Source organism: Oenanthe melanoleuca, chromosome 1 (assembly GCF_029582105.1).
Source record: "Oenanthe melanoleuca isolate GR-GAL-2019-014 chromosome 1, OMel1.0, whole genome shotgun sequence".
In the NCBI taxonomy this organism is placed as follows: domain Eukaryota; kingdom Metazoa; phylum Chordata; class Aves; order Passeriformes; family Muscicapidae; genus Oenanthe; species Oenanthe melanoleuca.
Genome location: NC_079333.1, coordinates 105,961,912 through 106,250,269, shown reverse-complemented (window position 1 = coordinate 106,250,269; position 288,358 = coordinate 105,961,912). Strand labels below are relative to the sequence as shown.

Genomic DNA, 288,358 nt, shown 5'->3' with positions numbered 1-288,358 from the left:
TGATTAAAACATCTGTGAACCTGAGTGCATTAATTGACTGTTTTCCTAGTTCAAGGATGTTTTTTGTGTGTATAATTTCTGCCTGAATGGAGAGTCATCTTCCCATGCAATATCAAATAAAGTTGGTTCAATAAACCTGTCACTTATTTTCCACACAATTGTTCTCTTCTGCTTTTGTGGTTGTTTTGCTCCTCAGTGCCTTGATACAAATTTATGACTGCTGGTCAATATGAAATCAATTATGGTTTGACATAGTAGAGTCACAGGGTTTTTTAAATTTTCTGGTGTGAAAAAGATTATGCAGGACTGTCTTCACAGCTTATTATAAAATTCTCCAGAAACTCACAAATTTCACACAATAAATGAGAAATATATTTGTTTGTCACTGTCATGATTTCCTCTGCAAAAACCCAAATATTACCCCCATTCATCAACTAAACCTTAATTAAATGAACCTCACAAACCCCTATCTCAGCAAGGCTCTTGTGAAATTTATTTTATGTTTTGAGACCCTTAGCTGAAATGTGCTCTGCTGCTGCAAAATGCTCCTCTTGTCTATTGAACAAACTCTAATGCCTGCTTCCCACACTTCAGTTTTATCCTGATGTGGTAGAAAGTGAAATTAAACCCATCACATGCTGTATCATGTCCTGGGGAAAGTGCTGGGTTTTGTGCTGGAGGGATCTGGTGTACCAGCAGAAGTTGATAGCAGTGATGTCAGGAAGGACTGAAAATGAAATAAGACTAAAGGCAGAATATTCCAGTGGAATGAAAGAATACTTTTCTGCTATAGACGAAGAGCTGAAAGATTGTTCATGGGGGAAAAGGTATATATTGGGACCATAAGGCTGATCTATGATCCAAATGCATGTCCTTGTCCAAGAAACTGAGACAGACAGCAAATGTGAATTCCTTGCATCAGTTAAAGTTGAGATAAAATCTAATATATGCAACATTGCCACATGACCTGTTGTCTCTACCATTACTCCAAGAGAAAAAAATGTAGACAATTAACTCTGATGGAGTTGATAGAAATATTAATCCAGGAACAGTGTCAAATGATAAATCATCTGTTTTCTTCATCAAGGTAGAGAAAGATTTAGGATTGACAAAGATATTAAGCAAGGGGAATTTTCTGATTGCATGCAAGTCAATGACCTGGTGGGAAAACAGTGCTTCAGTGGGAGGAAACAGCCTCATGGTAATTTTTGACTTTTCACTTTGAAACATATGGAAATATTGTACAGGCAATAGCATAAAAAATCTTAGGGGAAACAGATGTGGCTCAGAGTGCATAGTCCTTCACTAATTTAAGATCCTATTAAAATCAATCAGGGCATGAGAGAGAAATTTGATGATGAGGGGGAGATCATAGGAACTAATGAGTACTAAATCAACACATGAATTGTTCTATTGATACAGCAAATTAATGCATGTTCTGGTGCAGTGAGTGAGGTGTGTTCTCTGCTTCTCTTGCATTGATCACAAGTAAATAAAAAGGGAACTTTACTGTGACTCAGTGTGGGAGACAAGTGGTGCATCCCCACTGAACACTGCCCACTTTGCCACTGCTGCCACTGCAGCTCTTTCTCTGCCTGGAGCTGAATGCTGTGGTGAGAGAAGTTAGGTGTGAATATTCTCATTGTGAAACTGGTTGCCAAGGACAAATCTTGATATAAAATATCTGACTAGCAGCTGACAGAGAAATGTGCAGGGGGAACTCCATCCTTGCAGGTGAACAGCTTTGCAAGGTATGTCTTCAAAGCTGGTCTAACCTGTGTTTCAAAACAGACAGGACAAGGAGGGACTCTAGTTAGAGAAGAAAAATATTGCTTACTCCCTCTATATGTACACAGACCACCTTAAACAGACCTGGTTCTGGTGAATTCTATGGGCTGGCAGTCCCTGAGGCTGAAATCCCATCTCTGTGTGCAGGCAGTGGTGGCCTCAGCTTACCCAAACCAGCCAGAAGGGTCAAGCTCAGGCTCTACACAAATTAAGTCTTTGATATCCAGGGTTGTTAATTAGGATTAGTGGTGTGGTGTAATGAGTTACCTGTTTCCAGTTGTTCCCAATTGTTAGTGCATTCCCCTTCTCTTTCCCACCCTCTCCCCTTCCTCCACACCTCTTCCCATCAGCTCTGCCTGGGGTGTCAGCACCTCAGCCCTGTTGTTTGTTCTGCTCCAGCCCAGCAGAGCTGCCTCTGCTCCTTGCAGGACTCAGTGCTGCCCTTCCTTCCCCTCTGCTGCTGATTTATCTCCCTGCTGCCAGCTGGGTGTCTTATCACAGACAAAAACCTGAGTTGGGCCAGGCAACACAAGTCTTCTGAGTCCCCAGAGGAGCACCTAATGATTTAATACTTAATTAAAGATGACATAATTCCTAAGCCAAAGAGAGAACCATATATCTCATTCCTTATTTGATGTCGTTAGAGAGATTTGGCTCCTGGTTTAGCAAACATAAAATAAACTCCTGTAAACAAATAAATGTAGAAGTGTATCAAATATCTACATTTTAACTGTACATGGTTTTTTTTGTTTGTTTGGTTGGTTTTTTTTGTTTTTTTGTTTTTTGTTGTTTTTTTTTGTTTTGTTTTGTCTTGTTTGTTTGTTTGTTTGTTTTGTTTTTTGTTTTTGTTTTTTCCCTGCATTGGATCAGTAAATCTTGTCCAGGATGACTGGAGCACATTGGTTATTGCATATTCCTGTTGTTCTGCAAGGTACAGCTCATGTGGTGGGGATCCCTTCCCTGCTCCCATTGAGGAGATTTGCCTGTTTGGGGACTTCAGGTCACATTTTTTGTGGTCATTTTTTATAGAATCACAGAACATGCTGAATTGGGAGACACCCATCAGGATCATTGAGGACACCCCAAGAATCCCACCACGTGCCTGAGAGTGTTGACCTGTCAGGCTTGAGCCCATGATCACTTTCTATGAGTGAAATTAAATATCTTGATATGGTTTATCACCAATTTCTTCCTCTAGTGATCCCACTCAGGCTCTCAATATTGAAGTCCATTTTAGGTGGTGCTCCATCCTTCTGCAGCTGTGTGACTGCACCTGTATGTGCTGAAATCCAGCCCTACTCTGGAAGCTGTTAAATAGAGAATATATAAAAAAATTCAAGTGTGAGATCCATTCAATCAGTGCTGCCAAGCAAAAGGATAAAAGAAGGCACTGGAATCATGTACCCAAAATTTTCACAATTTCTGACGACACTGAGAATGCCTTTGGTTTCATAGATTAATGACTTGAACTGTTCCTGCCTCCAAGGCAAATCTGTGAAGCATCAAGAAGGAGTGATGCCTTGAAGATACTCTGATGGGTAAGGAGGAGATTGCTGCACTATGACTGGTGCTTGTGCTCTGGAAACAAAGCAGTGCAATTATAATTTAAGCAGCACCACCTGAAAGCAGATGAGTTAGGGGGAAAATCACCCTTTTATGGTGCTGTGTTTTTCTCTCAAAGAAGGCACAATTTATTATATCACTGTGATAATTTTCCTGAAGATATTTTCTCATCGGTGCTTGTCAGATTTCAATTCATAAAAGCTGATTTTTCTTAGAAACCTGCCTGCTTTCAGAGCACCATCTGCTGGTGCTTCTGGGTCCTGTGGGCTGCAGCTGGAGAGCTGAACTCCTCTGCACGCCCCAGAGGAGGAGAAGGGTCTGGTGGTGTTCACTTGGTTGTGTTGTGAGCCATAACAGCATTTCCTTTGTTAAACTTCTGTTCAGTACCCACCCATCCTGCCAGACTCTCTTTTCTGAAGGTAATTCTTACTCACATTACCAAAAACTTCAAAAGGAGCAGGAATATTTGCATTATGGGGATAATGCTTGAGTGGTGATTTGTGGGCTTGGCCCCTTAAGTTTTGTGTAAGCTCATCCACAGCTCTGTGGCTCTGCAGAGAAAGAAGCTGTGATTTACCAAATGTGAACAAATATGTTTAACAGTCTTTGTGCTGAACTTGTCAGATTTTCAATTACATCTTCTGTTTAATGCTTTATTGCCTCTCATTCCTGCTCAAATACAATTTATTTCTTTCATAAATACAAATGAATTTGCCACATTCGAGGAAAATCAGTGATGACTGATAAAATTTTAAGAATTTATATTATTAGATAGTTTAAGTCTGAATTGTGCTGAGGTTGTCAAACAATATTTATGTGGGTTCTAGCCTGTAGATGGGTTATGAAGGTTCAGTGACCTTTTCTCAGTCAAAGTTATCTTTTAAACAGTTTTGGATATCCTGTGTTTCCTCAAAACTGAAGAACTCTTCTATTTTTAGCCACAAACTTACCTAAATTCCTTAAAGGATTTAGTACTCATATTTTAATCATGGTGGTGACTTAGTTGTTTTTAGAAAGAAAACTCTAACTGAACTCTAAGGTACAAAGTCATTAAAATGTCTCCTAAAAATACCTGCAAAGCAGTTAATGTTCTTTCTAGCCTTTAAATGTGCCTGGAGACTTAACACTGCATTAAAGAAATGAAGTGCATTTAGGGTGTAGGATTATGTGGATATATGAAGTAAAAGAGGCTTCTGAAATAACTATTTTGTAAGCAAAATGTGAATTCTTTCTGGAAGAAAATGGTGTGGATGGTGTCTGAACCAGCAGAGTCTCTAAGGCAGTGGTGCATTGGAGCCCCATGCCCTGATTCACTTTGTCCTGTCACTGCCCAAACAGCCCCAAAAGGGACTGGTAAATCCTAAAAGTACTATTTCCCATGGCACTCCTCCCCTAACTCAGCCTTGCAGCTGTTCCTGCACTGAGCTGCAAGAATGGACTTAAATTCATCATCTTTGCACAGAGGTTTGGGCTGGATTTCCAGGGATGTCTTGTGGGACTGGATGGTTCTCACATTCCAGGAATCCTGAGAGAATTAAAGTGTGGGATCTTGCACCTCCAGGAAGCTTTACCAACTGCAGGCATCTAGAGCAAGAAAGAAGAAGAAATTTGGAGGCTGAAACAGAGAATCTGTTGGGAGGATGACCATGGAAGGTCAGCTTGTAAATCCATATAAAGTGCTGTTGTTGAGTCAGGTGCCACAGTTTTGGCATCTGCATGTTAGATTGTATGTATTTATTGTACAACACCGCTCTGAGGTGGTGTTTTCATTTTAAGGATGGGATCTCTCTGTTTCAAGGATAGAGGTGCTTGTACAATCAGGTAGGATATTTAAAATGCAGAGGAGAATGGCACTGATTTACATCCTAGTAGCACAATAAATCCTTTGTTGCAATCTCCTTCTCTTAGTACAGTGAGTTTGGTGTGCCACTCCAGATGAGTGAAGTGCAGCTTCTCAAATACTTCATTGTACTGTGTTTTTGCAGAAATCTGTTCCCAAATCTCAGCCCCAGCAGTGAATTCAGAGGGCTTGAGGTGGAACACAAGTACACTACTTGTCTTTCATCCTCTGTCAAATTCTGTGTGTGTAGGTGGCAAGCTCAGGCAGCACCTGCCAACTACGTGTTGGTTATTGGCTTGGGACAGAGCTGTTTACATTTAGCTCTGAGGCATCCATTTGTGCACTCCTTTCTATCTACTTCAGAATTTCACTAAAAATCATGAAATTTTAGGTTCTACAAAGTACACAGTCCCAAAGCAGGAGCTGTAATTTAAAACCACTTTGTAACCAACAAAGAAAAATTGGTCTAAAATCAGTTACCAATGCATTGCTTGGTGGCAGGACTATATTTAAGATATGCATTGAATTAGCCATTGAGTGCACAGGGGATGCTAAAGAGTTATATTAACATTTTCCAGACTGACTTTTAGAGTTACCCCCAAGGTGATTGTTGAGAGCTGAGCTCTTATCAGAACATACAATCTCTTATGCTTCAAGGGGGATGAGCACACAAGTGTATAATAACACTAATGCTAATACTAATGCTAATACTAATGCTAATGCTAATACTAATACTAATACTAATACTAATACTAATACTAATCTATTTTCTGTATCATGTTTAGAGAGTGTGCCTTAGCTGATAGCTGCAAAAATGAATCTGTTAGCTGGTAACACTTTCCTTGTTCTTGCCACTTTTGGTATCACATGCAAAATTAGCTGATGATTCCTTTATAGTTTTATTGCATGAGTTCTGACCAATGTGTCCCTCTCCTCAGACTCTGGTGCTGATGTGCAGTTTGCAGTCACCTTCTGCACAGTCACTGCTGTCCCCAGCTTTGTTTTGAGCATTATGTTCATCCCTATCAAGATCCATCTTCGCTTTTCTTGTTGATGTGTCTGTCTAAAGGGTATTTGGTATGCCTTGGGTGGCTGGTGCTAATGTACGTTCCACAAGTAATTGAACATTTCCTTACCTACTTTCCCTGACAGAAAAGAAGTTTGTTTTGTTTGCTTGCAGTCAAGGTGATGCCAGATTTGCTGAATCTTCCATTTGTGAATTTGCATTTTGAAAACTTCTTTGCTCAACAGTGATCAAAACTGTCACAGAGATTTTACATGGGGAACATTTTAAGGTGTTTTTTTCTTTAAACCAAGTGGTATCAGATTTGACAGTTATTGGAATGACCTTATACCACATTAAAGAGACTTTTTTTGGAAAGCTTCTTCCAAAAAAAATGTGGCTTGCCACACAATTTGATTACCATGAATTATCCCGAGGCTTAGATTGACTTGAACACTTAATTTTTCTGTATTCTCCTCCAAGTGTAATTCATTCCTTATACTTTGCATATTGATGTATGACAGAAAAGACCAAGATTTGTCTCCTATTTGAGACAAAAGGCAATTTTTCAACTGCTCCCTTCAAAAGGGATTGGTGAAATCACCCTGGAGGTGTATAGGAGCCCTTGGTGCCAAGGAGAGGAGGATTTGAGAGGGGGGGACCCTGCAGTGCCCCTGCCCTGAGCTGCAGGCTGGGAGCAGTGGAGAGTCTCCCCATCCTTATACCCAGGATCTCTTTGGCACAGGGGAATGCAGACAGGAAGAGATTTGAGACAAAAAGTTCTGCTGGGAGCCAGGCAGATGCCATATGCCTTCCTTCCTTCCTTTCCATGCTCCCACAGACTGTGCCCAAGCAGTTGCTCTGCCCAGGGAAGGCTCAGGCTCTGCCAGAGCAGCTCAGACCAGGAGGGAAGGTTGATGGCTGCATCTCCTCACTGATGCTCTCCTGCTGCCTGGTAACCTGCCTGCTCGTTTCTACACTGCCAGATACCTTCCTTTGGGAGAAGTCTTTTGGTTTTGAAATCTGTGGCAGTTCTGAGGGAGCACTGTCACATCATAAGGTGCAGTTCTGGCTTTTGAACCAAAGGCTGGTGCCCCAAGCACACACACACCATTTTACATGTCTGAACAGCACTGTGCTTGTTAAATGTTTCCAGGATTGCTGCCCAGTTCTGCAGATACAGCATTCTAGGATTATCCATTTGCTGTCTTTCCATCAATTCTGTTTATTGCAGGCATAGAGATTATCTATCTGCCAACCATGGAAACCCCCAAAGTCAAGCTGTGTTCTTTCTGGCTTGTGAATCATCACCTGTAACCTTGACTCAGCATTCACAGGGGAACACTTAGGATTCTTCTGATCAAAAATATTCTCTGTGATGCTGTTACATATTATTTCTTTAATACTGCTTATGTAGAATCCTACCCATAATCTTTCAGCTATGTTAGTTCCATGGAGCTAAGGGAATAAAACAGTGGGAAATTATTTTTAGTCCTTTCAGAGAGGCAGATGTGACATTAAATATGTTTTGAATGCAGGTATATATATATATATATATGTTTTGAAGAAATATCACTTTTCTGGTTATAGTTAGCTGAAAATCAAATTAATATTTGCTTCAAGGTTTTAGTTCCTGTGAGATATGATGTTCTGGCCAGAGGAGAAAATGTATATGGGTGTGAGCTGGGGGTGAGAAGAATACTCCAAGAGACAGTTTTCTTCATTATTAATATAGCTTTTGGATATTCAGTGATTATTTATAACTATAAAAAGTGTGTTTTGCATCAAAGGCAATTATGCTAGTTAACAGCATGTTCAGGCTATGATAATTGACTGAACAATCTTATAATACTTTGCCCCTTTCAAACCTGTTGCTTGGATACCACTTTCTTTGAACTATTATGTACCTTGCTGAAAATTAAATAGTAAAGAAAAGGTCTTAGCAGCTCTTTCCTTTGTCTTTTCCATAAACTCTATATTATAAAATATTTTCAGAAGGGGAGACAAAGGATTGGGGCTTACTGGCAGCAAAGTACTGACAAAAACAGCTGGAAATGAAAGTCATGTACAATCTGAATTCAAGCCTTTGTTTTCTAGATATGTTTGTTTTGGTTTTTTTTTTCGTGCATGCAAGCTTTTCCTTCCTTTTCCAAGGGAATTTGAACTTGAGATGTAGTGAAGCAATTCTCAAATTGCAGTCATCCAGAAGTAACTGGATAATACATCCAGGTAAGTCTCTCACAAATGAGAAGGGTTTGTTCCCTGCTCAGTTTTACTTACTCACTAAAATATGTAATCTGAAAGTGTGAAGTGGAATTTGTGATTTGGAGTTTTTATGTAATGAAAGGTACTTTTGGTCTCCATCTAAATTCAAGGTATTCAATTATTTCCTGTCATGAACTGCTGTGATTTCTTCAAGCTGTGAGCTGCTGCTTTATCTATATGCAAAATCTTCTCAGAAATAAAAGAGGTGTCTTGTTGCAAGGGCTTAGATTTGCCTACAGGATTAATTTTCTGGAAACCTCCAGGTCTATCTAACTAGTTTCACTTCACTCTGATGCATGTGAGAAAAAAGGTTGGGGGTTGAATGATCTGATTGGCTCAGCAGGCAATGTCTTTAGAATTACCTTTTTCTGGGATCATTTTGTCATCTGAGTTGAGCTTAAGACGAGGATTTAAGTAATGTGACATTGCTAGCAGAAATCATGAAGGTCCAACATCTGATCAGGGAGTCACTTGTTTACAGGAAAGATGTTGACTCCAACCCAGGCATAATGTTTGGACCTAGATTAGGAAAAGAGATATTTATTAGATTTGTCCCAATAAGGATGGCTTTTTCTGCCCATCTGCCCAGGAAAATCTTCTGCCTGTGACCCTGTGCTGGGGAGGGCTGTCCTGCCAGTGCTCCTCCCAGAGAGGTGCAGGGATGACTGTCAAGGACAGACTGGATTTTGAGAAGCAGCACCTACCAGAGTGAGTGAAAAGTCAGGACTTTGGAGCAGCTCCTTGCTGCAGTGGGTGATGGGGCAGAGCTGCAAACACAGCTACAGTCCAGCTGCCTCATGGTTCTGCTCCTCTCTGCTTCCTGTCATCACGAAAACGAGCAGAAGCAGAGGGGAAGTTCTTATCTGGATACAGGGTTGGACCACAGGCATCTCCCAGTCTGGATTTGGGGATTTGCCTGTGATCTCTAATGCAAAGGGAATGTTTTGTCACTTTATTTCATAGCTGAGCCATTCAGCAGCACTGTTGAGGTGACTCACAGCAGTGCTGAGCTTGTGACTCACTGCTGCATCCTTTCTGGAAAGACACTAATCCTCCTTTCCTGTGCTTGGGCTGGTTTGGGAACCACAACATTAAGGGCTGAAAGGCACATTTATTAAATGACACATGCCAGGACTGGGTTTTGTTTGTAACAGTGAGGAAATACTTTGTGGCTTCTCTGCTGTTGACTAGACGCTGACACATCTGGCACCCAGGCACCAGAGGATGCAGGGATCTGGGCATTTGTTTCCCTGGTTAGATCTGGGTGTCAAGCCTATTTCAGTGAGTCTTTGGGCTGGATTCCAGAGTTTTTCTTAACTACCAACATCTGTCAGATGTCAACTCCCTGAATCCACCCTTCCTGGTCATGCTATTTTAAGGCACTTATATTTTAAATACTACTACTGCTAATAAAACCCTTATAGATTTTTCTCTGAGTAATTTGTCCTTAAGGGGCTTGGAAGTCCTCAGGTTTCTTCCTGACCAGTGACAGGATGTGGTTTATCCACTAGGAGTCATCCAACCTTTTGCCACACAGGCAGTCTGGCCAAAAGCCTTTGGGATTGCTTGGAGCAGCAGGAGATGTGCCCCATGGATGTAGTAAGTGATAACTCTGCTTCAGTCCATTGTTGGTGCAGCTCTTGCCCTAAAGTGGAAGATTTCTTTCTAAACCAACATTTTTTTGTTGGCTGTGGTCTCTTGGAGCCTTAGCTAGAGCAGGAATGATTTTGCATTCTCTTCATGTCTACAGATATTTGAAGAAGGTGTTTTTATCAGAGCTGATCTCCAGTTACAGTCAGTGGAGAGAACAGGCATTGCTGGGTGTGATTTACCTGCCATGCTTTATCTTTCCTCCTTAGGATGAAGTTGTTGTACCTTAGAGGTACCTGTTTCTCTCAGTAATTTGTAAAATAACTCTTGGAAGAATCTGTACTGAGTCAGGTGACCAACACCCACATTTACTTAATAAATAGGCTCTCAAATGAAATTTATTCATGGAAATGCCAGTTAACTCTGTTACCACAACTCTCTCCCAGGGCTTGGCCTTTGCACATTTTTTAAAAACTAATTAGAGGTATGGTAATTTGGGGTTTTTTTAACCAGCAGAGTTATTTATGTTTGGTTTCTTCTTCCTTGAGGGAGGGAGGCACATTTGTATCACTGTCCAGCACTGGTGTGGCTGCACTGATTCACTCAACTGTGCCAGTCTTTCTAATTATAGCTGCTAAAAAATCACAGAAGGTTTTCAAACAGCTCATCTGTGCAAATACCTACACACCCTAATCAATACAATCATCTTAGCTGGAGGAATGACCTCTGCCTTAAGACTCATTAGGGCACCAGAATGTGCAAGTTTCTACAATTTCTATTCTTAAATTATGAAGGGATGTGAGGCAGGGTCCTTTCTAATGAGAAGAATGTGTTTGTAATCTTTGCTTTGTATATTAAAAAGTTTAGAAGTCTTTATGAAAAATTATTGCAAATCAGGTACAAATTTTTCAGGGTGAGAGGGTTCTTCATTTTCTGAACACTGATAAAATTAAAAACAGCCTATTTTTTACTATTTTATTAAACAGAATGGTGGTAAAGAAAGTGATGGTAAGGCAAAATCAGTCTCAGCAACAGTCTCATTTTTGAAGCTTTCTGCTGTTACAGGAAAAAGTGTAAAATAGAAATCAATATTAATTTAAGAATATTATCTCCCTAAAATATTAAATAATGATGTAGTTTAAAGGCAGGAAAAGCATGAGGCTGGTATTTTACTGAAGTGCTGCTCAGCCCTGCTTCATGTGACAGGTGAAATTGGAGGCTGGGCATGTGCCAGGCAGGGATGGCCAGGACATCCTGAGAGCCTGAAGGGGCTCACAAGGCCCTGCTTCCTACCAGGGATTCATATGGATTTTGTTTTCACATGAAACCATGTGAAGGTGGTGTAGCAGATGTTGGACTTCCAGCCATTAACAATTTTCACCTTTGATGGCACAAGGCTGTTCCATCCCACAGAAACACAAGTTCACTTGAATTCCCACGCTGCCCATATGCCTACATTTCAAAGTTTGCTACCTTATTAACTGCTGAAATATGTTCATTATAATAGCAGCAATGAGAAGTATTTAAGTGCACCTCAAGCAGTCAAACCCCAAAGATTTAAATCTGCAAAACCCATCTGCTCCTAACTCAGGAACTCACATAAAATGTGAAGGTGCAGAGGATTCCTATATTAAGTTTTGCAAGCACTCACTTTCAGCCTTGGAGACATTGGAATTTCACTTGGAAGTGCAAGACAAGCCAACTTTTTATTTTTTGGTCTTCAGTTTGCCTGGGCATTATAAGTCCATGGCTACTGGCTGTTTTTGCTCAAGCTGATAATTTAATTCTCTAAGCACTCTAAGTGCTCTCTAAGTTCTAGAAATTTTAGGTTCAGTTCCTTTCTCTATCTCAGACTTAGCAGTAGCGCCTGTCTAATTGCAAGTCTCTTTTGTGAGAAAGGTGATCGTATCAACTTTAAAAATAAGCATTTGGGTCTGTGACTCCCAAAGTTTGGAGATGTTTCCTTGCAGGTGAAAATAATGTATCATTCAAAACACAGGTCTTGATGACAGTATATTTTCTCTGCCTCAAATATGTGTAGGACTATCAATTTAAAAAGTAAGATTTTTTTTTTAGACTGTGGGAAAACAATTCCTTCTCTTCAAGAGGCAACATGTCCTCTACTGGAAGACTTTTTTCTTTTAAACAGCAGATAATATTTACAATAAATATCTAGGTTTGGAGAATGCCTTGGTTGCTGGAGCTGCCACTTTTCTGAGCAGTGTGAATTCTGAGCTTTAAAGTAAACTGAGAATTATTTTTAAAAAAGGATGTTTCCATTGTAATCAGCTACATTTTCCTCCCTTCAAATGTCTATCTGTTATCAACAAATGAACAAAAAAATCCTGTCAAACAAGTAATAAATATTACATTTCTTCTCTGACTTGTTTTCAATATGAGAAATTTTTCTTGTGCCTGTAACTGCCCTTTCTGTGCAGAAAGATGCCATGATCTGGTGACTCAGCTGTTGTCTTGGAACCAAAAAACCTGGGTTCTCTTCCTACAACTTTCCCAGCTTCTGCATCAAAGAAATGGCAGCAACCAAACAAAAAAAGGATGACTCTCACTGCTTTAAATAATCAGTACAGAAATTAATTTGCCCATTTTTGATACCAAACTTTTCTTCACCACCTACCCTAAATGCCTTTGCTGCAAGGAGGGGTGGATGTGTCATGCTTGTTGCAAGGCTATGTCAAGGCAGAGTTTGTGGGGTTTTTTTAAGAGCTGTTTAAATCTGTTCTGGAAGTCTGTTTCTTGCCACAGAAAATCTACTCACACTGTTCTCTGCGTTTAGAGAACCCCTCTGTATCTTTCAGCATGGAAATTCTCCTTGCACTTCCACTGCCCAGCAAGGGTGAAATGAATGCTGGAAAACTCAGCAGGAGCTGAACTATCCTTTGTTTCCCTCCTTTTCTATGTTTAAATCTTGTTTTTCAGTGGTTTGCAGATAATTCTCTAGCTTCCCACATGAATTCCAACAGTATGACCAGATTCTACTTCGTTTCTCTCAACACCCTTCACAGCCCTAATCCGAAATGTTCACACCAGCCACAGAGGGATCCTGTGCTCATCATGCAAATGACCCAGCAGATAGCCAAAACATGATCTCAGCTGGCCCAGCTGCTGCAGTGCTTGAGCTGAAGTGCTCCCTCAGGATCCTGGGCAGGTGTCTCTGGGCTTTTTGACAGTTTTCCCTGTTTTTGACTGTTCCCTGGGATGGGCAAAGTCAAGCTTCAGTCAATTCCCCATGCAGGAAATGTGTTGTTGGGATGGAGGCTGTTCTAAGACCAAAATGATATTTCTTCACCCAGGGGGATGCAGATAGCAGCCACAAAAGGTGTCCCTAAAGAGGAAGACTCCATTTAGGTGCTTTATAGGAAGGAAAGGTGATCATGTTGGTGTCAGTCCAGCTGAAACCTTGCTGTTTTGGAAATCCTGCCACCTTCAAGGGCTGTTCTGCCTGTTGGCAGTGGAAGCAGAGCAGGGCAGGGCTCACAGGCAACAGCTGAAGAGCACAAGGTCTGTGCCCCAAGCACCTGAGTCCTTCACTCACACTGGTAAATTCATAAATTCTTGAAGGTTGGGTGCTGGGCTGTGAAACAGGCTCTGCTCACCTACCACTGCCCTGCTCATCTTACTTTATTTATTTATTTATTTATTTATTTATTTATCTATTTAGGTGTATTTTTTATCTTTCTATTTGTAAAACTTTCAACTTCATTAAACTTTCTGAGATTCATGGTCAGAAAGTGCTGCTTAAAAATCGAGTTGTTCTTTCTGCTACTTGATTTTTTTTTTTTTTTTTCCCAAGGCTGGGGTGAGATTAGAAGTTTGAGCTTGCATGCTGAAGTTGTATTATTGTTTTGTTTTGTTTTCCTAACCACTTCCACATGCAATCAGGTTTTATTGCCAGCTGCTCTCCATGGTTGGTTTCTGGGGAATGTAGGCTCCTGTTTGTTGTTAAACTCGTAACAGTTGGTTAGTTTAACTTTTTTCAAAAGTTAATTTGTCAGGTTTGGATTTCCACCAGTTGTTTTTACCCAGCCAGAGGTGGGCAATGGAATTAGCAATGATGTGTAAGAAGGGCTCATCAGACCCTCAAATTCCTGTAGAGGGAGAAATGGGCAAGTTTATCACCACCCTCGCATCCTTTCTGTATTAAAATTCAGTGTCTTGGAATTTTTCACTTCCCACAGAGCAGGAACATGAAATTTCATTTAATTAATGAAAGAAAGATTTTTATTTCACAATTTAAAGCAGAAAAGGGCAGGGCTCCCTGTGGTGATTGCAGCAGGGAGCCTGTGAGCCCAGACATGCTGCTCACCAGGGAGGCTCCCAGGGAGGCCAGGAGCTAGCAGGAAACCAGCCAGGTTTCCCTGGGAAGTGTGTTTGCACTCCCTTAGAAGATTTGATTCAATCAATCTGTTCCTGCAGAATATATATGCATTTATTTCAGGAACTGGCATTTTCCTATGGAAAAAAAAAAGGAAAAGGTTTTGCTGAGTTAAAATTGGAGCTTAGTGAGCATGCTTTTCTAGCTGCACTGGTGAGAAAGCCACATGTACTTTGTAATTGCATGTAAATATATGACAATCCAACATACAGTTAGGCAGCTGTACCAGACCTCTATGGATGACCTAAAGTTATCCTTAAGGATTTTTGTACTTTTATCTGTCCACCTAAAGCTAGCACTGGAATGAGCAGAATATTGGGACATTTTTCTTCCTTGCAGGGAAAGACTGTGTGGAAATGAGACACGAGAGAAAGCAGAAGAAGAAACCAAAGATAATTATGGTGAGAAAATGTGTACCCTCTTCAACTTTGCATATTCAACATGATAGCTGTGAGTCCTGTGCATTTCCCTGTGGAATTTATTGTTTTAAACCAACCTTCTGATTGTGGGCTTGATCCCATGGTGCCAACAGCTGGGAGACTTGAGGAGCTGGGTGTCTGCTCTGGGTTTGAGCATCACTTGTTGGTACCAGCTGAGAGAGCCCTGAGCACTGGCTGCTTTCTCAGCAGCCTGGGGCTGTGCTTTCCCCTGTGTTTTGGTGGCCAAGCTGCTGTGGTGCATGGCAGAGGGGACAGAGGTGGTGGAAAGGAGAATTTGGGGCTGGGTGGGGTAGTGTAGCCCATGTTCAGCCCCTCAGGAATTCCCACTGGGTATTCCAGAGGATGGCACATGGGAGGTATTGAGTGAAATCAGACAGGAACACTGTCTGGCCCCAGGCACCAGGTAAGAGCTGAAGCAATTTCTCCTGTCCTGGCAGATGTAATGGGCAAAGCCTGTGGGTCCCATGTACTCCATGGAACCTAAATGGTATTCATGGAAACTGGATACCTATCCATGGTGTCTAGGAACCTAAACACAACAAAAAAAAGGACTTTTTTTTCACACAGGCTGTTAAACAGGGATGACCTCTTGCAAGGGTTTGCATATAACCTTTCTACTGTGCTTGCTCAGAAGATTCTCTTTAGGAACTAAAACCTGTGGTAAGAAAGGGAAGGGTTTAAGTCCTGACAAGCTGGAGATCCTGCAGCATTTCCTACCCTTACCTTTATAATCTTGCCTTGTGGATGGTGCAGAAATCATTATAGGGCCTTCCTGGAAAATCATCCCTTAGATAAGGAATTGCTTCCTTAGAATGACTAATGCTAGAAATATTTCACCCCTTTCTGCAGACCCCTGAGTTATCTCTTTGTGCTTTTATTGGTCCTTTTTCAGTACCTTAAGTAATTGGTTACTTACCTGAAACCTTTAAGTGTTGGACAGTTTTCAATCCTTGATATCACTGGTCCATTTTCTACAGCACCCTAACCCTATAAAAGCCCTTTTAATATTTTATGTGCTCAGACTGCTGCCCAGACCCTTCATAGAAATAAAGCTGTCTGCAGAACCTCTGTGCAGCTTTCTCAATCTCTTCTTTTGCTAGTTAAGAAGGTCCTGCAAGAGATGAAATCACAGAAGAGCTGATGGCCTAAGCTTCAGGCATTGCTTGCATCCAAGAACCTTGTGGCTGAAGTGTGCCTGAAGCAGCCAGGAGAATGTTCCATACAGAACTTTTTATCCAGGCTTGTTGTGGCAGCCTGGGGCAAAACCCCAGCCCTGGCAGCTACATTGCCCTGTTCTTGTGGCTGTAGATTTTTCTAGAGGAAAACTGGGTTTATGTGGGGCCACACATCCAGTGCTTCCAGCTCCATTTCACAGGGAGGGAAGAGGAGCTGTGGTGGTGGGGTTTGAAGCCTCTTTGTCTCTCTTTGGTAAGGCAAATGTGGGTGAGGGAGGAAAACCAGAGCTCCAATTCTCTGTGCATGGAAGTGATGAGGAGACTGATCCCCTGGCAAGACAGAGCAGTGTCACTGCCTGATGTGAAGGTTTTACTATTTAATGATTAGATGAAATCATCTAGTTTCTAGATGCAGGAAATAAAAGACTGTTTGACTTTCAGAATTTTTACCCTTGTAAAGCTGTTGCTCTCATTGTCTTGGCAGAAGAGAGCTGTGCTCAGTCCTCAGCTGGAGCTTGGTTTGTATTTCAGTGGAAACACTTCTTTGGAAATGCCTTGTCCCACAGCACTGAGCCCCAGCAGTGACTCAGTGCTGACTCAGAAGAGAAGGTTGCACTCCCTGAATCAGCCCCAGAGCCGTGGGACAAGGCGAGGTTTTCCTTGGCTCTGTCCATCCAGTGTCAGTCCTGAAGATCTGCTCAGCTTGCTAGGTGGAACGAGGGCACAGCTCAAGAGGCTGAAGTCACATCAGAACATATTTGTAATGAGAAAAAAAAAATACATTTTCACAGACTTGGTTGTTTGTCCAGGATGTAGAAGGAGGTGTGATGCAGGACACCTGGATTTGGAGCTCTCTGGATGCTTATTTTAGAGTTTTCTAAAGGCAAATCATCATTCACACTTCAGAAATGACAAGACACAGGTACTCTTTGGGGTCTTTAAACTGAAATATTATGTTAATATTCTGTCTGATTCAGATTCTGTTTTCCCTGCCCAAATCTCCTTCACAATGGTGGGGTTTGTGGACTTGTTTATTTTTTTTACTCACCATTATATCAGCTGCAGTGCTTCTCATAGGGAGTAGTTGAAGAAGCTGAAAGTTATTTTATGACTATGTAAGAGATGTTATATTACTCACCTTTCTAAAATAAAAGTTGAATAATGAATTAAGTGGAATGATATTGAAAAAGGTAATTTTAAGTTGAAACTTCACAAAGAAATTTTGTCAGATCTGTTATTCTGCAAAATATTTCTTTGCAAAGGTGACTGAGAGAAGAGCCTTAACACAGTATTTGACTACACCTGCATGGAGTGGGCTCCTTCAGCAAGTAATCCTGTCCCTCTCACTCCTGCCATCTGTGACTGCAGCAGAAAGAGTTGAATATTTGCTCCCTATGTATTTATTGCCACATTAAATTTTCACTGGGACACTGCTGACCCCGTCAGCCATCTGTTCTTGGTGCTGGGCTGCCACACAGTGGCCTCCTTCAGAAACCTGGAGAATGGGAGGAGGAAGGGGGAATATCAAGTTGATAGCAAGAATGAGCAAATGCAAACGTCCTGATGCAGTTTACAGTGTCTGTTAATTCCTTACTGGGTGGAGAAGTGGAGTTTTATTTTGTACAGTCTAAACAAGAAGAAACAATCATGGGAACACAGAAAAAAAAGAGGTAGGAAACCCCTGAGTTAACAAACAAAAATTTCTTTCAAGAAATTTATAAAGGAGTTTGTATGAAAATAGAAGAGTTTTCTCTGATTTACCAATACCTGCTTTCTTTTCTTTGCTGCTTTCTTTTTTCCTTAGATACAGACAAATGAAATTTGAGGCTTTTTCCTTTTAGATGAGCTCATGTTGGGAGGGTGCTCAGGGTGGAGGTTTGGTTTTGTATTTCTGGTAGATTGAAGCACAGCCCCTCCTCAGGCAGTGTAGAAATCCTGTTTTGATCCAGACCTGGAACTTGTGTGGTTTTAAATTTCAGCTGAAGTGTTCCTTCCTGCGGGTTCTGCCTTTGTAAAGTGTCATGGAATGGTTTGGGTGTGGAAGAGACATTAAAAACCATCCTGTTTCAAGCTGCTGTCATCAGCAGGGTGTCACCCACTCTCCCAGGTTGCTGAGATCCCCATCCAGCCTGGCCTTGAGCCCTGCCAGGGATGGGGCATCCACAGCTTCCCTGGGCAGCCTGTTCCACCAGCAGGGAGGTGGGAATGGGGTCTGCTTCATCCACTAGGATCCTTCCTGGATTATTACTTTGTGATAAAATGCACGGGGTTTTTGCTGCCCTGTGGGCTGAGATTGTGACACCTTTCACTCCCCTGTGTCTTCCTCATTCCTGTAAAAAGGGAATCCATGGCAGGTGGCCTGGAGAATTCTAATAGTCCTGACCCTGACAGCCTTCTGTGACAAATAATCTGAGACAATAGCAAATCTGACAGTGAGAGACACTCTAACATTCCAAATGCACACTTCAGACCATCAGGAACCCTTAAATGAAAGGATTTAGGAAGTTTGGACTTCAGTGGTGTGTGCCTGCAGTCAGACAAGGTGTGTTGGTTCATTAATATGAATCAATGCCAAGTAAGGAAGCAGAAAGGCAGGGAAAAGAACTCTGTAAGAAAAGACTGCTAAAATCTTAAAAATAGTTTCATTTGGTTATATGCCTGGCTTAGATCTATTATTTTATTTTATGTAATCTTCTGTGATAGGAATGTTCTGTACCTGCTTGTTTTAAAAATAAGAGTCCTGTGCCCTTTGATTTGTCACAGTGTGAATGGATGTTGTTTACAGTAGATGGATGTGAAATGTATTTCAGTAAAAACTCTGAGATCTCCATTCTAACACCTGCTCATTAGTGCTATTAGAGTGGTGAGTGTTTCCTTGGTGAAATTGTTGCTTGCTTTGTCATTGTGGTCATTGTGCTGGTTTCCTTTTATTTTGTCAGAAATTCCAGTGCAGGCAGAGAAGAACAAGTGACTAAGGCAGTTGTTGCAGGCAAAACTCTCCCTACTTGGGGAATTTTTATTTATTCTAATTTATTGCCAATTAACACAAACTTCTGGTCACCTCAGTTCTGATGTTGAAAAAAAAGAGGGACAAAACCAATCAAACAAACACGTTGAAAACCTTCCTGCCCCTTCCCCAGGCTCAGCAGAAGTTTGATCAGCATTCACAGGAGCAAAATCCTGGATGTAATAAATGAGATCTGGAATTGAAACTGCTGTAAAGGGAAGTGGTGGGGCACCAACTTTCCTGGATGTGTATTTTCAATAAAAGCAACCCCTGTCTGCAATCTAATAGATGTCTCTTAATGGTCTGTTTATCTGGGAAATGGAGAACAGGTTAATTTTGGAAGGGAAGGTCCATGCTGGGAAAGTATGTGCACTCAAGATCCCCAGAGGAAGTGTACAGGGGAAACAAAATTCTGTATTCAACTGAGTGAGGTTTTTAGGTTCTCCTCATGAAAATCCCAGTGCAGTTAGCCAGAAAAGAGTCTGTCAGAAGAAACTGATGAATTTTTTATGTGGAAATGTGCCCATGTGGTATCTTTTTCAAGCAATTTCACAAAGAATTTTTTTTTAAAATGTATATATCCATTTTGGAAAATGTTTCAAAAGAATAAGATGGTACAAAAAGAAACTGCATATTTTACTTGAAATTTGATTTCATCTTTAAATATATTCTGTTAGTAAAAATGTGATGAAATTTTCAGCATAGAGAAAGTTTTAAACAGAAAGAGGCAAAGCCTTCAGTGTGTATTGAATTGCTACTGTCATTAATGATTTTCAAAACTGAATAAAAAATTGATGTTTTATGAATTAATGGGAATAGTTTTATTTAATTCCTGAATAACCAATTTCCTATATTTCAATTTTTTAAGAAATATAAGAACAGTATATGTAAATGAAGCAGTAAAGCATTTCTTTAAAATAGTTGAAAAGTCTTAGTTATTTATCCTTTTTTAAAGGAACAAATGTCAGATTTTTTATTCCATGGGGAATTTAGGAAATTATATTTTCTTTTGAGAGTACAACTTCATTGAAAAAGGTGGAATTTCCCACAAATTAAATGCTAGATTTTGAGAAGCTCAGAGTTTGAAAGACAGTCACAAAAATATTTAGTTTCCTGTTGGAGAATGGGAGTTGAGTCCTGAAATCTCTGGCACCAATAAGAGAATTCTTGCTCAGCTGAAAGAAGAGAAATCCCATCACTGGGAACTGGAATGTCCTTGGAGGTATCACTCAGTGTGCCCTCTGAAAGGTTCATCCCACTGGTCATGTTTGGAATTTTGTGGGGTGTGTTTGGGGCAGATAGAGGTTATGACACTCTTGTTAAAATCCTCCTGGCTTGAGAGAGAGAGGCTGTGTGGGAATCCTGCTATCCCAGCTGATTTAGGGCATCTCATCTCCTTCATGGGACTCTTAAAAGATTTGGAAAACTGCCAGATGTGTTCTGAGTGTGAGGGATCCCTCCTTGGTGGGATGGGACAGGAGAGAGGACACTAAAAGAATTGTGACTATTCTGGTTTTGTTTCCCATCCCAGGTGTCACAGCAAGCAGGACCTGGGGCCTCTCACTGGAGTGTTGTTCTGCTGAGTTTGGATGTGGGTTCTTTCCAGGGCTGTGTTGCCAGTTGGAATTTTTGTTGGAAACATGTTCCTTCAAACCATCATCAGTGTCCTGGGGCATTGCTCCAGGTCCTGCCCTCTCCCCCAGCAGTTTTCCCCTGGGATGCAGGGGTTTCTCCTGGATACCTGGGCTCTGGCACCATCTGCTGTCAGTGGTTTCTGTTCCTCAGCAAACTGCCTCCTGGAGCTGGGCTGTGAGACTGGCTAGAGCACAAACCACAGAAAAATAACCTGTGGGTTAATCCAAACAGAGCTGAAGTGCTGGTGGCTGTGAGTGGGCTGTAAAATCCACGTGGCAGGTTAGAAAAACAGGGAGAGCCATTGAAAACAGTGTCAGTGTGCCTGGGGTGGTGGAAGGAGGAGGGAGAATAGAGTTGCACAGGAGCTGAGATGGTTTTCCCTGTATCTCCTGCAGTTTGGGTAAATGCTGACTGAAACTGTTTTGCAATCAGATGAGGAGCAGAGGGTCCCATCTCCACTGGGATGTGCTGGTTGCAGTGTGGGTATGATCCTGATCTTCAGTAAATTCAGAAAACCCACATTTGCAGCATAGCAAAGCAGGGACTGTTGTGAAACCAACTGCAATAAAACTCAATAAAACTGAAATAAATTCTGGCCCTGCAGTGCTGTATTTCCAATATGCTCTTCCAGTGCTCCTATTAAGCAAGATCAGATCTGAGGAGGTTCCTTGATTTTCTAAGTAATATATTTTTCTTGCACTCCTTATCATTCCTATAATGGATTTTTATAACATCCAGCTTCTTTCTTCAACTGGAAATAGAGCTGTTCTAAGTGTAATTTTTGAGAGCTACAGCTTAGGAAGTTTTAACTGGCACCACAACACAGTGTGCATTCAGTGTCAGCAGTATTTGGTGTGTTACAAAACACTCCTTTGGTGAATTTTACTCTAACTCATGTCTGTGTTGCTGTCCCAACCCATTTGCCATCAGTCAGGCTGATTTAATCAATTTAGAAAGAAGGGGAGCACTGGAGGAATAGTGTGCCAAACCAAGCAAAAGCAGAGCTGGACCTCCAAAAATTATAAAAATTTCCTGTATCATAGATAGTGACTCTTCATGATCCTTGTGAATTCAGAGGTGTTGGCAGGTGAGTTTTAGCTTCTTCAAATTTAAGAAAAAATGTCACACTATATATACAGCTTGAGAAGTTTCTGAAAGAAGGAATGTAAGTGTTAGAAATGATCTTGGGTTATTTCCTTTATATGAGGAGCATCCTGCTGAGAAGGTGCTACCCTTTGTAATATTAGTTTTTATAATAATACCAGTATTTTTTACAGTGTGTTACTCCCATGTTCTTCTTTTTCACCAAGAAGCTTGATGTAATATAGAGGATGGCTCAGGGAAATGCACTTCAGAGTTTCTTAGCAGTGATCTTTCTGCAGTGGTACAAAATGGATTTAATGACAATGTTTTATCTACAGGTAAGTGTATGAGACCCATTTTAATTGGCTGAATATCATTATGCATGCAAAAATCCAGAGAGTCACATCTGAATTAAGTAAATCATCTCACCACATCTTTTGGCTTTAAGCCTTAATTAATTTCTAGATTTTTCTCCATCTACCACCTCCTTTAAAGACTGCAGAAGAGAGATGACCTAGCCAGCAGTGATGGCAATCCATGGTTTTCCTTGGACAGGTCTTCCAGCCCTAGGGAATTACAGCAATTGGGAAAATATGTAATGAAGGAGAAGGTTATCAGGTTTTAGCTGGAGAATGAATTAGCTTGAATTTACTCCAATTTTTCTATTTTGCTGCTAATTATTATTGCCACATGTCTGAGTAGTAAATAGAAGAGTGATTTAAATACCATAATGAAAACAAAACTCTTTTATGTGCCAATATAGGGAGTCTTCCAGTGGAACTTCTGCTGGACTCCCTGCAAAGATGGTCCAGCCCCAGGGAGAAAATGTACCTGAATATGATTATGCAAAAGAGTAGGTGATTTCCACCTTTGATCACTGGCTGATCATAAAATTCTGAAAAAATTATCAAAAAGAGTGGTAACAGTGGTTTTAGGAGTGCAGTTTTACAGCTGGTGAGAAGCACATTGCTTTGCCACCCTGGCCAAACATAATGCATCTTTATTTTTTTCCTTCCTTAACCCAGGAATGCAGCATGTTTGACAGCTCACAGGCTGAATGGGTCCTTACAGGAGGAAAAAATAAAAATACGCGGGGTGTGGAGGTGGTGTTGTTTCTCTTTAATTTGTGGTGGGGTGGTGTTGTTTCTGCTTAGTTTGTGTAAGGTTAAAAGCAGGTATTTGGGAACTTATTTGCTGTCATTTAGAGGGTGTTACAGGGAGGTCTTGAACAGGAAATTGTGAAAAAGGAAGTCATATGCCTTTGAATTAATCCTTTATAAATAAGTGCAACCAGAGGGGTTGAATAAAGGCCAGGATCTATTTGCATAGGAAAGTAAATTATGCATGTTATAGGCATAGAAGAAAAGGAGAAGAGCTGTGTGGCAGTGAAAATGAACTGTTTTCTGTAAAAGGCTGTTTTTTACTTTATATAATTATGGCACAGTGTTGACAGCATTCATGACATCATGTGATGTGTGTGATGTCAGCAGCTTGGTGTCATGCAATTGTGTATTTTAACTTGCATTTCAACAAGAAAAAGACAAATACTTGGGTTTTCTTTAAAATGTGAAACATAAGGGCTCCAAATGAAAATAACCCACAGCCCCCACCAAAAAATGTTGCTCCATTTTAGGGAAAGCTCCATCACTCAGCAGAGGGAGGCAGCTGTAGGTGCCAAGGTAGGGATGCTCTTCTCTTTGCTCTGCTGAGACAATTTCCCTGGTTTTAATGACATTTCTCCTTCTCCTGACCAGTGAGATCAGAACCAGTGTCCAGCTGTAAAATGGCAACATGCTGAGGAAGTTGCAGCCTGACTGCTTGTAGTTAATCCATAAAGTAATTCTGTTTCTTAGACATTTATCTCTTCTGCAGGACTGACTTGGGTGATAATGTGAGGGGAAAAAAGCCCCACTCAGGTAAGAAAGTGAATTTTTGCAGTTCACACTGCTTCTGAAGAGCTTCCTGGTGCTCTGCTGGCAACAGAATGATAATTTTCCACTCTGCTACATCTCAATGTAAGACAAAAAAAATCCTGTTAATGGTGAGCTGCTATGTTAATTAGTTAATCATTGAATTGTTTCTAATAGCTGTTTCTATTTGGGCAAGGTAAAGAGATATAAATCTAGCTATGCATATTTATTTGTAAATCTGGAAGACAGGAGGGTTTATACCTGGATGTATATTTCTAATTGGATGGATTTCTAAGAATGTGATTTACAGAGAAAAGATATTGACTACAGACTTAAAATATTTTCCTTTTGGGAATTCAAAGTCACTAATTACTCTTCAAACCTGCCTCTTGATTTTTTAAAAATTTTTATTGGTCTTTTTTGGGAAGAGAAAATAATTCAAGTGTGCTGTGCTTTAGTGGTTCTAACTGATTATAGTTCTGCACTTAATTAATAAGAAATTATGGCAAATAACTCTTACTGTTCAGCATTCATTGAAAAAAAATCCTGAGAATAATGGAGGCCAGATGAGAGAGAGAGAGAGAGAAAACTCTGAAAAGTGGGCTGTGGGGCAGCTGCTTTCCCAGAAGCCATGTTCTATAACCCCATATATGCTTCTTACAGGTTATTTATTTGGGAAGTAGAAAATTTTGAAAGGAAAAGTCTGTGCTGGAGGGATTAAAATCTGATCTTTCACCCCAGTTGTGTGTGACCTTTCAATCTCCAAAGTTTGGCTGATCTTTTGAGGTGTTTTGCAGATGGGTAGCATTAATTTGTGAATTCCTGTGGAGTCCAGGTTGTGTGATTCCTGATGAGGAGATACAGGGTAGCTGCATCCTAATGGAGCACAAAAATGTAGATGTGTAGCTAGGAATTTTTATAGATTGTAGGCAGAGGAATAATGTCAAGTTTTTTAAAATCCTGAGTTTATCCCAAGTACCTCAGTTATACCTGGTACTGAACAGCTCTATCATGACAGCACATGATGCTCTTTAGGTGTTACAAGAGAAAATACCCTCACCAAAGCACACTCCACCTTCCTTTAGTGTTTGAAATTTTACCACCAGGTTTTTTCATGAGGTTCTATTGAATTGTGCTGTGTCTGTGAATAGCATGGGTAATTAAGCCATCCCTGAAGTTCCTTCTGGCTCCAGAGTTATGGAGTAACATATAACATTCAGTAAGTTCACAGTGCATTCTTGAAGTACATGAGACAAGTTTCTGAAAACATGCACCATGCACTGCCAGCTAGCTCTACCAGCCACATTTAAGCTGTTCATTTACTCCTTTCTTTGTCTTACTTGTGACTTTATCACTTTACAGAGTAAATGCAGATGTCTGAAGATCAAAACCCCCCCCAAATGCCTGTTTAGAAAATTTAGAATAGAAACCAACATGAGTGGGTAGTTTAGGAGTTCTCTCCTGTTGTATCATGGAATAAAACCAATTTGTTATCTTTAATGAAATGAGGCAGTCTGAAGGCAGAGAACAGCTCGTGTTTACACTGTGGGAGCATTGGAGAAACTGTCTGTTCCCAAATTCAGGGTACAAATTGTTTTGCAGCTGAGGGTCAAGAAGAAAATACCGTTTTTTCCCCTCTCCATATCCTGCAGGATGCTATAGAACAATTAAGTTCATTGGGGATGGGGGTCAGGATTAATCCTCTCACGGAAACATCTGCAATTGGTAAATATCTGAGCTGGGAGACCCTCTTAGAACAGAATATGAAGGATTTCCACAATGGAACAAACCAGCTTTTATTCTTTCCTTTCTCCTGCTCTCAGCTCTTTGTTAAGTGGCAGATTTTAAGATCTGACATGTCGAAAAAATGTGTCTATGCATAAGGGGGAGATAGGAAGGAAGAACTTCAGCCAAAATGAACATTATAGAGCAGACAGAGGATATGCTTATTCAGGATGGGATGAAAGAAGCAAATACCTCTCATGGCATGAGACCATTTGAACTTTCAGATACCTGGAAAAAACAGCAAAATTTCTTCTCAAGAGTAGAAAAGCATGGAAAGGATGGAAGGGGCTGGTTTGTCTCAGAAGGACATTTCCCCAAACACAAGTTAAAAACCATGAATAAGTGATAGATACTTGCTGCTGACTTGGAACTAACACTTCTTTTTGTCTTTATTTCTCTGTCATGAATTTAAAAATGCATGTAACAGATATATATTCAAAAGTGCTATTTTTTATAGACCCTCATATTTTCTGGCTGAAAAGTTACTCCAGAACAGAGAACCTGAAACTTCCTGAGCCTCAGGCAATGTGGAGCCATATATGATAAACTCCTCTGCCACTGTAATTTTACATGGCTTATTTGGCTTGTGCTTATTATGATTTCTGCCTGGTTTTCTGATGAGTCCAAACAGAAGAGGCTGATTCTGTGGTAGCATTCTCTTCCAGCAGAGAGTAATTTATTTTTTGTATAGATACATCAATATGATAACTTTTCTGTAAGGGAAAGATTTGCCTTGATGTTTTTGCATCAAGGCTAAGTGGGAGGAAGCAAACTGAGTCTGTCTCAGCTGATGTTTTGAACTGACTGAGACTTGCCTACCAGACTTAGGGAATTTATTAAATGTGACTTGTGTGGTATATATTATACTATTAAGCTCCCTGCCTATCTCCTGCCAAAAGCAATTTCAATTAGAGCACTTTATTTCCAGGACCTCCCCACCCCAACCTTTTCTTCAGTGTATCTGTGTTTGACAGTGGTATAATTTTGTAGATATATGCATGAGTTTAGCACAAACTGAACCAGAACTGGCTGTGCTGCAGAAGTGAGAGCTCTCTTTAGACATCTACTAAAATCCCTTTTTCCCCCCAAGAGGTTACGAAATTTTCTTCTACTGAAAACTCACAGTATGTGGCATCAGTGATAAATTGATTTGATTTACTTTAGATTTCTTAAATAACATTTTGTTTCTTTTGAAATTGCAATGTTGGATGCAACCTGAATCTTTGTAAATTACCCCCTGTTCTCAAACTCCTATCAGCATGTTTAATATAAACTGCTGTTATCAAATTAAGATGTTACAATTCAAGAGTGTCTAAAACATTTTGTTTTTTTTTTTTTTATGTCATATGTAAAGTAAATATTGTGACAGCTGTCTTACTGCAGATGTCTTCATAATCCTCCTGGTAAGATTTCATATTAATGAGATTTTTCTGCCTATAGGTTTGATTTCATGGATGCTGCTGGGTCCCTGCATTCACCACTATTTGCTTGAGCACAACACCAGCCTATAAATGTTCTCCTCTGTCTGAAAGGTGACTCAGGCCAGGACTAGAAAGTTGTTGTGTGTCTTCAAAAGACTGTGAGGACACAAACAGTGTCCTGATGAGCCTCTGAACCCTCAGAGCATCTGAGACTCTGTATTAGGCACAACACACAGCTGGCCCTTTGCACTGGCCCAGGGATTTCTCTGATTATTGACAGGGTTTTGGGAGTCACTTCAGCCAAATTTCCAGCTCAGATGTTTGTCTGAGATGTGGATGTGGGGCTTGAAACTCACCAAGGCTAGGGTCTGTCTCCTTCTCCTGGAATCTTTGCTTAAAGCATTCCAAGGAAGAAAAATAATTCTCCAGAGGGTTTTCTGATCCTCCAGAGTCTGACTGGTGTGGCATCAAGAATCTGTAGTTACTCCTTATAAATTCAGCAGAGGGTGAAGTCAGTTCTCGGTTTAATAGTAATTTAATTTAATATTGCAGTAAATTGTGCTCATTTTTGTGATGCCTGTAAAAAGTGCTGTAGAAAAAGAGTATTTTATATTCTCAGAGATACTGCAAGATGTGCAGAAACGATTTGTCTGTTTCCAGGTTTCACATCCCAGACTTAGGTACCCCTTTTAAGAAAACTGGGCATTTCAAAAACACTGAAGGACCAGGAAAGGACTTCAGAATAAATCAAACAAAAATGAAAGAATATAGCAGCAATTTCAAAACTGCAGAGAAAAGTAAATTCCTGACAGGAATATCCAACCTAGTCAGCCTCAATCTGTGGGGCAAGGAAGGATGCTGAGAACTAAAACCAACAGTAGCTGAAAACCAGAAGTAGCTAATAAAGCACAGTTATTAGCTGTGGTTTCTATGATGCTTTAACCCCCCAAAAAAGGCTGACCCAACAAGCTAAAATTCCTTGAGACCCCATCCACAATCTTTTTACATTACCACTAACACTTTAGCTAATAATTAGGAATTCCTCTGGTTTCCACTGTCACTGTATGAATCATTTGGTTTAAATGTGGGTGCCTTAAGTGAGTCTGAATGATTCTGCTGGAATCAGCAAATTAAATAGACCATTTAATCTTCTCAGCTGCATTTACCTGGCTAGAGGAAACGTGGCACAGACGTTTTGAATGTTAATGGGAGACTTGTAAAAATGAAGGTTCCTCTTACTTTTGTAAAGGTCAGCAGAATGAATGGTACAATTCACATCACCTGAAAAAATGAAAACATCTTGGAAAGTGTCAGAATTGAAAAAAAAAATTAGTATTGAAATGAATAAACATGTGAAGGAATTAAGTGAAATGGGTACTGAATTTGCTTTGGGTCTAGGGATGAGCAGCTAGTGGGATCTGGATAAGGAAATAAATTGAAAACCTAGACTGGGAAATCTAATTCTAAATAGATAATTGGTCTGTAATATCTCTATTTCCCCCACCCCTTTATGGAATATGTGATCATTGATTAACCAGCATTTTAATGAGTATACACTACACACTTTAAAGAATCAGTTTTGAGGCACAAATAAGAAAACCCTGTGAATGTACTCTAATAGTAAAATATGTAATACTCATAATTACTAAGTGTTGAAAAACTCCCCACTTTTCCATTGCAATAAAATAGGTGAACTTGGCAACTACATAAAATAATTAAATGTGGGATACATTGAGTTTCTGTTTAAGTATCTCCTTTGAAGTAGTTACTATTCTTTTGTTTAATTGAAAAGAAAAAAGAACCTGCTCTGCTTATTTTCTGAGAGTTCCCTTTGAGTGTTGCATTTCCCATCATATTTGTGTTTTGACTATTTTTTTAAAAAATCATTTGCTTGAATGGTTTGTTTCTGTATTTTTTTTTTTCTTTTAGCTTTTCTTCCATGCCACTGATTCAGTGCCATTTTCCTGCCTCCCTGGCCCCAGGCTCAGCAGCATCTGTAGGTCAGCTTAGTTTTGTGCAGGCTGGTGAGGAATTGCTGTGGGCAGCAGTTCTGTGTGGAAGGAAATGCTGCTACTGCTTTATGGGAGCAGATTACATTTCTCACCTGAGGGGCTACCGGTGGTTAAATTGGTTCTGTCGAGCTCTCTGTGGGTTCAGAGCCCTGAATTTATTCAAAGTGTCCTTAACCAAAACCAGCATTTGACTTCCTTGCTCATTGGAAGACTTTAAGCCCATCTGCTCTAAATGAATCTTCAGGGATCATTATTAAAGTGTCAGCAAGGGATATCACTCAAGACTGGAGTGCCCTTGCTCTGATTTCAGTGAAAACACAGACAAGGAAATATTCCCTGCCCCAAGGAAATGAAATGGGTAAGACAAAGCAAACAGAAGCATGTGGAAGGGAATGAACTTGTTTGCAGTCACACAGTGAATAAATCCGTGGCAGACCTCAAGGTCTCTTGAATTTTGTGTGGTTGATTTTATTTTTTTAAATAAATGCAATAGTAATTTGAAATGGTAATCAAATAGTCAGAAATCCCCTTTATATCTCTTGTTATAACTGGAAATACCCCTTCTGTCACATGAAGTGATCTTCCTGACCTGCTGCAGTCCATAATCCCCATCACCTGCCCCTCTTCCTTCACCTACCCTGCCATCTAGGAAAGGTGTGAAAGAATACAGCATTTATAATCTTCCATCAATAGCTGTTTATTGGAGTCAAATGAACTCCAGAGTGAGGAAAAATTTAATTCATAGAGGTGGTACCTTCTTTTGAAGACCAGGAGTTTGGGAAATTGTTTTTAATAATGAACAGGTCAAGCTATAAATCAGTTTACTGAATGTCACATATTGGTGAGAGGAATAGAAACAGTGGAGACCACAGACATACTGTGTCTTTATATTGCTTTTTAATCTGGTTTCCAGTTACCTTTTCTGCATATTTATTTCCTCACCATCTTCCTGTCTCCCATGGTGGTATTTTGAGGTGCTGCTGTGAACCTTTATGTAGGAGGTCTCCACCAAGGCAACTGAGTGAAGCTGTAGATGTGCCACCACCTCTGATTTCTGATGGGACACAAAGATCCCTCTGCTTTCAACCCAGCTGCCTTCCTCTTTTATACTCAGCACCTCATCTCCTACAATTCTGTGGAAAAAATAATAATTAGTACTGAGGGAAATGCACACACATATACAAATACATACACATATAAATATATAAGTATGTATGTATATATATGTGTGTGTGTGTGTGTGTGTATATATATATATATATATAAAGATTTGGGCCAAGATTTACACAAACAGTCTTAGATTTTAAAAGCATTTTTTAATAGAGATTAGATCCCTGTTTCAAAAAGCACTCTGGGGTTTCACTCATGCAGAAAGTCACGACAAACCACCACAACATGAAGTAATAGCAGCCACTGGCAAAGCTGAAAGCAGTGGTGTGGATTCAGAGACTGAATTTGTGTCCACACACCATGAAGCCAATCCTGCAGGGTGTAGTCATGATAATCCTCATGTTGGGGTGTTCTCTCACATCAGCTCACTGGTTCTGCCTGGTTTACAAAAAGTGTTTTTTTGGTAAAATAACCAAATAACTTTTTCTACATTAATGTGAAGCTCCCTCTGCAGCAGTGGATTCATTCAGGCCTTATAAAATGTGTAAGTGATCATTTTCACATTTAGTAGCACCTTGAGGAAGAAGTTAGGGTTAAGTTCCCATTATAGCAGGCACTGTAAAATCTCACAGGATTTTTTCCTTGACAGGAAATTTCTCTTATCTAAGTATTCAAGAATAGCCAAATTTAGGAGGTGAAGTAGTGATGCAGAGAAGAAAATAATCTGCCAACGTCATGTTGCAAGACAATAGAAAAGATAAGAAATTAAACCATAGACCTGATTCAGTGTCTTTTCAAAACCACTATTGTGTCCCAAAATTAAGGAGTCAGACTTAAAATTATATTTAGTAGAAGACAAGAAATACAGTAGAACTGTCCACCTTAAATCACTTTTCTGCTTTTTGTGGTGCTCTGGATTTTCTTTCCTGCTGTTTGCCTGATATTTGGGGACAGCTGAGGAACATGGACTTGCACTCTGCCCCAGCTATGTGCTTTTAAATCTTCCTGTCCTTTAAAGCATGGAGACTTTTGATTGCTTATTTTCTGCCTGACTCTGCCCCTTCTGAGCAGAGAAGGTCATTCAGGCTCCCTGTCCCTGTTGCTCATGAACAGGGTATTTTTCACATTGCTTTTTGCATTGATGGTGCTTTGTACTGCAGCACCTCCACTCTGAGCCAGCTGCTGGCCCCTCACCTTGTTCTGTGGGGTCTGTGCTCAGAGCACGAAGATTTTTCTTGCAAGTTTATCTCCTCTTGTTCCCTACATGCCTTTTCCTGTGTTGGATCTTGTCTGTCTGATTTACAAACCAGAATTTCTCCCATTGGCACAAGTGAGCCACAAATGTGCCTTAAATTAAGGAACTTTTAACAACTCCAAGCTGTGTGTTGATGTGTGAGTTCTTGAGTTAATAACATGAGCATGCAGCTCATATTTTGCTGCTTAACTTACAGTCCAAGGTGTCTGTTCTGCCACAGGAGTCAGGGCAGTTCATGGTTGGCCTTCTGTTAACTCCTGGCAAGAATGTCTATGTCCTTTCTTCCCAACAAGACAGCCAAAGCTTCTCCTTTCTTTTCTCTGTCCTGCTCCCTTTGATTAGGTTTTTTTTATTGACTTCATTGTTGTTACTCTTGCTCCAGTGCTTGACCAGATTTGTAGACTCAGAAATGTAAATGTTGCTTTTTTTGCCTGTTCAGTCATAAATTCTGTTCTGGTGTGTGTTCTGCCTGGCTGACCATTGGTGCTGTGCTTCTCATACATTTATTAGGGGATAGCAAAAGAGCCAGAGTCTCTGAAACTATATTCACTCCTTGCAGGGACATTATCTGAAGAGATGCTGCAGGTTCTGCTCTCTCCATTTAAGCACACACACAAGCTGATTTCTTGGCCTCAAACTGTTCCATTTGGGGCTTTTCAGTTTTACAATATAGCTGGAAAAAATTAAAGAGTCCTGGTGTTTTAAAGAGTCCTTCCTTACTGTTTTCTGCAGCTCCTTCCTTGCTAAAAGAGAAGAAGGGCTGAAACAACATGGGAATGAATAAATGGTGGGATGATGGCAAAACCAGGACTACAACACAGGGAGTGAGTGCCATGCAATGCAGTGTAAAGAACTTCAGGGTAACAGCAATGACAATGCCTGAATCAGGAACTGGAGTATTTAGGAGGAGAAATGTTCCTCTGTAGAATGTCAAGGTTTTCCTATGTATTCTGTTTCTTGTCCTGTGCTTAACACTGATAACACCAGAAGGAAATCCCTATTTTCTCCTTCATCCACAATTCTGTATTTCACTTAAAATTACCTTTTCCTCTCTTAAAATTCAGATTTTTTTTTTTGTTCAGATAGAGTAGGGTGATACAGACATCTCAGTGAGCACTGTCCTTACACATTGTGAATCCTGAGGGCTTTTTTTTTTTTTTTTTTACAAGAAAACAGCTCTGGAGATAGATTTTCTTGTTTCCAGCTCGTGAAGTCAACTATGCCGATCTTTCCACTGGTGGAATTTTGGATTCTTCTCCTGATACATAGGTTTTGATATTTGCATGACATCTGCTAGTACAGACAACCAGGTGTGGTGTGATGAAAACAAGGTCTATGTTACTTGGGAAGTTATATAATCTTAAAATCTGTCATAGGAACATAAAGTACTGGAGTTTAAAAGTGGAGTATTTGTGAGTCTAGAGTAGATGCTTGCTTTTGTTGAGAATAAATGCTTGGATGTTTTCACAAAATGACTGGAGTTATGGGCATTCTGTTAGACCCTTCAGCTTTCCCACTTGGCTGCTCATGAAATTCCCCAGTTTTCCCATCACATACCATGGTGGGCTTTTCTATGGCAGCTCTGCTGTGCTACACTTTTCCCCAGACAAGCAAAGTCTTTGGGAAATGGTACCCAGGCAGGGGAGTAGGAGATCTCTGTAGCTTCTTTTCCTGATATTAACCAAACCTAGGCTTCATTACTGCCTCTTTGAAGAAATTGCCAAACAAACCCAAATTATAATTGTTGTGATGTTTGACTTTGTCAGCTGTGAAGACAAGCGTGTTCTGGACTTCTGCTCCTGCATGGAGCAGGGAACAAGCACAGAAAATGGCTTGGTTTCAGAAGCTGAGAGGAAAGGGAGCTCTGTACAAAGCAGACAAGCCCAACCACAGGGTGAAGTCTGGGCTTTGAGGGTGAGTCGGGTGAGGGGGTAGCTGAGGTTCTCAACAGCAGTCACACATTGATGAGACATTTTGCTCAGCTTGTTGTGCTGGCTGTGTCAGGCTCTGCTGCTCCTGCTGCCTCCCCAAAACAGCAGAGGCACCTCCCTGGCATTGCCTTGGCACTGAGGGGCAGGAGCAAGGCTTGTCCAGGTGGCACTCCAAAAGGATGCAGCTTTCCTAGCTCAGGGTAGGATCTTGGAAGGAAATGGAAAAGTCTGCTTTATTTACTGTCCTTTTTCCCTTTCCCTTCCCTTTTTACCCCCTTTAGTGTGTGCAATACACATCTTCTTTGGAATCTCTCCCAAATGATGGTGTTCAGCCTTTTCGTGTCATGCCCACCTGCTATTTTTCAGACATTTCAGAAAATTACTGGTTTCACAATAGGATTGCAACATATGTCAGGGGGATGGGGACATTGGGACAAAATTGGAGAGGGAGGAAAATACAAATGCATCCAGAGCTGTTATTTCATGTTAATATGCAGATGTTTTTTATTGCATAAAGATGTGGGGAACCATGTGGAACTCTCTCCTCACTCCTTTTGTCCCAGTCCTATTCCCCAGTTTTGCATTATGTTTGATTGTTGCATTTCCTTGTAACCCAGAGTGTGCATGATCTTTGAGGCACCATCTGTTTGCTTTGTGCTGTCTGAAACACCACCCTGGGACCTGGCACACACGGCCCCTGAATGCTCTGATGACACACATTAACATCCTGAGGAACAGGGCAGTTCTGCACTTCCCTGATGCTCCTGCATTCAGAGTGTGAATAAAACAAACTCCAGCCCAGGGGGCTCTTGAACTCCCCACAGTCAATAGGAATTGGTGCTGCTTTGGAAATGTAGGTGAAGATTGCCACGAAGCATGTGTGTTGTTACAGGTTTCTGTTTGGAGTATATTTGGACAGAGTGTGTTTTCTCTTGTAGTGCAGTGTGAAGACACAATTCTTATTGCTCATTTTGGCTGAGTTAGAATCTGACCCAGCTGTCTTTGAGCTGCAGCTGAATTAGCTCCTGAGTCAGTTATAATCCACTTCTGAAGTGTGATAGGAATCCCATTTTCCCTGACTCATTTTTAGCCTGTTGTCAGTAATTCAACACGATCTTCAATAAAGATATGACAAACTCCATTTTTCCCCATCACAATTGCCTTTTAAAGCAATAGCATTTTTCTCAGACTGTATTTTTCAGTTTGTTTTGCATAGCCCAAAACTCAAAGCCACAAAAGAATAATCAACAACATTTAGGTATTTTGGTGTCAGCATCCTTTTCTACAATGCAGTAGAACAGAGATGAAGCATATCCAAAATAAGGTCAAAGATTTCTCTAATATTTAAAGAGAAAAAAATATATATACATTTATATACATGTTTTGTGAATCAAAGCTGAATTTTGTCTGCTCCAAGCTTTCCATTTTCTTTCAAAAAAAACCCCAGCTCTGAACTTAAGCTATAAAAAGGATGAAGCATCATTGTGAATGCTTGTAGGAAAAAAAAAATAGGACACCACTTGAGGGCAGCAAATGCTCAGCTTCTCCCTGACAATATAGCAAAGTATCAGGAGGAAGGAGACTGTACTTTTATTTTCCATTCATTTATCATGAAATTTTTGATTTGTTTTACAAAGAGCATTGTTTCCAAATAATTGCACAGATAAAAAGATTTTTTTTTTAAATTGCTGCAAAAATAAAAAAGGGAAATTTTGTTCTGGGTTTTTCTTTTTGCTTTGGAATTCAGCAAACATATGAAGGTGCATGAAAGTTTTTTGAAGGTGGAAGAGAAGGAATCCAGCAGTAGAAGCTAATTTTCACCAAATATGTCCTAGGAATTTTACATGCCATTTGTGCAAGTTCTTCAAGCTAGAAAATACAGAAAAAAACCATGAACTTGAACAGAAAAAATTTCAATATAAATGATAGTGTGAGATCATGTAACTTTCAGAAACCTAAAGAATGAAGACAGTGTCAAAATACACATTTGATATGTCAGATTAAATCTGCACAAGAACCTCTAATCCTAGCACAGACTCAATTCTTACAGAATTTGATTTCATAACTTTTCTTTTCCCCCAAAATGCTCAGCTTTAAAATGCAGAAAAATGATAAAACTCAATCCATCATCTGGAGCTAAATTTATGCCTTTGTGCTCCCTTAGCAGTTTCAGAATTTAGATGCCAAGTAGGGATCTTTACCAATTAGGGTAACAGGCTGATCAGCAGGAGGTTATTTGGGAACTCGGTGGAGAAGCCCATGGGGGTTTTTGTGATTCATGGTGATGATGGAGAAGTGCAGGTTTCAGTTTAGTTTTTCACTTTCTCCCCAGTGCCATCTTTCCTCAGCTGACTCTTTTTGCACCTTTCCTTGTACTGGCTGCTGCCTTCTCTGTACAGATCTTTTGTCCTCATTGAAGTTTCCCTTCCTCTGCTCTGCAGTTTGAGCTGCTCCCCTTCAGCCCCTTCTTCCTCATCCTCTCCTGAGCTCCTTTCCCATGTCAGCTGGAGTTCTCCTCCTCCCACTCAGGGATGGGAGCAACCAGGAATCACTTTCACCTCCTCTGCTCCGTGCTGCAGCATCCTCAGCTTGCTGGAAGATGTCAGGGCAGGGATGTCCTGGGACTGTGTGTGAGTATTTGGGGACCTCTGAGTCTTGTACAGCACAACCCGAGCAGATTTTCACAGAGGCTGCAAATATCAGCACTGTTTTCATCCTCATTTTTGCTAAACTTTAATTTCTGGTCAAAAGCACGGAGTTGCTGGAGAGTTCTAGTTTTAGGGTGGCATTTATTTTAATGTTAGAGAAAAAGTGAAGTCAATTTACCATTTTCAGAAACGAGTGAAAAGCATAAGCCAACTAAAAATATATCTGCATACAGAAATAAAATTCAAATTCAACGCTTAATGCGATTCAGCACCATAATAGGCAATTTCAGTTCATGTGAACAGACTTGATGAGGTTTAATTGAAGGCAGCCTTATGTAATTGAAAATGTAAAAGGTGTCTTACCTGTAGGTATTGCCATTGGTGTTACCCCTGCTCTGTTTCTCTTGTCTGAAGTCATATTTTCCTGTGGATGCACAGGAATTTTGAAAGGGGATAAATGTCTCTATTTCACAGATGTAAACCCACCACTCAGAAGCACTGTTGGTCAGAGTTTTCAAGATTTGGCACTGCTTTTGCATTTTAAAATTTTCAGCTTTTTAAATCCAATCTGTGAGAAAGAAACTGTCTTTTCCACAGTGCCTTTACATTGTCCCTCCCACTGAAAGTAATCTGGGGCTCACAGACCACTCTGCAAAAATCAGGGTTTATCTGTTTCAGATGAACTCTGCAGAAGCTGGACATCACTAAAATGCTGCTTTTTTAGCCTATCTTGCACAGGAAATCTGTTTCAGAGCCAGAAATACAGATTGAATCTCAGGACTTCTACACCTTTGGTTCAGCAGCAAGGCCATCTGTCACTTCTAATTCCTGCTATGAAAAGGATGATCTAGTTATCTTTGATGGAATAGTTCTGAATTTGCAAGCTACATTCTTCTTCTTTTCCTCAATTAGATTTTCCTCCCCTCCTACATACTGGAATCTCTATTTGAAGGTTCAGCCTTGGTTAAAGCTAAACCCCAAAAGAATGATGTCTTTTTAATCACTGGCTCCCCACTGGATATGATATAAACTTGCAAAACAGGCTAGCTCCTCTCACCAAAGCAATCTTGACTTGGTTCCAAAGGGGAGAGAAAACAGGTGAATTCCTTGTCACTTTAGATTTCACTAAGGATATGCAGAACTTCTGCTCCATTTTAAGCTTGATATATGTTTTGGAAGGTAGAGGATTTAGAAGGAGGGGATGGATATTTTTTCAGGCATGTCTACATCTTAACCAGCATCTGCATATCATTCCAAGGTTACTTTTAAATCTTCTGGATTCTCACTCAGCTTTGTTTGACTCTCAAAGGCAAAGCACTCTTTCTCATAAGACCATTAAATCATGACAAGATTGTCTTTCATAATGAGGAAAAAATTCCATTTTTTTCCTTTGGAGAAAACCATCCTCATCTTCATCTGGGTAAGGAGATGCTTCCTGAATAATAATGTGTTCAGTTTTTCACACGTGTTTTCTTGGTGTAAACTACAGACAAAAAGCACATGATATAATTTCATCCTTTTGCACTGTAGGTGAGGGAATGTCTCAGGCTGCTCCATCCAGCTATTCTTTTTCCCACCCATGTACACATAAACAAATTCCTGAAGCTCAAACTCAGCTGTGTTTCTGTAGTCCAGGGCATGTCTCTGCTGTTAAATTTTAATGGAAATAAGATTGAAATTTTAGGGATTAATGACCAATTGGCAAAACTTCAGCTGATACCTACTTTATCTGCACCACTTCTTCCAACCTCCCTTCTACATTAAATAACTGAAAAGGACCGAGGAACCAAAAGCTGTTTCTAGGATACAATGTGCAGCACTTCCTACTCTTGGCTCACTCTAACTTCAGCCTCTCAGCTCTGTCATTTTTTTCTGTCTATGAATTTAAAATAGCTTTTGCCACCAGATAGTGAGGTGGAAGCAATGCATTTGTCCCAGCTGTGAGTGGCATCACCTTGCTACCACTGTAAAATTGAAGGGGCTGATCTTCACATGGACTTTGCATTAAGGTAGTTTCCCCACCTTACTTGTCCTGCTGTTGGGGTAAAACCTTTCCTGCAGTGAGTTCAGAGGCTTTATGTATGTGTGTGAGAGCACATATGTCTGTCTCTGTGCAAAGCATGGCTTCTCTGCATTGGCATTCCAGCTGGCAGTTCCTGGAAAGCTGTCTGGAAAGGCACCCTGCAGCTCCAAAATCTTCTGCAAAAATGAAATCATGAATGATGTGAGCTCCCTCCTCATACCTGTGCTGTCCTTTCTGTGCTGCAGCACGTGGGCAGAATGGGAAAGAGATGCTTGCTTTTTTTTGTAATCCCTCTTTGAAGGGAGAACAAATTCCATTTTTTGGGGCCATTCCAGACGAGGGAAAGAAAAGCCTTTTGAACTGGGCTGCCCCAGGTTCATCTGGGTATAAACACTTTGGGTACATTGATCCATTGTAAACTCCTGGAACAGGAACAGGATGCAGGTATGGTGGACAATTACTATAAAACAATTGCTGCTCTATATCCAGCCAGTTTACAGCTTTCTTGTGTCCCGAGATATAGGTGCTGGTTTCATGTTCTTGGCAGCCCTCCACACCCATAAGTCAAGGTCCCCTTTTTGACCAGGAGCTGGCAGGAGGCTCACAGATCAATGGTGAAGGGCTAAGGAGAAAAGCTTCCCTCAAACTGCAAAACTGAAGAGATTTTTTTGTCGTTTAAGCTCAGGAGACAAACCTCCTCAGCAGGATTTTCCACTTGCAGTACATGATTACTCTGAGATTTAGGAAGCAAACAAACAGTAATCATTAAGAGCAGTTTATTAAACAAAATAAATTTCTCCTTGTGCCGTTGACTAAAGAGCAGGCAATTTAGCTGTTCCTAATTACGAGGTTATGCCTAGATTTTTCTAAACTGAAATGACAGTTTATATACTTTTTTTTTTTTTTTTTTTTTTAGGCATGCAGTAGCTTTTTGAGGCTTGTACACAGATGAACTCTTTGGTATCTCCTCTGTCCACAAGTACTGCCATGTGCAAAAGATTGAAAATTGTGCTGTAAATCTTGGTGCTGCTTTTAGCAAATTGCAGAGGCTTGAATGCCACACACCCACAGTATTTTATACCTGCCCTGATGTTTAACAGGGAGGTGTTTTTTCTCAGCCAATTCACTCAGATACACACATTCACTCCAGGCTCATGTTTGGGATGGCAAAATGAAATAGTTCCCATAGTTATTCCTAGAAGTTAATTAGCTGTGACAGTGGGAAAGTGACCACCTCATGATTCTTGGATATTTATAACAAGGCTGTCACTTGCTAGGTTAGTCAGGTCATGGAGGAGACAAGAGTGTGAAGTCAGGTTTCTGGCAGCACACAGAGCTGAACCTGCATCATTGCTCTTCCTTGCCATGGCTGAGATGTTGGCAGGAAGGATGTCTTGGTGCAGGGTTTGTAACAGGAGCCCAGCTGTGATCCCTGTTTTTGGGAAACAGGGCTTTGCTGTGCTGCAGACTCTGTAGGAGCATCTGCATTTCCTTCATCACATGCCTTCAGCCTGGCCTGGGATCAATGAGATGGAGATGTCTTTTCTGTCTTTTCTGCTGCTGCTTTTGTGAGCTCAAGGTCAGAATTCCAGGGGCAGAGCAGAGCTGTGGCAGAGGATGGAGAAATGTCACAGGGCCACCCCTCAGCTGCAGTGACTGCACCACCCTGCTGCCATCTGCACCATGTGCTGGCTGCTCCTGGGGGCACTGAGACAGGTTTGGGGGTTTTTTGCCTCTACTTTGTGTATTTAACAGGTGGATCTTCCACTGTCATGCCTCAGGACTTACCATAGCTGTGCAGTTCCCTAATGCACTAGGAGATGTTTGACTTCAATTTTGCCATGTAATCAAGACTTAATGTGCTAAATGTGTTAGCTGTAAACTGGTATCAGCACAGCTGAGCATGACCTGAGCAGCTGGGAATATTCCTGAGAGCATTTTTTGTGGTTTTGAGAGTTAAAAGAGCAAAGGAGTTACACCAGTAGAGGAAAAAACCCTCTCAAATTACATGTTTTGTTCAAATCAGAAGTATTTTATTGGTAATGATAGGCTAACCTGGAAAAGATTATTCCAAAGATCTTTCTCATTTTGAGTACCATTTATAAATGTTGTCACTGCTCAGATAAAGAGATATCTCACACTAAGAGCACTATGAATTACCATCATGACAAGGAGAAAGCACAGAAGTTCATTTTTTGTCTGTCTGTCATTATGGTCCTTCAGTTTTAGCAGGAAAAAACTTTCATAGAGCTTCAGCATGATTTGCAGAGTGTCATTTCTCATTTCTGTGTTAAAATTTCCTGCTCATAAATAGTGTGCCAAATGTTGTAGTGGGTTTGTCATCTGCCCAATATTCTTCAGAGAAAGCAGCTGACTGTTGGCTTCCCTAATTATTTCTTCTTCTAATATTGTTTCCTCAGAGTTAGCTCGAAGGGGGAACAATCCCCAACTATATGTGTATATATATAATCAAGTAAAACCAGACATTTCTGTCAAAAAAAAAAAAAAAAAAAAAAAAAAAAAAGTAAAGCTTTGGAACAAACAAACAATAAGTTTCATGCAAATGTCTCTCTCTTAAAGCTGGCAAGATTTCAATAAGCATTTTCTGAGAAGTATTCCATTTTATTTTACTGAAAGGTGGGACACTGCTTTTTGCATTGCTGTGAACCCCCACTGGAGAGCCAAGCTGGGAACCTGCCAAACCTCTCATACCTGCAGTGACAATGGGGAGCCATATCAACACACACAAACCCATATTTAACTAAACTGTTCAATTGAATTCTAATCTCCAGCTAATCGCTAAGGTTGGAAAAAAAAAATCCCCCTATTCATGTTTTATTTCTAAAAAATACCTTTATGAGGTAATACAAGTGCATGAATGGATGAGAGACTCAAGCACAATGCACTGTCTGCAAAGCTAAATGAGCTAGGGGGGTCACATTCTGTTAAATATCTCACCCATGAAACTCTCAGTTAAAAAGAAACTTTAAATGGAGTTTGGAAAGCCACTGAAGGGCCTTTTTTTGAGTTCTCAGGGTAGAAGGTGATGCAGAGGTTTTTGTTTTGCTTCACTCCATAAGTCTCCATAAGGCACACAAATCAATGAGATTACAATAGTAATAACAGTGGACACCAATTTACGTGTATTTTGGCACATTTTGGGTTCAAAACAGAGCTGCAGCCTCCTGAAGAGAGCATGTATGTGTGTTATAGGGCGTGGGGAGACCTTGCACCCCTCCTGCTGCAGGACTGTGTGCAGGAGAAAGCGTCAGTCTGGTCTGGGCATCACCTCCAGTGTGACTGCAACTGTCCAACCTAAACTCTTCCAGTGTGGCTCAGTGGGAGAGATCACAAAAGAAAAGAGGTGCTCCTTGACTTCTTTGGGGGCATATTTGAGGTTAACAATGTGGGGTTAAAACACACAGCCCTTAATTCAGGACTTACACAGCCCCTCATCATTCTTTGCAAGGCAATGGGTCCTCCCCTCCCCTGGTTTTACCAAGGCAGGACTGATGTTCCTGGTAAAAGCCACATCTGGAGAAGGTATCTACCTGTTACACAACCACAATATAATTTCACATGAGGGTGCTGTGCAGCAATTGTGAAGAACAAGACATTTGGGTGCAGCTGGTTCTCAAGCACAGCTGCTCAGGTATTTTGAAAAACTGTTTTCCAGAAAACTCTTTGCAAAGCAGAAAGGTCTCCCCTGGACCCTCCCCTCACAGTTTCAGGTGCTGACTCTCTGGGTCTGAGTTTCCATCTTTTTTTCAGACCCTGAAGGCCAGTCTGGTCTGTGCTAATGTTTGGTTGGGGAATCCCACAAAACTCTCCATGAGTATGATGGCTCCTCTTTGCTGATTTCATGAAATTCCTTGCAAGTAGCTCATTCTTCTTGAGGCTCTCCTCCCTGCACAGCAAGGCTGGGAGTATCCTTGGTTTAACCTGGCAGTGAGAAGCCCTGGCACTCACTTTTAACTGGAAAGACTCTCCCTGACCCACCTTTCATACTTGTGTAGAAACCCTGGCAGCAAAAATAATTTTCCAGTGTCTCCCCATTTGTCCTGTGACTGCTGTGCCTCCAAATCTCACCTTTCTCGATGTGAATAGGCCAATGTGCCCTTCTTGGCAAACACTTGTTGAAGATTAGAGCCAAGCAAGTGCTGTGGGGGCTATCGGGTGTCTCCGAGGTAAGGCATGCATAAAACATGAGCACAGAGTCGTAAATAACTCGGCCCCTCTTCATTTACTCTAAAATAATGACGGTTGTTGAACTGGTTTAAAAGGGTTACTCTTTCACCCCGAGCTTGTTCTAGCACCGTGGGAAAACGACAGGAGCACTGTTTGGTTTAAGGGATGTAGTCATGCAAAACCTCTGCTGTACCTTCTGGAGGAAGCTGGAGTGTTTCAAGAACTAATGAAGGTGTGAATCATCACAATTCTGAGTTGTCTGATAAAGAAATCTTTTAATCTCTTGTAGCAATGCAAGGGCTCCGATTGCTGCAATTCTCTTTTATAAATTGTGCAATAAAATATGGAATAAATCATTGTGAATGAATCCAGGATTATCAGCAGTCTTTTCCTTTGATATCAGTATTTCTGACCGGTGTTCTTGAAAGGCTTTTACTTGTTAGTTTAGTTTTAGGAGACAAATAAAGTAATTAGTGCTCTTTCTTTCTTTCCTTTTTTTTTTTTTTTTTTTTTTTCCATTTTATGGTCTGTTCTTGGCACACTTAGAAAACATTTGAGCTTGAACAGTTAATTTTCAGTTGTGCCCGTTAGCAGGAATTATTTCCATTTTTCAAAAACAACATAAGAACACAACCAGGATGAGATACTGGTTTCATTAAAAGTATATGCAAAGGGTTAGGTGTTTTGTTGCTTCTGTCCTTTTTTCTATTTTTTTTTTTTTAATTTTAATATATTTTAAGCATTCAAAATGTACTAAAATTATTCAGCTTTATATGTGTGTGTTTAGTCAACAAAACCCTCAGGAGTTCCATTTTGAAAAATATTGTCATTGTTTCTGGAGTTTGGCTCCACATGCTCTGTGTGTTTTTACAGGACAACATCTCTGGTCTTTTACAAAGGTTTTATGTTTTCATTTATACAAAAGCCTCAGAAAGCCATAGCATGTCAAGAAAGTGAAGAGCTTGGTTTAGACTTTTTGTGAGTCCTTTCAAGATCAAGAAAGATATACAATCAAGTAAATAGCTCAAATTAGAAACCTCAGAACACAGCTTTGATATGTGACTCTTCTCATAATATACAATATGACTCTGATTAAACTTTATCACTTTATTGATCACTTCCTAGGCAGCAGATGCCCATTGGCTAGAGAGAAAATCAAACATTATTCACTGCTACTTTGACCGTGGATGGTAAACATGTATTTATAATATACGACAATGTCCTGTTGTAAGAGACTGGAATTATGGAGCTAGAGAGGAAGAATACAGCCATAAAAAGATACAGCTTGAAGTGTTTGGGTTGGGTTCTGTTGTGATTTATTCACCAGCTCCTTGTGCAGGTGCTGCATGTCCTCTCATGGGACCTACAGGCAAGGGGCAGCTCTGCTGGGTGTCCATGAGCATCCTCCATGCACTCTGGTTTCTAAAGGCTGAAAGAAGGTGTCCACTTACCTTTTGGAAGTTAATTGTGGTTTCTTTTTTTTTTTTTTTTGTTTTTTTTTTTTTTTTTTGTTTTTTTGTTTTTTTTTTTATTGCTGGAATACCATTTACTAATATTTGATGAGCGTGTGAAAAAAAAAAAGCGGAAAAATCGCATCAATAGCAAGATTGCTCATGGTGCTTTAATTATTTGGTTCATTTGCTTCACACAGGAAGTTATTAGGTGAAATAGCTTTGTGTGCAGATTAGAGATGTGTGACACACTGGCTAATTGTCTGGTGGTGCAGCTCAGATGAGGGTCAGGCTGCCTGGCCTCTGTCACCTCCCTCCCTGTGTACAGCTGTTTACAGCCAGCAATTGGCTTGGGAAACCACTCACGGCTCAACCTCTGCTCATGTGTCAGTCAGGATGACTTCTTCCTACAAATCATTCCCAAACTGGCTTAGGAAACTGCTTTGGGTGCTGGAGGGAGGAACAAAAGTGACTGTGAGCTGTGGGGGGTCAGAGAATAGCTTGAGGATGAGGTTGGTAGTGAATGGGAAAGCCATCCCTGCCAGTCACGGTTGTGTCTCCTGGGGCTCAGAGGTGTGGTAGGCTGCCAGTAAAATGTCCCTGGGAGGGCTAGAGAGGTCCTGGAGATGAGCTGAGACCCCATTGCTGCTGAATAAGGGAGTCTCTGTAGGTGGTGGAGGTGCATTTGTGAAAGAGGACAATAACGAGGAGAGTACCAGAGGTAACTGAATCACAGCATCTTCCTGGTTTATGGCAGTCCAAGGGCTGGACAGGAGGACTTGACAGGCCTGAGCTCTCCTCAGGGGTCCTGAAATGTTGAGATGATGAAGGATCTGTGAGGAGAAGGGAGTTCCCTCTGTGCAGATCTGCATTGTGGTGAGGGCCAGCTGGAGTGAGGTCACCTTGCTGTTCTCCTGCTCTGAGCACATCTGTGGGCTCATGGTCCCTCTCATGTGGCTGCAAAAATGATATGGATGCCTGAGCATGTGTGATCACACTCAGTCTGTAATGGGCTTTAAATACCATCTGATGCAGACACAATCTCATGCAGCAGTTGGGACTGTGTGTGAATTGCTTGATTTCCCCTTGGGTTTCTTTAAACCTGAGGCAATGGCACAGCAATCTAGAGATAACCTGGTGTAGAAAAATAATAGAGATGCTTCTGTTGTTCCCTTGCCATTTTCACTTCCTTTCTTTTTCTTCGAAGCCCCATTTATTTCCCCGTAGAACTATGAAATAACAGGAAACAAGAACACCCCAACTAGGCAACATCTCTTCTGCAGAACTGCAGGAGATCACATCCTTTAAAAAGGTTAATGAGGAACTAAGACTTTTTTTGGTCAGGATAAAGAGAATTATTCGCTTCCTGGTGCACTAGAAGCATTCGTGAAACCTTTTAGGAAATGGCATAATGTATTTTTAGTGCAAAATGAGGCTAGAAAGGAGTTGCAAAAATCTGTGCCATCAGTCCTGGATTTGATACATCCAACATTCAGCAGCTGCAGGTTTTCTTGCTTCCTTTTTCGATTGAAAATGGATGCAGAGAACCTTAGTAAAAATATCCTTATTTTCACCTATCCTCATCAGACTCTCCCTAGAAAATGCACACCAGCCAGTGTGTGTGAGCCAAGCTGGTGCTGGACACTGATCCTGCTGGACACCAGGTAGAGTGCACAGCTCAACCCTCACTTTCCTCCTTTGAGAGGACTTTTGTGGCTCAGTGCCCATTGCCATTTCCCTGCCTTCCTCTCCTGGCCACAGAAGCTGCTTCCAGGGCTGCTACTGTGCACACTCAGAGATATTTTCTTTTCAATCTCTGCATTTTAATTGCACGTCCTCCTTTTCAAAAGGCTGGATGCTTTGAGATAATGAAATCTTTCCACAGGTCATGCTGCTTTCTCTTCCTCTGGATTCCTCTATTAACAGAAAGCTACCGGTTTCCAGAAGGAAATTGTCTTGATTTCTTTATAGCCTCAATCTGTTCTCACCAAAGCCACTGGCAAACCTTCTGTTTATTTTTCAGGGATACAAAAACTAAGCCAAATGCCATCAGGCAGAGATCAGCACATTTACTGAACCACGAGCAAGGCCTGGGGAGCCTAGTTAAGTAATTCATTACAGCTTCTTTGAAATTCCTCACTAAGTAGGTTTGGGGTTGTTTTTTTGCCAGAAGTGCTAGCTTGCTTAAGTGGAAACGTTTTGTGGCAATGTACCAATTTCTGTTATCTGGAAGGCTATTTTTGGGTCCCAGGTGAAATTTTAGGGGGAGAAAAGGAGGCAAAAAAAGACTTTTTATTTGCAATACTGTGCTGAACAAATGCAGCAACCATGGCTTCTGGGCTAGAATTGTTTGCAATTGCCTGAACACATCCGGGCAGATGGACTCAGCCCTTGATTTCACCTGTCCAAATTGAAAGGCATTGGAAAGAGGATTGGAAAGGGGTTGGATTGGATGATCTTGAAAACCCAACCAAGCCAAACCAACCTGTGACTCTATGAAGTCTTTATGTTTGTGATGTGCAATTGCTGAACATTCCTATTTACATCAAGTTATGAAAAATTATGTTGGAATTGAGAGGAAAGTAGAAGCATCCATCAACCTGAGGAAAGTAGAAACATCATTAAACCCAATATTTTCCTAAGGATTTGAATTCCATGTCATGATGAAGTGTGAAATTCCCTGTCACAGGACACAATGTTAATTCAATGCTCAGAAGGCACTTAGAGACACAGAAATTCTTGTCAAGAAGTATCAGCAGAAGCTGTTTCTAGTTTAAGAAATCACTAGAAACTGGGCAAGTGTGTTGAATTAAATCCATGTCATCTTTACCTTGCCCTTACACCTTTCTCTCTGGCTGTGTGGTCACTGTCCAAGACAGAACTCTGGGCTGATGAATATTTAGTTCAGTCTGATGCAGCAGGGTGTTTTATGCAATTTTAAAGAAATTTTGCATGAAGGCACCAGAAAAAATAATTCCTGCCCCCTTCAGCTGTGCCTGCTGTGCAATTAGCACTGTGTGTCTGTAGCTGCACTGGCTCTTGCAGCTGAGATCTTCCACGAGCTCTGGAGGTGTCAGGGAAGGAAAAATGATAATAGAGTCATGAGGAGTGCTGGGGCTGGAGCAAGACCAAATACCCATCAGCATTCCACTGGTTTGGATCCATCACTGACAGTAAATCAAGGTCAGGGATCTGCATTAGTGAAGGTATTCAAATACCTAAAGCTCACCAAAATCTCTGTGAGTAAAGTGCCTGAATACTTTTATAATCTGGATCCTAACAAAATTAATAAATAATAATGTTTGAGTTAAATCAGAGTGTTGATTTGGCTGATTCAGGCTTGATGGGAATACAGGAAAATTACAGTTGTCCTTGAATAGTTTAAAGTATCACATGGTTATTTTGTGTCTGAAACACTACTATCAGCTTACCTCACTGCTGTACTGCATTGTGTTGATGTCACAGGCAGTTCACAAGCAAAAAAATGAAGTAACTAATGATGAATGCTTGTACCTCAACAAAAGACAAATCAAGATCTGCTTGATTACCATTTTATTTATAAGAGAGACATATTCTAAATATTAATATTAAGTTATCTACATTGCCCAAAAGTATAAATATGAAGTTCCAGGGTTTTTGCTTAAATGCTGAGTCCCCATCTGTTGTATCCATGGTGATAGCAAGACTTTTGCTCTGATTCCTTTTCAAATCAGTGTTGTGACTCCTAGTGATTTTGAAACTGCTTTCCAGCGACTCTGAAAATTAATGGTTAATCAAACAATCTCATCTTTGGCTCAGTTATCTATGTGCAAGCACCCATTATTAAGTAGCAATCTACCTCCAGCATCAAAACCTTTCATTGTGGTTTGGGTTCTTGTGTTGTGTCTGTAGGGATAGGATAATCTATTTGAAGAAAATCTGATGAAATTGCACTAAAGCTTTCTACATCCTTTATTGGGAAATATAAAGGTCAAGCTCTTTCTTTGTAGGGATTACTGAGTCCATACAGCCTCAGTAGTAGGAGTGAGCAATAGGAATGAGGGAGTGGGGTGATAAATCAGAGGAACACTTTCCTCAGGAGATAATCTCTCTTACAGCAATTTGCTCTTGGAAAGATAGTTAAGGTTTGTCTACCATCCTATCTTTTCTGGAAATTTTTGGGTAAAAAACCCCAAATATTAAGTTAAAAGATGTGACTATAGGGAGAAGAGAGGTTATAAAGGAAGTGTGTCCCCATGTGCATGTTTCAGAGGGAAGGAGTGTGCAGAAGTACCTTGGAAAGCAAGTGAGAAATATTCTCAGTTTTGACAGCTGTGGAGTGGGAAAACTTTGATTGTTCACCCCACACAAGGGATGACATGGGACTAGCAGGAACCTGGATTAGCACAGAGTGTGGGACATGCCAGTGGGAAAATCAGTGTGTGACTGCTACAGCTCTTCCTCCTCTGTCTAGAGACTTTTCCCAAGCTTGGACTGAATCAAATTAATACATGTCTGATAGGAAACTTGAAAATCTTCCTGGTATTCATCAGGAACTGCAGGTATCCAGAAACTATGTATTGCCAAGCTCAGCTTGAACAAAATGAGAAGTACTCCAGAGATTTACTGTGCTGTAATTTGTCCTTGAACAAAAATGAAGCTTAAAAAAGATTTAACAAACATTCACACTTTCCAAATACTTCTCTGGGGTTCTGGCCTCCCACTTGGCTGTATACACTGAAGATGAGGGGGGAGAAGCCTGCACTGTGGTTAATCCCCCTGACAAGGTCACCTAGATAAAATGTTCTTGACTGGAAAAAGCCAGTGAAGGGTTTGCACTGATGCTACATACATGGCTTGTCATTAACATACATTACCAGTGAGTGACAGGTAACCTGAAGTCCTGTTTCTGTGACTGTGCAGGGCTTTTACAGTTTTTAAAAAAACAGCTGAAGGTTTTCCCTGTTTCCTCCTCAAGTGAATGCGCAAAACATTTGGCTCTGGCCATTCCTCACACTTGCCATGAGAGAGCTCTTCCCTGAGCCAGTGATGACAGAATGTGGTCCATTTTTTAAATGAGGATTTGCAAACGCAAACACATTCACAAATCAAGTTCAGTCAGGGGATTCCTCACATTCCTGCCCTGAATGGTCTCCAGACTCCATGAAAAACTGGTCTGCACTCCATATGACCATGTTTTTTTATTTTGCTCAAGGGGATGTCAAATGATAATCACTGTCAGCCAGTTTCACAAATGACTAGAAATTATCCTCAAAGTCAGTGCTATCAAGATGGAAGGTTTCTCATATATCTTGTGCTATCTCTGATGTACAATAAGATGCAAAATACCTCTCTTTTTTACAAACAATTAGACTGATGGAAGAGATGCTTTTAAAATTTGACACTTCAGTTGGTGGAGTTGCAAGACATTCTGGAGGACACGATCAGAGTTCAAAATGAACTTGGTCAGACAGACAGATGAATAGAGAACTTGTCAGAGAGATGAATAGGTGAATAAGCAAAAGGGTGTTCGATGTACCAACTGTGACATTTAGGAAGGAGAGTACAAATGCCAGTCTGGAAGGCAGCAATATGGGAGAGGAAGGTTTAGAAATGAGAGTGGAACAATGCTGTTTTAGTCAGCAGCATGGTACTGAAAAAATGGGAACATCACCCTAGGCTGAAGTTGAGTTTTAAGTAGTTTGGTAGTCTTAAAGGTCTTTTACCAGTACTTTTGTGATAAATGCCTTGTTTAGGTCTGATGGTCATTTATCCTCTGTGTAGCTGCTCTCCATTTATTTTTGCAAAGCTGACTCATTCATTATAGCTAGCTCTTAGTAAAGTGAAGCATTTAACTGGAAGGGTTGGCTTATGGCTCCAAATTAGTTTTGAATTTATTGATACAGCCCAGTGTAACAGCTCTTAAAGTCCACATGCAGCGTGGGGTGCCTCCTCTCCTTGGACTTTTTTTGTGAGAGTGAATTGTTCCATGGAGAGAAACAAGGTGCTGCAGAGAACATCCCAGGGAGTCTTCCTGGAATTCCCATTGTCTGGAGGAGTCTAAGGAAATCCACCCAGGCTAAGGTAACATTTTGTGGCTTCATCCATTCATATGATTTGGCTGACATAGATTGATGATTCCTATATTGAATTAATCTGAATTCTGCATTTCATTAAAAGCCAGGGGACCAAGCTAAAAAATTGCACACAGACTCTGATTTTCTCTTTTCCTAGCACAAGCAATACAGAAGGCTTGCTAACTAAGTTAGTTAGTTAGTTAGCTAAACTAAGAAACTATCTTCCTTAGTTTCTCTGTGCTTTCCTTATCTCTACATAACTATTTAACCAATACACATTTAAACAGAAAAAGCTTCTTACCTTTGTATCATGTATCATTGCACAAATTTGACAATAGCTTAGCTATCCATCTTACGTGCTAAGAGCTTGGTTTAAAGCTTTACAGCAAAAGGAAACTTCAGGTGGTTTTCAGTGGAGGCAGAACAGACTGTATGATGAAAGAGTGGAAAGAGTTCTAACTGATCAGTCTGGGGTCCCTCTCAGCTCTACCATCTTCTTTTGGAAGTTTCACAAACTTCCATGTGACCTATTAATATTTATTCCTGAGTTATGAAAGAAGGGCTGGGCTAGATGACAGCCTTGAAGTGGCCTTTAATTTCTATGACTTCTTCATTTCTTGCATAATGCTGTATGACTTCAAACTGCTTGTAGGTAAGTGCACACTGAAAAATATTTCCTTTGCATCCCTGAGGGCACCTCCAAAATGAAGGAAAGCATGGAGAAGTAGGATAGCTGAATGGGGCTTCCAAAATCTAGCAGATACTACATCTTGTCTGTCTGCAGATCTCCTCTGTGCTGCAGCCTCTGCTCACTGCTTTGTTTGCAGAGATAAGTTTGTCTTATCTGGAAATATCTCTGTACTTGGAACTTCTAAGCAGAACAGATGTACACACCTCCTCATACTGTAAAGTAACCTGTGAGGTTGGACTATCTGGTCTCATAAACCAGACTCTGTCATCAACAATCTGCTTTTTGAAGTTTTCTGCATGGGTTAACTGTAGAGTTCCATCTCCCTCTGAAGATAAGATCAGAGACTGGACCATCTCTGCAGCAGTAGCCAAATGTTTTCCTTTTTCTTTCCTTCTCTCCCTCTCTCATGCAAACACATACACAGCTAAACAAAACACAAGAAAACAAGTAGAAATAATTGTGATAAACCAATCTAATATAGAACCTGTATGAACAGCCTCAGCCTCTCCAAAGCTTTAAAAGCATTTCTGACTGACTTGGCTGACAAACCCCCATCACTCTAAACCTTGTTCCTGCTGTTTGTGCCTGAGTAACCAGGAAATGCCTCCCAGAGAGACTATTGCTCGTTTTTCCTACCAGTAGTGCACAAGTTACACAGACCTACAGCACAGCTGTTCCAAGCTCTTGCCTGAAGACAGAAATGTGATGCACAGTCCCCAGGGAAGGTCAGAGCAGCAGTGGCAGCTCCTGAGATGTGCTGGGCCCACGGGCACAGATGTTGTGCTGTCACCAGGGCTGTGCTGTGGGGTGAAACCCACACCCAGCTCTGGGGCAAGGGAGCCAAGCTGGGGCCAATCCCTCATCTGTCCCTGAGCCCCATCTCACAATGGAACAGCAAACCCTCCAGGAGCTGCTCTCATTTCCTGCCTCCAAGCCATTCACAGGGTTTCCCAGACTTGCCAAGGTATAGGAGGTGTGTCTTGGGCTTTTGTTCCCTGCAAGAGAAGCATGAGATTTTCTTTAGAGGAAATTAAGGCTTCTCTCCACAGCCTGTAGCTGTATAGAACAGTCAAGTTCTGTCTTTTGGATTGATCTTCCCAAGATCAATTAAATCTGCAAGATTCCTGGCCAATTAATTCTTGAGCACTTTATTATTACACTCATCTGAGCTAAAATGGCTATGGAAAATTCTCTTGATATTTTGGGTAAATTGCAAATACTTTTTCCTCATACTCTGAAATAAGCATGCATTATCCCTAGAACCAAGATTTCTTGTATTTTCCCTAAATGAAAGTTTAACATTTATTGAAATCTTCTGTTGATTAAAAGCTCTGAAAAGTGTATCCAAAAGACTAATCGATATTTTAAATACACTCAGATATATTAGCTGCTTACTGTTACATAGAGAAATAATAAACTTGCTATGTGAGAAGGTAAAATTCATGAATAATTCATAAATGCATTAATTTATTCAGTTTTGCCTTTTGAATTGATTTGGCAATTATTCTTGTACTGCACATCATTTACAAACGCTTAGATATAAATATTTACAGTTGCAAATTTGTGGTCAAATAATTTCTGTTCTCTGATTGAATGGCTTCTGTAGCACACCAAGCAGTGCAAATTGTGAATTTTACTGTTAAATATACAGCTGGGTGGAATGTGGGTGCTGAAACGATCAAGTAAAGTGGATACATACTGACTGCAAATATGGCAACTAATGTATTTTAAATATGAATAAATATTTGCAAGCAGGTTTTCTTCATTTCTTATTGCAATAGGAGCAAGGAAAAGACCTTATGTGTTGTGCTACCCCAGACAACAAAGACTAATATCCTTTTGGCACTAATATTTTTATTGTTTATTCAGCTCTTCTTGCTTTATCCTTTGTTTGCATTTTTTTTTTTTTTCCTGCTGATTGTGTTTTACATCTTTCAAGGATGAACATTCAGGAAAATGAGAATTCCCTCTAAATGGGGATGACTTAACCCCACAGTGAAGAGAGGATCCAAAAGCAGAACATTATGGATCTGTGAAGAAAATGATGGTGTCAGTGGAAGGGTTAATTCACAGTGATTTATTTCAGCCAAAGAGACTTGCCTCCTAAACTCCCCTATAGTTATTGGAGAAGGAGAGACTTCTCTAGAGGAGATCAGGAGCCTAGTTTTAAATGCTCTGAATCACTCTGCTAGTCTGCTTATTTTGAACAGTTCAGTTTATCTTCCCTCCATTTCCTACTTGATGCCCCAATTGATGAGTAAGGATTTATGCAGAATGAATGGATTTCACCTTTTATGAATAAAGCATAGCATTGTAAGCATTTAGAGAACTTGGTTTGAGACTAAAGGACAAGTGAAAGCATTAAGAAGCATTATTTTATATATTTCTCTCTCAGAACAGTTAGAACCTTAAAAAATCCCAGCTTTAAGCATTTAAGTAATTTAATACAGTGCAATAATTCAAAGTCACTTCATGTGATTTTTTTGTTTTCTTGAAGCACTCCAGAAAATTGTTTTTCCAAAGTTCTTTCACTTTGAAATGCCTGCACAGAAGCACTTGAGGCTGAAAGTAAAGCTAATCATTTGCAGATAGCATGCTCAGAAAAGAACAAAACCTGTGAAATTACGAACAGTTTGTTCTGAAGAAATAAAGACGAACACATTAACATTCAAAGCAATCCTAAAGCAAAAGTAGGTATTTCAATGAAAATGCATTTGAGAAAGAGTGGATGCTCAGTTGGTCTTCAAGCCAGAGCAGTGGTAGCCTGGTAGGGATGCAAGGGATGCTCAAAGAAAATTTGTCACTGTGTGTATCATGAAAGGGTGTGAAACCACCTTCAAACTGTTTGTGACTGTTCCCGTCCTGGGATGAAGTTCTTGTGCTCAAAGAAAAGCCTCACCATCTCTCTTGGGTTGCAATACAGGATGTGGCCAGAAATGTGAATTCTGTCCCCATCTGTTGAAGCTGGGTGGGGCAGTGATCCTTATCTCCATGGCACATATTATCTGCTAATGGGCCATCTTTAAACCAGCTGGGGCAATCATCTTTATCTTTTCCACAACCCATCCTCCCTCCAGGAAGATATCATCTGCTGCTGGACCTTTCCACATTATCCCTGGACTTTCAGAGGAAAACTACACCCTTCTACAGGAGCACTGCTCCAGCTGAACCACATCTGCCCCTGCAGGAGGATGCAGCCACCGTTGAATGGGACTGTGCCAACACCCTGACTGACTGACGGGTGTCAGTTTGGATTCTGACTCTGGCAGTGTTTTGGGATTGTTCTTTGTAATACTGTATTTCTATTTTAATTTTCCTAGTAAAGAACTGTTATTTCTAATTCCCATATCTTTGCCTGAGAGCCCCTTAGTTTCAAAATTATAATAATAATTTGAAGGAAGGAGGTTTACATTCTCCATTTCAAAGAGAAGCTCCTGCCTTTCTTGGCAGACACCTCCCTTTCAAACCAGGACACCATCATAGCAAACCAACCTGCTGGAGCTTCTTCTCCTGAGGAAGCAGCAACCAGGGCTGATGGAGCACCTCACATCTGAGTGAGTCCTGGGTCAATGTGCTGAGCTGCAGCTGATGCCAGGAAGGAAACTCCTGACCAGCAGCATCCTCAGGGCCTGCTGTAGGTGCTGTCCACAGCCTTGCTCTCCTTAGTGGACTCCCTGTGTCTTTTTCTGCTTGGCACTGGGGATGCACAGGGCTGTGGATAGCATCCTTCTGGCTCATCAGCATCTCAGGACAAGAACTGCCGATGCCTCTGAGCTGAAACTGGGTAATTTAACAAATGCTTCTACAGGTGTTGAATAGTGCATCTCTGTAAGGGGGCCTCCAGTAGGACACTCAGGACATCCAGTTGCCAAGGGCTGTTCTGCAGGGACCTCCTGTCCCAGGTACCCATTGATGTTCCCACTTGTGACACTGACTCCCTGCTGACATCTGCTGCTCTTTCCCTGTGCCTTTGTCACCCCTGTGCTTGCTGAGGGCTTAGGAAGACCTCCAAGCACCACCACAAATGATTTATCATTAAAAAGACTGTTCTAAATATGATTTCCATTATGGGCAAGGTCCATATGAGGCTTTGTCCAGTTCAGAAATGCTGTAGGAGGGGAGTGATGAATGAGCTCCTTAGGGCTCTGCCATGTGTGTGTTCCACTTGAATCACAAACACAAATTGGGTACAGGTGAGGCCACAGAGCCACTGCACAGAGGTGAGAAACTGTGCTGGTGAATCCAGTGAGGGTGTAAAGGATGCTTGAACCTGGCTTCCTGCTCCTGATGTGGTGCATTGTGGAACAGTGTGCCTGCAGTTAACTCCTCCTGTCATGGGTGAACAGACAGAAATGATATTTGCTTTTTTGTGCAGTGCTAAAACAGTCTTGTAGTCTCTTCACACTTTTATGTGAAAAGCAGGAACAAAATTCTGCTGTCACTGAAATGAGTTGTCAGAACAACTGCATGTATGAATTTAATTTCACTTAATATTTAATAACTAGCTAGCTTTTCTTGGGATCATGATTTCACAAGAAGAGAAAAATCAGAGCAGACCTCCTGCTAGTGTGGCACAGATACAGCAGGAACTGCAGAATTGCAGGGTCAATACAGAATGAGATCCTGCCATCTGTAGCCATTGTGGGTAGCACTCTACTCCCTGAGAGTCTGCACTTGGGTCAGTAGGACTGTGTAAAGGAAAGGACACACTCAGTGTTTATTGAGGAACAGAGTTTGACCTAAGCTGCAAAATACTCTTTCCTTTGCAAAGAATAAACTGGGCATGGCTTAAGGCAATCCTTGGTATCTGCTGCCTTTTGTGAGAGGGGTGAGATGTCTCCTCACAGACCTTGCATGTTTTTAAATCTGTGCTGTCCAGCCCTTTCCAAAGTCACATAAATTCCTCACTCAGCCATGTCATGGCAATATTATTTTATATAAAGCAGACTTTTATATAGCAATTTCTACAATGTTTGGAACAGCAAACACTCCTGTATGGCAAACAAAGCTAGAAACACTCAACCATCAAATGATAGCTCTATAGTTTTGACATCAATAGCAAAAGTAATATTTCTGCTCTCTGCAGGTTGGCAGATATAGGTGGCTGTGGTCCACAGAGAAGAATAGGTGCTGATCTGTTTCCTCACAGTTTCATTGGTCTGCAGTGCTAAAAGTCTTGTTAGTTCTTGTCCTTGGCATGGTCAGATGCATTACTCTGAATTTTGAGTTAGAAGAACCATTAGGGACAAAGGAGGGAACAAGAAGACCCACAGCATATGGTCAGTCTGCAGGCAAACAGCACTGCCTGTGCTAACCCTGATCCATGTGCATAAAGATGGTCTGGGAAGTTAATTATGACAGGGGAAAAAAAAAAAAAAAAAAAAAAAAGAGAGAGAAAGGGCTGCAGGAATGTGCTCCAAATGACAGCAAATACAATTGGCAGGATGACTGAAACTCAGTCCCTGAAGAATCCCTCCAGGATATGTAGCTCCCCTGACACAAAGTGAGTGGCTTATTAGCTGGATTTGATGATAGATTCATTTGCTACCCATAGCCAGACTAACATGTGTAATTCTTCCTCTTTTGAATTTTTTTTTTTCTGCCATTGGATAGGGGCCAGCTCCATAGATCAATTTGTTTATTTGTGGTGGGGTTTTTATTTCTGATGGTGGATGAACCAACTGATAGGGCCATCACTGCCTTGTGAACCCAAGGATAAATTCACAAGCTGTTAGCAAAAGCACTGCCTGATACCTGTCATCTCCACTGAGCAGGCACTGCTCCCTTCTCCCCAAACTCTCAGGATGGCTGGAGGCACCTTTTCCTATAATGTTTTATTTTTCACTGAGCTGCACCCTGTGCTTAATTTTCCTTCCTACTTTGCAGCTTCTTCTCACCAGCCTGCTCCATTACGTGGGTTTATTCCACTTTCAGATCTCACAGCTCACCAAGTATGAGGCACAGGGAGGAGCAGTGGCACAGATTTCAGATTTCAGAGAATCTGGCTAATTTCTCTCCTGGCTGGTATTAAGGAGCAAATAACTGAAGATCTGTACCTATTCATTTAACTCCCCAAAGGTTTCTGAAGACAGAGGAAAGTTAGTTTTCAGGCATGGCCCACCAGATGCCAACAGGGGGAGTTTCAGCTCTGCCTCAGATTTAGGCCTCTGACAGTTTCCTCACCTTTGCTGATATTGATCATGAGGGATAAAAGTTATTTATTTTCCCACATTTCAATAACATTTCTTAACGCCTCTTTCCTTTAAAGAAACACTTCCTCAACTCTTCTATAGATTGAAAATGAAGGCTCAGTTATATGTCTTGTTGAAATCCTTTTAAAAAGAGACCAACGATGGAATGGTTCTACACCTTGTTTTGCTAGAAGGAAAGAAAGCTAATTTGCCTCTGGGACAAATCAAAAGCAGATTTTAGAGAGTAATCTCCATTTCTTTCTGCTCCCTGAAAACCCTGATGATGAGGTTGACTTCTATTGGTCATTTTGCATAAACTAAGATTTGAGTGATAAGTTTTTAGAAAACCAAAAATCTGCTTCTGGCCTATCAGTTTAAATCAATTAATTCATAGCCAGATAGAAAACAAATATAAAATAATATATAACTCGTTTATATGTTTGTTTGTTTATTTAAGGGCACAATAAATGGGAAAGACTTTCATTGTAAGGAGACAGAAAAACATCTTATGAAAATGAAGCTCAGTCCTAAGAGGGGGTGTAAACCATGCTTGTGTAGAAATGAATGGAGGAAGGTTTTTTGAAGAGACATTTTGTCTCTTTATAAACAGGATGGATTATGTCTGTGCAGTGCTGCAGTCAGTTCATCCAGGTCCCAGGGAATTGCAGTTCCTTTTCTTTTCACAAAATTTCTCTTTTCTTATTTGAAAAATTGTTTTGGAAATTGGCTTTAAACAAGGAGGACTGTGTATTTTTTTGTAACAGCAGCATGATATTTCCAGTTGCTACTGAAGAGGGTATCTTCCATATAATGAGCCTCTAGGGTTCACTCAAGTTGCATTTCAATCATTTTTTGCAGCCATCCAGACCAGACTTCAGCTGCTGAATCTGCTTCATTTCTGGGTGTGAAAACATGAACAGATTAAATCCAAAGCTCTTCAGAAGAAAGCTGAAATGTCCTGAGTCATCCAATGAGAGTTAACACTAGCTCCTCTTTTTAGAGACTTATTACCTCTGGCTCTGAGCTTCAAAACTACAGCTGCTTTCAACTCTGTTTCTCAACTGAGAGGGTCCAGAGCTGTGATCTGGTCAACAGAGGACAGGGTGGGAGAAATTGTCCTTTGGCAGAGCTGGGCAAATCCTGGAAAATGGACTTCCTACTTTGTAGAAAGAGCATTTCTAAGGGATTAAAATTCTTCATTTTCCACTTGGCATATGAAATTTGAACACAAGCTTTGTCTTTTTCTTCATACTCACCCATGGGAGGGCCATGTTCTGTGTAATATACAAAAACACATAAGTAAGGATGTCTGTGTATATATGTATGTATGTACACACACACATATATAAACTGTAATTGCCTATTTCAGAAATCCAAATTAAAATTCATATCTATAGCAGTGATAATCATCATTTCACTCAGTCCAGTTTTGCAGTCAGTTAAAAACCTTTTTAATTAGTAGCTATCAGCAATCCTGTGAGTGGGTTGCTGAGTAGAGAAGGTTAATGCTGTATCTGAGGGGGAAGGGAGACAACTTGCTGCTGTAGGAATTAGGACATTTTTCTTGATTTGATGAAATTGTGTTGGAGAGAAATCCGCTGTGTCTTGATATTGACATAATTACACTGCATATGCTGAAACATCCCTCTGTAATGGGCTGATCCAAAGGGCAAGGATGGCCTGGTGAGGTTTGCCGAGATGCTCTGTCTATTCCCATGCCAGCAGACCAGCCAGGAGGGGTGAATGGTTCCAGGGGTATTGGGAGGGATGCCAAGATTAGTCAGGGCTGGCAGGTTTCACTAGGACAGTTGCAATATTGTGGTAATACATCTGTCTGGGCACGGCTCTTGAGTCAGAAATGGAGAGTAAAAGTAATTCCCAAGGATACTGAAGTAGGTCACTCCATCCCTGACCGTGACCCAAATATTTCCCCTGAGAGTGAAGCCTCATTTCACACCCCAGCCAAGCAGTGTGAACACAGGGCTGGAAACCATTCCAATTCTCCTGTGTGTGAACTTCTGGCCAGAGCCCAGACTGGTTGTTGAGGGCACTGGCAGAGAGTGAAAGAGAGAAAAGGCATGTGGATGTAGGGAGGGTGTTCAGACCAAGAACTGAGAGAGGCTGTGCCACAGGATTAAGGCAGATGTGAAAGCTTGCACAGGTAATTCCACTGGTGTCTTCGCTGAGGGGAGGTTTCCACCCCGGACACAAGGGCTGCTTGCACACAGTGGGATGCTGTGCACACATACAAGGCCCCACACGTCTGCTTGTGTGGACACACCAGTTCACTCCGTGCCAGGTGTCCCCTGGAGCAGGCAGCAGGTAGGGAAGGAGCCATGGAGCAGCACACACGGGGTGGTTTGGCTGTGGGAGAAGCAGGCCCGCAGTGCCCGCGGCCATGCTGGGCGCCAGGCCCATGTCTCATCCATGCCCTGCCAGGCTCCGAGCAGCGCTCCATGGGATCAGCAACTGGAGATGGATCCTGCTGGGAACCAGGCCCGTCTCGTCTGTGCCCTGCCGGGCTCCAAGCAGTGCTCTGTGGGATCAGCAGCTGGCATTGGATCCTGCTGGGAACCAGGGGAAAAGCAGCCTTGAGGCCTTGCCTTTCTCAGCCCACACAAGGACAAGAAATTATACAATGATTATACACCTGCAGGGTGTGTGAGAGATGTGTAAGTGTCTGGTGATGTTTTGCAGAAAGCATGTTTTCAAAGAGGTGTTGCCTTCTTGGCCAATTAATATTTTCTATTTTGTTTTGCACATACTACCCTATATATGTATAGCGTTTCTTTGAATAAAGCTCTCTCTCTTTTGCATCTCCATTACACAAAGAACTGTGTTGCACTATCCTTTTCGCCAGTCTCCTATACCCTAAAATGCAACAAACAAAGAGGATCCCAAAGCTGTATCCTGTAACTGAGGGATCTGCTCCTTGTTTGGGAAGCATGTACAAAATGTTGCTTGGGAAACGTGCAAAATGGCCACAGCAGGACGTGGGGTGCATCTTTCTGTGCCCTTGGCCAAGAAGACAAAACTGCTGCTGTCACAGCACCATGGAAAGCACCAAGGGTCACGATGGTGTTTTAAACAGGATAATCCAGTCACTGCGGAGGCAGGTGATGCATGCATCAAGTGCACAGCTGGCTTTGCAAACCAAAAAATCAGAAGTCTTCAGAAAGAGTAAGAAGGGAAGCATCAGTTAACTTGTAGAATAAAAGTGGACATTTGGTGGAAGAACGTTACAAATTTTTAATGCTAAATGAAATATCAATAGAAAATGCCTTATATTTCTATCTATAACTCCCAGGCGGACTTACAAGGACAGTAAATAAAATTGTGCTTTTATGGAGTAAGGCAAAGATGCTGTCACATCTTTTAGTCAAAAGTGATATAGGATCATGCTGTCTCTAAAGAGAAAAGGGACAACTACAGGGGGGAAATATCTCTAGAAGAATTGTTGGTTCTGAGAGCTCTCTCTTTAAAGTACAAAATCGCATGAAACACTGCCAGGAATTAGAGAGGAATGAGAGGCAATGCTTTAGAAAAAACAAAATAACAATATGGGAAGCAAGTGAGTTGTGTCTGCCATGTGCCTAAGAACAATAGCACTGAGTCAAAACCTGCTGGATTTGGTTGAGAACGCTGTGGTTTAGCAAGCCCAACTGGGATGAATTTGAATGCTCTTTTTGTCTTTCAACAAGCCTGTAAAGGCTGGCAGAGATCTGGTCAGCTGTTCAAGCCCCACTGGAGAGTCCTCAGAGTTCAGTTTTTACATCTGGTTAGGGGCCCAGTAGAAAAATTAAGGGTCAGGCAGGTTGTGTTTGAGCAATGTGTGGAATGGGTTTATTCTGCATGGAAGAAAAACGTTTGTTGCCTCAGAAAGATGTGTCCTCGTGCACTCTTCTGAAGCAGGGGATTGCTGTGTAAATAGGAATGTGACAGCAGTTTGGGGAGTCATTTCATGCTTATGACGTTACACAGACTAGTTTAGCTCTTTGTTTAAGGGCTCATGTCCAAATTGATTCAGGTCCAATTCAGAGCTTTGGTCCTGCACCTTGCTCCCTCTCTTCTTGCCAGCACTGATATTTGCATGGTCATGCCATGAGACAGTTCAGGGAACCAAAATTCTTAAAGGCCTCAGCTTTTTCCTGCAGAGTTACTTTTTACCTGGTTTGACTCCCTGAACCAGCTCACAGCAGGGTCATAGCAAGGCCTGGAACTGGCACACAACATCTTGCTGGAATTTGTGGCTGGAGTGAGATGGAAATTTCAGGACTTGGATTGGTTGAGCTCTTGTGGAAACTCAACTTACAGCAATCCACCCTTCCTCCTACTCCACTGAATTCACTTGTAAACCTTCAGTCCCCTTGGATATTTTATATCCATGTTTACCTGACAGTGAACTCTTTAACTGGACTCCTGCACTCATCAGCACTTGTCCATTTGGGTCTGTGAAATGCTGTGGGCTCCCAGTTTGGAAGGCTTAGATCTCATCATCCTGATGTCTCCTTCTCAGGTCAAGGCAGCAGGGGCATACAGAGAGGTCCAAAGACTCCCTGCCATGCAACTGGGTTCATGCTGACTTGTATGGGCACATCTTGGGAAGAAAAATGTGTTGGTGTCAATGTCTTGTCCTCATCCAATGCTGGTGAATCTTAAGATCATCACTCATCCTCTGTGCATAGGAAGGCTATGCAGTCATATCCATTTACTGTTAGGAAGATATCTATGTATGAAAAGAAATAGACCTCAGGATGGTAATGATTTGGTTCCATCTTCTTTATGAGGCCCAGAAGTATCCAACAGAAATGTGCATTTTGGTGTACTGATAGAAAACAGGGCTTTGGAGCATGGTCTCAAATGGTGCTCCCTGGGAACTTCCTTACCAAACAACAACATCTCCTTCAGTTCAAAGAAAGTAAAAGTATTTTCAAAATTTGGCATGTCAGTAGTAGTTGCAGTTGCTGCAGAGATATTGAGCAATTGTGGCTGAGCGTGGGAAGTGGCCTGTGAAACCAGGAGAGGTGGGGAAAAGTCCCAATATAAAATTTCTCTCCTAAGTGTGGGTCCCACATTTTGTGAAGGCCTGAGACTCTGACTGTAATTTCTGCTTTTCTGACAGTCTGACTTCCATTTGCCAGTCATTGTCATTATTTTATGCTCATCTGTTTGCTGTCATTATTTCTGCTTATTCTACCCCAGCTCATGTGTTTTAACTACTAATGGCTTCAGGTGGAGGGACTTGATCTTCCTTCCTTTATGTCTCCTCAGTGTTCCTCTGATGCTGGGTGCAAAATGCAGGATTTTTTTTCCCCCAGAATGAGGTTGTAGTTACCTGAAGGTTGGAAAAATGAACATTGTAATTCAAGGCAGTAGCACATAGCAGTGAAGAATGTAAATCGTGCTTTTCACTTAGCCTGGTTTCCTACAACCCCCTTTTTTTTTCAGCAGGAGCAGACAAGTGACTATTCCAATAATTAAAAGGAATACACCTGGAGAATAAACTGCATAATGAGTGTCCCAGATGTTGAAACTTCAGCTCTCTGATTGTGCTTTTGGTCCCCACAGATCTAAAATGCAGAAGCCAAATTCCAGTTTAGAGCTGCTGCTTTCAGATGGTAGCATGAGCTCTGGTATCAGCACCAGTTAAAGAACATATTATTCTTATATTAATTATCCTTTTCCGGTGCATACCCCAAAGTGACACTTAACAGTAGGAAGACTAGAGAAGAAATAAATACTGAAATGTGATAACATTCATTTTATATGATTTACCCATGGTCAGAAGTGAAAGCAGTGACATGATAAGTGTTTCTAGTTTTAATATACCTGAAGAGGGGAGAGAATTACTCCCACTATGGAGCTATCTAGGGCTGGCTTTGGTCATATGGAAATATGTATCTTCTATGCCCAGGGATGATGGGGAAAAATCTAGAGTAGTTGTACTCCTCTATGTATGAGTAAACTGGCTGTGTTTCTCTCTTATTCAGAGGATATTCATCTTGCCTTTTAATCTTAGAATATAAGCAGGGCTGAATCTCAGAGAAAAGGCTTGAAAAAAACCAGTAAATTTCCTTTTCTTCTTATACTGCTTCGGACACCCTTTTATGAATAAAATGGCACGGCCAAGCGTGAAGTAACAAAGGAATTGTAAGCAGAGGCCAGCATGTGGGAAGTCAAAACTATCTACAGCTGAATAACATTCTTATTAGAAATGAAGGGCAAACAGGAATATAATTTATTATTGCCTTTCTATGTGGCTTCAGAGATCACATAATCCAAAGTAAAAAATGGCATGCATATGTTCCCTAAGATATTCTTCACCATAGAGGGGCTATATATCAAAACCTTATTTCCTGGTAATGAATTTTAAATAAGTGCCCAGGGCATCAGGTCACTGATGTTTCCACTTTGCAAACTGGGTGGGCTATGAAAGCCCCTAGAGCCCTTCAAAGGCGCCTTGAAAAAAAGATCCCTAGCTTTAACTGACCAAACTTTTCAAGAAAAATACCTGAAACAATTAGGAGAATGAAAACCAGGAGGTCAGATTACTTGGCCCATGGCTGAGGATTTACATAAATAGGCCTAACCTTTGACTTGAAAATAAAAGGTAAGTACAGAGCCCTGACAGAACAGCAGGTCATTGGTATTTACTCTGTAAAGTACTGCCTCTGATGCTATGACAAAAATGCCAGGAATTCCACTGATCACTGTGTGCTGATAGGGCTCAAAGGTATGCAGGCAGCTAACAGAAACCCAGCCTACCTGAGTGATCGAAACTGCATTACTCCCACGCGTTTATAACCCGCAATCTGCCAGCGTGGGAAAGCCTGCAAGGCCTCAGACTAATTCCTCAGGAAAAAAAAAAAAAGAGAAAGTTTCTGTCTTTAACCATTTTTTATTGTTTTTATGGTAGTTTGGGCAACGTATAATCAAAGTAACAAAAATTCTCGGAGAGAGCATCTTGAGATATTTTCTTCACAGTGTGTGCTGCTGTTCAAGAGACTCCAGGGCTGGTGTTGCCCATGCAGGCTGAGATTGGTACCACATTCAGCATCGTGGGACTTTGTCAAAGATGAGCTGTGCTTCATGTGTTGAACTGGTAACCAGCTGTAGGCAGCCAGTCCCTGGCTCAGTTTTTAACAGAAGAAACTCTAGACAACTAACCTGCAGGAGAAATGCCATGCTGTGTGTTTGTACTACATTTTGTCAAGCAATGGCTGTGTGCTCACAGGTGAGAGGGGGAAAGGTGAACAAAATAAATTTTGTCTCATTTTTAGTTCTAGTACAATAGCAAAGATGCTTTAGATGATGTTTTTTCTTTTGTACATGGATAGCAGAGAAAGAAGGACCCCTGTGAAAGTGGAAACAATAAGGGCAGAGTTTTTATGTTCATGTTTTATAAAGAGAGATTTAGTTTCCTGTTCCAGTTTGAGACACAAGCACACACCAAGTATCCTGCAGGCCGTTTCAAACTTGTTTCACTAATTAATCAAAAGTGATCCATTACAGAAAACCTGCAGGAATGTCAGAGATGGATGCTTCTGCTCTACTGTTTCTGACTTGCTTGTTGCAACAGAGGGGGAAGCTGTTAGTGCCTGTCTAGTAAATTATTGAAGGATGGTGTAAGAGAGCCTGCTGCCTTCCTCTTGGAGGGCCAGGGAGCCTGGGGCTGCTCAGCCACAAGCTGCTTTCCCTGCCTGCTAGACCACTCTGGGGTTTTGGAGGGAGGTGGAGGAGCACCCCACAGCTGGGTATTGATCAGAGAGGACAGGCTGGCCCCATGCCCTGGGCACTGCCTGGCCAAGCCCTGAGATTTTCACTGGAAAGCTGGGCAGGCAGTGCTGAAGCAGGAGGAGACAGTGGCCACCTGAGGATGGTCAAGCAGGGTGTTCTGGTGAGGAGATGGGTGTCTGTCCCTCCCTGTCTGGCAGCTTTGGGCACTGTAGGAAGAGAAGCCCAGCCCAGTCTGACCAGCATGGGCAGGGCAGCACTGAGCACAGCTTCCTTTTCATTCTGGCCAACAGGCATGAGCTCAAAGAGGAGTTAAAAGCCTTTGAGGGACATTCAGTCTGGAGGGTGTTCATGGTGACTGCAGTCCCTTTGTTAGTCCTGGTACCTCAATTCTCCACCAGCCTCACGTGGACCTCCACTGGGCTTGGTCCTCCTGGACAGAGCAGCAGCCAAGCAGCCCCTCCTCTGAGCCAACTCTGTGATCTCCTCATGCTGGGAATGCCAGGCTCCTTTGGTGTCCCTGTGTAGGAGTGCTGTGCTGGCACTGTGGCACTGTGGCACTGGTGCATGGGCCTGGAGGCTCCAGGGCAGGGGTGTTACCCATCCATCCTTGTACTGTGTTACCACACACCTCTTGCATGCTGAGCTGTGCTCCCTGCCCTGCTCTCATCATCTGATTCTGCTTTGCAGGCAGGCTGTTAAGGGCTGCATCCTTTGTGGGGTGCTATCCCTGCACAGCCCACTCACAGACTGAGTGCTGTCAGGCTACATTTTGGCCAGTGAGATAGATTTTGTGGAATGATGAACTGTGTACCCGTACCTTGACCTGTGGAGCAGCACACTCTGGTTGTACTCTTCTTCTCTCTTTTTACAAAAATGTCCAGTATGTAAATCCTCTCACCCCATTTTACCATCCAAAACATGTCCTAGCTCCCTGTGAAATGCCTAAGGGCAGTATTGAATTCATCCTCATGTGATCTCTGATGGTAGGGGGCTTTTTATTAATGGTACTTATGCCACTCCATTCTTTCAAAACTACAGGAAAATATTTAGTATGACAGGACTTTCAGAACATTATGCTGCCATTTGCTTTCTTCAGGTAATTATTTGCTTTTCTTAAGATCACTGTTAAATATGGCATTCACCCTGACATTCCCTAGTGGCTGTTCAGTCTGTGCACATGATATCTTTTCCTTCAGTCTCTGTACCTAATGGAGCAATTCACCTTTCCAGCCCCTCTTTTAGCTTCTGCCTTGGAGGCAGAACTAAACTTTCACCCACTACAAGACCTGAATGGAATTTGTTTGGGGAGACTGTTGGGGTTGGATCCTGGTCCCAAAACCTCATTATCAGCCCCACCAACATTGTTTTGTCCCCAGACAATAAGTACCTTTCTTATCAGATAAAAGCAAAAATCTCTTTTTCAAGAATTTTCTTAAAATTTTAACCCCAAGGAGAACTTTTTCTCCCCTAGGTCTGTATTAGTTGAACATGTTATTTATTCCTCCACTCATCCACTTCCTGTGCTGCCTAATAAAGGTAAGACCAGTCCTGTAAAACCCAGATCAGCCCAGCTTGCCTTCTTTAGCCTATAGATTTAGCAAGACCACAACCTAGACCAGAGATTTGGGTACCTACATTCAACTGGAGATTAAGATGCCCCTTTTTTTGCTCAGGTTGGTTGTCCACTCTGCTCCAGGCACAGTGCTGTCCCCAGCTCTGTCAGAGCCTGAGTGGTATCCCCTGGGCTGCTCATCACATGCTCTCCACACATTTGCAAACTCCTCCAGTGCCCTTGTGTAGCTCAGGCTCATTAGGTTGCTTCCCACTGCATAGAAGAGCTATTTCATATATTCACTCATAGCTGGGAAGCATAAACATTCAGAAGCAAAGCATTCCTTGAAGTCATAAGGATGGAAGGCTGCAGTTGTAATATCTTGTGTGGAGAAGCCCATTTTCTCTTGTGAAGAGCTCTCAGGCACCATATCAAGCTTGTGTTTTGCTAGAGGAGGCATCAGCTGAAACAGCAGCAGCCAAAAGGCATTGATTCGTTTCATTTATTTTTAACTTTCCCATTGAAATGCCTGAGGGGGAAAAAAAAAGAAAGGGAAATCACTCCCTTGGAGAACCCTTCAACTCTGGGAAAGATACCTACTGCAATCTAGAAACAAGCTTGTTCAGGGAACAGCCAGGCCAAGCACTGCCCAGGGGGCTGCAGTTTGTTCTTTCCTAGTTTATTTTAACAATGAGCACATCCACCTCTTTCAAAGGCTGTTGCCGTGGGTTTGGTTTTTAGTTTCAGCTTTGTTTTTTGGCTTTTTTTTTTTTTTTTTTTTTTTTTTTTTTTTTTTTGTTATTTTGGGGTATTTTGGGTTTTTTTAGTGGAGAGCTGAGCATATTCCAGTCATGGGGGTGGAAGGCAGGGAGAGCAGGGAGAGCCGAGCCTGGCAGCCTGGGCTGTGCCAGCCAGCCGGTCACAAGGATGCCTGTCATGTGCTGCTGCTCCTCACACAAAGATCCCTTTCTTTCCATGCCCACTGGGTTCTCCATCGATGAGAGGACCTTGTCCTACGAACAGAAATCAACGTCCTTAATTGCAGTGTCACTGATAAAACATGACTTCTTTACCAATTTGTGCGAGCACTTTGACCTCCTGTCTCGGTGCAGCAGAATTCCAAGGGTTTTTTTTTTTTTTTTTTTTTTTTTTTTTTTGTCTCTGGCTCTTTTTTAAGGCTGTGCTGGAAATACTATAGGAAAGTTTATTTAGGGAATATATTTGATCTATCTCAAGCAAAAAGCTAAGCTTGTGCACTTGCAGTTGAAATTGCACTGAATTGTCTGGAGTGATTGCTAGCTCTAAAACAAAGTGGATTTCAGGTTATGGTTTATTTTTGTTTAAATTTAGAACTGCTTTTGCATGAATAACTAGTATTATGTATTTTCAACAAAAATGAGAATAAAATTTCTGCTCCACACAACTTCCATTCCTAAAAATGTGAAAAACTTAGGAAGGTTGAAAAGAAAGGAAAAAAAACCCAACAGTGCTGAATAGCATGGCTAAGCAGCTGTCTTATTTTTTGTTCCCTAAATTGAATTATTGCTATAACTGTTCTTTCTAAGTTAAGATCTCACTGGGGGAAGGAAGAAAGTTTCTAGGTTTCCCAGCAGGGAAGTCTTTAACAAGAAGTTAATGTAGGATAATGAAGGGGTCAGGAAAACCATAAGCACGAGGGGATTGTCCAGGAGGCTGTGCAGAGAGGAGTACAAATAAAGATAAGGAGGGAAATGTGCAGCAACCCTTTTGAATTTCAACCAAGCTCTTCATGCCACAGCACATCACCCTGGGCACAGCAATCAGCAGCACCCATGGTCAGCGTCCCAAGTTGTCACAGAGAAGGGAAATTTCTTGTTTGTTCACGTGCTCTTCTTTAAAGGGAAATACCTTACAAGTGACAGGATTTAAAGTCTAGAAGATACTTAGGAAGACAGTGCTGTTTAAACACAAAGCTGAACTGAAAATGGAGAGATTTTTGGGATTCTGAGATTATGCTTGAAGTTTTTAACATTTAGCTCCAACAGCAGGGACATATAACAGGACAAATTAACTGAGCTAACAGACCACTTAGATTTGCTGTTGTTTTTCAGTCAATAGGTCACTTCCCTGGGTTAGGGGTTGTGCTCTGCCAAGCAGCAGGATTTTCTAGCTGGTCCTATATTGATGAGAAAATAACTCTTGGATTCTATGGTGCCATAGGTCATCAATAAAATAAGAAATTATTATGTTCTTCAATACTGCAAATATTCTTAGAGTATTCAATATTAATATTCTTAGAGTATTATGTTATTTTTCAAATATACTAGAAGTTTTTCAGTATATTAGAAACCCATATCAGCCAATTTTTTTTGCAAGGGATTTTATGGACATTATCTTCTGAATTCCACTCAAGATGCTGCCTGCTAATTGTGCTGGTATTTAATTCAGATTTAGTAAATAGAGTTGGATTTGTCAGTTAGGTCCCTTTAGGCTTGGACACTCAGAAGTGTTGTGGCCATGGACACTATTTAATCATGCAGATGTAGGTTCCTCTGTGGTCTGTATAGTTGTGTTTGCATTGATACCCCTACCAGTGGAATAACTTGCCAGCTTTAAACACTGTGTACAATGGATGAGAGACAGCATGAGTAGCACTGAGTTCCATGAACAGACCCATATTTATGAACAGCATTATTAGCAACAGAAAAAAATGCTATCTCATCTACCAATTTCAGGACATTTTATTGTTCCCTGATAGCATAAGAAGACTCCACGTTCCTTATTTCAGAGAGAAGTGTTTTTTATCTGTGAAATGTCCTCACTTCTCAGAAACAAATGTCACAAGCTAAAATACTCAAACACTGAGGAAAGTACCAGCTCTCTCCTTTCCTTTTGCCCTGAGCAAAAATGAAGTGTTGGCTAGCTACTGGCATTTTTTTTAGAAATTATGCCTGCTCAGTTATTTATTTTTATATTGCTGCAACTTTTTTCCTGATTCCTGCAGAAATGAGGCTTATGCAATCCTGCTGCGTGCGCTTGTATCTTCGTCACTTCCACACCCCCGAAATCTTTTGAACCTATTGACAAATTTCAACCCATTGATTTCTCAAAGAAAATCAAGTTCCTACAAGCTTTGTGAAGGTAACCTGCTCACAGAGAGGTTGGATGCAGTGTGAACAGGCACCATTTCAGACAGAGGGAAGCCCACTTTTAGGAAAATTGTTTATTTATAAACACCTGTCCGTGGGGAGTATTTCAGGGAAAGCTGTTTCCTTCTTTGAACTGAAGTCAATTGAGTTTGAGGCTCTGGTGTTTCAGCAGCCAGGCTTCAATGAACTGATCTCCACAGCATGTGGGGATACTGATTTGCAGTAATGATTTACCACCTTAACCACATTTAAAGCAAATGATTTTAAAAACCACTTAATTTTCCATTTCCTCTCCTTTTTTTTTTTTTCTTCCTTTTTGTTAAGAACCAAGAACTGCCCAATAGCCTATCTCTAAAGACCAAGACTTTATGCTCACCACCCTAGAAGTCAACCCTTGACCTTTAACACTGTCACTTTTCTCTGTGGATTCTCTGAGGTTAAAGTTACAGAATTGCTGAAACAGATAACAGAGTGCAGAAGGCTGAAAAGTGACTGGGACAAACCTCCAGGGACAAAGTTAATCTGTTGGAGCATTTCCTGTGTGTACTTTGAAACCTCTCAATTTAACTTGATCAAAGCATGAGCCGACACGTTTCAGCTCCCTACTGAACAAACAAATTTGCTGCTTATCGTTGTTGCCACCTCAGCCTTTAATTTACTTTACTTAGTAAACCAGTACATGTTAAATGAACAACCTGGTTACTACAAAATGCTAGTCTCCAAAAAAGGCTGCAGTTTCCCCAACATTATTAAGCTCAGCACATCACAGACCTTGTTTTTCACCACAATCACAATGCAAAAGGAAGCTTAAGCCACAACCAGTGTGGTCAACAGTGGCCTCTTAGGGACCACTAGGTCCATCAGCATCCATTGGCTTGTATTTCAATACCTTGAGATTCTACCTTTCTTTTTCATTAATTCCCACAGGACATAAGTGGACCAAGAAAATAAATGGTGGTGCTTTCAAAACACATTGGATTAACACCTTTCAAAGCACATATGGATTAACAGATCATTAAAGCATCACATTTTTTTAATCAAAAGCAGTAACTAATATTTTTTTCAATGTTCTGGTAGTTGGGATTCTTTTTCTCAAAAAATATCTTTAGTCAAGTTAATAATAATAGTAGTTAAGTCTAGTGTGAAGTGTTGCATGAAGGGAGCATGGCCAGATAGACTAATGAGCTAAAGTGGCTGCTTTCTGTTTTTAAACAAAAACAACTTGGGAAGTTTTTTTAAACTAAATCTAAAATATTTTCATTGTTTTACACTTATTTAAATCCACTGGTTTATATTTTCCAGCATATTTGCCTTTCCTTATTCTCAGGGAAATTGAGTCAAATGGTTTGATTTCTGTGTCAACTGTTCTTCAGTGCTTCTCTGTGGCTGCAGAACTCCTGAACTAGAAAATTACTCCTGTCCCTCCAGGATATAGATTTCTGAGTCCACCATGCAAATATTGAAATATCCTGGGCTTGAGGAAACAATCAGTCAATAAACCAACCTCTTAAACCAACCTTCCTTCCAGAGCAATGCTAGAAGGGAATTTCACTTGATAGAGGCAAGTACAGATATAACCTGCTCTTCATCCAAACTGTGGCTGCCTTTGGCAGTTTCTTCCCTTCTTTCAAGTAAAACTGACTTCTTAAAACATTCTGCAAGCTCAGATATTAATCATAATCAGTTTTTATTCTACTTCTGTGTTCACCACTCATTGAAAATGCAAAATACTTAACAATGTGAGTAATGATGGAAAATTTCTAGGAAAGTGCAGTGCACTGACAGGTCTCCTCTTGGAATTAATGGGACACATGTGATGCTCTCCTGAACAATTCCCTGAGTGTCATTCACAGACTTGTGAGCATCTCTGTAGGAAATCACAGGGCAGCCAGCCACAAATGGCAGTGTCTGCTGACACAGATCAGCCTCCACAAGCAATTCAATAAGAAATGTATCGTGTCTTTTCCCATAATAACCTCAGACTAGTTGAGTTTAGTGGTTTGTGAAGCTTGCAGGTGATCTTTTGGTTTAGCTGCTATGTAAGACTTTTAATTCCACAAGATTCCTTCCCAATGTGGACTTGCACTGATTACTTTCTTTCTCCATGTTATTAATTTAAACAAATTAAGCAACTTATTTTTCTACCTAAATGAAAACTGTGCCAGGCAGAGAAAACTCCTTGCCCAAAAGAGAAGTTATCAAAAATTAATGACCTGCATTTTTGGGTTAGCTTTAGTGAATTAACTGTAATTATTGCAAGATAATGCAAGATGTATCATTTTGCCAACCTGTTTTCAAATTTGTCTAAGGAAATCTAAGTGTAACTAGTTGCCATTTTCAGGAAAAAATATAGGCAGCAGAGTTGGCTGGGCAATGTTTCCATGTTGCTCTGGCATGAAGCAGAACTCTAAAAGTATTCTCCAAGCAGGGAAAAGAGCAAGTTTGCTCTGGACTAGGTGGTAGCCTGGTGCTTGTTTTTCACATTGGGGTTATTGGAGGAACTGATTTAAGCCTTTCATTGGCTTGATCTGGGTTTCTCAGGCCAGGGGGGATTCCCCTGACCCCACTCCATCAGCTGCTCTGTGATGGCTCCCCTTGAATGGGTCTGGCCATGGAAGCTGCTTGTGCTTCTCCAGAGATGTTGTCTGAGTGGATTTGAGCATTGCTCTAGCATGAGGGACACTCAGATACTTGCTTCTGAGCCAAGTATTTTTTATTTATAAAAAGTGGAAACTTCTCCAGTGGGTGGGCTTGGAGAAGATTCCTTTTCCTTTCTATCAAATGACACTGATGGGGAGAACACCTAATTCTGAAATTGAAATACCTGCATCAGCTCCAGCAGCCTTGACACATATTGTCCTCTAGAGTGACACAAGCTAGTTTTTGTACAAAAGTTGTATTTTAACATCTCTACCTCCAAAAGATTCTCTATTTATTAACAAGTTCATATTTTGTAAAAAAAATAAAATGGTATTTATAGAAATGTCCATAGCAACTCTAGAGAATAGAAGATCAAAGGACTGGTTCTTTAGTTCTGTGGACCCTCTCACTCAGTCCTCAATAAAACTTCAATCCTGTGACTCCCCTTCTCATCCCAGCTGGTCTTGGCACAACTAATGACAGAACACCAAGCTGTCTGAAACATGCTGCTAAGGGCTGCAAATGCCCTTGCAGGTATTCCTGCCTGTGCTGAAGCAGCCAAACAAGTCAGAGCCCCTAAATGAGCAGGGCTGCCTGGAGGCCAGCAGCCCAGAGGTGACCATGTGTGGAGCCCTTACACAGCTAGTAATGGTTTTTAGAAGAAGGATGGAAACAAAATATTTAAAATCCCTCACAAAGGAGTCACCATCAGCTGCTCAGCTGTACTGGAGGCCCTGTCTCAATGGAAGTCTGGTTGGATGGTTGGGAAGTACATTCTGCACAGCCCTGGTTACTAAAGGAGTTGAGCCAGGATTTGTGAGACTTGCATGCTCTTGGTCCTCCTAAATGGATATTTTTTAAAATAGTTATTTTTTTCTAGACAGTTTTGTGGGTGGGTAGAGACAAAAGAGAAAATAGACAGGAGAAAAAAAATCTCTTTTTCTGTGACAAGGCCACCTGCTCATGTCTTCTCAGGGTGGTGGCCTCGTTGTGTGTACTGCTTCTCTTTTCCTCCACAGACAGCCACTGTTACACACATCTGCAATTTTCCAACCATGAATTATTTTAAATTCAGACATCAGTTTTAGCCTTCAAAAATTAATCTTTGCAAAGCATCTATGTCAGGAAAACTGCTGTCCATTAGTAGGAAATTATTCAGAAAAAGGAAGACAATTTGCTTATTTATGTAAGAAACTGCTGTACAACTAAATACAGATATAGGTCAGTAAAATAAGTTCTTTGATCTATTGCTACAAGAAATCAGTGTAAATATGTTTCCCGATAAGAGTTGCTACAGCATAATTGCATTTTACAAACTGTAGTGTGCTATTACTCAGGAAATGTGTTCACTGATATACATGTCACCACTCAGCCTCATGGCTGAAAGGTTTGCTTTTTTCTCTTATTTATAGTTCTTGCACATTTCTTAATAAGGTGATTAAACTCATGAAGGCATGGAAGAGAGTACAAACAGGGAAAATTGATTCTAGAGCATACACAACCACTATTGATATAGACACCAGCTGATTGTTTTCAAACATATGTAGGTTACTGGCATTTGAGATTAAACAGCAAGGCAAATATTGAGAGGGATTAATTTATACTGTCAGCTATGACTGTTCTGGGCTTCATCCTTTTGCTGGGATAGATGAGAGCATGACTCCATCACAGCTGTAAAAAGTCTTGTTCTTCACAGAGTTTTGTTCTGTTTTAGGGGGAACTGTGCTCACTGTAGAAATTCAGAGTCCCCAGAGGTTTCACAAGCTGCTCACTGAATGCTGGTGGTACTGAATGCCCACCAGTTCCTCACCTTAGGGCAGATTTATCCTGGGCTTTAGTGGGATTGCTGATCTGGGAAGATGGGAATGATGAGAACACTGTTAGAACGCCAGCTGTGATTCCCTATTTACTAGGGATGCTGCCATAATAATGAAAGGTATCCAGGTAACTCCTTTCAAGGTTTGTGAACCTACCTGAGCAATGCCTGCTGGACAGAAATTGTTCAGCCAGGCAGGACTGAGCTTATTAAACATTGTCTCAGCATGAAAATATGTATATGAGTGTACAGGTTTAAGCAAAGCCATCTCATCAGATTTAATATGGGGGATATGAAAAGACCATTGTTAAAAACAAGAGTGTCAGGGAGGTGCTTGCAGTAGTATTTCTTTGTTTTGGAGAGCCCAGAAGCAGAACCCTGCAGCAGGATGGGAAGAGCAGGAGTGCATTCTGCACTCTGCTTACAGAGGCTGGGATTTGACTCCTTGTGGGCTGCTATAAAGTTCCATTTTGGCCAGGCATGGTATTCACAACAGGGTAAACAATCCCCTTCAGGCTGGAGTGGGATGATCACCACCTCATGGTCTGTAGTAGGCAGCAGAGGAGAAAACAGTGGGACATTCCCGAGAGAGAGGATGTGGTTCTGGGCTCATGCCCAGAGTGGGAGGCAGTTCCCGCATCCTGACTTGTCACTGGCTCTGGAGCCAAATGTGCAGCTCTGCACATCGTGTGCTTGCCATAGGAAAACAATTCCTGCAGCTGGCTTCCCTGCAACAGCTCCAGGACAAGGCCTTCCTGGGACAGCCTGAGGCAAGCTCTTGCTTTTTCTTACAGGAGGTGCAATATGCAGCCACATGAGGACAGCCTGAAATCAAAATGAAACTGAAATCTGATTTGTCATTGTCTGGTCATTTTGGAGGAGTAATGGGAGCCATTATCATCATTTGGGATTTAAGTGAGCCTTGTGCTGTTCCATGACTTTACTGCTCCTGACCTCTCTCCTCAAGGTATCTCCCTTCAAATTTTTGAGAACCAGTGCCTTTGTCTGACTGGGAAATGGTTCAGTAATACTTGCCTTGCCTCTTAATTCACTTGGAGACTGACTGGTAGAAAGTGTTTGGTGGGACAGTCTAAGCTTCTGATGGCAGTTCAGACTGTGGTCAGGTTCTGCAAAGCTAGAAATGACTGTTGGTGATGTTGTCTTGTTGTGGTTGTAAACTCCCAGAGTATGCAGAAAAAACCTTCTCCATAGAGATATGTGGGATTATCATTGCCATAGTTGTTAGAAATTTAGCTTTATCTTTTTATCTCTCAATGTTTTTTTTTTTTACCTTTTAAAAGATGTTGGAATATTGAATAAAATGGGGGAAATAAACCTATTAAAATGAATTAGAATTATGTTTTAAGCAGATACCAGGAAACAACATTCATGTTGCACACGGTGTCTCAATTTGGCTGCTTTGGGACAGTACAGTCTCTAATTACATGAACAAATATTTTTGAAGTCATATGATATAAAAATATGGACTATTTAAAACCTTAAAAAAACATGAAAGTCCCACCAGTTATGCTACTCTTCCTCTGCTTTGTTGCCCTTGTGGGTCTGACACTCATTTTCTACAAAAGTTCACTGACAGCACAGGGGGTTTGTGAGTGAATCCAAATGTTCCTGACTCCAGTGCTTTCCTGAACAGAGATAGATGTATTAAAATTTTGAGAGGTTTTCCTCACTCAAGCCCATGAAGATTGCTGGCAGGAGCCATAGCTGGAGAGCAGAGGCCCCTGGCTGGGAGGAGGATGTCCCATCACTATTAGAAGAGCAGGGCTTATCTTTTTCAGATTTCTGAAGAGAAATCTGAAGAGAAGTCTGGAGGGATTTCAGAAGAGAAATATGTAAGAAAGGAATAGTCTGACCCAGACATGAAATTGTTTTTCCAGTCTGTGTGAGATGTGTGAGGGCATCTAACTTAAGCCATCCTACTTAGGGATGAGAAATTTAAAATAAGGCTCTGGATACTAAAAAATAAGGCTATTGATAAGATACCTGCAAAGCATGAAAACAAATTAGATGTCTCCTTCAGACATCAGGCTTTTCCTCAATCTCTTCCTCAGCAGAAGCATTACATGGAGAAATGCTTCCTTCTGTACAAGCACTTTTCTAATGGTTAAAGTCATTAATGAACTCTGAGAGAGACCTCTAACTCCTGTTTCTTGACTGCTTCTAATAGGCTGCATGAACTCACACAGTCTTATATCCCTGAACTTCACCTTATTTCACTGTAAAACAGCCTTCTGCTTTCAATGTTACACACCTCACACAGCCTGTGAGGACAGACTTTATGTAAAGCCAGCAAAGATTTGCTGGGGGAAAAAAAAGTGTGGTGTAATCACAACATCTTAGAGTTATTATCTTTTGCCATTAAAAGAATTGTACTTTTGCATGTGAGAAAGAGAAGAAGGAAAGATGCTCATTAGCAGCTTCCTTCCTCAGGCTCTGAGCTTGCAGGGGCTCCTCTCTGAGAAGTGTGAGCACAGCTGCATCCCACAGCAGCCTCAGCTGATGGAACAGCTGCCTCTGCAGTGCAGTGCCATCATCTGCCTCTCTCCCTCAGCCCCACTCTATTCCCCATCCCCTGCACTGGCCTGGATGTCCTCTGCTCCTTTGTGGAGCCATTTTAAGGTGTAAAAGTGGAAGAAAGCTGCCTGTGACCTTTTGTTTGTGGAGATGAGGAAGGCTCTGAAGTGTGGCAGGACAATCAAGGTGCCTCAGGGTGCTGCAGGAGAGGGGCAGGGTGATGGGACAGGATAGCAGAAGGGGCCAGCAGACACAGAGACTGCCAAGGAGCCACAGCCTTTCCCTTCCAGCCAGAGCTCCCTGGTGAGATGGCAGCTCCTGCTCAGACTGCCTGGCCTCCCTAGAGCCCCACAAACACCAGTGCTGCCAGGACTGCTGGGGAAGTGCAAGAATGAAGAGGAGCAATGAGAGGAGTGAGGATGCTGTAAGATGGGACTAAAATCAAGAATTACTTTAGGAGAGAGAATCAGGAGTCTGAGAGTACCATGGAGAAAATGCTGATTCATGGCTCTGCAAAGTTGACCAGACTGGGGTTATTATGAAAAGTTTATCCAATGGTCTGGATATACCATTTTCCCACAGTAGAAAATGCCAGATTTGCTCACCTCCTAAACTCTGCAAGGAGTTCTGGTCCTTCCTCCCTCCCTTAGAAAGGATAAAGTTTAATTAATAAAGGCTGAGAGAAGGGCAGCAAGGATGAGTGAAGGTACAGGGCACCTCACCCTTTTCTAAGGGGAGAGACAAAACAGAATAATCACCCTGGAGTCTGGAAAAGAGACCTGGCAAGGGAAGAGAGGGGCTGTTGGTTTGTGGTCTTTGTGGTCCTTCATGGGGTCATCAATGTTGTGGTTGATGGGTAAGAAGAAAGTGAAGAAAGAGGTGTTTCACTATTACTTGATAAAAAGGGAGGTGAGCACCCTGACAAGTTACAAAAACAGGATGATTTAGGTTGAAAGGGATCCCTGGACATAATCTGGTCCAAACTTCTCTCTAAGCATGGCCAGCTTAGCTCAGGATTTGTCTTTGGTTTTGAATGCAGGATGCAGATCCTACAGCCTCTCTGGGAAACTTCTTCTAGTTGCTTCTAGTCTGAAGACCTGAAGCAAATGAAGAAAGTGATTCCTGCATTGATAGATCACTGGATATGTTTTACTCATAGGATGCTATGAGTGGAAAGTCTGAATTGCTTCATCAGATGACCAAAACACAAAAAGAAAAACGCTTCCTGAGCTACTAAAACTGTGAGCACAACATCTGGCTTGAGGCAGCAGGTTGAGGAATCCACATGATTCCCACCACAATTTATTTGTGCTCTGCCCTGAAACACCTACTACTGACCACTGCCAAAGGTCAAGTATTGGTTTTGAAGGGCCTCTGGTCCACCCAGCATGATGGCCTTTGGTCTGATCAGTGGCTGACCCAAGCCTGGCAACACATCAAGCAGGTGAAAATGGACTGGAGCTCTTAATGCTGCCTTCAGTTTTCACAGGACAGCTGCCCAGGCAGGTTTGGACCTATTTCCATCAAGCATTAAAAACTGGTTTCATAACATCTATTTTTCTGTCAAACTTTGTGAATAAAACAGTGCAGGAAGATGTCGTGACTAAAGCAAAGCTTTTTATTCAGGCAGCAGATGAAGTGTGTTCGTTTTAGAAAGGAGTAGGAGTCAGGAGAACATTCAGCTTAAGCAGGCAGACCAACCCTGGTTTAGCTTAAGGGAAAAGCAGTGACACCAGGCCCTGCATATCTGATGTGAAAGACTGGGAATACAATACTGGATTTATTGTTCGGGTTATACATTATCCCAGAAAACTCTGGTTTTATAGTGGTGAAATCTGACCACTTGCTATCAAGAGAGAACTTGAAAGTGCTGCACGATAGGAAAGCTGTTTTTTTCTTGTGGCAGTTATTTTTATTGACAAGCTTTCAGACACCATGAAAGAGTCCACTGCTACTCAGCAACAAAATACTGTTCACAACCAGCCAGAGGAAGATTGAATGCATGAACAACAAAGCAAATGAACACCCTGCTGCCTCTCTGCACATACAGCTGCTTGTTCAACCTTCAAAAATAAGTAAATAAAATTTGCAGATGTTTTGACTGGGAGATAAAATGATTCCTCAGTGCAGAAATGTCTTCCATTTGTTGGATGCAATGTGCTGCATCTTGTAGGAGAGGTGTTTCTTTCTGCAGTGTGTCATCTGCAGCAGAGCCCCCTCCCTGTCACATCAGACCCCTCCTTTCCCACTCACAGGAGCTGATAATCTCTTTGCTGCAGAAACATTAATTGATTGCTTGGGGGAAAAATACATTGAGAAGCAATGCAATGCTTTATTTATGGGTTAGTTGTTGCTTTTCCTCCTGTGAAGTGCTTTCACTTCTGGTGGCTGATTGTTAAGGAGAGCAATGCTGTGATCACAGGCAAAGGCTTTCTGGTGTCTCTGTCTTCTTGCTCTAATTTCTGCTGCTCCCCATGCTGGGCTGTGCTGCAGAGGGAAGTTCTGCAGCAGCTGGGGTGGTGTCCAGGGCTCAGGATGGCACAAACCAGGGGCTCTGCAGGGCACAGCAGGCAGGTCCCAGGCAGGGGATGAGCCAAGGGACCTGTGACAGGCACAGTGCCTGGATCTGCAGCTCTGGCTCCAGAGGCTTAGTGCTCCCAGGAGTGGCATGGGTGAGATGTGGTGGATGAGAGGTGGAGAGAGCTCATCACAGACACCAGCTACACCAGCTCACCCAGTGTCTGAGTCTATGAGCAACAAGATACCCTCATTTCCCCTCCACATGCACTTGCAGGAAAGGAGGAAGCCTAATCTGTGTCCAGTGGGGCTCCCCCTCAGATGAGCAGCTCTGGAGCCAGGACTCCTTCTGGATGGCAAAGGAAGGGCAAGCTGGACACCCAGGTCTGCACATTGCAAAGATGGGGAGACAATCAGCATGCACATTATTTTGGTTTTGCAGCTTGTATCTTACCCAAGCCTTTCTTTTTAGGGATCTCAGTTAGAACAAGAGAAATAGCAAAGCTTTTAGTAAGATCAGTTTCTCTAATGACTCACCAAGTGCTACAAAGTCAAAACAGGTTGCTTGTGCTTGAGAGGTATAAAACATGTCATTTTTATGGTTACTGTACAAAACACTGCATATATGCATGCAAGGGAACATTTTAAAATCTCATAGAGGTTTTTTTCTTGTGCAGCTAGAGGCTCTTTTTTCTCATTCTTTTATTCTTGTGCCATGATTTGTATTAAGCATTATTGCTTTAGCAATTAAGCAAATTTCCTCACTGCACTCTGCCAGTCAGAGTGCTGCTCCTTTATACTCCCAAAAGAAAGGAGTATAAAGTTGATGTACCAGTGTCCCAAAACAGTTCCTTTTGCAGTCCACTAGAGTCTTTTCATTGGTGTTAAAAGGGGCATCAAGTTCTGAAAGTGCTGGGGAATGAGTAATACCTGCATCTGACCTCCAATAAAGACCTGCAAGTCCATCAAATGTCTGTTACATAATGCTATTTTCAACAACATTAATACACCTACATTTCTTTAATGTCTTTCATTCCAAATGAAATTTCACCACCACAGTGGAAAATGTGCCTTTACTTTTGTAATTATACAAGATTTGACAAGAAAAATATCCCTTTCAACAAAGTCTGACAGAAAAACAAAATTCCAAGGAAATAGAATATCTTGTAATGCAATTAGAGATTTTTTCAAAAAACTTTTGAGGGAAATACTCTGATTTCTTCAGAACAAGACAGCCATTTTAGGATTTTCCATTAGTTTCTTAATCTCTCCCACCTTTAATATATTTTTAATTTTATTTTATGGAACATGAAGCATCCAGAGTTACCCAAGCCCCTAGAGGATATAAAAGAATATAAATAGTAGCATGTGATATTTCATTGGGTGGAGAATAATTCTTGTCCATCCCATTCCTTTTGCAAGTTAGGGGATGCCTCTGCTACAACACTGGGTGTGAGCTGCAGACAAAGGATGCTCAAGACATCCCTGAATTGTTTTTAGACCTGCCTGAAAAGATCTCTGAAAGGAGTTTATCTGATGAGTTAAAGCAGCAATGCATGCAAGAAGTAGCTCACATCCTTGAGATCCTTGGTCTCTTTGTGCAGAGCTGACTTACCAAACCCCTGGTAGGACTCTGCAGGTGAAATGACCTTTTTCCTCCTCTTCCTTCCTGCTGGGGGACTCTGCCAACTGGTTACTCAGGGAATTTGTCCTTCTTACCATGCTGCTTACAGGATGAGGATTTCTTGATGAAGACTCTGTTGAGGATGGGGATGAAGTCAAAATTTAACCACACTCTTCTCTTGCAACACTGGCTTCACAAGGGCACTTCCCCTGCCTGGGCCATGGGGAGGTGTTATAAAAACAGGTGGAGTTTTAACATCACTCCCACATGGCACAGTGGAGAAAGTCAGATTCTGTGGGTTTTTTCTACACTGTTGTTCTGTGACCTGCACAAGCTGTTAGAAAAATGGAAAGAGTTAAATGTGGTGGCTTTTGGGAGTGCCTTCCCACCTTGGTGCAGGTATTTCCTGCCCAACAGCTCAAAAATGGTAATTCATGGAACAAGATGCACATTTCATTAAGAAATCAGTGATGACAGACACAATCTCCAGAGTGGCTGTTCTGTGCCTTGCCATGGTTCTGGCCCTCCCCCAAGAGAGAGGGCTTGGTGCTGGTGGGTACCAGGACACATCTCCAGGGCCCAGCCACCCGTTGTAGGGGTGGAAGGAAGAGTTCTAAATGGTCTTTGCACCCTCCAGTCCTATTTACATCCTTATGTGGTCAGAGAAATCTTCAACTAAAGCAGTCTTCAAGTTCTGAGAGAAAAGTTCTGACTATGTCTCGTGCAGTGCCACAGACTGGGGACAGCCCCAGCAGGGAGGAGTTTTACAGCAGGATGATGGAAAGGTGGGTTTGCTGTCCATGGATGGCTGACCTGCAGCCCAACCTTCCCAGGACTGGCCCAGTGACTGCTCTAGGCTCTTGCAAATGTGGCTTGCACGTCATCCTCCACAACTACTGAGCTGCCCTGCTTCTTCAAGATCTTTAAATTTGGGTTTCCCCACAGCCAGACCTTTCTCAAACTGCTTAGCTTTTTTTTTCCTAGCACACCCACATAATTACTCCAGCACAAAGAGTGGGCTTGTGAAGCAGCAGCATTTTAAAAAACCACAAACTCTGATCTCAAGGCAATCTTTCCCTCCCACTTCCTCCCCCTTCAAGCAGGGGTGTCAGCCGTGCTGTTTCTTTCAAACTTTCTCTGAGTCATCTCATCAGGCAGCTTGTAAATACTTGAATGCATCCATCAATGTCAAGTCAAAGTAAGTAGCGGCACATGCTGTGCAATGGACTTTGCCTTGCTCACATTTCTCTCTTTTTCAGGGATGCAGAGAATTTAGGGGTGACCCTATCTCCCTGTACCATCAGCATACACACAGAGATGTCATCAAAGATGTTGTCTCATTGTGACAACAAGATTTCAGAAATAAGATGAGCTGCTTAAATTCAAGAAGGCTTCAACTCTTCTGAAACTCCCACTACTGTATTATCCAGAGTGGAATGCCCTCATGTAAGATGCTCCATTCATTTCATCCTAAACCTAAACCTAAAGAAATTTGAGGAGCTGCATTACCAGCATGCCTTTGAGAATTTGAGAATGTGTCATTGCTAACCATTTTGGACCAGCTGGTCACAGCATTATGAACTGTTGCTAGAAAAATATTATGTTTTCATATTACAAGGGTACAATTTGCTGTGTCATTGCTGCATATTAAAATCTAAAAGGCAGAATGTGATTCAGAGGGTGCATAGAACACAAACCACCTCCTCAGAAGGCAAAAATCTCTGCTGAAGGGCAGCATTGCTCCCAAGTGTGACTGATAAATATGTGACTCTTGTTGTGAGCTAAATGGCAAAGTATGGACCCTGCACCAGGGCTTTGCTCAGCACAGTGCATAATTCCCTGGTTTATCTGCTAGCAGGATGGTTTATGGTAATGAAATCATGGCAGTGGGAAGAAAGGAAAAGTCTTGCAAAATTTCTGAGTTATTCCTTCCAGATGGCTTGGAAGGAAGGTCTGGTGTCATCATGATATTTGCCTAATAAGTCTGAAGTGATCAGTTGAGGTGGATGAGTGTACTCTCAAACAAGTATATCTGTGGAAATATGCTCCTCCCCAACCCTTCCACCCAGACAGGTTGGTTATGTGTGGAAATGACACTGTGAGCCAGGAACTCAGCTCAGTGCTACCTTATGGAATAGACTGGGGGGAAATTGTCTGAGTAAGAAGAATGTTATACTGCAAAATGGAAAGGAAGGTGTTCTGAACACTCTTCCTCCTCTCTGCTCCAGCCCACAGAGAGCTGAGCACAAGTCCTGCCATGAGGGGCATCTCACTTGTATCTGCTGTGCTTTTAAAACATAAGGCATCGAGATCTCTCTCTAAATTCAGTGGCCTGTCAGAGTAAGATACTGGTTAAGGTGAGTACAGATGGTAGAACTGATCCACAAGCAATTTTTCCCTGCCATGGCCAAGGGACATTTCAAGGGTTGCCCTTCCCTCATTTTTCTCAGGGAGTGCAAGTTGAAAATCAGGATAATTGCACAGCAAAAATGCTTTCCATCTCACTCCTTTATTTACTTTTTTTCATGATTTCCTTCCACTCCCAGGTGAAGGAATGTAGGCTGTTTGAAGAGCTGATCTGCTGGGGTGGGGCATTAACTTAATTTGAAGCATTGCTGAATATTTAGTCATGTTCTGTAGGAGTATTAGAATCAGAAAATTCTTGGATTCCTAACAAACTCTGCACGTGTACATGATCTCCAGAAAGAGAACAAGTGTTTAAAAACAAGGCTCTGTACACAATTCTGAAGTAATTTAAATAGAAGATATATGTATATATATATATATATATATATATATATATATTATAATTTAAGTTAAAAACATCTTGCAGTACTACATTACTGACAGCTGAAAGTCAGACACCAACTGTGATGGCAGAGATCTGTAAAGTGCTTTAGGGAAAAATTACTAACTGGTATAAATCTGATTTTAAAATAAAGATAGCACAAAGAGAAATTTGAGTTAGTTTAAATAGGAACATGCCATTTACAAACAGAAATCTCTTTCCAATGGTCAAACTGGTCGACCAACACTGGTTTATTAAGGTGGCTCTCTTATTTTCAATCCATTATCTTGTGCTGTGGCATGTGACACCTTGCTTTTGTGACTTACATTTTCAAGTCAGGACACTTCCCAAGTCTGCTAAGGACTATAGCTGGGTCAGAACTGAGTTTCTCTTCTCTAAAAGATTTTGTGTTCTCAAAAAAAATTCCCAATTTGGACAAGGATGAACATGAGCACTAAAGTGAGTATTTAATCCAGGGCTTACAGAAGTGTTTTCAGTATGGAATCACCTTGTCTATAATTTTCTCGGAGTAATAGAAGTACATATTTTTAGAAAAGCATAACTGATTAAGTGATAGCTTTAGAAACAAAATGTATAAATTTTTTTTGTTTCTGATCCTGCAGACTCCTATGAGAGATGGAAGTCACACAATGCATACTGGAGGGGTGTGCAACAAGAACTGGACCTGGTGTTTTCAAACCAGGTCCACTCATAGTTCACAAGCACTGGCTCCTGGCTCTTTCAGTATCAGATTTCAGAGGAAGGTAGAAATTGCTTGCAAAGCACAAATACTTTTTAGTGAATACACTTTCACTGTGTGAAAAATGAGCTTGAAGGTGATAGTGGATGACAGATTGGCTGATTTATCCAACTTTCATGGACACTTTTCCAGCTGTAGCTCCAGAGCCATAGTCAATATGTAGTCATCTAAATACTTCCTGGAGAGGCATAACGAAGTAATTAGCTGCCTAAGCTCTATCAGATATACTTGCCCCTATGTGCCCACAAAACTGCTCCTGTGAAAGTCAAAACATAAATCTGGGAGGGACTCCAGGCCCTAATATTGTGTTCACAATAAAAGTGAGGCAAAGGCAGCTGCTGTATCAAAAACCTCCCATAACTTCCATTGTCAAAGGCAAATTGGCTTTCAGCTCTCACTGGTCATTACCCAATCCCTCACCAATCCGTGAGAGCAGCTCCCCCAAAAAGCCACACGAGCATCATTCCCTCTCACACAGCACCTTGACTTCAGCACCAGGGTGCATCTCATGCCCTGACTTATCTTGGGACGTGCTGCCTATGAATAATTCAGGACATCTCCAGACAAGTTTACCATCTCACTCCAAGTGAATAAGCAGCAGTAACAAATTCGATGCAGAAGTGTAGCAACAGCACAGCTAGTGCGAATCAAGGGAGGTTTCCATGGACACACTTCTGCTCTGTGAGGAGGCTCTAAGAGAGAAATGCAGAGCAGAGCAGGTTCAGGATGCTCCGGGGAGCAGCACCCGTTGTGTTTGCCTGGCCAGGGGGCAGGAGTGTGCGCTGGGAGCTGCAGGCAGAGGCAGGATGAAGGCTGTGCCCATCCCTGCAGTCGGGGCTGCTCCAAGTTTGGCCGTGCTGTGCTTGTTAATCTCTGCTGCTGTGACAATGTGACAGTCCTGGCACTGCAGCTGTGCCAGATGCTCAGAGCCTGGCTGCCAAGCCACACCGTGCAGAACACTGTCACACACAGACCTGTGCACATGAATCCTTCGGGAGTGTAGACACTTTGTTATAACATTGAATTGTTTCTGGGTACATAGCTTCCTGATTTTAACTTTTTTTAGGCAGAAATTGTAGCAACCAGCTCAGAGGCTAATGTTAGAAACAGGCAGAATTCTTGTGACAATGTGTTTGGCAAGGATAACACTCAGCAGATTTCAAGGACATTTTGACAGGAAACTTTAAGATACATTGTCAGTGCTATAACGAGAAAGAATATCCTGCTATTAACATGAATCTAGATTTTCTCCTTGATTGTTTGGTTAATGATCCCAGCCTTGTTAGCTGATACCAGGGAAGATCTAGCAGCTAGAGGTCTGAGATGAAGAAGATGAAGAATGGTGGATTTCTAAATTGGAAAAGTTCAAAGGTAGAAATGGGTAATAAGGAAATGAAAAGAAAAAAATCTTTGTGATCATCATCCAAACTCTAGGGGGAAATGAAAAAAATCTGTTATGGATAGGATTCTCCACTCAGCCCTTCAGGTCGAAGGGTTTTCTTAAATTTCTTTCTTTGGAGAGAGAAAGTAAAATGAACATGGATTTAGGAATATGGGGAAATGTGGAATGTGGGACACTAATGGGAAGACTTGGAAATGTTCTGGTATTTGGCCTTAATCAGCGAGGAGGAGAATGCTGTTCTTTGGGGAGAATGACTTTACCCTGCCAAAACTTGTCACACCTAAATTATTTAACTATTCCTGTTATGCTTGTCCCTTGCAACATCTGAGTAGCTGAAAGCTGGCCCAGCTTTACTGGTGGATTTGGGAATTGGTTGGTGTTTGGGATTTGGACTCGCAAAATTGTTTAATTTTGTGGTTTTTACCACAGTTTGTTTCTTCATTCCAATGTTCCCTTCAAGTTCTCTGAGCAGGGGGTGTCTCTTGCCATATGAACATTTCCTCCTTCTGGTAGGAGGGGTCCTGCTCTGGGGCAGGGGTGCCTCTCCTGCACAAAGCATATCCAACTTTTTATTTTACAACTAGCTTCTAAGGGTCTTGCTTATCTGTTATCTGCTATTTAGGTAAAGAATCTACAGCAAAGAATCCTATAAGTCTTTCCAGCTATCTGCCAAACTAATTGAAAAAAGTCCCATTAATTTCTTTCGGGCAATTACTGCATGGTGAATAATGCAGTAAGTCACTCCAAGCTCCTGTGTAACGTTTCCTTGCTTTATGGATTGTTTCCTAGCATGCCTGCAGCAGAGCTGTTTATGTTGTTTTCACTTTGCAATTTTGTGCATGAAGAACTACAATAAACATAATTAAAACCAAATTTCCCTATCTCTCCTCCTATATTTCTTCTCCAGACTCTTCCCTTCTCTTAATCTTCATTCTCTTGCTTCCTTTCTCTTAAATTTATTCTTCTTTCTTTACTCTTTCTGCTTTTCCTTCTGCTTTCTCTCCATTCCCTCTTATTTTCTGCCCTTTTTTTGTATCCTTGTGTTTTCAGAGCCCTCAAAGGGCCTACACTTAGCATAAGCTGGGATTTCCAGAGATGGCAAGTTTGTGGGTAGATGCCAATAAGATTTGAAGCTGAAACACAATCATACAAAAGATCTACAAACTCTTGCAAAACTGGCTTGTATAGACTCATACCTCTGAATGACTTATGAGCAGACTGTCTACATTGCTTGTATTTTCCATTTAAGGTGATCAAATATCTTCTTTCTGCCATTCATCCAGCTGCCTCATTTTGTATCTATCAGTAATTTTCTTTCTAAGCAGATAACTGCTACAATATTGAAAGCACAACAGGATTTTATTCCCTAAAATGTCCCTTCTGCATCTGGGTTTGAATGCAGACCCTATTTTAGGGGTCAAGATTTTAGGGTTCTCCAGGCTGTGTTTCTGCATGACCATGGGTTAATCAAATCAACCTTGGTTTTCCACTTCCCATCTGCAAGATGGAGATATTGACTTCTCTGTAAATTTCTTGGAGTTCTACAGATGACAAAGGTCTTTATTGTAAAAAATGCTTTTTTCGCTTATTTACACCAAGAAAGCACTAAACAGTTCTTGATGAGTGTTCAGCCCTTGCATATAGAGCAGGTGAATGCTGACTACTGGAATGAGGAGGGTGAAGTTTTCCACAAAATTTAGCAGTTCATCCGAAAAATGTGTAGAAACTGATGAGCATTACCCAGTGGGATTTTTTTAATTACTTCTTCTTCTTCTGCATCCCAGGAAAAGCCATCACATCTCGTTATGCAGATTCTGCTCACTAAGTGGGAATAATTGGCTACTGGAATGGCACTGCTTTAGGTAGCACTGTCCATGACATTATGACAAAAAGTGTATCCCTTTCAAAAAAGAAAGAGGTGCCACCCTAACTGTGCTGAATACCAATATCAGTTTGCAATTTGCTATCTTTTCTAAGGGCCCCTGTAGCACTTGCTCAGAAATTTTGCTTGGTCATTGATAAGGACTGTAGGATTTGGCTTCTAATGAAGATGAGACAAATTTCACCTTGCCATCTTTCAGAAATGTCATACTTGAATTACAGGAAAATGCTCCAGCTCAGCACAGAATCCTGTTCTGACAGACATAATGAACCATAGATTAATGCTTTCATGCTAAAATGTTCTTTCATGCACCTTTGCTAAGTTTACAACACGAAAAAATGTCCCAGGGTGTGGAATGGGATAATCTTTTTTTCCTTAGAGCTTTGAATGTTATTTACCAATGAAAGAAAAGAAGGTGAAAAGGGTTTCCCCACCCCTTCACCCCCTCCTCTATGCTTGTTGCTATTACCAAATACCCAAATGAAGAAATGAAGCAAAGATGAAGATGAATTAACATTAACCTATGAGAAGGACTTGGGGAGTTCCAAGACAGGTGGGAGAATGAAATCCTCTGCATGTCAGCAGCTGAAATGGGACCACTTGGAGGAATTACCAACAAAACTCACCATGTTTTGTCAAGTCCAGAATATCTACACTTGCAAACTACTTAGTGCTGTAGTGTTAGAATACTTGGTGCCCCAAATACAGCAGCAACAAACCTTCACCTAACAAGCTTTTCTAATCAATTAATTTAAAGGGAAGGGGAGAGATGGAAGGGAAAAGATACAGCTTGATCCAGATTTTGTGGGAATGGGGAGACAAACTTCCCTTTGACTTGCTGCCTCAGGCCCCTGGAGACCCCTTGTATGTGAATTTCAACGTGGATGTTCCTCACACGTCTCCAGTCCAACCCAGGGGTCTTGGCAGGGACTCAGCCTAAGGGTGACCCAGGGTTCATCTCACACTGCCCCGAGGGCAAGGCAGCTCTCTGTTTCCACTTCAATTGTGTCAGTGCTAGCCAGGGCTCACGTCTGCTTCCTCTCTCACCCCACAAAGGGAAAATGTGTGCCACAATGCTTCCTGTTTTTCACTGCCAGCTGGGTGGCGTGCTCGGGTGAAGCTCATTAAGGCAGCGTGTGGCACTGAACCCAGCCAGGAGTGGGAACAATCAAGTTCCAGCATCTCAGTCCTGAGTGGACTCAAGTGGAAATCAGGCTGCAGAGCACAATCAGACCAGAGACAAAACCTGAAAGAGGGGAGGCAGCCACATTTAGAGCTCTGAACAAGCCAGGGGAAGAGGGCATGTGCTCCACACAGACGGGGAATTGTCCTTTGCCTCAGAGCACACAGGAAGGAGAGCCCAAAAGGAACACCTGATGGTGCAGAATTGCTTATAGACAGAGGGGTTTGCCTTCTTTCCCACAGTATGAAGGGCTTGTCCATTTGGGTAACCCTTTTCTGGCTGATGCAGCCAATATGCATTACAAAACCATTATCCCATTAATTAAGCTTTTAAAAAACCATGTTTCTTGACAAAAGCACCCACCTGTGTCCTTGCCTCACTTTTCTGTACTTTATACTCCTCAGCTGTGATATCTCTCCCTCCCTATGTTGCACCTACATTTTCTTAGGCCTTTCAGGCCAAATTGTTTGTATAATGCTGGTCATTTTGTCCTACAAGGGCTTATTCTTCTCCCATAGCAGGTTATAGAGTTGTTGTGTCTGACTCCAATCTCACACGTGGAATAAAAGATGAAGAAAAGCTGTCTAGTGTTTCACTCTCTCTCCATTCTTGGTGGCTAAAACAGGATTTCATAATAATGTTTATGTTTAGAATTTCTGCAGTAATAAGCAGATCAGTATCAGTGTGTATGCAGTAAGTTTAAAGAGCTGTTAATAGACAGTTGGATGGCTTAGGAATTTAAAACCTTCATTACTATGTCATCAGTTCAAAGCCAACTCAGTTTACCAGGGATCCCTGATAGCATCAGTCTCTCCTTCCCAGATGAAGCAGGTATGCTTGCCCAAACTTGGAATTGCATTGCAATTCCACAGAAAAATCAGGAATTGCAAACTTTTCATTCCACAGTTTCCTACAAAACAACATTCTGAAAAATGGTGTTTTTAAAAATTTCAATGCTCATTTTAAAATTTCATTTGACTTTCAGAACACTCATAAACAGCCAAGATTATGAATATGCCAAAAAATAGAATGATGCAACAATAAAATATAATCTAAAATATAAAAAAACTTTCTCTTTTTAAAGAATGAATTCAGAAAGTCTATTTTACAGTTATGATCATGCAAAGATATATCCTTTAATAATGTGACATTTTGGTTATTTTCCCGAGGGAAAATAATTGTGAAAGGTTCCATTTGGATTTTTTATAGGAAAATATATCTGTGGTAGTTGTTGGAGGTAATTTAGGTTAATGTGCTTTGAATGTCCTTCTGATATTTTGTGTATGCAAATTCCTCATGAAGAAGGGAAGGGCTGGTTACTTAGAGTATTCCATTTAGGATGTCCTCATAATTTGCTGATGATCTTAGAGCAATTTTTCACAGTCACCAATTGTGATCTTGCAAAATGGATTGGAACAACAAGGGAGGGAAGGAGAGAAGAAGAAGGAGAAGGAGAAGGAGAAGGAGAAGGAGAAGGAGAAGGAGAAGGAGAAGGAGAAGGAGAAGGAGAAGGAGAAGGAGAAGGAGAAGGAGAAGGAGAAGGAGAAGGAGAAGGAGAAGGAGAAGAAGGAGAAAATAACACAGTGTTTAGTGGTGTACATCCTACATGGTGACAGTGTGTTACACACTGCTTTCCCCTTCAAATGTTCTATAAGGAGACAGTGGGTTTTAAATAAAGCAGTTGTAAGTTTTAGATATTTTCCTGGTGAGACCCCCCAGTTAACATCAGAAGGCTAAAATGTAACTCATTGTTTGTTTGTCTGCCCATTTCCACCATCATGAGAAATTCCAAAAGTTTTCCACCAGTGATGGGTTTCTGCCTTCCAAAGCCAAGTAAGGAGCTCAGAGAGGCTGATTGTTTCCTTGTCTGTGACAAGTCACTTTGTATTTATCTGTGTTGTTCTCCAGAGGGAGGATTTTCTTAATTAATTGGATTCTGGTAATGATAATAGATGAGATAATGGCATGGTAAGTCCAGTTTTCAGCTATGGAAATGCTCAGGACATTGGTTGCACTTCACTCTATATTAAAAAATGAGAAAAATTAATCATCCCTTTGCCTTTGCTACTGTCACTAGGAATGTAGGTGCCAATTAACATAAATAATAAAGAAGGAGGAAATCTTCTTAAACCACAAAATTTGAATGTGGAAAATTTCCACTTTAATTCCTGAAAAAATGCTTTTTTCACTTTTTTAATGGAACTTTTCTTGGGCCATGACTCTTTCCTCCAGTGTCATGGTTTTCAGCATTTTGTCTATGAACACTTCATGGTCCACAAAGAATTCCTAGGGTTCAGGAAAAGGTGAATAAGTAAAGAAGGTTCATATATGCTCTTGAGTGATGTATACACATGAATAGTTGTGGAAAATTGAAAAGGTTTGGACATCCATAAAGCAAAAACTTGCTCTTGAAATCAGTGAGAGAAATTTTGGACGTGGGTATCTGGAAATTATGTGTTTAGTCTAAGAAATTTTCCCATAAGCTATTTCAGAAGTAAGTTAAAATGATGTTAGATTGTTTCATGATACTTTTTAAAATGTGCAATGAAACTGATAAACTGATTCTCACCTGAGGGTGTCTAGGAATGCCAGACAAAGGATGCATGCAACATGTAGGTCCTGTTTCCCTAAGAGGTCACACAAGCTCTTTGAGTAGGCATGAAGAGCCAGAATTTTTCTTTTAGAAAAACTCATGGTTAAAGAAAAACAGAGAAGCAAATTGCTTACTAATATTCTTTCAAAAGAAAAATGTCATTTGAAATTGCTCCATTCCAACCATCAGGTTATAACTCCCTATTTTTCCTTCTCTATTTTTCTGAGCTGCAATAATGACATGTTGCTCCTGGTATGGTATCTGACATCAGACTGATCCACATACTCTGGATGCCAGGGAAATCTGACAGGTTTTGGTCATTCTCTGATATTCTCCTGTATCCTGGGGCTGGAATCAGGTAACACAACTTACAGCAACAGGCACCTGCTGACCTGCAGGTTTCTGTAGATAAACTGCTCTTTATTTGGAAAGCTTTGTCCTATTGCTGAGAGAGATCTTTTGACAATTGCTATTATTACAATTACTAATTTTTTTTAGAAACAGAAGAACTCCCCACACTTTTTTCTGCAAGGCCAGTGTGCCCAGTAAAGTATTCACATTTTGTATCATCTGAGGGTCTGAATCCAGGCATCTTTCTACTGATGGTTGTGTAGAATCCTGCCTTTCCAGGGTAGTGTAGCTGTATATTGGGGTGTAGCTTTCATCCAAAATCCCATCTTTAACTTAAAATTAACTCTTTGGGTCAAGACTTTCAGATTTTCAGACTGGTACAAGTAGCTCCATGGCCAGAGATTAGGTCAGTGAGACCTACATGCACTGAACTTCTTTGGAAATCAAATTCCTTGTGCCTCTCTCTCCTACAAAAGCTTTACTTGTGCAGTGATGCATGAGCAGTTTTGTGGATGTCAGTGGAGCAACCTCCACATGTGCAATGAAATACATGAATATTTGCAGCATTGAACCACTTATTTTGTGATTTTCTTGTCTTGATCTTAACTTGAAACCAGTGAGGCTTGAAAAAAATTGTCTTACTTCTTGTAAGAGATGAGGTGAAAAAGTGAAGCTACTGTTTATACTGAAGAAATTTCTGAGTAATCTCCAGGTAAAATAGCTAAAGCACATTTATTTTGAAGCAGTTGAATATTGTAGCCTAACTATGACTCATAACTGCCAAGTTCAGCATCTTAGAACTTAAAAGTGACTGCAACTTCATGAGAAAAACCAGGTGGAACTGGATAAGGTGGCACCTTGTAGCATCCTTCTGTGACAAGGAGGTGATGTTTTCTGGACTGCAGCATCATTTCACTTGTTAGTTGTTTACAGATACCCACAGCTGAGACAATCTGAGTCACAGGATGCCACAGGAAAGTTTGTATTTTCAAAGGAACTGAGTGATTATTGCAACTCACTGTGATTGTGTGAGCATCTCTGAACTTTTCACAATTTCATGAGTGCAAAACAGAAGAAGGTTCAAAAGTTTTTCTGTTCCTTCCTTTCTCAGTGTGACTTTCAGCTATGCACAACCAGGAAATTCAGCAACCTCTGTATCTTAGATAGATAGATAGATAGATAGATAGATAGATAGATAGATAGATAGATAGATAGATAGATATTCTGCTTTTTCTTTGGGGGTGGGGGGCAGCTGTAGTACCAGATGCTTGAGAATCTCAGCTATCAGCACCAGGTGTTTCCTACATGGAAGACTTGTGCAAAGAGAATTTTCATGAGCTTTCAGGATAAACAAAATGTTCCTTAAAGCTACTTAAGTGTTCCTTCCTGCTATAGAGTGCATGGGAGAATAATACCCTCTGTTTAAATTATTTGTCCTCAAAAAGTGAAAGCTTGGCTTTGGTGACCAGAGGAATGGTTTGCTCAAAGGCAGCCCAGTGAAAGATGGAATGAAATTCTGGGTTCCCTGTAACCAAATCTCTTTGGCCTCAAGAACATCCTTAAGCCTTCAGAGGTAATTACAGAAAAGAGCTTGCAGTGATTGTTTCAATATCTCTGCAACAGAACATGTATATCACAACATGTTTTATGAAATGCTCCCTGGGTAATGTTTGGAAGTTAACTTTGCCATATGAAGGTAAAAGTTCCCCTCCTGTTTGAAGGGTTTCATGAAAAAAATAAAAAAAAGTGGATCGCCCACTGACAATTTCAAAGACCAGTTTTAACAATATCACACTTCTGTTTGTTTATAGTAAAGCTCTTGTTTAAACTTGAAGATTCAGGGTTGTTTTGCCCTGGAGTAGTTTTGTTGGCACTGTTCATAATCTTTTAAATTCCAAGCTAGATTTTGGAGGACAGTCAATGTATTACTTCATGTGAAAACTATTATTCCCTATGAATAATTAGCACTCCATTCTGAAGGATGGTGAACATGAGGCTTAGTGCTGAGCTGCTGCTCAGAATGCTGACTGTGGTTTTCACAATTTGCAGTCCAGAGTGGAATGAGCTGTGGGCTTGGGCTGCCTGAAACACCTCTCCCAGGGGTATGGGCTGCTCACTGAAGGAGCCCTCTTTGGGAGAAAGCTGATGGAAAGATTTTTCTGCAAGTGGATGTCTGTCCTCCCCAGCCCCAGGTCCACCTGCAGGAAGAGCAGCTTGCAAAAGTGGAAATGGCTGCTGTGGAATTCCTTGCCATGTGGAGGATTGCAGCTTGGAAAGTGACCAACTGCACACCCTTGTTCAGCATCCTCCTGTCCACAGGGGTGCCACTGAAATTTTTATCCATTCCTGAAGGAGTCAGATCCTAAAGCAGAAAAAGGATGATGAAGAAAAGCAGGAAAAGGCAGATTTTGTTTGTGTGCCATGCTTTTCAGGCTGTCAATCCACATTTCTCTCTGCTGGCCACACTTAGAAAAGCTTCTTGTAATCCTGACAAAGAAGTTTCATCTGTTTTCTGAATTAATCTGTCATAATGATGTGGGGATATCAGTGCTGTAAGGCTGCTGTAATCTATGTAATACAACCTAGATATCTTTATAGATGATTAATTCTAGTGTAAACCATTCACCACAACACCCACATAACTGGGATGTGAGATACTGATAATGTTGGACTCTGCCAGAGCACGGGAGCCTGTTGCACAAAGAATCCATACATAAACCTAAGATATTGAAAAAGATAGTGCATGGCTGCTCATGGAATTGCTAGAAGTCATAGCAACCTGCAGAAAAATTGATCCATATTTGGTGCTGCATCTCTGTCATTAAGCAAATGTGATGATTTCTAATGGCAGTCTATGAAAATAATTTTAGTTCCAGGACTTTTCAGAGTGTTCCCAGGAGTTTGAAATGTCTCAGAAATTACTTTTCCAGATGAATCGTGGAATTTGTCTATTAGAGTCTGAGGTTCAGGCCACAGATGTTTGCACATGACCTCAAAAGTCAGTGAGTATCCCTGTGAGAGGACAGAGAAAGTTGTTGAATGTCAGGAATGTTGACCTGAGCTATTTTTACCCAATATCAAAAAGTTTCACGCATATTTATAATTATTCTTTATAATTTTTTTCCCCTGGATTGAATATTCTGGTAAAAATGTGGATCCTCAACAGCCACAAGAGAAGAGTAGAATAGGAATTTGCACCCAGTGAACATTAAAACCTTATGTGAACACTGTGGCCATATCACCTTTTTTCCTAACAGGCATTTTTGAGAAAGAGAGTAAGTGACACTTAATTGAAGATTTCTAAATTAAATACTCTTCCCTTTATGCCACTTAAATGCCAGAATATAATTTTAATGCCAGAAAGGACTATTTAGGATCATCTTGCTTGACAAAAACCATAGCTTTTTATCAAACTGGTTTCTCTTTTGAGCCTCTAACCCTTGGTAGGTTACACAGGTTCAATTTCAAGGCTTTACCTGAGAAGGAATCCAGTGCACCCTTGAGCAAGTGATTTGGTTGGAGATCTTGGGTGTTAGGAATGCATGCCTTTGCTCCTGAATGCAGTTAGCATCGTTGCCAGATGTTGGATCTTGCTCTGCCTTAATCCATTAGTTTAAAAAGCCCTTTGCTGTCAGAGGTATTTACAGACCATGTTCAGATTCTCTTGTACCTTTCTGGGGATAAACTAAACAGACTGAAGTCCAGGAGTCATAAAACTCCTCCTTACAGAAAGGTTTAACTTTGGATTGTTGCTCCCTCTGAAAGGTGACTGTAAAAACAGTGCTGGGGAGTTTCATGTTTATGGTTGTAATGGTTTCTGTATAAAGAGCTTTGGTCTACCAGTTAAAACACAGTGTGACTGCCTGCCAGACCTTTCAGTTTTATCATAGTCTCTGAGGGAAGTTGAGATTTTGCATCCTGTCTGTCATCACAGGCAGTAAACACAGATTAAATCAGACCAGGGATTGAAGATTGCTGTTGAGGTCCATCCCTGCATCCCTCTCCCCTTGGAGGAAAGGGATCACTTCCTGCTGACATCAAGCCAGCTCATGCCTTGTGGTGTGACTTGGAAGTTCCTCAGTTCCCCAGTGCCCTGTGTCCCTTCCTGATCCCAGGAGCCACGTCCAGCCCAGCACTGTACAACTGGGGAAGGAGAGGCTGGAGGGCAGTGCCATGGGAAGGAGTCCTGTGGAGAGCTGAACGTGAGCCAGCAGTGCCCTGGCAGCCAGCAGGGACATCCCTGTCCTGGGGACATCAGGGACAGCATCACCAGCTGGGCAGGGCAGGGATTGTCCCTCTCTGCTCTGAACTGGGGCAGCCTCATCTCCAGTGATGGGGGCAGCTTTGGGCCACAGGAAAAAAGATGTGAAACTGTTGGAGAGTGGCCAAAGGCAACAAAGATGGAGAAGGACCTTGAGGAGAAGCCGTGTGAGGAGGGGCTGAGGGCACCTGGTCTGTTCAGCCTGGAGGAGACTGAGGGGAGACCTCAGTGCAGTCACAACTTCCTTGTGAGGGGAAAAGGGGCAGGCACTGCTCTCTGCTCTGTGGTGACAGTGACAGGACTGAGGGAGTGGCCTGAAGCTGTGTCAGGGCAGGTTTAGGTTGGGTATGAGGAAAAGGTTCTTCCCCAGAGGGTGGCTGGGCACTGAACAGGCTCCCCAGGACAGGGGTCACAGCACCAGCCTGGCAGAGCTCAGGGAACATTTGGTCAGTGCTCTTGGGCACATAGTGTGACTCCTGGGGATGGTGCTGGGCCAGCACTTGGGTTGGTGATCCTTGTGGGTCCCTTCCAGCTCTGCATATTCTGTGAGTCTGTGATTTTGTGATTTCTCTGCTCCTGCTACTCCTTCATCTTCCCCAGCAGCCAATGTCACCCTGTGAGTGGGACAAGTGGCCCTGTTAATGAGCCACAAGATGGGGCAGAAGCTGCCCTTGCTCCTTCAGCCACACCAGATCTCTCCTGCAAACCCCCAGTGAAAGAGTCTGGTGCTCTCCAAAAAAATAAGTCCAAGGTCCCCTAGTGCAAAAAGCATCAATTTTGTTCTATGAGAGGATTTCACTTTTACACAGTCATTTCCTCACAGCAATGCTGCCCTTTGAGGCAAAGAAACCTTGTTTTTTCACTCCCTCTTGTTCCAGTTGGTGGGTGTAAAATGAAAGAAAATTCCATACTTTAAAGATAAGAATTACAAAACTAGTGGATTAGACTGGTGCCTGTAAGGAGGAAAACCTAAATACAGAATGAGTGAAAGAAAAAAGGAAGATGAAATGAAGGAAAGAACTGAATATTTGAGGAAAGAATACACAGTTTTTTTCTTCTTTCTACTCTTTTTTATCCCCACCACTCCATCCAATTTATGTCTTTCCTTTGGTTGTAGGCATCAATCCAGCAACTATATGAAGCAAATAATTAGTGCTATGTATGGAAATAGTATTATTAACTTAGGTGACCACAGTCAAGATCAGATTTCTGTTCCTTTTTGTTTTTTTCTATAATATACATGTAGAATTATATTTCCCATGATGGAATATTTCCTTTGCCATTTGTTAATTGCCTCTTTTATTATGAAAAGATTTTGTACTCAGAGAGTTTACAAAAGGCCATAGGGCTCCAACAGCACTTAGAAACAGTCAGATCTGCAATGAGAAATAAAGGGATGAATTAAATGATCCCCAAATGCTTTCCAAGCCTGGAACAAGAGCTAAGGCTGTCTTTAACAAGTTAACTTCTCCCCAAACACATCCACGTTGTCAGATAGGCAAATCCAGGCTCTCCTGGATTAGCTGCACCTGGTACAGGAACAAACACTCCAGCTGGTTTTTAACAGGTGGGGAGCTGCATCTGAGCTCTGGGGAAACTCTTTGGATCTGCCCCAGTTGCAGGGTAACAGGTGCAATACTGGTCTCCAAAAACCCTAACTACAGACCATAGTGTGAGCAACCTTCTTGACAAAATACTGGGAATTCAGGCTGCAGTGCTCTAGGCTGGGTAGCATCACCCTCTTTCCTCTGCCTGATGATTTTACCATATGGAAAACATTTCCAAATGCATTGCACAAGCTGTGTCCTTTTAATTACCATTAATGATATTTAATTCTTGAAGATATATGTCTGCTTAAATATTTATTATAAATAAACCCACACTATAGAGTCCATTTTAAAATGTAAATCATCTCTAAAAAACAGATTTAAGACAGATCTTATGTAATATTTATCAATTAAAACTAGTTTCAGGGATTCATAGTTGCATAAGGATTTATAAATAAAAAATAATACTGGGGGATATGTTTCATTTAAACTATTTTATTTTCTTTAGATACAGTTATATCTAATATTTTGGTAGTTAAATTAAATTCCTGCTACATAATTTACATCTGAGAACATAAGCTAACATCTAATTCAATTTCATCTTCTTTAAGACAGATAAAAAATATATTTTGCAGATTTATAGTGACATTTTGGGATTTTTTATGATTAACCTGATAGGACACAAGAAATGTGTGTATGTATGTATGTTAGCAGTCTTCCACCATGGCTAAAGTCTTCTTGTGAAGAAATTAGGAAGGCTGTGGATTCATTAAAACCAAAGGGATCAGAGGTATTTGTTCCAAGTGTTGTCCAGACCTGGCCCTACCTCAGCTGAGATCTAACACAATTCTGGTCACAGCCTGTGTTGCTTCAAAAAAAAACAGAAATTCTGCAGCTGCTGCTGCCTGAAATGTTTGGTTGGTGTAGCCAGTCTGAACTGAATTGGAAAGTCACTATATAATAGTAACTTTTTCTTCCCCCAGAAAGATCCTATTGGGAAGTTAATATTGATATATTTTATTCACAAAGTATTTGAAACTTCCTGAGCCTGCAGAGGTTGGTGGTGTCCTAGAAACATCTAGATGGAGAATTTTGTCCTGGTATTGTGTGGATCAGTTTGTCCTGTTTTCCTGTATCCCTTTGTTGTTCCTTATCTCAGTCTCACACAGGAAACTCTTTCAGACACAGACCAACCTTTTACCAATTATACCAAAAGGCCATTGTGGCAATCTGTTTTGGATTCCTGTAGTAACAAATGTCTGAAGACTTTGAACAGATCTTGTTTGAATTGCAATGAATCTTTAGGGGGAAAAAAATCTAGTTGTGATTTAAGTATTTTCCAATGATAGAGAATCCATCACAATCCACTGCAACTGATAAATGTCAATTATCAGCAGTTCTATCAATCACTATAATTTCCTTTACACAACCACAACAAAACCTACCTATCTGTTTATTGTTTATTCACAATTGCAGATGAATCAGATCTGTTCAGTTTGGGAATCTGCCAGATGAAGGTATCCTCCTGCTGTGCCACTCCATCCCAAAGGACATTGCACTTCTCCAGAAATTCAGCCCAGGACACATCAAAGAGTTTTGGGGGAGATTGCTTTACTTCCCTAAAGAGTTAACAAGCAACAGGGATGGACAAATAATGAAATATGTAACACTGTGCATTTCACTTCTGCCTGCTGCAAAATGTCCATGAGCAGCACATACATTATTTAATGAGGCTTTTCAGAATTTCTGCACAGAGCTGTACGTTGGTGTGTGTAGGTGAGAAAGGAGGGTTGTTATTCCTTCCCAACCAACAGGCTGGAAAATTCCCTGTAAATATTTGGGTCTTGAGCAATATTAACTGTGATGGAACATATCAGTATTTTGGTATTCTTTCTGGACTTGGCCATCAGAATGTATTTGGTCTTCAGCTCTGCCATGCAGACACATAGTTGGAAAACTCAAAAAATTGAAACAAAACAAAACAAATCTCCCCTTCTTGGGCCAGTCAGGGTTTACATGAGACACCATTATTGCAAATCTTGTGTTTGTTGGTGAAATCCATGGACAAATCTTGAAGTGGATGCACTTTACTGCAGCCAGGCTGGCCCTGGCCACGAGAGGTTTGAGAGCTCCCTGCCAATGCCAGCCTTGGTAAGAACTGGATAACAACTTCGAGTTTCACTCTTCTCTTTTCCCTCACAAATACCTGCACAGCCCCTGACTCACAGCCTCCAGCAGCAGGTAAATCCTCAGGTGGGCAGCAAAGGACAATAATCCCTGGAGATATCCTGGTCCACCCACTGCCTCCAGGGAACAGGAGTGGGGACTGGCACAGCAGCATGGAAGGCTTGAGGGCATTAAAATGAAGATTGCTTTTTACTAACAATCCCCTGTGAAATTAGCACCTACTTTTCCTGACTGATTGTTTGTTTGTTTTTTAAGTACCTGACACTGAAATGCAGCTAACAGGCACTCTTGGTATGGCTTGTATTATGAAACAAGAAATTATTTTAATTGCCCTAGCAATTCCCTTCCCTTGTTGCTGTAAACAAGATGATTTCCTTCAGCAGCAGTCTGACTCATGTCGTGGTTGACAAAGGAGCTGCTCCCTGGGATCAGGGCTGGTGAAAATTGTGTGGGGGCTGCAGCCTCTCCCCTCACCTGGACCCTCACCTGGGGCTGCAGCCAGCTTGGGATGCTGCTGAGATCTCTCAGCCCTTTGCTGTCCTCACCCAGCTCAGTTTGTGCAGATTCTGCCCCTCTCCCTCTCTGCTTTTCAACTTCTTTCATTTACAAGTCATTTCTCATTTTAGGATAGGGGAAGGGAAGAGCACAGAGCTGGGAGAGCTTTGAGAGCCCAGCTATCTCTGAATTATTTCTAGATTGAAGTATCTTTGTCAAGTTTGAAGGGGTTTTTTTCCCCTTGAGCAGGTTCATGTCCTGTGAAAGGATTCAAGTTAAGACCGAAAAGCAGCTGAATCCAAAGGAGTAGAAAAGGGATATTGGTGCATGGGAAAATCCTGTGGATTTTCTCTCAAAATGTGCTGATCTGTAAATTCATGCACTAAATGCAGGTTGTAAATATTATGAAAATACATCTCTGGCACTGCACAGCCTACAGAACCACCTCCTCTGTTGGTGTTGGCTTTGAGCTCACTGCTTCAAAATTATTGATTTAAGCATTTTATTATTGATTATGTAATTAAAGTGTGAGTGAAGGAAGGAGCACGCAGCCAGTTAAGGTATTCAGCTGCAATTTATATGACTTTATGAGACACATTATTTATTTGTGTCTTGCTGTGGGATGAGATTGAAATGTGTCTTTAGGTATGCTTTTGGCCCTTGGCAGGTGAAACATCTTGGATTAATACCAAGTCTTAAGCCAGTAGCACAGTTATATGAACACTGCCCTTCAGCTTTCATATTCTGGATGCTTAATCATAATGCTGTAGTTAACTAAATGCCTGTAACTTTCTCCATAAGCCTAAGAAGTCTGTATTATTAATAAATAAGTCCTTTGCTGAAACTTTTAAAACTCCTCTATAGTCTCAATGCCCAGGTGAAAAAGGGAGAGATGAAGGGAGATTTTCAGACACTTCAGACTGTAGAAATGACATCACAAGCTTTTTTCTTAAATTCATAATATTTTTCTGCAGGCTGCATATGCAGCTTAAATTGTGTAAAAATTTTTGACATTATTTAAGAGACATAGACTTCTCTGGAGAAATATCTATTTTTCCTACATGTATCTCTCCTGGTGTTAGTGGAACTGCAGAAGCACACAGATGCCCCAATCAGAATTTGCTCATAGACCTAAAAAATCCTTTGATACTGATACACACACATTTTAATTAAGTAAAGAAAACATGACTTCAAACTTATTTGTGTTGTAGATGATACAGCAAAACTAAGCCAGGTACTTCTCAAGCCAATATTATCCTTGAATCTGATAACAACAGAAGTAAAATCTTCCTGATGCAAGGGAAAGAGACATAGAGAGCATTTGGGAAAAAATGTAATGCAGATTCAAGGACTCTTAATTTCTATTAAAATCAGATATGAAAGCAATTATAATATTTTTGTGTGCCTGTATTAAATTTTGTCAATGCCAAATTAGCTGGAACAACAAATTTTTAAAAGATACCTCAAGTAACTTGCAGTATTTATCTTGTCACAACCAGAATTTTCAGGTGGATATTGTGCTGGTTTGCTGTGGCCTGAGATGAAGGAGAAGAGATGTTATTTATAGTAACTCCTTCCATTAACTCAAAGCTTGTACTCTGTGCCACAGAGGAGCATCCAGCAGTCTACAGAGCTCAGATTACTCCAACTGCTCAGACACCAGTCTGGTCTTCATTCCATAATCAATAATGATCCATCCCTCCTTTTATTGCTACCTAAGCATAACTACTAAATAGATATGGTGAGAGATATAAACCATTATTACCACTAAAACATCTTTGTTCTACATCCTGTCCATGACACAGCAACACTCTTTTTTTTTTTTTTTTTTTTTTTCTCATCCTTTGAAAAAAAAAAGATTTTGAAAATAATTGCTATGTTGGTGAAGTGGATTTTCCCTTAAAAGCCTGGAAACTTTTTTGGGAAACTTCATGCAACTAGGTTACAGTGTTCTTTCACTTTCTTGTTTTCTAATTGCACATAGATTACAGCCAAAGACTTGGTAGATTTGAACACATAGAGCTCAAAATTGAATTAGATTGCAGTTTTTGCATTTTTTTTTTGTTTTCATATTGCAAAACCCTGAAGCCAAGCATGCTGACCTTGAGAACACTCCAAACAATGAGGCCCAAACTCATCTCCTATAAAACCCTAGAATTTTTAATCTGTTACAAAGAGAGCAGAAGAGTCTCTTGGTATTGATACTAATATTATCAAGGTTAATTATTCAGTAATTAATTACATTTGGTTCAAATTACTAGCTTTTGCTTTCTGTTCTTCATTTGTTTGCATACCTGTGCCAGCTGGTCACACAGATTCATGACTGGGTTCCTTCATTTGGATTGCTTGATACTTTTTAACAAGAAAATTATAAGTAAAGCAACTTTGGCTTTGGATTTTATGATACACAGTCCTTTGAACAAAAATTTGTAATGCTCTAGGGGTCTTGCTAATACATAAAATCCAATTTTACTTCTGAATAGTTGGGGTAGTAAATAACACAATTCTTTCATAATCCTTTGTATAAAATAAAAGGAATCTATTTTTTTAAAATCTGCCAATCTTTCATGGAAAACCAAATGGTATTTTAATAGCATTGTTAATTTCTGGTTAGTAACCAATAACTAGAAACCTTAATTATCCAAGATTGCTTTTTTCTACATTTTATGAATTCTGGTTGTTTATTATGAGTTAACTCCTTAATAAAGATTTGTGTAGGAGTGTTTTCTTGCCTTTGATATGAGTAGTTTTTTGCCCCTCAAATTCTGTTTAGAATTCTGAAGGGCAATTTTTTCTCCAAGATGAATCTATGTACAAGCATGAACTCAACTGCATATGAAAAAAGTTGAGGGCAAAACCTGACCTCAAATTTTGATTTTGTTCAAAACCAAAACCCAGGTGAGAAGACTGTGTTTTCTAGCACTCTGTCAAAAATGAGCAGTATTGAGAAATCTAAGTTACTCAGCACAGCTGAGAAATTCACAGTGCAGTCAAAAAGGATAATGTAGTTTTCAGGTCTGTGGGTTTAAACTCCAGCAGTTTAAAGGAATGTTGCTTAAACTGATCATCTTTTAAGGAAATATGCTCAGTAGCCTCCCAGAATGAAGACTGGCTTGCTTATCAGATTTTCTAGTAGATACCCATCTACAGACCAAGAAGAAATGTAAAATTCAGGCAAATAGGACATATTTGCAGTAGGGAAAGGTTCAAAGTCTTGTGGTTGAACTGGAGGTGTTCACCTATCCACTGGATTGCAGCAGTCCTATGTTATTAAAAACTATTATCTCAGCAGGTTGCAGATGTCCAAAGTATCCAAGAGTTTATGCCACTAAACCTCATGCCACAACTACACCTTGATAGAATTTGGCTTGGAGCTTAAAAACTGATAAACTGAAAAAATTAAATCATAGTAGGGAAATCAGCATTCAAAATAACCCCATTACCTCAGGATTAACTCTGGCACTGTGCAGGGTGGGCAGCATGGATTGATACTCCATATTTATTTTCTGAATGTGGTCTGAATTAACTCCTGCATTAGGAATTTTATTCCCTAGGTTTGCTCAAACTGAAATTGCATGTATATGCTTCACTTTTTTGCATGTGAATTGAGCATTCAGTTTTAAGGCAATCATGCACATCAGAGCACTTACAGATCATTTCAGATATGAGGAGAAAAACATCAGCTCTTGGGTAACCCAAACCTGTCCCAGCCAGGTATCTCTTCCTTCCAGGCTCACTGTCTCATGTTTCTATGTAAAAGTCAACATCCTTCCTGGAATGCTCCCCCTTAGGGGGAAGAGTAAAGGGGAAAAACAGGGAACTTGTCTGTGAGACAGTGGTATGCCTTTGAATCATTGATCCTAAGGACACTGCTGAGACATTCTCAAGAATTTAGTGGCTTTGGAGCCTGAATTCCATCTTGCCAGTGGTTTGTTTTTTTTTTTTTTTTTGGTTTTTTTTGGTTTTTTGGTTTTTTGGTTTTTTTTCAGTGCTAAAACCATGGAAAGCTGAAGAGTTTTTTTCTTATTGTTTCTATTTCTTTTTTTTTCTTTTTTTTTTCCTCTTCTGGCAGTGAAAATACTGGTTTAAGGTTTTACTTTTGTTTGGAAAGAACAAGAATTAGTCCTCCTCTCTGTAGTCCTGTGTTCACCTACACTACACCAGCATGAAGTCAGAAAATGATGTTGGTATTAAAAACTGAATCCATTTCTTTTCCTGTGTTTATATCATCTGTGGATTATAACCCTGCAGCTGCACTGAGCCCCCAAAAGTCCATAAAGCTGCACTTAGTGTTTCCACATGTAGTCTGATTGCAAGGACACATTAAATACAAATATATTAAAAAGAAGGTTTCAAGAGCAGGCTTGACACTCTTCCCTGTAAGTCTGGAATATAACCTCACTTTTTTTTTCTGTAATTCTAACTATATTAATATAACTAAAAAACCAATTTTAGTCAGAGTATGAATTCTATCTTAAAAACTTCATTTATTTATGAGCAGTGTTATAAAACAAGTAGTATTTACCCTGGAATGTCTCTAAACTTGTTGAAACTGTAAAATCCAATTAATGCTGTCTCTTCTTTACTTCAGTCCATTCAAAAAGCAGTGTCTAATTCTTCAAAATACTGACAGAAGTGTTTGTTAGCCTCACAGAAAACATCCAAACAGTTCATGGAATGTATGCCTTGGGGAAGCATTTGTTTTTCTTGTTTGGTCAATTAGACACTGCCTTTCTTAAGGGAGGGTGCATTGTAACATCAGGCATGATAATAAACAGAAACACCAACGGGTTGCTGCAAAAAGTTTGGGTTGATGTTGGGGTTCCAGTTATGCTTTGGAGAGCTCAGGCACTCAGGGAAGGGATAATGCACACTGAGGAGTCTTCTGCACAATTTTGCTTGAGATTATTCAATCTGAGTAGCTCCAAGCTTCTTATGAAGCTGATGGTGCTCTAGTGGCAAGAAGTGAAAAAAAATAAAAAAATAAAAAAATAAAAAAAATTAAGCTACATGATTATTTTTTCAATGTGAGCAAAGGGAATTTTAAGCACAAATGCTATGAAGAAGTTATCATGATGCCATCAAAAACATTGGGAAAGCTTTTCTGCTGAAAAAGAGTAGATGTACAAAGCATACAAATTCTTGAGCTGGATGGAGGTTTAGAAAGTGCTGATTCAACACAGAACACAATGATTCCACCAATATCTTTATGAAAAGTTTTGCTTTATTTCAACACATTCAGGATGCATGATGTTCACTTTAAGTTTTATTTATATGCTTATTTTTAGATTTATCTAAGGTCAAAATTATATGAAGTAGCAGTGAAGCATTTTTCGTAAATATGAAGTGAGTAGTTAATTTTGAATTATTTCAATCTCACCAAGTCAAGGATCACAGGTTCTGAAGCCTTAGACCTTCCCATGGGGTGGTCTCAGGTGGGAAATCATTAAATTGCAGAGGGTATGTTTCCTTTCATTGGTTCCATTTGCAGGTGCTGCTTTCACAGTCACAGGCACAAAGTCTATCCAGCTCTTGCTCTTTCCAGGAGTCTGGTTGTAGAATTGCTCTCAAGGAGCTCTGACCTGTTCCCCTGTCTTTTTGGTGTGTCATCGGTGATTTAAAATGAAATACAAAGTGTATTCCCCAAAAAACATAGCTGTTGGTGAATTTCCTCCTTTGATTTTGTACCTACCTTCCCTCTACCTACTCTCTCCCTCCTGAACTGATTATGTTGACTCTGGAAGAGGAGGTGGCTGGAAAAATCCAAAACCACACACATCTGTGCTTCTCTCTCTCCCCACTGGGTTGCTGAGCACGTATAGAAACTCTGGACTGCAGTCCCCAGCAGGCCTGTGGCAAACCATAAGTAGGACATGCTAACTGTGATTCTCTCACAAAGCCCTTTTAGGCTACACCAGCAGATTTCACTCTTCTTCCTTCTCCAGGTTGCTGTGGGAGTGTAACTGATGCACTTCATTAGGGTTTGAAATTGTGTGAGTAATCTTATTGTTTCTATTGCTCTGTGTAAAGTGTGTATAATCACCCTGCTTCCTCATGATGGTATGAGTAACCCCTTTTTATGACAAGCTTTTTCCATATTCCCTATTTTTTGCTCTTTATCTTGTCATTCTACTCCTGCAGCTTTGGATTGATTCAGGTGAGGGAGGAGGCTGGGAGATGGGAAGAAGGAGAGATGCAAAGGGAAAAGAAAAGAGCACTTTTCCTTCTCTCACCTGTAACCCTGATGGTTCAGTTTGGCTGTGGGCTGGGGATCAGATGGTGAACCAGAGGAAATCCCACAGGCTGTGGCTGCTGAGGGCTGTGGGTGCAGTGGGGGTGCCTTGTCCTGCTCCCAGCAGGTGGAAGTGATGGTTTGGTGAGGGTGTCACCATCCCAGGGGCCTTTTCCACTCTCACCCTGCCAGTGCTGAGCTGAGATGGGAAACCTGGGGCCAAGGAATCAAGAGAAGGCAACATCCAGAGTTTGCTTACAAGAAATTCCTTTTGAGAACTCATGCCAAGAGGGATTTGGAAACCAAAATCTTGAGCTGGTTCTGGGCACAAGGATAACATTGCTCCTTACTCATGTCTAGCAGTTACCTAAAAGCACTGAATGTAAAACTAGGCTTAATTATTTCACATAATTGACACATTTGTTTTCCTCCTGCTGTGTATGCTTGCTCTTGCTGCTGCTCATTATTCAGTAATGCCATCACATCCAGCAGCTTGTAGTGCTTTTCCCAGGGTGTCCCTGTGTCCAGACAGTCATACTGGGCTCTACAGTCACATGTATTTTACAATATTCCTCTGTCACTCATTTCCACCAGCGCTGCCTCTGCTGAGACATTTTGCCACAGGAGGAGATGGCCAGTGTTGTTCAGAGCATTTCCTAAAGGCTCAATAAGACTTTTTGTTTTGAAGTCAAGGGTTTGATAGACTTCCTGGGAATGAGACAGTTCCCATCCTCTTAGAAGAACAGGAGAAGCAGGAAGAAAGGAGATTAAACACCAGCTACTGGATTGATGGATCACTTTGCTTTACTTCCTTTGCAATATACAGACATAAACCCAAAACTTCCATCTTAGCCTTTGACATTTCTGGCAAACATAAAATACAGACCAATAGAAAAACAAAAGTAGCACATACCAGGAATCAGTCCCACAAACCCAACTTTTTTTTCTTTTACTTAGTTGCCACAAAACCCTTATCCCCCTATTGTTATTCATTCTCTTCCTTCCTACATACAAGCTCAGCCCCTTGATAGAGAGTCCATTCCTTTTTAGTGTCTACTGTCTTTGTGGTAACATTTTTATTTGCTTGATGAAAGGGTAGGAAACCCACTGGTGATTTTCCATTGCTGTTTATTTTATGCAGAATTTCCTCAGATGCTCAAGCATGGGTATCTGGGGATCTTTTCTTTGTAGTATCCAGCATGGAAGGGAGTTGATCCTTGTTCCACATACAGTAAATACTCAGCATTAGCAACATATCAGTGCTTAGTTATCCTTGAATAATCGTTGTTGCCACTGGCTGGAAAACAGAATAAATGGGAGGGGAGGCATACCCTGGGCAAGTATTGATTGCTGTTCCAAGATATTGCCAAAAAATGAGATCCACAGAAACTACAGTGAAACATCACAGTGCAAGTTGGTGAGACACTGTGTTCTGAATTGTTTTCAACTTTGTTGAGAACATTATTGATCTTCTATATCCAAGGGGACTTGGTTTCCTAAGTATTTTCATTATAGCTTCTGGCTCACCTGCAAGCACACTAAACCAAGAATACTTTGTCTGGGAACTAAGTGGTCTCTGGTCTGTCTTGCCCTTGAATTGAATCAGACTTCTAAGAGACTTCCTCAGCCCTGATGTCGTCAGCAGAGAACAGTGTTATGTTGGAACATGAGGGAAATATTAGATCATGGAAATTAACTAAGTGGAAGGACTTAATCTAATTCCTTCATCCTAGGTTATTGTTCTTTCAGAGTCATAACAAATTAGGAAGACTATGTAGTGCAGGGGAAAAAAAAGAAAAACACCTTACCCCAAAAAGCCCCATGAAGCAAAACAACAGACCCTGGCTTATGATGTCTTTGCCCTGTGTTCTGATGTGTCCCTACTCTTGTCTCTTTAATACACATCATGTATTTTTCAGAATGTGCTCTCTGCTGTTGTGCATGGAGCTGTGGGTTACAGATGTTAATAGGATGTGGTAGAAATTAGTTTTAAAATTTCTGGTAATGAGGATTGTGCTGGATGTGGTCACAGACTGGTGAGATGATCCACAAGTGGTGCTGAATGTGATTTTTCTGTTTTGAAAATATGCATCCCAGGAGTGGGGCTGATAGAAACTGCTGCAAAAAAATGGAGATTTTATTTTAAGAGGTAAGGAGAGAAGATAAAGGGCACTTACTGCAAACTGAGGCTTGTGAATGTGTTGGCCACAGTTCTGATGCCCTGGCAGTGGCTGCCACATGAGAGAATCCTGAGCCTGAGGAGGGGTTGGGGCAGTTTCCCAGCTGCCCTCAGACAGATGGAGGCATGGATGGGTGCCAGAATCCTCTGTGCTCTCTCTACAGGTTTTATGTGACCCAGCAGAGCACTACTGAAACAGCAGGTCCTGTACCACTCATGTAGTAAAAGCTAATGGGTTTGTTGCTGAAATTTTTAGGTTTTCTGTGTGCAGTTGTAAGGATCCCATTTATCTAACAGCTGTGCTACTGTTGTTTATGACCACTGGCTTGAATGAGTTACCAGGAGCTGTTCAGAAGGGGCTCTTTGCCACCTGTGGCTGTTTTCATCTATGCTCTTGTGTCCCTCAAAAAGAGCTGGGCATTAAAAAGGTGTGACTCAGCACAGTTGTGTCATGTCACTTATTATTATTCTTGCTGAGAGCCTTGGGTATTACCTCAACACAATTATGAAACAGGGCCCTATTGTGGTTAGCCCTGTACACAAATATGCTGAAGGGGAGTCCTGTTATAAAATGAACAGTACAATGAGCAATACCAGCTAGACACACTAAAATGAGTGCAGAAAAACAAGATAATGTTTTAGCCATCAGTGTTTGAGTTAGTCTGCAACTGCCTCAGCTGAAAACATAGGATTTCTAACTTGTAAAAAACTCCTTAAAAAAACACAAACATAAACTTTACACCATATTTGTGAGCCAAACAGAAGCAAAGGTTTTGAGGTGGTGAAGCAATTGAAAGAAAAATTGTCTGCAGGGTGATTAAAATAGGGAACTAGCAAACCTGGGCTTGCATGCCATGGTCCTTGCTGAAGAATGAGTCTGTTCCTGTGGCTGGTGGTTGTGCTCCCAGTCCTGTCCCTCTCTGCCACCACACTTTTGGAAAATGATTAGTGGCAGGACTGAGAGTGTGCTGGGCCTCCCATCAGCTGGCTCAGACAAGTGGACACTGCTCCAGAGAGGATTTCCAAAATCCAGCTTTGGTCCCACAGGAAAGCACTGGATCACCCAGAGATCCCATTAAAATAAAGGTTCCAGAAATTTCCAGTCTCTCTGCTGCAGAGCTTGAGCTCAATTAGATCAAGAGCTGCAGGATCTTTGCTTTGGCTCATGGATGACACACTTTCTGGGGGTCTGGTTTGCCTCTCACTGCCAATGAAGTTTTCCTCTAGGAAAAGTCTGATGAGTTGTGGGTTGGCTCTGGCTGGATACCAGGTGCCCACCAAAGACACCCTTTCACTCCCATCCTCAGCTTGACGGGGAAAGAAAACTCATCACAAGGTTCATGGGTTGAGATAAGGACAGGGAGAGATCAGTCACCCATTACCATCCCTACCATCATGGGCAGAGCAGACTTGATGTGAGAAAATCAGATTAATTTATTACCAATAAAAGTAGCATAGTAAGAAATTAAAAGCATAACTTAATATACCTTCCCCTCACCCTTCCCCTCTCCTGGGCTCAATTTCACCCCCATTTCTCCACCTCCTACCCCTCAGCAGCACAAGGGGACAGGGAATAGAGGCTGCAGGCAGTTCATCCCTCATCTCTGCTGCTCCTTCCTCCTCAGGGGGGGACTCCTCACACCTCTATCCTGTTCCAGTGTGGGGTCAGATATAGGGGAAGCTTCCAGCAGCTTCTCACTGAAGTAGTCCCCAGCTTCCAAAACCTTGCCTCAAAATACAAGCAACCATAGAATGGTTTGGGTTGGAAGGGCCCTTAAAGATCATCCCCCAGAGGAGCAGGGACAGCTTCCAACAGACACTTCTAATCATGCCATGTGTCCAATCCCTGCCTGATGTCTAATAGGTCTTGTGGCTGACAAATGCATTTGATTTTAGGGAAGCCTTGAATGGGCAGCAGTGATTCTGCTTTGGGTATTTCCATGAGATCTCCATCAAGACTGAAGTACCACCATGGTGGCTGAGAGGAGATTGGATTTGTGGGTCAAGAATGCATTTTCACATCTCTGAATAGTGTAAGAGCCTTTCAAACTGATCCAAGAGCACACAGAGCTTCTGAGGAAACTCTGTTTTCCCCTGTGACTATGGTTTCTTCCTTCCACCTCCCCTCAGGAGTTCAAGAGCCAGACCTTGCTGCTGCTGCTGCTTCTCTATAAAGCTGTCCAGCTGAAGTCCATTAGGCCATGGCAAGTGTCCACAACTGAGTATCTGCACCATGGATTGTTTTCTTCTCTGATTAAAAACTCAGGCAAATTCTTCTCATTCCCTGATTTCCCAAAGTGCCATGATCAGGTGTGTACCAGCACACCAGTTCCTCCTGAGCAGCTTGGAGTGACACAGAACTGCTCTGTGGCACATCCAGCTGGGGATGCTGCAGACTGAAGATGTCATTTAGCAGCTCCCTCTGAAGTGACCCTTTTTTTCTGGCTGAAAATAGAAATAGAAGTTTTTCTGTCTCTCAGGACAGGTTCAGAGCTGCAGCAGGTCAGTGGTGTCCAGGCCAAGGGAAGATTGCATCACTCAGCCCCCACTGGTGCATGTAGGAGCACCAAGCACGTTGTTATTGCTTATTTTACCAGGTAGGGAGGTGAACCAAGCACACAGCAAATATTGGATGCAGCCTCAGAATGAGTATTTAACCTGGGGGGGAAAAAAGCACATCAGAAGATAATGTGGGTGTGTTGGGAGGGGAGGTAATTTTAAACCAAAAAATATGGTGTTTGGAAATGACTGTTTGATTCACCTGGTTTCCTAGAGCTGGAGGAAAGATGTGTATTGTTTGAATCAAGGAAAGTCTTTGGGGAGCCATTCTGAGAATAAAAAATGACATGATTAGTATGAGCATTGTCTAATTGTCTACCCATAAGACTAAAGAATACTTTTTTCCCTACTAAGCCATGCACAAGTCTTTTGCTGAATGGCTGCTTTTGGGAGACTGACAGTGCCAAAAGTACAGGCTGGCTACCCTTTCCTGTCCAGTTGACACATCTGGATGTATCAGTCAAGGAGCATATTGTGAAAATAATAACATTTTAAAATTAGACTAATCACTGAGATAAATAATTCATGCCATTACATAAAATAGTTTCAGGTAGTTTAGGAAGTGGCATCTGTGTTGTAGCCAGATGCAGCTGGATCTTGTCTGTCTCTCAGTTGTGGAGTTTCTTTTCAATTGATACTGACATGAAATAACTGAGACAAGTCCAGGTACCTTGACTTTCTGTTTTCTGCTTATTTTAATGCTGGCAGACTCTTCTGGATTCCCTACTCTCCTTATTAATTATACATTGAAAAAATAACAAAATATTATGAAGCACTGCCATGTCTGTGGAATCCAGCATATTGGATTTTTTGCCTGGAGTGTCAAGCAAGATTAATTATTCTGATAACAGCAGGATTAATCCATTCATCACATACAGTGAAAAAAAGCACTGTTAACATTCAGACTGAGTTATTCTCAGTCTTGAGAGGTGCAAATGGCAGAACTGGCATTTAGAGGGCATTTGTGTCTTTAAAAAGCCACATTCCCCTGTTACCTTCTCCTTATCTTGGGCCAGATTCTTGCAGGGCTGGCTGTTACCATGGGGGCAGCAGGCAGTGCTGTGCTGGGCTGTGCAGGTACAAATGTTTGGCAGAACCCTCCAATGTTAGGTAGAGGGTATAATTACCCTGTCATTTAACATTAAAAAAAAAAAAAAAAAAAAAAAGGAAAGAAAGATAAAAAAAGAGAGAAAGAAGGAAGTGATTTTGTTTTTCTGATTGCTTTAGTTCCTGCTTTCCTGAGGTGAGATTGCCAAGAACGGTTGCATGGCTTCTGAAAGCAAATTTGAGGTCAGACAGTGAATCAAAATCAATTCTTGATTTTTGTCAAGTGTGAGCTGCAGCCAAAGGGTCTGATTTGGGAAGGGGGTGAGCATCCACCCTGGCATCCTGCCCTCACTGCTGCTTCCAGCTGCCAGCATCTTCTGTGGCCTCCCCATTCCTGCACTTCCTCTGAACTGATGGAACTCAGGGCCAGGATTCCTTCAGCTCAAACCCCTCATGTTCAAAAAACACATTCTATTTTGGTACAGGGGAAAGGAAAAGAAAGTTAGATCTCTGGAATGTGCCCTCATTAAAAAGAGGCAGGTGACTGGCTGGCTGCATGACTGGAACTCGTCTCAGCTCATGCACTTGTAACTGAAACAACTCCACTCTCCAGAAGTCTCTAAATGGATTGCTTTTGGTCAGAGCAGTACACAGACATTATAAAACCTGCAATTACTTTTACTGTAGGGCCATAAAATATAGATCTGTTAAAGTCTGGGTACAGAACACATGGACATCCTACATTTCCGACCAGCACAGATGAAAGTCTATTATGAATGATGAAAACAAGGTACTAGAAAATCCATTAGAGCTATTTGTTCCCACTTGCAATGATAGTCTCTGTAACCACATTAAATCAAAGCATCTCTGGGACTTCATTACAAATTTCTTTTATCGATACCGTAAGCTGATATAAATAACAGTGTAAGAAAATCTGGGAGAAGAAATTACATTGCATTGTATGATTTAGGGATTTGTGATCAATTATTTAACATTTCTAGTAGAGATGCAGTTAATGTTTTCATTGGAGTGGGACCTGTAGTGCTGGGGACCATGTGCATATTGAGCAAACAAAAATCACTGGTCTCGAGTGCTCTGACCATTTAAATTGGGTTAAGGACATGAGAGTGTAAAATGAGAGAGCAAAAATGACTAAACTCATCTCTAGATACCACCACTGCTCTGGGATTGAAACTACAGTGATACCCAGTGAAAGTGAATTTGCTTTTGAACTCGAGGAAACAGTAAAATCAGAGACCAACAGAAACCTGTGGTCACTGTGTGTGACAGCTCCTTCCCCATGCTCTGCAAAGCTCCTCCTTCTCTCACAAGCAGAAACAAGGCTGTCTGGTATCCCTTCTGGAAATAATGAGCTTGGTCAAGAATAGCAAAGAGAAGTAGGTAGCAAAGAGAAGTAAGAACTGCAGGTTTTTGTGGTAAAAATTGAATCAAGATTTTCTACAAGGGCAGGTAGTGATAGGACAAGGGATCAGGCCTTTAAACTGAAACAGGATAGACTTAGATTGGATATTAGGAACAAGTTCTTTACTGGGAGGGTGGGGAGACACTGGGACAGGTTGCCCCAGGAGGTTGTGGACTCTCCATCCCTGGAAGTGTTCAAGGCCAGGTTGGATGGGGCTCTGAGCAACTTGGGATAGCAGCAGGTGTCCCTGCCCATGGCAGGGGACTGAAATGAGATGATCTTTAAGTCCCCTTCTAACCCAAACAACTCTAAGATTCTCTGATTCTATAATTAAGATTGTTGTGTTTTTTGGCAAGACTCAAAACCAGCCTTGTTCTTCCTGATCCATCAGGAAGTTTGAATTTGAGTTTGCAGGTCTTATGAGCTCAAAACATAAAAAAGATATATTAATCAAACATGCCAATAAAGTTGAGAGAAAGTAACATGAACACAAAATAATAGTTTCCCCCCCACAGATTCCATCCCCCCTCTGCAATATGCAATTATCATGAGTTGGTTGTCAGTCCTGCAATAACTAGGCACAACAGCATGAGTTAGGAATGTATCATCAATTTATCATCAATCTTACCTTGTAATTTCTTTCCTTTTATTGGTCTATACAACCTCATCATACATAAATAGTGGTATGCAACTTTGTGAAAATTGTTCAAAATGAAAAAGCCCACCTTGAAATAAATGATACCAAACATAATTTTCTAGCATAAATATCTAATTTGCATTTTAGAATTCCAAGATGCTTGCAACCCCAAATTATAGGAACTGTGACTTGTTGACATAGATGAGGAGACGTGTCTGTGTCAGTCACTGGCTCCAAAATAATTTTAAACAATAAAAATGAAACTCAAACTTGCATAATGCCACATTTGCAGGGACTGCCTGTGTGGCTGCAGTTCAGACAATGAGGGCAGAGGCTCTAACTACCTAAAGAATATGAAAATCCAGTTTTTACTCAAGGTGAAAATCTTGGGGTGTCTATTTAGCATTATCACCTTGATGCATTTGTCCCTGTGAGATGGGTGTGTCAGGGAAACATGTTCCTGTCCTGAAGGATGGTACTGCTGTAATGAAGACAGATTCCAGGAGTTTTCTTTCAGGATGCACGTGGGCAGAATGGGGTGGTCTTCTGAAGGTCTCAAATGGCAGAGAATTCTTTGTCTCCCTCTAAGGCTAAAGCCCTGGAGACCTTCCCCGAGGTTTGGAGAGTTGGAGTTGATGCCATGTGCAGGAGCAAACCCTCAGTGCTTGTTCCTGACCCCAGTCACAGCCTTGCTGTCAGTCACAGGGGCTGGTTGACTCCAACACAAGCTGCAGCAGCTGATCCTTCACCCTTCTTTGGGTCTGAAAGTCTGGGTTTGTTGTACTGCTCTCACTCTTTGAAAGGAGGAACTGATGTGAATATCCTAACCAAACAGAGCCCTTGGGGCAGCCACTATTCCTAATTTGATCTTTAATCAGTGTAATCATGGAAGCAGAGTGTCTGCATTGCTGACATTCATGAAGAAAGCAGGGGACCCTCCAGGTGGGTGTTGCAGCACTATGTCAATATTGCCCCTTTTTCTCTTCACTTTCACTTTTTCTTTTCCACTTCACTGTGGGGTGGTATCAGAAAGGTGCACCTATCAATTCTGTCCCCAAAAGCTACAGATTAAATAAAAACACAGCCTGCTGTCTCCCATCAGCCTGTCCCCATGGTCTCTCTGACTGAATACATAGCAAAGCCAAAAAGCAGGAAAACCTCCTGTCCTCACAGCAGTGACATATAACCAGTGTTCTTGTCTCTAGTATCCCTAAGAAAAAACCTTTTGAGGTTTAGCTGAAGCTTCTGAAAACATCCTTGAACACTGCTTCTGAACACATCAGAGTTACAGCTTTTGTGTGTATATCTGTTTACATATGTGCATGTAAATATTTTTGAAAGGTAAAAATCCAATTCAACTTCCACTCCTTACAAGTAGAGTGTATCCACTGGGTTTAATAGGAGAGTAAAATTAGGTCCCAGCTCATGAAAAAGCTTCAGTCTGAGCTTTGAGGAGGTGACACCTACCAGAGACTTTAATTAGTCATGTCAGCAAAAGCTTTGCTGACTAAGGACTTCCATAGCTCAGCTGGTCTGTGGGGCAGCATCCAAGCTGGATGCTATAGGATGTTGACCTCTCTTGAGAACCCTATGCAGCAGCCAACCATCTGCAAAACATGCAGAGTAATCATAATAATTCCCTTGGCAGTCTGTTTCAGAGAGGAAAGGGAAAAGAAAGGATAAAAAAAAAAAAAAAGGAAATTAATTTCAGTTAGTGTTGAAATACTCCTGTGATTATTGCTTTCACATTTTTCAGTTTGGGGCTATATATTAGAACATTTCTACTCTCAACACCAAATGTTGTAACAAGGTCTTCAGGGCTAAGACAGAAAAGAAAACTTGTTATACTAGTTTGGTATTCTCCCCCATCAACAAAGATAGATCTTGATTCTTAAGAGGAAATGTGTTTTAGGGGTAGTTAACCTCATTTGTTAGTAGCCACAAATAGCTTTAATATCTAATTGTAGGGATGGCCAAACTCCCTGACCCCATGAACAATATAACAAAATCTTCATGTGCCTGACAGTCTGTTATCCCAGAATTTCTAAGAGGAAGGGAAATAAGTTTATTCAGGGGTTTTTTATTCTTTTTTCTGAAGCTCTGACATATGAAATACCTCAATATTGCTATGTGGCTGTATCTGATGCCCTGGACTCCATTCCTCTGGAAGCACTGGCAAGGGCAGGTGTTGCTTTGCCTCTGGCTGGTGACTGCAGCATTCTCAGGCCATGTTTTGCATGAAATCCTGTTTACACAGGAGGGGTCAGGAGATGGAAGTGTCCCCAGGTGGAGGAGAACCTGTCATGGTGCATGGGGCTGACTTTGAAATAAAGGCACCCATTACCAGGTTCAGTTCTGAAATTTGTTACTTGTACAAATGGGGGAACAGAAAGTAAAAGGAGACTATTTTTCATGTACCACATGTAATAACCCTTTAAATACTCTGTGAGCCCTCTAGTGGTGCTGTCCATGCCCTGGAAACCTCCGGGAGGCAGCTGGAGCCTCAGCCCTTGGTGTGAGAACCAGCACTGCAGCCTGCACATCTCCTTTTTCCTGACTGCCTTTTAAAACCACAGAGGTTAAGGCTTTATTTCTGCTTCCCCTGATAAAAAAATTCTTCAAAACGAAGGTATGTGGCTCCTACATGCCAGGCAGCTGTGGTGGACAGCTAAGACAACGTCCCTACTGTGTCTGCTGCAGGTCTGGTTTTCAGCATGCTGTGCTCTCTAGGGTTAAACAGCATAGTCAGGATACAGCAAGAGTTCACCAGAGAGGAAAAATTTGGCTGGAAAACCCTAAACCCATTTCTAAAAGAGCTCATCTACAGGATTTCTGTGCTGTGAAAAGCATCACTCTGCTTTTATTCCAAACACAGTTTGGAGAGCTCCTTTATTTTTTTAGAATTGACTCATAAAGACTACAGGAGGGCAATTAGTGAAATAAACCTCTAATCCTCGGTGCAGTGCCTGCTATAGGACTGCTGTTTAACAGCCTCCTTGCTAATCAATTCTCTTCAGCAGCCTAAATGCCATAGATGCTATGTAAATAAATGCAAGTTTAAGAGTGTTCTACAGCGAGCAGTTACAGCTATGTTCCTTCTACTCCACCATAAAATCAGCAGGCATGTTAACAGATATCTACTCCACCTTGCAGAAATGACTTTCCTTGTTCCTTTGATTGCTGCAGCTTGGGAAAAACAGAAGCAGGGAACAGCAATAAACCTGCTTGTTCTTCTTGGGCAGCACCTCAACCATCTGATACCTCCATGGAACAAAGGTGCATATTTTAGAGTCAAAACAATGCCCACAGTTTAGGTGGCTGGTTTATTTCTTCTGTGATAAATTTAAAGCCAGACTCTCACAGTCAGAGCTTTCTGGGTGAAATGGCTGCTCCTTGTCACCTACATAACATTCCTACAGAGGAGAGGTTTTCTTTTACAAGTGGAGATGTTTTCCCTTACAAATTGGGATATTAGTGAAACATGTAATAAGTATAGTTTGAAAGGAGGCAGTGTGCAAAATCCCATCAAAGACAAAAGAAACCCAACCCTGCTGAGGGTGGTGGCAAACCCACATCTTCTTTAATGGAACTAGAATTTCAGCCCTAGTGTGTTTCTCACCCTTAAAGTAACTTTTTTCTTTTCTAAGGAGGGTCAAAGAAACCTGAAAAAACTGTGTGTATTTGTCATTTCCCTTCTGTGCTGTTCTGAGGTAAGGGCAGTGATGCTCAGAAAGAGATAATTAAAGCCTTAATGTTTCCAATCCCAGTATCCTCCAGCACAGAGATGAGTGTGGAAAAAATGAAGACACAGGGAGATGAAATTACTTGCTCTGAATTATCCATCAGAACTTTAAACAAAGCACAGGTCTTGTGTGCTCATGGCATTGAGCAGATATTTTAAACCAAGTAAATAGGATGATGCTGTGTCCTGCAAGTTTCACTGAGTTATTTATGCAACATTCTTGTCAGTCTTCATGCTTATGTTGAATAACAAATCTTAAATAAACTAAGCATTTTATTTGAGTTGAATGACAAATCTTGAATAAACAAAACATTTTATATGAGTATATGTATCTAACATTTAAGAATCTTCAGAAGCTCCAAAGTTCCATTATCTTGCCTTTGTAGAGAACTGCTCCCTTCATTTTTTTTTTAGTGTGCATTTTTTAATAATTTCTGATAATATTGTGATACATATCATCAGCTACTTCAAAAACTCACTTTTTAAGAGATTAATGATCTTAATTATACAAATTCTTTTTGCCTAGTGGGAACTCATTAATACAGCAGCATCTTATACATTAATAGTAGCTAATTTCCACATATATTATTTATCAATATTTTAGCATCTAGCACAGGTGGTGAGCTTTTCAGTGACTAAAATGGTGAATGAACTCAGGTAAATTGTACTGACAGATCATGTGCACCATGTGCATGACTGCTGAAACCTAAGAATTTCACAAAAATAGAAAAAAAGATGCCACAGGGCTTTTTGCTTCTATCCACACAGAGACACAAAATTTTCAGCAATTTTAATAGGCATATTTATTAAGGATAGAGAACTGGACCTGTTGACATAATGCACATGCAAAACCATCCTGGAGTTATCAGTTTAACTAATAGGCACTTAAATGATTTCAAAAGATGCTGAGAACAGGTAAGATTGCTTGAAGGGGAATCTTTCTGAATTCAGTAACTGAAAAAGGTGGCAGCAAACCCTGTAAATTCAGATCAATGCAAACAAAAGGACAAAGTGCTGGTTATGCAAAAAAATGAGAACTAAAAAGAACTCAGTGAGTTCTGGTCAAAATCCACAATAGCAAAATATAATACTTTTTTTGGAGAATGTTTGAGAAAGTTTCTTTATTATAATTTTAATTTTAGTATGAGATGTTCAGAAATTTTATTTTTGGTTTTCTTAAATCAGCAAGATCTTATCCATTTAGGAAAAATAGTTGGGGTTTTTCCTTTACCATCCATTAGACTGAAAATGTACTTAGTATACACTTAGTATAAAATAGATTAAAATTACATAAATAATAATATATAATTTCCTGCCAAAGATTTAGGTCTGCTCTTACTAAGGCTACTGGTTTGTCAGGATAAACCATAGATTTATGTTCTAGTGGGGAAAATGCAAGGTGAGCATCATGAACATGTAGTATAAAACATGGGTAATTTTATTTAAATATAAATATTCTTTATTTTTAAATACCTATAGATGTTCTTTATTTTTAAATACACATATTGGAAAGTTCAAAAACCCAACAAATTTTTGTTAACTGTTTATCTGTACTTCAGTGGTAGCAATAGCAGAGTGGTATTATTGTCCCCCCTTCATTTCTGCTGCTTTGGCTGTGCAGAGGGAATTGTGTTCCTAGTTCTGTGGGGTCAGGAGCTGCTGAGAGCACAGATGATTTCTAGAGGGGCTGCCAGGAGCTGAGGCAGATCCTGGGCAGGGAGTCACCCTGGCAGCCTGGGAACTCCAGGGATCTGTGATGGACAAGACAAAAATCATTGCTATTGCAGATTAAACAAAGCAGCCTCGTCCCTGGAGGGTGTAAATAGAGAATCATCAAGGTTGGAAGAGACCTGCAAGATCATCCAGCCCCACTGCCAACCCAGCACCACCAAAATCACCCCTAAACCATGTACCCAGGTGCCACATCCGGATGGTTCTTGAACACTCCCAGATACTCCATCAGCTCCTTGGGCACAGTGCCTGATCACTGTGTCAGTGGATTTCTTTACTAATATCTCATCTGAACCTCCCCTGGTGACACTTCAGCCCATCCCTTCTTGTCCTTCCACTTGGGACATGGCAGAGGAGACAGACCCCAGCTCACTACAGCCTCCTCTCAGGAAGTTGTAGATGTCTCTGGGCTCCTTCCACGATCACAACTGAGATAAAGTAACCTGATAGAAATGAGATAAGGTAATCTCACAACTGAGATAACGAACCACAAGCCCAGAGATGTCTATTTCTGTCAACTCTGATGAATGAATCTTCAGGAACTAAAATTTTTCTGTATGAATTTTGTCCCCTGTTAAGCCCCCTTCCATTCTAAGCACAGATGGCACAGAACCAGAGGTGGTGAGTTTTTACTAACTGCATCCCTGCAAACTCAGTGCCCACCTTTCAGTGAAAGAAAGGTCCTGCTCCATCTCCCCTGTCCTTTCTCCCCAGCTGCAGGCACCCTTCTCCCTCCTCATATTGGCTTTGGAAATTGTGTGACCTCAGGGCCAGCCCACTCACTTGACAGGTTGACATATCTGGCAGTAAATTGTTCTTTCACTTGCATATTTATTTATGTGCAGTGTTGGATTTCCACCAGGTCAATTCTCTGAATTGATTTGCCCCAGGGCTACCTGATCACTAGAACCATCCCAGGGGAATGGGGCAGGAGAAAAGAGGGTGAGGGGCAGGGTCTCCTCTCTCCTGCTTGGCAGGACTCAGAGGGAGGTGAAACCATAAGCAGGAGATGAAGCTCACTGGCAGCTTGATGTCCTGCCTGCTCCTGTCACTCTCCTGTCCTGTCCTTGCACAGCCCCAGCACTGCAGGAGCTGCCTTTGACAAAAACCTGACACTTCCTCACAGTGCTGGTTCAGCTGCACTGGCAGAAATGCATTTCACTGCTGGGCAGGCTGGCAAGAGCCTGGGAGTGAGCAGGCAGGGCAGGGACATGGAACCACAGCTCAGATGGGACACAGACACCTTAAGATGCTTTGGAAGTGCTCTGAGATATCCAGAGGAAACCAGAGCTCTAGTGTGGGATTGGCATCCTTAGAGCCCCTCTGAGTGTGTTCACGGTGTCCTCTTCCCACATCACTCAGCACATCTTTCTCCTCTCAAGAAACAAATGTCTCCTTATGGCAGGAGCTGGGGATTGATTTAAGAACACATGAAGCCAGCTGAAAGGAAAATTCGTGTGACAGCTATCACAAAACTGCAGCTCTAGCAGTGATGGCTGCCTGGATGTTGAAACAGTGCTGAAAGAGAGTCCAGCTCAGTGCAGGCACTCGTCAAACCCTGACATGATGGGAGGCATCCTTGTGTTCTCACAGACGTCCCAGAAGCCAGAACTGTCTTTCTGCATCTGCCTTATAAAAATTTGCTTCTTGAGCTACAAGTATCAATTCAGTTTTCTTTCCTTCTGGATGATGAGCAAATGCAAGCATTTGAGTTTATCAAGCCACAGCTGTGAGATACCTTTGACAGGGAATCTGCAAACCCAAACCCCCTGGTCTGATGAATATTCTCAAAACTAAGCACATTCAGACTTCTGTGCACTGAATATCACACAGGCTTGAACAAGATGTGAGGGACTGGTAAAACAGAGCAGTGAGCTTAATTATGGAACAAAAAGCAACTATGAGAGCAACTGTGCACTAACTAAGGGTACCCAGAACTCAGAGATTAACTCTGTCCTCCTGAGAATTGAAGGACTGGCTGTTACAGGCATGGTTTATCACTGTGTTAAGCCAATTTTATGTTGGTGTAAAAACAAGATTGCAGAGCTGTGCTGAATAGACCTAAGTATTCATTTCCCCCTCTGTTCTGTCATGCACTCTCACAGATATAAAACAAGCTAATGATTGAGAAAATCAAAGAAAAACCTCTAAAAATGAAATGGTAGAAATGTCAGGTGCGGGGGAAGAGAATCATTACACTCCTTGATCAATGCACTTCTACTGAAATGATTTGGCCTGAGGGGCAAGAGAAATTTATTGGAAAGATAACATGCAGGAAGATGAAGACCTTTTGCAAAGCAGCCTTAAAATATCTTTCATGAGTAATTAAACAAGGCTGAAATTTTCTTAAAGACTCTAGAGTCAAACACACATCTTCTGTGTTTGACCACCTCCATCTCACCATGTTATTTAATGCTTGCAACCCTTTGAACCTTGTTCTGTTGTTACTGAGCTTGTTGTACATACTTTATTTGTTCAGGAGACACTTTGATTCACAGTGACTTACTCACAGCATAATTCTATTCAAGAGAAACCAGCATGTGACTCTCTCTACAACAGCAGCACATTCAGAGTGGATAGTTTGGCACACATTGCAAAATCTATATTCATCACAGAGCATGTGTTCATGCCATGAGAATTCATATTTCTTCTTTAAAACTACACGAGCCCTTCTCAAGTGTAAAAGGCATTAGGAAGTGCACTTGAAAACACTCTGAAGTTCAGGAAATGCCAAGGAACCTCATTTCTAAGCGTGTCTATTTGCACAGAAACGTCAATATGCAGAATGACTGCTGGGCTAGAACAATGCAGGAAAAGAATTTGCAGAAAGGGGGCCAGTGTGGCTGGGATGAGCATATTGTGAGAAAATACACCTTGCATGGTAGCAGGGCTCTCAAATAATGGCTTCACTTTATTCCATCTATGATCATTAACTTCAGCTGTTTAAAATATTGCAAATATATTCCTTATGAGATTGCTTCAAAGAAATATTTGGCTTGCAATAAGTCAGTAGTAATCAGTGGCAATGGTACTTTTACAGTAAATGTACATGAAGTTTATGAGTGGCTACACAGTAGGACATAAAAATATCTACTTGGAATTTCCAAGTTTTATGGGTTTTCTCCAGAAAAAAACCCCCAACCTTCTGAGAAACCCATTTACCCAAGCAGATTATCTATGTAAAGTCATTTACTGTAAGAGAAAGCAGACTTGTGTCCTCTGTACTGCTTACTTTGATTAACTATAGATGGTTTGCCTTTTGATTGCTGCTAATGTTTGGTGGAACCACTTGTTTTCCTGCAGAGTTAAGAGCATTAAAGAAGGAGGTATTGCCTTCTTTTTAGGATGAATTAATTTTAAAAGAATTTTTGTTTAAAAGGGTATTTTAAAAATCCTGAAGAAACAGAGATTGCCCAGCGTCTCACCTGTTCACTTCAGGAGTGTGCATGAGCAGACACCTGGGACATGGACCTTATTAAGGAAGAAGGGAGAATATTTTTGTAAGAAACACTCTGTTAAGTTATTGGCAACAAATCACTTATCCCTCAGGACACACAGCACTTGCATTTCTACTGGCAAAACCTGGAGGGAGCCTGTTCTAAGTTTACCTGCTATTTATTCTGAAAGGTTTTAATAAAGACTTAATTGTAGAAGGGTTTCCAAGGAACGTCTTGAAAGTGAATGTATCCCTGTCCAGGGAAAATAATGGTTCTGCTGCATAGTTCAGAATCTTTGGGATTAAGGATGTGACTGGTGGAATTTATGAAAAGTTGTGTAAATAAATACATCAAGATGTGATCATTCTCCTCATAATTGCTCTTTCCCCTCCTTTTGTGCTATTTTTTTCTTTGTTGTGCAGCCCTGAGTGCTTGATTTGGGAACTGGAGCAGAGACCTGGGGTCCCCACAGTCAGGATGGGCTGGTCCCACCCTGATGTGCTTAGGGGTCTCCATCCTCCACACACAGCTTGTCAGGAGAAAGCAAACAAAGCAATGCTCAGGTTTCCTTGTGGGTGTTCAGAAATGCTGAACCTGCTGTGGGTGGAGGGTTCACCACCCTGCGGAGCTGATGATCTGCTTTCCTTTTCTTTCTGTGGAGGAGTTTGTTGACAATGGACCATTTTCCACCTGAGAAATGGAAGTGGTGTTGCTGTTCATCCTCCCTGCTGGAGGTTTTCAATGGCAGGTGTGCTGCAGCAGCCCTGGAGAGCTGGAGGAGCCCACTGCTCTCACACCATGGAGTCAGAGAAAGGCACGTGGGCTTGGAGAGCCTTCTGAGAGACTCTTGAACCTGAACTCAGCTGCTTCTGTGCCTGCTGGGGATGAAAGCAGAGACCCAATCCTCCCCAGCCAAGCTCAAGCTGCAGTAAAGGGAATTTCAATCCTGAGGGTTTTGCTTCAAGGCTATACAGACACCTCCATTGGGTCACTGGCCTGTCTTTTTATTCCAGCACTGTGGTAGGAATGTAAATTAGGACCAACAAAGAACAAAATTATTTCTGTTCCTAAGTAGATGCTTAAGTTAAGGCCATCAGATGCAAGTTTTAATTATCATTGAGGTAATTGAATACCAACATTTTTTCCTTTGTTTCAGGCTGTAATTATCTCATTTTACACCTTCATGGTCACTGCTTATTTTTTTTGCAGTCCCTCACACTGATTTAAAAAACCATCTGACCATAATTAGGATTGAAACTAGGAACAGCTCTCCCTAATAATTGCAGATATGATAAGCAACTGTAATTTATGTTGGCTCTTTATCACCACCAGTTTTACAAAAAGCAAACAAACAAAACCAGGTTTGCATTCCCACACTTGCTTTTTGCCCAGCCTGTTCCCTCCCCTCCTGGTTTGAGCTGTGGGCACACAATGGGGAAGGTGTGGGCTGAGCATGTCTGTCTGTCTGTCTGTCTGTCTGTCAGCTGCATCTCCCCAGTGTAACATGGGATGAACCTCCCTGGATCTCATCCACCTCCTCCCCTGTGCCACATCCTCAAGCACTGTCCTGACAGCAGCTCACAAGGGTGTGAAAACGGAGCTGACAAAGTCAGAGGACCCAGTGGGTGGGAATGCACAACACTGAGTGTGTTGAGAAGCTCCAAGGAGCCAACACAGAAAAGTTTGGCCCCAAAATTCTCCTCCCAAGTGTGTCTGCTGGCAAAGGTCCATTGCAACCTCTCTCATTTCAAAATACTGCAAAAGTACTTTAAGAATTAAAATCTATTATGTTTGTAAAAATAACTATATTTGGGGGAGTTACAGCTTTATTTTTTAGACATAATTGTCTAAAAACCCAGATGTTTCATGTTTAAATCACTTACCATGAACTTAGAGGTCTGATTTTGGGACTCAGGCTGGTCCCAGGGTTTAGAGGCTTGGGACCATCTGATAGACCATCCATATATTGTCACTCTGTGATGATTCAGACATTAAAATTCTCATTTTTATGATTTGTCTTTCAGTGCGTTTTTCATTAATATTAACATAAAAATAAACCCCAGAAAGTAATTAGGTGTATGAATGTATCATTAATACAAGTGTTGAATGATTAGGTAAGATAGGAGTGCTTTTTCTCCTCCCTTGCATTTCCATGGAATAAGAAACTGTAATATGCCTGAAAACCCTCCTTCAAAATGTTGCTTCACAATCATTGACTAGAAAGATCAGAATATTTCCTGAAATAATGTGGTTTGCATAAGGTCACAATAGAGATCAGAGGGAAGAATTGCACCATGTGGCAGTTAAAATATGTCTTTTAACCACTGAATTTGCTCTTTTATAATTTTGAATATTTCCTCCAAATAAGCATAACCAAGATACCTCCACATATGCTATTGTGCATATATCTGTATTTATATACATACATATATATAGCAGGTGCAAAGATTTTGGTTGTACCACATGCAACTGCAAAAGCAGTTACTTCAGAAAATTAACCAGTAATAAGATGCTGTAAATTTTCTTAGAAGGACTAGAAAAATCTGATTAAAGATTAGATTTATTTAAAAAAAACTCATCTGGAGAACTCTTCTACAGTAAGCAGAAGTGATTTTATCACAGTGGGGTTGGACAGCTGTCCCTGAACACCACTGAGTTCAGCATGCCCATGGCTCTATACTCCTCTCATAATTGCTGACTGAAAGTTATAGGAAAGTAAATTTAAAAAATAAAGGGAAAATCAGAGTATTAGTTGTAACAGAGCACTGGAAACCATGGAGCCACAATGTGTTGTCTGGCTGATGGTGTATCCAAAGTTCATCTGGAAGCTGAAAGGGGCTGCAGGAAGATGTTGAATACACCTGAGAGATAACAATGTAAATCAGGCTTTGTGGCAATTAAGGTTTGTGTGCTGAAAAGAGAGGCCCGTGCAGGTTTAGATTAGTGAGTGGTGCCAGACATGATTGGTGCTAAAACTTCAAGCATTGATTGCCAAATTTGTTGTTATTCCCATTCTGGGCAGAGAGTTTGGAGTAGGAGAAGAGTCATTAGCAGCAGCTCTCTCAACACTTACCAGTGTCATGATGAGTAAAACACCTGAAAACATGCTGTGCACCCCTCTGCAAACTGGCTGCTGACATGGCCCTGTAATTTTCTCTTACGTTTTGTCTTTTACCTCCTGGTGTACAAAAATTCTATTTTTCCACTTTCTTTTGCCCTAACCCTTGATTTTGGAGCCTGAAATGAAGCATATGACACACCCTTCAGTTCTCAGGGTCAGTAGGAATACTCACTTTCTGAGAATTAATCACACACCAAAGAGGCATTTTGAATGGCCATTTTAACCTGCAACACTCTGCCATGTACCAAAGAAAGCTGTACTGGCAAGGATCAGTGTTATTCCCAATGCTGTCTCCCCAGCTTTGTTTATGGCAAGAACCTGTACTTATAATTTATCAGAATTCCCCCCTGAAATCTGCTGTTATCATGTAAAACCAAACAGAACAGATGTTGTTATGATGATGATGATGATGATTATTAACATTATTATTGATGTTTACAAATTAAAGCCTCTTTAGGGGAGCAGTCACCTGCCTGTTTAAGTTCCATGGAACTGACAGGACCATTGAGGTCCCCACGCTTGATTAAAGGCTGCTTTAAATAGGAACAAACCTGAACATATGTTTAATTGCTTCACTAGAAGTATGGAAAGTCTCATTTTCTTCAAAGGATGAACCTTTGTTCCTTCCAGCCAGACCATGCAGGTATAAATCAAGCTGAGAAACCTCTCCCTGCAAAAATCCCCGGACTGATCAAACTTCACACCTAATTACAGAGCTGGTGAACCTCCCTGCGCTGAGGGGGTTTGAGAGGCTGCCTGGAACATCACGGGCTGAGATGCCTTTGTCGGGAGCATTGTGCTGTGATGTGCAACGTGGGCAGATTCCTGGGGGATGTTGACAGTTGGTGGGAAATGCATGTAGGAGGAACTGGGTTACGAAGACCAGGGGGTTTAATTTTTTTTATTTTTTTTTTTCTCCTTCTCTCTCTTGTTGTATTGCATGTGGGCTTGGAGATTTTTGGGGTTTGGTTTGTTTTGTTGGCTTTTTAAGGAATGGGGAAGGAAGAGCTGCTGGTTTTGGGAAAATCTGGCCACTGCATGCAGTGTGTCATGAGCCACTGATTCCTGAAGATTTGATACTGCACTGGTCCTGCCCTCCCAAAAGGATGCTGGTTGGTGCTCTGAAAGCTCTAATGTTCTTTTTTTTTTTTGCTCATGGCATTTATATTGAGTACTAATAACTTGTTAAGGTATGGATTTATGTAATAAATTAATTAACTGTGCAATGTTTCCTCCACTCTCTGCCTGCCAGTCTGTTTCTGCTGGGACTTGTTCATTTTTTTTCCCCAGTTACAAATAGATCTCAGTATTACTATTTGCTTTTAAATGATTTGTCAGGCTAATATTTTTTTCCCTTTCACACCAGAAGGGGATTTTCTCCTGTGTGTTATCCCAGCCTGAGGCACAGGGCAGGCATGATTTGGGTCTGCATTGGCAGTGGGTTTTCCACACACAGACATACAGAGTTTAAAATTCACTGGCTTATAGCAATGCAAGGATAGGCCCAGAAGCTCTGCCATTGGAAAAGAATGAATCTTACCTTCATGAGCAACTTAGGTCTAATATCAACAGGGCATGAGAGATCCAAAGTCATAATGCCATTAATTATTTTCATGGCACCCTCCCTTCCATGCTTTCTGCTCCCTCTCCTGAATGGGTGCTGGAATTGGCATGATATCATAGCAGGATATATTTAATCTAGAGATGCTGTTTACAACTTCTTGAAAATTATTTCTTGAACTTTATGGATTTGCATATTCTAGTTTTCTTCATATGCATTCAGTCCATTTTAATTCTGCTAGAACAAAGAGTTCCAGGGAATAGTTTTGTATTGGTGTTATGAGAAAAAATGCAGTCTTTTATCACTCCTTATGGATTTTTATCATGTAATGTTTCCACCTTTTGAATGAGAGAAATATTGAATAGGAGCACAGGATATTTCATTTGTATTAGAGTCATCATATTGAAACCTCTAATATATTCCTTCTTATTTTGTCTTTAAATTAAATGGACCTAATCCTTTTTATCTTTTCACATAGAAAATTCTTCATTCCTCTATTTATTTTAATTATTTTTTATCTGAATCCCCTCTGTTGTTGTACTATCTCCTCTAAAAGCACTGGCCAAAACTGAACACAGTGTCCCTGTTGGCAGTGCATTATTCATTTACCTGTCACATTATGCTGTTTATAATATTTTCCACTCTGTCTTACGCCTCATAATGCACAATTTGTCACTTTTTTTCCCACAGATTCCTCACTCTACAGGAGCTTTCCTGCAGAGCTGTCATCAGGAGTGAACCAAGCCTTTTCCAGAGTGTGGCAGTTTATAAGTCAATAAAGTGCCTGTGACTTTCCAAATTTTTCTTACTGATTGTTAATGCTCCTCACTTATCAGCTGCCACTCACCTGGCCTTGTTAGGGTTGTCACCATGTTTTCCTTCCATTTTAGACAATAATGTGTTCAGCTCTGGACCCTCACAACAATAAAGACATTGAGGCTCTGGAGTGTGTCCAGAGAAGGGCAATGGAGCTGGGGAAGGGGATGGAGCACAAATCTCATGATCAGCAGCTGAGGGAGCTGGGGGTGTTTAGCCTGGACACAAGGAGGCTCAGGGGGAACTTTATCACTCTGTAAAACTCTCTGACAGGAGGTTTTGACCAAACAGGCATTGGTCTCTTCTCCCAAGAAAAAAATTACAGGACAAGAGAAGAAAGTCTCCCTTCAAAGCAGGATTTAGTTTGGATATTAGGAAAAATGTCTTCACAAAAATAGTTGCCAAGCATTGAAACAGGCTGCCCAGGGAAGTGGTGGGGTCACCAACCCTGGAGGTATTTAAAAGACCAGAAATTGGTCTTCTGTATAATATATTAATTATTATACATTAAAGTATAAGCATGGCACTGAGGGACATGTTTTAGTGGTGGGTCTGGCAGTGCTGGGTTAACAGCTGAAACTGGTGCCTTTTCCAGCTCAAACAATTCTGTGATTCTGCATGTGTGTGTTCTGCAGATGCTCCCACATAAGCACACATCCCTCTCTCAGGTTCAGTCCCACCAGTAGCCCTGCTAGGAGACACCAGACACCCCAGCTCAGTTTCTGCCAGGCCATCTGGGCTCTGCTCCTACTCCTCCTCTCAGAGGTGCTGTGCTCCAGCTGTCAGTGCAGAGCTGGCACATCTGCACTGCTCTGAGCTGGCCCAGGTGGAGCTGGCAGCAGTGGGGGAGGCTCAGAGCCTCCCTGGGATGATCTCTGTGCTGATACACCTCCCCTCCTGCAGCACAGGAGCTACACTGGTAAAAAATGACTCACCTAGAGCTCCTCACCTCCTGCTGCACCTCCAAGTGCAACCTGTGCTTGGCTTTCACATTGCACCCACAGCAGGGTTTCTGCAGCATCCTGGGCTGCCACGTGCTGAACAGCCTTTCTGGGGAAAGAAAACCACTTTATCAGAGGTTTGGGGTTAGTTCTATTGCATAACACCCACTGAGGTAACTCCACTGATTCTAGATTCTTTTAGGCTCCATCTAGCAAAACTCTATTGCTTAATATTGAGCTACCACTAGTGGGATTTTCCTGTGCTCACATGCAAATTTGTGCTCCTGTGACATCCTCATGTTTGAGTACTTGGCTGAAGAAACAAGCTGCTTTATGGGATGCAATCTCTACACTTTAACTTCTAAAAAGGCCATTTCTGTGGCCTGCAGAGCAGGTTCTGTGGTGCTGTGCTAGAAAGGCTGCTGACTGATAGCAGGAAATGTTGGCTGCACTACCTTGCTAAGCTCTGGCCAAAAGAGCATTCAGATTAAGCAATAATTTAAGCAACATCATGAGGAATGGGGAGAGCACATGGCCAGTTAGTCACCAGAGGTACAGACGCAGGCAGAAAGTAAATCCCCAACCTGTTATAGTAATGCACTTAGTTACTGGAAATGCAATATGAGCCTACTTTCATGGGCAAGGATGAAAGAACTTGTTTAACCTTTGTACAGCATTTTCCACCCACACACAGGAGTGACATCAGATGCTTCATATAGGTAAAAAAACAAGTCAGCATTTGGGAGACTCCTGAACAAGAGACAGAGATAACCTTTTACCTCTAAATTTGTGCATTTAACTTGTGCTGGGTCACTTGAAACTTCTTGCTACTTATTCCTGGATCCTAATGACTCTGACAGAAAAAAGAAAAAACCTTTCAGCCCTGTGTGTAATGCACTGGATGTGAAGCACTTACTGGAAGGCATTTTATGTTTGTGCATGCAGTATAGAGTAAGGCTTTTGCATTTAAATTGGGGGATGTTTTACTTTTGAATATCCTGAATATCATTGGCACTGGAGAGGGATTTCCACAAGGCCAGCCATTAGCTGGCTTTTAAATAAGATCATAAAGCCTGGGAATGGGAGTTTGAGTGAGCATCACTGAGCCAGACAAGCAGGGCAGGGCTGGAAGCATCTGGCCCCGTGCAGCACCTGGGTGGATTCCAGTGCCACCTGAGAAGTCCTGCAGGATTTTTGAAGTTCAAGATTTTCTGACCAGCTCCATGCTAACCTTTGTGTTACTTTCAAAACATGTTGGGGCTTAGTTACTGTGTGTCCCAACATGCAACAAGAAAGAATTTGGTTTTAATTGATGGTTTTGATTTTTGGAACAATCTGATTTCTCTTTCCTCTCTCCTGCTCATCTCCCACCCCCCAAACAAGCTTGATAAATAAAATTTGAAGTCCTGGGAGAAGCAGCATGTGTTGGTGAAGGGAGAAGGTGGGGGTGGCAGAGGTGGTGGAAGGAGCTCAGTTTGTCAACACAACAGCCAGGAAACAAGTTATTTATAAGGCTTGTGGTGGAGAGGGGGCCAGCCCACATGTTTTTAAAAAAGGGCTTTACTAATCACATGGTACAGCTAATTCTGGTATTTGTAAACACATTTCACTCTGTCTTGGTGGATGAAAGGAGAGCTAAAAGAGGATCACAGTTCAGGGCATGACAAGTCCATCTCTACACCCAAGTGCTGCCCCTGCAGGTGCCCAGATTTCTCTGGACTGCTGAGATGCTCCTGAAAAGCACTTTGCTGTCACTAGGCAAAGTATGAATGGAAGTACATGGGAACTGGTGCTTTCTTGGAATTCAAAAATCCTAAATAATGGCTCTGACAATGCCCAGCCTAAATTCTGAATGCATTCTTAAGCCACAGAATGTCTCATTTTCAGCTGGGATTCATGACTCTCTCAAAAAGGAAATTGACTGTGAGAGGCAGATGACCATGAGACTATGCTTGGCTGGACTGACATCAAAAGAAGTGAATTTTTGACACACAAAGATTTTTAAATTCACTGATTCAGTACAGTCACATTTATACATTTTTATATATATATATATTTTTTTTTTTTTTTTTCCTGTGTTGAGCATAGAGTGAGCTATTCTTGTGGATTGAATGACACTCTAAGTCCCATGATGGAAGCATGACACAGACTTGACATTGCTGCTACATTCCTCAGTTCAACAGCCATGGGAAGGCTGTATCCTCCTCAGTCAAAAAGGTCAAAAAAAATAGCTTTATCTCCAGAGGGATAGTCTGCAATTTAATGTTTGGCCAGGCAAACCCAAATCACATGTGTATTTCCTCATATCTATATACATATCTATATACATGTACATATACATGCATAGATAGAAATATACATATATGAATATAAACAACAGTATTGCACTCTTAAATACAGTTATATTTACTTTCTTATAGTAGAAAATTAAATAACACAAGTCCATCTCCCTTTTTTCCTTGAAGAGCAGTAAGAGACATAAACATGTGACATAGCAGATATGCAAGTGTTTGTACTTTATTTTATACTTGGAAAAGTATAATAGAAATAGATACATGTATAATAATAATAATATTAATAATAATAATAGTAAATTAAAAGCCATACTTAGGTCTGCCTTGTTAAAGAAATCAAAAGCAGAGAGAAGCTGCAATAGGTATTGCTGTAGAAACCTCCTGAGTTATGTCCATTTATTTACTGGTTTGAAAACTAAAATGACTCCAGGGCATGGGCTGCCCTTCATGCTCTGGGTGTGACCCCAGTGGGATCCTGCAGAGCTCTGGAAGTGCAGCAGAGCTCCATCACCCTCAGGAACCTCACAGGCAGCATGGAATGACATTTCTGGGTGAAATTCTGGCCCTGTTGACCTTGGCAGGTGTTTTGCAATTGGAAAGAGAATTTAATCCTCTTTTTCCAGAAGAGAAGCTGAGAACCAAAATTTATACCCAGGTATAAAACTGAGGGAATTTTATACTTTTGGGTATCAGGGGACCAGCTCTTAGTTTGGAAGGTCACTGGAGGAATCAGGAAAAGAAGTAATAAAAAAATCCAGTGGCAATTTCACTGTGTTCCTGGTGTTCCAGAGAGGTAGGAAATGAAGATCAGTTAAAATTTAAATGTACCTTGCTGACAAGATTTACCAGAACTTTCCCACACCTAAAATTAAGAGTATGTACCTGACAACTTTTACTCTCCTTAAAACAAAGCAAAAGACATCCAGGAGCAAACCTGGAAAACTACATTTTGAAAACTAGAAGTTTTAAGAGAAACAAATATCTGGAAAAGATCTTTTAGAGGATGCTTTGGTACCCTAAAATGCAGAATACTCTGTCCCCTTCCAATATTGCATAAAAATGATGGAATTTGCTGCACCCCAACATCACCATGAAGGGTGTTCCTTCCTGGCCAGCTGAACATGACTTTGAAAGGACACCAAAAGGAGCACTTAATTAAAACTTACAAACCCTATTTAGCCTGTAAAGTCTTACAAATAGGGGAAGACAAAATAGAATTTCTATTTTATATATACATATATATATATATATATATATATATGTGAAAATAAGATATCTAAAATAAGATATTTCAGCAATCTACTCTGTGTCACTTCTTAGGTCAACTAGAACAGAATGCATTTAGAGACACACAAAGAAATTATATTTCCACTTAAGTATGAAAATGGACTGTACAAACTTCCATTTCAGTCTTTGGTTTTATTTTTAGTCTAATATTTCTATTTCTTCACAGAGACAATGTACCAGCAAAAGCTGTCCCGGCCCTACAGAATACAGAAATTGTCTCTAGTAATTTGCAAAGGTGTCTGAGCCCAACATTCCTCACTGGACAGTTTGCTGAATGTAGCCTGGTACTGCTCTTCCCAGAGGACCATAAATAAATTTTTCACTGCAGGTACAGGAGGCTTCTTGACTTTAAGACTCTCCCACATTCATATCAGGCTAATCTCTGTTCTGTGTTCTTGTGTTACATAAAATAAATGAAAGCAAGCAACATCTGAATTCCCAACTATGATTTCTGGCTGATATTTTTCCCAGAAACAAATTCAGGCAGTCAAATCCCAGCACTCCACTCCAGTTCAATTTGTAAAAATACAATTTTATGCTTTCAATGTTGGATTGTAATTCCTTGGGATTTTACCTATGTTTTGAACCATGATCAACAAATGATAAATAGATCTCATCTGCAGATACCATCAGTCTAAAATGTTATAATAACTTTGGCTAATTATTTAAATTGATTGCAAACAATTCTAATGAGACTTTTTAATGCAAATTTATTTTTAAATGATATGTAATTATCTTAAATTGGGACAAGTGTTTAAACTGGCAAGCAAACTAATTGAGACAAATGTCTCAAAGCCATGATCTCTTGTTTAGGAGAGGAAATGTTAAAGTAAGACTGACAGGGGATAAAACTTTAGGATTTGTAGAACTTGTACAGAGTCTGTAACATCTTAATGTCAAATCAGTCAATCCATTTCAAGTGTGTTCTTTCTAGGCTGAGTATGGATCCAAACCAGAAATCTGTGCTTCAGAAATACTTGGTTGTTTTAAAAATTCTGATTCTCTATGCATTTTATGGACTTTGAGTAGAACTGGATCAAAATGTCCATGGAGAGCAGTTCCAGCACCAGTGATCCATCTGTGAAGCTGTGTGCTAGCATTGATCAGGCTGTGTTGCAAGTATTGTGAAACTGCAATATTTGTTCTGAAAAGACACAGATCCTGAGCTCAAAAGCCTCAGCCACTTTATTTTTCATTAACACACTATTTCTAGCACTGAAGCAAAAAACTTCTTTTTTTCCTGTACAAAACACGGCCTTGACTTATTAATCAAAATTATAATTAGACTCGATTTTGTGCTTTCTCTTTTAGATATTTGTAGGGCAGAGACAGCATTTAATAAGGGAAGAAAGAGCCCAGAGTTTTTCACTCTCCACCTACCAAGCCCTGGTGCTTCCCTGCAGAAATCCCTCACGTCTCCCATGAACCAGGCAACAGCAAATGAGCCCCTGCTCTTCCTGCTCAGATGACCAGCTGGGTAACAGTTAATCCTGACATTTTAAATAGAACTGACAATTCAACAATAGTTGCTACAGCTGTGAGGGAGTTCATTATGCCAAGGGACTGCATCTACAATGCACAATGGGAGTGAATCTGGGGAGGATTTGAATAAAAAGGAGCTGAGCTGCTTGGAGGGGAGATGTGGAAGATTAAATGGAGTCAGGAGCATGGAGGCTGCCTTTGTGTAAATATGAACATATGAAAAGAGGTTGTGAATTTTACCAGGGAGGTGGGCTCCCCATGCACAGCCTCTGTGGGCTGAGCTTCCCTATCAAACCTGGATTTTGCCAAAGTGCAGCACAGCGTGAGGAAGCTCCAGGCAGAGGAGAAGCTCAGGAGGCCAAATAAACCAGCCAAATAAATAAAGAGAGTATTGGACACCTAGGAAGAGCACATGTTGTAATTCCTTTTCCCTCTTTTAATGGATACTAGAAGACAAATTCTCTGTTCAGGATGATCTGTCAAGGCAGATTTCAACCGTGCTGCATCGACTTCCTCAGAAACCCCTGCCCAGATGTTGGCTGATAACAAATATTAAGAAAGGTGGGCAGACAGTAATGGGCTGCAGGCTAAAAAACATAATTCAAAACTACATAAAAATGTGTATTAGGCTATTGGGAGAGCTGTGCAGTGCCCTGGTGCTGCATGACCCAGCCTAAGGAGAGATGTGTGACACAAACCTGCACACAGAGTCCTTAGAAGGCAAGGAGCACATTAAACCACATCAAAACCTCTGTGAGCTCCTGCTCAAATGCTAACAGGCAGCTTGCTTGTGGAGCAGTGGCAATGATAAGAGAGACAGAGAATGTAATTGGCTAAAAATAATTTTACTGCCAGAATGCTCTTTTAAACTGCTTACTATAACTTCCCAGCAAGCTATTTGCAATTTCAGCCTGTGTTTAGCTAAGTTTCATTTTCATGTCAAAGTCTGGAAAAGAAAACAAACAAAGAAACAAAAACAATAAACAAAACAAACAAAAAACACCTCCAAAACAAAAGAACAAAAAAAATCAAAACAAAAAAAAACCAAAAAAACCCAAAAAAACAACAAAACAAAACAAAACAAAAAAAAAAAAATAAAAAAGAAAAGAGGAGGCACTATAATCCTATGTGTCTGCTAAGAAAACTAGTTGACAAGAGGAAAATATGATTTGGCCAGCAGTCTTAGCAACTTTTGATCTTTTGGAAAAACTTAGCCTGGATGAAAAGAGAGGGAGTGTGTGAAAGGTGTCTGATGGTGCGTTGCTGAAGGGGGGAGGGATGAGTGGGTTGTGGTAGTTGTTTTTAAATTGAATTAATAAAATGTTTGCAAAAACGACTTGTGTTCAGTGATTTTCTTCCTGAGCTAAAAGGAAGCCAGGAGAAAAGCCAGCCCCACCTGCAGCCCATCAGCTCCCATCACTGCTGCTGGGGTAAGAGGGATACAGGGCTGTATCCCAGGTGAGATGATGAGGATGAGACTCTGCTGGCTTCAAAACTGGTGGTGCACCACAAGCCCTGGAATTGTTTCACACCCCTGGCACAAGGTTCAGTCCCACAAAAAACAGGAAAAAAATCATGGAAGGATGTGGGTTGGAAGGGATCTTGAAGATCCTCCAGTTCCAGCCTCCCTGCTACAGGCAGAGATTGAGTGCTCATGGTGCCCTGTGGCTCCTGAGAAATAATCTCAGAACTAATCTGAGAAATTTTGGATCAGCCAGGACTGTGCTTTAATTAGGCACAGCAGCATTGTTTGAAAAACCTGGCAATGCACTGGCCATGGCTGGTATTAAGAGAACCTGAAAAATTATGAGAGAAGCCCTTGTAGATGGCTTTTGTTTCATTGTTCTTTACACAATCCAGTGCCTTCAGAGAGTAGCTGTGCTCTTTGTTTATTATTGTCATTAGCTTTTATTAGATTCAATGCAACTTACCTCAGAGTCCCTCTGTGTTTCAGTTTCTGTTTTGACACCATTATTCGTACTGGGGAAAATTTCAATATATTGTAGAAATTATTATAAAGAAAATTATTATAGGATAAATTATTAAAATTTCTTATATAATATTTTAATAAATAATGACCAATTGTTGAAAACATATTAAATATAGATATTTCTGCAGCTGGCTGAGGGGAGACCAAGCAATTCTAGTAGCTATGAAAGGTTTATATTAGTGGTATCTATAGGAAAACAAAGGATTTTTAAAATACAAACTAAGCAATACCTTGATTCAGACATGGTTTTGAGGTGAAGATCTGTAGCAGTTCTATTCAATTGGTTGACTCTGCATTTATCTACCACGGTAGCTAAAACAATTTCTTTTAATAAATGTAAAAATGCTGTGGAGCTGAATGATATTTGTTTGCTGTGCAATTAAACTGTTAAGGTCGACATTTCAATTACCATCATTAGCCCTGAGCACCCTGCTGAGAGGGATGGAGTCAGTTTACAGCCACACAGAGCGCCCTGGCTTCAGGCTCTGGAGAGCTGGGCACGGCTCCCTGTGCTGTCCCCTGGACACCGTGTCTGGAAGGTCACTTCCATCCCCAAACAGCCTGGAAATGATGGTTTAGTTCCAGTCCAGCCCCAGTGTTTCCCACTGCAAGCCAATCTCAACAATTTCAGGTGCTGAGAGATGTGATAGCTGTTTGCACTCAGGGCATTTCTTCACTGTCCTCCTGTTGTCAACTTTTCCTCACACTCATTGGAAGCTCTCTCACCTTTCCTCTCCTGTACCCTCTATTCCCAAACTTTCTGTGCTTCCACATCTTTAACACAGCAGAGCCCTGTCCTGCTCAGAGGCAGCTGCCTCTGGGACAGGACCTGCAGAGGGGAGTGAGGCTGTGACAGACACACAGCCAGGAATTTTTGTCTCTTTCTGCCCTAAGGCACTGCCCTCCCCAGCTCCACACTGGCATTTCCATGACCATGTCCCCTGGCTGAGCAAGGCACTGGTGACAGGGATGACACTGAAGGTGTGAGAAAGGGGAAGGTGGCACATGCAGAGCAGAGCTGGCAGTGCTGTGGAGCTGACCCCAGCTGTGCCAATGCCCAGGCAGATTATCCAATGCACCTCAAAGGTTTCATCAGGAGAAGGCAAGAAACTCCGGCTTCAAGAAAGGAAAATTTGGAGCAGTTCTGTCCTGTATGGGGAGATAGTTCAACCTCAAACACAGATTTTTGTAGGGTGCCTCACATTTGTGCATCATCCCTGAAGTTACTCCCTGACTCACATCCAGCCTAAATGCACTACATGAAGGTGCCATCCACACAGGAGCCAGAGGACGGATGGACCTTCCCAAACCTGCAGGCAGAGCTGTGCAGAGGTCTCAGGGGGCTGCAAAAACTCTTCATTCAGGATGCCTGACCCTCTCCTTTCTCTGTAGCTTTTCTTTTCTAGCTCCCCTTCTGCAGGGGTGGGATGAGAACAGCCTGCCTGGATTTTGGGTGCATTTCACCAGTGCTGGATGGGGCCTTTTGGGAGATTTAACCACAGTATCACTGCAGCCAGCTCTTTATTGTGTAAAGTCAACAATCCAGGCTGTGGGGTGAAGAGAGGCCCAGCATGAACCCCTGGGGCTCTGGCTGCTCTCCTCACTCCAGCCCAAAGCTGAGCATGCATGAACAGGAGGGTGTCTCCACCCTGTGCTTCCAACTGCACCACCCAGCCCCTGATCCCAGGGAAGGGGGAACTGATTGAAGCCCAGAATTACAGTACAAGCATTGCACTGGCAGGTCTGCTAGTGCAGAATATCAAATTAAAAGTGACAATAACTTCTTTTTTTTTCCTTTCTCTCTTTACTTTATGAGCATTTTTCTCATTTTTAAGTCTGGCAAAACTGATGCAAAGATAAGGTGACTTATACAATGTCATTCATTCAGCAAGTATCAGTCAAAATAGAGACTGAATAGCCTGAATCCCTTTTATAAGCAGCTTTTGTCTCATATTTTGGCCTGACTTAGCATCATCTCACACCCCAAGGACTTTTAAGTGTATACTGTCTTCAGCAATGCATGACAGGGACTGCATGACATTTCCCAGACTCCTGAAAACTTAATACAGGAATCCAGTAGTGATTCTGATGTGCTTTTATGTGCACATCAAATCAAACCTCACCTTAGTACACAGGCACATTACAATGTCAGCTTTATCCCCATCACAACTCTGTTGGCTTTAATGGAGCAGAACCAGAAACAAGGTTTGGCTGTGAAATGTTAAAGCAAGTTTCAGGAACAGGCTTTTCAGCCCATGTGCAACAATTTTCCACAGTGGCAAGAAGTACATTATCCAGCCAGTGAATGAAATAGAAACACTGACAGTCTGAGTGTGATGTTGAAGAAAGTAGCTTTTCCTTCATGTGTTGAAGGAAAATGAACTGCCTGTGTTTAAATATGTGGCCAAGCACATGTGATGAGTAACATATAAAATGATTCAAGAAAAAAAAAAAACCAGGACATTTTCAGCATTGCTGGGAGCCATGCTTTCAGACCAGAATTCACACTAAATCCAGGTGGTGGGACTTTTTTGGTTTGGTTTTTAAAAAAAGAATTAAATCCAACTCAGGTTTATCAGAATGTGGCAGAAAAAATTCCTGTCCACAGCATTTTGCCCAGTGGGGAAGGTCATGGTGTCAGGAATTTCACAAGGACAACTGGCATCATCCTGCCCACAGCATTTTTCCCTGAGGTGGAGGTCATGATGGCAGAAATTTCACAAGGAAAACTGGCACCAGCAGATTTCCACCTTTCAATTGGTTTGGGGCCAAAATAGTAATTGATTTTTCACTTTCTGCTGGAGGTTGTAAATAGTTACACTGTCTTTTTTTTTTTTTTTTTCCTGTGGGTTTTTTTTCATCAGTATGGCACTAATCAGCTACAACAGAATTACTTCTGATCAAATTCTAATTTCTTCACCTTATCCTTAAATGTAACAATTTATATTTGGCACATTCAATCAAATTTGAACTTAGATAAGCTATCTTTAATGAAATATAAAATAAATGACAAAGAAGATTGAAGGATTTCTTGAGTACCACTGTGAGTAGCAAAACCAAAGCAAATTGGTAAATGAGTATTCAATTCCTTTATTTAAATGCCTACAGAGTAAAAGGTAAATAAAAATGGATTTGACAGTGAGTATGTCCAGAGGGAACATTTCCTTATATTTTACTTTATAGTGGCTAAACATTAAGTCAAGCCTTTAAGTTGAATTTAATGTATTAAAGCAATAACAATCAAGGCATGAGGCATTTCCTGGGCATTAATGACTGACTGGGAGAGTTGATGGCCATTAACCTTGGCTAGTCATTAATTTCCCTGAAAATTCCCTGTGCAAAAGTTGTTAGTGCTTTTCATAATCTTCTTATCTTACATGTAAACATAAACATTTTCCTTCATGTCCAAGAAATTTTTTAAAATAATCCATGGGATGGAGTGACCAGCAGGAGTGGGGCTCCAGATGTTCCTTCCAACCCCAACCACTCCTTGACTCTGGGAAAACAGAGTTCTGACCACAGAAAAGATTCTCTCAGGAAATCCTTGTGAGTAAATGCCAAATTTCCAACATTTTCTAAAGAGCCTGCATGGCAACAGGTTCATGAAATCAGATTCTGAAATGTCTCATGGAGTATAAAACCAAAAAGGGCAGTTGTGAGCCTTTATTCTGATGACATTAATTCTTTGTAGACATCCTTTACTGGGTCATCTTTGTGCATTATTAGTTGTTATTAATAAAGTTCACTGCAGTAATATCTCAGGGCCTTGGGGAGTATCTTCCTTTTGTGTAGAGAGAACAGAACAGACCCCCAGACATTCCTAAGGCATCCACAATCTCACTTTTCCTACACTGCTTGGAACAATAAATAGATGATCCACAGCAGCTCTGAGGAATAGAAATGGTGATGGTATTCTTTGACTGGCTTTTATTTTTTTCCCTTGATGGTATTGATTTAAAACTTTTATAAAAATTAATTTATAAAAATTAATCTCAGGAGAGGGACAGAGCCTGAAGATTTTAGTTTTAGGGCTTGCAATTTGCAAGAGCAATTGCAAATTCTTGCTCTTCCTTTTGTTTTGGTTTTCGTTTTTTTTGTTTGTTTTTTTTTTTCTTTTCAGGGTGTTTTTGGTTGTGTTTTGGTTTCTTTGTTGTTTGGTTTTTTTAATTGGATTTTTTGAGTTTGTTTGTTTAGGGATTCTTTGCTGGGCTTTTTTTTTTTTTTTTTTTTTTGTTTTTGTTTTGTTTTGTTTTGTTTTGGTGGATTAATTTTCTTATTTGATGAAAAGGTTATTAGTTAGCACCTTCTAACTTCACCAACATGCTTTCAGGCATCATTAATTCATCTTATAATTGGCAATAAAATGTTCCATCTCATACTGTAGCCTGCTTAAAAATCAGTCATTGCTAACAACAAATGAAAACTCAGCATGTGGAAGTGTTGAAAAAGATGCTGAACCATGTGTAGGGAATTTTCTTAATCCTGATATTTTTGTGCACCTGTGAGGTAATTGGGGCATGTGAGCCCATGATTAAAGGCAGGTAGGAAAGTAACTCCAACCCTGTATTAGACCTAGGGATGAAATTAATCACTACACATGAGGAATAACCTCTATGTTAACAGATTTGAGATATACCTCCCTCAGCATAGAGAAGTAAAGAAAAAAATCCATGATTGGCAAAGGGTCACTCCTCTTAAATCTGAAGTGCAGCTTCTGTTTAGGTAACATTGCTACACAATTTTCTGTAGTTCTGTAGATTTTTTTTTTCATGGATGCAGCTCTCACAATAAGCAGGGAAGTGGAAAGCAGCCCTGGCTCGACCTGATCAGAAGAAAATAGGAAATATCACCTCCCTCTGTGCCCTGTCCTGACTCTGAAAAGGAGAAAGGAGGTCTAAAGAGGATCCTAAATCAAAAGTACTTCATTCAGCAGACTCTGGGGAAACTGTGACCCAAGTCACAATCTGAACTTTGTGGCTGATGCTTCCTGCTTGAATGGGCTACATTAAAACTTAAAACCAGTAAATGAGGTTGAATTGACAGAGGGGAAAAGACAATTCAGATATATACTGTGTTGCCTCAAACAATGGCAAAAAATCCAGTAGGAAACTATAGAAATCTGTATCAGTGCCTTTTGTTTTTTGGCAAAATACCAGATATTTGACAAAACTGTTTCCACTAACTGAAACAATTGCCGGTGAGGAGGCTGTATTTTATCATTTGAAATGCAGCCCCAGCTGCAAGAGTTCTATTACATTGTCTAGATCAATGTTTTATATTTATTCTTATCTTATAGGAGCATCAGATACTCATATCTTGGAAGGTGTCTCTTCAAGTGTTCAGTACTCACACAAGTGATAACACAGCATTGGAGTTAATTTCACAAGCTGTGAGTTCAGAGTATTATCATGGAAAGATCTGGGAGTTTATTTACATCAAATTGACCCATAACTTAGTTTGGCACTTGCACATATAAAATTTGTGATTTCTCCAGAGCTTTCTCTCCAAGATGTTCTACAATTCTTCCTCAGGCAATCAGTCATCTGATTATCCTACTCATTGCTGTTATAAACCCCTCACTCTAGAAATGTGTATATTGCATGGGTAGTTAGAGACAGAGCCCTTAGAAATAAATTTTAAGAATATATGCCAAAGAAATCCAAACTACTGGAAGATGAACAGCCCACAGGTTGCAGTCTTGTGAGCTGAAATGTCTGTAGGGACACTGGAACTTTTCCTCCTGTGGAACTGTGTAGTGGTTGAGGAAGTGTAATCAGGCAGAAAGAGATGTTTGCAGAGAACTGCAGTGACTCATTAGCATGGCAGCTATTTGGTTAACCAATTAAGGAATTATATTGATTTACACAGCAGGTTTTAGAAATGCATGTCAGTTTTATTGCAAATGCTTTTAATAACCAGTGTTATTAACCAGTGTCTCTAAATAGGTTTGGTCCAGGGAAATGGTTGCATTAGAAAACAGATTAATGAATGGATCCAATGGCTGATGTGGACAAAAAGGGATATATTTCCTAGGGAGTTATGTGGTCATGGACATCTATTTTGTAGACCCATATAAGCTACAATCCATTTAAAAGTAGTTAAAAATTTGTAATGATTTCCCAGTCTGTTGGAACTGAGCTCTTGCATTTCAGATGAAAAATACAGGGTTTTTTTTTTTTAAAACCTGTATTGGAATCTAAATGCAAACTGTATTGCTTTTTGCCTTCTCCTTGAAGAGGGTTTCAGCAATCCCATGTATTTTTTTGTGAGGGGGGAAGTGACTTGAGATCTACTGAAATCCACTTGGAGAAGAACATGGTAAGGGTTTGGACAGACCTTTGGTGAAAATCATTCTAAGAAATCAGACTAGTTGTGTTTAGTTTACAAGCAGCACTGATCATGAACCTGTTACAGAGATGGCAAGGGAAGCAGATGAAGTAGGAGAGTTTTATTAAATGATTGAATTTCCATAGAATTGACACTCAAGCCTTACTTTGCTCGAGCTAGATGGTTGCTGGCATTAACATATTCATTGAGTAGAGACCAGAAATAGTTGGTAACAAATAAATTGATGTGAAGGAAAATCTTGTTTTCTTGTCCTGATGATTGGAGATTTTGTAACTCTGAAACAAGGAGTTTGGAGTGATTGTAACACCATCAAATTGAAACAGCTTATTTCCTTAAAATGTTGTCCAGGTTTTGTTAAAATTTTTATGACTGAACATAACTCTCAGCTATTCTTTTCCAAAGAAGGAGAAAAAGGCTCTTGATGGTCCTATTATTAGAAGGATGATAATTTAACCTAGGAGGGAAGATGTAACGTGAGGAAAATTGTTGTTATAGGCAACTGTTACTCATTCCCAACGATTTCAGCTAAAGCAGATTTTTTGAGGGAGAACTTGTTCTAGAGGAGCTGATCAGCTGCCTCCTGGATTTTCTGGCTTGGCTGAAGACAGAGCCTCTGTAGCTCCTTTTGCTTAGATGTAGTGTGCAGGATTATAACATTTCCTTGCAGAGGTCTGGCCACACTTTTCCCACTAAAACCATGAGCAGTTCCTTCTCATTTCCTTTGCTCTTCTGAATCCCATTTAATCTCCACTCCAATTCTGAAGTTCTCAGGTGTAAATTTCAGTGCTCACTGGCTAATGAATGTCCCTAAGCAAATGTTAAAACTAAATTAATAGTTTTAACTAGCACTGTATTTTTACTCCATAGCTCTGCCTGTTTTTGTCTCTGATGTCCACTGGGGAATGTTGCAGAGCTTTGACAGAAGTTGAAGGTATTAAAATAATCTCATTGCTCTGTGCTGATGTTCAGTGTACATAGCAAATTGAAGCAAGAGGACTCCCTGAAATCTGGATAACTTTCCAGCTGCTTGTACTACATTTTGCATAGTTCATAAGGGCTGTTTAACACAGATTTCTCATTAGCACAATATTCATGCATGTTAAATGTTTTATAGGGTATTTTTTTTGCTGCTATTATGGGCAATAGATGGTTTTCCTATAAGAAAATTGGTTCTTGATAAATGGGTTTATGAAATGATTTTAACTCCTTATCACTACTCATAAACATCATATGCTACCCTAACTCTGTCTTTAATTGTTTGCCTTCATCTGTGAACATCAAAGAGCCCAGACTGTTACTCTTTCTCAAGCAGCTGTTGGCTTTATTATGCCAAATTCTGGTTTCTGTAGAGTAGATTGAAGTAATTTTTTGATTATAAATGGATAAAAATTTGCTTCGTCACCTCACTGACTCTTAGAAGGGGTTTTGCATGTAGAGAAAAAAACCCAAACTTTCCTCAGAAGTAGTTTCTACAAACTCCCTTGACACAAAATGAAAGATCTCTGTGCCCACCATTCAGATTTCCCTAGACAATAAACAAGGGTGTAGTCCAGCCTGGAAAGTTTAAGATTATGACCTGCATGTTCTTAGAGCTGTAATCACATTTGACAGCAGCTTAAACAAGGAGCTAGACCAGAAAAATACTGGAGCAGAAAGAGCTTTTAGCTGATGTGGTCTCAGATGGACAGGGCAGGACATGGTGTGGCAGATCAGACCTGCAGACACAGGATGGTTCTTAGTAAGTTCTGGTGGAAGGAAAGGGAGAGATGATTTAGCAGCACATAAAATAAATGGATGGTGCATTGAGATGTATCTGTAGGAGTACTGAGTCACAGCTCATCATCTGGAAAACTGGAAATTTTCAGTACTACAGCAACCCATTAGTTGCTGTATATATTTTAGGAATGAGGGGACAGTGATAAGTAATGCTTTCTGGAGCGTAGTATGAGAGAACTGGGTTTTATCTTCTGGGTGTTTCCATCCTATAAGTTTTCCTGTCAGATTTGGGACAAAAATATTTCACTTGGCTTTCAGTTTGTCTCTGAATCATTGTTACAATGGAATTTATTCTTCCAAGCCTGAATTGCTGAAGAAAATAAGGCAGAGCTGTTTGGGAGGTGGGTGGTATAGAGGAGAGGAGGTGAAAGAAAGGGTCTGTGCATGACTGATCCAATTTTCTTCATCTCACACACTCAAGGCAAGTATGATGGTGTCTGATTAATAGTCATTAATCAGACAGTGACCAAATGCTTATTTTCTTGGTTTGAAAATCAGAATTGAGACAGCATTTCTCCTGTGATGGGCTAGATTTAATAGCAGTGTTGTGTAAGACACGAAAGGAACAATGATTTCTTTTGCAGAGGGAACAGTCTGTGCACTGGCCATGCTTCAGTGGAAAAGACAAGAACTTTCTGCTGGCATTTAATACACTTGTAACAGTTATAGGAAAGACACCTGTTGACAAAACATTATGTTTGTGAAGGGCTTAGTGGAAAATGAATTCTTCTGCACTGGAGGCATGTCAATGTGGTTTCTATTGCTCAGGTACTGTTTGAAGAGTCCTTGAAGTCATGGGCAGACTTTCATGAATATTCATGATATTCATGAAATTTCATGATATTCACCAGCTGGAAACTCTTGGTATACTGATAGTTGCATTTAATCAAAATTTAGGTGAGCAGGCAAAATTTAGAAGCTTAACAATTTTGTCATGTACCATAATCTCAAATAGAAAGAGGATAAACATACCATCTAGAGATAAAATAAAATTTATTTCTTATCAGCTGTAAAAGCTTGTATGTTTAACAAATGCCTTTTTAAGCAGAGCTATGGCACAACAATTTCCAATGTTCACATTGTTTTCTGAATTATTGCACCAGTGCCTGTGTGACTAGATTGTTAGGTTTTGAAGGGAAAGACCAGGAATGTTTTCTTGGATGCAGTAGATTAAAAAACCAATTTCTACATGCCTGTATCAATTCTTATCCTCATCTTTATTGGGTTAATTTCTACTTTATTTAGTGTAAGCTTTGTTTTATTTCAGTATTTTTACATTAGGAATGTAATATATATACTTGCTGTATATTGCTGTTTATTATATAATAATTATTAATATAATTGCTGTTTATTAATCTAGTGGAATTAAATTGCACAAACTTTTCTCAGATAAGTACACGTCTACGTTGCTATCAAAATATGTGTGTTATATTTGCTGCTTTTACAGATTTCTGGTTTACTACTCATTAAATATTCAGGTAGTCTGGCGTCTCACTTATGAGATGTAAGAAGAGGAACTGAAAATAGCATTAATTCTGCAGAAGACTAGATGAAGAAAAGCAATTTTATTTTTATAGCTTACTTCTTATGATTAGACTACAGCGTGATATCACAGTTTGTAACATGACTGTATGGACTTCTAGCTTACCTTGAAATGGTTGGGTCCCAAAATATTATGATTAGAGTAAACCATTTGGGGAAAGGTAAAGATTGCCTTAAACAAAGTGGAATCTATTGCTGTGGGAAGAATGAACGCAGTATATTTTCATTACACAAATTTGAACATGGTATCGGTTGCTGTGACGCTGCATCAATGCACCCAACTCCTCCCAAAGCTCCCTTACTGGGTTGTGCCAGGGCAGACTTTCAATGTCAACATCACCCATCTGAACAAAAAGATACAAACTCAGGGATTTAAATACATCATGTGTTTCCAAGATGCAAATACATCAGGCAGAAGACAGAGAATGCGAGAAGTGTTCGTAAGGATGTTCTTCCCATCAGTGTGAGTTCAGGCAGCATGTGCACAACCCCAAGTTCAGCTGCAGTTTTAGTTACACCACAGACATTTTCCTGACACTTTCCTGCATTTACCTGCTGCTTTTCTCGAATTTTTTAAGCATCGCCACCCAAATTTTTAAGAGCCGACCGCCTCCCGCTAGGTTATCTCTTCAACGCCAGCTGTCAGAGACCCATCAACAACTGGGCTTCCAGCACGTTCCTGAACACGTAAATTACTCGTAGCGGCCAAGACTCCGCGTTTGCTGGGGCGGCAGAGCGGGGAGGCACTCGGAGCTCCTCCAGCGCCTCCCGCCGCGGGGGCGGCGAGCACCGCGGGCTGCGGGCGCAGGTGGGACGCGCCCCGCTGGAGCAGCGCGGCCACCGCTGAAGGGAGCGTCACCGCCGCCTCCTCCCTTCCTCCCTCCGCAGCGCTCCGGGAGCCGCAGAGCCCCGCGCTGGCGGAGCCGCTGCGGGAGCGCGGAGCGCGGAGCGGGGCCGGAGCGGGGGCGGCTCCGGCGGGGCCGGGCGCGGACAGGTGGGTGGCGGGCGGCGCGGCGGGGGCGGGCCGGCCCCGGGCAGGCGGCGGCGCGGATGCCGAGCCCCCCGCACGGCAGCGGCGGCGGCGGCAGCGGGAGCACCGGCCCCGCGATAAAAAGGGAAGGGGCCGGAGGTGCGCGCTGCGGGTCCGCCGTGCGGCAGAACGTGCCTGGAAGGGCTGGAGGCTGGCTAAGGGAGCTAAGGGAGGCTGTGCCCGGCGATGAGCCGCCTCCCTCGCTCGGTGCCGCCCGCTCTCTCTCCCTCCCTCCCTCCCGCAGGAATCCCGCTGGCGCGGTGGCGCCCGGGACGCGCGGCTCCCCCCGGGCTGTGCAGCAGCGGCGGCGCTGGGCGATCGGGAGCCGCACTGGCGAGCAGGAGCGGGGCTGGGCGAGCAGGAGCGGGGCTGGGCGAGCGGAGCCGCCGCCTCTCGCTGCGGCACCGGCCCGGCCGGCGCAGGTGGGTGGGCAGCGCCCGCTCCCCCGCGGCTGCAGCCGTGACCCCGCGGCCCGGCTCCGTCCGGAGCGCGGCTGGGTGAGTGAGTGCGAGCGCTCCGCGGGCTCGGGGCTGCGGCGGGGCGGTGCCCGGCGCACCTGAGCGGCCGCAGCCGCGCTGGGATGGGATGGGATGCGGTGGGATGCGGTGGGATGGGATGGTGGCCGCGTCCCTTGGGGCTCCGTGCCCCGGCGAGCCTCTCCCGTCCGGGAGCAGCCGGCGCTGGTGGGAAGGCGAGAGGGTTACCTGGACGTGTGCGTGCTTCGGGACGTGGGGGAGCCTCGCTGGTGCTTGTAATTTTATTTCTTTATTATGTCACCTTCGAGTTGCCTTTTTTTGTTTTGTTTTTTTGCTTTATTTTTTTTTTTTTTTAAGACCGACTTGTTCTTGGAAATCGCGTTTGATTTCGGTTTCCGTAGCCGTGTGAGGTTTCTGGTGTCGCTGCCGTAGGGCAGCGCAGGGTGCGGGCGCCCCGAGCCTCCCGCGCTGCGGGGACCCGAGTTTGCTCCTGCCCGCTCCTGACTCCGGAGCGTTTTTCCAGGGAGCGTTCGGGCTCCCGCTTCCAGGGATGGTGAGCAGTCCTTAACTGGAAGAAAGGAGAAGGCATGTGCACGCAAAAGCCGGGTTTCCCCCCAGAGCTTGTACTCCGAAACTTCGCTATTCGGTGAAACCCGTGTTCTGAGCACCAGGAAGCTTTGGCTTTTCCAGGAAGGCGTGAATTCTCTGGGTTTTTTTCACATTTTCAGGGAAGGATTAACGTGAGGGCTCCGGGTACCGTGTTTAGGTATTGTTTTTTTGTAAATGGTTAAATTGGCAGGATCTGTGGTATATTGCTCAAAGTGCAGTAAGCCTGGAATAAATGAAATTGCTTTCATTGTATGAAAAAGTTCAAGATCACTGCTAATTCCATGAGATAATCTTTCAAATACCAGCAGTTTAGATTTGAATGCATTTCCTTATAACCTATATAAGGTAACTTAAGCTGAACAGGGATGTTATGCTTCTGTAAAACTATGTTCATTTTTCAGATGGTAGAACAAATCCAATTAGGGTTTTTTTGTATTTACCAAGTAATTAGATGCAGATGTTTTTGCATTGCCACTTCAGAAGTCACCTTGCTCTATCAAGGTTATGACATGTCCACCAAGCAAAGAGGATAAAATAAAAAACTGCAAAGAGTCTGAGAGTTTTAAATGTCCTCTTGGTTTAAAATGAGTTGGGATGTTTTTGGAGGTGTTTTTTTTTTTTTTTTTCCCTCAAATGTATCAAAGAGAAAAATGTAAATAACTTGGTTTGAATATCTAAATGCACCTTTTGCAAAAAGGGATGCTTTAGAATGTTTGTCTAGAAAAACAAGTGAGCTGAAACATTGTGCTAATAGGATTTGCAGCATAAAATATGGCTAATTTCTCTTCTATGACTACAGGTGGCAGTGTAGAAGCCAAGAACAAAAATTGGCAGAAATTGTGTTCTGTGTACAAGAACATGAAGAGTGTACTCATGACTAAGCACAGGAACCTGGAAAACTACAGGTATGTGAAGTGATTCATACAGCTGCCTATGGTGCTCCTGGTATTTACTGTATTCTGATATTCCTGGCTCAATAAGTATTTTTGGACCAATTATCACTTAATGTGTTCACAGTAAGAGCCTAATCAAAATGTCATGGAAAAATCTATATTTGACTACTAAGAGGAGGAAAAATACTTTGAAGGCAGTATGCAAGGAGAGGTGGGATTTTCCTGCTTCTTATGGTTTATTGTAACTATTGAGAATTGGAACACTAAGTAGCCTAAAGATGAATTTTTTTTTTTTTTAATCCCTTTAAATAAATAGATTTTATATTGATAAACCTAGCAGCAATTATGGGCCAGAATATCCTTGAAAAGGAGAAACTTTAGATGCAAGAGACAAGTTTGCATGTCTGGATGTTTTTTGGATGTCTTATCAATAATGTTTTTTAATGAGCACTGAAGGATTGAAAGTGTGAGGAAAATTGCAGAATTAAGAAGATGTAATTAAAGAATTACATGTCACTTCAAATAAGTGTCCAGTGAGGATATATATACCTTGTTAAGAGTTAAGTCTTGTAAAATTAAAAAAAAAAAAATGCAATAAAGTTTTCAATGAAGAAATAAAAGTAAAAATAAGCAGTGTGTAATAAGAGCTCAAGATAAGGTGTCCTATTTCAAAGCACAGGAAAATACTAGATTATTTTAATAATTATTTGTTCATTAATAGAATTAGAATAAGGCAAAGCTTTTCTTGCATATTTACCTTGGTGTGCACAGCCTGTGGAAATTAGTCCCTGGGTCTGCATTCCAGGATTCCTAGGAAACCATGGAGGATGAGACAAACTCAGAGCTGGGACTTGAGGATTTTTTAGGACTCATGAGTGGGAAGTTATCCTGGTAAGAAGTGTCAAAGTGGAATTGTCACTGTGATCATGGATATATTTAGAGTCTTGCACTTCCTTTTCTGGTCTAGGGGAGCAGTTTGTCTAAACCTTTCAGCTGCTCCTGAGAGAATGTGGTTCTACTGCAAATGCCCAGGGATGACCAGGTCAGCTTGTGTCAGCCCCTCTGCAGGGGCTGGCCTTGGGCACAGTTTGGGTTATGCCCAGCTGTAAAGGAAGGTGCAGAGAGAATTATTTATTTTCCTGTTAAAGTGGGCCAAGACTGTGCACCCCATAGGTATGACCAACCAGCTGCCACCACCAAACTGTTAAATTATAGTGACTTGAGGTTATGGAATCCAAGTAGAAAAGATTAATTATTCCCACCCTGTTCTTAGAGTACCAACCAGGAAACCATAGTTCAGGCATGGCTTTGTGGGCACTCAAACCCTGAAATTGTAAGGTCTCTGATGGGGAATAATAAGACCCTGATCTCTGGTTTTGGGTGCATCATAGTGCATTCAAAATACTGTGTGCCTTGGATAGAATACCCTGGAAAGCTTTCAAAGTTCAATTACAAATGAAAAGGTGGCTAAATCTAGGTCTTCAGGCTGGTGTGCAGCAGAGAACTCTCCTTAGCCTCTGGCTGTCATGTTTTTTGTGTCACCTGTTACTTCTGAGTGAGCATCAGATCAGTAGGTCTTTTATTATTATATGTTATTGGGCAACAGGGTTTAAATATCCATCAAAAACTTACATTAATATCCCAGATAAAGTCAGTTGAACTGTTTATGTAGTGCAGGTCAGCATATGCTTATGGCTTTGTTGAACATTGCTGAGTTCATTAGCTTGTGCTAACACGTTTAGAAGAGAGAATGAAAATGTCATTTGTCACTGGCACAAAATTTTAATGGGGTCTTCCATTACATCAAGTGCTGAAAATATTTTAAAAAATGGTAACTAAGCAGTGTGATGCTCAAGAGTTCAATTTACAGACACTTCTCTGTGCTAATTATGAAGTATTGACATAAATGAATGAAACCACTTGTTAAAGTGCCTTTTTCAGTGTATGGCAGTTATGTGTTCACAAGATGATTCATAACATTCAGCAATTTGTGATGAATTTCCCTGCCATTACAGCAGATTACTAAGTATCTGATGTATTTGCACTACACTGGGTTACTTCAAATTAGATTTGATGGTGGAAAGCAAACTAGAACCATTTGCTATCAACTCAGAAATCAGGCCTGTTTTGTGAATCAGTATTGAATTTCTCTGTACTGTATGGTACAATTTATCCCTTACAATAAAATGCAAATGTTTAAGCATCTTGCCTATAAATACAGCAGTGACAGTATGTGTGTGGAAGCTCTCAAGAGTTTTTGTGTCGAAAGCTGTGCACATCAGAGCCAATAAAATGCAGCAGACTTGGTGTAATTGAAAGTAGAATTCACAGTAAGAAATCTAAATTTGGAATCTAAATGGGTGAGGTCCCACTTTGAATCAGCAATTCTTAGTTATGTAGAATACTTCTGGATTTGGGGAAGGTGTAAATACAGCTCCCCTCAACTATGCAGAAGAGGCTGCATCTTAAAAACTAGTTCTGTGCTTCTGTTTTGAACTAAAAGTTGTGGCTGGTTGTGTGTTGTGTTGTCTTAGGGAAGCAGTGTTTAAGGGCTTGCACAATCAGTCCTTTCATGCTATCATAAAAGTGGCTGTGATCTGTTAGATTATAAAGCATGATTGCCCAGCAGTTATGGGAAATGTCTGTTAATGATACAACTGTTGCACAAGAAAAATTAAACTTTCTTACTCCTCATTACTTTCATAAATTGTCTTGAAAATGGTTTGTGGGAACCTGAAGGATGGGTTAAAGGTGTTGAATGGAAGGCAGATGTTATTAACATTTCACAAAATAAATAAACACTTGAAACTTTCACAAGCACCAACCAGTCCAGTATTAAAGATGGATTTTTAGAAAACCACTAGAATAGGTTTAGATTTTTTAGAAAACCATTGTCTTCCAGAAGGATGAGGAAAATCTGGAGGGAGAGATACAAAGTGAAAATTTTCAATGGAATACAATGAGAGTAAGCCTATAAAACACAAGGAGTGTGTCTGAGGCCATTTAGCCCTTGGTTTATCAGACTAGAGGCTGATACCAGACCTCCAGTTAGGAAAAAAAAAACAAAAAACCAACAAAAACATTTACTTGCCTTCAACAATGCAGCTGTTAAACCAGAGAGATAGTTATGACACTGCAAGATGCTAATTGCAGATTAATGCAACTGAACTCTTGTGAAAGTCACAGCATGCAAAGTGTAAGGACACTCCTCTCAATTAGCAAACCTGTAAAGCAAACCTCCAGGCAGCTGTTCCCACCTCTGTCTCCACTGCCACTGGGACATCAATCCTGCAAAGGAGAAATGACCCTGAAATTAGGTCAAAAATAATCTAATCCTGTCAGATGATCACCAAGCATCCTTTTGCTCTAAGAATTCCATTGCATGGTGCTGGCTCTGGGTGATGGAGAGACATCTCCTGCTGTGGAGTGTAACCTGTGCTGGAAGGGAGTGTTTGGTAACCTGGCTCACAGCAAAGGGAGTCTGGGCTGTCTCTCCATGGTGGGGAAGTGCTGGTGACATAAAGGCCACCAAAAGAGTGCTGGAAGCAACATGTAGTAATGCTGAAAAATCTGAGCCACACTGACATGTCTAAACAAATCTAAGCTGTAATCTGTATTGTATGCACCAGCCAAACTACATTTAACTGTTTTTCTCCATGTTTTACTGCCTAGTTGTTTTTTGAGTATTTTGCCATTTCTTCACACACTTAGTTGTTTTTCTGTATATTTCTTATGTTTATAACAAGTGCACAAGATAAGCCATTGTTGTGTTTTTCTGCAACTTGTTGAAACCCTTCAAAGCCACTGAAACATAAATTGTGCTAAATCAAGGAAAAAACCCCTGAAAAACAAAATACCAAAGTTAAAAAACCCAAAATAAAAGTGAGCAGCAAATTCTAAACAGCAACTGATCATCATGCCTAAAAAACTCATATAAAGCACATAAGCAGCATAAAAACACCAATCAAAAAATGCATAATCATGTAAACAATAGTCTTAAAATGTATCATTAAAGTTAAAAAGTAAACAATAAATCAGCTTCTACATAATCACATTAATTTCCTGTTCAAAACTCCTCTTTCTCCTGCAGCAGTTGTGAGTTGCTGGATAAAAGGTTGAGAATAAAGAACTTGCAGCATCAGTCTGCAGTGCATTCCCAATGTTCTGCATGAGGGCAAGCAGGGAAGGCACACAGGTCAAGGTGACACTGTCTGTGCCTGAGGTCTGTGAGGCAGAAGTGGATTTTTCTATAGAAAAGTGAAGGAGTGCTGGAAAAATTAGGTCCTATTTATACAGGAGCACAGAAGGACAGGCAGGCAGACCAAAATGGGAGTGTTTCTATGCAAATGTTGGAAGAGTGGAATATAAAATGGAGGGGTTGATGGCTTAGTTCTGCAGTGAGTTATTGACAGTCCACATCTGCCATAGAGAAGGTATCAAGCAGGATTAGGGTTCCTATGGACAGCCTGGTAAGAGGAACTGTCGAGAGAATAAAATGCTTGTAGCCATTGTGGAGAGACTCAGAAAAAAAAATTCATATTCTCTAAAAACTGCTTCTCTGACTCTTTAAAAAAGTTTTGAGGAATATTTAGCATGGTTGAGCAAGATGTAAGGAACAGAAAGATACTCTGCAAAAACATGTCCAGAAATTTAACAAAGGTGAAATTCATGCAAAATAAACATGAAATATATGGCAAAACAAGTTAAAGCCTGATATGTGATAAAAGGCAGAGAAGCTTGTCACAATTTCTTTCAAAACAATCAGAAATGGGATGGCCATTGGTCCAACTAAGATCTAAAAGAGCTCAAAGAATATTGCACCTGTAGCTAAAGGCATGTGAGACAGCAATGTTCACAGTAGCAGTGAAGCTGAGGGTGCAGAGGTGATGCCAGTTTTTAAAAAGGTTTCCAGAAAGCCTATGGGGAAGAACAGGACAAGTCTGACTGGCATTCATACCAGCCAGTTTTCTGGTAAATACAATGGGGAAGAAAACCTAGAGCATGCATGGACAATTTGGTGCACCAGGAAGGAGTCAGAACAATCTCACAGGTCTGGTGGAGTTCTTTGAAGCACAGTTGAGGCTGTGAGTAAGTGTGATTTAGCTGATGCAGTACCCTGGGGTTTCAGGGAGTCTTGTGAAAGCGACTCGCCAAAGGTGCTGAGCAAAATGAAACTGCTCTGACATAAGAGGAATTTTTTTGTCCTAGACTGATGGCCAGAAAGATGAATAAATGTCCTGTTTAACAGGAGGATGGAGGTCACCAGCAGAGTTACTCATGGATCTGTGCTGTTTAACACCAGTGTGCATTGGTGATCTGAAAGGGAGAGTGCAGAATGATTCTGAGTTAATGAGAGTGGCATAAATGAAAGCCAATTATGAAGAACCCAGGAGGGAGCTTGTGATGCTTAGTAACTGGGGTTGAGGCTTGCTGCTGGTGCTATGAAGTAATGCATGTGGAGGAGAACAATCCTGCCATTATTTGGATTATTACCAGGGAAGGAAGTAATGTTGTAGAGAGTTAATCATGCCAAATCCAGGCATTGATCAAGTGTTTGGGTTTGGTAAAAAAAAAAAAAAAAATTAGGGAAAAATGCCTCAGAGCAGAAGTCTGCTATGCCAGTTTGTAAACTGCTTTTGTCTTGACCTCTGGGTGCTGTTCTGATCCCTGAATTTAAAGGAAGAATAAGGGGGGAAAAAGGGAAAGATAACAGAAATGGGTGGCAGTGATGATAAAGAGCAATTAAATAGATTGAGAATCTTGAGCCTGGCAAAGTAACAGCTAAAGATGAAAACGATAGAAATCTATATAGAAGTGTAATGGAAAAAAATGAACAGGGAGTGTTCATTAAGTGTCTCTTGTAGTACAAGACCCAGAGGGGATCAAATAAAATTATCAAGTGACAGATTCAGAGCAAGCAAGAGGTGGTATTTTTTACAGTGCATAGTTTAGCTGTGAGCCACTGCACACACTGCAGGATTATCTGGGTGTGGACTGTCAGTGCAAAAGCATCAGCTCTTGCTTAGAAGAACACAGAGCTCAGTCCCTGAAGGCTGCAGAGGGATCCCAAAGTGTGTCCCTGCAAGCTTTTCCTGTCCTGGTGCTCTTCCCAAACCTCTGCTCTCAGTCTTTGCTAAAGACACAATATGAGGATAGATGTATCTTTGGCCTGACTGAATGTGGTTATTAATATGTAAAAGGAAGAAAAATTGCAGTCCTGAACAGAAAATGCTGACCAAATGCCACTCCAGATGCATAACTGGAATATTGGGGAGGAAAACATGTTGATAAGGACAGATTTATTTTTCCTTGGGCATGATAACTTCCCAAAGCAAAAAAATAAGTTGTTTTCTTTGAAGAATGTACTGGTCTTTACCACATTTTAGTGCTGTGGTTTAGTTGGTATGTTTGGCCAAAGGTTGGACTCTGATCTTGAAGGTCTTTTTCAGCCTTTATAAATGTGTGATATGTGGAGTTTAATGCCTATACAAAGGAGTTAAGATTCTTTTCTGAAGTATCAGTATTCAGCTTTACTTCTGTCCTTGTTCAAAGTTGGACACTTGTTATCCCTTGCAGTTTATCTTCAGAGGGACTGAATTAAAAAACTGTATGCAAAAATAAACTGGAGAATTTTGGTTCAGGATAAAGTGCTTATTGATATCATAAAATGAAAAATGCAGGTTTTGAACATGGAAGATGAAATCTCTTTTCCTAGAAATATGGTGATGTTACACCTGGGCTTGTTCCTTACCCAGATGTAGAAGGACTAAAGCTATGTTAGATTGGAGCTGAATAAGAACTTGGAGAGAATAGATTCAGGATAAACAACTTGACCATTAGACATGAGAATGGCATTTAAATATTAAAAGTGTTTAGAAGTTATGAAACCATGACTTCCAACCCAGACATAAGTGAAATCAAAGAAGAGTCTGACAGTGGTAAATCTTGGTGTGAACTCAGCCAACCACGAGGCACAGAACCAGCACAAACCCTGCACCTACAAGGAGTCGACCATGGGAGAATAGATGGGGAAGGAACACAACCCAGGAATATTTGTCTCCTTGTGTTCCTGGGCTTGGCACCATAAATCAGCTTCCCCAGTGGGTGATAAGGAGAACCCCAAGCTGGTTCTGCTCTGCAGTACCTGCTGGAGGAGGTTTTCTCTCTCCACACTGGCAGGGAAAACAAAGCAGAGTGGGCTCCCTAAGTCAGAGCTGCCCTTTGAATATACCCATTCTATATGTGACTGTCACATCTGATTTTTCTAGAAGTTTTAGTAGGTCACTTTTTTCCCCCAGTGGTACTAAGATAAAAATACATGAAAAGACAATACCAGCTAAACCCATTTTAAGTGTTTCATGGAGAAGTGTCTGTTTCCTACTAAAGTTCAGATTGTCCCACAAAGTTTTCCATAGTTGCCTGTTGAGAGCCATATTAGAAAACAAGAATAGATTATTCTTCTGTTTAAAGAAAATAAAAAAGTAAAATCAGAGATTTTTTCTGAAATAGCAGAAAGATTATATGGAGTTTTTGTAAATTACAAAATTTAGGCAATAGAGCCTGTTTGAAGGAAGGGGTAAATTATTTACCCCACCTAAGACACACTTCTCACAGGAATGGGAGAAGAATCATCCTGTGATTAGCTCAGTTATTTTGATGATTCCCTTGAGTGGTCTTCAGTTTTCCTGTTTATTCAACAATAGCAAAAACAGACTTAGAGCAATTTCTTGATTGTAATTTTCTATAATGGAATGTTATGCTAAAAGGAAGAAAAAGCATAGGAAAAATCTTGGTTTTCTCTTTTTCTGGTAAGTAATGCAGTGAGGTAATGAAGCTGAACCACTGGCAGACAGACACTAAAGGAGATTTGGGTCAGCACAGATAACAGTAAGGTTTGATTTTTATCTAAAAATAATTTGTTACCAGGCACTGTGGAACTGAACTTCACTAGACACATAGACCTTCTTATCTATTTAAAATCATACTTTAAACTGCAGTGTGTGGTCTTAAGTAGCTAAAGGGATGCACCAGCCATAGCATATTTCTCCAGCAGTTATTTATTCCAGTGATATCTTAGAAAGTGGACACTGCTGTATGCTTTAATTTTTCTTTTTAGTATTTTAATTTAAAAAGTGTTTTTCTTTTTAATTGACTTATTTGGAAACTCTTCCAGTTACATTTTTCTAATACAAGATCCTCTGAGAAAACAGGTTGGATATTTCAGTATTATAAAGTTTGTGCCTACATACAAGTGTATTTGATAACAAAAAGGAAAATTTAAAAAAAGGTATTTTTCCTTTTTTTGAGGGGAGTGTACTGTAATTCTCTGATGCATTACAAAAAGTTTGTTGTACTTATTAAATTTTATCTGGGTGGTTCTTAGTGTTCCTGATAATTGAGGTGGTTCTGCACTATATAATGAAAATAATAATAATTCCAAAGTCATAATCAAAGTCATGTGCTGCTTTTGATTCAGATTTCAGTTGTATGCAGTCTGTGTTGCTCACAAAGAAAGTTGTAAACTCTTCAATTTCCTTTTTCAGCTTTTAGATATGCCTTCTTTTCTCATTTTGTTTCTCTGTTTGTTTTTTTTTCTTTGCTTCACAGTAGTTTTACATTTAATCATCAAATTTATAGGCAGAGGGTTTTTTTAAAATTTTGATCCATCTTGGTGCTTCCTGACACAAGTAAACATAATGTCCATGGTTGCTTTACCCCATGCACAAATAATTTCTAATTGGAATGGATATTTAACAGCATATCAAACACATAGACATAGCAGTGCTACCTGCATTGACCCAGATTAGTTTTTTATGAAGTTTAAAGGAGTTTTGTTTTGCCTGTTCAGGCAGAGCAAGCTGCCCTAAGTGGCAGTGTGCTGTGTCAGCTTGAGAGGGTTATTCAATTTAATATATTTTTCTCATCAGATAAACATTCATATGATCCTTTACAGAGACCAACCAAGTAATGACAGTTTCTTAAACTCTGTTTTCTCAAATGCTTTCCCATGTTAAATTTTTCAATCTGTAAAGTGTAAGATTTTGTTGACTGTGGTGAAGATGTTTTTGAGCAGGGGGGTTTGTAGGATGGTTTGTTGGATTTCAGGGAACTCCAGCATGCAGACACAGCAGCTGCTCTGGGGCAATGTTCCCTCACCCTTCTTCATCAATCCTGTGCTTCTGAATTTTAATTCCCAAAGAAAAGGAAGGTCAGGGGGCCCTTAATGCTTCCTGCAGTCCCCTGAAAGGAGGTTGCAGCCAGGTGGGGTTGGTCTCTTCTCCCAGGTAGCAGTGACAGGAAAGAGGGAATGGCCTCAATGGCACCAAGGGAGGTTTAGACTGGATATTGGGAAAAACATGTCATGGAAAGAGTGGTCAGACATTGGGGGAGTCGCTGTCCCTGGAGATAAATATCATATTTGGCATATTTGAGTGGTGGATTGGCAGTGCTGGGTTAGGGGTTGTACTTGGTGGCCTTAAAGGTATTTTCCAGCTTAAACAATTCTATGATTATGTGAATTTCTTGCAAAAATTATCTAGTGAATCTTTTATTTAACAAAGTCTGTGAAAACAAACATTTCCCCCCCACCTGCTCCTCTGTAAACAGACCTAGAAATCTCAGCCTGAAATAGAATTGCTTTGTATTTCTGAAGCTGGGGAATGGAGGAGAGTAGAAGCAGTGCTTGTAATGACTTTTGAAACCTTCAGAAGGTAGCAATCCTTCCACAAAGTCTGCTGTAGCTCCTTTGATTCAGCAAAACTTAGAAAAGTCACAAGAATTTGAGGCCAAGCAGGTTACTTAATTTAATGGATTGCTGATTTATGACTGGTTCAACAATTACCTTAGGTTTTATTTCATTTTAATGATTCAAGTTAGAAGAAAGTTTTGTCCCACAGAAATTTCCTTGTGTTTCACTTCTCATTAATTAATGTCTGGGAACATAGTGAGGAGCTGATCAAACCTAGGGGTGATATAAAGCTGGGAAGAAGGAAAATTCTTAGCTTGTTAGAATTAAATCAAACTTAGCTGTGAGGTTTTTGGGGAGTAGTATGGTGTAAAAAAATGAAGTTTTAGAAAAATATATAGCTGTTCTAAAAAGCACAGACATAAAGTAACTTGGTGAGCAATGGCACTCAGGCAAGAATTTTGTAATTAGCAGTAAGAGTAGAAATTGTTCAGTGGAAAAGAAGAATGTGTGCTAGATCTCATGTCCATCAGGCCCTTTACATTTGATGCAGTCAGAGGTTAGGATAAAAAAATTTCAAAATGTTTAGGGAATAAAGAACCGAACAACAAGGTCAGGAAAAGATGTAATGGCCGAATAACTAAACAGGTATTATTAAAAATTATTATTATTAATTTAAAAATCATTTTTTCAAATGCCTTGATTCCAGTTTTACATCTGAATTTTGGCTGCTACCTACTTGCTGAGGATTATTTTCCTATTATTCCTCAGTGGTCATGTGTTCAAAATATGTCCATCTAATTTTTGAAAAGGAAAAACATTTGTTTGAAAAACATTTGAAAAGGAGAATATTTTATTCTAAAATGTTATGGATCTTCAACTTTTTAATTTGTTATTTTATGCAGAAGTGCATCTGAAGATAAAAAGTTTCATCTCTTAGACCAAATGTTTCTGAAATAGCACAGGACTTTCCTTGAGTGGCAGCTGTTTTCTTGGTTGTATGGGGAAAGAAATACTTCTGTCTTCTTGTAAAAGTTCATAGATGGATTTTGTTGCCTGCTCTGATTGTCTCAAATGTTCTTTTGCCATCTCCACACTGTTTTAGTCTCAGACTCTTATGAAGAAACTTCTCTTATTTACAAGCTGATTGCAGTTACCCTTTAATCACTTGGGTTTTCCACCATCTCTGCTGGTAAAGACATGTGGCCTGCATGGCACCTTGAAGCTCTAGCACATTTTTCTCTCCCAAGGCAATCACTGTACTGTGATTTTATTTTTAAGCTTTTTTTTTTTTTTTTTTTTTTACACTGAATGTTAATCTCTCTCAAGCTGGTCTTACTGAAATGTTCTTCATTATCGCCCTTTTCCTCCCACTCTGATAAATCCATTTTATGCTCCTGCTTTGTCAGGCAAGACTTTCCCTCCCTCTGCCCCTCCTTTAGGCAGGATTATTTTCTTCTGGAGTGTTAGCTTAAGGTCATTAGCTTTGATGGCTTTGGTGGGGCACTCAAAGGCTGTCCTTAGTCTAGAGGGAGCACTGACTGTGTTTCCTCCCTGGTTAGTGGAAAATTATTGGGGTTTCCAGGGCAATTCTGAATTTCCAAGTTGGGCTTTTTTTCTGCATTGCCCTCCAGAGAAGGCCACTGACTCCTCCAGCTGCAGCAGGGCTGGTGTGATGGTCACTGGTGAGGAGCTGGATCTCCCTGCCCAGGGTAGCTCAGTGTACCTGGAAAGGAAAAATAAGATGAATGATTAGGAATTACAGATTTTTGTTGTGTTACAGGGTCTAGGTTGGCTTAAACTGTGTACACTTGATACACAAATACCCTGCAGGTGTTTCAGTGCTGGAGTTGTGTTTCCACTTGCAGTGGCTGTTGGAAAGTGCAGGATCCAAACAGCTTGGCTGGAATTTTCTCAGGGTGCCTCTCATTTAGCTGAGCTACAAATAATTGGTGGCTGGTATCATTTGCTTCACAATATAGTCATTAATTTTCATCACAGTTCTGCAGAAATTCTCCTGTTCTGCCATGTAGAAAACTGTGCCTTTTTTTATCTTGCCTGAACTGAAGAGATTTTTGAAGCTGGTACATGGTTAAAATATTATGTGGTGCTTTTACAAAGTTGTCACTAATGAATTAATTGCAAATCAAGAATTTCAGTTCTTGTAGTATGTCCCCATCTGTGTTCTTGTTCTGGGAAAAAATGAGACTTCTCTGGAGACAAAGCTGGCTTTGAGACCTTGGAGGCCTTCCTCCTCATCCCTTTGAGTGGTTCAAAACTGCATTAAATCAAAAATTAATGTTTTCTGCTGAGGATACCCGTGATGCCTCACAATGCATGGATTTTGGGACCTTTGGAAGGAAATGGCATCTCTGGTCTCAGGTGGCTTCTTGTGGAATAAGAAAGAAACTAGACAACAGATGAAGCCTTTGCTGTGTATTCTTTTGCTTTCTCTTAATTCATTTTCTCTTTCCCATCATATTCACTGTCTAATCTCATTCAGAAAGTTTGCCTCAAATGCATAACTTGTGTATTTTAAAGCTAAATTCCAAACTTAAATTTTTAATATTTACTTGTGCCTCATGTAATTCAAATAGAAACCCATTGATGAAACCTGAATGTTTGATTAACTTAATTGCATTTCTCAGTTTTTAATGTGAGTTTTAATATTTGTGCTTTTGACCTTGCACTTCCTTTACATATTTTTGCTGCCACATTTCTACATGTATTTTCATTTTCATTTTTTTTTTATGTTTTCATTTTCTACACCTACTGGGAGGGGATTGAGGATGACAAAAGGATGTGAAGATGTGCAGAGAACCATGGCCTTGTGAGACACAGAATTAAATTGTTTACTTGATGTTAATAACTTGCTTAATGCTATACCTAAAATCTACATTTGGAAGAAGAATGTGGGGAATTCCTTTAAAAAGTGGCACAGAAGCAGGAAAGAAAGTTAGCAGACAGTGATTAATTGCTTTATTGCAAAAGGGGAGCTTTTTGTGTCTCCTCTTGGTCTGAAATGAGTTGCCATATGTCGAGAAGGTAGAGACTGGCAGAAGACTTTCCTGTCTTACTAAGCTGTGACATCAGGAAATAACTAAATTTACCACGGGGAGTTTACCTAACTAACCACAGCCTTTTACTGATATGTTAACTTTGTCCTCACATACAAATTTTGAAATAAAAATGCCAGTACTTGGTGTGTCACTGATGGGAAGTAGAAGGCAATATTTTGGTCATAATTGGTAGGAGGCGAGACTGACATTCGCATGAATTTTCCCCAATTAAAGAATGAGCAGAAAATATTTCATAGAAATCAAATTATTTCTTAAAATTTCTGTCAAGCTGACTTGGCATTTGTAAATGCTTGTGCTTTCCCCAGTCTCCACATAGTGTCTGAAAGTGGTTTTATTTAAATAAGAAACACATTATTTGTTTGAAGCATTAAATATTTTCTTTAGATTTCAGTCTTCAGCTTTAGCACAGCCCTCAGAATTTTGTTTTCAAGGTCAGAAAGATCCTCATGCTGTCTTTTAAAACATCCTGCATGCCAAAGGACACAGAAATATATTCTGCAGTGATTCTGCTGTATTCAATGTCTTGCAAAAACTTAAAGGGGATGGCAGAGAAACCATTGCTTAGCCTGGTGCCCTGTTCAAACAAATTATCCTCACTGATAATTTATACAGACAAATCCTTAAGTTCACTTGAAGGACTCTTTGGTTTTATCCCTTAAATCACCTGAGGCTTCTTCTGTTTCTTCTCCACTTTTATTTAGCCCTTTCTGCATGCAGTTCCAATGTCTGTGCATTCTAGTATTGATCTTGCCATGCAGAGAAAAAGCCAAGATTGCTGAGCTTGTATCTGTTGGGTGTCTGAGGACTTCCCTAACCCCTTTTTTCCACAGGCAGGTGTTGAGTGGTTTGTTCAGTGATCCTGCACCTCCACAAGAGCAGCATCAGTCCAGGCTGTGGTGCCAGGTTTCAGACATGCACCAGCTTTGAGTGTTCTCAGAGGAGTATGGCCTTGCATTAGCAGTAGGGTTTGCCTTCACTGCCTGTAGTTTGTGTCTGCAGATGGGATTTTGGGGAAATACCAGGCCTGACTGGAGATAAATCTGCTTATGTAAGGTGTCTGAGTCTTGTAACACTACTGTAGACCTGATTCTACTGTTGTGTGAGTCTTAAGAGTAAGAAAACAGTCCTAAATAGTGTCTTCTGTATCTCTTTGCATTTTGGAATTGTTTGAAAATGAGTCATGTACATATGTGCTGGCTTATCATTATGCTTTGCAATTAAGTCAAACTGTACTTTCCTCTTATGTGGGAAAAAACTAGAAAAATTTTACTTTTTTTTTTTCAACAACTCTAAGACCTCTTGGGAACTCCCCTGTTCCCAGCTTGCCCTTCTGCAATCTGTTTCTGCCTTTCTGACAAGTTAGATTTTAATTTCTTGGCAGATCTTTCTGAAACCTATGTCTGGTAGTTTGCAGCTAAAGACAGGCAGACTAAACCAGGCTTTCCAAAGCTGCTGCTCTGGTATAAATAGACTAGTGTGACCCTCTGGCTCAGTGTCATGGATGGTGGCAATGGCAGGCAAACACATCCTGGGGACTCCTAAATGTGCAATGTCCTCAAAGTCATGGCAGAGCTGCCTGAGAATTTGGGAGGGCAGAAGCAAGCAGCATTTCTTTCCTGACAATGTCAAATGAATTGGCTTTTTCATGAATAAAGGTGGAACTACTCATCTGTTTTTGGTCTACTGACAAGTGAAGACCATCACAGAGCTGTTTTGGCCTTCACATGAGCCCTTTTTTGTCCATTTGTGTGTTTCAGTGAGGGTCAGCTTTGCCAGCCACCAAGAATTCCTGGTGTGTGGTGGTTCCCTGTAAGAAGGTGAGACAAGGTGAGCTACCAGGAAAAGCACTGTAGAGCTTCAAGTTAAGGAGATTTTTCACATCAAAACATACTGTCTATTCCTGTCCAATACAAACCAGACTTGGGCTGCTTGGCTGCTGAAATCCAGATGTGGTGTTACCCAAGGGCTTCTCGAGTGCAGACCTGCACTTGGAGGCACCACCCTGTCAACTGCTGCTCTTTTCCCTGCAGCCCCTCTGTTGTCACTCTCTGCTTCTCCTCTGAAAACACTGTGGCTGCACGTGGGTTGTCACCACCAGCATAATTCAGTTTGTGTGGGTCCCTTCCTTACCTAAGTGTGAATTGCTGCTGGGGGATAACTGAGGCTGCTTGGGAGTGAGTTATCCAGGCAGCAATCACCCATTCCTGGCCATTGACTTCCCATCCCAGAGGGCAGGTGAGGATTCAGACTGTGCTGTGTAACATAAGTTCAGAAAGTCTAAATCTTTGAGGAAGCATCCAGGATTTGCACTGGCTGTGTTGTGCTTGGGGAATTTGCAGAGCCCTCAGTGCAAGTGAAGGGTGCTGTACATCTCTCAAGGTGTGCATGAGGCTGACAAAGGAGGTGTAACATCGTGGTGGTTGGCATTTTTTTTTGTGTGGAGCTTTGAGGAGTTTTTGCTTTTCAGCTGGTCCAGTTTGTGAGGTGGCCATGAGTGCTGGTTCTTGGAAACTGGAGAATTGAGTTAGAATGAGAAAACTCTGACTCCCTTCTCTATCCCCCAGTGACATCCTGTTGCCTAGCCCAGCAAACCATTTTTTGGATGGGTGGGGGAATTCAGAACCCCCACACTGGCTGCATTTGTGCTTTGTTTTCACCCCTTGGAGAACAGCAGCAGAGTGGCAGAGCAAGGAGCTGCCCTTGTTTTTGGGAGCTGGGGAGGCACAGAGGCCAATGCCCAGCAGGGCTGCAGCATGCAGGGATGCCCAGGTGACACCCAGAGTGACTCTGGGCAGGGCACAAGGTGTGACCTGCCCTGGCTGGGGACCACAGCAGCTCTGTCAGGGTGTACTGGGCCTTCCTCTTACTGTAGGGTTTATCTGTGTGTCTGCAGAATGGCAGGTCATGGGCAAAAGAAAAGGAGAAATTATCTTTCTCAGCAGCTGAAGGATGTGTAGGTTACCCAGCTGGAGAAAAATTGAATTTCTAGAGGAGAGGGCAGTGGAAAAGGATGTGACACACAATGGAGTGAGTGTACATGGGCAACTTCTACAGTGTTAAATTGAATTTGAAATAAAATGCCCTTTGAGTTAAGTTACTTTGAGTTTCTGGGACTTCAGTGTGCAGCATACTAGAACACAAAGCTGAAAATGGAGTGGGGATGGAAAGGTCCAACATGGCTGAGACTAAGGAGAGGTCCATGCACAGAAAATTAAGGCTTCTGAAAGCAGAAAATGAGCTGCAGAGAGTTGAATGGATTGCTTCAGGTACTCTTCTCTAGAATACACTTTAAAATAATGAACATGTTGATGTTTTTTTGGCAAAATGAAGAGTTTGTTTTGGAGCTGTTTAAATTCATGGCGGGTGGGAGGGAATAGTACTATTGTAAACGTCATGAAAACAGGGGAACAATGTAGATCTGAACCCTTATTCCCAATGGGTTTTTTTCTTTTTTGTGTTCCCTGGTACATGCTAAAAATATTTTCAATATCTTAACATCTGCATTGTTATGAAATATGGCACGTCTTTGTTTTGTTTTCAGCTGTGTCATTCTTCCATTACATTTTGTTCCATTTGCTCTCTTCAGTTGGGATGTGAAGTCATTTTCTTTTGTCAGTTTTAGTCCTAATTGCCTTGACTCCAGAACTGCACTGTGCACCACTTGGAAGAAGTTATTTCTTTTGTTCTGCCTCAAAACAAACCCCAGGCTGTATGTTGGGGAATATGGATTGTGAAAATGTCTTCTGATTGGCAGAGAGGGGCAGAAAACAGGGTAAAAAGGAGGCACTTAAGCTTCTTTAGAGGCAGAAAAACATGAGGCTGAAGAAGGAATGGGTATACCAATGTATTTTGGATATTTCTGTGTATTAGCACATCTTACCTGGAATGCAGCCTCATGTCCCATTGACTTGATTCAGTTGGAGGATGGGATAGATGGATTAGACAGACAAAATCTCCAAAGCTCCAAGCAGCAGAGGAAGATGGTGAATGAAGATGGGAAGCAGTTCTGATTCATGAGCAATAGAAGCTGCAAAACTGGCAAGAATCAGGGCCAGACTTGTTGTGCATACAGGAAAGGGAACATTAATTCAAACTGGTGATGAGGGCAAGATGGCAGGAGATGAGGGATGGGGATCTGGGATGCTGCTGCTTCCCAAAACACTGCCTGAAACACAAGAGTTCTGGGGCACTGCAAACTGTGGTACATCCTGCTTTTGGCTTCTTGGCTGACTCAAGCAACAGCACTGGGTGTTAATGCTCTCACCCTGTCTCTCAGGTGGCCAACTGTGGGCAGGCTGACACAAAAGGAAAAAAAAGGAATTTGCCTGGTTTGATTACTTTTTTCTCTCCCCTAAGTTTGAGAAAACTCTGCATGTATGCCATGCACTTTTAAAGACTTGCTAAGGTGACAAAGCCAGGCCACCAGAACAGGGAAATGCTGAAATCAAGGCTGCACATGTTACTTTAATTCTGTTTTCATGGATGTGCATGCTGTAGCAAAATCTAAATAAATGGTAAGTATTGGAGATTTCTGGTTTGTTTCTTTGTTTTGTTTTCTGGGAGAAGCACACCTGTGATAAAACTATGGTGTTTATGGGATGAATGAGGGATAGGCAGTTAATGAGAGGTTCACAGATATTTCTGAGATGAATTTTTTTGCACAAAGCTGTCACAGACATTCGCCCTTGGCAATCTTCTCTTCCCACCTGCCTCTGCCTCTGTGTGCATCTCCCCTCCTACTCATGGCAGCAGCAGCCTCTGGGATTGCTGAAAACCCCTGCAGGGAGGGGATCCCTGCTGTCCAGAGGAGGTGCTGGGCTCTGCAGGCACCTTCATTTATAGTTTTGAAGTAGCCAAAATCCACTGACGGTGGATCATCTCATCTCTGAACCTCTCCTTGTCACAAGAGAGGGGAAGTGTGGCTGACAAGGCACCAGACAAGGACAGAGAAGGGTCTCCTGGCTGAGGCATCAGGTGCTGTGGGAGGGAGCTGGGTGCTGGCACTGCTGCCTGTAGCACAGAGCTCCTGCCTCAGGCTGTCATTTTGTGGCCAGCTGCTCAAACGCTGGTACGTGTCTTGTTTTCTGCATTTCCAAATCAACTCCAGGAGCCACATGGTCATTCAGAGCCAGTTTTAGATGATTTGCTCTGAGGAATTCAATAAAAGGCACAACCACTATTAAGGAGTAATAGGGAGTGAGGCTTAACTATTGAATAGATTACATGAGACTGGAAGAATCAGACAGCCTGAGGTCTGGAATGGGCTGGTGTTTGAATTTTCAATTCCAGGTCAAACATAACTTGCTGGGGTTCCCCTCCTCCTCCCCCTGCCAAGTTTTTATGTTCCCCAGAGTGCAGTGCACTTAAACAGAAGTGATTGGAACAAAAAAGGCAATAGATGTGTCGGTTAATCTATAGCTCTTTTCTATATTAAGTTAGTTTTAAATAGCATTAAAGGCTCAGTTTAGTGAAGCACTTAGTAAGGCATCTAACAGCATATTTGAATTGAGGCCAGCATTGATAAACCTGGATACTGTGTGATAATATATTCTAACAGGAGCACTGCATCCACAGTGGTTAATGTATGTCCCAAACAGGGCTCTGTTCTTCCTGCTGCTCAGATTCAGGGTTGCAGTTTAAAGCTGGTTTATTTGTGGGTTTGGTTTACGCTTTTCCAGTAAGAATGGGATAAAAGTGATTTTTTTTTTTTTTTTTTTAAGTGATGGATTTATAAGCAGAGGATATTATTTAACTTCCCAAAATACCTGCTGTCTGTCACAGACCTCACTCCTGCTTTGACTCCTTCAACACTTCTTTACTTTTCTGGTGGATATTGGATCATTTGATGTCCCTGTACAAGATCCAGTTAGAGAAGGTTTTCTGGAAGAGGGTTCTGAGACTTCAGGAAACTGGAAGGGACAAAACCAAACATTCTTAAAGTAGACCAGCATTAAGACAATGCTCATTCTTAATTTATAGAGAAATATGTAAATTGTGTCTGGAAGGTCACTGTAATGAGACCTTTATAAATGAAAATACACTATTTGCTAATTAAAAAAACCCAAATACAAAACCAAAAAAACATTAAGGCTAAAACTTTCACAACTTCCAGAACATCTATCCTCTTAAAAGAAAGGATCTATCCTCTTAAAAGAAGGGATAAATAAAGTAAAAAGGGATAAACTCTCCAAAACACATGAAGTAAGAACAAGAAAAGTACACTTCTTGCAAGGAGTGCAATCAAGGACCTCTCTATGTGAGAGGCACAAGATGTACCTAAAATATTAAGCAGATTTTTGTCTTGTTAAAGTCATGTCAACCTGAACCATTATGAACAGAAATCATAATAAAAGACACATTGTTTTAACCTGACAATTACTTGAAAAAATATTTACTTCATTTTGTATTTTATTACTGAAAAAGTTTTCAAAGTTATTTCCTGTGACTTGAGGCATGAGCGCCTTGGCAAAATGTTATTTAAAATGTTGTAATCCTTCATAAGCTTATAAGAAATAATAATAGATTTTTTTTAAGTACTTTTTCTTTAGCCTTGTGGATTGAGTTATAATTTCAAATTTAAAGCAATTCTCAGTGATTCCATTTCCTTTAGGTCTCTCTGTAAAACAAATCAAGAGTCAGAAAATGCCATTTTCTAAATAAGGATGCTGCCTTCTACAAAATAGCATCTTTAAGATAAGAGAAAATTTAACCAAAGTGTTTACATCCAAAACAAAATAGCTGTTATGTGCAAGGAAGTGAATACTTGATTATTTTACAGTAAAATGTAATTGCATTTGCTGTTAAGAGACCAGTGAAGTGGATACATTCAGAAAACCTGTGATTGGAGAGAATGGCATTTCCCATTGTACCCTCATAAAACTAAACGAAGCAAGTAATGTTTGGTTTTCAGGATGCATTTGATCAGCATGTTAAAATAACATTATTTGAATTAGAATTTAATAAAACTATTACCACCTTCATTTATGGAAAAAGAAAATGCTGTCTTTTTTTTTTTTTTCCCCTTATTTGTGATCATCAACTGAAAGATTCTGTCTGAAAATTCTCCCACAAATCAAGTGTAGCAGCTGATAAAATACAAATTACTGTTTTTGTGTACAGTGATAGGGCACTTGGTTAGTTTTAGGTCTTAATTTTGAAGTGCTCTGGTGACAAAATTACTCCTATTTTCTGTATTTATGCTAATCTTTCAGTGAACGTAGCTAAGTCATTCCAAATTTCCACCTTCTTCTTTAAAAAGAAAACCTTAGTAAATTTTATGTAAGTTACTTGTACATGTGTGTCTCTGCAGGCAAATACCAAAATAGCAAAATATAACTTTTTGTCCTTTAGTTTAGATCATATTGGAAAAGTTAATATATATCTTTGTTTCTTTTCTATTTCCACATCTGGACTCCTGTTCTCCTTCTGTATGCATAAAGGTCTAACTCCATTTTACAAAAAATCAAAATACCCAAACAAAAAAAACCCCACAGGCAACAGTGGTGGAAAGATTTAATTTTTTTTTTTTTTTTAATCAGGAATGTGTTTCTATATTCCTGTTTTGGCCCATCTGAGTAGTGTGTATTTCTCTGGTGTGTAGCCCCAACTGGGTCATGGTTGTAGAGGAATTTTGTGTGTATGGGTATCTGATGCATCTATAAATTAGAATATAAAGAAGACTGTGCTTTAACCCAATAACTTTTGAAACAGTGGGGTAATCTGTTGTCTTTCCTCTCCCTCCTGGAATAATTGTTCTATTTTTTTTCCCACCATAGTTTTCTTCTCAAGCATTTTATGCTCTAAAAAAAAAAAAAAAACCAAACCAACCTAACTACCTGATACTGCCTTAATGAGTTTATTTTTTTATTTTTATTTTTTGTCAGCTCTCACAAATATATTAGGTCATTTGAATTTTTGTTTGATATATGTCCCTTCTGTTTTATTTATGTATGTATATATACATAAAAATATGGGAGAGGTTTGTATATGTATGAAAAATATGGGTTGTACATGTATATAAATAAGAATATGTAGGGATGTGTGCACATATATATATATATATATATATATATATATATATATATATACACACATATATTTAATACCAACTTTATTTTGTTGGTTGTATCATTGTGACTGAGACAAATGGGGTTTTCTTCTTCAAAGGAGGAAAATCACCTCTCTCAGTAGGTGATTTGTAAATGAGGTTGTCCTGCATATCTAGTTCCACTTCTGGAACTCCCCCTCCAGAGAGCCTATGAAGGGAATATCCCTGGGTGATTCATAGGAGCCAATTATGACTGGGGGTAAGATTTTGACAGAGGAGTTAATGACAAAAGCCCTGTTGACTCCAGTGGGACGAGGATTCACAGTAAAACACCAAAGTTTTAAATTGCTGCTGTTCCCACACATAATTTGTGCTGCTTCACCACAGTTCACTGACTCTACCTTACTATGCAGCTTATGAACACTAACTCAACTCGTAGCAAAATTCTGCTAAACCTCAAAATTTACTATTGTGCTTTTGTTGTCCTTATTAGGCAGCAACTTAAAACACTATTAAAAAGGTGTTGAACAAAATCAAGCTTGGATAGTTTTAAGTGGGGATTGTTTTAGCACTTTTTTTCTCTCATGTGCTTTTACTTCTGTAGAGGAAAAAATTATTTCTCTTCAGTTCAAATCCACAGTAAAGTGGTGATCCAGAAGAGCATGGATAGTCTGCTCAGGCTTGAGAACCTTAATGGCACTGCATGATGAGTAGTGAAATAATACAAGGAATTTGTTAAAAATGTGTGCACATGGCTGAGATCTGCCCCCTGTTCTGTGACTTCTGAGTGCTTACATGTTGGATTCAAAGCATTTATGTCTCAGGCCTGGCAGGGCTGGTGCTGCTTCTGTGAACCTGAAGCCCAGCTGGGGTGTAGGTGGTAATCTGGTATTCCCCTACAGGAATTCAGTGAAAAACGGGGCAGGTTTCAAGCAGGAACACAAAGTTTTGTTGCAAGTTGAACTACAGTGAGATGTCACAACTCTGCCTGTTGCTTTTTGCTGCATTGCTCTGCAGAAAGTGGGAAAACTAGAAGACAGCATCTAGAATACCAAAATCTCACATTTGTGGTGCTAGAAATGCCATACAAAGCAGAGTGATGACTTTAAATACTCTGTTTATTCAGGACATAGGTGCCCATCTTGTTTTGAAAACATAAAGCTGCATATTTGGTAGTTTAGAGATCCACCAGTTTTGCTAAGAGTTGCCAAGAAGAAGTTGACAGCTCGGACCAGGGGTTGCTGTGGTTGCTATGTGCAAACGCCTGGAACAAACCAGCGGGAAATAATACCAGGGTGGGAAAGTATTGCTATGGTTACAGAGTATTTTCTTTAAAGGAGAGGTGGATAACACAGCAAGAATCACTGAAACTTAGGTAATAATGTATTACACAAAAGGAAAACGACTGAAAGATAATAACTGTCTTCTGCTCTTAATGGCATTTTGTTAGTTTCCAGCAAAGAGGGATTTAATTAAAGTTGGAATAATTTGTGGAAGCTTTGTTAGAAAAGTATCCTTAGCTTTTATTTTTCAAAAGTGGAATGCCAGCACAATACCTTGCATATTTTGGCTCAGTCTCTTTGTTTTTTAAAACAAAAAAGATTTTTTTTTTTTTTCTCAAGGAGATTAAGAGTTCTTTTAAAAATAATAAAAGTGTAATTATACACAAATAATCTGGTTCATATAAACTTTTAAGGCAGGCTTTCAGAACATTAAAAACTATAAAAGAACTGAGTTTTACAAAAGATATATGTAATATAAAGTGACTACAAAATACAATAAAAATTATAATAAATTATAAAAACTTGCCTTAAGTGGTGCTGCAAATCTGAATTAAAAAATTCATTTGGGAAGCATCCTGTTTCACTTGTAGGTATCCTGAAGTGTTTAATTATAATCACCTCTGTGGGTTTGAGCCTGGAAACCAGGGAGAAGAGGACCCTGTGCAGCTCAGAGTTGTGTCTGGTGCTGTGGGCTGGGCCATGCCCACCTCTTGCTGCCCCCAAAATGTTCTGCTGGGAAAGGTGGGGCTGGGATCTGGGGTGGGTTCACCTGGGCTGGTTCCAGGTGGTCATCAAAGCCATTCTGTCAGTCCCCTCCTCATCTGGGCAGGGGAGAGAAATCATAATGAAAGGCTCATGAGTTCAGGACAGGGAGAAATCCTCACCAGTGACTTTGTGGTGGGAGGGACAGGACAGATCTGTGCTCCAGGACCAGGAAAAGGGAAAGTGTAAGAAGTGCAGGTTTTATTTTTTGTTTCCTGTGGCTGCTGTGCTGTGTTTATCCTTCCCTCTGACACCCATGGCTTGTTCAGCTGCTCTTTGAGGCCATCACTGCACCTCACTGAGCTGTGCAGCTGTGCTGAAGGTCTGCACCCAACCAAGGCTAATGTGTCAGCTCAATTCCTTGTCCAGGGACATGGAGGAGAATTGATTGTGCTGGGGAGTGAAGGATGGAGAGAGAATAAATGGACAATTTCTCTTTGCTCAAGAGCCTGCTCTCCTTCAGAGCACCACACCACATCAATTGTTCATCACATCTCTGCCTTGGGCAAAATCTGTTGAAGTTGAGGAGGAGGAATTAAATTGTCAGCTGAAATATGTTCATGTTCAGCTGTTTGTGACTGTTTTCTGTAGTTCTAGTGCTGCTTTGCCTGTAGTGTGGATAGGGATTTGAGACTTGGAGGTGAGGCAGCATCCTTTTACTTTGCTCTTGACATGTATAATTAAACATGGAAGTAACCTGCTGTACATACAGCACAGACCCTGGGTATTAAAACTGAAATCAAAGACCCTCCTCAAGTTAATTTTGTAGCTTTTCCAGCAAATTCCTGCCTTTTATGCATAAGATGGACTGTGGAGGACAGAGTGGGGAAGGAATGGTCCTGATGGGGACTGATTATACCAGGGCTGGACTTCTGTATAAAAACACTGAGACAAGGGTCCTGACAAGTCCAGAACAGAGATCTGAGATGGGGGGGAAGCAAGGGAAAGGAGGTCAGCTGGGGAGATGAGGAATGGCCATTTTGTCTGGAAAACAGGGAATTTAATGGAGAAGTCTTAAGAGAGAAAGGAGAACTAGACTAGAGGCTGGAACAAGATGAGGAGCAGTGGGAAAGCAGGATGGTGATGAGGGCCAGTGCTTGGAAGCTTAAGAATGGATGAGGCAAATCCTGGAAGGGAAAAAAAATGAAGAGTTTGGAAGCTGAAAATGTCAAGGCTGAGGAAATGGGTCAAAAGTTGTGTGCAACTCAGGTGCACTGCTCCCTGCAGTGAAGAGCCAAAGATTTCTGAGCAGAGCCTCCTGTCTTTTCCTAGATGTCCTGTGTAGCTGACCCACTGTCAAAATGATGGCTTGCATGGCTGAGAGCATCTCAATGCTGTAATTATTCCCTCCATTAGAACAAATGACAGAGACAAATGTCATGTGGATTCAGCAGTTCCATGTTGGGCCATTTCCCTATGAGCATTTGTTCTACATTTTTCCCCTAGGGTTTTAAAAAATATACTTAATAAAAGCATATTGCCTAATTAGGTAGTAAAATAATAAGGTAGGTGCTAAAGATTATCCAAATTTGGAATTAATTTTTCCTGTGCTGTCTTAGCTCACTGTAGTTATGATTACATGGCTATGCTGGAGGATCTAATTGTTCACATGATATTTATTCCACAGGACTTCCTCCTTACACTCACTAGCTCAGGTGAATTTGCATGGGGGTACATCAAAATTTAACATCTATAGATTCTGAAAGATGTGTTGTGAAGGAGAGATTTTTGCTGAGAAAGAGCTGCTCCCTTAAGGGCAGCAGAGGGTTGCCCAGGGACTCTCCTGCCTCTTGCCACAGGTCTGTGAGACAGTCCAGTCCCTCACTACTGCTGGAAAGCTCTTTTCCCTACTCCTTTATACCATTTTCAGAGCATCTGGCTTCATTGTTGGCATTGCTGAGCAGCCTCTTCTCTGTTTGTGGGGTCAGTGACACCTGCATTTTGAAGGTCTCTGGCTCCTGGTTGGAGACACCTCACTCAGATGTGGTTGCTCCCAGCCAAGATCTGTGGGATCTTGCTGTGGGCATGGCTGGGGTGGTTTGGAAGCAGCTGAATTATTTCAGTACAGCTCAGCCTGTTGTGGTCACCTGGCACCATTTCTCATTTTCTTTGCTATAGCTTTAGTTGGATGACCACAGTCACCCAAGTCTTGGTCTCTTTACACCTCAGTTCCCCAGGTGTGAAATTAAAATAGTTCTTCTCCCTTTTTTCATAGGGAGATGGTGCTTACAAATATTCTGGAAGTCATTTTCCCAGTATCCATATGGTGCTGATAAACCCATGAAGAAATTTGCAGTCTCAAAGCTGGAGTTAGATAGGAGATGGCAGGAAAGTCTGTGGCCATCTGCTGAATGGCAGAGTAAATTGGAATATCCCTTTGCCCATTGATCAAATAGCCAACAATCTTGTGCACTGGCTGGGATGGACCTGTTCAACAATAACAACAAAACAAACAAAAAAAAACCATCAAAAAACAAAAAACAAAACAAGTTTTGAATAATTACTGAGGATTTTTATCATGGTGCTTGCACACACAACACAAGATGGATTTACAGGTGTTCAAGGGTCCTCCAGCCTGGCCCCATCTGCCTTTTCAGTGCTCAACTTCACACTGTTTAAGACACCTTTTTGTACATCCTACATTGTTAGAAGCACTATTGCTTCACAGACCTGTGTGCCTTTTTACCTCCTTAATGATTCCAAAAAAGCATTAAGGAACTGGGAATACTAATTCAGCAATAAAGTTTTCCTAAGATAAGTAGTTAAGAAGGGTTCTGAAAAGCTGGTCACTTGGCAAGCCCACATGTGCCTCCATCTGGCTCACAACCTGAAAGACAGATTCAGAAAGTAGTTGAGATAATTTCAAAATCATGGCTTTCAGACCTGTTGTTAGGTGCAATAGGCATTATATTTAAGTACTTGCATAAGCAAATTTAATATTCCTTAGGACTTGAAAATTCCTCTTCTTTCTCTCTGTCCTGTCCTTGCTCTCCACTCTTCCTTGAAATCTGACATTCATTCAGTTTGCCAAGGTCTTCTCCTTTCTTTTGTTTTCCCATGGTTCTCAAATTAAATAAGACTTGATTTAAATAATGACATGCTATAGAAAAGAATTAGGCTTCTAGCCATAAAAACTGTGAGCAAGTTATTTGAATTTTAATTAATACCTCACATTTGTACACGATAAATTTTTGAAATAAGCTGTTGAAACTTTTTAAACTGGAACAAAATAATGACAGTTCCTCAAAGACCAGAGAACTTCAACTTGCATTTCTTCTCAATTTAAAATTTAAAAAAACCTAACCAAAATAAACCTTTTTTGATATTATGTAGCATATTTAAATTTTTTATGCATCATCAGTGAAACCAAGTGCAGTTCTGGTTGATCAATGTCACTGCTTATTAATTCTAGCATTGATTGTTTATAAGACAGCTTGGTAGAACAAAACAGAGACCAGGGTGATCACTGGTCATCAGTCTTGTTTATCTTGATAAGTTTTTGATGAGCTGAATAATCCCAGTGAGATAGAACTGGAAAAAAAACAATAAATGGCAGGCCTGAAATCTTCCTTCTTCCTTTCTACTGGGAATCACTGCAGGATTCTTCATTTTTAGTGTAATCATTGTTTGAGATGATGTAACAAGATATAAGTAAGCTGAAAAGTACTGAGCAGATGTTTCTGTAGACACATGCAATAAATATTCTTCCTGGTTTTGTATACATAGGACAAAAATTCACTTGTACAGGAACAGTCCAGGTATGAGAGGGCTGTTACAGTCCTGTTTGTGTGTCTGCATCCAGCACAGTGAGATTATTCACAGCATGGCACATTGTAGCCATTGAGCCCCAAAAGGAGGCTTTAAGGGTGTCCATTCACAGCAAATCTCAAAATTAATATTGTGCATCAAACAGAGGATGTCAACACCAAAACCTGAAACTGCAACACCTGAAAATACTGCATTAGAAATGAGAGCAATTATTGGTGCTGTGTGCCTTGATTGGCTTTATTGGGCCCTCAAAGGAAGCTGAATAAATGTCAATATAGTTAAAGTGGTGCTGGTCCCTGAGGAGCCAATTCAGAGCTACAATATCCCTGCACCTCTCTGAGCCAAGTGACTGAGTTCATACTTTTCTTAGAAATGTTGGTCTGGAGAAGCTTTTAATTGTTTTCAGAAGTGTATTAATAGCAAAGAAAAAATATTTGAAGACACCTTTCCTCTTCTTTTTTTTTTTTTTTTTTTTTTTTTTTTCCTTTAATTAGAAAGATCATGGGTCTGTAAATATTTCAGAGTATAAAATCAGATTTGAAAATATGGAGGTCACTGGAAAGGATGTGAGGAAAATCCAAGCCCTGGCAATGTAATTATTTTTGTGGGACAGAGTGTATGAAATATCAGTGGGAGTATGAGGCACAGGTGCAGGACTCTTCTGCTTTGGCTGATTATTTTTTGTGCTGCCAGTGTCTCTAGGTGGACTTTGTGCTGCAAGAAAAATCACTTGCTCTCCTGCTTTGGAAACAAACCAGTCAGTTTCCCTTTTTATGCTGTGGTAAGGTGGCCTAGATTTGCCTCTGTGTCTTGTTGAATTATAAGTAGTTTCTAGTTTATGGCTGAGCATAATTGCTCTTTCTTTGGGACAGGCAACATATACATTTGTGTGATAAAGAGATTTAGGGTCTTGGACACACATCTTGCCCAAATGATTCAAATATGAGCATGAAAAGGAGTCACATTGTAATTTGGGGTGCTTAGGGTGGGTTTTGGTGCCTACACATCTTTGTCCAGTGCTCTTTGAGGTGCTGCAGTGTGTCCCTTTGGATGGAGTGTGCAGCTCTGGGGCAGATCCTGAGCCCTCTGCAGTTTGGGGACCTGGCTGAGGAGGTCAGGGGAGAGGTGGCACCAGAGAACTGGACTGGAGGAGCTGAATTGTACCTGCAAGATCTGAAGAGGATTTGTGGTTGCTGTATTTGTGTCAGAGTAGCTGTTTGTTTGGTAGCTAGCCACCCTCTGGCAGGAGATTGTCTGATAAGAGGGCCCAAAGAAAACATTTTCTGCTCTCCTTCCTATGACAGTTTGACACTTCAGAGAGTGCAGTGGGACTCTACCAGTTCATCAAACTCAAAAAGGGCTTCTGCTGCTTCAGTTCTGTTGGAAAACACCATGAGAACATCCTACAAGTACCTGAGTGACTTTACTACTTTTAATTATGAAAATGTTCTACATATATTTCTTTTCTAAGTTCTCTGTTCTAAGCCCACTCTCTCAAAATGCTGGAAAACTGTGGAAGAGGCAGAAAATGTCAAGGTAACAGAAATTAACTGTCACTAAAATCTTACCTTTTCTACTCCAGGGAATAAGTGGTATTTGAGACAGGAAGAGATTAGTGAGGCTGAGGGATTCCTTGTCAGGGAGGGAAGGGAAGGAAAGCAAAACTTCTTTCAGGAAGTCCAGCCTGTATCTGAAAGTAAGAAATGGTGTCAATGAAAGCAGTGTGCACCTTAGTCCAAGTATGCAACTTTTCCTCTCTTCAAAGACCTGTACACCTGCAGGACCTACAGAGGCAAGCACAAATTCTGTCCCTGGGGAGGAATAGTCCTGTGCACCATCCAGGGATGAGCAGCTGGAAAGCAGCTCTCCAGAAAAGGCCCAGGGGTGCTGGTGGACTCCAAGCTGAGAATAAACCAATGTGCCCTTGCCTTGGAAAGGAGTAATTGCATCCTGGGCCATGTTAGCAGGGGTGCTGTTCAGCAGGGGAAGGAAGGGGATCCTAAGGTGATCCTTCGTCTGCTCAGCCCAGATGAGGCCACATCTGGAGTGTTGGACTGTTTTGGACTCCCCAGTAAAAGAGAAATGGAGCTGCTAAAGCTTTCCCTTCAAGCAAAGAGACACAAAAATGATGAGAGGTCTGGAGCATCTCACCTGTGAGCAGAGGCTGAGAGAGCTGGGAGTGTTCTGCCTGGAGAAAAGAAGGTTTTGAGGGAGGAACATGAATGTGCTCAAATGCCTGAAGTTTGCAAAGCAGGCAGAGCCAGGCTCTTCTCAGTGAACAGTGACAGTGCCCCCAAACTGAAGCACAGGGGCTCCATCTGATCATCAGGAAACACTTTTCCACTGGCACAGGCTGCCCAGAGAGGTTGTAGAGTCTCTACAGCTCCAGCTTTTTGGAGGTGTTCACAACCTCTCTGAAGGAGGTCCTGGGCAATGTCTGCAGATGCCCCTGGTTGGGCATGGGGGTTGGACCAGATGAACTCCAGAGGTTTTTTTTCAATCTAAATTATTTTGTGATCTTGTAGGTGTGCTGACATGCCTCCTCTGAGATATTCCTTTACAATTAAGAAGGTGGAAATTACCTTCATTACTCTTGCATCTACATCTGTTTATTTCACCCTCAAAATGTCTTATCAAAGTTGTTTTATGATTTATAAAATTAATTTATATTAATGTCTAAAAACTGTTTTTTATTTTAGAAGGCTTAGGTAATAGTTCTGTTCCTCTGTAGCACTGAAAGGTCTGGGAATAGTTCAGTGCACAGTCTACACAACTCTGGTGTTTGCTGACACAAGTAAACAACAGCAAACACCACTGCTCTGTAACATGAATTCACTCACTGGAGGTAAAACAAATATCAAAACTCTCTAAACATGTCTAAGCTCCTAGATATAAATTTGTATACATTATCTGACCACACTTTTGGCATGCTGAGATCAGATGGGTTATTCTTGAATAGCTGATACAGCTTGGATGACTTCTTTAACCTCTGATTTCTTATTTTTTCTTTTGTGCTTGATTGCCTTATAATTACACTGGTATATATAATTCCATTTGTTCTTGCTTGCAGCCATAATGTAGTTTTGAGACAGTTGTGCACACTGAACAATGTACCAGTCTGATTCTTCCTGCTCTACAAGACTCTCCCTCCTGTCCAAGTAGCAAAATGCTGATTAAGTTCCTTTCACTTGGAAATTTTGCTCTGATTACAGATATTATGACTTTTTGTTTCCTTTTGTTTTCTTCCTTTTTTTTTTTCACCTACTTCCAAATAGAAGTGGTGGTGATCTTTCTCATTGTTTCCTCTGGACTAATTTATTTGATGCTATTTGTTCTCTGGAACACTTGTGTTTAGGTAGTGACTCAGTAGTCTGGATGCCCTGGTAGAGGTTGCTACTTTGGTGGACACACTCATACTGGTTTATGTCAACACAGAATTTCTCCTGTAATGTTGACTCAAGATAAATATTTTGAAGGAGATAAACTTGAAGTGTTCACAGCATTTCTTTCTTTAACTTTTCTGGGAGGTTTTTTTTGTTCAGTTTTGAAGAAGAGAACTTCTTCCATCTTTGGAAGAGTTATCATAAGTATTTGGTGGGTTTTCCTCCTCTTTCTTCCTGCCACAAGTTACCAAACCATTAATGGTCATTAGTACTAAAATAGTTTATCAGTTACAATAAACCTGCTTGCTGTGAGCTGGGCTATATTAATTATATCTAGCAAAAAATTTGGGGTGTTTTTTTATATTTGTTTTATAGTTCAGTTCTACTCACAGTTCCTTGGGGACTGATGACTAAAAATATGTTTAACTGTACAGATTGTTCTAGCTGTTAAAGTGCATTTCCTTATTCCTGTAAGGACTTGCTGTGGGAGCAGCTCTGAGTTGACTGAAGGGCAAATTGTTTTGGCAGAATGAAAGCCATCCATCTAATACCAGATCAAAAGAGCATCTCTCTCAAATAGATGCTATTGAAATATTTTAAAAAGTGAAAAAAAAAACCTATAAATTGGAGAGTCACAATCAAAAAAGTGTTTACCAATGCTCTACAAAGAAGCCAACTGGTTTAAAAATAAAAAAAACCCTAAAAAGCCCAGGAGCATCAGTAAGTTGACCAGTGACAGTGTCTGATCTTGCAGAGTTACACCTCATGTTTTCATTCCATCCATGATGCCCTGGGGGCATGTTTTTGTATCTCAGTATGAATGGGCTTGCTACCACATAATTGGTGAACTTGTTGCAATGAGAGCCTTGGAATAAGAATTGTGTTTCAGTTCTTCCCAGCAGTGTAAGAGAGTAGGACACTTAAAAAATGACCCATGTAAGTAAAGATGTTTAGGATTGCTTTTGCTCAATATTATGGAATGCTGTCTTATTGGCAAAATGTCTTAGAGATGCAATTTCTTCAATGTTAAGAACTGGATATTAGTGCAAATTAAATCTGAGAAGTTTATTAATGTTAGCATACCAATTTTGAATGTCTTGAAAAGTTTGAAAGTGTATGTCAGAAATAAATCTCTTTCCAGGCACTGTAAGTGTGTTTCCTGCAGCAGATAAAAGAAACATGAGCAGATGCTCTTTGATACTCTAGGTCAAATTTCTTTAAGTATGTTATTCAAAACTTAAGTTTGCACATAATTCTGGTGTAATGTGGGGTTAATGCTTCGGAATGTTCCTCTATTCCTGTGCACCACTGTTCATTTTATTGGGTTAAAACCTGCAGGACTGTTGAACTTTTTGATGCTCAGCATAAAGCAAGGAAGTTGCTCTTTTTGTTGGGCACAGGACTGATAACCAGGGGATGGAGCTCTATTCTTGCCTCAGTCTCTAAGTCTCTAAGCCTTCCTGTGACCTGGAGAAAACAATTTACTCCTTATGTTCTGCCCCTATAAACAGGAGGAAAGTTCTGAAAATCCTCAGTAATGGAGCTTTTTAATTCCTCAGCATTTTCATGATTCCTTGGGATCCTGAAAAAGAAAGTATCAGATAAAGACATATGACTTATTGCCTTTATTTTTGCAAAGGATATTTGTCTATGCTCTTCCTTCTCGAATTCAAAAGAACAATTTGGAAAAGCCCCTTCAAGTCTGAAGTCTCATTTCCTTAATATATCCATCATCAGACATAAACACTTTTTTTCCCCCTCCCTCTCTCTGGGTCACTTTTTCGCTTTCATTTCTTAGTCCTCAGGAAAGTCTCCTACAAGTGGTGCATGTGTTTCTGATGATTACTACTTGATGCCATTTTAGAAAAATGAAACATAGTTAAGTAGTGAGAGGAACTGGGCAGTACAAGGGGTAGCTTTTGGACAATTCATTAAATAGTCGGTGCCTTTTAATGGTAGGGTACTTCCTCTGCTCATGAATTATTCATTTTAATGCTTTTGTTATAATGGCGACAGTGTTCAGTCTCTGGACAGCCTTCCTCTGCTGAAATACTGCACAGCAGCAGCAACCATTTATTTTAAAAACTAATGCATCTAAGTCAATAATGCAGTGAGTAAATGTATTTTAAAAATCGAGAAAATGAGAAAGGAGGACAGATAACAATATTGTAACTAAGGGGATCTGTTTTGCTGAAGAGTTCAGTTTGTTTACTTTTCTGGGAATTATTTAGGGATGTAATTTAAAATGAATATTTTTTACTGATTATCATGTTTAGGATTAGATTCAAATTATGTCTATAATGAAAACAGACATTAGTATCTCTGCTTTATACAGCATTGTGGAATAAAAGGCAGTTTAAAAACACTCACTCTACATAAACACATCGAGTTTTTCTTAAAACTAATGTTTAAAGGTCTCTTTGAAACAGTTTTTTAAGATGAAACATAACACAACCACATAACCCACACAGAAAATGCATCTGAGTCATGTGCATACAGAAATAAAAGTTTCTTTGTGGTATCTAGTATCAGTCTTTCATTAAAGCATGGACTTTTCTGAGGAGAAATTCCAGGGCAGGCGCTGGAGGGTTCTCCCCGTCTTCCCCCTGCCTCCCTACACTGCCCCGACTCTGGGTTAAAACCCTGGGTCTAGGCAGGGTGTGTTAGGGACAGTCCTGTGAGGAGCTGGGAATTTGGGGTTGGGAGCAGGAATTTGGGTTTGGGAGCTGAGAATTTGGGACTGGGAGCCGAGAATTTGGGGCTGGGAGCCGGGAATTCGGGGCTGAGAACAGGAATTTGGGCTTGGGAGCTGGAAATTTGGGATTGAGAGCAGGGAATGTGGGGCTGGGAACTGGGAATTCAGGGTTGGGAGCCGAGAATTCGGGGTTGGGAGCCGGGAATTTGAGGCTGGGAGCAGGAATTCAGGGTTGGAAGCAAGAATTCAGGGTTGGGAGCAGGAATTTGGGACTGGGAGCTGGGAATTCCGGGTTGGGAGCCGGCAATTTGGGTTTGGGAGCTCGTAATTTGGGACTTGGAGCCGGGAATTCGGGGCTGAGAGCAGGAATTCGGGGCTGGGAGCCGGGAATTCAGGGTTGGGAGCAGGAATTCAGGGTTGGGAGCCGGGAATTTGGGTTTGGGAGCTGGTAATTTGGAACTGGGAGCCGGGAATTCGGGGTTGAGAGCAGAGAATTTGGGACTGGGAGCAGGGAATTCAGGGCTGAGAGAAGGAATTTGGGGCTGAGAGCCGGGAATTCGGGGCTGAGAGCAGGGAATTCGGGACTGGGAGCCGGGAATTCGGGGCTGGGAGCGGGGAATTCAGGGTTGGGTGCCTAGAATTCAGGGCTGAGAGCAGGAATTTGGTACTGGGAGCCGGGAATTCGGGGCTGTGAGCCGGGAATTCGGGTCTGAGAGCAGGAATTTGAGGTTGGGAGCAGGAATTCGGGGCTGTGAGCAGGAATTCGGGGCTGTGAGCCGGGAATTCGGGGCTGTGAGCAGGGAATTCGGGGCTGTGAGCCGGGAATTCGGGGCTGAGAGCAGGAATTTGAGGTTTAGGAGCCGGGAATTCGGGGCTGAGAGCAGGAATTTGAGGTTTAGGAGCCGGGAATTCGGGGCTGAGAGCAGGAATTTGAGGTTTAGGAGCCGGGAATTCGGCGCGGGGGCTCCGTGGACACAGCTCCGTTCCCCGCGGACACAAACGCGCTCCTCTCAGCGCTGTCCCTCTCCGATGCGATTTTAGGAGCGGTGTTTCCTCCCAAGCCGCGTCCTCACTCCTAAATTGCCTTGGAGCAGGAGATAAGTGCGTGTGGGGGACGGAAGCAGTGAGCAGATAGATGAGTGATTAGGTCATTGGGATGAGGACCGAGGAGTTTTTTTTCTTTTTTTTTTACGCCGAGCTCCTTCCTCGTTTCTTGCTGATCAGATTCCCTGCGAGCACAGAGGGCTGAAACTGCGTAAGTAGAGGAGACAAAACTCCATAGATGGGTAAAGCTGCCGAGCTGTAAGGAGCAGCGAAGAGGAGAGGAGCCTGAACTGAAAGTATATGTGGTTTCGGGGAATCTGAATCACGCAGTATTACTTTCACTTTTTCTAGGCTTGCATTTCCTATGCACAAACCAGCGGGGAGATAGAAGTTCTGATTTAGATAATGTCTTGCAGTCTTTGGAATAACACATTCTGCTGGAGGGGAGTCCTTTGGGCAAAGGTCGCGCTCCCTGAGCGGAGAGCTTTCCCCGCTGCCCACATCCACATTGTTTCTGCTGGGAATGTCAACTTGGGGCCTTTTCCTGCGGATTTTTCATACTCCTGGGTGACCACCCCATGTAAAATGGAAGCACCAATAGGAACCCCTCCTTTCCTTTTTCCTGTAGCTCTGCTCAGACCATTCTCTGTGAGCATGGTAGTGGTACAAAGTGTGTGGTCCTCCAGCTCTGACTAATGCATTTTGTGCTGTGTGACTGAAAATGTCTCGTAGTCTGCCAGGGCTGACTGAGGGTTGTGGAATGTGGTGCCTTTTCTGTGTTTTCCTGATTTATTTTTTTTCTTCCTTTTTTTTTTTTTTTTTTCTTTCCCTTCCTTTCTTTCTATTTTATTTTTTTTTTTTCCCCAGTACAAACGTGTAGGCAGCTCGTTGAGAAACCTCGGGATGCAGGGGAAATGCTTGTGCGCTGTGGAATGCGGCTTCCCCTGGGAGACCCCAGCCAGGCGGGCAGTGAATGAGAGAGTGGAAGAATGAGAAAAAGGGAGGAGGTCGGAGGCAGGGACAGATAGGAAAGAGTGAGCGAGGAGGAAGGAAGGAGGTGGAAACAGAGGGGCCCATTTCCCTTTTTTCTGGAGCAATGACAGCTGGTTCTGTCCTGCCTCACATGACAGAGTGCTGTGGAGAGCAGTATTTAAGCTGCAAGCCAGTGAGCAAGGGTGGTCAGCTGATTATATTTTAATTTCTTTCCAGGATTTAGTCAGGTGATCCCTGATGAGTAGCCAGCCCACCAAGAAGGGACTTCAGCACACAGGTAAGAGAGAAGCTGTGTACTCTTACATGCAACTGGGGGGTCCAGGGAAGAAGATAAACAGCTCTAACATTGTTTGATTAGTTAAAAAAAAAAAAAAATATATATTGACTTGCTTGGATGTGTAACACTGTGATTGTCTCTTTCAATGCTGCTACTTCTGCTATTCAGTCTTGTTCTCGATTTTTTATATCTGTCTTTAATTAGAAGCTTTATTGCAAAAAAAAAAAAAAAAAAAAAAAGAAGAAAAACACAATTGTGTGGTGTTAAATATAGACCTGGGTATTGCATGAATATTGCATTTTGTTACTTTTTGAATAAAATAACTTTCCATAATGCAAGTGTGTCAAACTCATATTTAGAGGGGAATTCCCAAATACTTGAACTATGAGTCATAAAAAGTTAAAGGACCAGTACAACAGTTCAGGATAAAAACTCCGTTCAGACTTGGGTGGCTGCTTTTGTACACGTTGGTGGTAAAATATGTCTTAAAAAAACCCCCAAAGATTCACAAAGCTGAAGCTCTTTAAACTCTGCTGACCATAGCCTAAAAGATAGGTGGCAGAGAGGAAACAGATGACTGGGGAGGAGGATTGTGCAAGTGCTCTTGGTTTCTTTAGCATCTTTTCTCTCATTGTGTCTAACCTGGTGAATGAGTCTTCTTATGTGCTGAGGGTGCTTCAAAGGGCTCTGACTCCTTAATTCCTGTTATATAATGTCTTAGCAAGAAAACAGATTGAAAACCAGTAGTAAGTGCACTTACTGTAAATGAGAGAGTGCAGAATAAAAATGCCTGGTGGGTGTGACAGATAAAAGTGGGTTTTAACTGGTTTTATGTTGGCTATTGTGCCACACTCTCCTCTCTTCAAACATAACCATGCAAAATTTTCTTCCTTACTGTTTTTTTTCCTTATAGAAGAGCTCAGATGCTCTCTGAAGTTCTGAATTACTCCTGTTTAAAGATGTGCTCGGAGTTTTTTAAGATGAAAAAGGCAGGCAAGTGTTCCCAGCTCCCACCTTCAGCTCTGAAAAACTCCTCATGGTCTAGGGTTGAGAACATTATTTTAAAAATCTATTATACAAGTGTCCATGTTTTACTGGTCCCATTGCTCCTGCTCTCTAATTTGCAGTATTTAAATAAAAACTATTTGAGCCCTACTTTTTTCTAAGAGGTTGGTGCTATACACGAGAGTAATAAAGATGAGTGACTTACTAATTTTTTGTTTAATTTCATGATGTTTCTCTTTTTTTCATTGTTAAGAAATGTCTGCTTGTGACAAGTTTGCTGTGGAATGTTGGTATTGTCTTATACCAACAGCTGGTTCTTAGATGCTCAGATATCCTGAGGTTTGATCTGGAGAAGACCCTGGAATGGGATGGGGGATAGGTGGAGGAGCATTTCTGTTGGCTTCAGTGGACCTTTATCATGTGCAAGCCTGAGGAAACACCCAGGTTTGAGTGGAAATCTGGGAGGGTAATTGCAAAAGCATGGGAAGCATCAGAGAGATTGAGGGTGACAGTGGAATTACAGCAAGGGATGAGAGCTGTGAAGTTGGGTTTTGCACTAGGTCATGGTGCAGGGAGCACTCCTCAGTTTCAGATAATCCTTGGCAATACTTCTCCACTGAAGGTTATTAAGATGAGCTTGTCCCTTTTTGTGGGACGTGGGGAGGGGAGGTTTCATGAGGTGGAGCAAAACACTGTCAGGCAAGGATGGTTCTGGATACAGGGATTGCTCTGAAGTGGCTCCTCTCTTGCCATGGGAGCCAACAGGAGGCACTTGGTGTTCAGTGCCCTCCTTCCCAGCAAGAACTGGGAATTGCATGGGCTTGGGGCTCTGGAAAATTAGGCAATAGCCCTGAAAGTGCCCCAAGTTCCTGCAAGCTGTTCCACACTGGCTTCATCTTCAGCAAAGGGATCTTTTATGAATGGATGCAAATCTTCTTAAGCTCCTTGCAGTTGTCCTTAGGGGAATTCCTGGCAGGTGGGCTTGTCCAGGCTGCACGCTGCAGAAATGCTGCCAGGGCACACGCAGGATCCTCACACAGGGGTGCTACTGGGGACAGAGAGAGGGTCAGACATGTGGAACTGGAATGGGTAAAAACTTTCAGAGAGTATAAGAGTATTCTTTTTTTTTTTTTTTTTTAATTTTTATTTTTATTGTTTGTTGACTTGGTTGGTTGGGTTTTTTGGTTTTTTTTTTTTTTTTTTTTTTTTGGTCTTGTTGTTGCCATTTTGGTTTTTGGGTTTTGTTTCCTTTACTTTATGAAGTTTAACCTATTGATTATCTGTGACCACTAGCTTCTTTAATAATGTAGACTGTCTAGTTCAAATATATCTCAGAGACAGGAAATGTTTTAGTTTCAGGTCTATTTCTGCCTTTTCACTTTTGTTCTTAATATATTTTCGTCTGAAGAGAGGGATTTGTTTGAAATATTTCAAGTGCAGTTCTTAGATTTCCACTTATTGACATGAGAATATCTCTTTCACGTAACTTCTGACTTGTGATCACTTTAGGTCATGTTTATTTAACCCTGGCAATGCCTAATGATCATGATTGCCCTGAAGATCAGTAGGAAAAAATAAATAACTTGCCCTGCAAATGAGGAACTGATTCTGTGTATATGGCATTATAAAGGATAACATCTGCAGCATTTAATTTTCCTTAGAGCAGTGGAGGAAGAATTAAGAATTTAACAGCTGTACTGAGTAAATTTGCAAGCACATGAACTCCTAGCACCTTTAAATACAGAGATGCTTAATTTCATAAGTAAAATTGGTCTAAGAATGTCAAAAAACCCTCAAGAACGTTGAATCACAATATTTTAATAGAATATTTATTATAAGGAACTGTTTTACTATACATTTTATCATAGATTGTTATTATTAACTTCGGAACAGGATTTTTTGTTTTGTTTTGCTTTTTATTACTAGATAGAGGGCAGACCCTGCTGTTACTCATTTAGTAAGGTCTCTGTACATTTTAGGGCGTAACTTGACACCAAAACAGTCATTACTTAAGTGCTGCATCCCACTTGTCTTGCAGTTGGACAGCGCTTTAGCTGCTTAAAACCAAAACCCTTCATTCCCCTCTTTCCTAGTTATGAGCACAAACATCTGAAATGGGATTTTCCACTCCTGCAGCACTAAGAAGCTTAGACCTTTCGGGCATTATTCACACGAATCTCTTAAGGCTCCGCTTGCATACTAATGCTCGGACAGCCCCGCCAGGTTTCGCTGTCGGCTGGCAGGATGCTCCTGTGCCCTTGGGGTGCTCTCAGAGGGGTTTTTGGGTGTTTTTTGGGGCTGGTTTGGTTCCAAAGTGGCGCAGGGGGTTTGTGCTGCCAGCCTGGGCAGGGGCGGGGCAGCGCGGCTGTCGCCCTCCCGCGGCAGGACGCGGTACTGCGCCGCCCCGCTGGCCTGGGGCATCACCGCAGCTGGGGAAGCAAACCACGAACTCCATCACTTCTCTGCCTCCTTCGCTTTTTCACCCTCAGAACGTGAAAAAAGAGACTGCTAGAGGCAGCTCCAGCAAGCTCAGCGTTTCTCACTCTCTGGTTTCTCGCTTTTCCCTGACATGATGGAGAGGGACTTTTTGCGAGGGCGTGTAGAGACAGGACAAGAGGGAACGGATTCAAACTGGAAGAGAGCTTGGATTAGGTATTAGGAAGAAATTCTTTACTTGTGAGGGTGGTGAGGCACTGGCACAGGCTGCCCAGGGAAGCTGTGGCTGCGCCATCCCTAGAGTTGTTCATAGTGTGGTTGGGTGAGGCTCTGAGCCTGGTGTAGTGGAAGGTGTCCCTGCTCATGGCAGGGTGCTGGAATTAAATAATCTTTAAGGTCCCTTCCAGCCCAGGCCATTCTATCATTCTGTGGTTTTATGCATTTTTTCTGTATTGGTGCAGGTTGTGTGATACAATACACTGTAAGTGGTGATTAACAGTGTGCAGAGACATACTAGAAAACACTCTTCAGAAGTCTCTGTTTACTGAAATGTGACATTAAAGTTAGCAAACCAGATTTAGCCTTGCTGCAAAAGCAGAATGATTTTTAACGTGTCTGGATCACTTGGAAAGGCTGCTTGTGAACTTTGCATAATCTTTTGGACTGTAACAAAATGTTAGAAATACCCAAAGCTTTCTAAATCAAGTGTTTCATGTTAATATTTAATATCGATGTACGTGAGCTACTTCCCAAATCAATTTTGCTTTCCCTCTTAGGAGTTGAGAAGGAAAAGAACCAAAACCATTCTCTCACTACTATGTGTACTGATAGTAGTATAAGCTGAATAAGCTTCTAAAAGAGTCAGGAGCTCTGACACTTAATCACTCTTTGTGATGAATGATTATTCAGAAGCGAAAGTCCTGCCACAACACACATTTCATTTGAGAGCTCTCACTGCACCATGTGCTCTAAACCTCAGTTCCACAAACTCAGTAGCCAGTCAGTTCACTGAGGAAAAGGCACGAGCAAGGAACTATCCTTGACCTGAAAATATCTCTGTGGTTTTGGAGCATCTTAAGAATAAAAGGGATGCTCGGAGAGGTGGGAGACCCAGGCATGGGGAATTGTCCCTGGCAGCTTTTGCCACCTTTTCTCTCCCCTGCCACCACGTGCACCACAGGACCAGTGACAGCAGATTGCACTCTGTGGAAGCTGATGAGAAGGAATTTTGTGAGCCTGAACACAGAAGGTGCCATAGCAAGCATCATAAATATCCCATGCTACAAAAATGACAAAAGACATGGAAGTACAAAAGTTAGTCAGTGATGCTAATGATGCATTAAGCTCTTCAGCAAAATCAGGACTCAGTACTTGCTCACAGAAAGCAGAGTATGACTGAAATGAAGAAGAAAAAAAGCTGTGATTTAAATGAAGCAAATGGCATTTTAATAAGTTTTGGGGGTTTTAGGGTTTTTTCCCCCATTCATTCAGATCATGGCCAGCTTTACATTGAATCACCTTTTCTGAGGAATTTATTTGTGCATGTGCATTTTTGAAAATAGTGTCATGATTTGTCATTTGTAAGACAAGAATATGGGTAAACCCCAGAATAGTGACCTGCAACTGAGGGTGGCAGTCATTTACATCTGAACAAGAGGAATCAGAAAATCCATGGTAGGGGTGCTTCCCATGTGTTGCATTCCAAGCACTTCAGTAATTCTGTGTATTCTGAAGCTCATTTTTATTTTGTTATTCAATTGAAAATTATACCAACAGAAGCAACATATTATGACAAGTTAATGTAGTTTCTGCTGTGCAGTGCCACTGCTCGAGGTGTTGTTTTCATCAGAATCTTTTTTCCTGAAAATTAGAGATCTATTTTGATGGCACATCTTATGTGTCATAACAATAGAAGCTCAAGACCTGCTTTTCCAACTGCTTTCTCCTCATTTATGTAATTATTAAATACACAAGTGTGCACTACATGATAGAAAATTTTAATCCTCTAATCTCTACATTTAATCTGTGATACAAATCCATTGCTTTTTTTCCAAGACTGCCCACTGCTTCCTACTGGGTGGGAATTGCTGCTTTTTGGAGCAGGGTAAAACATTCACAGGAAGTTTGCTCCTGAGGAGTGGCCAGATCTGAAGCGTTGCAATAAATCTTGCAAACAGGCAACTATGGTTTTACTTGTATTTTAATCTGTGCATGCTCAAATTGTACCATTGGTTCTGAGCAATGGCTGCATGGGATCTCTTACTGGCCACTCCATCTAGAAAATGTATAGGACAGTGTATTTTTCCAGAGAATATTGAACAAAATAATTTCTAGGGCTCACAAAAATTAAAAAGTCTCACTGTTGTGAGATTAGAAATCTTAACTGTTGTGAGAATTCTGAAGATGTAAAGAGCATTTCCCATAGCCCAACCTGTTCATCACCACACCAAATTCCTCTGAAGGAAAATGAGCCATAGAGTTAAAGCTTTTTCACTGAACATTTTGTTCTGTGGTCACTTGTGCAAAGCGTTGTCTCATATGGGACATACATTACGTGCTGAAGCTGAATATTCTTGGTAGTTGAAGACAAAGCTCTTTTCAGAACTTTTCATCAGTCTCTGAAGAATGCTTTGTAGACACTGATGTAAATGTTTCCTGAGAACAGGGGGGGAATTCCCCCCCAAAGAAACCTCTCTGTCTTGAAGGAGAGTTCAGCTCAGCAAGCCAGGATGGGGATTTACTGCCTGGGGGCGGTGGTGACTGGTGTGTGCTCTTGGGGGTTGTCTGGTTTAGGTCTTTGACTGGAAGAGTTGTGACAGCCCTGCCTGTGCACCAAACCCACGGGAGGGACCTCGAGTACCGAGGGAGGGAGGGAGGGGGAAACGCTGACAGGGATGGGATGGGATGGGATGGGATGGGATGGGAAAATGGGATGGGATGGGATGGGATGGGATGGGATGGGATGGGATGGGATGGGATGGGATAATGGGATGGGATGGGATGGGATAATGGGATGGGATGGGATGGGATGGGATGGGATGGGAAAATGGGATGGGATGGGATGGGATGGGATAATGGGATGGGAAAATGGGATGGGATGGGATGGGATGGGAAAAAATGGGATGGGATGGGATGGGAATTGTGGGGTCCCAGCCACTCTTCCTCCAACCCTTTTACAAACCCAGCCCGGACAGGGCGTGCAGAGCCCCCCAAGCTCCAGGCACAGGGATGATCCTGGGCAGCACCTAAAGGTTCTGTGTACTAACCCCACGCCCCCCAGCTCCTGTGCAGGAGTGCAGCCTTTACTGGCTTCCAATTAACTTCATGCAAATTTACACTGCAACAAAGCCATGTAAGCATTATTTTGGGGTAAGACTTACCCCAAAACCTCTCTTTTTTAACTGTCTTTAATTTTGGTCAAGGTGGTGAAAGATGTGTTTCTTCCACCTTTAGGTTTCCTGACTTGCTGCAGCACTGGATGTGTTCTGTGTTCAGTATTCTTGTGAGCATTTGGCACAAAAGTGCTGAACAGCTTGTTTTTACTGGTGCCTGTTTCCCCCTGAAGCACACAGCACCTTTTTTAATTTAAAGGAATAGCAATAAGTTAACTGGTTAGCAAGTTAACCCCTAACTAGTAGAAAATATTTGCCTATTGAAAGTTTTCCTTTTAGTTATGAAAGTGCAAAATAATATTAATTGTGTAGTCTTTGCTCTTCTTGTCCTGTGAGAACAAGAAGCTGTTCCAGATTAAATACTTGTCAATTTATTCAGTATTAGTAATGCTCGTGCTAGAGAAAATGCAGGCATAAATTGGGTTACACTGTGTACCCAGGTTATTTTGTTTTCCCCTTTTGTGAGATTTATTTTTCAAGCAATAACATCCAGTTAGTCAGCTATTGGGTGGACAGGCTGAATAGATTCCAACTTTATAAATGTTAATGCATGTTATGAGTGGCCTTGAGTAATAATGGATGACAGTACAGCATTCAGTCAGGGAGGAACCTGAACCTCTCCAGTGCGACTCTGCTACGTGCCTTGGGCAGGACGTGTGTGTTTCTCAGTAATAGGAGAGAATCTGGTCAATGTTAAAAGCTCCTGGGGAAATGCACCTCTGTTTTTCCAAAGAACACAGCAGGAAAAGCCTTGGAATCACAGAATCATAGAAGGGGTTTGATTGGAAGGGACCTCAAAGCTATCTATTTCCAACATCCCCTGCCATGGACAGGGACACCTTCCACTGGACCAGGTTGCTCAGAGCCCTGTCCAGCCTGGCTTTTAATACCTCCAGGGCATCTACAACTCTTCTGGGCAATCTGTGCCAGGGCTTCACCACCCTCATAGCCAAGAATTTCTTCCTAATATCACATCTAACCCTCCTCTCTTCCAGTCTGAATCCATTCAGCCTTCTCCTGTCACTCCGGGCCCTTGTAAATATTCCTTCTCCATCTTTCTTGTAGCTCCCCTCAGATATTGCAATGCCACAATTGGGTCACCTCAAAGTTTTCTCTTTTCCAGGCTGAACAATCCCATTCTCTCCACTTTTCCTCATAGGAGAGATGCTCCATACTCATAATCATCTTCATGGCCTCCTCTGGACTTGCTGCCACAGGTCCACATCCTTCTTGGGGATGACTTCTCCTCCTAATTAAATACCTTGACATGTGTGATGCCAAACCTTCATTTATGAATTTTGTGGCTTTCTGCTTCTGAGAAATCCAAGCCTTAGTCCACAGACAGTTTGTAACCATTATTCAGAAACTGAGCTCTCCTTTGGATCTTAAACTAGAAAAAGAGAAGCAGTTGTGGATTGATACTTAAAAAACTGAACGAGACAGCAGCAATCCTCTAATCTGGTAGTGTTGAGTTAGCATGAATGATACTTGTCAGATGTCCCTGTAAGTATGAGCTGACACTTGTTTGTTCCTTGCTAATTTAGGCACAAGCATTGTCTCATAAAGTTGTGCAATCCTTATTGGAAATATACAGGCACTTTTGCAAGCAATGATGAGAATGAGAATTCATCTGCTCTTCATTTTTTTAGTGTAATTATTTAACGTGTACGTCTGACATTTGGAAACTTTAACTGAAATTAGTCTCCCTTAAATGTGTTTGTCACTAAGATTTAAATGGGCTCCAGTATATTTGTTTCACGTAGTGGAGGAGGAGGAGGGGAAGTAACATTTGAAAGTTATCACTGCTTGCCTAAAAGCATACAAATGCTACCATATGTCCGGAGGTTTTACATCATTTATTAAGATGAGAAAATAACCTAACCATTCATACTTTGAACAAGATATCTAAAAGTGAAGTAGTGTTTCCATGAGAATGATGTTGTGCAGTCTATTCAGTGTAGGAGAGGTAAGAGTGGTTGATTATCTCTAGACACAATATTGCCAAAAGGCCAATAAATCAGGTATTTTAAGCTACCCTGTGAACAGGAACACTTTAATGTACCATCACCACTTGCCTTTCAGACTTGACTGAGCAGGCATATTTTAAGATGTTTGTTAGAGTGTATTTTTAATCCAACCTGCTTCCCAGCACATTTAATTGTGGTGGTGTCTAAGTGGTCAGCTGTCCTGGATTTAAGTGCAGGACACTGAGAGCCTGCAGGAAATCAAAGGATTCCTGGGTATGAGTATAACAATCCTGCCAAACTTAGCTGCATCTGTGTCACAGGAGGACTGCTGTGGGGCAGGAAGGTGCAAGCAGAGCTCCAGGAATACCTAAATGTGCCACCTTCCCCCGTGTGTAGATTCTGCACGTGTAGCCAGAGTGCCCTGGGAGTGCTGATGCTCCATGTGCAGGAACACTTTGGCTTTGGGAAGGGTTTAACTGGAGGATTCTCCTCGTGGAATGGAGCAATTTGGGTGTTGAAAGCAAGGGACATTCAATAAGGGAGCTGATGATGTCTGTGCCATGAAGGAATGAAGATGTGCTGATCACTTTTTGTCTGCTCTTGGAGGGTTTTAGTAGCTGTTCACCTGTGTTTTCCCAGCAGAGATCTGTGAGTGGGATCTTTAGGCTGTTGAACAAACAGGAAGTTAAAGAGCTCTGATGAGGAGTTACCAAGGTGCCACTTTTGGGAGTACTGGCCACACCAACACTGAAAAGATTGTGCAGAGTCCCCAGTGTGCCCATTTAATTGCAGTAAAGGCTGTGATGCAGCTCCCTTTACAAAGCAGGTGGATGCATGAGAGAAAGGAAGTGTTAGGGGTATAGAAGGAGGGAAATCATCCTTGTCAGCCTGTTAACTACTCCTGGAACTTTCTTTTTAGGATGACTTTGTTTTTATTAGTTTGGGGTTTCTTGGGGTTTTTTTTTTTTTTGTTTTTTATCCCCTCTTTAGCCGCTGCTCTGTTGTTGATGATCTCTCCTACACACACACATATACATACATCCCATGCTGGCCCTTCCTCTCTAGCTACAGGCTGATAGGATTTCCACAGGAGTGTTTCACAACTGTCCCTGAGTGTGTGGGGGTGATAATCAGATAAGGGATGTTATCTCCCAGTGCCATATTTGCCAAGGCTATCCCTGAGAAACCCTGTAAGCTAAGACCCAGCCAGCACAGCCTCTCATACAGTGGTGATTTCAGGTGATGGTGCTGATGAGGATAGGGCAACCTCTGCTCTTTCTCCAAGTCCTGCCTAGCCAGATAGCCATAAGATTTTCCTTTGGACAAGACAGCTGGCTTAGAGCAGAGGATTTAGTATTGCTAGGGTGTTTTTTGTTTGGAAGAGAATATTTCTGTTGATCTTCTCCACATGTGTGCAGAGTAGTTCTTCAAGATGCCATTTGTGGTCATTTTTTGCTAGAGAAGAGGCTCTGCCAGAGTCATGTCACAGCAGCCACGCTATAAAATGGGGTGATGTACCCAGACCTGGCAGGTAACAGGAGGTCAGCACTGTCCCTGCCTAAGCACCTGATTGCTGAGCAGGTCTGGGTCACCTGGCAGCCCTGGCTTTGAGTTTTGCTGGGCAGCATCTGCAGAGGGCTCTGCCTGTGGGAGCTCAGAACCATGGGTTAGGAGGGGAAGTGTCCCAGCTCTGTGCAGGAGGAGCTGACTGCTGCTTTGTTCTGCATCTCAACTCTAAGTGAAGTCTCACTGGGAGTTCTCCAAGCCAGGCTCCCCACGTTTTGTTGGGCAGCTCCTTGCAGGGTTGATTGTGCTGGCTCTTTTGATCACTTGTGTCATACATAGGGGTTGCAAAGAATGGTATTAGAGACCAGACTCTGCTTTTTAAGGTGGCAGTTTTGCTCAACATCTTTCAGGGACAGTCATGCACAGCTGTCCAGGCTGCCTCTGGTGCACCCTGTGGGGAGGAACCTGTTGGATCCTCAGCTTTCTATCTGTCTTTTGTCTTTTAGCAAGAAGTCTTACCTCAGCACCTCTTCTTTCTTTCTTTCTTTCTTTTTTTTTTTTTTTTTTTTTTTTTTTTGAGAACTTTAGAATACATTTCTTATCCATGCACTCCACACAGAAGCACAGGTGTGTTGTCAAAGTTGCATGCATATTATTCAGCAGAGTGAAGTAACTACAAGATACTTTCACATGACTCTTGAGATGGAGGAATTCCATGCTGGCTGAGCAATACAGCATTTCTCAACCTTAGGGGCAAGGGAATTTTGCAAGGTGTTTTTTATTTTTCCCTCAGTAATAGAGCTTTATTTGTTTGAACTTTAATAGTTGGGGTAGAAAAAGGCAACTGGCTACATCCCATTTTTCAGCTCAGAGAACTTACACAGAATTACTGCTTGTAAATTTTAAGTGATGTTTAGATTGTTAAAGAACAAAGTGATTAAATTATATGATTTGGATCCTCTGAAGTCTTTCTAAAGATCTGAGTGTTGTTTGGTTTCGGTACGCTTGCTTTAGTGTTTGGTTAGGGCTCTTCATAAACAAAATACAAACATTATCTTTATTACTCACAGTGCTGCTGCATACTTGCGGTTTAGGTTTTGCCAACTATTTGCATTGTATAGCCACAGACTCTGTCTGGGTGGCATAAACAAAAACAAAGCCTTTCTGTTCCTATCAAGACTTGTTTTTTCAATTAGGAGCATTAGTGTATCGTCAGGTGGAGAGGGAAGATTATGTCTGTGTGTGTGTGTGAGACTCTCCTCGAGTCTGAAGTGGCAAAAAACCACATCAGAATAGATTTACGTGCCTCTTATTAGCCGTGAGCACCCACAGCATGATTAATGCTCTGCAGGAGAGACAGACAAGGCTGTCTCTGCCCCTAGAAGCTCACAGTCTAGCACTGATAAGCCTTGCCTTGTAATTTAGGAGGTGTGAAATTAATTTTGCGTTTATTAGTATTGTGACCCTCCTCTGGATGCAGTTCTGGGGTGCAGAAGCCGTTGTAGGCACATGAATCAGCCTGCACTGGCTTCACTAATCCATGCAAATCAAATGCCTCCTGTTAGCTCTGTGAAAGGTGCCAGATCAGAATTGTCTGTGCTCAGACTTCTCCCTCCTGGAGCATGCCTTGAAACAAATTTCAAATAATGGGTTTCAGGAATCACAGGCTAATTTAAAGGCTCACATGTGCATCCATTATGAAGTCACCAAAACTCATAATCCTGGGCTGCCTTTTAAATTTAACAGGGCAGGAATAAAAAATGCACTGGGGGGCAAGCAATAGTTTGTACCCATGGCCACACTGTGCCTATGAGCTTTGAAAAAATAAATTCTATTTTTATTATGAGTAGTGTGCTATGTTCCTGACTACATTTCCTCACATCCCCACACACTCCCCCTTCTTGTAGCTTTTCTTCATAGGACTGGAGGAAAAGAGTGTGTAATTGTGGAGAAGTATTTGTTCTTCGTTCTTGATCATGTTCCCATCCCATGCTTCAAATTGTATTTGCAAGTGTTGGCATTTTCAAATGGAATTTCCTATCATCTTTTCTTGAACTGCTCCAGCAATTCTGAAAATGTGAAGGATGTGTGACTTTTTTGAAAGCAAAACAGAATTTCAGTTTTCAAAGGCTACTTTTAGAAATATTTCTTAAGCCATTAAAGTAAATAAATAGTAGCAATATGTGTACTAATTTTAAGCCATTGCATTTACAGGAGGTTTGCTGCAAGAATCTGTGGTGTTTAGATAAATCCCTAATGATTTTGCTAAGTGTATAAGTGTATTATTTTCTTTACTTGGATGAAAATTAGTCTACCCTTAATATGGTTTTGTAGCCAAGTGCCTAGATAGAAGTCTCTCTTAAATTTGTTAGTGAGACAGTAGAGAAAAGCTGGTAGAAAAGATATATTCTAGCAGCTACTTAAAAACCTCATAGCTAAAATATACAAAATTATATTGCATATTATAATAATATTTAAAACATTATTAATATCTCAGACTGAGATGTAAGAGCTTTTCTGTTTAGTGACTGAGAATGTTATTACTGCTCTGGTCAATATTGATATACAGTGATCATTTTGCAAAAGAAAAATATTCTTTTCCTTTCTGTACCTTTCTAACCCCTGCAAGAAATGGCATCTATTTGCCATGGAAAGCTGGAAATTAACTTTACCAAGTGATGTATATCATCTATAGGACAATTAAAAGTCCATACTGAGCTCTGCCATTGTATGCCAAAATAAGGAGAATGGACATCTGAGAAGTTTGGTTTCTACACAGTAGTTGAGAAATAATTTAACCAGAAATGTAGAAAAGCCCAACAACCCATGGTCTGTGCTAATCTGTTGTGTAATAAATAAAGATGACCACAGCTATGGTAAAAATGTTAGTTTGTCCTTCAGGAAGAGATATTAACCATCTTCTCTGGTTAACTTCTGGCAACTTGCATTTTATTTCTGCTTGGAGCTTATTCTTCACTGCAAGTAAAATTAGGGAACATCAGCAATTTTTGTCTTGAGGAAAGTGAGGGGGAATTGGCCTTCTTTGAGTTTATGAATATAAAGAAAAAAAATTATAAATTCCTATTATACCGCCAGACCATCTCAAAATACTGGTTGCCACAGTGACACTGATCTCTTTGCAGGAGAATTTCTGTTGCTGTGTTTTGAGGGATTTTTTAAGGTTTGTTGTAGAGTTTCAGATGCTGTGTTTTAGAGAGGGATTCCAGAGGGTGCTGTTGTCTGGTGATCCTTCAGTCCTGGGTGGTTATTTCAAGGATGTTTTCAGAGTTATTTTGTTCCCCCTCACGTGCTCTGTGTATGAGATGAGACAGTGAGATGCTGTAGGGCTGGGATAATCCACATGGGATGTATTGAATCTCTCTCACCAAGCACTGCAAAGTGTCTGGTTTTGTCCAACCTGGCAGAGGCTTGGGTGGACCTGGGTACTGAGTGATGCTGATAAAAAAGGAGGAACAGCTTCCACGAGGAAGCAAGGAGGTTGTTGGGCCAGCAGCTTTGTGTTTGAGATGGTCAAAGGGGATCATCCAGGATGGATGAGGGAATTGTTTTCCATTTTCTTCCTTGCCCCACACACACCCCACTGGAAAGTCACAGCAGCTGCAGTGGGCTGGACAGAGGTGTTCTGTCTGTCTGGGAATCCTTAAGGCTCCTGGTTCAGCTGCATTCCTGAACATGCTGTATGCCCATCCTCTATGCAGAGTTTTACTGGGCACGTGCAGGGGAGTTACTATGGGAAAGATCTGGAGCTGGTTAGGGGGAGGAATTGATTCCAAATGATGCCTTGCTGTAGCTTTATTGTGTTTTTCAGGCAGGGAATGAAATAATATTTTCTCCATACTAGAAGCTTGGAGGCAAAGACTCACTAACTTTTTAATTATCAAAATCAGTGGTTCCTTACTAGTACAAAAATACATATATCCCTAGTTATCTATCTGACTAGGAATTAATAATGCCTAAGTTTTTTCCCAAGTATTTATGTTGTCCTCTTTAAAAGGGGTTTTATGGTCTAAGCCCTTTATGCTTTTCCCAGTGTCTCATAGTTATAGTTATTCCAAAGTGTAAAAAAACTCAGTGTTCAACATTCATTTTTCCATGACCTTATCTCATTCTTACAGGAAAAGACAAAGGGATATTGAATATTTTTCTGTTCAGTGTATTCACTAAATAAGTTATCTGTATTACAATGCATAATAAAATATCTGTGCTAAAGTGGTAAATCATATATTCCCTGGACTTGCATCCTTGGGCTAGTCCTGACTGAAGAGAGTGCATGTGGTCTAATATCTAATTTTCATTATTAGCAGCAGTCTTTTTACCACTGGAATAAAAGGGCATCTAACAGATGAAGAAAGATTTTATTCAAAGATGCTCATCTTTCCCTTGTTATAATAGGAAAAAAAATTAAAAGGAAGAGGAAAGTAATTGAAAGGTTTTAATTCCTGTGAATTTTTAAATGGATTATATCGATTAACAAAATTGCTGCATCTTAGAGCAGAAACTTTTTACAAGAAGGCAGTAATTGTAATTAATTTTTAGTCTGTGCCTCATATTTGATGATAGCTCTGATTCATGCTATTATATTCTCTCTTCCTTCACCCACAGCAAAACAAATTTAATTTGATTCATACCCTTACGAAAAAAAAAAAAAAAAAAAAAAAGCAAAATTACTCACATGGTTATGATTCAGCTCTTGGCATAAAACCCTGTCCTCCTCCATCCTCCCCTTCTCCCACCCAAACCTCCCCCACCCTCACCCACTGTATATTTATGTCACCGTAGTCTGAAAAAGTTGATTTAGAAACGGAGCAAATGAAATCCTTCTTCAAGCTGCTGTTTTACTTATGTTGATATGAGTCTAACAAGACTTCCTTTTCACAAGTGCCATAGAGGCAGCAGCAGTACTCTGGTTTTCTTGTTGCTTTAGCAGACAACAGCACTGCATTGGTCTTGAGTCGTGCTTGCTTTTAGCAGTTCAGCAGGGCTGCAGCAAACAATGCTAAAATTGGTCAGGTTCTTGTATCTGAAAAAAAAAAAAATCTTTGAGAAAACCATATGTATGGATTTTTTTGTTGAAGCGGAACACCAGAAGACCTTACTTTAATATTATTTATTCCTTAATTAGTCTTCATTTTGTGTCCTTAACAAGCTTTTCCCCAAGAAGAGATAAAAGCTGCAGTGCTTCCATTACACGAACGTGCAGCAGTGTTTCCTACAAGCTTGTGCCAGATTCTGCTGTGGATGGGTGGTGGAAAGCTCCTGTCCTCACCCACCGCTGGAAACACAAATGTTTCAGTTCTGCCCATCATTGTGTCTGACCAGCCGCGTTCCCTGAGAGCTGAATGCTGAGCACAGCTCAGGTTCTGTGATCAGACACTGCAGGCATTCAAAGGAGATGTTTTATACATGAAAAAGAGATGTTTACAGAGAGCTGGCATGTAGAGGTGATGCAGTCCAACAATCCCAGTGGAAATTAGGAGCAGCTCAGTGCCTCTGAAAACTGACGTGTGTTATGTATATAACACTGAGCACGGAGGGACTTCCTGCACACTGATGCTGTGAATTCTCACAGCAGGTACCACAACTTGCATAAGCTGGTGGGAAAAAGTGCATTTTCAGCCAAGCATGCTAATACAAACCTCCCACTTTCACTAAAAGAGATGAATACGGGATACTTTAAGGGTAAATATCAGAGAGGATTGAATTTTAGGGTGTTTTTTTTGTTTGTTTGTGTGATTTGTGTGGCTTTTTTTAATAGAGCCTAGATCATTAGTTTACAAACATGGACTTGCACACTTGCTAGTTAAATGATGCATGTTTCTTTATATCTGTGCTTACAAGCTTTACTTTTTCAGTAATTACTTTCAGTAATACTTTTTTCAACAGGGAAGGGGATCTGTAGGGTAGAAAAGAGAAAATTAATTTCTTCCTCCTCTCCCTGCCATCCTCTGCTTCTGCCTGGTGCTACAAGGAAATGATAGGTGCGTTCACACGCGTCCCTGGTCTGTGACTTTGCCTGGTTCACACGTCCCAGCGGTGCTGGGAGCTTCCCCGTGGGCTGGGCTCTTCCCCTCCGGCAGAGGAGAGCCTGCAGTGCAATTAGCATTGAGGGTGGTGTCAGCTCACTGGGGAGATCACTCCCTTCCTCAGGGAAACACAGAGCTGGAGCATCTGCTTTTCTCCCCAGTCCTGAGATGACTTCCACGTCTTCGGTCCTGGTCACAAAGAACTGTTGTAAATAAACCTGACCTAGAGCAACAAGTGTTCTTGCACACATGGTGTCTGCATTGCCTTTTCCTCTCCCTCTCCTGCCTCATGGCTTTATGCAAGATAGGAATTGTCTGGCTTGGGCTGTCTAACTCCCCTGGGGAACAGGAGTCCCTAAAGTGTGGGGGGTGGTGGCCTTTGTCAGTGCTGTGGAGTGCTGAAATCTTGACAGGATCAGTCCCTCTCACCTGTGTTGTCAGCTGGATGGCCCCTGTGTCCAGCACCAGTGACCAGTCCAGTACCAGTGTTGTCCTGCCCCTGTGTCCAGCACCAGTGACCAGTGTCCAGTACCAGTGTTGTCCTGCCCCTGTGTCCATCCCCAATGACCAGTGTCCAGTACCAGTGTTGTCCTGCCCCTGTGTCCAGCACCAGTGACCAGTGTCCAGTACCAGTGTTGTCCTGCCCCTGTGTCCAGCACCAGTGACCAATTTCCACTATTAATATTGTCCTGCCCCTGTGTCCAGCACCAATGAGCATCTCAAAAGCAATCAGACAGTTTATCTGTCATGTTTGGACCAAGACACAAAGGTGAGAAGTCAGAAGAGGAAAATATATGGGAGAGGACAATTGCTGACTGCAGTAAGAAGCAGTCACTGCTCAAATAACAAACAGGTCTCCTAAGGAAATGGTCAGCAGAATAGGTAGTATATTTTGTCTCTGAGGGTGCACAGAGCAGGGTGAAGAAAACAGTGCCTTCCCTCTCACGTTCCTCATTCTCTGCCTTCCTGCTCTAGTTGGGTTTCTGTGTTAAAGCACCCAGAGAACACAACAGAGAGAATCCAGATGAACTTCAATCATGTCTGAATGGCCGAGCTGCTGAAATTAGACCATTGCTTCCAGCAATTCAGTGATGCACTTTTCTGCATTTTCATTCTGTAGTAGGACAAAAGTCTCAGCCTCTGACCCTCAAAAAACCTCCCCAAAATGACACCAACTATACTAACTTTACAAAATAGAATATTTTTCAACAATGAGGATAACAATGAAAGAACTTCTTACCCCGTTAGAGATCAGCTGCTATAATTTTTCACTGTTGATTTTTGCCACACAGAAGGTGACTGTGGGTGATCCAGCTCAGCACTAGGCTGGAATGAGATGCACAGTGTGCTCCAGGAGATGTGGCATGGGACAGGGAGCCAAGAGCTCCCTAGGTGCAGCTCACTTCCTGATGGAAACTTCTGTGATGTTGGTCAAGACATTTTAAGTATTCCTGGCTTCTCATTTCCTAAAGGAGACTAAAGACTACCATTTCACAGGGATATTATGAGGATTTACCTTAAAATGTACTTCTGAAGTATTTATAATGGTTAATCAGCTTTTCCATTATGGAGTACTTATGTTATTTGGCTGCCTTCAGCCACACGAATTCACACAAATGCTATACATAGAATACTTTGGTGGAATATTCTGTGTTTGGCTCATCTGAGTCACGGTTTCCATTCAAAAAGAACTGATTGTTTCAATCTAATTTATTTTCATGAAGAACCCTGTAATAAATGCTTTGGGAAGAACTCAGAGATGGAGTGTGATAAAATTGTTAGCATAAAATATCTCATTAGAAGTTGAAGGCAGATATGACTGCTGCCTCCCAGCGAGCTGCAGAATGGAAGAATGGGGGTATTTGTGGTATAGCACAGGAAAAAGAAAAGCACTGTTCTAGCAAAGAGAGGACAATATAGATCACTTCATGTTGTGCCAGCAGCTGGCCCTGAAACAGTTTAAGATGGAAATTTGGGGGAAAAAAAAGAAGGTCCGAACCATCAGAAGCAACTTCTGGAACAACCTTTCAATTGCAGGAGCTGTGAGGAAACTGGAACTTTTTTCAAGATGGGGACACAGTCACATTTATGAAGTCCTCAAGGAGGTGTTGGCTGGTTTGCTTTCCAGTTCCCAATTTCTGCAGCTCCTCCTGTTATCTTAGGTCTCGTTTTCCACCCTGTGATCTATCATTAAATTTCCAATGAAGGTGGACAGTGCATCTCCCATTTTTTATGTTAATAGAAAACCCATGGCTATTTTAAGAGAGATTTATTCACTGTCTGCTAAGAAGATGGAACATGTTTTTCTCCATAAACTAATCTATCCATTATTTCAAATCACTTACTGGTGTAATGTTCATATACAAGATATATAAAGTATTCTGATCTCTTTATTCTAATCAAATAACTTTAAATCAAAGATAGAAAGTACTCCCAAAAGCTTAAAATGTGATCATTTTCTTAAAAAAAAAAATGACAGTAGATGAAAAAATGATACTGAATTCTGTATGTACACAGTGTGAAATTTTTATTAAGTCATCTGCCTTTAATTAAACATAACATTATTTGTTATCCTCATGCTATTCTAGGATAGGATGTTTTTGTCATTTTATGGCTTTATTGGTCTATGGAATAGTTAAAAAAAAATTTGAAAATGTGGTTAGATTAGTTTTCCTTTGGGTTTGACCTCAGTAAACTTATCTTGTGGTCTAACTAGATTTCTCTTTACTGTATTTGTTATCTCAAGACAGTCGTTGTGTGTTTGATTAATACAATGTGAAAAAGAGGAAGGGGGTGGGGAGGGAATTGGGTGTTTTCTGTTCTGTGGGGGTTTTTCCCCTACCCCTGAGAGCAACTTTGAGTCATTCCTCTAAGAGATCCTACACCCCGCTGCTAAAGAGGGCTGTTGTTCTGTGGAACAGGAGGGTGGGGGAGAGGCGACTTGAGTCATCTCGGCTGGTTTGTCCTGGCATACGTTTCCTGCCCATAAATTGGGATTGGCAGGGCTTGTCAGTGGCAGGCAGCCTGGCCCCTGTTCCGGCTGTGCCTTGGACGGCGTTCGCTGCTCGCGTGTGATGTTCGCGGCCGCGCGTGTTTCTCCAGGGCAGGAGATGGAGGATGCAGCGTGGCTCGGTGGCAGCTCGGGGGTGCTGCCTGTGCTCCTGGGTTTGCGGGCAGGTGAGGCTTTCGGCATTGCTTTGGAGCGAGCCTGTTTCCATACACCCTTCGTCTCCTCTCGCAGCAATTCCTCACAGTTAAAACGTAAAGCGTTAATTAGCATAGGCGCGTTTTTCTTGCGGGAGCCTTTTCTGGCACGGGGGTGGTGGTGGGGGGTTGTTAATTGCTAATCGCTCCATAATTAACGCCTTTCAATAATCCCGGTTTTTTATTGACCCGTGTCATCCGCCGCGCGCTGAAGTTTTTCAGACCGGCGCCGGCGCATCGCTCACCACCAGCCTCCTGCTTGAGCTCACGCTTGAAAATCTGTCTGTGCGTGTGTGTGTGTAGGTAACAGACAGGGCTGCTCCGGCGGTGAGGTGCCGCTCTGCGCCTCGGCGAGGCGATGGCCGCGGCGCTGTGCAAACCCAGCTCGGGGGCGAGGATTAGCGTAATGTGCGCCAGACATTCCTCCCGCGGAGATGCTGGCCGGTGCTGAATGCGGCCGTGTCTGTGTGAGGCGAGGGAGTTTCCTGCTTTAAATCACCGAGCAGGCTCCGGCTGGGCGTTCCCGCTCGCTGCCCTTTTTTTTTTTTTTTTTTTTTTTTTTTTTTCCTTCCCCCTCAATGAGTGTCCTTTGTGTAACCCCGCTAATTCAGAAAATTCTCCGCCGTAATTGGAACTGCCCCGTCACGTGGCCGCCGCCCGCCGATTGGCCGCCCTTAATTGGCGGGTCGCTATAAGAGCGGAGCGCGGCGGCGGCGGCCGCTGCTCCCCGCGCCGCTGCCGCGGCCTCACGGCCCCGCCGGGCCCCGCGCAGCGCCGCGCCCGCCCTCACCCCCAGCGCCTGCCCCCGGGGAGCTGCCGGGAGCCGCCTGCCCGCGGGGAGCGCCGCCGGGCTCGGGTGAGTGCGGAGCGCAGCCCGCCGCAGCGCCCGGCCCGCGGCGCCGCGCTGAGGGGAGGGAGGGAGGAAGGGGCGCACCTGTGGGGAGCGGGGGGTGCTGCTCCTCGGCTCGCCCAGGGGGAAGTTCCCCGGAGGTTTCTCCGAACCCCGCGTGGATAAAAGTGCCCCTAGCACGTGTGGCTGCGACTTCCTCGTGGCGGGGAAAGTCCTTTCTGCTCGCAGCACCGCGGCGTCCAGGTGGGCGAGGGGAGGGTCCCGGTGCGCCGGGTCCTGCCGGAGGGGGAGGCTGGGGCTGCAGCGCTCCAAGTTTGCTTTGCCATTGTTTTTCGTCTGTGGAAGCTGGAGTGGCTTTAAATCACGAGCTAAGCGTGATCGCTTCGCGTTCTGCGTGTTAAAACTAGATATAACTTCCCACGTGCCTGTTACTTAATATCCTCTCAGTGTTTAGAAAAAAGTAATGTACTTCAGAGACACGAATCTCTTCAAAGCAGAAATGCAGCAATATATAAATATATAGAGATTCAGACTGTTGGTTTTTACGAGGCTTCCGAATGCAGTGTGATCCTAGAAACCGTGTTACCGTGTGAATGCGTATAAAAACCTTTCTTTCAATTATATTTAAATTCAGTACACTAATTGCTACATTGAAAACTGCCTGCAAGTCAGATGGGAAACAGTAGTGCCTGTAATACATTGCAGACCTTGCGCGTGGTCAGTAAGTGAAGAATGAATATGTTACGTGGAAATTGTAACCTGTGTTTCAAATATGCTGTTAAACTTTGTAAGCTTTGTTTTTACTTTCTTTTTGAGCTGTAACTTATTCAACATGCACTTGGAAAGATTATTTGGTTACAGGTTAAAAGGTGTCATACAGAGTATGGTCTTCTCTGTTGGTTCAGATGCATAAAACGCTGGTTTTTATTTTTAAATATCTTGCTTCCATTTGTCTCAGATTCCCCTGTGAAGATTTTTCCAAAAAGGGGAAAAAGAAACTAGCTCGTGTTGAGATTACATTTCTGTTATGAATCTTGTCTTAATTGTTCAAAGGCCTTTCTCTCTTTCCTAATACAATTTTCGGAAGCTCTTTGAACAATGCTGTATATAAAAATAGAGCTCAAGGTTGTTGTGTAGCTAAATTTATTGCAAAAACGAGTAGGAAACGTCTAATAAGTGAAGCAATAAAAGGAATAGATGGTGAGATAAGCATGTCTTCCAGAGGCACTCTAGCTTCACAATTCGGGAAGAGCGTAATCCAACTTCTGCTGTTGGAGTCTCCTCCTTAGCTCAGGTGTGGCTGGGCACCATCTGAGGGAAATGTTCTGTTTTCAGGCTTGAGCACACGGCTCTGAGGTTCTGTGATTGTGGTGGGGCTGGGGAGCAGCTCCCTGCAGCTGGGTAAGTTTTTACTTATAGATTTACCAATTAAAATTCCAGAGGAAGAATTCATAAGGTTAGCATTCTTCCCAGAGGTCCCCCTGCTCCCTTCCCCCTACTCTCCCAAAAATAAAAAGCACATACTACTCTGTTTAAGTAGTCAGTGCTTGAAAAAAATGTAACTGTAGTCGATTTGTTGTCTATTATTAAAATGATCAGTCCCCTCCCACTGGGTTTCACTCACCTGTTTTGAAATACTTGTATGAGGTGAGGGCTGACTGATTTAAGCATAAGCTGAAATTTTGAGAATTAAATAAACATGTTCTAGTCAAATTCTGTTTAGATCATGTCTATTACTTGTACTTTGGTTTGTGTCATACTGTTGACTGTTCCAGTTTATTCATAAAAAAGATCCCTTACGTTTTGTAGTATATGATCTCATGCAAAACCACATTTTACTCTAATTCTGTTAGTAAGTTTTTGCTGTCTGATTTTTGTGAGCATATGTAATGAAAACGTTTGTTTTAAAAAAGAAAATGCCTGGAATTACAAAATGCTTTGGGGGATTCTGAAATTTTAACTGCAACAAGTAAATTTTGTTACGTGTCATAATAACACGATTATTGCTAGTGGTGTTGCCTGACTGATGTAGAGAAGGGCAAACATGAGAAACAGGAGGAATGCATAAAATCAACTTTTTGTTGGGGGGAATTGTTGTAGTTCTGTGTCAGCTTAGATGCTGAAAGGGTGATATAAAATATTCTGTAAAATATTTTTATTGTGTGGAGATGCCTCCACATGTGTGGTAGAGCAGCACTGCATGGTGACACCCAGAACTGTCAGATAGCTGCAGGTTCCAGACTCGTTAATTTGGATGTTCTTAGACCACGTGATGGTGCATGTCACACTCCTCTCCTCTTTCACACATAACACACACAGACCTCCTGGATATGGATATCTTTTTGCCTAAATGGGCTTTTTTGAGTGAGAGATCAGAAATTGTAACAATAGCTACAGTGAACTGTAGAAACCTCAAATGAGGGTGTGTATCATCTGGAACTGGTTGGATTCCATAGGTCATTTCAGAGTCTGAATAACACACCTGCACACTCCCAAGTGTAGCAGTGAGGGATTGCTTTGGGCAGTACAATGGTTCCCCATCTCTTAGACATTATTCTTTCCCCTGCCCAGGAATTGGGGGCTGGATTAGCTGTTGTACTTCTAGTTAGCCTTAACTTAGTGAAAGTTTTTAATAGGCAAGGGTACTTGTTTCCAGACCCTGAAGATATGTTACATTTATTATGTGGCAAAGGAAGAAAGTGTTGCCCTTTAGATTACTTCACTGCAGTTCTTTGAGCAGTTTTCCCTTTATATTCTAGTTGTATTGAGGATTGAAAACTGGTTTCTGTACATGGAATCTGTTCTCTACAGATGCAGAATGCATCTGTATGCAGAAACACTTTATTCATCCAACTGCAGTTTTAGTACTGCAGATAGTTCTTCTGCCCCTATATTTGTTAGAAATGCAGCATAACATGGTTGAAGTGGTTTTCTTTGGGGTTTATCATGTTTGAATTGTTTTTACAAATTACTTAACACAGCTGAAAAGTTGAACTAGTGTTATTGGTTTGTTTGGGATTTGTGAGAAAGAAGAAACGTCTTTCAAAAGCTGTAAGAGGCGTAGCAATGTTATAGGCTTGTGATAGGCTGTTAATATTTCTTTAAATGTCTTGTTGAAAATCCTTGGCACCAATAAAAATAAGGTAAACCTAAGCTGCTGCATGGACAGAGGTGGAGTGCATATCTAAATCCTCCTGTCTCCTACATATGATAAATGTGATTTATCATTGGTTTCAGTTCGTATTGCCAGAACATAGTCATCAACTCATTTCTGTGAAGATCTTGTATTGCTCATAAATGCTGATGAGCACTAGAGATTTAAATAAGTGATTTACTGGTACAAATAGCAGAATCTTAAAAGTTCAACAGTTCCAGGACAGAAAATCTGCTTTTATGATTCAGATGAATGATGTAAAGTTCAAGAATGAATTGACTCAAGCAACCTTACCAAGTTGCTTGATGACTTTGAAATTGATGATGGAGTGATGACCTACAAATTGTTCTTTCACTTTCCCACCTTCTGTCTGGCACATAGGGGATTCTCTGGACCATCATCCTGCCCCAGTGGTTAGGCTGACAGTTTTTAAGCAGATCCTGATGCCTGTGTTTCTGACCTGTTCTCTGAGATAACTGACACAGGCCTGTTGTGCAACTCCCAGCAGAAAAGCTTGCCTTGTCTAGGCTTGCCTAACAATACAGATGCTGCTGAATCTGACTATTCCTGGTGATAAACTTGAACTGAAACTATTTGTCCAAGAAGAACAGTTTAAACCTCCTTTTCAAGTTTGTGTACTATTATATCCCCACAGTGTCTCAAAAGTCAGATCATTGTGTTGCCCAAACAGATTTGGAAAGGTGGGACTGGGTGTGGCTCACAGGAGAACATGTTCTGTAGTCTCCTAGAAATTATTCTTTTTTGAGTCTGATTTCTTTATAAAGGTGGAAACTTGTCTTTGACTATAATATACAACAGCCAGATCTGCTGTTGTAAGCATCCAAGTTTAGGGAAGAAGCTGTAGCTGTTCTTTTAAAAAATATATATTGGCACAGCTCATACTATATATTCTAAGGTATTGAACAAGAGAAACTAATGATCTGACAGAATTATTGTCTAGAAACACTAGAGCAAGCAACATGTTTGTCAAATGGAAATACTCACTGACTTTTTGTTTAGCCCTGTTCAGATTCTTCCCCATTTCTAAAATGTGCTTTATTTCTCTGTGAGAGCACAAATGAACTCTAGAACATCTCAACCACCAAGGAGTAAGTTTTCTAGGCCAAGCTCTTACTAGTGGTTGTGTCCTTGTTGGAAATTTCTGGCTGTCTCTGAAGTTTTTTTAGATGAGGCAGAGCAAAACCCCCTTCATTTTGAATATATGAACTCTTACTTGTGTTACAACAATACACACTTGCTTTTAGTGCTAGGCAGAAATGCAACTCTCCCAGTGAATCTGCAGAATGAAGTTATTTCCTACATAATGAGATAGCAATGTCAACATTCTGAAAAAAATGGTTGGCCTTCTAATGGTCACTCTGCACTTCATCTTTACAATACTGCTGCCTAAGACTTGTGCTAGTACCTTTCTGCAGAATTTTGGGTTCCTTTTTGCACATCAGTTTGTGCTCCTGAAAAGTTATGCTCTGTAGTTATTATGTGATGAGATTTGTCTGTTTCATAATCGTCTTGAACCAGATGTTTAACTTTTCTTCACCATCAGAAATATCTCCTATAAATAGATGCATAGTGCTGTACAGTTGTGTAGCTGTCTTGGTCATGGTGAAACTGTGTGTTTATAAATCAGTGCTCGTTTTAAGAGCAACATCTGGTCTAAATTTTGTAGCCAGCTGTTCACACCTTAAGGGAAACATCACAGGTCTGCATGGCTTGTGAATAATTAAATATTTGTATTTTACTAATCTTTTGGTGCCCTTGTCTAACAAGTGTGAAGTTGGGCAATACATGAGATGATTTCTATTGGCAATGATTTCTATTCTCTACCTTCATTGCAAATACTTGGAGTGCTTGATCATTTGAGAGGCCCATTTTGCTTTGCCCTTTTAATTTATATTTGGGGGGCGAGCAGGGAGCAGATACTAAAACCCTGAATAACAACATTTAAAAGAACAGACTTTTTTAATCCTTAAACCTAATCCTACTTAAAGTATCAGGCTTAATTAAAAATTATGATATTGTGATAAGGAAGGTGTGCCTTACTGAATGGGATTTCAGTACTTTGAGTGGGAGATGGTCACGTGAATGTGATCATGTGGTATCATTCTTGGTTTTGTACAAAAACTGGAGGTATTTGCCAGTATCTACTTGCAGATAAAAAGGGGAAGCTTGTGTGCTAGCAAGTTTTAAAAAAAGGGTGAAAAGTTTGGGAATATGAAGAGACAAGGGAGTTGACCATTCTGATCATTTCAGGAGGCATCTGTGGAAATTAAAAGAATTGAAAATTTGAGGGTTTTGAATGATTTCCTTGAATCATTTAACATGTGGGAAGAGTCACCTTTCAGGCAAATCTTGCAAGTTTTATCCAAATTAACTAATTAGTAAGATGACAGCTTTTAAATGGAGGAGGTTCTTATGTGGCATCACCAAATATTTGACTCCTCAGATCTATGGCTTTGGTTAAGCTTCTAAATGAATTAATGGATATGGAAATATTCATCATTAATGACTATGTTTGTAACATCACTAATCACTTACCAGTGCACAAGTCTTTTTAAATAAATTTAGCATGTCTCTTGTAAAGCTTGAGCATGTTTAGGTGCCTGATAAAGCACTGACTTTTCAATAAGTAAATGAGGTTAAAAGTGAGAACAAGCTGGGTATGTTTTATGTGTGCTAGCAGTAATCAATTTGCACAAATAAACTTCTTTTTGGGAGCCTGCTCTTGACATACTCCTTATGAGTGAAAAAAATTAGATTATCATCAGTAATTAGTGTTTCCAATGTACCTCTGACAGCAAAACCAGGCTCCAGGGTGGCAGCTCCCTAAGCAGGCAGGTATTGTGCCCTGTGCAGTGGCACAGGATGAAGTGCCAGGCTTTGGTGGCAGCAGCTGAGCCGGGCAGGCTGTGCCGGGGCTGAGCTGGAGCCCGGGCCGGGAGAGCTCCGCGCCGCCCCCGAAATTCCTCAGGGGAGGAAGGAGTGGAGGGAGGCCTCCCTCCCCACAAGCAGCTGTGGAATGAGGATGAAATCCAATGTTTATTCTTTCTCCCGGAAACTATAGGAAATGTAGCACTCACGTACATTGCATAACAGTGTTTGCAGTTGTGATAGGGAAAGCCTGAGCAGGGCACAAGGAGAGTGAGGTGTTAGAAACTGTGTTCTCAGGAGCAACCACAGTATGGGCTGTGAAGGTATTAAGCTGCTTTATCAGGGAACTGGTCCTTGCTAAAAATATTCTGAGCATCCTTACAAGATTTTTGGCCTTCCTTTAGTGTGTGCCAGCTGAACTGAGCTGCAGTGCAGTGTCTTGGGAGCATCTGTTGGTGCAAGCAGACAGGAGGATGTGCCTTGTGGCTGGGGAGAGGAACTGGAAGTGGAGTGGCTGTTTTGTTTCCACTCTGCTGTGTAGCCCAGGCAATCTTTTGGTGGAAGCTGTCTGTGATTTGTGTGTCTTGTAAAGGAGCTGCTCACTTGAGTGCTGCAGTGGTCCTGTCTTCTCCACTGTTGTCAGCTACAGGGCTCTGGCTCTGCTCCATGATGTTCAGGTGGCTGAGAAGTTGAAATGACTGATGATACCAAGTCTTCACATACAGAACATAAAAATGCTGCCCTTTGTCGGGCAGGTGTTGTGTGAGCTCATTTCTCACTAGTGACACCACTTTACCTGGGAGATCACCTGCCTGTCTGGAGCTGCTCAGAAACTTTGTTAAGCAATATCAGGCAGATCTCACTAAAACCTTTACTACAGCAGCTGGAGAAGGCAAAAATCTCCTGTCACATTCAGAAAATCAAAGTACTTTCTTCCCAAGTGGCTTATGCTTGTAGGAATAATGAAGCTTGAGGCCCTGAAATCTGAAAGAGTGCTGGTGTCAGGGTGATGCTCCAGGTTGTAGCTGCCTTACTGGTTTTGTTCAGCTGTTTTCAGTAGGCTGAGTGATGGGGAGGGGTGGTTCTTTCCTAAGTGTGGAAGGTGATGTCTTCCACTAGGTATGTCAGTAATAGCAGCAAGGTAGGAGAAACACTTATGTAAGAAGAAACTGAAATGTACCACTTGTTTCATTAGACCCCAAAAGAAAGTTCTTATGGCTGTTAACCTATCTAGGTGTCTCTTTCTTGGCAATGATGTGTTTTAGTAGTACTATTATAGAACCAAAATCACCCTGAAAACATATGTGCATCACACTCTAGAAAATGAGTACAGAAGGTGGCAATATATTTGAATTAGAAGTCTCTAATTGCCTCTTAAGTATGAAGTACCGTGGCATGTCTTGCTCTCCTGTTAGGATTCATCTGCTTAGTTACCTGATTTGGTAGGGAGAGGAAGGAAAAAAGCTGTATTGGCAAGATGAGTGCTGGATTTTCTCCAGGATTTTCTGCACAAAGAGTTGCATGTTGTAGCCAGGATGCCCCTCAATAATTTGTAACTTCAGGGATTGGCTTGTTTGATTTTAACACTTCCAATATGCTTTTGTTGCCTGATAAATTTGCCTACTGGAACTTTCTTATTTCTTGGCTGAGGTTAAAAGAAATGCTGTGGTGGAGGAGCAGTGTGCAATTCAATACCACAGAAGTACACATCAATTAAAAGGTGCCTAGATATAGGCAAGGGAGCTTAGTCAAATATTCATTTAGGGGAGGGGGGAGGAAAACTCTAAACAAAAAGCTTGTATGTTGTAGATAAAACTGCTTCTTCGTGATAGCCTGGAGAGCCAAACCCATGGGGAAAACTATTCCTGGGATGTCAGGATGTCTTGGGGTGACTTTATGATGAATTTGTCTTCTCTTCAAAGCACTGAAATGTTTTGCTGTTTCATATTGTTCATTTTTGTACTAAAAAGTACTTTGCCAGTTAAATAAATGGGTTTTTTCCCCACTTCTCTCCAAAATAAGCATTTCCCCAAACCAGTTAAAAAAACAAAAAACAAACTTAAATTTGTTTCTTAGAAAATACCTAAATCAAAGGTTTCCTCTCAGATTTGCCCTAAACCAGAACACAGGTAAATCTACTTTTAAAGGGGTGTGCTCAGTAGCATGGTTAGATAGGAGCAGAGGAGGTTCTGATGGATATCCTGAGCAGCATAGATCTGTAGTCAGACCAAAGGTGTTTTCTTCCTGGAATCCAACCTTTACTTTCCCTGATTTATTTGGTGCAGATTTGCTTCTTTGGCATCTTATGCATGTAAGTGTAATTCCTATGGAATTTCAGAGATGAGTCTTGTGCTTCTGGGATGTGCTGATAATCAAAAATTGTTAAAAGAACTTGCTTAGCAGACACCTTGATTTAAAAACAACACACCCACTTCATTGTGATGCTATTCAGGGAAATGATTCAGTGCAGTTTCAGTGGGTTTAAACAATAGCCTAGTGGCACACCTATTTTGTAGAAAGCAGAGTTTTAAATGGGATGCCTGTTTTCTGCAAGTCTATACATAGCTAACAGCTGCAAGGTGATACTTGGTAGTATAAATGTCCTGTACAGAGCATCCCTCACTGCATTCTATTTTCCCATGCACTGAAAACTGCCAAGAGAATTGGAAATATTGGAATGATTTGTTGGATCCTTCAAGTTTCACTTTCAGAACTGTTTTATCTTGCAGTAAAACATAGCTAGGACTGAGTAGATTGACAAACAGTATATGCAGCCAAGTCCATTTTAAAAGGTACACTTGGTTTAGGGTTTTGTTTTTTCCCCTGCTCTACATGCAGGCTGTAATAACATAACAGCTTATTTATCTTTATCTCTATTCATGGCCAGTTTGAGTTGCAAATAGTAAAATACTGCAGACAGCTCAGTCTGGAGCTCAGCTTGCAGTCTTCAGTTCTGTGCATACATTTGTGTTCAGAAGCAGGAGCAGTAGAGCTGAGGCTGACAGTGATAAAGGTGTGTGTGAGCACACCTTCATGCTGAGCACTGGTGTGTGTCAGGGCAGAATCCCAGGCTGGAGTCTCTCAAATGCAATGTGAACTTTGCCTGCTTCATCCCTGCCCACGTGCACCTCGGGCACACATCTGAGAGTGACTGTGCAGTGCATGGGTACTGTACAAATGAGTCAGTTCCTGTTCCTTTGGCTGAAGCTTCGTTAGGAGTTCTCAAAAAAGTATTTCAGAATGTGGATGTGGTCAACACAGTCATTTTCCAGGCATCTTAAAGGAAACCCACATCAACTGTGAAAGTGACCTTTGAACTCCTCTGTCCTGCCACTGTCAGAACTCAGGCAGTGCTGGATGGGAAGGCTGATTTGCTTCTAACTACGTCTTCCCTCACCATTTGTACTTCTTGCCATTTAGGTTAAGTGCCTGGTTATTCTTCAGGAGAATTTCCAATAGTGTGTCTGACTGATCACTGGTGGGACGTCAGCTGCACACGTAGTTAAAACAGCTTCTGACAAACTTTGGGTCATATTTAGTTCTTCACCACATTTTAGTATTGAAAGCAGCTAAAGCCATTAGAACCTGCAGTGTTATTTCCTAGTTCTCAAGCAGAGTGTGGTGGAAAACACTTGTACTGCATCTCCTGGGGTTTAATATATAGCTTCAGCTAAGTAAGTTCTCTTGAAGGCATCAATTATTAAGAGTCTCTTTTTTGAGATGTCAGAGGGATTACTTTCACTGAAAATGTCTGCCTTGTACTATGAATCTGTCTATTTAAAAGGACTTTTTAAAAACAACTTTACCAGAGTCTTCCTGCCTTATAGCATGGAAAATTTTTTTGTACATGTAATGTTTGTGTTCATATGCACCAGGATCTAGACTATGAATGAAATTATCTCCAAAACTGTTTTAATGTACTTCCTTTACTTTACTGATACGTGCAGCTCTGCCTTCTAATTGTCATCTTGTGCTGATGTTTGTGTTCTTGCAGTACACTGGATTTTCCAGCTATCCAGTGATGCTGTGTGAGGCATTCTGCCAAGAAAAGGGAGATGCTTCCCCTGGGAGCCTTTGGAAGGCTGTAACATTGGGATGGCAAAGCAAGACTCCAAATGGGAGCATACACTTCATTTAGGAGAAAATGCTGCTACCAGATGATGGAAAAATGCTTTGAACCTGTGCTGGAACATAGAATTCCAGGTCTTTTATCTGGAAATCTGTGCATTATTTACGGTCCTGACTGTGCTGTTTAGGTGCAAAACAATGAGAGTGGAAAAGCTGTGTTATCCATAACTCTAAAGCTTGTAAATGAGTGACTCTGCTTTATTAGTAATGCATTGAGCCTTCCTTACAACATTTGACAGGAAAAAGGAATTTTGTTGCTTTACTTTGTGTTCACATCAGTAGCTGTGAATCTCGTATGGGCAGAGGGATAAAAAGACTTACTCTGAAGCTATCATGCCACTGGCAGTCACAGAATGGAGAGTCAAGAGTGCCTGTCATCCCTGCAGCTTATCAGAAATGTTCATGCTTGTGTTTTTGTTTGGGTTTCCCCACTCATCTTTAGAAATGAGTGAGGATGAATGAGAATGGCTTTTGATAGTAGTTCTTGTGTTACTGCTGTGCATAACAAGCTATCGGGCTTAACTAGACTTTACCGAATGATTTATCAATATAAATCTACCTGGTGTTTTTAAAATGTGTTTTGATAATATTTAGAATTTTTAACAGCTGTTACACTACAAAGGCAGTATTTCCTTCATCTGATATTGAGAATAAAAGTATGCTGTGTGATGATCTGAATTTAATATGACCACATTTCAGTTCTGTGTATTTCACAGTTCAGTCTTAAATTTGTTTTCTCAATGTCATCTTGAGCTGTAATAGGAATCTAGTTCTAAAGGCTTTGCATTAAAGATTAAATTTAATTGCAGCAATGCATCTGATGCTTTCCTGACTTTTGTACAGTATTTTGCAGTGAATGTTACTTTCCTTATCCAGGTAACCTTGTATTTAGATAAACTACTGTGCATGAATATAGAACTCTCTGCCACTTCCATGCTTGTTGCAGAGATTGCTACTCATATTTCTCTTTTTAGACCAACAGAATATGTAGTGACACATGTCTGTGTTTGCAGCTGTAGAGAGATGGAGACCACTTCACTTGTGAAACAAGTCTTTTCTGCAGTGCAGTCTTCATTTGCAATACTGGTGCAAGCACATCTGAAATGGTTGGTCTGTATTCTCTCCTTGCTGATTCTTATTTGTTAGCTTTGAATTTTGCCCTTTTGAAATGCTTGTAGTGTTCTGCTGTATTGTAAGTTTTTGGGTTGCTTGATCATCTTCAGTCATGGTTTTTAAAACCCTGCCTTTAAGAGAATATCCTTCTGTCACCTCATCATGCTGCATCTCTGATTATGAAAAAGCCCTTTTGGGCAGAAAGTTGAGTTGGAGTAGGCTTGATTAAAAAATGCTCTCTTGTTTATTCTAATGCACTGTGGTTAATTCAGTACTTGAATGCCTTTAAAATTACTTGGAATAAAAAAAGCAACAATCCCACAGAACCCTTAAAACTTGCCAGAGGAATGACCAGGACTTGCTCCTGCTCTGCAATGGTGTTTTTAGGAGTAAGAATAGATAATGCTTGTATTTAGAATAGATGTCCTATTAAGTAGCTGAATTTAACAATGACTACTGAGTGAGAATTGCAGTAAATCAAACTGGTGAAATAGGCCAGGTATAGCCTGGGTTTCTAGAATAGTCTGCTTTGAACTGGTGTTTAAAGCATGTGTTGAGAACCAGGAATAATGGCTTTTCAGTGGAGTTCTTCACTTGGAACCTTGTGTGGTCACACTCCTGAAGCAGGGTTTACTCAGGCCACATCAGGAATGTCATGAGAAGCTCCAGTTAAATCTGTTGTTGTAACACAGTGTTCATAACTCTGAGACCTTCTCAAATTGCAGAATGAGTTTAATCACTGTCCACCACTACATGCTGTAGTAGTGGGGTGTTAATCTCAAAGCTTTGGTAACTGTTTAATACACAGCTCAAAACTGAGGCCACTTTATGATTGCTGTGGTCTGTTTTGTCATAGCCTGAACCTATTAGCAATCCATACAAGATTAGATATTACTGATATTCCATACTGTCCAGGATTTCCCTCCAAGAGGCCTTGTTCAAACTCACTAGTATGCTTGTGCTTATTCTTTTTTCTCAGTATTGTGAATTCCTGTCACTGCAGTCACTGCCTGGCCTGAATAAATTGGCCTTCTTCATTTTAAGGTCACCTTGGTGAAGGACAATATTTCTTCCTGTTTGTCCTGGACATACTTTTGAATTTTTGAGTATTCCTGAGATTCTTGAGGTATCCCAATTAACTGGATACTTGAGTGAGTTACTTTTCTGTTCTTTCCAGTCACATCTTACACAACAGTCCTGGGCTAATTTTTGCCTTTTTCTTGGAGATGGTCTAAAAACAGTTCATGTTATGGAAAAAACTAAAAGATAATCTTGGCAAGATTGAGTGGGTAAAACAGCCTGGAGATTGTATCTACCATGAGAGAAGATGCTTCTCCAGCTGGTGCCTCCTCTATTCTGTTTCGTGGGAGTTATATCACTTGCACAAAATATTTCTGTAAGTTCAGATTCTTCTCTTCCAGATTCTCTATTTCCCCTTTTGAAAAAAGGGATAAAGTCAAAGTTAAATTTTAATACCATAATGTGTTCACATGATTTTTTTCGACCTACTAAGGTCGTGGGTTTGTGGTTTTTCTTCAGGATCCCATTTAAGACTTACCCCAGACTTTTGTGCCTTTTTAGCATAGTTACTGTGACATTTTCTAGAAGTTCACTGATCAGCACTCACTGTGTACAAACTGCTTTTGCACTGAGGGATGGAGCCCTGTGTTTTGGCTCCCTCTTAATTATCTGTATGATGTCAAGCATGAGAGGGCAGCCTGGCTTTGACTTACACGTGTCACTCAAATGTTAATGGCCATATTGCACAACTCTGCTGGTGTCCCAGATCCAAACAGGGATTTTGCTAAAATGCTCAAAGAAGGTAAATCAGTACTGACAGCCATCTATCTCCCCTGCCAAAGCACTTGTTTTTTCCTTGTTTACCTGATCATTCCAGTGAAGTGTGTGTGTATTTGTGGAAGGAGCAGGGCATCTTCATTTAAATGGTTGATTCAGTAGAACATAATTTTCCTGTTTACCTAGGGACCCTCAGTTCTCTGTGTACTTTAAAACTCCTGGTCAAAGCTAGAACTGTGTGACTTCTTCCACATTGTTCCTGGGAGTACCAATTTGGAATAGGAATCTTACAAACTTCAAAAGCATTGATGCAACTGTCCCTTAGGCATCACTATTCCTGCTTTCTCCTAAGTTAAATATAGAATATTGCCTATCTAGAGCTGCATGAATTGATGTTTGTAACCTGTGTATGACTTGCTGGTAGCTATAACTTTATGCAGATTTCACAGCAGTAAATATTGCCCTGGGTTCTGTAGAATAGATGCCTTTTTTAGGAAGCTCCTTAGTACATTCTACCTGTTGCTCTTCTGCTAAATGTATTTCTCTTCACCATTTATGGTCTGAAGGAAGCAAAGTCATGTGAGCTGTGGGATAAACACACATTTAGGTCTCTGTGGCACAGTAGCATGCTGTTGTCATGTGATAATCTTCAGGCAAGATAAAATGTGCCCTTGGCTTTCAGATGTCTCTTGCAAAGGTTTCTTAACACTTGAAAGATTGTGAATCTTATTTTTGGTTGTTGAAAGGTGCTTAGTCCTCTTAGTAATTTGTAGAATGCTTATCTAAAACATCAATTCTGATTTAATTTCAAAAATTTTTGAAGACTTTAACTGCATCTGCACTGTAGTCTTGGCATTGTGCTCAGATTTCCAGGCTTCTGAGGGCTTTAATGCCCCTTGATGATTTTTTATGTCTACCTTATGACTATATGTGTGTTTTTGTTGAACTTGTAGACTCTGCACTTTCACACACTTGTAACTTGCCCCCTTGTGTTTCTGGGGTAGATATTGCTGCTGTATAAGATAACTGTGGTACCTTGGGTGGACTTGCTCTATTTTTTGGAATAGTTCTAGCATCTGTCAGGGGAGAAAGGTGGCTGTCATTTAAACTGCATGACTTGGAGGGATAAATTGAGTTCCTCTGATTCATAAGGCACAGCAATGCCCAAACCATGCTTGTAGTCCTGATTCATAATCCTACAGGTTTACAGTTAACTGGTTTAAAACGCCTATCTAGGTAGTTACTTTTTCTTTCCCCACTTACCCAGGTGTGCTTGGGGGCCAGAGTTACTTTCCCTGTAGCACAAGGAGGCAATCAGAAACATTTGCAGTTCTCAGCCTAGATGTTTTAAGTTTCATATTGCACTCAGCTGAAAGGGGGTCAAGGGTGTGTTTACCTTGCCCACTTGAATCCACAGGAAGGCAAATAGGAGATGGTGGCCAACAGGACATGAATAAATTTATGTTCACCACCCTCCTGGTGCATGTTGGGGTGTGATACAGGACCAGGTACCTTTGTAACATCACCTCCATAATGAATTAATCAAGTGCCTTTTGTGAAGTTCAAGTAACACAAATGCTGTTCTCCTCTGCAGTAAGTACTAACTGCACTTAGAAGAGCAATTATCTTTAAAGTAGGTCCTTGAAGGATACAGAAGGGAATCCCACTGTTAGTGAGTGCAGTGAGTTAGTCTTACAAATTGTTGGCACTTGGCTTGTTACCCAACTTCTGGATCAAACTGGTCTCATCTCTGGTATGCTTTCACTTGTTTACTAGGTGCTTGCCATTTCACGCTGGTGTTTTCTTTCCCTGATATTTTCTGCACGTTAAGCATCCAGCATGAATAAATAACAGTGTTACTAAAGACGAGGGCTCCTGCTTTTCATACAGACTGGTTACTACAGAGGGTGGAAGTGCGTGGTAGCTTGAATTGAATTGCATGGTAAGGACATAGCAGGACTTTCAGAGCCCAGCCATCAAAGTTTGTCTGTAGGGTTGTTGAGAGAGGCTTGTTTGAGTAATTTCACCTAGCATCAGAATTTATTAGTATTTAGTCTTAACTTTAGCTGAATCATATCTGCCCTAAAATCCAATCTTTTGTGATTACCCATTTAGTTCCTCTCATGTTTCAGCTGCATTGCTAGTCAAATTGTTGATATTTGTCATGCTGGGGGTGTGCTGTTGCAAGATGCATGCATGCTGTTTAGAAAAAGATTTAAGCTAGCTAAGAAAATGATAAAATAATTCTTTGACAGCTGTTGAATCCTTAACATCTCTACTACAACAATATTGATATGCTGTGAGCACCAGCTATTTGCTTCTTGAATGGCTGGGTGGGTCTGTTCTGCACGTGTTCTACACCCTGATGTGTGCCCGAAGTGAGTCTGGCAAACCTATTGCAGTGGCCCAGGGGCTGTGACTGCTGAAGGGAACGCAGGGCACACAGGTTTTTTTTTCTTTTTTTTTTCACCTTTCTGTGCTTTGGCAGTCTCCTCCACTGTAACCCTGCCTCGTGGTTAGAAATGTTTGGTTTGTGTCCATGCAAGCAGGTCTGGCTGTGGGTGTTTCTCTGATACCTTTCATGTGCACAGCACTACCTTCCATATGTCTTGTAAAAAACTGAGCTGGAATCCTCTGGCAAGGTGTTTAACACTGTGCCTAAACAGAAACTTCACTGGCACTGTTGGCTGCCTTTATATAAAATTCTACCTTACTGCTCATAAAATTGTGATTTGATGAATAAGTTAATTCAGTTTCTCACATTCTATTACCAGCCAGAGGACAGTTACAATGCACTGGGGTATGAGCATGCACTAACAATAGATGACAACTGAATGTTACTCTTGCAGAGCAGTATGGTCCTAATGCAGGCATTGCAGAAACTTGGTTCATTACTTCCTAGGATACAGAAGCCCCTAGCTGAGGGACTTTAACTCATGCCTATACCCTTCCATGGATGTTTTGTGCCACTCTTCAAAGCTGCAGGCTTCATTATTCCATCAATTTCATGAACAGTTTGCTTAACTCCTTATTAGACCTATTTTATTATGGCTGTAAATCTTATGTTGAATTAGTCAACAGCTTGGCTTGGTCATTTTTTTGCATGCTCAAATAAGTAATTATTTACAACATCGTTTATGGATTTTTTTGCAGTTTCTTATCTGTATCAAATCCTTCAAAGACCATGTCTGTGAGGCCAATTCAAAAATAGGTCCTGGTTAAAGGTAACTGTTTGCATTTATCAGCAATCAAATTTTAAAAACAAGTTAGTTAGCTGGCCTTTGAGAATGAGTGGTTTTGCCTTTGGGAAGTTGTTTTAGAAGGCTGTGCCAACTCTGTACCTCCCTAGGCCTGCTCATACTAGTGCTGTCTGGCAAAGCAATTTAAGAAATGTCTTGGGCAGGATTTTCATAAATCTATTCAGCCCAATCAGAAGCTTCACTTAATAGAGCAATGTATAAATAGTGCAGAGAGTCAAGTGACCATCAGCTGGTCTGAATGGGTTTGACCACTACAGTCACAGGGTCTGAGGTATGCAGGAGCTGGGATCACTGCAAACATGCTTTGCTGCAGAGATATCCTGGCTCTGGCGTAATTAGGTAACTGCAGAGGAATTCATGTGTGTGAGAATGAGCTTTAATTGGACACCTGTATTTAATGTTGGTTTCACCTTCTGTGTCATTACAATGGGCTTTTAAAAAAGACAAGCTACTGCCTGGATTAACTTTCCCATTTTGCTAAGTGGTGTGTATTGCAGTGCAGAGCTGAACTCCACGATTATGTGTTTCCTTTATAAACTCTGTGCCTACTTGCTTGAAACAATGCACTGATCTGTTTTACTGAATTCAGAACTTAAGACAGAATGGCTCTTTGCCTAAGTTCATATTAGGTAATTAGAAGTTCTTGGCATGCTTGGTAAATGCTGAAATTCCATTGTGTTGTGCATTAAGCATGGGGAAATATTTCTTCAACTGCAGTGCCAGTGCACTAAATTATGTGTTTTGGCTGTCCTTGGTGATGGCTTTATTAAATCTCAGTGCAACTGTCAGCTCTGGACTTGCAGGGATGCTGGCTTGCTTTTGTTTAGGAAGCTATTGCAGCTGGCATCCAGGTAATGATTTTTTTAAACAAATATTTTTAATAAAAGCATCTAGCTTCCCCACTTGTAAATATCACAGTATGGATTCTAAACAAATCAGTAAAATGGCACCTATTTCTTTGTGTTCAGGTCACTTGACACCTCTGGCTATGCTGTCCAGGACAAAAACATTTTACCAATTTCAGTAGCTTCATGGGAAGAGCTATTGTCCAAACACAAGTAATTGGTATTTCCCTTCTTCCTTTCCCCACCCACCAAAATATTTGTACTGAATAGCTTTCCACCCCCTTTATTACAGATTGTAATCCTTGTCAGTGCCATCCCTATGCTTAGAATGTATTAGCTCATGATGTGACTCTCAGAGCTGTTTGACAACCTGATTGTTCCCTTCCCTATCAATTCTACATCTAGACTTTTGATTTTAAAAGTTGGTTAATCCAAACCAGACAAAAATGGCCTATGCATCTGTTGTGTTTCTTGCCCTATCAATGCACTTGAAGATCATTCAATCATATTAAACATACCTTGATTCAGCAAGTAAAGGTGTGAGTGTTAGGAGGTAATTAACAAGTTTTCTGATCACCTGCCTTTGTATTTAATGTACAGCACACATCAGTTGGTTTTTTTTCTAATTTAGCATGATATGGTGATGGGCTCAGTTGCATCTTGCTTTTTTTTGGCAATAAACCTTTATATTAGAGCAGTTCACCGGTGTCAAAAGCTTTGCCTGTCGGATTTAGATGATGACAGATGGTGGGTTTTTTTCAGTAACTTGGTATTTCTTGCTTTCATGAAGCAGTGAGACTCCTGTCTGCACAAATACCAAACCCAGGCACTGCTCAGGATTATGGTACAGCTTGATGCTTCAGGTTACATATGTGCAAAGAGCTCCTGCATCTCTGAGGTGTCCACAAACCTCCTCCCTTTCCCTTCCTGCAGGAGTTCTGAGTTTGAAGTCCCCCAACCCTTTGTCATCCGAGGGATTGGACTTTTTTCCTGCTGCCCCGGTTAGGGCTGGGATGGAGCTGGGTGTAATGGACACTCTTAGAGGTCTGGGGGAACTTCAGAAGTCTGGGAGTCCTTACAAAACTGCTCAACAGCTGCCCCTCAGCATCACCTGCCCTAAAACAGAGGGTGATATTGGCTCTGTTCATCCCCTCACCTCACTTTTCCTCTTACAGTTGCAGGGGCTCTGGCTAAAATCACAAATGACAGAAGAGTTGATAATGTAACAAATCAAAAGCTTTTTTATTAAAATAAAAATTACTAATTCAAAATAACATTTTTACCACCAGAAGTCTCATAAAGCTGCTGCCTGAGCCTCTTGGCCTCTCCTTGGAGACACAGTGACCATGCTTTCTCTGGCTTGTTCCAGATCCTGCTTGTCTGAGGATGGGAGGGGAGATATTTCCTCTGAGTGGCCCCAAGCCCAAAGTGCCTGTGGTGGAACAGCTTTGTCTCCCTTTGTTTCAGGAGGGATGATCCTTTGCCTCCTGAATACTGCTTGGTCCTGGTGAGAGGGAAGATGGGTGTGTTGTGCTCTGAGGCTGGGAATAGCTGTAGCTCTAAGCTGCAGCATGGTGGCAATGCTGCAGTGGGTTATGTTGGCTTGTCTTGGGGAGGATTGAAGCCAGGGAAGGGTGAAATTGTTGCCTACAGGAGGGAGAAATGGGCAGGTTGGAGTGAGTGAGTTGTGCAAATCACTGAGGTGAGTGCTCCAGCAAAGTGCCTGTTCTCAATTCCCAGCTTCAGTGCCACTGCTCTCGTGCCTCTGGTACCTGTTCCTGGGAAACCTCCCTGTTCTGCAAGCTCCAGAGTTTGGCATAGGTACTGTACAGGAGCTATACAATGTTTATCATTAATAAATGCTATTTGTGAAACCCTATTGTGGAAAAAAGTTCAGCAGTGCATGCATGGTTCTGTTACAATGGGGGCATAGTGACTGCCATCTTCCAAAAGTATCTGACAGCAAGCTGTTCACTTCTTTTGCAATTGACCAGTCTTGAATCACTGCTGATATTGCTGTAATCTAATCAAACATTAGTGGTAAAAGTGCTCAAACAAAAAATATTAAAAATACATAAAAATTCTTAGTTGGTTATAGTTCTCTGTTTAAAAAGAAGGAAAAAAAGCAAACACTTGGCAGGCTGATGGATATTAAAATACTCTCTCATTGAAGCTGAAAGTCTTCCCAGTTCCCAGATAAATGTTTTATTTAAACAAATACTTGAAACATTTAATGAGCAGTTTTAACTTGATGGGTGTTTTTTGTTTGTTTTTACCAATAATGACATTTCTTGCAATGAAAATCTTAACATGTACAAGACTTCAAAGAGTTACCTGAGTACATTTCAGGCACTACTGGAAGGCCAAGCTGGTCATGCATCCACTGGGATTTTTCTCAGAGGTGCTGCACTGTGCTGGGGCAGAGAGGAGCCAGGACTTCATCTAACAGAGAAAATAATTTCAAACCACCATGAATGATGCACTGGACTGATTTCTAATAGAAACTGATCCAAAGTGTCTTTCCTCATCTCTGCTAAATTGCACAGGAGTTGTACTTTTCCCCCCCACTGCTGCAATGTGGGATATGTTTTCCCATTCCAGGATTGCCTGTATGCCTATAAATTTACTTTTATTTACTGAGTGCCCTTTCTGAGAGACTAAAATCAGCCTGTTTTTGCATAATTCATGCGGTTTTTTTCATGTAATTTTGTGCAATATTGTTGGAGGATTAAGAAGAAACTTGACTTTGGTTCTGCTATTATTCTACTTCACATTTGTGCGTGATTCTTATTATTTGCTTTTTGGGGGTAGGTCTTTAGCAATACATGTGGATGAAAGAGTTTTTTTCAGAATAAAGATGTGGGAACACTGAGTGCATACCTGAGGTGACTGCTCTGACAACACACTTTTCTGTTTGCTGTCCACAAGAAACCTGTATGATACCAATGGTGGAAAATTCTTTGTTTACGAAGGCTAATCTACAGAACTTTCACATACTGATTTTAATTTTTTTTCCTGATTGTTTCTGCAGGTCGTTTTGGATTAATCAACCAGATCAATCAACCCAGAACCTGTAGTTGCCCATCAGTCGCTCAGTAGTCAGTGTAGATTCTGTCTTTACAATCAGCAGCTACATCTGGCTACTGGGTCTCTGATGACATCTCCTACCTCCTGTCTAGACTTTTTGTTGGATTTGTCTTCTCTCCTGGGTGCAGAACAAGTTCACAGTGCGAGCAAGTTAACGCCTGAGGTGTGGCCCCAAATAAAGGATTTGATATCTGTTGGATCTGCTTCACAGTGGGAATCAGATTAAATACCTGGATGCTGTGGATTGGAAAGCAGCAGCCTTTCCTGTAGCCTAGTCCTGGGGTTTGCAGTAGTCAAAGCTGATGAGAATATTTCCAAATTTGAGCTAAGAAGATAGCTGGACTTCACTATTTTCAGTGAAGGCTCTTGAATCTTTCCTGCAAAGGGAAGATATTGAAACACCTTTGCTGATTGCACACCTACAGTGTGGTAGGGGAGGAAACTGCTGTGAACTGGGTGTGCACAGCTGGTTCTCACCAGTTCTGTGTGAAGACTGTCCAGGTTTGGGGCATGAACCTGGCATACAATGTAGATTTCTGTGTTTGTTAAGCAACAGCTACATTGTCTGCTGGGTTTCCAGCTGCCTGGAAATACAAAGTGGAGGGTTATCTACACCTTTTTTTTTTTTCCTTTTTGGTCAAATTATGTCTCTGAGGAAGATTGGGCATGAATTGCACTGTTGCTACCTCCCTCTCTCTTCTCACACAAGGGATCCAGCTGGTGTCAACTGGAGCTTGGAGACAGGGTAGATCTGAGATTATTTAAGAGGATAAAACTTCAAGGAATTGAAGTGTGGAGACACCTGAGCATGAGTAGATGTCAAGCAGAACCTAATGCTTGCTTTCTGAGTAACCATTGTTTCCCTTGGTTATGGTGCTTCACTTTTTTTCTTTTTTTTAAAAAATCTTCAGATGAAAAGCTATATATGTGTGCTGTGCAGTTATGGAATTCCTTTTGGACAAGGGAGTAGTGGGGAGCTATTTATAGGCCTGACATTTTTTTCTTAAAAGTATGCTGTGTATAGTATGACTTATATGCAGAAAGTGCCTAGAAATAAATGAGGGGAATAAGACAATGTCTTGAATTCTGATTCCAGCTGGATCTCTTGTCATTTAGTGGTACCAAACCTAATATGCTTCACTTGTGCATCATCTCCAGCCATGCAGTGAGAAAAAGGGCAGTTTCAGTTTGAGAGCATTGGGCCTGGAATAGCAGGGGACTGTTGTCCTTCCAGACCTGGTCTGCAGCCACAGCAGTAAATGGGGAAGCTTCACATGTCTGTGCTGTTAACCCTTCACTGGGAGCTCTGTGCCATTTCCCCTTGGAAATCAGAGTTGTGATGGCTGTGATTCCTGGTGTGAGGGAATGGATGGTTTGGCTAAGCTTCTCTGGACTTTACAAAGGTGATTTTAGATCAGCAGACATCCAGAACCCTTCCTCTGGAAGGGCAATACTCAGGAGGCTGAAGGGCTCCTAAGTGAGTACTCCTGTTAAAAACTGTATTTTAAGACAAATAAAACTTCTCATGCAAAGAACTGTGTGTCTTTTCTTGTTTTTTTTACATCAAACTTAGGTTTTCATCAGGTTGTTAGGACCTCTAAAGGGACTATAAAGCTGTTCCTTACAATGTCTAATGTAGACAGCCCCTCAATACTTGTCAGCCTGACTGTTCTCAAAAAATACACATTCACTTATGCATTTGTACCTTAAGTAAAAATGTACAGACAATTACCAGCAGCCAGTAATTGGCACAATTAATCACTCCCTATTGAAATAACTGTGGATTGTCTAGATAGCTTTGAAAACTGCTTGTTAAGGCTGAACAAGTATTTATGCTTTGCTTTATGCTGTTTTCCTCAGTGCCAGTCTGTTGGTATCTGCATGTCTGATATTGCAGAGTTGGTAGGGACTTCAATATAGCTGAGTCTTTTTCTCAAATTAACTGGTGCATTCTCAGAGGTGTTACTGACGTTTCATTCCATATAACCTCCTGAGTCCTGACCAGCATATGCACAATGCTCCTAAATGTGGTAATAAGTTATTCTCTGCAGTGTTTTTGTGGCTCATTTAGCTTCAGCAGTATTAAGATATCAGCAGCTTTTATAGCATTGCTTTGTTCTTCTGTTTATGGTTGTTCACCCTCACCCTTAAGGGCTTGTGTCAGAGTAAGGTATGTCTGCCCCAACTGTGTATATGACAAACACCATAAAGAATTGAAGAGCAGATCAACCTAATGTTTAGTATCAAAACTCTCTCCTATTTAGTTTCACTTCCCCAATGTGTTTCAGTTAAACTTTGCCATGTTGAAATCCCCTTTGTGGGCAGGTACTTCTGGTTCCTCTTATTTTTGTCATGCTACTTGGTTTTGTATATGGACACCTTTAAAATAAATAAAAAAAAGGAAAAACCCACATTCTTTCCTCTGTTACCTTATTCTGAGTAAAGTACCTCACTTTATTTACAGTGTCTAGCATAGCTAATGGAAGCATGTAAAAGTGGTTATTTTTCCTACTGTGATATTTATTTTTTTCTTTTTTTTTTTTTAATTCTTTGTTCCTTCTATGTGGATTTCAGTGAAACTGGCATAAGTGCATGACTCTTCCTTCCTCTGTCCTACTAAGGGTGCTTTTACTACTCCTGGTTAAACTGCTGCTAACTGCAGCCAGAAGTCCTCCTTCAGCTTTAATGAAAGAAACTGGGTCCTGTGACAACATTTTCCACCTGTTTAACCTTCTCAGAGTTTGCATTTTCTTTATGCTTTCACTCCCAACAACACCCATGTCTGTATTTTCATTATATTTCTCTGCTGTGATGCTTATGAGTGTGAGACCTGACTGAGGTGAATGTTGTTTCTCAGACAGGAAAGTGAGGCCAAGGCTCTTGCCTGGCCAGAGCTGTCCCTGTATTCACAGCACCCTCTTTTTGCTGTGAGAGTAGTGAGGCCCTGGCACAAGTGGCCCATAGAAGTTTTGGGTGCCCCATCCCTGGAAGTGTTCAAAGCCAGGTTGGATGAAGCTTTGAGCAGCCTGGGATAGTGGAAGGTCCCTATCCATGGGGTGGAATAGGATAATTTTTAAGGCAGTAAATTGTGAGAACACAACTGGTAAAAATCTTGGTTATATCCCTTTAAGATGCAGAGCTTGGAGTTTTGCATTTAGACTTGATTTCCCCTAAATGCCCCCTCTTTCCTGCCCAAGCAAATAATGGGAACTAAGATAATAGTGGCAGTTGGGTCTGTTTGACCTGTAGATTGAAGTGGATCACAGCACTTTCCTAATTTTCTATTTTCAGTTGCATCTCAGTTTATGTAATATCTTCCCACACTGATATTTCTTCCCATCCTCTGACTTGCTTTTAGAATTGACTTGAATATCTATTTAAATCCTATTAGCAGGAAGAACAATATTTTTACTTTCTGAGCTTTACTATCTGAAACTGCTAGGAAAGCCTCACTGCCTACTATTTATCTATTCTGTGACCAATACTTCTGTAGACTCTAAGCTTTGTTTTTCTTGACTATGTTTATTCTTTCTATGCAAATCAAGATTAAGAGGGTACATTTAGCCCAAGCTTGGTATACTTGCAGCATATCCTTCCATATCAGTACATGGCAGCAAAAAATACATTCTGTATGTTTCTTAAAGAAAAAATCCAGACAGCCCTGCAGTCATTAAGTTTCTGAAATGGCAATAACCAATGTAAAACCTGAGGCAGGGACACCAAAACCCAAAACTATGATTTTTGTAGAACAGAATAATGAATGGGTTGCTTTAATTGCCCAAAAGTGTGAACAGCCATTCCTAACAGGAGAGCTCCATCCGTTGGATAGGTGGCTTGTAATTAAACTATGGAAACCTGTAATTTGGACTTCTGTTGCTGTCCTGGGTAACTGAACAGATTTTGTGACTTATGCACAGCTGCTTTTGGGGACTGTGTGGCTGTGGCTGTTTTCCCAGCTCCACTCAGCACAAAGGAATTCCCTGAAGAGTTACCTATGGAAAGTCAGGGTAGAAGGAAGGTGTTCAGGGTTTTAGAGACCTTCCAGCAGGGCACATTTGCTTTCCCTCAGCATGAGTGAGCATTTTCCAAAGGCATAAACACACCTGGGACTCCTCACCAGAAGTACCCTCTTCACAATGTGCTTTGGTGTCTGACTTGAGTGATGTCGGTGTGCTCATGCATTTTTACTCTGTAAATGTCTCACTGGTCTCCTGAAGTGGTGTTTCAGGCAAGATGAACAGCCTTGGCTCCTTTATCAGATGTCTCTGGGCCTCTTACAGGTAGAAAATCCTGTAGCACAGAACTGCTTGTATGCAGTGCTGGTGAGCCTGTCTACCTGTGGGGTTGTTTGTACTGTGGTGTGTTGCTTTGTACAATAAACAAAAAATAAGACCTTGGATGTGGGTGTTTGCAAAACAAAGCTCTGCTAAAGAGGTGATCATCTCAAGTGGTCCTTGGTTTGGAGAGCACTGCAATTTCTGAATCTGTCCTGTCCCTGCCTAGCCAGCTACTTGTAAAAGCAGTTAACCAAAACTCTGGAAAGCCTTGAGAATCCAGTTTAATGCTGACATTTTTCTCCTGCTGTGTGGCTTTACAGTTCCTAGTTGTAGCTCACAGAAAATGCTGAATTGTTTTAGAAGACTGCTCTAAGGCAGTGTTGTGGCTCTGACTGGCTCTCTGTGTACAGCAGTGAGTTTTAGTTCCAAGGCTTTGAAGAGCAGTTGCTGCTCCTACACGTTGGCAAACTTTATCCTTTAAAGTTGGTAATTTTTCTATCTACTCTGAAAGTCTTGTTCTGTAGGTTGCTAAGTAACACCCGCACGTATTTAATTTTCCATGTGCTGTGAATGCCAGTCTTCCATGCAAAACACCTTTCCAAAATTAGTGTCTGTCAAGCTCCTGAAAGGTAGTGGTGCTGTGATGCAAGTCAATCATGTTGCTTGCTGTAGGTGTTAATTCTCCCATCTAAAGACTCTTGCAGAATCACTAATATGGTGAATCTCCAGTTCCTTTTAGCTACAAGAAAACAGTATCTTCTGAAATACTTGCACACTAATTCCAGAAAGAGAAGTAAATTGCAGGGAGCACATTTATAATATCAATTTTTTCATCATGGTGATAATATTCATTTAGAACTTAGTTTTCTTTAGAGTGCAGAGTTCTGAAGGGATCTGGACTGAACCATTAGGTGTAGGTAATTTTCCTGTGCTCCAAGGCTGGCTGACCACTGACTGGGTAGTGCTGAGGATTTTAGAGGGGGCAGGTATCATGAAGAGGTGAGGGAGGGTTTGATGAAGTGTGTAGGAAACTTTTTCTTTTAACCTGTTTTATCTTGTAGAAGGAGGGATTGGATCTTCACTTTCTCTTGTCCCACCTCTATAAATTCAGTACATTGTTCCACTGGACATATGTGCTATACCAGACACTTGGAGTATTTTTCTTCCTGTTTGCCTGTGAGTGTTCCCTGGTTGCTTGTATAGTCCAGGCAGGTGGGCTGAGACTGTTTTGAGAAGAATATCAACACCTGAACAGGGCACTGTGTGTGCTGAAACCAGGAGCTGCTGTTCTTTCCTTCAGCTTACCGTCTGTTTCGTGGACTTCACACAGCAGAGTGTCTTGTACACTTCCATGGAGCAATGAGGTAACTCTGGATAGCTGCAATTACATGCAAAACATCCACATAAAAGACATTACGATCACGGCAGCACAGCCAAAACTACCAGAACTTTGTAGCTGCAGCAACGAATAAGCCAAAAATGAATGAATGTGAAAGTAAACAAACCTGCCGCTGCCTTTTGTAACCCTGTGAGCCCAGGCAACTGCTGCAAAGCACCGTGGCAGCGTTTGTCATGGTTACTACAGAACTGACTCATGAAGTGTGGGATTAGGAATTGCAAAAACCCTTCCTAATGTATCCTTCTATTTACTTACAGACAGATTAGCTGGCTAAAGATATGAGTGAGCCCTACCTGTTTTTGAATGGCCAATCTGCAGTGCTCTGCAGAAGGTTCTTGATCCTTTCTGCCACCCAATTCCTCCTGGCTGTGACAGCCACCCTGGGTGTGACTTGGCTGCTGATGGATGTTTTAACTGCTCTCAGTTGTTGCTACATTGGCCTCATTATCAGTCCCCTGAAACTTTTATGCCTTTCCCAAAGCCTGGTGGGACTCCATTTTTTTCTTTCACCTATGGTGAATAATGCTAAAAGAAGGATTTGAGGTACTGGTTTTGAGTTATTTCAGAAGCCAAATTTTCATGGAGGATTTTGACCTCAAGTGAACTTTCTGGTAATTTAGAAAGACATGGATTTACATGGTGGAGTAGGCTGCCAAGCTCCTGGGTTTCTTTGTGTTTAGCAGTGTTACGAAAAACAAAACCATTCCAGTGGCCAAACTCCCTTCAGTTCTCCCCTAACAACAAGGACAGTGTGATTTAATGTGTTCTCTTGGATTCAAACTTCTGCTGTGTTGTGGGACCACAAAAGAAAGTTGCTGTCCAGAATACATGTTGTAAGTGTGTCAGATCTTCATCTGCCCCATAACACGCCCGTTTCACAGATGCAGAGCTGGGGCATAGTGAAATTAAAAGCCAGTCTTTCCCCCCCTTCTCCATGTGAAAATCAGATTTGAATGGTGGAAGCCTGAAATGCTGCATCTCCTGAGTAGCTTCTCAGCCCTGAAGGAAAAACCTGCAGAGAACCAAAAGTCATTGCTGTCTTTATGTAAGAGAAGTTGGAAGGCAGAGGAGAGGATCTGAGTTTTGGAAGGCTTTGAATGCAGATCAGAAGACAGAGTTCTTGTCTTTACTGACATAGCCTGTATAAATATGAATATCACCCAAGGAAGTGGGAGACCCAAATTATTTACCTGTGGATTGTCCTGACCCCTAAGTTTTAGATGGATGGGCAGCAGGGGATGCATTGCTCTGCTTCAGAGAAGTGGAAGTTCATACACCTGAAGAGTAGAAACACAGTTGTGATTTGGTGGTCAAAGCAGATAGGACTGAAATAAAGGGGGGCTTGAGGTAGGAAACCTGCTCCTTAAATGTTGATTAAAGAGCTCCTGGACGCAGCAGCCCTAGGAGCAGGACTGTTACAATGGTGTTTTGATTCTCAAGGACCTTCTCCTAATAGTCCATTTTGTTTTCATTGCTGTTAAAGGACAAGATGAACTTGGTCCCAGTGTTTGTAATGAGAGAGGGCACAGGACTGGAATCTTTCCTTCTGCTTTCTTGTGGTTCTCTGAACTTTGTTACTTACTCCCTGCCCCAGAACAACCAAAGCAGGAGTAGGACTGTTCCCCTGCTCCGAATGTGGGAAGTACAAGAGGCTAAACCTGAAAATTCATCAGATTTTTCATAAAAAAACCTAAGGGAACAATAATGTTACTTTTGCCTGACTCTTACACACCACACAGTCTCAAGGAAACAGAATATAAGGTTCAGACCTCAGCAGATAATGCTGCAGGATGCTCTCAGACACAGCTGGTGCTTTGGCTGTCCATAACTGGGACTCCAGGAAATCTAACTGGAGCTTATTAAGGTCTGGTGTACAAAGGCAAGCACCTCTATGGGTGTTCATTATGTGTAATACTCTCAGAATCTCTCAGAAAGGGATTTAACCACAGTTAGATACTTCCTTGAGTGCTGTGTTGACATTCATTGTTTATCTGTTCAGACTAGTCATATTTGGAAACACTGTTCTATTCTGACATATGACTTTTCCCAGGAGCAGCAAGACTCACAACGAAGATTTCACAATAAAGAAAATTCTGTTGCTCTTTGTGGGAATGTTATAGTAAAGCCATGACAACTCATTTGGCACAAGATTGTTTTGTGTTCAGCAAGGATTCCCCCTCCCCCCTATCCCTACACATTTTTGATGTGTTTCCATGTGTTGGGGTGGTTTTTTGGTTTTTTAATGTTTTTCGGTGCTTTTTTTCAGGAGGGTGGGGGTGGATCATTTTACATTTAGCTCCCAGCTATCCACTGAGAAACCAAACCCTGCAATAGGTATGAAGAACCCGAGTCCAGGCTTGTGTGTTTCAGTGTCACCACCAGCACTGGAGCTGCTCCTAATTTATCACTACGTGTTCTGCATCATTCCCTTGGGATCTGCTCAGCTGGTGCAGCACTGGAATTACACATCCTGCTCCAGGCAAAGGGGAGTCATGGTGTGAAATACTGAGAGGTGGCACAAATGCACAGGCAACAGCTTAAACAGCAGGTAGCAATTCCAAACCTGCATGACTGGAGAGGCTGAGGTGTCTGCAGTAACCTGTGAGGCCAGTAAAGATCAGACACCACTATGGTTCCCTGGCTCAGTGTTAATGCCATATAAGCCCAGGGAATATTTGGAAGACATTGGTACTTCTGGAGGTTGTAGTTCTGATGTCTGATCTTCTTGGACTTTTGTTTGACTGCAGTGCACAGTGTTGAAGTGGAAATTATTTTTATGATGTTACACCAGATCTTTTTCCAAAGTACAGGGCTAATTAAGCAGGTTGCAGTGAATTATACTGGGGATGGCAGTCTAGCAGCTGAAAAGTCATTAGGCTTTTTTGCAACCTTCCCTGGAGATAAAGTGGTTATTTTGGGCAGAATACACATATGGTGAAATCTGGTCCTCAGTGTAGTTCTTGGAAATCTTCCTCATGATCACAGTTTGCACCCACCTAAAATTCCTCAGTTATAAAGAGGGCAACATTTTCCTGCCCCATCCAAAGATTCTCCCTGTCTATTTGGGAGCTGAAAGAATCACAAGGTTGCACTTTCAAAGAAGAAAGGAGAAAGACAGGAGGTTTTCAAGATGTGAATTTGTGAGGATAGCAAATAAAACCCCAATGCCATTGCCAACACCTCTGAAGCATTTCTGAAAAAGCTGGTAGGCCAGCCTTAGCCTGAATGTGTTTGCTGCATGCTGCTGAAACTATAGTTCAGGTTATGTTGCTGTTACTATTCTAAACCCTAGGAAGTGGGTGTTTATAAGTGCAGTCAACATTCCCTCTGAGCAAAAAGCTGGCCTTAAAAGGGAGTTGTCCCAACAGCAAGAAGGATTATTTAAAGAAAAGAAAATGCTAAATTTTTGCTGTTCAGAGAAAAAAAAAATAGAAAAGAAAAGGAAGCAAACCCAGGGATGGAATATTACAGCATTGCCCACACACAATTTTTTTTTTCTTTTCTTTAGTGGCTTTTATCCAAAGCCATTCAGTACAGGCAGTGATCATTTGTGATGGAAAATGAGTAAAATGCCTTTTTTCACACATTTAATTAACATGTTTTGTTTAATTAGGAAAAATTACAGTAGCAAATGCACAGAAATGCATTGTCACTGATAATATTATCATATTTTGCTGGTGCAGGCTCCTGGTGTTTCACTTGCACCTCTGTTTTGGTCAGTATCTCCCAAATGTTCTGCTGCAGCACTGGAGAGATGGCAGTGAGTCTACCCAGGAATGGCCTCCCAACCTGCCACTGGGAGAGGGGGATGCTGGCTTGAGGTGAGATGGAAGCAGGTGGGGATGGACACTCCTCAGACTGCAGGAGCCTGCTGAGACAGCAGCCTCCAAGCAAGGTGTCCTAAGTCACAGTTTAACAAAGCCATGGGCTATCACACAGTCCATAACAGGGACTCACAGCCTGCTCCAGACCTGGCTTTATTTAACACTATTAATAAATCATATGATCTCCAGATATCTCCAGTTTCTGTGATACTACTTTTCTACTTTCAGGTCTGATGCCATGTGTCCCTTTTAATCTTTCTCTTGTGCTTCCCCTGCACAGGGATATTCTTAGAGCACAATTCACTGTCAACAGAAAGTGAAGCTGCTGCTGGGATTTCTCATTTGGGACCAGAATTTCTCTTTCCCTCCTCAGCTGATGTTTGTGGCAAGATGCTGGCACTTTCTGTCAGCTTCTTCTGGGTTTCTTGATAAATTGATAAATCAGAAAAATCAAGTGCAGTGCTCCAGTGGTGGGTGTACACGTATTTATCTATCCAGATATCAGTAATGCATATGTGCTGTGTGATAACCAGTACTTAAGCCATGTACAGTACATGCATTAAAATCCTGGCACCTGTAGTCCTCTTAACACAAAATCTCTTAAGTGAAACTTTTTAAGAAAATCATGCTTTGAGCCCTTGGGATTGTAAAGCAGGAACAAGCCTTTTTTTTTTTTTTTTTTTTTTTTTTTTTTTTTTTTTTTTTTTTCCCTTCTGAGACATGAAACAAAAAAACCCTTCAAACTATAACAGTTTATCTTAAAATGTACTGAGAAACATAGGGAGGCAAAGAAATGAGGCAGGATTTCTACAAAGAGGGCTGCAGTCAGACCATTTGTACTGCACAGTATGAAATGCATACAGGGCTCCTTGTGCCTGTGGGTTGTAAATCAGTCCCTCATCCCCTGCCTCCTGCCACTCCAAACTGAGTTAGCATCTAAATTGTTTGGGTTGTGTTTGCCAGTGAATTTTATTTTCCCCAAAGAAGAGGAGAGCTACAGCAGGCTGTGCTCACCAAGGAGGGCAGAGCGTTCTGCAGCGCCAGCTCTGGCACTGCCAGACCCAGAACGGGCTCTGGTCTCAGCCTTGCTGAGGTCTCGTTGTGCTTTGGCTGCAGTTCACTGAACAGGATGGTTCTAGCAGACAGGGCAAAAACAAGGTGAAATGCAGCCAGGGTTACACAGCTGACCTTGGTAAACTGCTGCAATTAAAGCTAATTTGCTGTCTCACTCCTCTGTGCCATCTTTGTATCACAGTGCCACTTGGCTGCAGAATGAAGCTGGAGCTGGAGCTCTTGGGTCAGGTTGAAGGAGCATGAAAGAACATTTGTGCCTGTGCATTAAGGTTTCTGTCTACATTGGTTTATAAACTTTTCTTTTTTTTTTTTTTTTGTGCTAGTCTGCCCATCCCAGCACATCATCATGATAGTTATACTCCCAAAACTGTGAGAATAAGGACTGGTAAGCCAAAGAATACCACTGAACAGAGAAAAGGTCACAGGTAAGAAATGCCTAGAAATGTAGAGCTCTTAAAATATTTTCTCCTTGAATATTCAAAGTGAGGACATTAAGGTGGAGAACTTGGGGGAGGACTGCAAATTTCCTGTAGTAACTCACAAGGGGCAAGGTTGGAACTGCTACATCGGTTCTACTCTTTTATGATCAGTTGTGATGTAAATGCTGATGGCTGCCTAACAGGCAAAACAAAGTAGGGAAATGATGAGTCATTTGTACTTGTAGTTTGTCTGAACAAGCAATGTGCAAGTCAAGTTTAATTTAAGTGCAGCTGAACTTTCCCCCAAGGATTACCCTCACAAGGCAGGGCAGTGGAAAACCAAGGAGGGCTTTGGATCTGCAGCCATGGACTTCTCAAACAATTTCCATCATGCCAAGACTGCCCAGCTGCAGTGCCCACTATTCTAGAGACACTGAAGTACATGTGGAAACAGTGGAGTATGTTGTGTTATGTGAGTGGATTTTTTTCTGTTGCTCTTCAAGGGCATGACCGTATTTCTCCTGATGTGGGAGAATACATCCTCCCTGTGGAGAGAAAGCACCTATATGTCTCCAGCAGCTGGAAGAACTGGCTGGCTTGGATGTCTTTGCCATCCAAGAGGTTCAAAGAAGACTTTCTTACTACCCTCATACCTCATCCTGCTTCCAACTGCAGCTCAGATGGCAAAAACACCTTTAATATTTGCCTTCTAAAGCAGGATCAAAATTACCTCTCTACTGATTATCTTACGTCCTATTGCAATTTTTTTTTTTTTGCATTAACAAAGATCTTTTATTAAAAGAATTTTCTTTAGCACCAGAATACTTTCCTTCTCCACAAAAGGAGGAATGTCTATACTGATAATCCAAGATCTACCACACATTAGGAGGTTGATAGCACAACTCCCAGTGACTTCAGCAAACCCAGGAAGGAAACCCAAAGCTCATGGTAATTTCCAAAGGTGTCTGTGGTGCTGTAGCATGAACCCAACTGTGACATCCATGCTAAGTGTACCCATCTGTAGCTCAGAAATATTGTCCTTTTCCTGGCAGCTGTTCCGAAGGCTGATGTGAAGCCTGGTCCAAGCTGCCTGCTGTCATCTGCTGGGATGTTATTGAAATAGATGCATGGAAAACAAGCCATGGTTGTTCAAACCAGCCAGAAACTGGGCTAAAGCAATTTCAGAAGCCAAGGTGCTGTGTGTGTGTATATATAGCAAAGGTACAACCCTTTGAAGCTGTGCAGTAAATAGGATAAAGTTTGAAACGTGCTGCAAAGGGAACAAGAACACAGTCCTGCAGTTTTGAAAACTACTGTTTGAATAAGTAATCCAGTTCCCAATTCAGAACTAAAATAGCTTTCCTGTTAGTGCAGTGCTGCAGTCTGTCACAGTTGGCAGTGAGAGTTTTCTCTTTTGGTTGACTTTAGGTTTAAGTAATAAAAAGTGAAGTGTAGTTCTTCTTCACAAAAGGCCTTTTTTTTCTCAAAATAAATAATTATTTATTAAAGGGTGGCCCCATCATTTCAATGTTGTCCAGTTGCATGTTTTTTGGTAAACTTCCACCTATAATATGAAGTGCCATTTGGAACACAAGTATGTTTTCTACTTAAGTTTTACTAAATGTATCTTGGACATCTGCTCTTACTCCCAGAAGGTAATTTTGTACTTAATCACCTGGCTAATAAAGATTAAAGGTCTGATTCAGATCTTTGTGACAACTGGTGGCATAAATCAGTAGGAGCATTACTGACTTCAGGTTTTTAAAAATTCTGATTAAGTTACTAAGGAAAAATTTAATTTTACTTAATGAAAGCAGATGCCAGATAAAGCAGTGGGAAATGTCCTATTATTCACTTAACAGGGCTTCAGTGAGTCAGTCAAAGGCTCCTGGAACAATTTAGAAAAAGTTGACAGAGGAACCCCAGGAGGTTTGGATGGTCCCACTATTGCTGAACAAGCATGTACCGTCAACCAGCATGAGCCAGCAAAGCACCAGGGCACATGAGTGGCAGAGAGCAGCTCTAAACCACATCTGGGGATTTCTCTGAACAGGCACCTCATGAGACAGAACTTGGCTGTGAGGTAAGAGACAGATTTTGGAAGCAGAAGGAATAATCAGAAGTGTAGCTAATCCCAAGGTGAACCAGGAGCAGTGCAGCCAGGAATCTCAGCCATCAGTGTTCACATGTCTGAAATAAAAAAGTTCACAGAGAGCAAATTGCAGAGATCAATGTCCAAGCAATCCTGTGCATGATGTATCAGTTACTTATGAAGGAACCAACTTCTTTTGCTGAATTCAGCCAGACATGTGAAACAATTCATCCTATTTCAAATGAGTAGTTGGATGGATTAAACACAAATGTAATTAGCTTTTTCCCTTGTGCTTGATGCTTGTCAGTTAAAATGATGAGGAAGCAGGAGAGACCTCTGCTAAAAGCCCACTGTATTACACTTATGAAAAATGCCTGGCTGTTCTGTTTATAGCCTGCTCCATAGCTGTAATCCTCAGCAGCCAAAAAGGAACTTCACCATCAGCAAAGCTAAATAAGAACAATCTAATCATTGTGTCTTAGTATTTTGCTTATTGCTGTAAAAACAAAAAGTGCTCATATTTACTTATGAAGGATCTAGAGTGGACTATGGGCTCCTGTGACTAAAGGAGCTGTCCTTCAGTGTAATTTAAACTTCCTTGCTCATTCATAACCACAACCACAAGGTTAAACTGACCTCCTCTGTTCTTCTGAGTTTCATCCCTGAAAAATGCACTGAATACTCACCCCTGCCAAAACTATGGATCTTCCCTTCACATGAATTTTAAGTCTTAATACAGAACCCTGTCCCAGGTATGTGACTAATTCTTAGTCATTAACAGAAGTTTTTCGTCTTGAATAAGGCAGTGTGTGTCCTTCCCTCTCCCACCACACAACAGATTTATCTCTTGAAAACTACATCTTAGTGATATGAAAATGAACATTTCAACCTCAGTCCTTCTTGATGACAGTGCAAACACCCAAACCAAAAGAATGAATAGCTTGGAGGAGACACACTGTCCTCAGACCACTACAACAGAGAAGCAAAACTTTGCACGAGATGTCAGAGCTGGCCTTGCAATGGGAGCCAAGAGCTCCTAAGAGAAGGTTTTGTTCTCTCTGCCCCTGGAGTGTCTGGGATCTTCCAGCATGCTTTATCCTGGGAAATGCCAATTCAGGAGCATCTGACACAGTGCAGAGTTTTTGACTATGAGAGGCAGTAAAGTGTTTAGAAAAGTCCAGAAAATGGGATTTTAATTTTGGGACTTGGCAAACACTGCTCTGATTTCTTGCTCTTGAAGCTCTGTGCTGTGGGACAAGCATCAGAGGTTCACTAACAACAAATCAGTCCAGTGGCATCCAATTCCCAAACAACACAACTGAGTTGCAACAGAAAGTTACAGACTGATAGAGACTAAACCCTGAACAGAAGATAAATTTATGTGCAGACACATGGATACATAACCTTAGAGAGGAAGCTCCTGTTCTGGTTGTACTGACATGGCTCATTAATGACAGTCAAATAGAAAGGGGAAACAAACCCATGACAAAAAGGCTCATATTGGTTATTTTCAGGCCCTGTGATGTAATACCTTTCTCAGGCACTATCGCACAAAGTTTCTCTTTCTTGAGTTTCTTTTTCCTCTAGAAAGAATAGAAACTTAGCAAGTGCTGCAAGGCACAATCAATGCCTGGATTGTGTCCAACTCGCTGAAGCACATGAAAATGCATGGAAGAAATGGGTTGATTATTAGAAAGCCAAGCCTTAGAGAAAGTAAAGGGAAATATCAGCAGCTATTTTAGACACCCGTGCTTACTCTTGGTCCTTTAACCTTGTTTGTTTTAAGGCATGCTAAACTAAGTGTGAAATGCACTTATCAGTTACATTGCACTGCTAGTTTAGTGTCAATAGGAAATTCATTGTATCAAACTCTTCATGTTTTTGGTTTCTTTAATAATCTGGAGTAAAAGCATAATCCATCACCTTTCGGAGAGGTGAAGAATTTTTTAAAAATTGAGAAGGAAACTTGAAATGCCAAATACCTATGTTAGTAGAGCTTTGCTCTGTGGCTTACAACAAAAACATTTGAATGTAAAGGATAATGAAATGGTCTTGGAATAACTCTAAGCAAACCTGTGTCCTCCAGAAATACGTGTCCTTAGAAGATGTGTGCCTGATGATGTGTCACTCACTGTAGGAGAGCATAAAAGTTGCTTACAGCACCAACCTTGCTTTGCAATGCTACATTTTGGTAGCATGAGCAATATGATTTTTTTCACTCCTCATCCTTCTGGTGCCAATTTCATGGTTAAAGCAATTAAGGCTACACCAGGGGACTGGAGGAAACATTTGAAAAATAGAGTCTAGCTCTGGATATGCAATAGGTGCATTTATCAGCTTCAGCCTTGGTAAGTGGACAGATAAAGCAGAAGCCAAATCATGGTCCTGGCACCTTCATTTCTTAGCTGTGAGCTCATATAATAATTTTTTGTCTACACTTAGAGTCCTCTTGGCAATTTTTGTCCTTGCTCCATGCAGCACCTTTCCTGCTGAGGTGTTATTGGGGTGTGCATTAGCTTGGCCATGTAGCTCGAGCTCCCTGCCCAGAGCTGCAAGGACACCAAGGTGAGGCACACAGGCTCCAGCACAAGCTGCCACCAGAGCAGAATGATGAGAACTTGCATTCTGATGGTGAACAGAGTGTTAAAAGCCCATGCTGGTACATCTTCATTGCTGCCTTCAGTGCTTCCTGGCACTGACATGCTGTGCCTTCACTTTACTATGTAGATAGATTCATTCCACATCTCCCTTCCTCCCACTGGCCCTTCCATAACACAGTAGGATTCTGTCACACTCTAACATATTTTTCTCCCCATCCTCACGTTTTTTTCTTTGAAAACACTCATCGCAGGGAGTGGTGGTGCTGAAGCTTAGTGCAACACCATCTGTTTAGCAATCCCAGCCTGTTTTCCAAGAGCCCACCTGAAATGCATGGTTACTTCAGCCTTTCCTTTTGCTGGAGTGCTGGCTGAGCAAGCCACCTAGCTTCTTGCTGGTGTCAGCAACCACAGCCTCTCTGAGCACATCAGGGTGTGGGGAGAAAGTCTTGTTTCACAGCCAACACTTGCAGAGTTTCTGTCAGCTTCCACAGAGCCCAGACTTCACCCAGGATATCCCTGCTTCCCCCACAAAGTGTTGCATAAGCGCTCATGTAATCCCTTGGTAGGTGGTAGGACTGGCCCTCCATGGCCACACCAGCTTTCTCCAGGCACAAAGCAGTCCTCAAGCACTGCAGGGATGCACCCAAGTCTTGAGTGGCCTGGTTGTGGAAAGTTGACCCTGGCTGGATGCCAGATGCCCACCAAAGCCACTCTGTCACTCTGCAGCTGGACAGGAGAAAGGAAATATAATGAAAGTTGGTGAGTTGAGATAAGGACAGGGAGAGATCACTCACCAAATATCATCATGGGCAAAACAGATTCAAATTAGAGATATTAATTAAATTTATTACTAATAAAATCAGAGCAGGTTAATGAGAAGTAAAATAAGACCTTAAAATACTTTGCCCCCATCCCTCCCTCCTTCCCTGCTCTACCTTCTCCCCTCCAGTGGCACAGGGAGACATAGAATGGGGTTTACAGCCATTTTTTCTGCCACTGCTCCAGCATGGGATCCTTCCCAGGGGAGCCTGTTCTACATGAACTTCTCCAACCTCTGTTGATCACACAGACAACAGTTTTCCACAAACTGCTTCACTGTGGATTATTCTTCCATGGGGAAGAATATTCTTCAGGCACAGCCTGCTCCAGTGCTGGTCCCCCACAGGGTCACAAGTCCTGCCAGGAAACACTCCAGGGTGGGCTCATCTCTCCACAGGGCTGCAGGTCCCTGCCAGGACCCTGCTCAGCACAGGCTCCCATGGGTTCCCAGCCTCCTCTCAGCATCCCTGTGCTCCATTTTGGGTCTCCTCCATGGGCTGCAGGTGGATCTGTGCATCCCTGAGCCCTCCATGCCCTGCAGGTGGATCTGTGCATCCCTGAGCCCTCCATGGCTGCAGGTGGATCTGTGCATCCCTGTGCCCTCTGTGCCCTGCAGGTGGATCTGTGCATCCCTGAGCCTCTGTGCTCTGCAGGTGGATCTGTTCATCCCTGAGCTCTCTGTGCCCTGCAGGTGGATCTGTGCATCCCTGTGCCCTCTGTGCCCTGCAGGTGGATCTGTGCATCCCTGAGCCCTCTGTGCACTGCAGATGGATCTGTGCATCCCTGAGCCCTCTGTGCTCTGCAGATGGATCTGTGCATCCCTGAGCTCTCTGTGCCCTGCAGGTGGATCTGTGCATCCCTGTGCCCTCCATGCCCTGCAGGTGGATCTGTGCATCCCTGAGCCCTCTGTGCACTGCAGATGGATCTGTGCATCCCTGAGCCCTCTGTGCTCTGCAGATGGATCTGTGCATCCCTGAGCTCTCTGTGCTCTGCAGGTGGATCTGTGCATCCCTGAGCCCTCCATGGCTGCAGGTGGATCTGTGCATCCCTGAGCCCTCTGTGCCCTGCAGGTGGATCTGTGCATCCCTGTGCCCTCTGTGCTCTGCAGGTGGATCTGTGCATCCCTGAGCCCTCCATGGCTGCAGGGGAATCTCAGCTCCATCCCCTGCAGCAGCTCCTGCCCCTCTCTCTGCACTGACCTTGGTTTGCAGGGCTGTTCCTCTCACATATTCTCACCCTGCTCTTCTCTGGCTGCAATTACAGCTGCACAATAACTCTCTTTCCTTCTTGAATTTGTTATCCCAGAGTTACCCACCCTTTCTAAATGGCCCAGCCCTGGCCAGCAGTGAGTCCATCCTGGAGCAGTCAGGGATTGGCTCTGCCTGACATGAGGGAAGCTTTCAGCACCTACTAACAGAAACCACCCTGTAGCCCCCCTGCTTCCAAAACCTGGCCACACAAACCAAATACAGTGGTCCAGGGCAGCAACAGCAGAGCAAATTTTGCAGATCAGCAGCTGCATGTAGCCCTCCTGGTGATGGGACAGGGAGAAGGAAGATGAGAGCTAAGCAGTGGCCAGAGCAGCCCATGCCCCAGGAGCCACGCAGGGTATACAGCAGTGGTGCCTGGCAGCTGGAGCTCCTTTTATTCAGCCCACACTGCATAAAATAAACCCTAAGGTATAATATGGCCTTTGCCAAGAAAGGAATGCAAGACATCAGGAACAACAACCTCTCCCATATGCTGAGCATCTTCTACAGAATCCCCCATAGCCTGGCAAAGTGCACTGTCTAATGACCCACTGGCCACAGCCAGACAAGTCTCCAGGTGCTGGGCACCAATTCATTCTGAAAAGTGACTGCTCCTGGTTTAGGACCAAATATCCTTGTTTCTCATTAGTGCTCTGCTGTTGGCTCCATCTTTTGCCATCACACACCATGCAAACCAAGCAGGAAAAAATAAATGTCAAGGAGAAGATAAAAACATGATATGCTAATTAACAAGTGTTCTCAGAGTGTTAGCCCCACATAATAACTACTGACCTGTTTGGGTATATTTTCAAATGCTCTTTCTTTTTTCAAGTTGGCTTCTTCTGCAGCTTCAGATTAAGCAGTTGCCTAAAAGCCTTCATTGTAAAACATGCGTTGCACTCACCCATCTGGCAACTTTATGTTGTATAATACAAGGGAGTGCACAGTATGTGGCATAAATTACAGACAAGAAGAATGAACAGCACAGCATGTAGGGTAAATTAAAGCAGGCATTCTTCATGGCCCATAGCAGAGAAGGACAGAACAATTTTGCATCATAAATACAGTAAAAACATGTGTTTTCAAATGAGAATTTAAAAAAAAAATTAAATAAATAAGATATGCCCTCAGAGGCAGGCAGCTTGTTCCTAGAGGCAGCAGCAACCATGCAAAACCACATAAAGGAGTAAAGAAAGGCATAATGGTAGATAACAAGAGGTAACAGATTGCAGTAGGAGGACAAAGAAAGAAACCAAATGCTGAGATGGAGCAAACCCCAGTGGACTTTTAAAAACAAGAGTGCAAATTGAAAATGAAAGGAGCAGAAAGCACACACGGATCTGAGGATGAAAACCATCCCTGTTGTTTTTTAGTGGCATGAGCATATGTAATGCACACTGCTTGTTAGTGACATATCCCTTAACATCAAAGGGTTCATAAACAGCATCTCCTGACCATGGCCTGCTGAACTCAGCATAGCCCCAGGAGCCTTCTGCTCTGAAGATCCAGAAGTGCTGACCATCCTATGCTGCTTCTCACCCTCTGGACCATTGTTGTGGTGTGTGTGCAAAAATGCCCACATAGGGAGAGAAGAAGTGGGAGAAATTGGACAGACTGGAAAAAGTTGAGCAAACTCCACTTGATGGCAAGGTCCAGAGCTTTTACTCTATGCCTGACCTCTCCAGTCCAAGGTATCCTATTTCTTTTTTGTGAGCTTCCACAGCAGCTTATGCCAACCTAGGGCATGGCTTGTGCTCTTCCACTGTCTTGCCATGGCCCTTCCCTTGTGCCAGCACTGGGAAAAACTTCAGGGAGCTAACTCTGCTAAACTAACCTCACCAAGGAAAAAAGGGGACTAGTTTCAGATCAGTGTTGCTCTTCTCCTTACTGGAGTGGAGTTACTTAAGTTGTGAGCCAGTTTAAGCCGCTGAATGGGCAATTTGAGTTCTGGATTGGAGGTGCAGGACCGTGGCAGCTTCAGTTTAGATGAGATTAAGCTGCCATGGAATGGTGCTCTGGATGTTTTTCTTTCCCACCCTGAGCTGTTTTTGTCAATTTAGAATATGTTTTTCTCAAGGCAGGGAGTGTTTCCCATTATGTGTTTGTGCATTGCCTAGCAAGTTGGAACCCTGATCTGAGGTGGAAACTTGAGGCCCCACCATAGTACAAATAATAAATATAACACAGTGAAGAACAGATGCATTCACATATGGTGCTTTATAATTCAGACAAATAAAAATTCTTATGTTGTATGTTAAAATAATTCTATATGTGCCACGGTTAGCATGAAAACTGAAAATAAAAACAAAGCCATGAAAAGTCCAGGCATTTAAGAGTCCATACCCTATTTCTGCATCTACAAACACAGGCTGCTCTGTGGCCAGTCCTCGTTGCCTCATCATGCAGCAGTGCTCTGTAACTTTTGTGTTGTTCAGGTTGTGCTGTCTTTTCTTTTAATTTCAGAACTCCTTTCCAGCCTACTCAGGCATCTTCCCAGCCAGCCATCCCCTCCACTGCACATATGGGACTGTATATGAAGTATCCACAACTTTTTCATTTTGCATAGTTCCCAAAGAACACACCATTTTTGTCTTCTTGAGAATGTGGTCCCTAATGGCAGCATCCTCCTGGGGCAGTTTAGGTTTCCACTGGACTCTGAATAGGGATCATTGTGACAGAGGGTATTTTTTCTTGTGCTATGCTGGCATTGGCAATAATAGTAGCAACAACTATTTGCAAAGAGGAAAGTTTTTGTGGCAATCTCTGGCATATAGTATTATTTAACTCTTTTGGAAGAGGCACCTTCCAATAAAAGAAAGAATTACTTTTGAAAGAGTTACAGCCATATGGTAGTTCTGAGTGAATTGCATGAGTCATGTTCTCACACGTTGATAGAGGTGGAAAAAAGTTCTTAAAGTGTGTCTTTATTAATTTTTATTTTTTTTAATCACACTAATTCAAACTTTGCTATGCCAATTTTTCAGAAAATTTATTCTGTATATAACAAGTGCTGCAGATTTTGGAGGGTTGTTTTACATTCTTAAAAAATAATTAAATGGTTTAATTCCTTTTTAAAGCACCAAAATCACATCAGGCTCTAAAGTCATGAGCTTTGCCTCTATAATTAACATTCATAAATACAGACTTAGCAAGGCTGGCTTTCAAAAGGATGATGCATTTCAGGAATACAAATTTGCATGTACAAACTGGACACAGCAAGTGCAGCATTTCTGACTTCTCAATATCAATTTACTTATTATACCAATTTGAATCCTTGCTAATCAATGAGACACTAAGAAAAAAAGCATTTTGGACAATTGCCAAAAGTATATCACAAGGAAGCATAAATCAAAGCACTAGTCCTCTATGCTGAGCATTCATTAGTAACTAACATTAAATTGAAGTGAACCTTTTTACAAGCAAGGAAAACAGGCAATCCTGGAAATTGTTTTACTAGCAGCTCTGTATCCCACTTTTCCTTTCCCAGTCAACTGGAGGAAACACAGTCTAAGCAAAGCATTTGGCAATAAAGATCCTACATAGTTTCCACCATATTAATAGATTTGGAAAATAATATCCATAGAAAATGTACACAGGGCAAGCCATTGCCCAGAAGGAGGACATTTATTTAATAGGTGTAGACACAAAAATTAACATTTCTACATCAGTCTCATCTATCAGCTTGAGAAATCCATTCTAATAGATGTCAAGCACTGACATACAGAGGACCACGAGCAGTGTTTGGACTTCAGCAACTTGACAATAATACTTGAAAAGCATCAAGTATTTCTTCACTCAAACCAAACTGGTCCTTGTCAGTACAGTGGGGCTAAAACCTTTGCCATATTATGGGATTAAATAGTTGCAGAATAGGGCCTGACTCTCTCCAGGCAGTTTATGAACTCAGAAGTTTATTTAGGTTGCTGAACTAGTGCCAGTTTACAGCTGCTAATGAGCTGATCCATACAATCTTTTTCCTTTTAAACCAGTCAGAATTAACCAAGATAAACTCTTCAGCCCTACGCTACTGGTTGCCTGAGGAAATATTTTGAAAGGATTCTTGCCTAAAATGTAAATATCTCAAAAACTAACTTCTGGGCATATATTTGGTGTATTACTGGAATTGGTGAACATCCTATATAATGGGAGCATGTCCTGCACCCTATCTGAAAAACCATGCAGCCAGTAATTCTCTGGCACTTTTGGAAAAGCTGCTCACTTCTCCAGCAAAGCAGTTAGCACACACTATTAGAAGTGCAATCATGTTATACTGGAGTTATTTTTCCTTAGTTCTAGTGTGTAAAACCTGGCAACTTTACCTTGGCAAAGGGCTAAGAGTTCACCCAAGCTTGCAGTCTGTCTGAGCTTTAGCTCTGCTTAACTTGGGGAGCACCCTGGTGAGCACCTTGGGCCTTTGTGGTGTCCACCAGCTCCGTGTCAGTGCAAGTGACTGAGGGCAGCTCACAGAAGGCTGAGCAGAAATCAACCTCGTTGCTCCAGAGGCATTCCTTAAGGAGAGCAGACTCAACTGGACCTGCCCAACATTGCCTTCTCCCTCTGTCTTCCCACGGGGTGTAATTGGTTGGATCAGTGAGAGGCCAGGATGAGAAAAAAAGCAGGTCATACTCTAGCAGTGAAGACTATCACCACCCACTTTTCACTCCCTTCTCTGATTTTTCTCACAACCATCATCTACAGTGAGAAGAATATGGTGTCTTTTGGGCTCCCACTCCTATCCAGCTGGCTTATTCCTTTTAAAGTTCTATTTCTCTAATGATTTTAGCTTTCCCTCTGCTCTAATCCTGGAGCCCTTTCTTTGACTCAGCACTGATCACCATAAAAAAATGCAACAACAGAACTTCCTTCCTCCTTTTTCTCCCATTTGCACAGGGCTGGCAGAGTTTCTCAGTGCTCAGGATCTGGTTCCTTTGGTGACCTCTTGGTGAGTCACCAGGAGCACACAGTCACAGCTCTGAAGGCACGTGGTGACCTGCTGCAGCCCTGCAGAGCTGGGGGAGTCACAGGGCTGCAGTGGATGAGTCCTCAGCCAAGGAGTCAGCAGCACCCTGATAGCCAGGAGGAGCTGTGGGCTGGCATCTCCTCCCTGGATCTCCTTGGGTGGCAGCAGCTGGCTGGGAATGGAGAAGCCCTGCTGGCCCTGGGTTTTCACTTTGTTTTTCACCTGTGAGTGTGCAAGAGCAGTCAGTCTGTCCATGAGCAGAAGAGCAGAGAGTCAGAACATGTGCATGTGGACAGGGCAGAAGAAAAGGGGACGAGTAGGGGGAGGAGTTATTTAGAAAGAGAGCTCATAACTGTGGTTATGTGTTCATACACATGTGGGTCTGTAGGGGAAAAGAGAGACCAGCTTGTGGACTGGAAGTGATGGGAAAGTTTTGCAGTTTTGATTTTGACAGTTTTTCAGAAGATAGCTCACAGCTTCTTGCACCATTTACAGAGGAGCTGTGTTATTCCTTTTCCAGGCTAGCACTTTGAGAAAAGCCTTTCTGTGAATTTGATGGTATTTTTCTACTCACTGTGGTATTCACAGATATGAAAGGAGATGGGAGCAGAGCCCCCTAAATCCATAATCACTGAGTGCAGTTACATTCATAAATGTCACCATTGATAAGTACAGTGTGTTCAACAACCAGCCAAGCATTACCCAAACACAGAGGATTTTATATGACCCATCAGAGCTATAGGGAGACATTTTGATGCTGGGAGTGTGTCCTCCACTCCTCACTCCAGCCTGACTTCTCCAACTCCAAAACTTCTTCTGGCCACCTCTGTTGCCTTCAGGTTCTCTGGTTTGCAGAGACAAGATCTGGTACAGATCTGCTGCTTTTCCCCCTTGGTGATTTTCTCCTGTCCGTGGAAACCTCATACCCTCCTGTAAACCAAGTCTTCCCTTTCTTGGGAATGAGACCTTGGTCTTGTGTTGCAGCCTATCCAACTTGAACAGTTCTTTTTGCATGTGCTTGTTGTATGACAGAAGACATCTGAAGCATCTTCCAAACATGAAAAATCGGCCTCTTCCATTGCAGTCAAGGGGAGGTTTGCCAGCAGCTGCACAAAAACTGGGCTCAAACTCTCATCTGAAAGACAGATGAATAAAAAAATACAACAGACATTGCTGCTGAAAATAGATAATTTCTAATTCCCTCAGCTCTCTTTGTGGTTTAAAATAAGCCTTTCTGCATTAAGACTACAGTTTTCAAACTAATGAAGTTAAAAAACCCCAAAATATTCTTTCTAAGTGTTGTTTCAATTACATTTCCATGAGTCTACAAACTTTTGATGTGTGAATTTTCCCATTAGATTCACATTGCTTTGGTTTGGAGTCCATCAGTGAGGCATACCCTGTACAGTGGCAGTGGGATGAGACCTCTCATTTTTACATCCCAGGGACCAAAGGAAATGAGTCAGCAAACTGGCAAGGTCCTATCTGATTGCAAAACTGCTGAGCATGATCAGTCCTTGTGTTTCAATACCTATCCCCTGCCTTGCAGCTCCAGATCAGTCTGCTAAGGGATCATGTTTTCAGAGTCAAGAATGAGCAGGCACTTTTATCCTGTGTGCTACCCTAGTCTAATACATGCATTTGAAGGACCTGACTGTTAGTTGTTATTAAACTATTTTTTACTCCTGTGATTGAATCAGCTGCTGCCTGGAAGCATTATATTTAAGTAATGGATTGTTGTTACTAGTGGGTTTTGAGTTAAAACAGACACCACAAAGATTGTTCTGGCCACAAAGAAGCATGTGGAAGAAATCAGTAAAAGATAACTTGGACAAGTAAGACATGGGGTAGCCTTTCAAAAAACAACAAGTTGATTTTTTTTCAGGTAGAACTTGGCCCATTCATTAAAAGCACTCAATGTGCTACCTGTGACTGAATTTGATGGTTCAGGAGTTTTTTCACCTTCTACATTCCCTGACTTCTACCTTAGGTATGCTCTAAGCCTACTTGGTGCAACAGGGAACCCCAAACTGGCTCAGATGCATTAAGCATTTATTTTGTTTCTTTTCTTCATGCCTCTTTCTAATGTATTTCATCTGCTATGAACAGCGAGTGTGAACCACATTGAAATAATGAAATGTCAATATGCAAACAATACCATTTCTCAGGGACAATGTAAAGGGCAGGAATATAAACTTAGGTCTCAAAGGCAATAAATGTTCCTCAATTAGCCTTAAAAAATGCTTTTCATCTACCTAAAATGCATGAAAATTTACATATTTTGGTATTATTTACTCTTCTTCCCTATTAAGTACATAGTGCTTTGCTGATTATGGAGTATGGCTAGGGAAAGAAGGTAAGTTTGTTCTAAGGAAAGCACAGTAATTGCCCCTATATTTTCATTCAACCACTCTCCAGTTTTTAATGGCCAGCCTCTCCTATTATATTAAGTCTAAATGAGGTTGAAAATCTATTCCTTTGGGATTTTGCTAGTGATTTGGTTTGGAACAGGATTTCACCCCAGGAATGCCCAGAGCCTAGCAACTAATAATGACTGTGCATCTTGGGCTTTCACCTGCACTGGTTCTGGGGGAGTTAAAATTTTGTATACAAAGCCAAAAGAGCTGTTAAAATTTTGATTTCCAGTGCAAGTCATCATTTACCATATGGTCAGGTATTTACCCCAACTCTGTGTTATTCAGCAATCATAGAGGTTTGTGTGGGGTGGGGGTGAAGCAGGGGGTTGTTGTTTTGGTTTCACAGTCCTGTGCATCAAACTCTCTGAATTGCTGTCACCACGATGCCTGTGAACCAGTCTGCTGTGTGAGTCTGACTGGAACAAGCCCCAAAAAAACACTGTTCTTTATCCTTCCCCTCCCCAAAGCCTCAAAGCTGGGATGGACTCTGGGACCTTTCCTGCACTGCACCTTACCTGACAAGCAGGCAGACAAGACCTGTCAAACCGAGCACAGGAAAGATAATCAGAGAGCTAATACTAGCAGTTCAACTTTGCTCCTATTTTCAGTGGTGAAAAGCAAGTTTACCTCTCAATCATTAGGATACTCAAGTTGCCAGAAAGGCAAATAGCCAATAAACACCCACTGGCCACCTCTACAGGGCTTTATGTTGTTGTTTGTCATTTATTTCTGCGGCTGGTACTAATTTTCAGCTTGTCATCCTTTGACTCATAGAAATTCTTCCCCTTCAAAAAGGATGCATCTCCCTGCCGACCACGGAAAAAACGTGGCATGCAATTCAATCCTTTCCTGATAGCACCGGAGACGGGGAGAGGGCAAGTTAGAACACCATGATGAGGAAGTTCTGTCATTTCCAGAAGGAAGCATGATTCACTGTGCGGAGCATTTTTGGGAGCCTGAATCAGAGCTGTCGAGGAAGTCAGTTCTTGGACAGTTTGATGTTTAGTTTAACTATGACTTTACCGGTGAAACACAGCCAGTGGCTATGGAGAGATCAGATAACATGCCACCGAGGAGCAGACAAGAGGACTGCCAAGAAAGCGGCTTTCAAATGTTTAGGATAAAATGAGAAGTGCCCCAGAAAAATCTGTCCTTAAATGTCATTGGGAAGCAGCGCTCTCCTGAAAGCAGATTTGAGGGAGAAATATTTTCTCACACTTTTCCTGAGCACAGAGCAGGCAGTGGGAGGGACCTGCAGGGTGGCCATAAGGAGCTGCGAGGAGGGGAGGGCCACGCAGGGATGCAGCCGGGCTCCTTCCCAAAAGGTCTGGAATTAGCGCTAGCGGAGAGATGGCTTCATTAGTCATGGCACAGACCTGCTAAGTAAAGCTATCCGCAGAAAGAATGAGCTGTGTGCTAGCTGCCAACAGACTGCAGGAGAAATTCAAGTTGTTGTTTTTAATTGCCTATTGTAGCCTAAAAGAATCGCGGTTTGATTAATGTAGTGTCCCCCCTCCGCCCAGCGCACACCCCCTCACACGCACACACCATAATGCAGGAAACAAGATTAGATTGGACTGTCTTTCCCTGATCTTTTGCCTCCCCATCTTTCATTCTTCCCCACATGAAAAACAAGGACTTACTGGCAAAGTGCACATCTGGGAAGGGTCCTCAGCTCAGGAACTGGGCATATTCCTGGGCTACCACAACTGGTTTGGAGCAGGTGGCCAACTATGCCTTTTCTCCCTAAATGTAGTTTAATAAAGTGAAAAGAGAGAAGAAAAATCTATGTTATTACTTGTGAAGATTAGCAGACTGTTGATGTGTTTGTGCCTCCAGGGATGTGTGTATATCGCTGAGGTCGAGCAGAGGAAACTCTCAAGATATTTACTGTATGGAAATACATGCAAGAACTCAAAACATAGTGTAGGAGGGTGGTGTTTATAGCCTGTACATTTAAATAAATAGAAACCATCCTTTAAACTCACTCTTTTCACTCTGTTGCATAGGGATTTACATTTCTGGCCTTGTGGATAAGGAAAGACTGAGTATTAGGGAGAGGCACTGCTCTTATAGGATGTGAAAGGAAATAATGGGATACACTGAGCATGCCTACGCATCCCTCGAAGACGTCACTCCATCTGAGAGCCAAAAGGTAAGGGAGTGGGTTTGCTGACTATGACACATGGTGGGAGGAGATCTGAGACACAAAGGAGTCATGGGTGTGAACCAGGAAACAGGACCGTGCCCACCCAGCTTTTTTGTTTGCTTGAGGAGGATGTAAAATATGCTTACACTAGTTGTGCTCCAGCTCCGGCGCTAATTGTTAACAATAAAAGGTCACCAGAAAACAATTGCTGGGAACCAGAATTACACAAGGGGCCTGGGTAATGCGATCACTCCTTCGCGGGGGAATGCCATCCCGCCAGGGAGGGTGCTGGGGGATCCTTGGGAGGGACTCAGGTCAGCCAAGGAAGGGAGGTGCACTGTGTCAGTCAGACCTGCCCCACCAGCTCCCTGTTCCCAGACGGACACACACACAACAGGCAGTTTCAAGCTTATTTAACACTTGTTTTAGGGAGTTTAAATGCAAGGTGAAGGGCTGTTCTTTTTTCTTTTATTCTAATATCGGCTTGGACATCCCTTCCTATGGCAGCATTAGGACTTTGGGGGGATATGCCCGGTAGGTTTGGACAGCAGGAACAGGGACTGCCATCTGAGGGAGGGCTGGGGTGAGCTGGAAGCAGCAGATCCCAAAGGAAAGAGAGGGAGGAACTGCTCAAATGTCTTATTCCCTCCCAAAATACGTCTCTACTTCATGGGTGTGAGTACTGCTCTGGAAGAAATTTCTAAGCTAGCATTAAATTCATCTGTGTGAACACCAGCAACAGCTGGAAAATCCTGCCAGCATGTTGGAAAAGTACTTGGACAACCCATCCAGTCCCAGCTCTGTGCTCTTGTGGCTCTCTGTTCTACACCTCTACTTGTGTAGTCAGCACATCATGAGCTGGGCTCTGACCGTCCTGGTTATTTAACCTCCAGGACTGAACAAAATTAAGGGATATCTGAATCAATGAAAGATGCTTTTAGGCCACGTCCATGCTGAGGCACAGCCTGAATGCCAGAGAGGGGCTGAACTCAGGCCATTTGACAGTCAGTGGTAGGTACAGCCACAAAAATGCCAGCCCTGTGAGGATTTAGAGGCATTCTGGAGCATCCCATGTCTGAGCAGACTCAGACTCTGTCTGCCCTGCCTTTGTTCCACATTCACACAAGTTCAATTATTACTCAATGGTCCAAAGACATTTATTTACTCTTCCTTGCTCTCTGAGAAGTTGTATGTGTGTCTAGCCCACCCTAACCTGAAGTCCTGAACCCTGAGTTTTCTGTAGCTGCATCCACCCAGAACAGCACAACCCTGTTAGCCCCACAAAGGCTTCCATCAGCCATAACCAGCTCTCTCCCAGCCCTTCAAATCAATTCCTGCAGCCAAACTTTACAGCCAGGGAGAAAGAATAGACACATGTGAACAGCAGTCATTGGGGGACAGGGCACAACTGTTTTCCCTTTTCCCAGTGATTGCACGTGTCTGATGGTGCCCATGCAGTTTTGAAACTGTTTGTGATGGGGTTCAAGTCTGTTAAAAGAATCCACTGCCAATAAGCATTTTCTCAACAATTCCATCAAGTCTAGAAACAGAGGCCAAGATGCCACAGATGACCAAGTAGCTACTCCATAGGTGTTAAGTACAGAAAATTTCTCAAGAAAGCTGCAGGAATAGCATGCAGCAAAGCAGGACAGGGATAATTACATCTCCAGCAGCTGAAGGACACTGAGAGAGATGTTAGATGATTTATGTGAGGAGAGCTTGCTGAATTCTCAAAGCTTCCCACATGCTGTTCTCTCGTGTGAAGAATTTTGTGTTCTGCAGACAAGGAGAGCTCAAGAAGTGACAAGGCATATCCTTGTGAGATCTGGGAGTGAAAAGGGGAGCAAAGATTAATTCAGGGCCCAGTTCTCACTGAAAACATCATCATTATAAAAAGTGGAGGCAAGAGGCCTTTAGTTCTCTTTGAAGGGATGCCAGGATGTGCTAGAAGCTGTTGGAGCATGTCTGGGGTCATGCAGGTGCCACATGCAGGTTACAGGGGACTGTGGTGTGCCCAGTACCAGTGCTGGAAAAGACCCTCAGGAGCCACAGGGCTCTGGGGGCTATAGGTATTTTGTCTATCTATGAATCCAGCCCCATTTAGTTCAGTTTGGTCACAGCACATAAGAAAGATGCTGAGGATGATGAGGATCCAGAGCATTGTTGCAACATCCTCAGGTACAACAAAAATTACCTGTGGGGGAAGGACTGGACAAACAGCATTTGCTTACTGTAAAGAAAAAAGAAAAAGGAGTGAGTGCTGAGAATGTTTTTAATATCTGAAGGGTTACTACAAATAGCAGAACACAGATCCTGTGGTGAGATAGAGAGCTAAGGAGGGGCTTCAGCTGGAATAGAGAAGATTCTTATTAGACACCAAGGGAAAAAAAAAAAAAACAATCTTTGTAATAGTAAAATTATGAAGCCCCGTAATGAATTGACTAGAGAAATTCTGGGTTATCCAGACAGGATGCTTTTAAGAGTAGAAAAACAGCAGCCAGGAAGGACAAGGATGTAGCTGATGCTACCATGGATAACCTCCTGAGTTCCTTCCAGGTAGTATGCAAGCACTACAGGGAAGAAGAGGAAAAAACTATTTTCCAACTTATCCTTCATTCATTCCTGTTTCCGCCTGTATCACTTTTCATTCCAGCTGCATTTAAAGAGAGCAAAATGATTCCTCTGTTAACATATGACTGTGTAGTAAAACCCACGAGTTAAGAATGAGCAGGTCTTGAGAAAACAGAGGATATGAAAAATTTGCACTTTTATTTTGGTGACCAAATCCTCCTCTTTCATAGAGCAGGTCTGATTTTGTTCATTTGCTCTCAGCAAGCAGAGTTAATGGTTACCGTTTTCTGTAAAATAGAACTTCCATTACTGAAGAAAAAATCATTTTACAGCACTCAGTCTTCAGCCAATAAAGTTTTAAAGCTGCATGAAGAGTTTTACATTTTGAAACATTTACTTTTAAGTGAACTATAAAGATGAGTCTTAATGCTCAGATTTCGGAATCAATAAAAATGTTCAAATGTCTTTGTCAACAGCATAGTGAAACTGAAGCCAAAATGCCACTAAACAAAAGATAAAATCTTGGATGAAATACCCTGGCCTTTACTGTCATTTGTGACTGTGTCTTCAAATGGAGCTATGAGCAAAAAGTGACTCCTGCCACTGTGACCAGTGGGTCCTTATGAAGTGGGCCCAAAATAGACCAGTTAAAATAGTGCAGCGTTTGCTGTGTGCACTGGGAGTTTTAGCACATGCTTTTGATGAGAAGATCTTTATGACAGTAAATGTAGATACTCTTTGTTATATTTAAGGTTGAATTCCAGCTTTTGTCCTAAATCCTTCCTCCTTCTCCTCTCTGCTGTATTTTTAGCTGCTCAGAATTTTTGGAAGCAATTCCTTTTGTGATTACAATTGTCACGTTGTTTTTATCACTTCCTGGTAAAAGAATCCATTTTAGATTGAATAATCTATTTTTTTTTCCAACTTGTTTGGATATCTCTAAGCTGTAATTTGAAACTCAGCCCTAGCCTAGCTCAAAACTAACAAACTACACACCCCAGAGGTATGCAAGAGAGACCTGAGAAATAAAACCAAGCCTCAGGCAACAACTGAATCTATAAGGGTTCACTACATCACCTTTTATGGACTCATGGTCCATAGTTGCAATAGAGATTTCAATGAGTAATCTAAAATTGGAAGGAAAAAAAACTCCTGGGTTCAGCATGTTAAAAGCATTAACATCCTGGAAAGTGCTAATGTGACTGTGGATTTGAAATCTCACACTTTCTTTTCCCAGGAGGGACATGTACACATGTGCTCTCTACTGACTCTTAGGTTTAGTCCAAGGAAATGATGCCCCATTCTGATGGTGTTCAAAGATCCTGCAGTCTCAGAAACCTTCACGTCAGTGGTATAAAATTAGGGGACAAATTAGTTGAAGCATGATAATTAATCACGACTTGAAATCGCCATGTACACCTGTTTGCAGGTTTGGCTTTTCATTGTTGTTTTTTTATGAGCAGGGAGTGTAGTGTGTGCTCATCAAAAGCAGCCCCAGTCTTCAAGCAGGGTGTCTGAAGAAAAGCCCTTTCAGAACCTGCAGGGCCAGACCTCCAGCAAAAGGCAGGTGTGTTCCCCACCACAGAGCTGTCAGTGAGAGCATCACAGACAGGTTTGCTTAAGCAAAGCCCCATTTAGGAAAAAAAAGCATTCCTAGCATGTGAAGTTTTCTGTTATACAGAGCCTGAGGTACAGTCCTGGTTTTCCATGGGATTGGGATTTCAGGAGCCTCAAGGAAAACAAAGTCATAGCTGCAATAGAAGCCACGGTCTACAGTGTAAGCAGCTATTGAAAAATTGGTGTCTCTTCTAGGATGGTGTGGGGAGATAGGGACTGCAATGTTTAGCTAACATACAAATGTGTGTAGGCACTTATATCCCAGTGCAACCTGTAAGGGGAAGGCAGCCCAGCCTGATTCCCTTCCTCAGGGCAGAGCCTGGAGTGTGCTGCCTGTCCTGTCCCGTGCACAAATCTTCACGGACAAACAAGAGCTTTCTCTGGCTGGAGAACAGTAACTTGCAATGCAAGGCATGCCAGCCTATGTCAGCAGTATTGCTCCCCTGGCACTGCTCCTCCCCATTAATTGTAGAGTAGAAAACATTCTTCTCTAGGCTTTTCCTCTAACAACCCCAGTGTGAGAGCCAGGAACTGTGGACATTTGTGTGGAGGGAATTTGGCAGCTGAAACGCGTGGAAGCCTGGCTCTGGCATGAGCCTTTCCAAGAGCAGCATCTGGACTCCTGGTTAACTTCCTGACTGATCTGCTGCCTCAGACAGGATGCCAACCTCGATAAGTGCACCAAACATAAGGGGAGGGCTGGGCAGAGGCTTGGACATCTCCTCTGGTTTAAAAATAGCGAAGCAAATCCAAAGCACATTGGTAGAAAAGCTGCAACTTCAAAGCTCAACTGGAAAGTGCTTCCTCCTGATGTTTGTCTTGCAGATTACTGCCTGGGTTGAGTTTCTGCCTGTCCCTGCAGCAAAGCTGCAGCTGCAATCTCACTTACACAAATAGGTGAATTTGAAGCTCAAACACAAGACCATTTCTGGTGCATAGTGAACAGCTTGGCTCAATTTACGGGGACATCTGTGTCAAAAGTGTTGTGATGTTTGCAAAGTCCATCAGCATTTTGCTTGCCTGTGTGAAGATGGTAGTTCTGTGTGTGCCATTTTCCTTGTTTGTGCCATTAGGAGAAACCTTATACTGGCTTTACAAAATTAAAGGGAAAAAAGGTGCTTTTGAGATTACATCTCAGCTGTGTATATGTGTGCCTGTATATGGTATAGGGGGAGTGTGCACATGTGTGTATAGGAGAGCCTTTCCTTCAGTGCTGACTCAGAGATTATAGGTGACCACAAAGTTATTTGGTTTTTCTTCCACCCAGACAAATGCCCTGTCAAGCTTGGATTCTCCCTCAGTGTTGGAGACATCCACATTAGCCCCTTACCTTGTGGAATTCTACAATTGTGGAGGTGGAGATGAAGAAGCCAAAACACTAAAGAAAAGGGCCTAAAGCAGGTGACAGTGTGTAATTCCAGTACCCAGCTCCTACAAAGGGCTTGTACATCCCAACCCATGCCTGGCTTTCATCATCATGGTGTTTTCAAACATGAAAATGTGACAAGGCTTCTGTAATTTCTCTGGAACCAGAGTCAATCACTTTCCCTACACACCAACACTTTATACATACACAGATGAGAACATGCAAGTGCTTGCAAACTGTGTAAACATCATCCAGCACACCCTTTGTACAAAAATCACAAAAATTTGTTGATTCACCATTTCTCTTTTCACCATGGGGAAGAATAACACTTTCTGAATAACAGACACAAAGTATTTTGCAAGTGGGAAACAAGTGGCATCAGATAAAAACTCTTGAACTATTGATTTCTCTTGTCCTTCTGCAGTTCTTTCTTCCCATTAGCATTGTTACCCTGTCATTCTTTTCTAAAGGTGAGGAGGAGAAGAGAAGAACAGCTAAACCCAAAGGCAGTTATCCACAATGTTCACTGCATCCTGAGACTCCTCAGTACAAGTACAAACGATGTTGATTTCCTGCCACGACAAGGTAGCAGGGAGGTGTGCCAGAGGAGGAAAGTGATCTTTTTACAAAGAGAACCTTGTCCAAGACAACTTTATTACCAGACATAAACTCAAGAGAGTTAAAAAGCTGCTTTTAAAAAATGATCAGGTGCAGGGCAGAAGGATTAGGTCAGGACTTAAAAGCTTTCCTCCAAAATGTGGCAAATGGATTCTGAATTCTGATCGTGTCTGCAGTGTCAGCAGGTGACTGATTCATCAGCAGCATGGGAAGAAGACTTTTAACACTGTCCATACAAGGGATATTCCACTGCTCACAGGACACCCTGGCCTACTTCAGTCACTTGGCAATTCTCATCAGGCCATGAAGGCAAGTTAGTCATGCTCCTGTTCACAAAGTTTCTGACACTTCTGCTTTGCACTAAGCCATGAAGCCTCAGAGAGACTTTCAGCCTTATGGGTGTCGTGCAACGACTGAGACTGTAATATCTTAAATTTTTTTTCCAGGTTTGTCTGATAAGTGGGTGGCAACAGTTAGAGGCCAATTTGTGCTTTTCCATCACTCTGTCTAGACATATTTGCAGGCACTGCTTTGCCTAAAAGAGGAAAGGGTATATCATATATTACACAATAATAGGTTATTTTTACTTGTAATGCATTAAGAGGCTGTTTTCAATCAGAAACCGTTTGATATGAGGGTATGTTCTGGACGATAAATGGAAAAATGAAGCATATCCTTTTTTTTTCTTTTTTCACACAGCAGACAATACCCATACTTTCCATATAGACAGGAAATGGCTTAGGTTTATATATAGAAATACAGTCTATTTTATATGCATACATAATGTATTGATTTGTTTAAAAACTGTCACTATAATTGGTTGAAGCTGCAAAATTGATACACACCTGTGTAAATTCTTCAGTGCAGACAGAAAAGACAAATCTGGAAACTTTAAGTGGGATTCCTTGCCATCAGACTGAAGGCATGACACGTATGGTGTGAGGGTCAAGTACCGTTCAGCAGTCGCTCAGAGCCACCAGATCTGCTCTGTTCAGCATCTGTGTGTCATAACTTATAGTCCTACTTGATTCCTACAGTATCTTCTCACAGTTTTCACCCCTTCCTCCCACAGCTCCTAATGGGGCAGCAGTCCTTTGTTCTGGCACCACAGCCAGTGGGGTTGGGTCCCATTCTGGCTCAGGGTTGTGGAGTTCTCCAGTCCCATATTCCCTGGCTACCTGCCACCTCTTGTGGCTGGAGCTGTCCACTGTCCTCTTCTCTCTCTGGGTTGGAAGAAGGTGCTCTGCTTTCCTTGGGAGTGGGGTGTGTCCATAGCAGTGCACTTTTCTGCACAGCCACATAGTGTCTGTAGGCCACCCCTTCCCCAGGGGAGAAACACACAAAAAAACCTTTCCTGAGAGGGGCACAGTTCACAGTTCCCATGCAGCAGCTCAGTTTGGAGTTTGGGGTTTCTTCCCCCATCTGTGTGCTTCTGCCCCTGAGGACATGAACATTGGGAAGGTGGTGAGCTGCTCCCAGGTTTCTGGAGTCCAGGCTGCTTAAGCAGTCAAGGAATATCTGCTGTATCAGTGCTGTTCTGCAGTTCAACACAGCTAAGTCACTTTTTTACTCTAAAGTCTTGCAGAAGATATTTGAATTGCTTTAAGATGATCTTCCACTAAGCTGAGACTCCAGGGGTTAGGAAGGTTAGGAGCTACGTGTTTAAAACTGTGCTCAGTTCAAATTGGATGAATTCCTGCTCACCAGACTATGATCCACAGTCAGGCATTATGGTCAGATTATTTAATACATTAGCAAAATTGAATTTGATGGACACAGCCACCAGCTGGACTGTGATCTGATAAGGCAGTCACAGAGAAGAAACAGTAATAGGCCAGAAAAGAAAATAATTGTTTCTTTCAGGCACTGTAAACAGATATGTGTTTACTTTATTGCAAAGAGCTTTTTTTTTTCCTGTATTACCAGCATGTAATCTTTCACTTGACTTAATATGTGTTTGATATTGTTTGTTTGCTTTTACATATGCTACATCCCTTAATGGGATTCTTGAGCCTTGTATTTCATTCCATGTAGATAACAAACTTCTCCAGTGCTTCCCTTTAGATTTCTCAAGCTCCACATGGCTGCCTTGCTCTTTTCAATACATTTTTTTCCCAGCTGTTTTTTAATAAGGCAAGAAGTACAGTGAGAGCACTTGGCTACTTCCTACTGCAACCATTAATGGCCATGGTAGGCAAAAACTCACAAACCCTGTTACAGATAAGAAAATAAATCTCTCTCTGCCATGAAGCTGTGGTGTAAGGACTGAAACACTCTCTAAGCCGTAAATGTTGAACTTGGAGTGGGGAGAGCTGCAGCCGTCACCTTGCATATTTCATTTGTTACAGGCCATCTGTGTGCATCATCAGGGATCTCAGGAAAATATTACTCAGCTGTCTTTTATCTCTGTCTAGTCTAGCTGGAGCGTGGGTAGCAGAACACAAAGAAACAGGTTCCTACACTCAGCCTGATGATAAAAGATGCTGGTAACCTAATAGAAGCAAATGTTCTGTATTGATTAATAATACAGGGCTGTAACCCACTGAATCTGCTGTGCATGGAGCAGAGTTTAGAAAACAAATAATGAGTTTCTTCCTCCCTAATAAGCTCTTTATTAGTTGTTGAAGTGGAATGTGAGAGTAGAAAGTAAAGCTCAGGTATCAAAAGAAGTGGTGATGACGGGTTGAGGGGGGTCACTTGTGAAAACAGTGGAAATCAAATCAATTAGGCCTGTCAGCTGGAAAACATCATGGGGAATTAACACTTGTTTGTCTGGATTCCTGCAGCCTGAACAAAAGTGCACAAAAAGAAAAGTGTATTCAGGTAACAAAGAAAGTGTTGTATTAAACTGTGGTTTCACTAAAGGAAAAAAAAAAAAGTGTTGTGTTATGTAAGATTTACATCCACTGACAGATGAAATAAGTTAATAGGATACAACTTTAAAACCAGCAATGAGCTTTTACCCTTCAAAAACAAATACATCTGCAGCAGCAATGGAAGGAGGTAAAGGCACCACCTCTGTGAACTTTAGGGCTCATAAAGAGCAGAACTTGGCAGGGCCCTGCTGAAAATGGCGAGATTTTGCCTGGTTACCGTGAAACTGAAATTACAGCTGGTGGCATAAATTGAAAAGGCATGCAAAAAATCCAGGGAATATTTGGATCATGGGGCTACAAAGGAGGGAAACAATTGGAGCAGAAGCCTTCTGGAGTCTTTGGATCTTCAACCTCATTTCTGGTTTATTTTGCTTTCTCTCACCTCCAGTTTGGAAAATACTGAAATGCCCTTCTCTCTACCGAAAAAGCTGTTTTGTTTTGTTTTGTTTTGTTTTTCATATCACACTCCAGGAGAGCAAAGATGGTGCCAGGGCAGTTACAACCACAGCTTCTACTGGATCAGTGCCTGACTGAGGAAAGCTGGAATTCAGGTCTCCTGTCTCCAAGGCCTCTGACTACACTCATTAAAACTTGGACACAGAAATTAAGCAGTGAGATGGATTGGCCCTGATCCCCTCTTCTCCTCTAACTCTGGCAGACACCAGGGAGTCTCCCAGCCCCTGGGGCTGCCAGAGGGGTGACCACCCTGCAGGATCCCCTCCTGCATCAACCTGGACTATGCAGAGCCCAGACCTGGTTACCAAACCATGACTCAAAGTTACCTGCACACAAAATCCAGCCTCAGCCCTCCAGATGGACTGATCTGGGTGCTTTTTATCACTGCTTAATTCACAGAGGTTCTACTGAGAACCCCAAATTGCCAAGAAATACTGTAGGAATAAGCAATAGGATCAAAAAGTTTCAACAACTTGCACTTATGTTAAAATAGAAGGGGCTTGTGAGTAACTTCTTTATCTTTTAAACTTGTGCTAATTTTCATTGCTGTTTTTTGAAGCAAAGTAGTTGAGGTAGCTTTCAAAGTCTGACTGGATTCCAGAATAAAAATGCAATTGTTCTTTCCCTGTTCCTGTGTTGTGTGCACTGACTCCACATACACATTCTTGGCACACACCACAGCCCTTAAAGTGCACAGTTTTTAATGCAATTAGAAAAAGGACCAATTCCAAATGACAGGAATAAATTAAAAGAATGGCTTGAAGGTGCAGTCACAAATGGCTTAGTATTCTTCATTCAGAGGGAATTGCTTCATGGAAAACATTTCTTCTGACTGTCTCGCAGTTTTTTGATCACCTTGTCCAGTGTTTCAAGAGTCATGGCCATCCCTAGCTGCAGTTGGAATTACTTTATTTGTAAAAACGCATATAAACATTTTTTTTCTATACTTAGGTGAAATAACAGAAGAGAGAAGTGTTGTTTTACTTTTGTCTTTGCTACTACATCCATTGAAAAGCCCTGGTCACTCCTGCTTTCACATATTTTATTTCACAATGAAGTTGGGATATTAAGTCAACCAACTTACACATTTCAATGCAAATAAAATATAACAAAGCAGGAGCTACTTATTGCCCTTTACAGATCAGTGGTAGGGAAAGTGTGGAAAGCTATTTGGAGCTCCCCTGCTCACCCCTGTTAACACATGCATGCTTCCTTAAAGGAGTGATTACACCTTGCTGTTGGCAGTGCAAAGCTTAGTAAATCTTTACATTTTCACCATGAAAGAAGGGAATTTCCTCTTACTTCTGTGGGCAGCCAGCCAGTGAAAGGTGATGGGAAATACATGACATCCTGTTCTGCCTACCTTTCATCTTTCCTGTTCACAGATGCATTTTGAGCCTGACATGCAGGTGTAATTAAAAACAGGTTGATGCCATGCACAGCTCAGCAGATGCACACAAAATTAGTACCTGCTGTGAATCCAAGTACTTTAGCTTTTATGAAGCAGCCAGGCATTTGCAAATTGTCTCTTGTAACTGCAATAATATGAACATAAGAATAAAGTGGATCGTGTGGCTTTCACTAACACAGAAAAATGGCAAACACTTTCCTCAGTGGTACTCAAAGCAATGTAATCCTAACTATCCATGCTGCTGTTTTTCAAATAAGTTAACACTTATGCACTGGTGCATTTCACACTTTAAAAAGAAATCCCTCTTTTCCAACATTCCCTGCTCATGTGGCAGCAATGCAGCACCCATATTCTCCAGCTGGCCACTGCTGTGCTGAGGCTGGAAAGGGCTGGGGCTCTGCTCACCCCCCTTTGCCATGGTCTTTAAAAGGTGCTTCTGAGGAGGATTCAGCTCTCCAGCCCACTCACTGGAGGCACTGTGCCTGGCATGCCTAAGGCAGCTGCCATACCTTCTCTTCCCTAAAAGTCAAACCAGGAGGGGGAGATGCAGGCAGGAGGTGCTTGCTGTGCAATTGCTGGTCCTGCCCTACTGCAAGCTTGGAGAGACTCTTGCCAGGAGGGGATTCCAGGTGAGGATACATGCCAAAGTGACAGGGAGCAGAGGATGGGGCCGTGATGGCAGCAGGGCTTTCCACTGCAGCACTTCGCAAAGGTGCCACGCTGGCTCCTCCCTGGCAACTGGCAGCAAGGAAAACACAGTTAAAGGAAGATCCATCTCTTGCCTGCCTCACCAGCAGCTCAGGCAGGTTTTGTTGCTTCCAACACTGGGCAAAGTTGGCTACTAAAATTCTCCCTGCCTGTTTAGTGCTCCCAGAGCATGAGTAGGAGCAGTCCTTCACCTCCGACGGGCGCAGCACCATAAATCTGTTCAGCTGCACATTTCAGCTCCGTGGTGTCAGACAGGCATAATGAGAGCTCCAGAGTCCAAGTGCCACCACTCCAGTCTTGCAGCAGTGCCACTGCCCACGCTCCATGTGAGTCAGCTGGTGGGAGGGCAGAATTAGGCCCAACATGTCTGGGCTGAAGCGATGATTTAATCAAACTGCTCCTTCCACCTCTGACAAGTGCCTTTTTATGCTTCGTGGTGTTTAGCTTGAAGTTGCCAGTTGGAATTTTTTCACACCTGTGGTTTATTTAAGTCCTTATTCTGGAATAGCTCTACACATTTGAGACAATAAATGTGTCCTGTAGAGCTGTGAAGTATTAGGTGAGGTACAGGCATTGCTACATTTTCTATTACTTTCCAAATACAGACAACGCTACCCATGACCTCCCAGCTCAGAAAACCACTTTTAAATGCTGTAAGGAACTCCTGGCTGAGTCCTCAAAGCATTCAGTGTGTGTTCTGGCTATTCATGCAAGAAAATTTTTCATACCACATATAAATATTCCCAGGAATGATCACATGGGCCGATTGTGTTCATCAGGAACACTTGATGAGAGAAAAGGAATGACTTCAATTTAACACAATCACATCTGAGATCAAAATCTACTTAACAGAGAGGAAATTAGAAAATATTTACAGAACGACAATTCCAAAAATAAATAGGAAACCCCCACGGGGGTGGGGGGAAAGCAGGCAATACTAGCAGACCAGACTGTAGGAGGACATTGCCATACTTGAGAAGTGGAGTTACAAAGTAACCCAGAATTATTTCAGACAGTACAATGGGTTTATCAAGACTCTAATCAACAGGTTAGCAGGAGATTATTTTTTTTCAATCGTTAGACATTATTGTAATAGTTTGTTAATCATTCATTTTCAAAAATCCTGGCTTCCTCCAGCAGTTTAAAGTTAACCAGAGAATAAGTAATTGTATCTATTTGAATTACCTTGCTTCAGACACAGTAGAGTTTCCATAGTCTGGGCAGCAGGAGCCAAACAATTCCAACTTCTATTCTCAGCTGTAACAACTCAAACTGATCAGTCAAAGAATTTTAAAAAGAAAATAAAAGTAAAGCAGCACATTATATATTTTCTTGTTACAGCATCTTCTTTTAAGGCATTTTATTCAGAGCAGCTGTGTCCCTACTACTTTCCATCACTGTCCTGTTCATCTCACTGGCAGTATCAAGATAAATGATTTTTAGATGTACATGGCTGGACCTTGCATTTAAACAGGCTCTAATCCCCATGGCCACAGATACCATGAATAACTGAAATACCAGAGAATGAATAGTTTCACTAACCATGTTTTGCCTTAAATAATCAGAGCACCTGGTAGATCCATGCACATTTAATTAATTTGCTGTTTGCTCCTGTGCATAATTAACCATTTAATTTCATTGCCCTCTGGTTTTGCTTAGTGATTAATTATTTCTGGCTATTTCATTGATCAGCTACTTGTACATTTCCTGCTTTTCCAGCTACCGTGTTTACCTTCTTCTTCATTCTATCAGCCGTCCTCCCTTTTTTGCTCCTGCCCGATTTTCAATCCTCTTTCTTTCCTTTCTCAGCAGTGGGGCAGCCCAGTCCTCACTGGGGCACAGCCACAGACAGGGTGGACCCTGCTGGGCACCACGTTCAGGTGCTGGAGAGGATGGGGACCTCACTGACACAGCAAAACCTGTTTGAAGGGTGATGACCAGGACACACTGTCATCCTGGCTGCAAATGATTCACTTCCAGTTGTTAAAGCAAACATAGCTGGACTGGGGAGACATGATTTAGGACAAATACTGCTTGTAGTTGTTTGAAATGAGAAGGGTTTAATGTCTTGGGGAGTTTCTGTTCCTAGGACAGGAGCTGCTCACTAGCTGATGTCTTAGACCTACCATTAATGCTTTGTGGCATCCTGCAGGTTACTAAAAAGAATGCTGTATGGATAATATAACAAAAATTATCTAGGAAATTAGCTCCTGTGGGTACACACAAATCTTTACCAATGCCTAGAGTACAGATTTGTTTCCCCTCTCCTCTATGAACTGGTGTGCTCATTGTCCAATCTGGGTTCACTTAATTCTCCCAGAAGTCTTTAAAGCTATTTCTACTAAACATTTTGGATATTTTTTTTCTCACAAACTGTTTTAGTGAACTTGCACTCTCTGCTGCAGCCCACTCAGTCAGCGAGTTTTAGGAATGTGATGGTGACTTTGGATTCCATCTCCTCGTGCTGGGCTCTCATTATCTAAGTGTAGCCAATGCATTTTATTTCTGTGAAAGCTTGTTTGGATTTCTGTCTGCCCCACTCTGCTCTGGTTTAGATTTCTTGTCTGAATGCTGTCCAGAGTCCAGTGCTCATGCTACCATTCACCATATCACTTTTTGCTAATTGCTCCCATATTTGAAGAAGTCAAATTGCTGCATTGCGACTGCACTCTCAGGCAGCTTCTAGCACCTCCCCAAAGAGGCAATTAAAACTCCAAACAGTGCAGGGACAGGAAAATTGCCTGTCAGAGGCTCTGGGGGTCATCTGACATTCCTTCAAAAATGTCTTTTCTGTGCATTTGACCTTTCTAAAAGAGGGAGTATTTTTACTGCTAAATTTTCCTCTTTCTTCCAGCTGAAGGCCTGCTTTGGATGATCATTGTTTGAAGGAGCAGAGGGTGTTTGCTCTGATGGATAGGATGGTCATGGCAGTTCTGCCCCAGTGGTGGTTCAGGGAAGGACTGAAGTCAGCTCTTCATTTCATGGACATGCTGATCTCAGCAGGACTGCATGCACCTCTTGATCCTGTCACTGGCAAACTGGGCCCAGAGACAAAGAAATAGCCCAACTTGAGCTGAATCTGCAGAAGAGATCAGTATGTAACCATGTGTCTTGATGAATTAAGCAATTTAATTGAAATTGCTCCTAGAGGTTGATACCACTCTTGAAAAAGGGCATCAGGGAGGCTCTGGAACACAGAGAAAAATAAGGCCTAGTTACTGTTCAAATCTAGTCCTAATTAGGAGCTTTTTGTTTCTATTACTGAATAAAAGGAAGAAAAGTCCTTAATTCAGTATTCTACATATCAACAGGTGAATGTAGCAGGATGAAGGCAGATGGCATTTCTGGAAAAACAAAGAACCTCCTGTGACTGAAGGAGCATCATTAAAAGCACCATTGAAGTGGTGGTTTCAAAATCAGTTGAGAATATTGGATCACACAGGAATTCATTTGGCTTAGGTGCAACAGAGGAGCTAGTGGGGAAAAAAATACATGAAAACTCTTTCTGCCCTTTGCTGATGAGAATGAGTGAATAGCTCCACATCTAGTCCTGCATGTCCTTGGAGATCTGGGAAAAGCATCATTAATGCTGGGTGAGCTCTGAGCCCCAGAGCACCCAGGATGGATCATGTTTCCCTTCACCTTCCAGAGGAGCCTTCTCTGGCTGCAGGGGGACACCAAACGTCCTTAAATGTCCAGTGAAAGCTTCTCCATATGAGCTTCAGTCACGTTACACCTGAACACATGTTTTTGGACATCTGTCTTCCATTGAAAAACAGAAGGCTAAAAAATGTTTCTGAGTCTTTGGAGGGGAGAAGGGGAGGGAAGGGACAGAGGATGCAGCTTTTCCAGCATCAGGATCCTTGAAACAGTTCTCCAGCAGGGTCAAGTGTCTCATTCTTTCTAAGAGCTCATTTTTATGCTGCTTTATATCTACCCAGGCCTCTTCCTACACACAAGGAGCTGCTCAGGCTTGGCAACAGACACATGTAAGACAAATTGTTTGGTGCTGGGTAAAGAGCTCCATAAAACCCCAGCAGCTCTGGGTGCTCTAGTTTACACCTTGGCAAAATATATGTATCCATTCACCCTGAAGGTGGGACTGGCAATAGAAAATCTTCCCATAAAGGCAAAGAAAACCTTCAAGAAAATGGGGAAAAGCTGTTGTTCCAACTAACAGGATTTTCTTGATTTTGTAAGCTGATAAAAGGGTGGACAGCATGGGCACTGATGGGAAAGGTGAGTGAGGCTCTTCAGAGGCCAGCTCATCCCATGGCACAGAAATGGCCCTGATTGCCAGGTGCCAGCCAGCAGTGCAGGGAGCTCTCCCTCAGAGCCAAAATCCCCAAACAGGACAGCTCTGAGGGCTCAGCCACACCTGAGGTCTGCACATCACCCTCAGATCTCTAGAAGTAGAATAAGTTTTTCAGATTTTTCAGATTCAGCCCAAGTTTGCCAAATTCTTGAGCTATTTCTTTGTTTCTGGGACCAGCTGGGCAGTGACAGGGGCAAGAGGAGCAGGAGTGTTCATGTTCATGAAGGGATGTTTCTGGCATAAGGGGAACGTGGATGGAAACACTTCTAGTTTAAACTGCCTAAAGTAATTTTTGCTGGGAAAATAACTCCAGAGAGGGTTGTCTGCAGCCCTGCTGGGGGAGATGCCTGTCACTTAGGCAGAGGATGATGCTGTGTATGGCTCCTCCACAGTTTTTGGCAGATTCTTCCCTCCCTCTTTGCCCTGGCTGCTCCCTGTCATCAGTCCCAGGTCTGGTTTGCTTTTCCTTCCCTCCTCCTGCCAATTCCTTCCTCTCCTGCTACTTTGTACTGGCAGATCAAGGCAGGTGAATTCCTGAATTTTCCCGGAGAAAATGGCCACTGGCACTGCACCAGGGACCTCCCTCACCTCTGGCTGCACCCAAAGCCTGTCAGGTCTCTGGTGAGGGTGGGAGGGGGCTGGGGGGAGCAGCCAAGTGAAGTGCTTCAAGCTGTGAGACATTTTCTGTTTATGTTGCAGGCCAAACCTCTTGGATTTGAACCAGAATGGCCACTTTTCCTTTTGGAGGCAGATATATCTGTGGAGAGCAGGAAGGAGTATCCTGGTCGTGGTGTTCTCCCAGGGAAAACAACAGTGTGAGGCAACACTTTCCCTGCTGCAGGCTGCACATTGTCCTGCTTGATGGCAACAGTGGCTGGGACAGCTGGCATTGCCCCCAAAACAAGGAGCATTGCCCCCAAAATAAGGAGCAGCTCCCAGGGGCAAAGCCAGCCCTGCAGCACCAAAATTCACCATTGCCACACTGCTTCAGCTTTTCCTTTGGAGGGGCAGATTGCTCAGAAGGAAGTAGCAAGGCAAGCCCAGTGTCATGTGGAATAGCTGAAATTCCTCAAGTTCCTTTTTGCCAGGATTTCAAGCTGTGAAAGACACATGATCTCCGCTGCTTGAGACTTTAACTGAGGATTTTCCCCAACAGAGATGGATAGGTAGCTGTACAATTTTATTTTTTTTTTTTTCCTACATCTGAGTTAAATCATTGTTAAGGCCTGCATTTGGAAACAGTAACCTCAGATGGGGTTTATCAAAAAGAATATATGACTCCTTACCCTCAGGAACTGATCTGGCCTATGATCACTTTTAGAGGAAAATACTATTAATTCAATTTTTTTCTCCTTTTCTGCCATTCACATTGTTCACAGCACCCCATGAAACCAGGGGTTGAGATCTAGTGGCCTCAAACCCCTCATTTCTGTATTTGGTCTCAGTCAGGGGCCAGTAACAAGCTGTATCTATAAATCTCTCTTGTATGCCTGTAGCAGGAGCTGCTGTCCATTTTCACACTGATAGGGAATGAAGTTTAAACACTGAGCAGCATCGTGCTGATATTCAGTGATGAGGAGAGGAAAAGAGGAGTTTTATTCCTTGCCAGGTCAGTGGTTTGTTATTTGCCCAGCCCAGTCCATCAGGGGGTACCTGGTTAACTGAAGAGGCATTGCCATTTGAGGGGAGAAGAGGGCTGTCAATAATTTGTGGACAAGAGTGTTGAAACTGCCTTTTAAATAAAGTTAGAGATCAGCAACCTTTGGGGAGGGGGTGAGAAGATTTGGATTTGAAAAAAAAAACAACTGTAGGAGGCACCAAAGGAACATGGTGTAAATGCAGGTTAGCATGATTTAGTAAGAAGGTCCTGTGACTGAGATCCTTGGAAAAAAAAGAGGTGTAATTTACTTTAATTTCTTTATCACTCATGTCTTTATGAACCTTTGCAGTTCTTGTTATCTGCTCCAGATTTTTTTTTTTCCCCGATAAGTATTTTAATGAACTTAAGATCACAGTTCATTTCCAGATAATTTCCAGATAATTAGCTAACAAAGGCATTACACATAGAATTCCTTTTCCCTGTGTCTCTGGAGCACCCATCCAAAGAGCCAACACCTCTGCAAGTTTCTCTGCAGTGTCCAGGGTTTCCATTTTCCATGCCTTTGCTTCCCAGGACAGCTTGAGAGCTGGCAGTGCAGGGACAAGAGCAGAGGAAGTGTTTCCTGGTGACCCAAAGCTGGCCAGGGCAGTGAGGAACATCCCTTTATGTACAGAAAGCTGGCCACAGATTTCACTCAGGACCAGGATTTTACTCAGAGTCTGCCAGTCTCTAGCCTATGGATTTGAGTGTTTTTGGAGCACATTTACAGAGCATGAATGACCAAGTCAGCAACAAGCATGGTGGCTGCCTGGGAGTGCAGGAAGAGCTCCCTGCTGGGTAAAAACAGGGCAGGTAAAAGCACAAGGTACCACGATGCTGGCACAGTTATTTCAGTTTTACCCAGAGCTTTGAATGCAGCCAATTACTGCTGGTGAAAAGCAACTCTCTCACCTCCATTTGAATTTTTTTTTTCTTCTAATGCAGATATCTACAGCTTTGTATTATTGCCTTAATTTTGGAAATGAGAAAGGAGAAAAGAGAAGGAATGACACTTGTCCCTGATGATACAGGCATTGTCAGACCCATGAGGGAGGCTCTGAAATGCCTCCTCTTAGTCTTGTTCTCATTCCTCTGGGTTATAAAGATGTGACAGATACAGCACATATTCTGTTCTTACACTCTGCTTAGCAAAATCAGGCAATTAGGAAGATTCCTTGAACATGAAAACTGAAGACTGAATGATCCAGAAATGTGCTTTCTGCTGTTTTCTTCATTTTTTTAAATTTAAAAAGTGTTTATTTAAATTCTGAAATAAATTGTCTATTTGCTACCAGGTGAAATCTTATTTTATTTCCTCAGATCTTCTCTCTAAAGGCTTTTTTTCTCAGCTTGCATTACAGTGGATAACGTTTAGAATTAATATCACATAATGTTAGTCTAAAAATACATGTACCATTATTATTATCAAATAGAGATAAGTGTGCGTTGCCAAGTAGAAAAGAAAGCTGTGAAATATAATGCCATGTACAAGTATTTTTTTCATGATCTTCCAGAACATGAAGGATAGACATGGGCTGCCAGATACTCATTTCTGATGGATAAATGCAACTGTGGTTTCCATAGCTATACAGGGTTTTGTACAGCACCCATCACCATGGTATCTGAGCATCTGCTGCTGCAAGCTTCAGTCCATGGTGCACTGAAGAGAATTAAATGAAACACATGAAGAGAAGGTCCTTGAGCCTGGCCATCCATCGTGTGGAGTGACTTGGGCCAGGTTCACTTGTAGAACAGGTTGTTTGTAAATCTGTCTTTTCACAGCTCCCCAGTTGCTCAGCTCCTTGTTCTGGTGGCTCCTTGCAGGGAAGGTGTCTCTGTCTCAGCTGGTGCCTCTCCCACAGCCTCAGAACACATCTGACCAGGACAGGGCCACCAAGTCAGCTCTGCACCAGGTCAGACAGGTGCTCCATGCAGGCTCACTGCCTTCTTTAGGACCTGTGGATCCCAGGATTCTTCCCACTAGAAATCATAAAACCATATCTTTCAGTGAGGTTGGAAAATGCCTTTAAGACCATCTAGTCCAGCCACTAACCCAGCACTGCCAAGTCCCCCACTAATCCATGTCCCCAAGAGCCACATCTCCAAGTCTTTTGGATACCCCCAGGAATGGTGGCTACCACTAGCCTGGGCAGTCTGTTCTAGTGCTTGACAACCCTCTCAGTGAAGAAATAATTCCCAATATCAATCTATACCTGTCCTGGTGTAACTTGAGGCCATTTCTTCTTGTCTAATTGCTTGTTAGGTGAGAAAAGAGACCAACCCCACCTGGCTACACCTCCTGTCAAGGAGCTGCAGAGAGCCAAGAGGTCACCCCTGAGCCCCCCTTCCTGCAGGGTAAACTCCTCCAGCTCCTCAGCTGCTCCTCAGCAGCTTGTGCTCCCTTCTCCAGCTCTGCTGTGTTCTCTGAACATGCTCCAGCACCTCGACATCCTCCTGTTGTGAGGGGCCCAGAACTGGACACAGTGTTTGATGTGAGAATTTTGTGTCTGGGATCACTTTTAGAGGTTTTCTTCCCTGGTCTTTCTAGCTGAAGACTTCTTATGTTGTTGTCAGGCTTTCATCCCCTCTGCATTACAGGAGGTGTTAAGTCTTCAGAATTTGGCTTTCCTGATGCAGTTGAGATTCCTCTTTGGCGGGATCCCTCTTTGAAGATTTATTTAGATTTTTCTTTTCTCCAGGAGATTTCCTTTATCTTTAATCAAGGAGGTTTACATCTTCCTTTTACCAGGCCATTGGTTGTTCTCTCCCTTTTAACAGCACAAATATTTCTTTGGGATGGTCTGATGCAGTTTTTATTGGCTCAAATATTAAATAATTCCTGGGCTATCTCATCCTTGGCTACACTTTTTGATGATGCAGATGCTCCCCATACTTGGAAGGCAGCATCTGAACTCAGAGCAAAATCTTCCTCTAATGCAATCCTCACATTGCTTGTGCATTGACAACACGATTTTATGCATCTGTAGCAAGAGAATCAGGGGTGAAAGCTTTTAACTCAGCTGTGCCTGACACCAGGTACAGGAGTCACTAAGAATTCTGAGGCATCCATAGGGCCTGAAGTAACCTGGTCCACAGGTTTTTCTCTGGGGGAGATTTAATGCACCTCTGCTTGAGGATGCCAGGATCAGGTCTTGGCAGGTGAACAGCACTGTCTGTACATCACAGTCCTTAATCACACAATCAGAGAGTGGCTTGGGTTGGAAAGGACATTTAGAGGTCATCGAGTCCAAGCCCCTGCAATGAGCAGGGACAGCTTCAACAGCATCGGGTTACTCAGAGCCCGTCCAACCAAGAGGTCACAAATTCACAGATCCTTCCAGACTACACAAGCACTGCCACTAATGAAGCAGGACCACCAGCCCTCAGCATCTCTTCCTTCACCCACACCCTCCTTTTGCTTGAGCTGGCACAAATCTTTGCCCCAAAGTGGCTTGGAGAAGTGGAAAAAGCCAAAACTAACTTATACAGACACTTCCTTTTAAACCTGTCCAGTGCCCTGCTCCAGTTCATGGCACAACCTGAGGAAGGAGATGGAATTAGGCAAAAACTCACAGCTGGGACTGGAAAGCATCACTTCTTCTGACAGGAACCCTGGCTAATTCTTGGTCTAAGGGAGTTGTGAAATTGTGCCATTAAGGAGGGGTTAACTGGCTTCTGAGTGCTGAAATGACCCCACTAATTGCTGAGCCAGGCCAAGTGTTTCCTCATTAAACTCTGCTGTGTGGCTCCATCTTACTCTGGATGTGTCAGTCCCAACGCTCCAATCTTTTCATCCATGTCTTGTAAATTAGCTGCAGGACTTCAGGGGATGATTCCTTATCCAGCCCTTTCAGGAGAACATCCATTTTGGGGGGGTGGAAATTATACCAGGCATTTGTAGTACCAGATTTTTTAGCTGACCTATTTCCTCTGGTTTTCTCAGCACATTGTCATTGGTTAAATAAAGCCTCATTAGGAGAGCTGGCTCCTCTGTCTGATTGCAAGGTTCAATTTTGTATTCATGGGTTCTTTTTGTTTTTTCTGCCATTCTTAAAAAAGCTGTCTGAATGTGGGGCAGGAAAGGGAAATCTGCAATGCTCTCTTTTAGATGGAGCTAGCAAATACTGTAAAAGTCAGATTCTAGAACTTCCTATAAAATCAGATGTTTTTGAGAAAAGCCTGGAGCCTCTGCTCACAGTCAGAGTGGGTGGATGTCCTGCAAGAGCAGCAATTACTGTACAATAAACTAGTCAACATGTCTTGTGTAACTAGCATGAGTGATTATTGTAGGAATATCACCGTGCTGACAGATCAGGCCAGGAAAACCACCTTCTCCAGGCACAAGGAGGGCTGTGAGGATGCACCACAAGAGCCCCCCCAGCTCCAGCTGAAATCATGCTCCTCTTCTTCCACTCAGCACCCACCACGAGCCTGGAGATGGCTGATTTTGTGGGACAGGTGGAAAGGGGACCCAGAAAATCAAATTCTCAACCCTCTGCCTGCCTCCCCCAGGGCAGAGAGCAGGGCACCAGCCCTGGGCTGTGAGCAGGGGGGTGAGGGAGCTCTCCTGTGCTGCTTCAGCACAAAGAGCTGTCGATGGCAGCAGTGTCCTTTCCATGCACTGCACTCCATCCCCTGCTTTGCTCGTGGGAGGGGGCACAATCCCTGCTTGCCACTTGAAATCTCACTTGGCACTTGAAGAGTTGAGTGGGAGAGAGAGTAGAGACAGTAAAACAAGTTGGCATTTAAATTCGTCAATTAAATCTGCAAAGATTCACCACCTCGGATTTTTGCTGCATCACTCCCTAGTTACCTTTTTCCAATGCCTCCATCCTCTTTCCTTCTGCAGGTTTTGCAACAGCCTCCTGTGCACATGCTGCCTTACAGAGCACCACAGATAATTTTCTGGTTTTTATTAGCTTTCCAAAAACACATGTAGCTGGGCTCCTTCACTTCAGCCCCTTAAAGTTTAATAGGGTGTCTATGGTAAAGCTAACTTCTTCATTCATTTGCTCGTATGGGGAATATTTCCTTTGAACAGCAGGCATGTTCTGCTAGAAAAGTCCCTCTGGGGAAATATGAAGCTTTGAGAAATGTTCTGTCCTCCCTCAAAGAGGTCCCATCTGAGCACAGACAACTTCTGCTGCAATTTAACCATCAATAACCACCCCCTGCTGTACCAGTATCTGCTGAAGCACCGAGCTCTGCAGCCATCCATAACTGCCAGTGAAATGTGAGCAATTAACCTGATTTTAATGTTACACAGGTATGTTAGCGACAGTCATCTGTAATTCTTTAACATTCTTCTCAGTGTAAATCACCCCGGAGGCAGGGCAGCCCCTTTCCCAAGGAATTTCAACAAATGCTGAGCTAATGGCCAAGGAGCAGAGAAATAACTTTAAAAAGGAGAATATACCTCGAGATTTTTCAGTAAAAACACAAACAAACAAACAAACCACAAGCAATCCAAGAAAAATAGCCTTTATTAATTAATTCAAAATGTAAAAAGCTTGGTAATACAGCTGCCCAAGAGAATGATTCCAAAGAAAACTTTTATGGGATTTTTTTTAAGGTAACTTAATTTCATGTGATTGCACATGATTAACCAAATATTTCTGCATATTTGGAGTCTGAAACAGATTTCTGCACGTAAACCCAAATATTTCAGTTGCTCAGAGACCACGTAGGTGTATGGGATCTGAGTAGGTGCTGGATGAGGGAAGGACAAAAGCTTTTCTTTCACTTCTTTCCAAATCCAGAATTCAGGCTTCTGCACTGAGGACCAAAACCCCAAAAAGCATTCTCCTACATGTTTGGGCTCTCCCACAGGATGCCACCAGTGCACAGGAGTGCACCAGCAGCACAGGGATTGAATTCCCTCTGAAACCATCCTGGAGAGCTGCTCTGCAAAGGGAAGGGATCAGGCCCAGCTCTATTTTCAGTGTCACCCTGGCAACCACTTTCCCCTCCATCTGGATGTCACATCAAAGAGAGATCCTGCCACCTCTCAGGTTTAACACATGCCTTACAACTTCTGGGGAGGTCTCACAGCCCCAGCCCCAGAGACTGGAGAACATCTTCCTGCACACCTCCCTTCTGAAACTTTGGAGTATTTAGCTTTCACACAAAGAAAACCAAGAAAATATGGCCTAGTTATACTTTAAAAAATTGGGAATCAGGAGGGTTAGTTTAGGGGGGTTTGTGATTCTAAGTTTATCTCTGGATAGCAGAATGCCTGAGGTTAGTAGTTCTGCCCCAATTTAGCCCAGAAATTTGAATTTGTATTTTTGCAGCTAATAAGAAAAATGGATTTTTCATATGTTTTACTGGAGTGGTTATAAAGAAGCCATATTGTTTAGCCAGCAGAAATATCCAGGTTTGTGGGGTGGGAGTTGAGCCTTTCTGGCTGCTCTGGACTCTGCTCCCTCCCTCTGTCCACCCAGCCCTGGTCACTTCTGCTCCTGCAGCCCACCCACACCAGACCCCAGTGCTGAGCCCCCTCACCCTCACTCCTCCTTGCAGTGGCAGCAGCAACACCTCTGCAGGCAGGTGAGAACAGAGGCATTTCCCCTGGCATTTCATTCTACATTTATTTTTGCTTTATTTTTGTGTTGCTGATGCTTCAGAAGTCCCAGTCCTTCAGGCTGGAACACCTCATGAGGCCACTCAAGACACAAGGACTGATCCTGAGGCAATCAAAACCAGGAAAAAAGATCTTAATTTGTAATTATTTTCTATGGCCAGAGCTGCACAGTGCAGAGCAGAGAGGACAACATATGGCCTCTTTCTGAGGCAAATGTTGCAGCTGTCCATTGCACAGCCTGAAAGTGTTTTCCACCCAAGCTGCTCACAGTGTTCTGGTCTTGCTGAGTATTATCATGTCCATTTGAAAAACAGGCAACCTGTGGCCCATGGGGCTTCCTACAGCCACACAAACTGTGTAGGATACACTTCAAACTGCAGGAAAATACCATATGCCTTCAGTTCTGTCTTTTCCTCCCATTGGCTGTTTTTTTAGTGCATATCTGAAAGAAAAAATAGAAAAAAAATTTAAAAAAACGATCATAACTCCATAACTTAGGGAAAGCAATTATTCTCCCACGATATCAATGAAACACTCCTACAGTCCATCACTGGGTCCACAGCCTCCCATCTGCCACTACTGGCAGAGGAAATCAGTAATTACTGGAAACTCTAAGGAACTGTGCAATTCCAGAGGTGAGAAATCAGTGTGTGTGTGTCCCTTGCTGCCTGTTAAGGATGGGGAAGGAGAAAAAAGTTCCTTGCTTTTAATCCATGGGGATTTCTGGCCAAATTGCCAGTGCCTGGGAAAGGAAAGCTGCCATTCAGCTTCCACAAAATCACCACGGTCACTCCAGGCCTCTGGAGCTGCTTTTGTCCATCCTCAGAGACAGAGAAGTGGGACACAGGCAGGGTGGGTGGGAGGAGGATGTCTGAGACATCATCCTACACCAGAGTGTGACTGGGAGGTGACTGCTGCTAACAGCAGCTGAGGGAGCCTGTGCTCTGAAGTTCTACTTCTGTGCCACTTGTCAGGGGCAGTATTTTGTGCTAATGCAATGAATAAACTTTATTATAGGTGGATCTGGAAGCCTGATGCACATCCAAGCTTTCCATGGCCATGGAGGAGTCATGGTCATGACCATGGAGGAGCCTCATCTCCCATTCTTGGTGTCTGAATGTGGGTAGCCACTGGATCAGCTACAAGTGCTGTTCTAGACCAAATCTTTACCTCTGTCTCACATCTCCAAAAAAAAAAAAAAAAAAAAAAAAAAAAAACAGACAAAAAAAAGGACAAAATCACCTTTTAGAGAATTAATTTACAGACAGATTATTGCTAGTACTGCCAATAAAATCTGAGTGGAATTAATGATTAAAAAAAAAAAAATCACAGAATCCTCTTGGAAGTATTGAAAAAATATCCTAAATATACAAAGCAATTTGTATTTAAAATGACATTTGAGATTCATGACAAGAAAGAAAACAAACCCAAATCAACCTTCCCTGTAAGATCATCAATACAGTTGCTCCAGATTAATGCTGATAGAGCTGAAATCTGCCTTCCACCCCTGTAAGAAATCTGTGATTAGCAGGTGAGAGATCACACACAGTTCTGCAGAAAATTTATATATTTGGAGAAAAAAAAATCAACAAGGGAACAGAGCTGGTTGGTTTCCCATTCTGGGTTTGTTCCCAGCAGCACTTATGGAAAGCTGTGGGTTTTTCCTGCTTGAGGCAGATTTTGGCTGTGTGAAGCAGCAGGGTTTGCCCTGTATGGGCTGCAGAGCAGCAGCAGCAGCAGTCAGGAGCTGCTCTGCAGGACCTGCTCCCCCTGAGCCCTGCAGCACTCACAGTGAGCTGTGCCACCCCTTCTGCAGGTGGAGAACATGTGGAGGAGAGTTTTCTTTGGAGCAGAGGCAGATGGAAGCAGGCACTGAACAGAGAAAACGTTTCTGCTGTGCTGTGCTCCCACCAAACCCACTGAATGTCTCAATGCCAGGATTGCTCTGAATTTAAAGAAGAGGAAAATAAGTAGAAAAGCAGAATGACTGAAGGGTCTATCAGATCTGACACTCCAAAAATATGGGAGACAAGTGGGAGAAACGTAAGGCACACTTCACTCCATGTCTGTAAGCAATGAGCACTGGTGAAGAAGGACACAGATCTTGCTCCTGACAGAAACTGGGTCTGATATCTTTGATGTATCTGAGTTTCCAGTTTCTCAAGCAGAGCAGAATAGTAGAAATTTAACAATCCCAAACTCCGAACACAATGAAACATGTAAGAAATTTCTAACAGGTTTATAACATGAAGGTAGAAAAATGAAGGCATGAAGGTTAGTGCTCTAATGATTAATCTTGTCACATGAGATGGAGAGGGGATTGTGACTTAAACATGAGGAAAAAACCCAAATTTGGGCATGGCCAAGAAAGCCAAAATCAGCTTCAGGAGAGGGACTGCAGATGGGAGAGGACAGTGCCTTGCTGACAGGTGTCTGCTAAAGGAGCCACACTACCAAGCAGGGCTCAGAGGCACTCAGGTGATCCCTGACACAGGTGCTGGCACACAGGTACTGTGTCAGCAGGTGCAGGAACTGGGCTGCTCAGAAGGGCCTCTAACTGCCTGTATCAAAAAAATTATATGTATTTATATTTGTGTGTGTCTGTCGTTTTTGTTTGGCTGTTTTTGTTGTTGTTGAGGTTTTTTGTTTTATTTTTGTTATGTGTTTGGTTTTAGGCAGAGAATGAAAATGAATGGTTTGGAATTTTTCCTGTGAGGGCATTGATTTCAGAGACAGGGAGCCTGAATGAGGCTGCAAAATGAATGAGTCAAGCACTCACAGGCTTCTTGCATCTCTCATTCTCTCTCTGGGCTCTGCTCCCCATTCCTCCCCTGGAGGGGGTGCACCTTGCAGTTTGGGAAACTTTCTGTAGGATAGAAACTGGGAGGTAGGCGAGGAGCTGGAGGCTGTTACAGGGAGTGTTTTAGTTTGACAGGGTAGGAGAAAAATGGAGCAATCTGCATTAATGGCAAGGGAAAGTTTTGTTTAGTTTTGTTTTGTTTGCTTTGCATTTTACTCTGTGCAATTCTTTTGCTATTTCATTGAATTCCCAACCTCTCCCTCTCTGGTATTGCTCCATCCCTCCTCAGCCATCCCCTTAAGCCTCCCACTCACACAATCATTAAGGATTAATTATTTCCTTTGCACTCATCCTTGCCAGCCTTGCCCTTCCCCACATGTTCAGAGCTTTTCCAAGTTCCTTCACCTCTGCACAACCCAGCTTCTGTTCACTTAGAAATCCCCTGCTTGGGAGACAACAAACCTTTATCCAACTAGCCAGGACCATTCCTTCTTTCCTTCCTCCAGGGAAAATCACCCTCCAGCCTCAAAGTCTGGCCTTCCCTTGTTCTTGACACTGAGCACGTCCTGCCACATCACCCAGAAAGCTTCACATCCCTGCCACCTGTTCCACCCAGACCCAGAAACCCCTTTATTCTTGTTCTGGCCCTGGAGAACTGAAGAAAGCAGCAGGAAATCCCACAAGTGGCCTTCATCAGACCAGCCTGGTCTGGGTCTGTGCTTGGGCAGCCCAAGGGCTCACAGGGATGCTCATCCCAAGGGGATGCAGCCACGCTGCTCCAAGGCACTGTGGCCACCCTGGCTGTCATGCAGGTAGTCACCAGCATTGCCCACATGGCATATTGCAGGATAAACACTCCCCTTGCCCCCAAAACCCAACCCAGCCCACAGAGTTTGAATAGCTGCAGTTCTGGCTTAGTTGTTGGGGCTTAGCCCATCACCTGTATGACCAAAGTGCAATGCAGATACATAAAATACTGCTTGTGCCTGGGGGAAGGGTGGAGGCAGGAGAAGGGAAGACACAAATCACCCAGGCACAGAGAGGAAGAGATAATGAGGAAAGCAGGTATTTATAATTTTTTTTTTTTCCCTGCAAGGACACCTGCACCTTACCCACAATAGGAGTGTGTCAAACACTCAGATCAGTTAGAACTGGGGGTTGGGAGGTGGAATTTTTGCCTGGCTCTTTCCCTTTTAATGGAAATGTTACTCCATCTCTTTAGCTGAAACTTAAGGAGCCTCCTGAGAAAGAGGTAGCCCCTCCACTGCCACTCAGGATGAATACATTCATTTAAAGACAAAACAGATGTGTTTGTCCTTGAAACAACTGTGATGCTGCTGCTGAAGAGCTGTTTGCATTTAAAATGGTATGAGAGTGTGAAGTGTGAAAGTTATGTATACAACATAGACTAGAGAAGAGCAGCCTTTCCTCCTTATTAGGAGAATTTTTCTTTTTTTTTTTTTTTTTTTTTCCTTTTGGATTCAGGCATCACCAGGACAGTAGGTACTGATCGTGTTCTTCCTTTGCATCCCAAAACACAGGAGGGTGTTTGCCTAAACATGCAGGCACAGAGGCAAGACTTGTGTATTTTATATAGGAAACTGCTTTTGTTTGCTGCCAGTAGGATACACAATGTGCTCTCCACAGGGGATCAAGATGTGGGGTTGTACAAACACCAAGCAGCAATACCTTACATAACCGGCCCGGGGGGACAGCTGTGTGTCATGAGGAGAAACAGTTTTGCCAGGAAAGGTAAAACACAAGAGGCGAGGTAGAATTCATGGAAGAAAACAAGAGGCTGGTGGAAAACACAAGCCCAAAGAAAACAAACTCTCCGTGCAGATTAGCAGCAGGCAGAGGGCTCGGTGGGAGCAGGTTCGCAGTCAATTCACGGCTGATTGCAGCGGCTGCATCCGGAGCTCTTCCCCGGGATCCGCGTTTGCCAGCAGCAGGCGGCGGGGAGGCAGCGGGGACCAGCCTGACCCCGGGCACCGGGGCTGGGGATGTGCTGGAGATGGGACAGCTCTGCAGCAGCAGAAAGCTGGGATCAGCCTCTCCCACTGGCACTGCGGGCTGGGGATGTGCTGGAGATGGGACAGCTCTGCAGCAGCAGGCAGCGGGGACCAGCCTGACCCCGGGCACCGGGGCTGGGGATGTGCTGGAGATGGGACAGCTCTGCAGCAGCAGGCAGGGGTACCAGCCTGACCCCCAGGCACTGCGGGCTGGGGATGTGCTGGAGATGGGACAGCTCTGCAGCAGCAGAAAGCTGGGATCAGCCTCTCCCCCGGGCACCGGGGCTGGGGATGTGCTGGAGATGGGACAGCTCTGCAGCAGCAGGCAGCGGTACCAGCCTGTCCCCCGGGCACTGCGGGCTGGGGATGTGCTGGAGATGGGACAGCTCTGCAGCAGCAGGCAGGGGGACCAGCCTGTCCCACTGGCACTGCGGGCTGGGGATGTGCTGGAGATGGGACAGCTCTGCAGCAGCAGGCAGGGGGACCAGCCTGACCCCCGGGCACCGGGGCTGGGGATGTGCTGGAGATGGGACAGCTCTGCAGCAGCAGGCAGGGGGACCAGCTTGACCCCCGGGCACCGGGGCTGGGGATGTGCTGGAGATGGGACAGCTCTGCAGCAGCAGACAGGGGTACCAGCCTGTCCCACTGGCACTGCGGGCTGGGGATGTGCTGGAGAAGGGACAGCTCTGCAGCAGCAGGCAGGGGGACCAGCCTGACCCCCGGGCACTGCGGGCTGGGGATGTGCTGGAGATGGGACAGCTCTGCAGCAGCAGGCAGCGGTACCAGCCCGTCCCCCGGGCACCGGGGCTGGGGATGTGCTGGAGATGGGACAGCTCTGCGGTGGGAGGAAAGGTCCCCTGGCTGCCTGGTTTGGGGAGAGGGGTGCTCTGAGCTGGTGGGGAACACAAGTGCTGGGCTTGGAAGGATCAGGGGTCTTGGGGACCTGTTAATGCACCTTTGCTCCCCACCAGGGTGTGGCATGAGAACAAAGCACATTGGGCTCCCCCTGAGAGGGCTGTTCAGAAACTGTGTTCATAAAAAACACAGTGGACCTACACAATCAAAATAACCCCATAATGGCATGGTGTAAGTTTTCTCATTAATGGTTAGGTTCTCCCTTGGGTGAATTAGACTCTTGGGGAAGAGAGAGAGACTGGATGAAAGAGTGAAATGGGCTTGTAGTTTATTGACAGCCTGAAACTTTGCATGCAAGAAGGTCACTCACTGCTGGGCCTGGCAATTTTTCAGTTTTTCTGAACCTGAATCAAGAGGGCACAGTGAGAACATCACTGACCCTCAAACTGCAGATGCTCCCTGATGCTCCAACATCAGCTTCTTGCATTTTAAGCTACCCATTAACACTTATTTGTCTTTGGGACACTCCAGGACATCAAAGTGACCTCTTGAGAGCCTTGCAGACCACATGGAGAGCAGGTACAGGAAATCAGCCTCACCAGCACTGTCCATCCAAAAGGAAGAAATTAGGGCTTAGGAAATGAAGAGCATTCCTTCTCCAACTTCCCACTAGCCCTGCCTTCAAGGATGATCTCTATACAGATGTCTTGGAAATGCAGGGCACTCTAAGGAGCTGAATGTCTTAACCAAGACATCAGTAAACATCCAAGCCAAGCTCAGCATTCTCTCTGGGATATACATTATTCCTGCCACTCCACTGAGGGTCCTTCCCCTGAATTCCAAAGAAAGGATGGAAAACCTTATCTAAGCTGGAAGCAGCAGTGAGCTGCTGCACTGTTTCTGATGCTAAGCAGGGAAATGGTTTTGATTTTTATAGATGACTTTTGCACTTCAGAAAGATATTGTAATTGCAGATACCAAATTGAGGAAGAAATAGAAGTTCTGCTGCTAGTACAGATGAAACACCCCCCAAAGCCTGTTATTAATAGAAAGGCAGGGGCATTACCAGCAAGACAAAAAGGTCAGGGAGAACTTTTAGCCATTTTCCAATTAAAAAAGAGAAAAAAAAAATAAAAAAAAGGAAAGTCATTCTAGACATATTCTGAGGTGAAGCAGAAGTCAGACTCAGAGCAAACTTGCAGGCTGTGAATAGAAATGTCTGAACTCCAAAGCCTGGCAGGCAGGCACAGCCTGGCTGGCTCCCATCCCCTCCCTCCCAAGCCTGCAGCTGGAGCAGGGAGTGCTGCTGCCCTGAGCTCTGTCACCTGGGCTGGGAGCACTGAGAGCAGGGGAATCTGTTGAAAGCAGTAGAGCTTTGCTGAGAGCAAGCTAGGAAATACTCCAGATCTGCTCCTCCACCTTCTCTGTCTGTGAAAAATGTTCACAAGGCTCAAAGCCTCAAAACTCACAGAATTTTTTTTGGTAAAAAGTCAACAGTTGCTTCCCAAAATTCCCAACTCAAAAAATCTGAAGGAGATCTGGGGAATAAAGGAATCTCTGTGCTCAAAAGATGCATAACAAATTGTATTTAAAATATCAAAACCACAGAAAAAGACCATAGAACAAGCCCTGTGGAGAACAGATGCCTAAATAGAATTTCAAGAAGTATTTCTGTAAGAGAATGGTTTTGTAAGGAGTGATTTTGCTATTCCTTTGCAGTATTTTTTCTTATGTATAGTCTTGCTAAAAAGTGAAAACATGGAATTGGCATATCCTTCACCTTTCTCCTAAAACTCCTTTTTTTTTTTTTTTTTTTTTTTTTTTTTTTAACAGCATTAACTGAACCAAATAACAACCTGAAACCCTACTTTTAATGAACTCTGTGGAACCTGAATTCAATTTGCAATCACAGAAATATTTGATCCTGGATTTGGCAACTTCAATTTATGCTTGCAGGTCAGACACAACCATTAAATCTTTTCCAGAAGTATTTCAATTCCCAAGTCTCAAATTATTTGTAGTGCTGGCTTAAGTGTTTGCAGAAATGGATCATAATATACTTCTGAAAAAGGATTACTTGTTAATCTATTAGGAAAAGGTGTTTGAACTACAATTGCAGAATAATTTTCAAGTGTGTAACTTTCTTCTGGCCAACAAGAGAAAATCCTGAAAGCTTGAAAGTTTTTTTTTAGAATTTTACCTCAAAACCTTGACACTTCAATATTTTGTCAGGACCCTGTTAAAAGAGAAGTTGGTGATTTTAAATGTTTTAGAATGAAACCTCAAGAAATTACAACTTCAGCTATATTCCTTCATTCCTTAGTAGCTTGTTAAACTCAAATTGAGCCGATGCAAACTGACAGTGAAATAATGACTGAGAAAACTGCAAAACATAAAATACACTTTAAGCTCCCTATAAAAATCTATAATTATTCTTCCATTTTTTAAAAGCACTGCAAATGGATTAATAACTTTTTGGAATTACAGCTGTATTTCTATCTCCATCAAGGCAGTAGAGTATGACTGATAGGGAGAAAAAAATGTTTCCTACATTGATAGGAGAACTTTGCTCTTAACATAAAAACGTGATAAGATGAAAAGATAATTTATATAGTTCTATGATTTAGCTGACTAATTTATCTCTTCCAAGACATATATGATATTTTAAGAGGCTTTGTTCCAGTCTAAACAATTTTTGATAACAGATTACATGAGATGCCAACATATCATTAATGGTCAAATTTCCTTTTGATATAAATCACTACAATTCTATCATGGAGATTATTCAGTATCAGAGGTAGAAAAATGTTTGTATAGCTCTTTGAAAAATAAGGGTTTAATGAGTATGTGTTAATCTTGCACAATTGAGAAAGTATAAACACAATCATTTCAAAAAGAAGTAAAGTGTCAGATGCTCAGTAAATGCTTTTTAATTTATAACAATGCACTTCATCATATACATTATATAGCATAACATTTCATCGTGGAATAATTTTCTCAAAATATGTTTTATATTCAAATTCAAAATCACTGAACAAAATGAAATTTAAAATCCAACTTTTTTGAGGGGGAAAACCAATCAAATTCTGTAACAATAAACGTGAATTGTTTTCATACTTTTTATTTTTTCAAAATTAGCGCTGTATTTGTTTGGGTTTTTTTTTTTTGTTCCTCCCCTCCATGCTCAATAACATCCCCTTTTTAATTCATAGAATCACAAATTATCAGATGAAAAACAGCTAACATAAAGACAGGCTAATTGCCAACAATCTTAGGTGGTTTTCACTGTTAAAAATCCTGAATTGTGAACTCTTAAAATCATAAATTACTGTTTTGGGAAGTGTTCCATGAAGGCTGTAAAGACGAGGCATGTAAGGGAAATGTCAGGCTTTTTTCCCTAGAGTGAATGGATGTCCATTTTCAGATCTGTGCCTCACATTCTTTGATCTGCTCTTTCCTTTATACCTTATATAGTACAAAAGAAAAAAGAAAAAAAAAGTCCAAATGTAATCTGAAATTGGTTGGAATCCAAACAGGTCACCTGTGCAAAGCTGCTTGTGCCTTGGCAAGGTCCTCCCCTGTCTCAGCTATGTGGGAGCAGTTCCCAGCCTCTGAAGCAAGTCAGGGCAATTCTGCATTCCCTGAGCTAAACAAACATTGCATGAGGTGCAGACTGAGGGGTGCTCCAAAATTCTGCCGGGGCACCAGGCTGAGCAGAGCCCTGCTACGTGCAGGGTGCTGCTGTGGGACAGCTGGGGACAGGGTGCTCTGCTGGCTGTGCACACACAGGAGGCAGAGATTAATGGAAAGGATCTCCTATGCACACATGAGGCACAAAAAAAAACCAAAAAATCTCCAGCTGGTAATCTGGTTTTGGAGTACAATCAAAGAAAAAAATTACACAAGGCATAGGGGATTAACAGGTTCCATATCTTCATATCAGTCCTAACATTAATTTTGGGTGCCACATGCAGTAACAAAGGGCAAAGGCTGCAGCTCAGGTAACCAAACACCTCCATGAACTGCAGGAAACTCTGCTCCTATTAGCTGAGGAGCACAGAGAAGTTCCTCACAGCTCCTGTGCTCCCTGAGGCAGTATTAATTCATAATAATGATCATTATGGAATGACTATAATATGAAATGACTAATCATTCATTAATGATTATATTAAGTGTTTTATTTTGCATGGATGACAGCCTTGTGCCAGGCAGTGAGAAATATCTGCTTCCCTCAGGTTGCCTCCTTGTCAGTATATCAATCTTTATCACACTCAAGGAAGTAGCCAACATGAACAATTTACTGCAACAGATAACACCAGCAGCTATTCCTTTATTTCAAGTGGAAGGTGCTCATCCCTTAGCCCTGAAGGTATTGACTTAAAATCTCACTAATCCCAATTGGGAAATACCATATGATGGACCAACACTTTCCACATAGATTTTGTTAGAATGCCCAGTTAAAATACAGAAAAAGAAGCCCCTGATTTCCACATGCTCTTAAAAGATTTTAAGCAAATTATTTTAACATAAGCATTTCTGTCTTCTTTGATGTCTTAATTTTAAACTTCAGCCAATTATCAGCCATGATAAGGATGGAGAAAGGTATTAAAAATGTCTTTTTGTCTCTATACAGACACCAAATAATTTTTCTTTTACTGTACAAAATTTTCCAAGAAGCAAATGCCTTTCTCCAGTAGCACTGCCAGAATATTATAGATTTTTCTGGTCCCTTCACATCTGCACTACACCTGTCCACCATCAGTGCTTGCAAGCCATGCTTCCTCTGGTTCAGAAGGTAGCTGGTGAGATAATTGTATTGATTTCCTTCACCCCTCCATGTTCCTGGCTCACCTTCTCCCTGCACATCCAGCTTCCTTTAATTACTTCAGCAAGGTTTTTCTGTCCAGCTCTGACCGTGTTACCCAGACAGAACACCAGGGCCAGCCCCTCCCTCCCCTCCCACTGCTGTGCCTGATCCCAGCACTTGTGCAATCCCCTCTGCTGATCCCTGCAGACTGGGAAGGCAGCACTGCCAATGTCTGTGAAACCATCAGCTCTTCCTCCCCTGAGCCCCCTGGTCTTCACCTGGGCTGGGCTGAAACGTGGCTGCCCTGTTCAGACTCTGCTGGGTCCCATCCATCCACCTATTTCTGCCCCAAGTATTTCTCCTGATGGATTACAGCACATTGTTCTTGGCAGACAGACAGACACCAAAAGGAAGGGCCAAACCAGGGAGCTGGATGCTCAGAAATGGCCACTCACAACAGCAGCAGCAAGAGCTGCCAAAAAATACATTAGCCTGGAGACCTCCATCTTTCTGATTTCAGTTTGCCTTTTTCTTTCCTGGCATTCTTTGCATGAAAGGGAAAAGAGGAAGGAGTCAGAGGCACTTTTACTTTCCATATTAACCAAAGTACTTAGGGACAGGTTGGTTGGTTGGTTGGTTGGTTGGTTGGTTGGTTGGTTTCTTTTGTTTTGTTTTTGTGAGGAGTTTTTGGTTGTTTGTTGTTGTTGTTGTGTTTGGTTGGGGTATTTTTTGGTTGGTTGGTTGGTTGGTTGGTTGGTTGGTTGGTTGGTTGGTTGGTTGGTTGGTTTGGGGGTTTTTGTTTATTCATTGTGAGTGGTGTCTCAGTTTCTGTGGAGATTTAGTGTGTGGGATAAGACATGTGTGTCACACACAGTGGTGCTGCCTTTCCTTTGCTGCTGTCCCTGGGATCAAAGCTGCCCCTGAGCATGAGATGGTGACAGGAGTGGCCTTGCTCTCTTTCTTTGCTGTTGAGAAGCAGGTTTGGGTTTGCACTTTCCTCTTGCTTCTTTTTTTGGCATCTGGTGCTACAGCACAGAAAGCCTCAGCAGCATAGAAATCAGGCATTTTCTCCCAGATTTACATTTCTCATGAAGCTGTACTCCAACAGGATCCCTTATTTATTCAGAAGAAGGATGCTGCTGTAGTTAGGGCTGCACTCCAGACCTTCAGAGATGTGCTCTGGGCTTCTCATGTGGGGGACTGTGGTGTCACCATGCCCTACCCCTGTGTGTACAGAGCATTTCCATTGTTCACCCTGGTTCTGGGAGTGCAAAACACCTGGGGGATGCTCTGCTGTCACCCTGAGTGCTGTGGAGAGACAGAACTGCCAGCTTGTGGCAGGGACTCTCTGGAAAGCCTCCAGTTTCTTGTGGGTTCAGCTAACAGTGGTTTCCTAGTGTTGCACATGAGCATTATGGCAGGACAAGCTTTAAATGACCTGGAGAACAGATTTTTGACAAAAAAATGTGCCTTTTGGATAGTTCTGTAGTGTGGGTGCCATGCTTTATATCACCACTATTCCTCTCCTGTGGAGGACAGCAGGGATCCCTCAATCCTTGGTCTCCAACTCAAAGAATGCATGAATATAATAAATATCACAAACTCCCCATCTGTAGTCACTAAGTCAGAGTCTAAATAATTTGTAGACAGGAGTTGAAAACCTGCAATCATGTCAGACATACTTACATTTATACAAATATATCTATATATGTGCCCATATATGCATACACCTTTATGAACTGAGTCATGAAAATATATTTTAATCATAATTCTATAAGACTTGACAGTCAGCAGCTGCCTGGGTACAAGAATCTTTTTATAAAGCTTCAGAAGGAAGAAACAATTCAAACACATCTCTGTTTATGGGAAATAAATATAATTTTGATTCTTTACTTCAGCATAGCAAAAAGCTTGAAAAAGCTGAAATCTTGTGTCCTCCAAACTCCAAATGCAAGTGAGTCTTCCAAAAGTTTACTGAAGGAATGCCTGACCACTGCTTTACCTCCCAATCCTCTGTTTTCTACTCCTTTCAGACAATAGACTGACTTTCCTGTTTAGGTTAGAAACTGCAAAGCTGGTCTTTCAACATCAGCAGCCTGTATGCTGAATCCTAAGCTTATATTTACTGACCTGGAAAAAAAAAAT

General features: G+C 41.7%; 2 long non-coding RNA genes across 2 annotated transcripts; both read left to right on the top strand.

Moving 5' to 3' along the window:
- Window positions 1-63,614: 63,614 nt before the first annotated feature.
- LOC130255029 (uncharacterized) lies at window positions 63,615-98,281 on the top strand. The gene is made up of 3 exons (XR_008840847.1): window positions 63,615-63,688; window positions 65,663-65,727; window positions 98,247-98,281. It is a non-coding gene; the product is annotated as an uncharacterized LOC130255029 (long non-coding RNA).
- A 48,696-nt stretch (window positions 98,282-146,977) lies between these two features.
- Window positions 146,978-261,711, top strand: LOC130257405 (uncharacterized). Its single transcript, XR_008841323.1, has 6 exons — window positions 146,978-147,124; window positions 148,512-148,617; window positions 183,562-183,622; window positions 235,197-235,298; window positions 251,440-251,585; window positions 261,099-261,711. It is a non-coding gene; the product is annotated as an uncharacterized LOC130257405 (long non-coding RNA).
- The last annotated feature ends 26,647 nt before the right edge of the window (window positions 261,712-288,358 follow it).